General features: G+C 49.6%; 10 protein-coding genes across 23 annotated transcripts; 7 read left to right on the forward strand and 3 right to left on the reverse strand.

Moving 5' to 3' along the window:
* The first annotated feature begins 16,271 nt into the window (after positions 1 to 16,271).
* On the forward strand, positions 16,272 to 27,548 carry LOC105184371 (breast cancer type 2 susceptibility protein homolog). Its single transcript, XM_011143113.3, has 13 exons — positions 16,272 to 16,871; positions 16,944 to 17,049; positions 17,281 to 17,422; positions 17,516 to 21,168; positions 21,699 to 21,849; positions 22,429 to 22,650; positions 23,071 to 23,281; positions 23,636 to 23,802; positions 24,050 to 24,309; positions 24,462 to 24,645; positions 25,376 to 25,654; positions 25,744 to 26,729; positions 26,950 to 27,548. The coding sequence occupies exons 1-12, from the start codon at positions 16,778 to 16,780 to the stop codon at positions 26,179 to 26,181; spliced, it is 5,907 nt and encodes a 1,968-aa protein (XP_011141415.2). The 5' UTR covers positions 16,272 to 16,777; the 3' UTR covers positions 26,182 to 26,729; positions 26,950 to 27,548.
* Positions 27,311 to 69,715, forward strand: LOC105184370 (uncharacterized). The gene is made up of 5 exons (XM_011143112.2): positions 27,311 to 28,020; positions 29,196 to 29,243; positions 64,265 to 64,369; positions 64,876 to 65,321; positions 65,741 to 69,715. Exons 1-5 carry the CDS (start codon positions 27,721 to 27,723, stop codon positions 66,441 to 66,443), a joined length of 1,602 nt encoding a protein of 533 aa, XP_011141414.1. The 5' UTR covers positions 27,311 to 27,720; the 3' UTR covers positions 66,444 to 69,715.
* Positions 69,716 to 71,334: 1,619 nt separating this feature from the next.
* Positions 71,335 to 157,099, forward strand: LOC105184369 (PAR-domain protein 1). 4 transcript variants are annotated; one of them, XM_011143111.2, is made up of 7 exons: positions 71,335 to 71,857; positions 108,267 to 108,296; positions 152,305 to 152,450; positions 155,278 to 155,515; positions 155,951 to 156,054; positions 156,375 to 156,512; positions 156,947 to 157,099. In XM_011143111.2, exons 1-7 carry the CDS (start codon positions 71,770 to 71,772, stop codon positions 157,031 to 157,033), a joined length of 831 nt encoding a protein of 276 aa, XP_011141413.1. In that variant the 5' UTR covers positions 71,335 to 71,769; the 3' UTR covers positions 157,034 to 157,099. The 4 variants fall into 4 exon arrangements, with proteins under 4 accessions (XP_011141413.1, XP_025154485.1, XP_011141411.2 ...); XM_025298700.1 differs by lacking the exons at positions 71,335 to 71,857; positions 108,267 to 108,296 and adding exons at positions 96,681 to 98,615; positions 98,721 to 98,801; XM_011143109.2 differs by lacking the exons at positions 71,335 to 71,857; positions 108,267 to 108,296 and adding an exon at positions 120,453 to 122,225.
* LOC105184368 (luc7-like protein 3) lies at positions 84,219 to 85,674 on the reverse strand. Its single transcript, XM_019841973.2, has 2 exons — positions 85,472 to 85,674; positions 84,219 to 84,917 (listed from the first exon to the last, which is right to left on the reverse strand). The coding sequence occupies exons 1-2, from the start codon at positions 85,672 to 85,674 to the stop codon at positions 84,497 to 84,499; spliced, it is 624 nt and encodes a 207-aa protein (XP_019697532.1). The 3' UTR covers positions 84,219 to 84,496.
* Positions 157,100 to 161,808: 4,709 nt separating the features above from the next.
* LOC105184364 (juvenile hormone epoxide hydrolase 2) lies at positions 161,809 to 165,712 on the forward strand. Of its 6 annotated transcripts, none has more exons than XM_011143096.3 (7): positions 161,809 to 161,927; positions 162,267 to 162,471; positions 162,545 to 162,737; positions 163,635 to 163,983; positions 164,064 to 164,263; positions 164,402 to 164,627; positions 164,708 to 165,712. In XM_011143096.3, exons 2-7 carry the CDS (start codon positions 162,295 to 162,297, stop codon positions 164,955 to 164,957), a joined length of 1,395 nt encoding a protein of 464 aa, XP_011141398.1. In that variant the 5' UTR covers positions 161,809 to 161,927; positions 162,267 to 162,294; the 3' UTR covers positions 164,958 to 165,712. The 6 variants fall into 6 exon arrangements, with proteins under 6 accessions (XP_011141398.1, XP_011141402.1, XP_011141400.1 ...); XM_011143100.3 differs by having other exon boundaries at positions 161,814 to 162,053; positions 162,175 to 162,471; XM_011143098.3 differs by having other exon boundaries at positions 161,814 to 161,927; positions 162,170 to 162,471.
* Positions 165,713 to 167,652: 1,940 nt separating this feature from the next.
* Positions 167,653 to 173,331, forward strand: LOC105184365 (juvenile hormone epoxide hydrolase 1). The gene is made up of 8 exons (XM_011143102.3): positions 167,653 to 167,711; positions 167,887 to 167,998; positions 170,056 to 170,248; positions 170,948 to 171,186; positions 171,900 to 172,015; positions 172,111 to 172,313; positions 172,385 to 172,619; positions 172,728 to 173,331. Exons 1-8 carry the CDS (start codon positions 167,653 to 167,655, stop codon positions 172,990 to 172,992), a joined length of 1,422 nt encoding a protein of 473 aa, XP_011141404.1. The 3' UTR covers positions 172,993 to 173,331.
* Positions 173,332 to 174,721: 1,390 nt separating this feature from the next.
* On the forward strand, positions 174,722 to 187,927 carry LOC105184366 (uncharacterized). Of its 5 annotated transcripts, none has more exons than XM_011143105.3 (3): positions 182,407 to 183,137; positions 185,632 to 185,946; positions 186,468 to 187,927. In XM_011143105.3, exons 2-3 carry the CDS (start codon positions 185,867 to 185,869, stop codon positions 186,835 to 186,837), a joined length of 450 nt encoding a protein of 149 aa, XP_011141407.1. In that variant the 5' UTR covers positions 182,407 to 183,137; positions 185,632 to 185,866; the 3' UTR covers positions 186,838 to 187,927. The 5 variants fall into 5 exon arrangements, 4 of the variants coding, with proteins under 4 accessions (XP_011141408.1, XP_019697533.1, XP_011141407.1 ...); XM_025298705.1 differs by having other exon boundaries at positions 182,407 to 182,994; XM_011143106.3 differs by lacking the exons at positions 182,407 to 183,137; positions 185,632 to 185,946 and adding an exon at positions 174,722 to 176,743.
* alpha-Man-Ib (alpha-Mannosidase class I b) lies at positions 187,778 to 192,164 on the reverse strand. 2 transcript variants are annotated; one of them, XM_011143092.3, is made up of 11 exons: positions 191,835 to 192,164; positions 191,541 to 191,711; positions 191,315 to 191,468; positions 191,018 to 191,212; positions 190,776 to 190,924; positions 190,494 to 190,682; positions 190,193 to 190,380; positions 190,000 to 190,126; positions 189,771 to 189,935; positions 189,478 to 189,627; positions 187,778 to 189,403 (listed from the first exon to the last, which is right to left on the reverse strand). In XM_011143092.3, the coding sequence occupies exons 1-11, from the start codon at positions 191,961 to 191,963 to the stop codon at positions 189,185 to 189,187; spliced, it is 1,836 nt and encodes a 611-aa protein (XP_011141394.1). In that variant the 5' UTR covers positions 191,964 to 192,164; the 3' UTR covers positions 187,778 to 189,184. The 2 variants fall into 2 exon arrangements, with proteins under 2 accessions (XP_011141394.1, XP_011141395.1); XM_011143093.3 differs by having other exon boundaries at positions 189,185 to 189,403; positions 191,018 to 191,203.
* Positions 192,165 to 202,348: 10,184 nt separating this feature from the next.
* Positions 202,349 to 203,513, forward strand: Cypl (peptidyl-prolyl cis-trans isomerase-like 1 Cypl). Its single transcript, XM_011154487.3, has 5 exons — positions 202,349 to 202,678; positions 202,747 to 202,880; positions 202,954 to 203,043; positions 203,181 to 203,288; positions 203,362 to 203,513. The coding sequence occupies exons 1-5, from the start codon at positions 202,608 to 202,610 to the stop codon at positions 203,475 to 203,477; spliced, it is 519 nt and encodes a 172-aa protein (XP_011152789.1). The 5' UTR covers positions 202,349 to 202,607; the 3' UTR covers positions 203,478 to 203,513.
* Positions 203,514 to 206,313: 2,800 nt separating this feature from the next.
* Positions 206,314 to 216,019, reverse strand: sha (shavenoid). The gene is made up of 7 exons (XM_025298711.1): positions 215,927 to 216,019; positions 214,184 to 214,317; positions 213,486 to 213,636; positions 212,805 to 213,136; positions 211,626 to 211,847; positions 211,278 to 211,380; positions 206,314 to 210,183 (listed from the first exon to the last, which is right to left on the reverse strand). Exons 3-7 carry the CDS (start codon positions 213,547 to 213,549, stop codon positions 207,245 to 207,247), a joined length of 3,660 nt encoding a protein of 1,219 aa, XP_025154496.1. The 5' UTR covers positions 213,550 to 213,636; positions 214,184 to 214,317; positions 215,927 to 216,019; the 3' UTR covers positions 206,314 to 207,244.
* Positions 216,020 to 286,921: the final 70,902 nt, after the last annotated feature.

Consider the following 286,921-nt stretch of genomic DNA (forward strand, 5'->3'; position numbering starts at 1 on the left):
AAGAAATGAGAGAATAAATCAGTACCGAAAACCGAAGACTTATAAATACGTAATTTTTCCATCAAATTAACGCGGATAAATGAACGATTCGTATTAATTTTCTGTTTTCATATAGAGAAATGAAAGAGTAAATCAGTACCGAAAATCGAATATCGATTAATACCGTAAATCAGTGTCAGAGAATTGTCCAAGTACAATGACAATTTGTTCTTATTTTTCAGGTACTTACACCTTTTATTTACTTAACAAATTAACTGGTTTAAACGCACGATCCGTATCAATTTTTCTCTTCTTATAAAGAAATAAGAGAATAAATCAGTACCGAAAACCGAAGACCGATCAATACGTAATTTTTCCATCAAATTAACGCGGATAAATGAACGATTCGTATTAATTTTCTGTTTTCTTATAGAGAAATGAAAGAGTAAATCAGTACCGAAAATCGAATATAGATTAATACCGTAAATCAGTGTCAGAGAATTGTCCAAGTTCAATGACAATTTGTTCTTATTTTTCAGGTACTTACCCCTTTAATTTACTTAACAAATTAACTGTGTTAAACGCACGATCCGTATCAATTTTTCTTTTCTTATAAAGAAATGAGAGTATAAATCAGTATCGAAAACCGAAGACCGATCAATACGTAATTTTTCCATCAAATTAACGCGGATAAATGAACGATTCGTATTAATTTTCTGTTTTCTTATAGAGAAATGAAAGAGTAAATCAGTACCGAAAATCGAATATCGATTAATACCGTAAATCAGTGTCAGAGAATTGTCCAAGTGCAATGACAATTTGTTCTTATTTTTCAGGTACTTACCCCTTTAATTTACTTAACAAATTAACTGTGTTAAACGCACGATCCGTATCAATTTTTCTTTTCTTATAAAGAAATGAGAGTATAAATCAGTATCGAAAACCGAAGACCGATCAATACGTAATTTTTCCATCAAATTAACGCGGATAAATGAACGATTCGTATTAATTTTCTGTTTTCTTATAGAGAAATGAAAGAGTAAATCAGTACCGAAAACCGAATATCGATTAATACCGTAAATCAGTGTCAGAGAATTGTCCAAGTGCAATGACAATTTGTTCTTATTTTTCAGGTACTTACCCCTTTAATTTACTTAACAAATTAACTGTGTTAAACGCACGATCCGTATCAATTTTTCTTTTCTTATAAAGAAATGAGAGTATAAATCAGTATCGAAAACCGAAGACCGATCAATACGTAATTTTTCCATCAAATTAACGCGGATAAATGAACGATTCGTATTAATTTTCTGTTTTCTTATAGAGAAATGAAAGAGTAAATCAGTACCGAAAACCGAATATCGATTAATACCGTAAATCAGTGTCAGAGAATTGTCCAAGTGCAATGACAATTTGTTCTTATTTTTCAGGTACTTACCCCTTTAATTTACTTAACAAATTAACTGTGTTAAACGCACGATCCGTATCAATTTTTCTTTTCTTATAAAGAAATAAGAGTATAAATCAGTACCGAAAACCGAAGACCGATCAATACGTAATTTTTCCATCAAATTAACGCGGATAAATGAACGATTCGTATTAATTTTCTGTTTTCTTATAGAGAAATGAAAGAGTAAATCAGTACCGAAAACCGAATATCGATTAATACCGTAAATCAGTGTCAGAGAATTGTCCAAGTGCAATGACAATTTGTTCTTATTTTTCAGGTACTTACCCCTTTAATTTACTTAACAAATTAACTGTGTTAAACGCACGATCCGTATCAATTTTTCTTTTCTTATAAAGAAATAAGAGTATAAATCAGTACCGAAAACCGAAGACCGATCAATACGTAATTTTTCCATCAAATTAACGCGGATAAATGAACGATTCGTATTAATTTTCTGTTTTCTTATAGAGAAATGAAAGAGTAAATCAGTACCGAAAATCGAATATCGATTAATACCGTAAATCAGTGTCAGAGAATTGTCCAAGTGCAATGACAATTTGTTCTTATTTTTCAGGTACTTACCCCTTTAATTTACTTAACAAATTAATTCTGTTAATCGAACGATCCGTATCAATTTTTCTTCTCTTATAAAGAAATAAGAGAATAAATCAGTACCGAAAACCGAAGACCGATCAATACGTAATTTTTCCATCAAATTAACGTGGATAAATGAACGATTCGTATTAATTTTCTGTTTTCTTGTAGAGGAATGAAAGAGTAAATCAGTACTGAAAATCGAATATCGATCAATACTATAAATCAGTGTCAGATGATTGTCCAAGTGCAATGACAATTCGTTCTCATTCCCGAGTCTTTCCCAAGTCGAAATATTAATTCTACATTGATCCTGCAAATTGCATCCAATTTGAAAAATCATTGCAGAATATCTAGATGCGCAATAGTGAACAAGCTTTGTCTTACCTGAACGTTACATCTGGCTACTCTCGCAGTCTCGCCCATGATGAGTCTTCAACAGCGACGTATTCCGCAGTTTAATACTCGTTTATCTCGATAATGTATATGTACTTAATCCTTATATTCTTAATTTAAATGAGCAATTTTTGTTGATATTGATTATATATTTGCTTAACAGCGCAAGAAAGAGAACAAAGATAAACACGTAAATAGAACTGTCTTTGTTAGAACTGCGCGTGAGATAAATATATAAGGATTAAATAATCATATAAGAATTAGAGGAAATGGGAGATGAAAAACACTTTTTATTCTCATCATTCTTAAAGTTCTTTTTTCTTTTTTCTTCTCTTTTTTTTTTTCTTTTTTCTAATGAGAATGATGAGAATTGTAGCTCTCAAAAGAGCTGAAGCTGCAAAAAGACAACGGTTATGTCTAATAATGCTGTTTCACTAATAGAGATTTTAATTCTAATTCGGTACAATAAGAAAGATAAACAAGAATGAGAAACGGACATTCTAGCAGATTCTAAAGGGAAACAGCAATCTGAGCATTATTAGGCGAATAAAAATCAATACTTGTAAAATTTATATCAGATTCTAAGACCATTATTCATAGTTTTTTAAATTATGTGCAATTTTTCATTGAGAACATAATTACAAATTTGTATTCATAAACCTTAGCTTGCCTTAGCAACCTTGCTTGAATAGACATTCATATTTTATGAGAAAAGAAAAGTAGAACTCATGTTACGTGAAATTAGTTTAACGAATAATCAAATTTCAAACTATTTTTCAGATGATAAACTATGAATGCTGATCTAATTTCGACTCGGGTATGTCCTTACTTCGAATAAGGTCCGTTAAAATCAGAAAAATCTTGAGTAATAATAATGACTCGAGATACCTCGAATACCATATATGATGTATCGCTGTCCACGTCTCTCGGCGCGCTCCAAGTCCTCTGCATCCTGACTTCTCGATCCGACGTCCTCCTTCTGGTTACTCCGTCGCAGCACCCCCAGATACTCCATCGTAGCACTGGCGACGACACTGACTCTAGCTCTAACACTCGCGCAAGTAAGATTCGGACAAAGAAACGCGTATTAACCGATACGACTACCGACACTCGTACTCTGCGTCGCGGTATGCGCGTCGTTCGTCGGCCCGAGGCGCAATGTCCTTTCCGCAATCACGGAGTCATGTATAAGCGTATGAAAACAAACAATCGGGAAGGCACGGTTACCCCCCACTTTGCCGATCAGTGTTGATGCCTGCGTCGTCCGTTAGCTGAAAATGAAAACAACTCGTATTTTCAAAGCATGCCTGTGAGAGATTCGCTTCAAACTTCGTAATACTTTACGTCTGTCCCAAGAATCATATTACGCCGAATTTAAACCGTCTCTATTGACATGCGAATTTTGTCTCGTTCTTATTAAATGTTAGATTATCCGCTGCGGACAATAAGTCTTCTACTTTTCATCTAATATTCAATGATAATAAATAACATTTAATTGCATTCGTTTGACATTTTTTATTTCGAAAATAAAAAAATATATACCAGGGTGAGATTTCACCCATAACAACATCAACGTGATTTTCTTTGATGCTTTTTTTAAAAGTTCAAATATTTCGTCGACTCGCGGGATATTTATAATTGGAGTCTCGTCGCGTTAATTAACATGTGCTCCTCCGAGAGGATCGAATGCTCACCGACGGTCACTGTCAGTGCCACGAGCGAATGTCCGGAGCGGAGGGGATGCCGAATTGAGAAGCAGGACGAAGGGAACGGGACGCGGGCAACGATACATCATGCGTCTCCAGACATATCAAATCGATAATTATACAGGAGACTTTAATACGGCAACATGTATGTAGAGGATTTAATATTTAATATGTACTTTTATTTTCCCTGCTCATCCTCTACGCTCTTTTTAGACCTTCGGGCATAGTCTGGCATAGAGATAGTAACTATGGTTGCAGCACGGACATAAACCGCCTGAAAGTGGATGTAGCACGGACTTCCACCACATGCAGATTATACAACCAAGATTTGAAAGTGGAGGGTTTTGAAAGGGCTTTAATTTGGTACCTGTCCGAAGCCTGTATCTCTAACCGTTTAGGAGATATCGAAGGTTAAAGTTTCCCAGCCTTTCTCTATCGATATCCAACCTTCATCCGTCGATATCTCCGCTTCTACTGGGAGTAGAGAGTCGTCCATGTAGTCCAAAATGTAGGGTTTTGAAAGGGCTTTAATTTGGTACCAGTCCGAAGCCTGTATCTCTAACCGTTTAGGAGATATCGAAGGTTAAAGTTTTCCAACCTTTCTCCGTCGATATCTCCGCTTCCACTGGGAGTAGAGAGTCGCCATTGTAGTCGAAAATGTAGGGTTTTGAAAGGACTTCATTTTGATACCAGAGCCAGGCCTGTATCTCTAACCGTTTAGGAGATATCGAATATTAAATTTCTAACCTTTCTCCGTCGATATCCAGCCTTCCTCCGTCGATATCTCCGCTTCTATTGGGAGTAGAGAGTCGCCATTGTAGTCGAAAATGAAGGGTTTTGAAAAGACTTCATTTTGGTACCAGAGCCAGGCCTGTATCTCTAACCGTTTAGGAGATATCGAAGATTAAAGTTTTCCAACCTTTCTCCGTTGATATCTCCGCTTCTACTGGGAGTAGAGAGTCGCCATTTACGGCAAAATGTAGGGTTTTGAAAGGACTTTAATTTGGTACCAGAGCCAGGCCTGTATCTCTAACCGTTTATAGATATAGATTATAGATAGATATAGAGATAGATATAGATGGATAAATAGATAGACAGATAGATGGATAGATAGATAAATAGATAGATGGATAGATAGATATAGAGAAATAGATAGATAGATAGTTAGATAGTATAAAAAAAAAGATAAATATAAATATAATTATCATTATTATTATTATTAATGTTTTCAGTTTCAAGAGAACATTCGCTTAAACGTAAGTCTTACTTAGGTTCAGTTAGGAGTGTTAACACTCGTAAAGTCAGCCGAGTTTTAAACATCTTGTAGAAACAAGTGCTTCAGCTCATCAATATAAATGTAGAGGAAAGTAACCGAAATAGCCAAAAACCTCCTACAGAAAGGAAGAGATTTGAGCATAAATTCATATTCAGTAGCTTCGAGACATTAAGTCAATTAGACATTCCATGTTAATGTAAGTTGCATATTAAATAATAATCATTCATTGTTAATCTCTTTTCTGCTTCGCATTTATTTTCGAGCTTTTTGCATTATGTTTCAAATCAGCATGTTAATCTTTGAAAGGAATTGTTCAATTAACAATTGAAACTTAGAGAATGTAATGAAAGGCCGTATATCATTGATAATTGATATGAGCAATTTCAATCGGTTCAATCGAAAAGCGTTCCATTGTATAGGTTACAATTGGTTATATAGATAATATTTATAATCGTAACATCAACTACACGAGACGCTACCGCGTCTTTTGATGTCTCTGGAGCATGAAAGATGAAAGAAAAGCGGAGAAATGTTCGCTTAGCGATAAGATCGCCGCTACCTCTCCTCGTGTTTACTGCCGCGCGCCGCTCAGTAGTGAGACAAAGACGGAACGATTGTCTGTCGTCTGTCTTTTTCTAATCTACTATCCATTGCATGGAAGTAGTATGGACACGAACCTAGGCGCATTTTACTTTTATCACCGTGAAAGTGCGCCTAGCGGACGTAGTTTAGGCGCATTTTGGTCAGATGGCGTATCTAAAATGCGCCTAGCCGTATCCCCCGAAATACGGCCGGTGGCCGCTCTCATTCTTCTCTCTGATTGTAGTACGAACGGCCATGGCTGCATTTACAACGTTATCGAAAAGTTGGCTGATTCGAAACGCCAACTGGGTCCATTTTTCATGGACTACTAAGCCAATGTCCACGATTTGTTGGTACTATTCCGTGCTATGTCCATAATTATTTGGTTCTGTTCTGTGCTATGTTCACGAGCGAGCTGTTTTAATATTGTACAATATGGTATATAATAACAACAACTTCATTTCTTGCAGTAATTTTTTTTAAATCTTCGTTGAGGTCGTGAATTAATTTCTTTCTTCATCAACCAGTTTTCTGCAAGAATTAAGATTTTTAAAATAAAATATAAAATGTTTCTCTTCTCTTCTCTCCGAAGAGTTAATTAAAAAATATGTACTCCACAGAGTCAACTAAAAAATGTGTAGTCAGAAGAGTCAATTTAAAAGTGTACTCCGAAAAGTCAATTTAATAGCGTATTCCGAAGAGTCAGTTTGAAAGCGTAATCTGAAAAATCAAATTAATATTGTAATCCGAAAAGTCAATTTATAATAGAATATTTACTTCGATGATTCAGCTAAAGAAAAAAATATGCATTATTATATTCAGAGAATAATATTTAATTTATTATTTATACTTATCTTACTTATGCTTACCCTACATATGCTTCTTTGAATGAAAAATTTAATTTGTTGACTGATTCAGATTCAGGTTTGTTAAAATATCTCTTATGCGCAACTCTTGAATAGGTAGGTAGTAAAATAATTTTCTTTCTTTACGAATTTTATAAACTTTTCACGAACATAAAAATTGAAAGATTCTCAGAGAACAAATAACTTTCCTTGAACATTTAAACCAAAGGAAAATCTTTTCCCATTAATAAAGAATGAATAATTAATATCTCACACAAGAGGAATCTTCATCCTTGAAATCACCGCGCGATTTTGCTTTTAGAAAAGTATAATATTGATGTAATAGTAACAAATGCTATCCAAAAACGGTGCAAATCTTAAACGTTTTTGAGAAATGCAGTTTGAAGTTTAGTCTTTTCTGTTAATGTCGTTATAGCAGAAGAATTACCAATTTGCTTCAGTAGCGCAGTGGATCAGGCTTTGTGATATGAGCGTAGAGGTTGTTCAAGTGTGTTATTTTTGCTATCACAGGGAAAACTATGTAGAATGTATAATAATACGCAGACAAATTCTTTACATAATCATACTTATTTCTTTTAGCATGAATAAAAATGATCGATGCTAACATGATAAGTGTATGTCGCAATTGTACGTGTACACATACACACACATACACACGTATACCAATGATGTCAAAACCGAATAATTCGTGAAAATTTTTTATTGATCGCAATTGTACGCAAAGACAAAAGAGAAATACACGGGTCTCCACGGGTATCTCGTCATATTAATTGTCTATGAGCTGATAAACAGTTGATCTCCGGTATTTACAAGTTACGCTTATCCGCAGTTTGTTCGGCTTTGACATCATTGGTATCAGTGATGCGAATTTGGTGACGGGCTTGCACGAGGATACATGACAGCATTTTTATTATAATAAAATCTTCTTGTAAATTCTCTTTACAGATATACGGTATAATGTTTGATTTAAGTTTATATAGTATTATAATAAATAAATTATAAACCTTCATTATAGAATATATTATAATAAAAATGCTGTCATATATGTATTAAACAAGTTCTAGTTCGATATAGTTTTTGGTGCAGCCGCGCCAAGATTTTTTATTAAATATTTTTTATTACATTGTTATAATAATTAATTTGTTATAATAACAAGTAAAATACCATACAAGTAAAACCATATAACTCAGTGTTCTAATAAATAATGATAAATTTTACTTGTAAAAATTTATGTTATGGACATTTTTTGTAGCTAGATTTTCTTGAATATTTTAAATAACATAACCTTTAAAAAGATATTTCTTTTTCAATATTGGACATTATTAACAAACGTGTTAAATTTTTATTTTAACACGATATAATTTTTACTTTTAAAAGTTTATGTACATATATTATAAAGACTTATGTTATAATATGTACATAATATATATCTTAAAAAAGAAAATAATTTGAATTTGAGATTTCTAAAAATATTAAGTTAAGTATACAATAATCATATATATATATGTTAGGTTTCTCAGTTGGCGCTACTATTCTAATATATCACTTATTTTGTACAGTAGAAAAGTGTTGCAGAGTTTTATTATAGTTATAAGTTTTACTTGTAAAAACTTATATCCACATATATACAATAAAAAAAATAATTTGAGTTTGATACTTCTAAAAATAACACAATATATGTTGCGCTTGTACTTGGCGCCTTTTTTTACCTTTCTGTTTTAAAAGGTAAGTTTTATATAATATTAAATATACGTATACGTTTCACGTATAACGTGACTGACTTGGAATACTCCGTACTCACGGTGTTATTCATAGCGACGCATTCATATTTTCCCTGATCTGTTACATCGGATTCGATAATCTGCAAGGCACCTAAAACATAAAATGTGATATTCTCGAACAGCGTTCCTCTCAGGAATTTCTTGTCTAAAGAAAGATCAATGATGCGATCGCAGATCTCGTGTATGTCATGTCAATAGAGACAGTTTGAATTCGGCGTAATATGATTCTTGGAACAGACGTAAATAAGTATTGTGCAGTTTGAAGCGAGTCTCTCACAGGCATGCTTTGAAAACGCGAGTTGTTTTCATTTTCAGCTCACGGACGACGCAGGCATCAACACTGATCGGCAAGGTCAGCGACTGGTGGGGGGTAACCGTGCTTTCCCGAATGTTTGTTTTTGTACGCTTATGTATGACTCCGTGATTGCGGAAAGGACATTGCGCCTCAGGCCGACGAACGACGCGCATATCGCGACGCAGTACGAGTGTCGGTAGTCGTATCACGGTTAATACGCGTTTCTTTGCCCCCGAATTTTACTTGCGCGAGTGTTAGAGCTAGAGTCAGTGTCGTCGCCAGTGCTACGATGGAGTATCCGGGGGTGCTGTGACGGAGACCAGAAGGAGGACGTCGGATCGAGAAGTCAGGATGGAGAGAGGTTTCGGAGCGCGCCGAGAGACGTAGCCGAGGACAGCGATACATCATATATGGTATTCGAGGTACCTTGAGTTATTATTATTACGCATTATTATTTTTCTGATTTTAACGGACCTTACTCGAAGTAAGGACATACCCGAGTCGAAATTAGATCAGCATTCATAGTTTATATTTTGAAAAATGATAAAATAGCTTGAGATTTGATTATTCCTCCGATTAACCTAATTTCACGTAACATGAGTTCTACTTTTCTTTTCACATAAAATATAAATTTCTATTCAAGCAAGGTTGCTAAGGCAAGCTAAGATTTATCAATACAAATTTGTAATTATGTTCTCAATGAAAAATTGCACATAATTTAAAAAACTATGAATAATGATCTTAGAAACTGATATAAATTTTACAACTGTTGATTTTTATTCGTCTAATAATGCTCAGATTACTGTTTTCGTTTACAATCTGCTAGAATGTCCGTTTCTCATTCTTGTTTATCTTATTGTACCGAATCTGAATTAAAATCTCTATTAGTGAAATAGCATTATTAGACATAACCGTTGTCTTTTTGCAGCTTCAGCTCTTTTGAGAGCTACAATTCTCATCATTCTCATTAAAAAAAAGAAAAGAAAAAAGAGAAAAAAAGGAAAGGAGAACTTTAAGAATGATGAGAATAAAAAGTGTTTTTCATCTCCCATTTCCTCTAATTTTTATATGATTATTTAATCCTTATATATTTATCTCACACGCAGTTCTAACAAAGGCAGTTCTATTTATGTTTTTATCTTTGTTCTCTTTCTTGCGCTGTTAAGCGAATATATATTCAATATCAATAAAAATTGCTCATTTTAATTAAGAATATAAGGATTAAGTACATATACATTATCGAGATAAACGAGTATTAAATAACTGCGGAATACGTCGCTGTTGAAGACTCATCATGGGCGAGACTGCAGGAGTAGCCAGATGTAACGTTCAGGTAGGACAAAGCTTGTTTACTATTGCGCATCTAGATATTCTGCATTGATTTTTCAAATCGGATACAATTTGCAGGATCAATGTAGAATTAATATTTCGACTCGGGAAACACTCGGGAATGAGAACGAATTGTCATTGCACTTGGACAATCTTCAGACATTGATTTCTGGTATTGATCGATATTCGATTTTCGGTACTGATTTACTCTTTCATTCCTCTACAAGAAAATAAAATTGATACGACTCGTTCATTTATCCGCGTTAATTTGATGAATAAATTAAATATTGATCGGTCTTCAATTTTCGGTACTGATTTATTCTCTCATTTCTTTATAAGACAAGAAAATTTGATACGAATCATTCGTTTATTCGAGTTAATTTGTTGAGTAAATTAGAGGGATAAATACCTGAAAAATGAGAACAAATTGTCATTGTACTTGGACAATTTTCTGACACTGATTTACGGTATCGACCAAATATTCGATTTTCGGTACTGATTTACTCTTTCATTTCTCTATAAGAAAAAAACAATTCATACGAATCGTTCATTTATCCACGTTAATTTGATGAATAAATTCAATACTGATCGGTCTTCAATTTTCGATACTGACTGATTCTCCAATTTCTTTATAAGATAATAAAAATTGATACGAATCGTTCTTTTATCACACTTAATTTGTTGAGTAAATTAGTGGGGTAAGTACCTGCAAAATGAAAACAACTTGTCATTGCACTTGGACAATTTTCTTGACATTGATTTATAGTATTGATCAGTCTTCGGTTTTCGGTACTGATTTATTTTCTCATTTTTTTATAACACAAATAAAATTGATACGAGTCGTTCCTTTATCCGAATTAATTTGTTGAATAAGATTAGAGGGGTAAGTAACTGAAAAATGAGAACAAATTGTCATTGCACTTGGACAATTTTTTGACACTGATTTATAGTATTAATCGATATTCGATTTTCGGTACTGACTTACTTTTTCATTTCTCTATAAGAAAAAAAAATTCATACGAATCGTTCATTTATCCGCGTTAATTTGATGAATGAATTAAATATTGATCGGTCTTCAATTTTCGATACTGATTTATTCCCTTATTTCTTTATAAGACAAGAAAAATTGATACGAATCATTCGTTTATTCGAGTTAATTTGTTGAGTAAATTAGAAGGATAAATAGCTGAAAAATGAGAACAAATTGTCATTGTACTTGGACAATTTTCTGACTTTGATTTACGGTATTGATCGATATTCGATTTTCGGTACTAATTTATTTTCTCGTTTTTTTAAAAAATAAAAAAATTGATACGAACCGTTCGTTTATCCGAGTTAATTTGTCGAATAAGATTAGAGGGGTAAGTACCTAAAAAATGAGAACAAATTGTCATTGCACTTGGACAATTTTTTGACACTGATTTATAGTGTTAATCCATATTCGATTTTCGGTACTGACTTACTTTTTCATTTCTCTATAAGAAAAAAAGAATTCATACGAATTGTTCATTTATCCGCGTTAATTTGATGAATAAATTAACTATTGATCGGTCTTCAATTTTCGCTACTGCTTTATTCTCTCATTTCTTTATAAGACAAGAAAAATTGATACGAATCATTCGTTTATTCGAGTTAATTTGTTGAGTAAATTAGAGGGATGAATAGCTGAAAAATGAGAACAAATTGTCATTGTACTTGGACAATTTTCTGACTCTGATTTACGGTATTGATCGATATTCGATTTTCGGTACTAATTTATTTTCTCGTTTTTTTAAAAAATAAAAAAAATTGATACGAATCGTTCGTTTATCCGAGTTAATTTGTTGAATAAGATTAGAGGGGTAAGTACCTGAAAAATGAGAACAAATTGTCATTGCACTAGGATAATTTTTTGACACTGATTTATAGTATTAATCGACATTCGATTTTCGGTACTGACTTACTCTTTCATTTCTGTATAAGAAAAAAAAATTCATACGAATCGTTCATTTATCCGCGTTAATTTGATGAAAGAATTAGATATTGAACGGTCTTCGATTTTCGGTACTGATTTATTTTCTCATTGCTTTATAAGACAAAAAAAATGATACGAATCGTTCGTTTATCCGAGTTAATTTATTGAATAAGATTAGAGGGGTAAGTACCTGAAAAATGAGAACAAATTGTCATTGCACTTGGACAATTTTTTGACACTGATTTATAGTATTAATCGATATTCGATTTTCGGTACAGACTTACTCTTTCATTTCTCTATAAGAAAAAAAAATTCATACGTATCGTTCATTCATCCGCGTTAATTTGATGAAAGAATTAGATATTGAACGGTTTCCGATTTTCGGTACTGATTTATTTTCTCATTGTTTTATAAGACAAAAAAAATTGATACGAATCGTTCGTTTATCCGAGTTAATTTGTTGAATAAGATTAGAGGGGTAAGTACCTGAAAAATGAGAATAAATTGTCATTGCACTTGGACAATTTTTTGACACTGATTTATAGTATTAATCAATATTCGATTTTCGGTACTGACTTACTTTTTCATTTCTGTATAAGAAAAAAAATTCATACGAATCGTTCATTTATCCGCGTTAATTTGATGAAAGAATTAGATATTGAACGGTCTTCGATTTTCGGTACTGATTTATTTTCTCATTGTTTTATAAGACAAAAAAAATTGATACGAATCGTTCGTTTATCCGAGTTAATTTGTTGAATAAGATTAGAGGGGTAAGTACCTGAAAAATGAGAACAAATTGTCATTGCACTTGGACAATTTTTTGACACTGATTTATAGTATTAATCGATATTCGATTTTCGATACTGACTTACTCTTTCATTTCTGTATAAGAAAAAAAAATTGATACGAATCGTTTATTTATCCGCGTTAATTTGATGAAAGAATTAGATATTGAACGGTCTTCGATTTTCGGTACTGATTTATTTTCTCATTGCTTTATAAGACAAAAAAAATGATACGAATCGTTCGTTTAACCGAGTTAATTTGTTGAATAAGATTAGAGGGGTAAGTACCTGAAAAATGAGAACAAATTGTCATTGCACTTGGACAATTTTCTGACATTGATTTATAATATTAATCGATATTCGGTTTTCGGCATTGATTTATTTCCTCATTTTTTTAATTTAATTTAATTTTTTAAAAGATAAAAAGAGTTGATACGAATCGTTCGTTCATCCAAGTTAATTTGTTGAGTAAGATTAGAGGGTTAAGTTCCTGAAAAATGAGAACAAATTGTCATTGCACTTGGACAATTTTCTGACACTGATTTATAATATTAATCGATATTCGGTTTTCGGTACTGATTTATTTTCTCATTTTTTTAAAAGATAAAAAAGATTGATACGAATCGTTCGTTTATCCAAGTTAATTTGTTGAATAAGATTAGAGGGATAAGTACCTGAAAAATGAGAACAAATTGTCATTGCACTTGGACAATTTTCTGACACTGATTTATGGTATTAATCGATATTCGATTTTCGGTACTGATTTACTCTTTCATTTTTCTATAAGAAAAAGAAATTCATATGAATCGTTCACTTATCCGCGTTAATTTGATGAATAAATTAAATATTGATCGGTCTTCAATTTTCGGTACTGACTATTTCTCTAATTTCTTTATAAGAGAATAAAAATTGATACGAATCTTTCTTTAATCAGACTTAATTTGTTGAGTAAATTAGTGGGGTAAGTACCTGCAAGATGAAAACAACTTGTCATTGCACTTAGACAATTTTCTAACGCTGATTTATAGTATTGATTAATATCCCGTTTTCGGTACTGCTTTAGTCTTTGCTTTCTCCATAAAAGAAAAAAGATTGATACAAATCGTTTGTTTATCCATGTTAATTTTATGAATAAATTCGATATTGTTCGGTATTCGATTTTCGATACTGATTTCTCCTTTCATTTTTCTATAAGAAAAGAAAAAATTCAGACGAATTGTTCATTTATCCACGTTGATTTGGTGAAAAAATTAGATACTGAACGGTCTTGGATTTTCGGTACTGATTTATTTTCTCATTTTTTTATAAGACAAGAAAAATTGATACGAATCGTTCGTTTATCTGAAGACCTCGGTCTGGCACCAAATTAAAGTCCTCTCAAAACCCTACATTTTCGACTACATGGACGACTCTCTACTCCCAGTAGAGGCGGAGATATCGACGGAGGAAGGCTGGATATCGACGGAGAAAGCTGGAAATCTTTATCCTTCGATATCTCCTAAACGGTTAGAGATACAGGCCTCGGTCTGGCACCAAATTAAAGTCCTCTCAGAACCCTACATTTTCGACTACATTGACGACTCTCTACTCCCAGTAGAAGCGGAGATATCAACTGAGAAAGCTTGGAAATTTTAATCTTCGATATCTCCTAAACGGTTAGAGATACAGGCCTGTTTCTGGCACCAAAATAAAGTCTTCTCAAAACCCTACATTTTCCCGTAAATGACGACTCTCTACTCCCAGTAGAAGCGGTGATATCAACGGAGAAAGGTGGGAAAACTTTAACCTTCGATATCTCCTCAGCGGCTAAAGATACAGGCCTGTTTCTGGCACCAAAATAAAGTCCTCTCAAAACCCTACATTTTCCCGTAAATGACGACTCTCTACTCCCAGTAGAAGCGGAGATATCGACGGAGAAAGGTGGGAAAACTTTAACCTTCGCTATCTCCTAAACGGCTAGAGATACAGGCCTGTTTCTGGCACCAAAATAAAGTCCAAAATAAAGAGTTTAGTCGAAATCGATTGCTATTGATCATCTCGTTGGATTCACGCCGAGAGTGAAACGTCAGTCTCGGCCGTGTGTCGGGAAGCACAATCTCGGCAACGTTGCGAATCAGAACGAGATGGAGCGAACACATTCTCTCTTTCGCTTGGCTCGTCAAAACAAGTCGTGCGAAGGGATAGGACCTCAGACGGGTAGACGGGAGCAGTTTCTCTATGTGTGTGTGCCGACTACATTCTTACATAGAAACGTACGGCAATTGAAAATGTTTAAACATATACCCTAAGATTCTATCTGTTGCGTATGACACGTGTGTGTGTGTGTGTGTGTGTGTATGAGTGTGTTTATGCACACGTACGTTGCGCACACTTTCAATGCAACACATGCACACGGATACAACTGTGCTAAAAAACGCCTGCCGGAGTATAAATAAATACTAACGTAACGTTGAAATATTTTGGAAAAATAATTTTGGGTACACACAAAATATTATCTTATTATCATATATTTATATATCGATATAAATCGTATATAATCTTCATGATATTAATCATATGCAATCTCAATTCTTATTTTTTTTGTGCATGTTAACATGTTAATTCATGTTACAAATGCATAACAATGCGCGAGACCGTTCTTGTCAAGTACGCTATTATGGTTGTAGCACGGACATAAACCGCCTGAAAGTGGATGTAGCACGGACAGCCACCAGATGCAGGTTTTACCGTCGAGACCTAAAAGTGGATGTAGCATCGTAGTTCCCCTCTCAAAATGGATGCAGATAGCACCCATTCCCAGTGCGAAAAATCGGTGTCGCCGAAAACGCCGTGTTGGCCGCTCTCAACTTCCTCTCTGCTACAATCTCACTTTCTCAGCAAAGATGGTGGCGGCTCGTAGCGGAGATTTTGGAACTAAGAAACAGGAAATCATAACAGGTCATATAATTAAGATCCAAATCTTATTATTCCAAAATGTAATTCCAAAATCTTCACTACGAGTCACGATTGATCTTGTCGACAAATTACAATCGTAAGGCCTGGTCTACAATATGTGTTGTAAGCTATAAGCCGTAAGAACTGACCAATTATAGCCAATTATTTTTGTAATAGTCGACTGTGATTTGCCAATTCTAACGGCTAACAGCTTATGACACGTATTGTAGACCAGGCCTTATATAATTCTACTGCAAGTTGGACAACTTTTCATACCTTTAAGTAGTACGATCAAATAATATAGCAAACAACATACAATTTTCAAGTTTGAAGACTTGTTCTTCTAATTAATGCGTCTCGGCAGCATGTCAAAATATCTCTTATTTTCATGCGGTATGATTTACTGACATTTCAAATGACCTCTTATTTTCTAGCAATTATTACAGAGTAGTAATGCGATTCGTATAATTTACTAACAAGCAGAAAGTATATACCACGCATCAAGCTGTAGTTTCGTGTTTCGCTCTTTATCTAACACAAGATTCGCGGGGAATTTCCGTGAGGGAAATTCAAAACAAATAATCAATGGGTAATATCGCGACACCCATATGGACGATATAAGAATCGTGTCAACCGCGCGACGGAAAGTTATGTGGCGTAAACTATTGTAGCTAGTGTTTCAATTCATTCTAAACCGATATAAAACATAAATTAGATATTATTCTTTTCTCTACTGTTCCTATTTGAAATAATATTGTCGGTTATGTAAAAATTACGGCAATCCGTCTGATGAAGAGGTAACTTAGGTTACACATGTTAAACCGAAGTGAATTGACAGAGTGCAAGTATGAGTAAGACAGCAAAATTTGGACCCGATGATGGACCGACGGTCACAAATTCATTCACAACAAACGAGGACGAGTCCGACGAATTGTTTTCAGGTAATAATTACACTTCTCGAGTTGTTTACGTGCGAGAACAGCACTGTTCCTCTTATACACCTGAATTTCCAGATGATGAACAGAGCGAAGTGATGAATTATAAGTCTGATGTTTCCTTGGATGTATCAATTTTACGATCCAAGACACCTTTACTGTCGACTGACAATTCAAACACAGTGTAAGGCTCAATCTTATTTCATTAATCTCTGTTGATTTTGTTAGTTTTGCTAACTTTGTCGACTACTTTATTGTGTATATTCATGACATGCGTGGATTTGCTGTAAATAAAGTATAATTGTCTCAAAATGTATGCTTAACCACATGTTTGTATATCAGACAAATAACTAATTTATCTTGACTTCTCTAAATCAGTCTGAATCACTGATCTGTTTTATATTGTTAATGCTAGAACACCAAGCGATGCAGTAATTCCATCTACACCACTGAGTTTAGTGCCTTTCCTTAATAAGATAAATGAACAATGGACTAGTGATTTAGAGACACCACAGGCCAATAAGTCAATTCAGCTGTGTACAAAGCCACCAACAGATGTAATATATCTTTTTTACAAGTTGTATTCATTATATTCATATGTACTTTGTAGTACATTAGTAGATCATAATCATAAATTATTCATATTTCAGACAGGAGAAACACCTAAACCTGAACAACACACACCTGATGATATTTCATCTGCTAAAAGTATAGATAATAAAATTACTTCAGATTCTCCCATTATAGTTCCTAGAGTTGTACGAAAGCGTCCTAAACGACGTTGTATATTTAAATCTTCTACATTTACAAACACATCAGCTGAGGCTAGTGATGAACATGCTACTATGAATAAGCAAGAAGAAGCATCACATGCTTCTGAGAGTAATATTAATTTTATAGTACAAAATAATGCTACAGATGTTACAATGACCAATCTTTATATTGATAGTACTCGAGAAGATAACAGATCTCAGTTTCTTGATAAAATACGAGAAATGGATGATTATAAGAATTTTAACCATCTAAGCAATGATGTACCTGATACCTCAGATTTGGCCCAAGAGGTGTTTAGTGATGCTTCTTTTGATTGTATAGATAAATTAATCATTAATAATCTCGATAAGCAAGCAACGATAGATACTAACCTCCAAGATATCAGCAAACAGATCTTTGCGAATAGCCATAGAAAAAAGTCACAAACTTTGAATTTAAACAAGATTGAAGAAAACAAGAGTACAGGATTCCTTACTGCTAACGGTACTGCCATTAATATTTCAAAAGAAGCAATGCTTAAAGCAGAGACATTATTAGCAGATGAAATGCAAATAGAAAATCATGAATTATTTGACAAGAAAAGTTCTATAGAACAAAAGAATAAGCGTTTATCACTTTTCTCAGGAGCATTACCACAACTACCACTTACAGAGCATATGAGAAATTTCAACAAAGTGCACAATAAAAATTGTCAACAGCTAGTTGTAAGTGAAAGTCTTAGAAAAAGTAGTGTGCTTCCTCTTTCACTTTCAACTGCTAGTACCTGCAGCAACGTCTCTGAACAAGCATTACCCAGAGTAAAATTATCATTTATGAAAGACTCAGATGAATCCTTAGAAACTAATGTTACAGAAAAGGCCAGTCTTCCTAGTAAGACTAGCCTACAAGAAATAAAGAATCTGAACATTGGATTCCAAACTGCTCCAAACTGCAGTACACCCATTAATATCTCAAAGCAGGCGTTATCCAGGGTAAAATTAATATTTGCGAACGAACGAGACGAACCTTTAAAACATGACGTTGCAGAAGAAGCTAATATTCATAACAAAGAAAATAAACAAGAAATGAAGTCGAACATTGGATTCCAAACTGCTCGCGGTACACCCATCAATATCTCAAAACAAGCATTGACCAGAGCAAAATTAATGTTTGCAACAGAATTAGACGAGCCGTTAGAACCGAATGTTGCAGAGCAAGCGAATATTTGTGATAGAGAAGTCAAGGAGAAAAATGCAAGGTCTCCGAGCATTGGATTTCAAACCGCTCGTAGTGCACCTATCAACATCTCAAAACATGCGTTAACCAGAGCAAAATTATTGTTCGCCAAGGAATTAGACGAACCATTAGAAGCTAACGTTGTGCAGGAAGTTAATGCTCGTGATAAAGAAGTCAAAGTACAAGAAGTGGAGACTCCGAGCGTTGGATTTCAAACCGCTCGTGGCGCACCTATCAACATCTCAAAACAGGCGTTAACCAGAGCGAAATTATTGTTCGCTAAGGAATCAGACGAACCATCAGAAGCTAACGTTGTGCAGGAAGTTAATACTCGTAATAAAGAAGTCAAAGTACAAGAAGTGGAGCCTCCGAACGTTGGATTTCAAACCGCTCGTGGCGCACCTATCAACATCTCAAAACAGGCGTTAACCAGAGCGAAGTTATTGTTCGCCAAGGAATTAGACGAACCATCAGAAGCTATCGTTGTGCAGGAAGTGAATACTCGTGATAAAGAAGTCAAATTACAAGAAGTGGAGCCTCCGAACGTTGGATTTCAAACCGCTCGTGGCGCACCTATCAACATCTCAAAACGGGCGTTAACTAGAGCGAAGTTATTGTTCGCCAAGGAATTAGACGAACCATTAGAAGCTAACATTGTGCAGGAAGTTAATACTCGTGATAAAGAAGTCAAAGTACAAGAAGTGGAGCTTCCGAACGTTGGATTTCAAACTGCTCGTGGCGCATCTATCAACACGTCGAAACAAGCATTATTCAAAGCCAAATTATTATTCGCGAGAGAATTAGATGAGCCATTAGAACACGACGTTGCGGAAAAAATTAATATTTCTAATAGAGAAATCGAGATACAAGAGGCGAAAACTCCTGGCACTGATGAGTTCCAAACCGCGCTTGGTACATCTATCAACATCTCCAAGCAGGCACTATCCAAGGCGAAATTATTGTTCACGAAGGAATTTGACGGACCATCGGGATTCAATCTTGCGGAGAGAGCTAATATTAACAGCGAATTAGTCAAAGAACAAGAAGTGAGAGTTTCAAGTGTTGGATTTCGGACCGCTCGTGGTGCATCCATCAGCATCTCAAAACAGGCTTTCTCCAAGGCTCAGGCATTGTTCGCGGATCAACTGGACTCCCCTACGGAATCGAATCTCCCGGAGAAACGCAAACTGACCTCGGACGACAGCACGCCTCTCGGCAGGGGCTTCGCGTGGGGTTTGAAGAAGGTGCGTCTCAGCAATGAATTCGGGGGTAGGAAATTATTCCCCGACTGTTCGAGCGCCGATATGGACGTCAACGACACAATGAAGATCCAGTTGGATGATGACTTCCGCGTGGCGAGCAGAATGTCGACGAACGACGGAAGAATCGAAACGGTTCCCATCGCAGAATCGCCGAACGAGGCTGCGGCGAGTCGCATGGAATATCCAGATGAGAGGAACCAAGCGGACCCCGCCATGGATGTCTCCGTGTGTTCACCTCAGAGGGACACTTCCGAGTTCCCCGAGTCGAACACGGAGGGCAGTCCCATCATAGGCAGGCAGCCTGTCTCGAGGAAGCGCTGGAGTCTCGAGTACCGCAGAAGCAAGCAGAGTACATCACAGTTGGACGACCGAACGTCACCGGAAGATGCAAACAGCATGGCGACATCACCTCATCGTGAGAAGACCAACGAAGAGGAGTCGCAGAGGGTGACGCAGCCGGAGCGGCAGAAGGCGGAGAGCACGAGCGAGTCGACCGAGTACGGCGACACGCAGATGATGATGGACTTCATCGACGAGTCAGCGCAGATACTTCAGGATCGCCTGGCGGCTGCGCTCGAACAAGAGAACGCGATCACCGACAAGAGTCGGCGCAGATCCAGACAATCGCCGGGCTACCTGTACCGCCACAAGCAGATTAACTCCGGAGCTCGCGTCTCGCTGAGGGACCTCGCCGACGGCGCGCCGCCTAGGCCGCGCACCTGCCAGGAACTCATCGATCAACGGATCCCGCCGAACATCTTGGCCATCTCCTCCGCGACCGCCGCGTCCTACAAGTTTCGCTGCTCCGATTTCTACGGCAACGACGTGGCGCGCAGCAACGTCCGCGGGATAGAGCTGGAGGACGGCGCGCGTCTTGTCATGGACGAGAATGGCTACGTGGGGGTCTGGGAGTTCCTGCGCGCCTTTCTCGCGAGTCCAGGAGTCGAACCGAGCCTTGTTCCAGCGCGTTGGATCGAGAATCATTACCGGTGGATCGTGTGGAAATTGGCGTCGTTGGACAGGATGAAGTTCGGCTCGGCTGAGTTGCCAAGGTACGGGTCTGCTTGCTTTTTCTTTATTCTTTATTTCGCGAAGACGGCCTGGCTGACTCGGCTGGTCGCGCTTTATGTTACACAGAGAAAAATAGCATTCTGCTGCTGGCGACTACTCGGTTTATTTTCTTCTTTTGAGTAATGCTTATCTTCCGCGAGGATTGTTTTCCTGGTAACAGTCTTAAAATATATATCCGTCGTTGATGTTAGAGGCGCTCGTCGTGTACACGAAAGAAGAGTTTATTCTCTCTTGAAGATTTTTGCAAAACTTGCACTCTCTGTGTGATGTTTATTTCGTCTTAATATTCTTGATTGAAGTATTAAATTTCCTTGCTGGAAACGAAAATGTATTTTGAATAAATCTGATGCTTATGATGAGCTTCTGGTAGATTCACGGATATGTAACTTTTGAAGTACTTAAAACAAGCAACGTTTACTTGAATGCAGTGTATATTTTTCCGTGTACGGAAAATTCTATGTACGGATAATTCGAAGATAATTATTCGGTGCGTGTCGTTCTTGCGTTTCAGGGCGTTAACACCCTCGCACGTGATGGCGCAGTTAAAGTATCGTTACGACCGGGAGATAGATCGCTCCCAGCGACCGGCCATACGACGTATCCTAGAGCAAGATGACGTCGCGTCCAAGAGGATGATTCTGTGCGTGTCGTCGATCGTGGAGGTAACGCACGACTTCAGATCGGGAATCAAAAGTTCCGTTGCAAAGATGTTGAAGTTAATCTTGGATCTCGCGAAAACATGAAGTACATTCATCAAGCGTATCTTAGACTCAACGATCTTCGAGTAGTCACACGATGGACTGTTTAAATTTTCATCACATCGAAGTGTTAAATGATCCGCGCGTGACGGTAAAAAACCGTTAGAGGGATCAGCTGACCGTGAAGATGGCGGCCGCCCAGAGGGGTCAGCTGATCGCCGAGGTGACGGTCGCCGAGAGCGATCAGCTGACTGTCAAAATCAGCTGATTGTCAAGGCCAGCTGATCGCTGCAGCGTACACGATGCTTACACGTGAAAACGGCGAAGAACATAAAAATCAATACCGGCCGCGTTCGCGAGAACGAATAATGGCTGACAAGAAGCCATGTTCTTTTTAGCGAAACTGGTGCTGCATTTCGTTCTTTTTTCCTTTATGCTTTCCTTATAAATTTGTTTTACTTTTCGATACGACAAGTACAAATTAGCACAGCCAGAAAGGACAGAATTAAATTGTGCGCTCACACAATGCACTTCGGTTTTCAGAGCAACGCCGTAGCTAATTCCACCGTGGAGATGGGCAAAAGTCCGCGCGTGGGAATGTCGAAGTGGCGGATCGAGTTAACCGATGGCTGGTACAATATACCCGCCTGCATCGACCTCGCTATGATAAAATATGTGTCGACCGGCAAGGTGCGAGAGGGTACGAAATTGTTGGTGTATGGCGCTGAGTTGCTCAACTGCAACGTGGCTTGTTATCCGTTGGAGGTAAGGCGAGTCCGCTCCGCGTTCGGATCGGCTTAACATTAGAACCGCTTTTAACACTAAAAGCGCCAAAGCAGCCAAAATAATAGGTCTGTAATTTCATTGAAAAGTCACAACGATACGCTCTATATTTTTAACACATTTGCTTCAACGGGTTTTACATGCTAGGTATTCTCCTTACAGACCATGTTGTATCTGTTTCTTTGTGCAAAACAATTGTTTTTATGTGCAAAACTTAATCTATCAATAATCGGTAGTGAAAGAGTCAAGCTTGACTAACGTTGGAAAAGAGTAAAAAGTATAGATATTTTCCCTTGCAGTGCATATTTTCTTGAAAATCCATCATTTTGGCCGCTCTGGTAGAACGACCTTGTCAGTCGTTGTTAATTTTAGTGTTAAATCGATCTCTTGTCTGGTGCGCAGGCACCGGCCGACGTGTGTCTCAAGTTGCACACGAACTCGACGAGGCGTGCGCGATGGGACTTGAAATTGGGATACGCACCGCGCTCGGGACCGATATCCGTGAGACTGCGCGACGTGTGTCCGAACGGCGGTCTCATCGGCAAGATGACAATCGTCGTCGCCAGGGTGTATCCGATGCTGTATCACGAGAAAACCGTGTCCGGAGAATCGGGTAAGGTACATGCGCGATTTTCGGCTTTCAACACGCCGGCCGCCACCTGTGAGTCCCGTCGGACCCAAATTTTTCTCTCAATCAAGCCAGTAGAAATTCACTTGCTTCGCGATAATATCGCTTATTTCAGTGTCTTTTCTAGTCGATATTCTTGAGAAAATACGATTGGATAAAATATTGCGCTTTGTAGAATCAACAAAAGTAAAGGTAGACTCGATTTAGGACGGTAAAGGTCAACTAATGATGTTAACCAATATTCCAATTCACATGGCGGTCCACGTGTCACTCCGGCCGCACGATACTCCAATTTTAACGATGCGATCCTCTATACTCTCCTTGTGTTCCCTTCGACAGTCCTGAGAAACGCGAAGAGCGAGGAGAAAGCGCAGACCGAGTACGAGCAACGGTGCCGACACAAGGCGGAGGCGTTTTACGACAAAGCCGAGAAGGATTTTCAAGAGGAGGATCTGTCCTGCGAAACTGATCTGTTGGCGGGCAAAAGTCGCGAGAACTCCACGCAAGTATGTCCGATTCGATCGATTGACGGTTTCACACTCTGGGTTTCAAAACGGCTCGGGCACTTTTTGGATGCAATTCGGGCGGACAGCAAGATGTCCACCGAGAGAACTCTTTCTTCGCTATTAAATCCTAAAAGTTCAGTTCTCTCCTTCGGCTATTTGTCACTGTTCTGAGTTCCGTTGTGTCCAAAAGCCATCTCCGAACTGTCCGGAGACTCACAGTGCACACGTTTACCGGCGTTACGTACAGGCATTCGCCGGCAAGAAACAGCAGGATGATCTGCTGCGCGAGCTGCGTATGAAGAAGGAGCGCTACAAGCAAGAACTGCAGTCGAAGCTGCGCGAGAGCCTACCAGCGCCGCGGCAGGTCTCGCCATTGCTGAAGGTTCGCGTGTGCGACGGGAGTGCGAACGCCATCCTCTCCGTCTGGTCGCCCGGCGAGGAGGTCGTCGACGCGCTCAAGGAAGGCGCGTGCGTCTCGCTGCGCAACGTCATCGCTGCCGGGAAAAGGTACCGTTTCTCTCTCACGTAAGGCTCAATTACAACGTCGCGCGCGCGCGCGTACAATGCCGCGTAACAGGTCGTACGGGCCTTGCATCGGCCGCAAAATTGTCACGTGCAAGGTGTAACGCTACGTCCGTTGTTCGTTCCTTCCACAACAGGGGGTGTGAGTTGCAGCTCACCGCGCGCCGCTGCGCGCTCTTCAACCCGGGAACGATGCCGGACGCGTCCTACCCGGTCCGGCTGTGTGCATCGTTTCGCCAGGTGGGCAGTCCTGAATTCTCGCCACCTTACGGGGAATTCGACACGGTCGGTCTCGTCTGCGCCGTCGGCACCGCTCCTTACGTAAGTGTGCCACCATGTGTGCACCGCCGAGGGTTCTTCGTCCGCCGCACTAACGTCGGGGAACGTCCCCGAGGAGAGAAGATCTACGCTACGAGTATTTGGCTCTTTTCGTACACCAGCTACGGGATAACTCGTGCTGGTCGTGATCAATGTATTGATCAACGCGCGGAAATTTTTAAGCCGATAAAAGCGCCGCAAGATAATGATGGCGGGAAATTATTTGCGGCAAGATAATGATGTCGACGGGGCATCACACGTGCTGAAAAATTTTCGAGCAAGCGAGCGAGGCACTGATTAGTAGCCCAATTTTTTTTCGGAAGAAGATCGGAATGCGAGGTTGGCGGAAGATACGATGTGGGAAAGATGGCTAATTAATGTCTCGCGCATGTCAGAAAACCGAAAAATTTCTCGGCACTCGCGATCAACCTCGTCTCGACATTTTATTATTCTTTCAAAAATAATTTTCAAACAATATTTTAACAATAATATTCTTAATACAGAAATTCTCCGATATCAAAATAATGAAATAAATTAACAAAATAGGTAAATAATATTCGCGACCTTTTCAGCGACGACTCTTATCATCTTCGAAAATTCTCGATAATTGAACGTCTGAATTTCCTTTCTCCTTTCCGAATGACTCACGCGTTAATTCGCGTGCGTGCAAAGCTCGCGATACATTCATTGGATGCATTTAAAATAAACTCGACAATTTACGACGCGTTCACAGAGTATGAAGGATTTCGAGGCTGTGCACTTGGCCTGTCCGAGGATTGACTCGAGCGGCTCCTTGTACCTCTCGATACTGTTTTGGCAAGGAATAGCCAGTTACGGATATGCAGAAGTCCTCACCGTCGGCTCCATCGTAGCGTGTAATAATTTAGATTGGCGCAGGATGACTTCTTGGAACGTCCCGGTGGCGTATTGTACCGACAGGAGCACTTTCACGCGCAATCCACGGCGGAATCACCTGTACGAGTCCTTTGAGAGCCTGTGCGACTCGATAACGGTACGCCTCCTCCTTCTCTTGTTCCTCGCGATTTTTTTTCCTCGTCGTCTTTCATCTTGCGTGAAACTGTCTTTTTGTCTGTCTTCAAGAATCCGATCGCATACGCCGAGGGCTGCACCGCCGAGCTCAACGTGGAATTGCAGAAGAAGCCGGCGACCATGAGAACGCCGACGCGCTATGCGTCGGACAAAAATATCCCGATTAAAATATACAATTCCGTCTCGGGCTCCGACAAGAGACCGGTTGACCATACGCCGTCGCCGTCGCTATCGACGCCGAGGTCGACCGCCGCCAACAACAGCTGGAATTTCAGCACGAACAGTCCCTTGATCCAGAAACGACTGGATAAGCTCCAGCAGTACGGCGAGCCGCCCGAATTGTCTCCGATCATCATGAAATCTTCCAAGAGAGTCTTCTTGGATTACCGATCACCCGTTGGCGTCTCGGACGCGAGCTCGACGACGATCACGTCGAGCACCAGTAAACACGGCCGCTCGAACCCGTGCCTGTCGCCGGAGAAGCAGTGACACAATTGTTTGATAGTTTTAGTTTTTATCTCAGGTACCTCTCAAGAATGTATATTTGTCGATAACTGCCGCGTGTTCGTTGATGATAAACTATTTTCTTAACAGTTCAACGCATTTTCTGCTCACATCCACCATCAAAGTTCTCCCCAAGTCCTTTCCGAGATTCACCAGCTCAAAAATCACCCGACGTCAGCCGGGCCCAATTTACTCAGAAACGAATGAACGTAAAACGTGCTGAGAAGGGGAGATACTCGGTTTCGCTACGCAGGAGTTAAACATTCCGCCCGTTATCGCGTAATGTTATTCTCGCTGGAAGATACGGCGACGTTCAGAGCGACAATTTGCAGTCGCCCGTGAGACACCCATCCGGGAAACGCCGGGGAACTAATCTTCAGGTGTACGCGGGGGTCATTATCCTGCCCGCGGCGAGTCATTTCGACCGTGTTCCTACAGTTTCCTAAATGTAACTGCGTAATAGGACAACGGAGTCAGCGATGCGAGTCAGTCGAGAGATTTCCTTGTTCTGCTGAAAAGCGCGGTAGATTGAGGTAAAACCGTACTTCTGCCTGCGCGCGCGCGTCCAAATTCCGCTCACAGCCGATACGTGCGCTTCGCCAAATTATTGCGATTAGCACGAAGATTGATACTCATTTCGTTGAGAAATACACGTCGTGGGGGGGGGGAAGGCGCGCGCGTGCAAGGAACAAAAGCCGTCCGACGAAATGTCGGAGTTTGGTCTTGTTTTCAATGTTTGTTTCATTTTTACAGCAATTAATGCTCAACTCCCGAGCTCGACCAAAGTATTGAGGAATTCCAGCCGAGGATTCGACACCGGCAAATTTGAAGTCGCTGTTCCCCTCCTCATCTTTCTCCTGACTTCCGGTACTCGACCTGGCTCTCCACAAATCGTTCATTCGCCCGTTAAACGTGGCGAAAACTCGCGTCGGGAAAAACGGAGATTCTCCATGCTGCCGCATGGAAGCATTGTTTGACAGCCGGGAAGCGGATCAAGCGGAACGCGCGCGGGGCCCTTCGCCTCGGCCGCATGCGCAGCCGACTCCGAGGAGGAGAATCTAGAAATGAACGGCGCGGCGGCGCGCGCGGGCTTTGGCGCTCAGTTTGACACGCACCGGCGTGCCGTGCGCTCTGTTTGGGATTTTGTCTGTTCGCTCGTCCGTTGGTCGTTCGCACGACGAACAACGACCTGAAGAGAGGCGTGCTCGAGAAAGAGAGAGAGAGAAGAGAATCAGGTGTTCGCTTGCGAGGGGAAGAGGAAGAAGAAGAATCGATCGTGCCGTGTTTTCGTTTCTCCTCTCGTCGACGTGTGTAACCAACCGATGTCTCGCGACGCGATTTCTCACGCTTAACAACGACGTCCTTTTCCGGTTTTGATCCTCTCTCCCTGGACTTGGCGCACACCACTCGCTCCCCCCCCCTCGTCTCATCAGTGCGCCCTTCCCCGCCGTCGTCACCCCTGTGTCGCGGTTCTTGTCGTGTATGGTTGAGATCGCTTAACGCGGCGACACGCGACGCGACGCGATGACGACCGAGAGCCCAAAGGTGGAGTTCGCCCTCGGCAGCGAGGTGTCACCCGGTCGCTTCTTCAAGAGCGCGTTCGCGCGGACCTTCACCAACGGCAACGGCAACGGCAACGGCGGTAGCTGCCGCGACTGCAAGTCCTTGGATTACGAGTTGCTGCATGACGCCGCGGCCGCCGTCGCGGTCGTCAGCCAGGACCTCGGCAACAACAACGCGCGCTTCTTCTCGTTGGCCGCGAGCTTCACGGACCAGCCGGCAAACGGCGCCGCGCGGATCGCCTCTCGCCGAGACCCCAAGGAGGTGAACGCCTTTTCCACTGTTTTGCGCTGTTTTTCTCTCGCTTCGTGCTCCCGTGATGTCGCGCTAACGGTAACCGCGTACGCGCGAGACATCATCCAAACAACGAGGGAATAAGAGAGAGAGAGAGAGAGAGAGAGAGAGAGAGAGAGAGGGAGATATCGCGTTATATGTTGCCACGTTAAAGATCCTGCTAGGCATCATCGAAGGTTCCACTCGAGTGCGCGAAAGTAATCTCGGCTAAAGGAACGTGCACGGGGTGCACCAGATTCTCCGCGCACCTCGTGAAGGAAGTTCTCGCGGTTTATTAACGAGCCGAGTAGCGCTCGTAATCCTCATCGATTAAGGTCGGACGAGGCTCGCGGGATAGACGCGAGTGAGTCTCACGTAGATATTCGTCGACAAAAACGAAAGAGGGCGAGAGTCAAAAATTAGAAGCAGAGGAGAACATAGAGCAAGATCTCTCTCTCTCTCTCTCTCTCTCTCTCTCTCTCTCTCTCTCTCTCTCTCTCTCTCTCTCTCTCTGCCTAAGTAGGTAGCACAAGATCTCCCGAGCACGTCCAGGATGTCTCGTGCTGCCTGGGTAGTTAGAAGCCTGAGAATCCTCCGTCCTCCGTCAACTCGCGAGGTCGCGTTCGCGCAGCTTCCCGAAGTGAGCTCTCCAAATGACGCGGAAACGCCGGGCGATTTGGGAACGTCTAATCCTGCGCGTTCCAGTCGCGCCGAAGAGCGCGCAAGAGCGCGTTCCTGCTTCGTGGCTGTCGGGAGCGAAGTTTCGAGATAATCGCGGCGAGCCGAAGCCAGCGATAACAGCGGTGTACTTGAACGCTTGCACGCGAGCGCGCGCGCGCGCACGCGCGCTCGCTCGCGTTCTCGTTTCGCGACTAATTGCGAAATTGGTGGCGAAGCGCGATGAAATCCCGACGTCAGGCCTCGGAGCTCACGGCTCGGGCTCGGGATTTTGCAACGCGATTTAAATACAATAAACAACGGAAACAACAGCCGGCGCGCGCCGCCATTGTGCCGCTGGACCCGCTGAGTGTCGAAAGACAAACGCGCGCACGGGGGGTGTGCAGGGGGTGAGGGTACTCCGCGGCGCTCTCGACGCGACGCGCACGCACCGGCACGCGTGTTCCGCGGCAGCTGTCAAATAATCTGATACTTTCTATTCTTGACAGGCGGCGCAATCGACTTCGGACGCGAATGAATTGGAGAAACTTCGAAAGGTGAGTCTGCTCCCGCCGGCGAGCCGGCTGTTCTTGCGTATTCATCCTCGACGCGTCTCCCGCCGCGGAAGGATGCGCTCCTCGCTCTCGTTCGAGGTGACGTCGCAGTCGTGCCGAAGCGATTCGTGCTCTCTCTCTTTCTCTCGGCTTTTCAGCGCGCCGATTCCACCCCGTGACTGAGTCTCTTGTTCCTCTCTATCTATCTTCTTCTCTCTCAGCTTAGAGAGGGTCGCGTCGCTCCGCGAGTCTCGGAAATCGAGGGAGCCGGCGATACTTTTGCGACACATTTCACCAATATGGAGAAGTGAGGCAAGTTCTACCGCAAAGATACTTGTGGTACATGAGACAACTTAATTTCCGGGCAACCCATAAGCATAAGAAAGAAATAACGTTTAGTTTAACATCGGAGTCTGCCGGGGTGGAGCCCAGATGCGTCGGACTCCGGAGTCCGCGGGGAAGCGGCTGAAGTCGAGGAACAGCTGAAAGCGAGGGAGAGCAAGAGAGAAAGACTGCGCGGAGACAATCGCGGACTAGGAGACGCTGAATCGCCGATCTCGGGCATATGCGGGACCGGCGCGGCGGATAAGGGCGGCGACCAGGTGCGCTCCGCCAGGAGTGCGGCGTTTCACAGCTGGAAACGCCAGCACAGAGTGCTGGGAAACTCGTTCGCGCGTTCTCGCGACCGCTTGTGCCGGGAGTAACAGAACATGTGTCTCGCTTTTCCCTATTCTATCGCTAACCGCCCTCCATCTGCCGCTGCGGCGGGGGGGGAGGGGTATAGCTAATGGCTCGAAACCGCGGGAGATCGCGCTGGAATCCACCGATGTGTCTATTTCTTTTCTCCCCCTCTCCGTCTCTCTTTCTCTCTCTCTCTCTCTCTCTCTTTCTCTTCATGTTTTCCACGGCGCCGCGTACGTGCGCGGATAATCGCCGATCTCGCGCTCAAGTGTGCGATCGCGGCGACCTGCGCCGCGCCACCCGGCCGCCGTATATTTGCGCTGTCAGTGGGCCATCTATTCCGGGCCCGCTGCGGACTCTCGGAGGTGTCCGTTGACTGTCCAGCCTCTCAGCCAACACTTTGGCTGCCGCGACTCGAGCAATTGTCCCGCAATGCGATCCGATTAACACCTCGAGTCTCGGAAATCGCGTTAGGTAGTATTCGGGTTAACAGGGCTTAAGCTCTTGTTGCTACACGAGGAGGGGGAGGGGGGCGGGGCATGGTTAAAGCAGAGATTACCGCGTGGACTTTTCCAACCGAGACGCGCGTCCTGTCTCCATTCGTTATCCTTCCATGTACACTGAGAGAAAAATATATGATATTTGAAACTATAATGATATAGTAACTAAATTATAGTCTGAAATATCATATTTATAGTAAGTATTACCATAATATCGGTAATAATTACGATATAGGCATAATATAACCAACTGTATAATATTTTTACTAAGAATTATAGTAAGTTAAACTAAAATTATTATGTATGGATACAAATCCATAAAATGGTAGGTAAAGTAACTCTTTTATATGGTCAATATTACCAGAATATTTGCTAAATGATGACAGATGTAACTATATGAATATTAAATCTCACTATATTTGTGAATGAGAAATTAGAATATATGTGATAAAAGTAACTAAACAATTATTTAAGACAATCATTGACTATTTATTTGTGTTTATTCTACTATATTTTGCAGGTTTCCGCGAACTATAAAAACATGGTTGACGCCAAAATGAACTATAAAATATAGTGAGATTATAGTTAATTCAACTATATTTTTCTATCAGTGTACGTTACTTACACCTTGGCAACTGAAGTCTACTGAGAGAAATTTGGTATCTTAGGAATTGTATAAAAAAATGTGTACTTAAGGAATTTGAAGATTTATATTCCTCGGCAAAATTTATGATTTCTCTTGATGAGTTCCTGCTAGGAAACTCGACGAAATTGAAAAGAATCGAAGAGATTGAGAAAGGAGTATATTTTCTCCGTGAAGACCAAGAATCTTCCAGAGAACACTTTCTAAGTTAAAATATTCGCGATAATCTCAATCCACGCCTATCGCCACGCGAGCGGTCGTCGAAGGCCGAGAAGGCCGTCGTTCGTGGGAAAGGACGAAGGAGTCAGACAGGTGCCCGGCGATTGTCGCGACTGAACTTCAGCCGACATAACGAAGCCGCTCGTTCGGTTTTGGACTGTCCGAGTACACACACACACACACACGCAAGAGGGATCACAGCGCCTCTCGGCACATTCGCGGCCTCAGGTGCAAAAACCGCGACGAAGGGAGCGGCGGAGTCGCGGTAAGTTCCGAGCGGAATACGCGTGTTCTCCTGAAATATCCGTAGGTGGTTTTCGCTCACGCACTCGCGACGGGGCCGAGCGGCCAGATCGAGTGTGTGGAGCGGAAGTCCGCTTCAGCCCCTCCCGTAATTATTATCAGCCGGTGAGGGACCGGGGGCCTTTGTGGGCCCTATCCGAATGCACGCGCGTGTGTTCGTGCGCGCCGCCGCGTGCTCTCGGCCGACCGGCAGTGACCGGAGAGCGGGTTCGCGCGGGTCTGACGTCATCATCCTGCTTTTTCGATCCCACAGTGCGACGAGAGCCGCTACGAGAAAATTATCATCCCTACCTTCCCTCGCCCGCTCCTCGCCGCAGCGACGACTTGACTCGCGTGTGAAGCGAAAAGGTCGCCTTAACAGCCGATACCGCGCTGCGGCGGTCCGTCCGACAAATCCCCTTTGTTCGCGGCAGAACAGAATCGTCCTCCTCGCGGATTCACCGCGGACGCGCGAATTATTCGCCGTTGAGAGTACGATACCCGAGTTTATTAGCCGGTAAGCCGGAGAGGTGATTCGCGGATTAGAACGAGCGCGCAATACCGACGGCATTCGCAATCAGACCTTTTGTATTTTAAGATCGTCTTAAGTTCACATCTCTGCGGGCGCGGATCGTTTCATCGACTATGCGGCACTTACAGATGAATTCAACGCGATCTCGAGTGTATAAGATGGCGCTATGAACATCGGACTTGGAATATCTTTTTTTCATCAACGGAATTAGGAAACACCACACACACAAAGAAAGCTCGTTTAATTTATCGGTAAAATGAATCAAAAGAGGAAGTAATCCGCTGATAACAAATCAAATCAAGATATGAAGAGCCCGATAAAAAAAGGGTCGGATATACAGGGTGTCCGGGATCTTTTGGAAATGAAAAATTGTGAAGATCAATCAGACCAAATTGAAAAAGAAAAATCAAGTACCATTTTGCAAAAATCGCAATAATTATTAAGTTATTAACAATTGAAAATGATAGAGGCTCTTTTGCCTCTTAAAATGGTAAAGGATCTTTTTGTTCAGAATGACCTAATCTACAATTATATGACGGCTATTGTGCCTAGCGACAGGTTCAAGATTCATGATTCAAAATTCAGATACTCATCTATCGCTAGACCATTCTATGCGAATAAGTACGCAAATTTCCAAGTTATCAATTGAAAGAGTTCTCTAGATGCGGTCATTTTCGATCATTAATAATTTAATAACTTGACAACTATTGCGATTTTTGCAAAATGGTACTTGACTTTTCTTCCCAGTTTGATCCGATTAATCTTCACAATTTTTCGGAATTCAATTTCGCGAGGGCCGCGACGCGGACTTTTTTCTACACGCAGGAGAGATGAGAGACGGGGAGCTGTCGAGACGGAAATCGATGTGGCGATTATTCACCGTGCGGAATCAAGATACCGGTTTGCTTTGTCGAAGCAGCGCGGTGCTGCTTCGCGCGCGCGCGGAGCGGACAGTTTGAATTCCGCGCGCCGTCGCCGCTGGAAGAGAGTTTCGTTACGATAGGCGCGATTAAGCAGTCACTCACGTAAAAACGACACCATTATTCGCTCGCCCTCGAGAAAAGCGCGCGCGCGCGAAGGATACCTCATCGCCCGCATGCGTTTGCACACCTGCGTAACGCATATATCACGCCGCGCGCGACACGCACCGTGATTCCCCCGGTTGCCAACGGTTTCGCACGTTTTACGAGTCAACTCGGATAAGATACGATCGGCCGAGGAAGGTACTCCACGAGGGCCGGAAGGGCCCTTCCCGTCGATTGCGAAATCGCGTCGCAACCGGTTTGGATAAGCCGCGACCCTTTCGTCCAAGCGAAGAGAACTTTCGCCTTCTCGCCTTGCGTCTCTCTCTCTCTCTCTCTCTCTCTCTTTTGTCTCTCGGAAAAACTGCGCGCTCGGCTGCGCCCGATGCAAAACAGCCACTCGCCTATTCGCGCTCATTCGCAACTCCCTGCGAGGCTCCGGGAAAGCCGAGGAAAGGCACTTGCGGAAGCGGGGGGGAGAGAGAAGCGGATTACCTCCACGTAATTTTTCCGTGTTGCTGATCGGAAGAATCGCGTGTCTTTCGTCCGTTTGAGCCTACGTCGACCTAAGGAGAAAGAAATTCAATGACGCGCGCGCGTGTCTGTCAAATCTGCTGACAACGCGGACGGCTTAATTATTTCACGAAGCTTTCCCCGTTGCCCTTCGCCGGCCGCTCCTCCGACTCTCTCGTTCCCGTTCCATCCTCTCACAATGGCGCCGCTATTCTCGCTCTACCGCTTGTTCAGGTAGCCACCTCCGTCCTCCTGCGCGACCGAGCAACCTGCAATTGGCTCACTTGTAATTGACAAGTGTATACGCGCGCAATCGGCGACGGCCGAGCGTGGCTGCATTCCATCGAGAAAACAAACGGATCGGCGAAAAATAACGCGAAGAGGGTCAAACCCGAACGATGAGTCCCGCGGACGGGGGGGACGAGAGGAAAGGATCGAAGATCGAATGGGGAATGCAAGGGCGCGCGGTTAGGCACGATAAGGCCGCTTTTTTCGCGCGTTATACGATGACTTTGTCGACGAATGGCTGCTGCGGATGGAGAACTTCCTCGAGAGGAAACGTTAAACACCTCAGAAACGCCCTGTTCGACGGCTAATCGGCACTTCCACACAATACTTGTCGCGCGTGAAATAGCAGCTTTGAAGGGCTAAACGTCGCTGGACAAGCCGAGGGAAGGAGCACAAAGCTGGCGGATCGTCGAGAATCTCAGCGCGCCTTTCAAAAGCTCTCCTCTCTGAAGGACCATGACGCGCGGCGCTGAGAAAACTGCGCCGGTCCCGTTGCTCTTCTCTCTCTCTCTCTCTCTCTCTCTCTCTCTCTCTCTCTCTCTCTCTCTCTCTCTCTCTCTCTCTCTCTCTCTCTCTCTCTCTCTCAAGAGAGAAAGAGAGTCGCGCGTCGTCTCCTCTCTCGCCGCGAAAGTTACTCGTTAACAGCCGCGGGAATAGCCGCTGATAATAAAGGAACGCAGATCGCACGCGTTCTCTCGCCTCGTCGGCACGCCCGCGATTCTCCTTTGACCAACAATCGTTTTTCTTTCTCTCGCGACGGTTCACTGACGCCGGCGCGATTACAAAAGGGAACGTCTTTTTATAGCCAACCGCCGTTCACCAGCCCTTCCGCGTTAACGTTCGCGCTGCGACATATCGTTAACCGTAGGTGGTTTCTCTGCTCGTTTTTCCACCTTTTGCTCGTTTCGATCGGCCTTTTTTCCCCGACGATGTGAAACGCTGATTTAACACGGGGGACAAGGCGAGCCGAGAAGTGGGTCTCTCGGCCCGACCGTAGAAGACTCGCGCGCCTCTCTTTCGCGTGAAATAGTATACTTCTAATATTTTTAGAAAGACGCGCGCGCGCGCGCGAGGATTAGGATCCTCCCGAAAGCTGCGCGTCGGAGGAAGATTCGTGTGGAAAATCGGCTGGTAAATATTTCAACGTTTCCTCACGCGGGTTCGCCGTAGAACGACAAGATCAAGCGAACGCGGCGTAGAGTTTTTCCGCGGCGACGACGGAGCGATTAGCTTCCTTTCGCTCGGGCTTAAATGGCGTCGCTATTTTTACGTCGGCCCGCTCGCGCGGACGGACGGAGCGAACCTCCTACCTACGCAGCTTCCAGGACGGATCTCCCCGATGTTCCGTTGAATCCGCCGAAGCGGCCGAGATGTTTACGGTGTTTACGACGCGAGGTGGATTTGTGAGGAGGGCCGCCGAGTCCCGTAAGAAAGGGAGAGATTAATCTGTCGCGGCCGGTCGGAGCGAGGTGTTACTTCATTTATAGAGCGACGACGTCGCTCCTCGCGCGCTCTCGTCGCCGTTCCGCCAACGACCAAGAGGAATCCCGAGGAACGCGACGACGGCGTAGTAATATCGATTTTACTCGAGCGCGCGGAGCTATGAAATACGCGAGCGAGAGTGCGAGACCGATCTCGAATACCGCCGGCTGAATGCCCGCCGTTGTAAACACGAGCGCGTCTGAGTCTCGCTCCTCTGAAGTCGCAGAAGCTGCTCGTCGACGCCGTCGACACGTCTGACGTTACCTTGTTAAGTCGTAATGAATTTTCGATCTGCGACTTAATCCCCTTGAGAACGGATCGATTTAACTTATTTCTCCGATCGCGACCGATCCAGTTTGATAGCAGCGTCCGCAAGTATCTAGACGTATGTGTGACGCGGTGCGTGTGACGCACCGTTGGGTAACAGGGAACAATGGCGATTACTCGGTGGAATGAATAAAACAGGCACGCGGGTGGGTGCAAAAGTTTCGCATTCAGCAAATATTCAGCGCGCGCGCGCGCCGGAGATTCCGCGTGTCACCGGCATCGTGATGAAAATTGCACGTTCCATTGAGTTGCGTCGTGGAATCCGCTACTATTGTTAGATTCGCGCAGGAGGTAACATCGCGGAGGAGTCGCCCCCCCCCCCGCTCCCTCTCCTCCAGGAGTCAGGATCCGCGCGCTCACGATGAGGCACCGTTACTCGATATCGCAGCGACCAGGCGGCTTTAACCCAGCGCCTCGTCCGGGGATATCGTGCTATTTACATAACCCGGAGCTCGCTCGAGAACACAGCATCCAGCGAGCCTCTCAAAGGCGCCTGCCCCCGCGCGCCGCACACGCTCTTCCGCTGCACGGCCGCGTATCATTGCATGCCGCAATAATAATAAAGCTCAGTGAGCGCGCACGTGAAATCCGACTCGACGTAGCCTTCGGCCTTCGTCGCCCAGCTGGCGAGAGAAAGAGAGAAAGAGAAAGTGTGTGTGTGTGTGTGTATTCGCGGAGGGTGGACGTGGCGATAAGCAGCGACATGGCTCTCGGGTTCACCTAGAAGGAAGGAGAAAGAAGAAGAAGAAGTAGAGAGGAGAAATGCCCCGACGAGCGAAAAGTGCGAGCGCGAAAGTCAGGTTTCTCGAGCTCTTCGGCAAAGGGTTAATTTTAATTCGACTGTTTCCGCGTTCCTCCTGTCGCCTGCGCAGGTCGACGGGAAAGTGAAAGAGAGAGAGAGAGAGAGAGAGAGAGAGAGAGAGCCGTGAAATTGACCGCGGCTGTTGGGAATTAGCGTCATTAACGCGTGTTGCCTTGCTTTTCATTCGTAATGTCCCTTTAACGACTTGCTAAACACGTCTGATTTATTTTCTCTTGGCTCTCTCTCTCTCTCTCTCTCTCTCAAGAGAGAGCACGTCCGACAGCGAGATGACAGACGCTCGGTCTCACACATGAGACTCGGTGCAAGATAAAGTCTCTTCGTCGTCGGCTTTCCACTAGAATTATGATGATCAAGCTTCGAAACTGGATCCTCTACGCGTTCTTTCTCTCTTCTTGTTCTCTTTCTTTCCCTCTCTCTTTTTCCCTTCCTCTTTCCTTCTGTTTTTTTCTTTATTTCTCGATTCCCCCCTCTTCCTCCCTTCCCCCCCTCTCTCTCTTTCTCTCTCTCTCTCTCTCTCTCTCTCTCTCTCTCTCTCTCTCTCTCTCTCTCTCTCTCTCTCTCTCTCTGCCTCCCTGTCGAGCTCTCGCACGTGTTTCTTCAAAGGTAGGAAGTATTTTACCCCGACCACTTGCTCTTTCCGTCGTTTCCGCCATGGTTACTTTAATTATCGTAGCGAGATTCTCGAGCGCGAACGACGAGTTGCGCAGCTACGGACTGCGAATCAGGCCGCGATATTATTAGCCGGATAATCGATAGCCACCCTTCCAGATCTCTCGAGATGCACGCACACCCCGCGATCAGTAAATGAATGACAATGTAATTTTCCCGAGGGATATTCTTTTCTTCTCTCTCGTTTTAAGCATTCGACGTTCTCGCGGAACAACTCTGCGATCGGGCGTTTTCGCGCGAGGGGTCTTTTTTTTCTGCGCGATGTCGGTCTCGAGATAAGCAGAAGGAGGCGGAGGTGAGACTCCCGATGTGAATCGAGAGTCTGTTATCCTTCCCCGATATTACACTGTTTAACGTGTACACAACGGCATGCGTTACGATGTGTACGCGATAAAGCGGCGGCATGATGAGAAAATCAAACGGATTTATCAGCGTGTAAAATTTATTCAGGAACGAGCACATCCTCCCGAGAGCGTTCTTTGTTGTGTGTTGGCGCGTTTGTTCATCTAGATAGAGGTCGGAAGATCGAGATCCGACTCCGTGCTAGCGCTCGACGAACATTTTCTTGCGCGTCCTTTTTTTCGTCCGGAGAAACCGCGCCTCTCTCTCTCTCTCTCTCTCTCACTCTCTCTCTCTCTCTCTCTCTCTCTCTCTCTCTTTCTCTCTCGTTCTTTCTCGCGTTTCCCGTTGACGCGAAAGTAATTCGCCAGAGTTCAATTCCACGACACTTTGGGACGCCAGGAATGCCTGCGTTCTTCCCCCTCTCTCCCTGGAAATATTTACCCGTGATTGTTGTATGTAAATTAAATTCTTCGAACGGCGCTACGTCAAGCGCGAGGCGCACGCCGGGCGTGTACACAAACACGCAACACAGACCCGCGCGCGGTCTTTGTTAAAGTTGGGAGCTGTAGGAAATAAATTTCAGCCCCGCAAGAGAGAAGGATACCGCGATATGTAATATGCGCGCGCGCGTCCGTCTGTTCCGGGAACTCATCAGAGACAAATTACATGTACAAAGTGATTTAACGTTACGTCACTTTCGTCCGATTGTACGCTACGGGGCGGCCATAAAGCGGCAGTTCAATGATCCGCGCGATCTAGTCCGTCGACATCGTAACGAGCATTTCGCTAATCCTCCGTCCAGCTCGAAAAGCGAGTCGCCAATCAACACTCGCGTCTCGAGTCTACGAAGCTGCTCGGTCCGTTATTTTCAATTGCGCTCGCGTGAAACACGCTCGCTCGTCTTTTTCATTCGGGGAACTTGCTTCGTAAAAAACAGAATTACGTTCGCGAGGAATCTTGCAGCTCTAATTGTCGGATCCGAAAGTTACGCTTCTAGATCAGAATTATAGAATTCAATTACAAAGTAAAATCGACCTTTGATTTCTAGTTCCAAGTTCTGACAAAGAAGCCGCATTTGGAATGAGAAATTTGCAATTCCAATGTTATAACTCGGTGGTCGGAGAATTAGCGATTCATAATTAGCATTTCATAATTCTAACTTTGTGATCCCTAACTCTTAATTCCTAATCTTGATTTTCAATTCCTAATCCTCTCAGTCGCTGCGAGCCGCTCCCAATTCCTCACGCAACCTCGAGGCTCCAAGCAACACGGCACTAGCCGCGCTCGCTGAGAAATTTTATCGCATCTGGATTATCTCGGAAAGACGGAGATAAATTCGACGAAAGCTCGTTCTCCCGACCTGACGGCGTGATTCACAGCGAGCGCTGTGCGCTTTTATCTCCGTGTCTCCGCGGCAACATTCTCCCCCTTTATGCACTCCATTTACCGCGGCCGCTAAATGAAATGCAGGTGCGCATTAGCAGCCTTATTATACGGCAGCCTTAGGGAAGGTAGCTTTAGGAAAGGCTTTATTTGACGATTACTTAAACCGCGGTGTCGTTACTCCTGTCTCTCTCTCTCTCTCTCTCTCTCTCCGCTCTGTCGGCCGGCGTTCCACTCGGGTGCCCTCAGCCTCTTCCGGTTGCCTCTATCCACGAAATACGCACCTTCACGTGCGCGTGCATTAACCGCGCACATTCCTACGCTCGCCATTCGTACGCTCCTCGTCTCTTTGTCTCTTTTGCCGGAGAAGCGCTCTCGAGAGCGGACCGACGAGCGCCGCGCGTATGCAGATGTTCCGCCGCGAAACCTCGCCGCGCGGTGTGTGACGTTAATCCGCGGCATTTATCAGAGCGGAAGGTGAGGAACTCGGGGCGTCGCGGAATTTAAAATAATACTTGTGGCCCAAGTGGAGTACGCGAACTTGGACTCGATACTTATGCACCGAGAAAAGAAAAGCGGCTGGATCGACGAGAGACCGCGGCGCTGCCGTTGAAGCAGATTTCGCGTCCAGACGGACAAATTCAAGCACCGGCCGACCAAGTTGACGAATCAGCGGACCGAGCAAATGACGCATGTCGGTGCCGACCAGGTCGCATTCGTCGTCATTTATAACTGATCGCTCATCGCGGTAGTTGCATTGTTCTCTTAATCGGCAAATAATTCCTTTTTTCAGTTCTAACACAGAGAACGGAGGCGGCGAATAACCGTTCGTAGCGTCAAAGCAGCGGGATCTCTGTTGGTTCTTCAAGTTCGGCGAAATTTGCAGGACCAACGGTGAGATTTCGGCTGAGAGCAACCAGCGCGCTCGTCTCGTTTCCGCACCGGTGGCATCGAAAAAAAACGGGACCTCCTCGCGCGCTCCTTCCTTTGTTTCCATGTTAACGAGCGGCCACCGGCGCGATAATGAGGGGAAGCATCTTTAAACAGCAACTATGCCATGACTGTCGAGGAAGTCGTGATGTACGGCGTGTCACGTTGACATTCAATCTGAATATTCATAATCGCGGCTCGCGCGACGTTTGCGCAACGGCCGCCGCATTCGCGACTTTTTGCGCGACCCTTCGCCACGTCGGCTCGGGAGGGTAATTAGAGAATCGCGGCGAACGGAAGGAGCGGGTCGTAATCACAGCGTGTAGACGTAAATTTAATTGACGGCGACTTAATTAGCAATTTCAGCCGCGGATTCTTACCTCCCACGCTGCTCTCCGCCGTCGACTATCCGTTACACGTGGAGTGGACTGCGAGGCTATAATGAGAGCCTCGTGAAAAATGTATGCGCCTCTTCTCTTTTGTTGCACAGCTGCCGGTCACGTGTCATTTTATTGGCTATCGGAGAATAAAAAGATCGGCCCGGGAAATTGACCATTTGAGCCCATCTTTCCATTATACACTGAGAAAAAATTGTATTGAAATTAAGCAAATCTTTGTTCGAATACGACTGTGAATAAATTATATTCAAATTAAGCGACAAATTTCTAAAATGAAATACAAAGGTTCTCTCTCTCTCTCTCTCTCTCTCTGAATGTAAACTTTTTTCTTAAATTTTAGAAAATAATTGCTTAATTTAAATAAATTAATATTCACAGTCGTATTCGAACAAATATTTGTTTAATTTTAATACAATTTTTCCTCAGTGTAGGATACTATTGTTTCAAATCTTTGGAACACGCATACCCAAGAGAATTTCAAGTACCTTTGCACGTGTTCATTTTTCTAATGATTTATGAAACAATTTGCAGCAAAATAAAATTTCATAAAATATGACTTTTTTTTTACTGGCGAACTCAAAGTGCTTTTGAGCCAATTATCCTGTTATAAACGAGATACTCTCGTTTCATATCTTGGAAAATTTGTAATTAAAAGAACGTGAAGCACTTTTAGTTGCCATACCTAACTTTGACGGTCTTTGAGATAATCTGTAGGAAAATGAAATCGGGGCTCGAAGGGTTCGCAATCGGCCGATAAACCGGCGTGAACGTTCGTGAATCGGCCACAATACGGATCGATCGGTTCAAACAAACAAGTCGCGAAGCGCGAAAACCGACTCGCGCGAGGACGAGCTGAAAAAAGCCGTGAGTCACCGGTTCCCTCATTTTTACGGGCACGCGAGCGTGCGTTCGGATTACCCACGGTCATCAGGATCAATTGCCATAACCGATCGTCGGTGTGCCTAATTGCCGCGTGACCTCGCGAGTAACGTAGTCGCAGGAGCGAGTCCTCGAAGCCTCGACGGGGCCTCTCGTCGCCGCTCGCTCGCTTGCGAAAACGCGTCCGTCGACCCATCGCAACTAATACCCTGAGACTAACGAATGCTACTGTGAAGAGACCGAGACGAGGACGCGAGGCACTCGTTACATTATCAAGCCCGACAGTCGCGAAATGGAGACGTCAGCCGTAAAATTAGCCGCGGCCGCCGCTCGATCGCGGCCGTCGTCGCGACGCGCGTCCGGCCGAAGCGGCCGAAATCCAGCGTCGACCAGCCGCTGGAATTCCAATCGCCCCTTAATTAGAGAGAGCCTCGAGAGATCACACGGAGCGTCTTCGCGGCACGAAAATCGCGACAAGGTCTCTCTCGTCCTTCCCGGCTGTTCGCCGTCCGCGGGAGCCGTCGACGAGAGCGAGACTAAAAATACAGAATTTTCCGACAAGTTCGATCGGCTATTTTCGCAAAGGACTCAAAGATCGATACCTCTACAAGCAGACATAATTTCACTCAAAGATGCATTTTTCGATCGTTTTTCTTCAACGACAGAAACTCCGAGGAGGAGCGAGAAGAAGAGAATAAGTTGTATCCGACTGCGGAGAGCTCGCGTAGACATCCCCCGCGATCTCTCGATCGAACGACCCAAACACAGACGAGCGCGGAGCAAAGCGCGGCGGAAAAGCGAGGGAACCTCGGCGCGGTTTTCCCAGCGGCCGCTCGGACACGCACGTCCGAGTGAAAGCCGACGGTCGGCATCGTCCGCTGGCGGACGGTACGCCGCGATACTCACCTATAATTCTGCGTACACGCACGTAACGGCGCGTTTTGTAATAAGCCGGCTCGCAGGAGCCGCGCGTTCTCATCGCCGTGCATATAATAATTCGTCTGCCGCGCGCGCGCGCGCGCGCGTCCTCCGGGACGATCATTATTCCAGAGCGTTGGGCAAGTAGGTAACCTCTTCGGCCGCGCTTATCTCATAGCGCTCGATAATGAGTAAATTGCTAATCAAACGCTTCCGTCGCGCCGGTTGCGAATTCCGTCGGACAACGGCCGCCGGTTTCGCGATGCCGGTCTCCGCGGATAATTATGAATTGCGCGCGTCTTGGCGGGCATCGATCGCGGACCCGACAGCTGAGGGGGGGACTTTAGGAACATTGAGCAATGGGACAGAGGGAGGAGAAGAGAGTTTTACAGTGAAAATTAGCCAGTGGGTTTTGTAGCCGAGGAACGCCCCAATTTTCTCCTTTAATTTGTCATTATTTCTTTTTCAATTTTTGTCATATATGCTTTTGAGACTGTGGTTTATTAGAAATTTGTTTTCTAGCAAGATAAATTTGTGCTAATAGGTTTAACCTGAGAACACACACGGCAAAGAGAATTGATGTCGAAGGAGCTGTAATGTTTTCTCTCTCCGTGTAACGCGAGCCACGGGATATAATGAAAAAGTCGCACGTTGGAATATTTATTAAACGCGGAAATTCTCTTTCTCCCTCTCTCTCCCCGCGATAAAAAAAGAAAGACAGCCGGCATTTCCATTCAACTAGCAGAGCTATTAGCGCTAATGGGCCCGTAAAGATGTCTCGAAACCGGCAATTCATCGTGAGTCCCCGGCAACAATAACAATGATCTTTCACTTTCGTGCACAGCCGGCAATTAAAGTCGAGCGGGGGGAGGGAGAGAGAGAAAGATCGAGAGAGAGAGGGAGAGGGAGAGAGGGGAGCTCTCAATATAATAAAACAATACCTGGGACCTACACCGAGAGAGTTCTCCTACTCCTCGTCCTCCTCGGGCTCTCTTCCTCGAGGAGCACGCTGCGGTAAAAGTGTAAACGCCGATAAAAATAGCAACGACAACTTTCAGCGAGGATCGCGACGATCGACGGCGCTTTTCCCCCATAAGAGCACCGCTCTCGCGCGCGCGCGCGATCCCATTTTGCGCGTCCGGCACAAAGAGACCACGAAAAGAGTAATCTATTTCCGTCTCTAGCACGACCTTGAGAGCGTCTCTACCTCCGCCACGCTCCTCGGCGTCGAAAGTCCCGGCGACGTCGAGAGATTCGTCCCCTTTTTTGTTCCTTCCACGTTCCCGGCGAGCGCGGCCGGCATGCCGCGGCGAGATAACTCTCTCGTTACGGCTCTCCATCACGCTCCGTCTGATCCATCGATCCTGCAAATTCCAGGGCGCCTTATGAGCGCGCTAAAACCACATCCGCGATATCGCCGCGCGGAATTTCGCCGTGGCGACCGCGCTCGCTCTCGTCTGCGTCGTCTCGTCGTCTCGCTGATGCATCGGCCGCTCCGAGTTCCCGGCATTTCTGCCGCTCCGTTCAGCCTGACAGGGCACAGATTTGACGGATCGTCAAGCGAACGGCGATCTTCTCGATCACGAATCGCGCGTGAGCAACAGGTATTCTTCTCCATGGAGACCCTCCGTCTCTCGCGTCGATCGCGCGTTTATACCGCTGTAATGTTTTCCCGCAGAGGGAAAATTCGCCGGAGTTTTAGAATGACGAAGAATGACGGCGATTGTCTCAATCGTCAATCGCGCTCATGTGAGACCACGAGGAGATTGCGTTCCCGTCACATGTCTTGGTCTCTCGAGGTGAACTTCCACGTTTGCGAAGAGTCACCCGGCTGCCTGTCGCGCTGTGTGGATGATCTCGACTCTATTTTCCGGAAATCGATTTTTTTCTTCCGAAAATGGATCCTTCAAATCCATCCCCTCTCGCTCGATATTTTTCTACGAAGCGATTCTCTGCAATGGAAGGTCGATTTTTTAGTCCATTGATGTGTACTCATCAATTATGTTATTTCGTTTAATGAAGAGGGTCATCCTACGGTCCCAAAGAAGTGTTCGGAGAAGAAAGATCGATTTTCCAAAAATCGATCGCCCATCGCTAAGCTCAAGTCAACCGCCGGTTGATTATCCTAATTATCGCACGCACCAGTGCGGCGGCCGACGGGCAGGCCGTCGTTCATCGCTAATTCATCGTCCTCGTTAATTCATCGAACACGCGCGCCGACGGGGCGCACGAAGGGCCGCGAAGGCCGCTGGGTATTGACACAGTTCGCGGCAATTAACCGCGGCGCGCGCGCATCCCTTAATTAAGCACACGCCGCGCGCAGCGATTCGCTCAACTCTCCGCTCTCGCCGCGGCGTTGCTGATTTTCCAGCGCGACGCTGAGTCATCGCGAGACTATCGCGGACATAATCCGCCGGGGACCAGCGCAATTGCGCAAGGGGCAATTAAACCCGCGGGGCGAGGGGGGCGTACCTGCATGCGTGCGTACGTGCGTGCGTGGCCTTGCGTCTTAGCGAGTCGCTCGGCCACGTGCGCGATATGCGTCGTATCGGCGGGCGGTCGTTATTCCGGCGCGCAAAAATCGATCGAATTCAGAGCGAAAGGGAAAAACTTATCCTACGTAAATCGCGCTCCGAGGCTGTTTCCCAATCCGAGTTCTCACGGGCGACCGTATCGCAATCGGCTCTCTCGAGCCGCGATGATCATCTCTCGTCATCGCGGAGAATCTTTCTTCTTGCGAACCCACCCCCCCCCTCCCCGTTAACCTGCGCTGTGCAACCGAGTAATCCGATCTACTCGATGCTCCGAGAGATTCTCCAGGAGTCTACCGGCGGTAAAAGTCGACAGTCTTTGCTTGATTTCGAATTGGATCAAGAGGGTCTGCTTCTAAGAGCTGCCGCGGGTGGAAACCGACCGGAGGGGATTGTGCAAAGAGCAAAAATCTCGCGCGCCGAGGAAGATGTTCGATTGGACGGGCGAGAATTTTCTGACGAAATATCAACGACCGCGAGAGATGCCAATTGAGAGCTTTCCGCTCCGGAATTCCGCTCAAGCTCGGGCAGAAATCTTGATAATTCCGGACCGCATTCCGATGACTTGAACGACCGGTACACTTATATCGTTTATTATCTCGGCAAAAAAATAATTTCCTTCAAGCAACCATTTTTCTGGTTATTCTGAGAGTGCGAGAGAGACGATTCGACACGTTGAATATATCCGGCGCGCTCGATCGCGCGCTCTCCGCTCTGCTCTCGTCGAGAGGAAGGTTTTTGCTTTCTTCGAGCGCTCGCGAATTGGCGCTGTTGCACGAGAGCGACGTCGAGCCGTGGCGCGCGCGTGAGACGTGAAAGTAAGAGCGCATGTAAATATAAGCGCAGAAGCTCTTTTATGGGATGTTGAGAATCGGATCAAGGAGAGTGCCTTCCCGAGATTATTCGGACGGCCGCGCCGTGGTCGTCGTCGTCGTCGCCGCGAGCGAATTTCTCGGCTGCGAGCCGCGACCGACCCCGCCGTGAGCGGCTTGACGCTTTCGTGGACACCGAATTTAACGATTATGGATACGTACGCGAACAATCGCAAACCCGCCGACCTTTACGCGCTTTCTGCTCTCGCGAGGAAACGACGCATGGAGAAAACGCGCGGCTGGAGCTGTTCGAGCTATTTCTCTGCCTCGCCGGACTTTTTCCTCCGGTGCAACGCCGGATAAATCCGCGGCCGGGACGAAGACAAAGGTGCGTCTGTGCGATCGGAAACGAAACTCGTTTCTTTCTTTCGCTCCTCTCACGAAGACTCGTCGGAAAATCAGCATGCGGTCGCGTTCCGCCGCGAATCCGGAACTGAAACTGAAGCGGTTCGACACGCGAGGATCCTCGGAAGAATCGACTACGCGGATTAATTCCAAGCCGATCTCAAGTTACCGATGTCATGTTAACACGTTGACAGCCAGAGTGACACGACCCCGATTCGAATCAGCCTGTTATTCCATTATGCTAATCAATTTAGATGTATTATTCAGCGAAAGAAAAAAAACTCACACGAGACAGATCGTAGTTGACGCACGAAGGATTTCGTCACGAAGACAACTTCGTTATTTTTACGTTTTATCGAGCCTAGACGATCAAAGATATCCGTATAGAAAATGTTTTAGAATCTATTCGGGTTCTATCCCGATTTCCCAAAATATGCTTGGGTTCTAACTGGGAAATCTATACAGATTCTAGTTAGAAGTATAATGTTTTTAAAAATGCGATTCTAAATGGGAAACACAAACAGATTCTGTTTGGTCACTCCCAACGTTTTCCCGAAAATGTTTCTGGTTTTCATTTTACATTCTATGATAAGAATGAGATGTGCAATACCTTAAATATTTACACTTTACATATATATGCATACACACATATACTTGCACATATATATGCATACACACATATACTATAAAATGTAAATATTTAAAGCATAAACACTTGAAGCAATATTTTGTGAGAAGTTTTTATAAAATAAATGAGTATTTAAAACCATATATATTTTTTATTGTAAATATTAATATATAATAATTATATCTTATATATACAACAATAATGCATATATATACATAACCGAATTAATAATATGATATATATATATTAATATACGTATATATATATATATATATATATAACGTGTATATATATATATATATATTAATTCGATTTTTAAAATAACTCAAATTGTTTGCGAGAGAAATAATTATGAAAAAATATTAATAGAAGGCTTTCAAGCTAAAAAAATAAAGAATATATATAAATGTCCGACAAACTCATCTAATTTACACATGTACGAATTAATCAAATTATCTTCAAATATAAAAATATATTCTATACATTGTATAAAACGAAAATGTATTATATTACGTCCGAATACGGAACAATTTAAGACAAAAAACATTTGTATTATCTCTATTGCGTTAATAAAAAAGGTTGGAATTTACACGTTATTTCTGTTCCGTTTCTAGATAGAGAACCCATTTTTGGGACAAGAATGAGATTTCTAATTGGTATCGCGATGGGATAACCTATTTCGGGACAAATTTGAGTATTCTATAGTTGGAATCTAAACTCTGGTATCTGGGAAAATCCTAAGAAATTTCTATACGGGTATTTCTCATGTCGATAGATCTTTACTTTTTAATCCTTTGCCCTCGGGGAATATTTTCACATTTCCCCTTCCACCGACTCGATAATTATAAATATAATTACTAAATTCCTAGAAAAACTACAAAAAGGATCTTTATTTCCCTTAATGTTGTCGCCGCATTTTATCGCTTTATTGTTCTCTGTGCTTAAATCTTTATCATGCCAGCACAGCTGGCATTCCGAGTTGCCGGAATAAATGTTCATGCCAGCAGTGCTGGCATTCCGAGTGCAAAGGGTTAATATCTCAGTACAGCCTCAGAGAATATACTTGCAATATTACTGAGATCGCGGAATTAAGACTCTCGGTTGTACAACGGGTTGTAACGCGGGCATTCACGACCAGACATGCCAGGAGAGTCGATCCTCCACGGCGATGAGCCTCGTGACGCGACATGAGAGGATCATCGTTCGCCGAAAGGCCGGATTGCGAGTGCAATATATGCACTCCTCGCTGGTATGTAATATCACACGTGCAGGGTCACGGTCCGACAGTCGTAATATTGAATATCGGGCCGAAGAATCCGATCTCGCGGGAACTCGGCGGAGATGTCATGCGATAGTCGTCGTGCGCGTTATCCGCCCCGCGATGACGCGTTTTCGGTGTCTGTGAGTGACAGGTGCGAACACGGAATGGACGTTCCGTGCTTATACGAGCGTGCTACGATCGAGGTTTGCTTACGTGCGCGACCGGAATCCGCGAGTGCCGTAAGACGAGGGATTAAGGCGCGCCGTTCTCTCGATTCATGTCGATTTCGTAAACCTGTCTCTCTCTCTCTCTCTCTCTTTCTCTCTCTCTCTCGCTTCTAATCTGAAATCAATTTCCCATAGGCGAGCATATTTCACTCTATATTACTCTTATGTAGTCAGTCTCGCGAGATGGTAAAGTACGAGTCAACTGCGAACTTTAATCGACTCTCCGTCTCTTTCCGGAGGTGGAAAAGTTGAAGAGAGACTTTGGGTCGGTTGCGCAAACACGTGACTTTGCGAGAACACACGCTGAGAGCAGATTATATCTGAGAAACATAAAATGTTCGCTTTAATTCCTAAATTCTTTGATTCAAATTGGCTAAACGGTTAACACTTTCCCGTGAGAAATTGCGGTTGTAAAAATGCGTGCTTTGGAAAGTGGGTTTACCTACATAAAAGTATGGGTATTATTATATAAGTATGTTATCAGTAGGCACCGCGAATAATAAATCTTTTTTTATTTTGTAGATACTTCTTTCAGTGCGGGTCGACCGAATTATTTCCGCCTGCCGAAGTTTGATTTTCGCTGGAAGACAGCGGACTTGTCCGAATGCGGACTCTCGGGTCGTCGAGCGAAAAATCCGCTGAATCTTCGCTCGACGTATCATTTATTAATACCGACAAAGAGCCGCGTGCCAGCGAGACTTTCAGACTGTCGGCAGGAGATTACGTCACGACGAGTTATATACGAGAGAGATCTGATCCCACCCCCAATTCTAATGATAGTTCCAGCGGCGACGAAGGAAACCGTAGAACTCGTCTTGATGAGTTGACACAAGCGCGCGAGGAGTTCCTCGACTTCCTGGCCTAGATAGATACGGGCTAGGTTCTAAATGCAGTCGCGCGGTCGTCCGAGGGGTCCTTTCTCGACGGTCGAATAATTTAATGCGGGTGTCCGCTGTGCTCGGCCGATCGCCGGAGGTTCTCTCGATCCAACCGCGCGCGATTGAAAGGAAAAATATAATTCAGCTCGTACGAGCGGGATTTCTGTTCTTAGGGAAGCTGGGGGGAAAAGTCGATCGTAGGGAAAGAAAGAAATCAAAAATTAGAAAATTAAATTTGCAATTAACTTTAAATTAAAAATTAATTAAAAATTCACGCATCATCGTCCACGATCGGCTCGCGTGAGCGGAATCTCTATTCTCCGGGAAGCTGGGGAAAATTCAATCACAAAGAGAGAAAGAAATCAAAAATTACAAAATTAAATTTTTAATTAATTTCTAAATTAAAAATTATTAAAAAATTCACACATCATCGTGCGCGATCGTCCCCTTCGTTGAAACTCAAGATAACTCGCGGCTCGATCCTCGAGCCTTCCGCCTTCGTTCGCGGGAGAACCCGCTCGAGCGTCCCCATTCACGGCTCGACGAGCTCCTGGCCGACGCGCCGGTTTTCCCATTTCCCGCGCTGCGTTCGCCGAATCCGCGCAACCGCTACGCGCAAATAGTACGCGCGGCGAAGCGCACGATGGCGCGTTGCGTTGCCGCGGCGCCGTAATACGGAGCGATTCGAATTGGCGCGTCGTCGCCCGAGGAGTTCCGCCAGCGAAACGCCCGCCTTGAGATCCGGCCGAAAGAGGAGCGTGCGCCGCGCCGACACAACGCTGCAATTGTGTGTTGTGAGCGCAGTCTCTCTAATCGCACGCTCTGATTAGCGTGTGTACATCCGCGCAATGATCCCGCGGCGCGATTGAGATGAGTCATCCGGGCCGGGGACAGGGGGGAAAGGGGGATTATTCAGGTGGAGAGAGATCACAGCGATCGACGTTCCGCCGGCGAGCGGAGTCAAGGATCCGCGGGCGAGCCTTGATAGCGTCACGTCGTAATTGTGAATTTTCTGAAATCGTCCGCGAGACAATGGCGGACGACGGCTCTTCTCGCCGTCGTCGTCGTTACTTAACAGCGTCATTACCGATTGCGCAACGACATTTGGAGAAACGCGGCGGTCCGCGAGCCGACGAAAGAAGTTAATCCACGCGCGCGCGCGCGCGAGAGAGAGAGAAAGAGAGAGAGAGAGAAGCGCGGCTAACGAGACTACGATTTGTCGCTCTCTTGTTTCACGCTCCAGATAGCGCGCGCTGTTGCTCGCGTTTGCTTTTTAATCCGCCGAAGAGCCAGGAATCGTATGCGCACGGCTGTCCCTTTTACTTCGTTCTTCCGCGCCGCTCTCGCGTCTCCAAATCCGAAGTCTTCATCGTCGTCGACGCGTTTCTATTTTTTTTTCATTTCCTTCCTGTCCCTCGTTGCGACGGCAGATGCTATCCGCGAAGCGTGACAGACCGTTCGCCTCTCTCTCTCTCTCTCTCTCTCTCTCTCTCTCTCTCTCTCTCTCTCTCTCGCTGTCTGTCTTTCCGTTTCTCTTCGCGAGCCCCGCAGCCGATGTCGCGTCGCTTTTTGGCGCTCTCCTTCGCTCTCCGTCGCGCGTCACCGGACGGACTCATGAATGGCGCGGCGCGACTCGATTCGTAAAAGCCGCCGGCTTATTTTCGGAGTCGCGTTATGACACCCTCGTTGCGTCCGCCCGGAGTACGCCGCGAGAGAGGTAACATCGCCGTTGCGAGAATTTTCACCCCGTCGTGTTTTAGCGGCAACGCGCGTTCCAGCCGCCGCGCCAAATAATTAACGAAGCGACCTCAGAGTCGCGGCTCGCTGCGAGGGCGGACATTATCATTCATGGGCGGCTTTCAGCCGCTCCCTCGGTAAACAACGTGCCGGTTGGGAGTATATTCCGGGGGTGAACGCGGCGACATATTGGAGGGAATAAAAACGTGCATTTGCTTCCTTCGGATCTCGGAAGAAACCGCTGGACGAGAGAAAATGTCTGAATCTGCGAGCGCTCCTCGAAATCGTTCTCGATATTGAGACGGTTCTTCGCGGAGGCGCACCCTCGCGCTTCAGGAATCGTTTGAGGTCTCGCGAGGCAGCTCGCACGACGAACTAGTGCGCAACCTAGGTGTTTTGTTGTCCGATTAGCGCCGGTAACGCGTACTTGTGGATATTCCGAGAAGATATTTTCGAGGAGAAGCAGCCGCGAGTCTGCAACGCATTCGCTCGATGCCGTTAGGTGATTTGATAAATCAGATAACATCCGGAATGTGAGTCGCTTACTTGGTCATCCGGCCGACAAAGATACGGGTACAATCAGATGATTGACCGTTAAAAGCTATCATCAGAGAGAATCACGTTAACGCTGTCATGGATGAAATTTCATCACGGTATATATTTTTTATCTTAGGAATGAAAAGAGTCAAACGCAGATGCAATTGCATGTTTTATTAATTATTGAATATCGGATGAAAGGTAGAAAAGTCATTGTCTGCAGCGGATAATTTAACATTCAATAAGAACGGAACAAAATTCTCGCGTGGGATGAAATTTCATCCACGCGACCATCCTTTAAGGGTTAGGTCCGCGGCACTTCCGCTCGGCGGTTTTCCGCCCTACGACTTCCTCTCGATAATCTTCTGCCTTCAATCGTGATCCGTGGAATAAATCGTTCGATCAATGAGGTGAACTATCGCAACCTTGAATTACCTGATTGACATCCGAAAGATCAAGGTGGTCGAGACTGACGTCGGTAGAAAAAGACAGACGCACGGAGAACGAAGTTCGATCGAATTGACGCTTGACAACGCTTGACGAGCCCAGCGCGCGTTTCGCTCGAGGGGACAGAATTTCCGGTTCCTGCGAGATTCAGATTCGGCTTGACGAGCCAGAAATTGCGCTGGAGACCGCGACACTTCCTTCGCGAACATGTCCTCGTTAGAAAAGCCACCGGACGCTAATCACGTCGTCGCGCCTCACACGCGGCCATTACTTGGTCGACGGGGAAAGAAAGGGAGGGATAATAACCCCAGCGGAGAGAGAGAGAGAGAGAGAGAGAGAGAGAGAGGCTTGTTCTCCCGCATAGTTTCGGCGGAGGAGAGCGAAAACGCGGCGAAAAGTGACGGCCGCAAAATGGCGCCCGGACTCGATCTATTTTTGGCGCATTCCAGCCGCGCGCGGACGAGCGGGGAGAGGAGCCTAACTCGCAGACGATGTTTCTCCGCTGGGTGGAATCGCTTCTCATCTTGTTGGAATGCCGAGAGCCTGGCTCTCGCTCCACCCCGCCGTCCGTCCCGCGGCCCTCTTTTTCCCTCGCTGCCCCTTCTGCCATTTCCTCTCGCGTTTCCTCGCCGTTTTCGCGCCGCTCGCCGGCAACGTCGTCGTCCTCCTCTCTTCTTCTCCTCTCTCTCTCTCTCTCTCTCTCTCTCTCTCTCTCTCTCTCTCTCTCTCTCTCTCTCTCTCTCTCTCTCTCTCTCTCTCTCTCTCTCTCTCTCTCTCTCTCTCTCTCTCTCCCCTTTCCTCTTCTTTTCTCGTGATCATCTCGTTACCCTGCACCGTTCGATAACGACGGTAAAAAGAGCAGAGCGCAGATCACATGGATCCCGGGGCGGAATTCTTCGATTCATCGGCCGCCGGTTAAAACGCATCAGCGCACAAAGGGGCTTTCATCAACGTCGCCCTGACGCCGTCGTCGTCGTCGTCGTCGTCGTCGTCGTCATCGTCGTCGCCGAAGAAGCGAACAAATCGCGTCGCGTGCGCGCCTGCGAGATGGATTATAAATAGACGCGCATTCTTAGCGGTCCCGTTCCTCTCTCATCGGAACGATACAAAAAACGGGGTCGGGCCCCGCGCGAAATTTCAGTGAAGTACGCCTACGAAAAGGCAGACCTCCGCCGCGGAGGGAAAACGAAGTCGCAGCTTCGGGAAAATATCGATATCGCGCCGCGAACTTTCGCGCGAGTGGCGTACCGCGCGGAGATAACAATCGCGCCGGATCGACTCGTTGGCCTCGCTTGAACGGGGAGCATTGTAAAGTAAGATGGATTAATTACGCGGCGTTTTCGCGCGACGATAATCCTCCCCGGGGCGAACAATGAGGGGACTCGGCCGTAATTACGCGGCGGATGTCGAGGCCCCGTGGCGACGGGCGAAAATAATCATTAATACGAACAATGGATAAGCGATTAGTGTCGCGGATCGGAGGAGATCTCACGGCGAAAGCCGAAGCGGCGCGCGAGGAAAGAGCGCCGCGGCTCGCGCGGCATTTATTTCACGCAGACGCAATCTTATTTGTCTCGGCGATTCACTTTCGTCGGATCTATATAATGCGTATCAAGGTGTACTTTCGATTTTCTGCGGGACAAAGTCTGCTATTCTTCACGCGCGCGCGCGCGCTTCCGCGTTTCATCTCTCGGCGGGCTTTGATGAAAATCTAACGAATCGACGCCAGCGACATTTTCACCGCACGGAGAGAGCTCCTTTGTTGGCTTTATCTTGAATGTATCTTCGCAGAAGCAGATAAGAGCAAATCTTGCATAAAGAATAGAGTCTCTCCCAAGGTACTTGCAAAAAGATACAAGATATAATAATGCGATAAGATATAAACAGCACACACATGCATACGAAAGCGAAGGTGGTAATATTAGGTGCTTGCAAAAGTTCATCGGACTGTTAAATACATGTGTTTAATTAACAGTGAAAAAATCACACGTATTTATTTGAATCAAAATATCTATCGTCATTGCCACCTCTCAGGTAATTGTTTGATCCCGTTTCTAAAAAAACGACACATCTTTCGAGTCTACAAAATTATCCATTTTCGGATTTCCTCGGCATATTAGCCGATCATATGCCGGTTACATCGATCTGAATAAATGAAAATCAGTTGGAGCAATATCTGGCGAGTAAGCCAGATATTTCGTTTCCGCGGTAGGTTTCTTTTTTTTTCGTTAAAATAAAAAGGCATACAGTGGCGTAGATGCGCTTTATCGGATTTCATTTTTATCTATAATAAATCTGAGGTTATATTGTTATACTTGATGCGCTAGATGCGGCAGGTCGATTTGGAAGTCACGAGCAAGCGCTTCTGAAATTTATGGAAAAGCGCTCATGAAATTTATCTACTCCTGAAAAAGTCCCGTAAGAAGTAAAAATTAACACTGCCAACTCGCGGTAACTTGCACTTACTTCGCAAACCGACGACCGACTTTTGCAAGTATCTAATAATAAATCGAAGCGGAATGCGTCAATACGTAGCCTCGGAGGGCTCAAAGCGAGGGTACAATTGTCGCGCGTGTACAGCGCGCGAATATACCGTCCATTCCATTTCAATTCTCCAATATCCGGCGCATTGTGTTCGACCTTCGCGCGTTTCACCTCCATCCTCGCCTGCGTTTCTCCGCGTCGAACGTCACGACGTGCGTCGCGCTCCCCAACATCGTATGCTCGGACCGCGCTCGTCCGCGACATACGAGGATAGTCCCAGAAGTACCTGACCTAACAAAGAAAACACAAAAAATTTGGGAAAAAATATCTTTATTTCTCTATATAGTCTCCTTTTAGCTCAATACACTTTTCCCAGCGATGTTCAATAGCTTCGATATCCTGTTTATAGTGCGAATCGTCGAGCTCCTCAAAATAGCCATCAAGCCACCTTGGTCCATTGTTTTGACTGTTCCTTCGTCTCAGGTGTGAAGTGATGGACCCATGTTTCATCCATGCTTATGAATCGACGCAAAAACTCGGCTTTATTGCTGCGAAACTTCGCCAAACACTCGATTGAAACATCCTCACGACGCTGTTTTTGTTCGAATCGCGGCATCCATCTTGCGCACAGCTTTCTCATGTCCAAATTTTCAGTCAATATGCGATGTACAGCACTTTTTGAAATGCCTACCATGTCTGCTAACTCGCGCACTTTCAGTCGACGCTCATCCAATACCATTTTATGGATTTTCTTCACCATTTCTGGCGGTGGTCACCTCTCATTTGGTCGACCACTGCGATGTTCGTCTTGGCAGCTCGTACGGCAGCTCGTTTAAACTCTGCCACCCAATATTTTACTGTTGTAACCGAAGGAGCAGACTCCCTCAGAGTAGAATCTAGCTCCGCTTTCACATTGGTTGGACTGAGGCCTTTCAAATGAAAGTATTGTATCACACAACGATGATCAATTTTTTCCATGTTTACAAATTCACTGAGAGCGTTCACTATCGATGGCTGCCAAACAACTACTAAACAACGTGGCGTCGTCAAACTTCAAACTTAAGCTTTATAAGATTGCTACTTTCTACCATAGTCATTCTTTTCAAACAACAACCGCTATCTATACGTCAGGTCAGGTACTTCTGGGACTACCCTCGTATACCGCTTCTTAATCGCGCGATTGTCCCCGCGCGGTCCTAATCTCACGCGATCTCTTATTATTTCGCAAATCCCGTCATTCGTGCTCTCCTCCCTCGAGGTCGCCGCGGGTTAACGACTGTCAGTCGTCGTCGGCGCGAGCGTTCGCGATGTTGTCTGGAAACCGTTTCGCGGAGCGTACGGTACCAAAGTCTCTTCTCATTAGTCTCGTCTCCCGTTCCCTTCCTCTCTCCCTCCCCGGTCCTCTCTCAGCCCATTTAAAGGAAAGCTCACGCCAATTCGCGCGAGAGTGAGCTCGCGCGCAGCCGGGGCCTCCGCTCGTCCAAATTACCGGCTCGCACGCGGCGGGGAATGCGCACGTCGACGAAAATTACAGGCACCGGCAACAATATCACGTAATTTGCAGCGGGGACAGCGGTTTCTATCGCGGCGACGATCGCACACGTGCGACTTTTCCACAATTCAATTTTCATTCGTCACGCTCGCCTGCTCGCTCGCGACGCGACCTGACCCGACGCGCGCGCGCGTCTAATCAACTTCCCGACGAATTAACCCGGCCAGCTTGAGTAACGACGCTTCGATTTAATCCCGCGCAGCCTAATGAGAATCGACGAGCCCGCTGAATAAACTGTTAAACGCGCGCAGTAATGACTCTCGCGAGTCTACACGTCCCGCCGACGGCTAAGTGTACAAATGCCAGGCGGCGTGTATGTGTGTGTGTGTGTGTGTATGTGTGTCTATAAGTTCTTCCTTTCTCTCTCTCTCTCTCTCTCTGGCGCGCGCTTTCGCGAGGATGAATGGATCAAGTGGATCGAGATAGATCGTTAGAGGCAAATCGTCGAGCGGCCGCGGCGCGTATCGCGGAGTATTTACGATCGCGCGTGTTGCGCGAGATGCACGAGTTAATCTCCGTGGATTCCTTCCCCCCTCCGCTCCCTCTCTCGCTCCCGCTCTGCCGAAGGGGGGAGGCAGAGCTTTCTCACCGATCGACGACGGAGGAATTAAGCTCCCCTTCGGAGAGAGGAGCTGGATGCAAACAGTGCGTCTCGCGGGAGACGGCCGGACGAGGCGAGAAGAGGAGAGGATCAGGCGGCGGGGAGGAGGGGGAGGGGGGGAGGGAAGAGCGCGCCCTCAGTGCGAGTGCAATTTCACTCCGATTCTAACAAACGACCGTGCGAAATGAAGAATTAATCCGCGAAGTCGCTATCTCGCGAGGCCTTCAGCCCTCGGGATCCCGCGTGCACGTACGCCCATCGGACACCCTCCGGAGCTCGGCTCCGTTCCCACGCAGGCCCGTGGGCAAATGCCAAGGCGCTCGGTGGGGGTGCGAATAGGGTGGAACGACGTCTGCAACGCAGGAGAAGAGTCGGAAGGTCGTCGAGTCCGCTGAATTCGCTCGCGGCGCGGCGCGCTTCTCCCCGAATCGCGAGAAACAATGAGCGAGCAGCGACGGCCGGTCGATGATCGCGGATCAACAATCGCGATGCAAACAATCGCGAGCGAATATCCACGCCAACGCGCGAGCGCGCTCCCCCGCGTGCAAGGACCTCCCACACGAGAGGCAAGCATCGTGAACGCGGGCAGCCGATTCTCACGCGCCAGGCTGCGCGAGGTGGACTCGGTTTTCGAAAGACGGAAAGACGAGAGGAACGAGCGGGAAAAATCTCCCGTCGACGACGGCCGACTTATCTTCGATAGGTGCGAGAGCGCGCGAGTCCTCGCGTGGGGGGCGCGGAGGCGGCCGCGCGCGCGCGGGAACAAGTGAAAGGAGCCAAGCATCCCGCACCCGCGCGGGCGCGGGTGAGGAAAGGACCGTCCTGCGCTCTCCTCTCTCTCTCTCTCTCTCTCTCTCTCTCTCTCTCTCTCTCTCTCTCTCTCTCTCTCGAATCGAAGCCTAATTAAGTCTAACGAACTTTGAAGCAGGGCGAGGCAGGGACAGGCTTCTCAGTTCCGCAATCTCGGCGGCGACCGCGCGACGTGAGAACGCGCCTCGTGGAGGTGGATTTTTTCCTCCGGGCGGCGAATATTTCCAACGCTTCTGCGCTCCGTTAATTAGATCTCGTCTCGTGTGAGATATGAGCCTCGGTTCTGAATGTGCAGTTAATCTAAATTTAGGGTCGTTCACTTGGAAGCGTGGAATACTCGACACTTGTACCTTTCAGCTGAGAACTCGCAGTTAATTCGAAACTCAATTCTGGGTACCTCGCATGCGCGCAACAAGTTTGAGATGAGAAATATTTATCTAATTAGGGGAAGAAAGGACTTAATTTTCGCTTGAGAGAAAATCTAAGGCGCAACGCACAAGTACATAGCACAGGACATTCTCATTTCGGGTAATTGACATGCGCATGATTCACAAAGTTTGAAGCACTTTCGACTGCAAAAATCGCACGCCGTTGCGACTTTAGCGGCGACCGATGAGCGAAACGATTCGTAAAGAATGCAGCTTGAAAAAGCTCGTCGATTTTCGATCTGGGAATACATGAAAGGTAGCGCGCGCGCGCGCGCTCGCGGAAACTCGGATCTAAATTCAGCGGTCGGCAGCTCTGCGACTTGCGACTTTGCGCGGCATCTCGGCCGCGTCTAAGGTGCCGCTTTTCATCGGCATTTATCAAGCGCGTAACGCCATTGTTACTTATACGATAAACATCTACTACACTCGAGAGCGCTCGATTCCCGCGGATCTCTCCCGAATCCGAGTCGATAAGGCGATCTCGATACGGGGATCTCGCGAGCGAGCGAGCGAGCGAGCGATAGGAATCGCGAATTCCGCGGCTTTCAATCGAGCCCGACAAACCGCTGACATTGACGTTGAACAGTCCGGGGAACCGGGTGTGTAACATGAACAATGGGAGGCTCGATGTCTCGTCCCGTATAACGACAGTCGTATTTCGATTTCTATTCCGCCGTTCTTTGTGGACGCGAGCGCTCCCGCGGCCACGCGAGGAAAAGAGAGACTTCTCTCTCCTCTTCCTGACATTTCCATACAATAGCGGGAAAAAGACGCTGCGTATTGCGAGATATCCGGCGATGGCCTCTGGACGATAACGCGGCCGGGACGAGGGATGTCGAAAGCACCGTGCACGTCCACGTGAATCGAGTGTTCGCGACCGGATAGATCAGATTTTCGCGAGGAGGGTACATTATTCACGAGCACGTGTGTCGCGTGGCCTCCTTGCTCGAGCGAGTGCCGAATCTTGCGACGTCGTCGGCTGACGATGCGCCGAGTATTCGAGTGGAATCGAGTCGAATCGCAAGTCTCATAGTCGACGTCCGACTATCGCCCGCGTCGCCCCGCGAAATTCGAGCCTGCGGAATACCTGCGGAAAGTTGAAATTTCCAGCGACGACGACGACGTCGTCGTCGTAGTCGGCGGCGGCGGCGGCCGAGCGGATGGCGACACGCATGGTCGCTCAGCCTGAACAGTCCACCGGCTGAATGCTATCGTGACGTCACTCGCTACGGTCACTGCCTGAATTATTTAGTATTCCAGCCGTTTCCAGTCGTCCGAGCCGCGCGTGCAATCTCGTACGAAAGTTTGTTTTTGACGCGATGCAGCTCGGCGGAGGATCCGCCGAGAGTTTCGCCGGACTCCTTCGGCAGAGACCTTCGCTTAGGGGTGCTGATTTGAAATCGACTTAATCGAAGATCGATTAATCGGAGCCTAAAAGATCGATTTCAAATTGATTTTCTGGAACTGAATCGATTCAAGGATCGATCTGTAAATTCTGGAAATCGCCAACACGACTTTTTCAGTTTCTACTAGTAATATAGTTCTTTTCTTTTATTTCTTTTAGTTTTTTAACATTTGAACTCACTCGATGGTTGCACAATGCCGATTATGTTGCCTTTAGATGCCGATGTCCCATGGGCGAGAATTTTCGGCGGCGACGAAACGCGCGAATCAATCACAGCTACTCCATATATATGTATATGCATATAATAGTAAATAGTGATTTCTTATTTAATAACGTTTAAAAACCCTTGATTGATGTTTAATCAAACTAATTAAATCCTTAGCACAAAGATTTAAAGATCTTTTTCTATTTTTTTCTGGCCACACACACACACACACAGAACACAACCAAAAGAATACCACATGTTTAATTTCTTTAATTCATATTAAACTATATGAATTACACGAGGTCTACTTTAGAGTGTAGAAGTTTGACAAATAATATACTTTAATGAGTGGTTCACTCTACATGCATACCGATTCAAATCGATTTTCTGAAATCGATTCTTCATAAACCGATTTTTAAAAATCGATTTTTTTCTTCGTGATTCGAATCGATCTTTAAATCAATCTGTTTGAAAAAAATCGGCATCCCTACCTTCGCGATGTCGCGCGCTCCTGAGACAGGCTTCCCCTTCCCGGGGAAAGGGGGAAGAGCTCGAGAAGAGGCGATTCGATCGCGAGGAGTCGCTTCTCATCGCAGGAGATGTTGAAATTGTCACAGGATGACTGTTGCGCTGCTTTGCGTTTGTCTTGCTGAGTTCGCTCGCGAAATGCAAGCAGTTGCGTGCAACAAATTATTTATGTAGCCAATTAATTATTTATCTGACGTTTTTTCGGCGATACCGACACGTACATGTACGTTCGCGCACACGTTCGGTTTCTTTTTTCAATTCATGAACATAAAAAGTCTCACTCGTCCAATTGATCATCATGAAGAAGGAAAGGAAATTGCCGAGTGTTGTTGCGGAGAAGCGGTCGGCACAAAATTCAGCACAAGAACAGAGACAGGAGTCTCGTCGCGCGACATTAACGAGCGATAGTTAGTTTAGACGAGGGCGTTTGCGATAGTTTGAAATTCAATCGTCTTCCTCCGGCTTCAGCGAGTTCACGCCTGAATTCCGAGGTTAAACCTCGATCGAGCGCTGAGGCAATGAATGAAAATGATTGCAGCGGTCGACGCACGAGAGAGAGAGAGAGAGAGAGAGAGAGAGAGAGAGACCTCTCTCCCTCTTTTTCCCTCGCACCTCGTTGAGAACTTTATCGACGCGATATCACGACAGTATCGCGCGGTGAACGTAAATCGCGCGCGCGCGTTCGATTTCAGGATGCAATCAAAAGTGATATCCCGTAACGAGGTATCGCCGAAGGACGGTCTTACGACCTCGCGTTAATAGCTACAACGATCCGGCGCGCTGCTCGATGGCTATCGAGAATTAGATGGAAAATTGCCCGCGTCTCTCGCGTGTTCGACTTGGCGCGCGTGGCCGAAGGTTTCATTAAATTCTTTAAGAGAGACGCGGAATCGATAGATCCGCGCCGTGCGTGCGGATGCTATCTTCGTCGGCGGCCAACGATTAACCGCGCCGCGGGAATGGGGAGATTGGGGGAGGGGGAGGGGGGAGGGGGCAAACAAGAACGCGCGCAGGATCGTATCCGCGAGATAGCATCTCGTTGGCGGATTAATACCGAATTTTTTTCGACGCCGCGGAACGAGATGGGGCAGAGCCGTTAGTCGCGTTCGGACGGCACGGAAAGCGTGGAAAACGAACGCCGATTCATTATATCCGTACCGATCCGTACTCTTTCTCCCCCTCCACCCTCTCTCTTTCTCTCTCTCTCTCTCTCTCTCCTTTTCTCCGGCGTGACCTTTTCACGACGCCCGCTTCTGATTTATGGACCGACTGCCTCGACGAGGCCGAGAATCGCTTCGCGCTCACCTGGAAAGCCGACAACATTATTCGCCGGCCACAATGTCCCACGCTGAGCGGAGAGAGAGAGAGAGAGAGAGAGAGAGAGAGAGAGGCTATCCAGCCGGCTGGGTTGCATAATAACCAAGTGGCACGTAATGAATCGCCGCTTCGTCGGGTACTAATGGCTGGCTTCGCGCGGATTTTCTCTCGTCCTGCCGGCGTTATCTGCAGGCCACCTCGGATCGCTCGACGATCCTTGGCCGGGGACAAGGACTATTCTGATCGCGCAGCGCGCCTCAAGTGAGCCTTCTTAATCCCAGGCTCCGTTTTTCCTGCACGTGATTCCTGCCTGAGAATCAGAAGGGTGTATTTAGAGCTCGGGGGCGCGCCCGAGCAACATCCTGCTAAGGATGTTAATCGTGAGTCAATTCCCTCGGCGAGAACTCGGGCGGAATTTTCCTCGCTTTTCGCGAGGCTTCTCACCAGAGCGGAAGATTCACGAGCACCGGCCGCGAGTCGGCGAGATTTCTCATCGAACCGCCAGTTGAACCGCAGAATCAATTCGCGGAGCGCAGTGACGTAATAATAATCTCGTTGCGGAGGACACGAGCGCAGAGAGCGCGACGGTGCACTTGCTCGCGCGGAGAAAAACGCTCGGTTGAGGGAAACAATTTTCTGCCGAAGCAACGATTCGATCCTAGTGGAAGAGTTGCGAGAGTTCGGCCGAAACGATCAAGATTTCCGGTGAATTTAGACAGAATTTCGTTATTTCCGGTCGGAGCCTCCGAGTCGCTCGTATTTCGCCGAAAAACTGGCTGATCCAAGTGCACACTTCCTCTCGCCGTGAGTCGTCCGAATGGCGAACCGCGATTCGCTCAGTATGCCGATGAAAACGAGACGAAAGGTACGGCTTCTCGAGCAAAAAATTGTTAGAGCCATTCTCATGAAGGATAAGGCCCCGATAAGGCTGAAATAGGATGAAACAGGTTGAAATAGGATGTCTTAAAAAGGGATGCTTCATTTATTACCACATCAGGCCTCGAGATGGATCTTTAGATATCTTAGATTTTACGAAATAGGCTTTTGATAAGGAAAATTAATGAGGGCCTTAGAAGGATTTATTAGGGACGCCTTAGATTTAATAAATAAGGCTTTGATAGGGAAAACTGATAAGAATCGTAGAAGAATCTTTTAGGGATATTTTAGATTTTACGAAATAACGCAATTTAACATGGAAAATGATGTAAGCCTTAGAAGGATCTTTTAAGGATACTTTGGACAATACAAAATCAAGTTCTGTTATAGAAAATTAATAAGATCTGAAACATGTAATAAAATTGTCGTACTAAGTTTAGTATTGCTTTAGTAGGTACGCTCTATCTGGTTCTTTTAAAGATTTTAATTATACCGCAATTAAAAGCAAATTTTTTTACGTTTATTAGTTGCCATATTCACTCTTTTCAGTCTTTTCCATGGATTTTTCTAGTATCGCCTTCGTTTTGAGATGAAACTTTAATAAAAACAGAATGCAAGATTTTTTTTATGTGCAAAGAATGCTATATTTTTAAAATAAAAAATTCTTGTTTTATAATAACAAGGTTATAAAAAAATAAAGAAATTACAGACTAGATTTCTTGGAACGAAAAGAACGAATATTTTTACTCAAACGATAATAAAATTATTTCTTTATTAAAGTCTTATTAATATTGCCTTATAAGGTCCTGTTGATATTGCCTCATAAAGCCCTTATAATATTGCCTTAAAAGGACGCGTTAAACCATTTGTAGGACCCTTGTCTTTCTATCTTTACTAGGACCTGATTAATGTTAGAGAAAAATAATCAGGCCCTTACCAGAGCCCTATTAATTGTTCTACTCGGATGATTTCGATTGGACTTATTTCGCGCCGGTAGCGCGATTTTACCCGTCGTGTCGTTCGAGGCCGCGACCTGACCGAAGGAAGGAAATGCGCCGGGCCGGGCAGAGCTCGAGCTCGGAGATTCGGCCAGATAACGCGCGCTGTTCGACGGAGGAGGGTCGTCGCCGGGAGAATCACCGCGCGGCCAGTCATGGGTGAGAGAAAAAGCAGGAAAGTCGGGAGAAGGAGGTTTGTAGGTCTATGCCGATGACGATTGAAGCTAATTAATTGCCCGGCGCGGCGGATTACCTCAAAGATCCCATTACATAGCTCGTTTAACGACGTGGCGGCTTAAAAACGCCGCTATTACGACGTCGGACGTGTTATTAATCGAAATAAGTGCCCACGGCGATTAGCGCGATAGCGTAAAATCCCTAATAACACGCTCGCGCGCCGCGGCGTCCCGCGGAAATTAATTGCGGAAGGCTATCGACGTCTTCGTCGTCGTCGTCGTCTTCTTCTTCTTCTTCTTCTTCTTCTTCTCAGCCTCCATCGTCGTCTTCATCGTAGTCACACTCGCCGCCGTGTCACTCGCCGTGTGTCACTCGCTGGCGAAACACGTGGAAACTGTTCTGCACATACGAGCTCTCACACTGGCCAAGTAGCCTCGTTAGAATCGTGATTTCGGAGAAGCACCGACTATTAGCTTCGTAACTCGTCCGTATCTCCCGTCTTTCTCCCTTTTCTTTCTGTCTCTATTTTCCTCTCTCTCTCTCTCTCTCTCTCTCTCTCTCTCTCTCTCTCTCTCTCTCTCTCTCTCTCTCTCCCCTTGTCAGATGCTTCGCCGTCTCTTTCTCGCACCTTTTTTCTCTCCCTCTCTCTCTCTCTCTCTCTCTCTCTCTTCCTCGTTTCTGCACGCTGCCTTTACTCCCGAAGCGGATCGTTACCGGCGTAGAAACGGCGAGGTTTTGCCAGTAAAGCGAGGTGGAATGCGCGGCGAGGCAACGTCGACGGATCCATAAAATCCGCTCGCGCGCGCTTCGCTTCGCTTCGAGTTCGAATCTGGCGCGGGCTTGCTGCGCCGCAGGAAGCTGCGGGCTTGGAATGAAAGAGAGAGAGAGAGAGAGAGAGAGAGAGAGAGAGAGTTGTTCATTGCCAGAAGGAAGCTCGCGAGAATCCACGACGAATCTCCGTCCGGTGCCGCACGGAGAACTTTTTCTTTGGGGAGGGGGGCGGAGGGGGAAAGGCTTTCTTTCTTTTCGTATGACTGCTTTCGAGCGAGCAACGTGAAGAAGGGAACGAGGACGATTCGAGGAAACGATATCCTTGTTACGGCGATTGAGCACGCTCGCGATTCGGCCGCGTTGGAACTAGCGTCCCTTTACAATGCGAGGAGCGTGCTCTTCCCGGTGGATAAATAAGTAAATTAATTAAGGAATTAGTCGATCGAACGATTCGCGGGCGTGACGTCTGCTCGATTTCGCCGAAATACAGGCGGCGATCGAGCCGCTATCGCGATCGCGCTCGCGAAACCGCGGGGGAACTTGACCCGAGTAACGCGCTCTTCGTTTTCTCGTTGCAGCAATGCCAGCTGCTGAAGAAGGAGAATCGCAGGCTGCAGAGTGCCTTCCTGCAAAACGGCTTCCTCCAGGCGCGGGTCGATACGCTCCAATGGCAGTTCAAGCAGGTTCGTAGCCATGGCGCCTCGGTGAAAAATGTGCGGAAGAGGCGACTGATAAGATGGCCAACCGGTTTACCTCGCTCCGGTTACTCGATATCGCGTCACGTAACAACCGGTATCGGCGCACTGGCCGCCTGCCGCGCGTTTTCCCCCTCGATGATCCGAGCGCGATTTTCGTCGACCGCGATTTTTCCCGGCTGCCTCATTATCATTTCATGAATGAACTAGTCCCGGACGTCGGAGCGCCCGCGCCGGTCAGCGCTGAGAGCGCGTGAAACATGAAATCGCCGTTGATCCCGATCCCGTGGTCGTGTCACGCGGCATGCAGAAAACAAAGAAACAAACAGGTTCTCCGTCGGAGATACGGAGAGATAACGGCGAGATTTCCTACCAGAGGTAGAGACAATGAGAGAAAGACAGAGCCACTCGGCGTGGAAGCATAGAGACCGATGGAAGGCGGAAGCGAGCAGTCAGGTATCGAGAGATAACGTCCGTTCCGTCTTCGTCCGCAGGTCGAGTCGAATCGGCAGATGTACCGCTCCGTGATGGAGCAGGTCGCCTACTTCTTGGACCGTGCCCACAAGAGCCTCGAGATCCTCCACACCAAGGACTGTCCCAAGGACAAGAGACGCGTGCCGCGAAGTCGCAGCGTGCACGCGGTGGTGGTGCACGCTGATCCCTCGCCGAGCCGCGTCTCGACGTCGTCGCCGTCGCCGTCCGGATCCTCGCGGTTCACGCGAGCCAAGTCGGTCACGCAGATGTCGCCGAGCGTCAGCAGCATCCGCGACTTCACCTGGTCGGTCTTGCGCAAGAACGACCCGGTGTACTGCACGACGCCGCGCGCCAAGCCGTCGCAGGACCTCAACAAGTCCCACGACGGCGTCTATCAAGAACCGAAGCAGTCCGAGCTCAACCCGGACGAGATACCGCCGGAGAAGCTGTCGCAGGAGGCGTTCAGGTGCGTTCACAATGAATCGTCGACCCTCGGTGGAAGGTCTTTTTATTTGATTGAACTGTGATTTGGTGATCGAGCCTCTTGAATTTATTCCTTGGCTTTTCACGCCTTTCGTCCTTCGTTCATTCAATTCTTCCGTTTCATGAGCTGGCAGTTCACTTCTGCTTCTAGCAGTACTATCAAAAAATATGGTAAAGTCAAGAGGAACCTGTGAACGAAGAAAAGGACTATGTAATATTTCCTCCTAATCTCAAATTATTCATTTATAGTTGGTCTTCCCATCACCAAGCGGTCGTGTACTCTTCTTGCGTCATTCATCATTATTTAAGATCCAGTTATTATGATTTCTACTAGACTAGTTGTCATTGTCCTAGTTCCATTTAAAGAATCCGCCTATTGATCGGACGAAACCGTTACCGTAGGTTGCTGAGGCTCGTCGATTCCCTGTTGGCGACCCGAGAACCCGACCTGGCTAGGGTGACGCCGATCGAGGACAACGGGTCCTCTCCTTCGCCGACGGAACGTCATCACTACCACGACGTGTCCGCCTCCCTGCAGAGCGGCAACTTTGTGAACTCGACGAGCCTACAAGAGTCCAGCCACGTGGCTATCGACCGCGGAAACGAGTCGAGTATTGCCCAGGGCGACTCGGCCGGCTCATGCTTCGTCAAGACTCCCGAAATGAGCGCGAGTCTGCAGGCCACGCTGCCGCGCACGAGAAGATCCCCGGATGCTGCCTCCTGGAACTCCAGCAGCAGCAGCAAGGCGACCGAGGAGGAGGACACGGTCGCGGCGGCGTCTCCGAAACAGCTGGAGAAGAAGGAGCCGCCTTGCAAGGCCAAGAGCCCGGTCAGCGTGAGCAGCGCCGAGAGCGAGAGTGGTTTCTCCTCGATAAGCTCGTTCCAGGAGGTCGGCCTGCCATCGGCCTCGTCGATCAGACCCATCAAGGGCTGCCACACCGAGGTCGGCCTGCCGGAGGTGCCCTTGGACAAGACCAGGCACCGACGGTGGACCTCCACGCCGGCGGAGCTGCAGGCGCTCTACAAGCTGCTCTACAGCCAACATCGGGGGAGCTTCGGCGGCACGCAAGCCACCAGCGAGTCCGTCAGCGTCTGCTGGGTCTGAGACGCGCGGGATCCGCGCCGAAGGTCCCACCGCGAGGCCATCGCCGATGGGCTCGGCCGCGGATCGGCGGATCCACATCCGCGAAGAACGCGGACTGACGGATACTCCCGGAGACGATAGGGCTTTCTTAGCGCGCCCAGTGTGTGTGAGAGAGAGAGAGAGAGAGAGAGAGAGAGAGAGAGAGAGAGAATGGTGAATTTGTAAATAATTTCCTACATGCACACGCGCGCGCTCACGTGCGCTCAGCCGTCGGTCTCGTCACTCGTGTCGATGAGAGTTACGAGAGAAAAGCCGCAGTACTGATTCGCAGAGATCGACAGCGACCGGCCGGTCGCTCGTTCCTCCCGCTCCCGCGGGAGACGTTTACTCTAGTAATATTAGGATTGTAAGTCATGATATCTAAAAGTTGCTACATACGTTAGTATCGGTAGTTTCGAATAGTGTACGAGTGTGTGAAAATAACTGCCTCGGCGAGCAGGTCCGAGCGGGAGTCGAGAGAGTAACGCGCGGAAGCATCTCGCGGAAGCAGCGCCTGGACGAGTCCCGCGTCCTGCTTCGTCCTAGCTTCGACGAGGAAGACCCGGCTTCCTCGCCGAGTCCTCCCTCCGCGGAGGGACTGCCTCTTCGTGCACGTTCACGTGTGACCTGGACGTGTGCACGAGCCTCGGAACGTCGTTCCATCGCTATACGGAGTGACGACAGCGTGCATCCCGGGTTGTCTTCTTCTTGACATTCTCGCGCGAGGATGAAGATTACGCGCGAGAATGCGCCAGATAATGATGAACGAGGAGACGCGTCGGAGGGGTGTGAACGTCGTCACCCGGCTGCGGAGAACGGAAGACGAGTATGCTTTCACGATGTTGCGCTATCAGCCATATCACACCGAGTAGTTTCGCGCCAATCTCATATCGGTGTCGACGAAACTCGTCGCGAGCGATGCATGCAAACACACACACACACACACACACACATATACACGCGCGCGCGCGCGCGATTCGCGAGCCGATCGGTCTCGATACAAGACGCTCGGGTTCAACACTTCTCCTTCTTCACACTTTGATCGCGAATGAAAGACGCGATGCGATGGGAGAATTTGGATTCTCGAAGAAATCACAAGAGGCAAGTGCTCTCATGAGACATCGACTATGTTGCAGACACTATATCGAAGGAAAAGTGTTCAAACCGAGCACAGACTCACGCTCACATTCGATTTTAGCGTGGCTTCGACACTTTTTCCTTCTTCGATATAGGCTGAAACGCAGCCGGCGGAAGGATTTGGTTCCGAGCGATCGCCGGAAATCTCGTCCAATGAGAATACTTAATTTTTGCGAATTAATTGGTGCGCTGGAGAAAAATATCCGAAATATCCGATTGTCAATTTCGTTATCCGATCAAATGTGTTTCCGGTGTGTTTTAATCGGATATTTGATCGGATAACAAAATTAACAATCGGATATTTCTGATACTTTTCTCCGTGTGAAAAACAAATTCCCTCATTTATTGCAACAGCGACTGATCGCGAAGGGGAGAATTTTGAACGGATTTTCATCAATATGGAATCAATTTTGTACAATTCGCAGGAGCTAAGCTCGCTCGCTGGGCGTCGACTGCGTTCCCAACTGCGTCGAAGGAAGTGTTCGAACCGTGTCGAAAGCGAGTAACATGTACACACACACACACACACACACACACACAGTGCAGTTTTGTCCGTTCATTGAAAAATCGCGGGCGGCTCGGCGAGACTACCTAGCTGGACGTCGCCGAGCGCAGCTCGCGATCGACGATCGCTCCCGTTTCATCGACTCCGCTTTAATTATTCGTATCTCATATATCGTTATTACGCACCAGGCGAATGATTAGTCACTAAACAATGAATGATGTGTTTTCGGCTTGGAGTGAATCCTCAGACCGTTTCTGAATTGTACGACGAAAGTAATTCGCTGCTTGCGTCGGCCCCGCGAGACTCTAGTTTAAGTTTTAGCGTAATTCGATCAGATGCCTATCGACTCCGATTTGGGAGGGAGCGAGACGTCGAGATCCGAACGATGATGAATCCTGCTCTTTGTCTCTTTTTCTTCTAAGTTCTCAAAGTTACATACTATCGCGTGTTGAAAGAGAGGCAGAGAGGACGAACAGACATCGAATCGACGAGTTGGAGCCAACCGCGGATTCATTCTTTTCAGCACGTTTCCACTGTTTCGCGATTCCCTCGCGCGCGCTTGTACTTAACACGATCGCCATCGCGGTCCATTTGATGAACTTATCCCAAATTCTTTTCTCCTATGTAATTGTGTGGAGCAAACCTAGCTTGCTCATGTGAACATAGGGAGAGATAAAATTCATCACACATACGTGACGCTGGTCTCTTATGAGAGACCACCGCATCTGTGTGACGTTGCCGACGGCGAACGTGTTAACGCCGACACGCTGCCAAGTATTCGGATATATCGGATCTCTCGGCTGCGCGTCCGAGATCGGTTCGAATCCGAAAAGTGAAAACCGCACTGCTCGCACCATTCGGATGAGCCAGGATATTCGGATACAGGAGACGAAAACTGGAATCGAGATCCGAGTCCAAAGTCGAACTCGGATCCGATCGAGAGGTCAGGTGAAGCCGTTAAATTGCCGTTAATTGCTGTTGAGAGAAGGCATTTATTGGCTGTCACAGTTTCGAGGGAAATCCAGGTTGCCGGGAGACGTGTCTGCGTTGGCTGCGAATTTCGACGCTTCCGAAACCGTTCGTGTGTCTTGGAAAATCCGAAAATCTTCAGCGTCGCCCGGATAATCGAATGTCCGAACAGCGTTGAATCCGAAACATTTGATGTCGATGTCGCTCCCCCCCCCCCGCCGCGGGGCTTCAGATTTGTGCTTGAACCATCGATCGATCGCGTGCCCGCATGTGTTACCATTGTGATAGTTGACTCGTTCGTTCGGTTTCGCGACGGCGCGACGTCCGATTATCGGCGAATTCACCGGATATCAACAGGCGAAGTCACTCGCAATTCCCGGAAACTCGCGCGGAGGGCAACGCGCGCCCCTTAAACGCGACGAGCTGGCGCGACCTGAGACCTTGTACTTCTTCTCGAAACTCGCGATGTATCTGTATATTTCTCATCGTGCGTAATTTCTCATTTGTCATTCGTAACTGTATAATACAGCTGAACACCGTACAAAAAGCGCCACGGGGTCTCCGTGTTTTGCATCTTTCACTTTCCCCTTCACCTTCGCGCTCCTCCGTCTCGTTGTATCACCTCGAAAGAGAGACTATCTACTTTTCTCGCGTGAAATGTCATCATTACTCGAGATCTTCGCGGGTCTTCCTCGAGATAATTCATACCCTCCCCGTGCGAGCTGTGCATTCGCCTTTCGAGCGCGTTCGCGCGACAACAGACGCCGCTGCTGCCATCTAACGTGAGCGTAAAAAAACTGCGCGAGGCAACCAGCCATACACCTGTCACTCGACAGGCGTGTTGTACCGTCCATCCGCTACGAATCCATCAAACTGACGACAGCCTCGAAGGACCAATCGCCACTCATTTATATCTCGAAACATAACCTCCTACGTTGAGGCAGATCACGACAGCGGCCCTCCAAAGTGCCCTTCCGACGTAACCGAGGTGTCGCCGATCGATATCGCCAGCCACACGCACCCGCAACTCGGCGGAATTCAGCAAACTCTAACCTCCCCTTCGTCGCAGATCACCCGGGGAATATCTGATCTCACGGGCACACCGGGTCGGTCCACACTCCAGCGGAAAGGCTCAGGATTCACGAACGGGAAGAACATCGTCGGCGCCACGAAGCAAGCCACAACACGAAGAAAGGCGAAAGTTATCAGTGAAACACGACCTCGTCGGCGAGGCTGACTCGACAGTTTCCATGCGACCCTTCGCGACGCTCAAAGTGACCCTTCCCCCTCCCCCTTTGCCGCACATGGCGCGTCCTCGAGACTGCCGAAGCCGAAGCACGACGACTTCTCCGTCAGCCTGCCGCTTGGAGGCACTTTGGAGCCGAAGTCAGCCCGCGACGGTGGTCGTCCTGGCCTTTCAAGCGCCGCGCTCGCAGACTGCCCGGAGCAGAGTCCCCTCCCACCCCACCCCTCCTTCCGGCTTCCTGATCGCCCTCGGCGAGCGGGCGCACTTTTCGTTCTCCGCTCTCTCGGCAGGAAGGACGACGAGAGGACACGCGCGTCGGAGGAATCTCGCGCGCGCATGGTCGCGCGGCCGATCGAACCCGCTTCTCGAGACGCGTCGCGTCTCTGACGCGCTGCGGCGCGGCGCGGCGTCGCGTCGCGGTGCGGGCATCTAATGCGGGGGCAGCGCGCGCGCGCGCGTGACGGAGGAGAGCGGGTCGATTGCGCGCGCAGTCTGATAAGGCCCGGCACGGGTGCTCGTTATCAGTGCGGCAGGCTGGCAGGCAAGGCAGGCAAGGCAGGCGCGGGCAGGCAGGCAGGCAAGCAGGCAGACAGGCAGGCACGCAGGCCGTGCGGCAGGAAACGCGGCAGACTCGGTCCACCAGTTAGCCAGGAGATCGCGCCACGAGGCGAGCCACTTTTAGATTGATTTTCAAGAGCACCGCGCACGGGGCAGCGCTCCGCGTTTATTTTAACGCGGCCAGAGTGTGCGTAAGGGAACGGCTCCGCGGTGTGCCGTACTCGGCTGATAGTGCGAGAGCCAGCGTGTGACGTGAGGCGAGAGGTTCGGGAACGAACGCCTCTCCTCCGCGGCGAGAGACCGGTCTCTGGCGGAAGGTCGTATTTTCGATCGTGTCTCGCGCACCGAGAGCACACACGCACGCACGCACGCACGCACGCACGCGACGACTGCAGCCGCCGCCGCCGTCGTCGCCGCCGCCGCCACCGCCGCCGCCGCCGCCGCCGCCGCCGCCGCCGTCGCCGCCGTCGCCGCCGTCGCCGCCGCGTGTGCCGTCGCTCCGCGAGGAAATACGTGTACATATCCACTTCGGTATCTTTCTTCACTCGTCGTGCCCGTCGTCGTGCGGTCGTCGTGCTCGTCGCCTTTGTCGTCGTCGTCGTCGTCGTCGTCGTCGTCGTCATCGCCGTCGTCGTCGTCGTCGTCGTCGTCGTCGTCGTCGTTGTCGTTGTCATCGTCGTCGATACACGGTTCCGTCCGTCCGTCTCCCGTCGAGAGCCCGCAGCAACGACGACGACGCTCCGTTCGTCACCGTCGTACCGATCCGCTCCTCCGTTCCGTCCCGTGTGCCTTCTTCGTCAACTCGCGGTGCGGTGTGTGTACCCAGCGAGTGCGCCCGTCGCGTGTGTGCAGTCGGCCCGAGTGCGCTTAGGCTCCGTGGCGCAGTGCGTGAAATGAGTGACAAGGACCGCTCCTCTCCCACTCTCGTCGAAAACAGTTTCAAGTCGCTGCTCGACCAGCCAAGCATATTCCCGCTGATCGGTAAGTGTGCGTTTCGGCCACGCAGAGAGCCGTTTCTTCTCATCCGCGTTGTTCCCTCAGTGTAATCGTATCGTAACGTATCGCGGTGCGCCACGCGCTCTACGCGGGACCGAGAGCTCTCTCGACCTCTCGCGCCCGGACGTCGTGTCGACCACGACGTCCGAAGGAGCGCGTTCTCCAGCTCGCGCCGCTCGCCTTTCGCAAGTCCCTCTCTGTCTCTTTCTCTCTCTCTCTCTCTCTCTCTCTCTCTCTCTCTCTCTCTCGCTCTCTCTCTCTCTCTCTCTCTCTCTCTCTCTCGTTCTCTCTCTCTCTCTCTCTCTCTCGCTCAAGTTCTCGCGCACTATCTCGCGAACCTATGGCCTCTGCGCCGCGAGTTGGCGAGTTTCATGGAAAACGCGGGTGGTCGTCGAGAACGCTGCACTTTGCATTCACGGCGCGCGCGCGCGTGAGCGAGCGAGCGAGCGAGCGAGCGCGTGACTCTCTCGCGAAAATTCCTCCTTTCGAAATTCGCGCAACCGCGCTACCACAGCGCGGACTGGCGGCGGCGGCGGCGGCGGCGGTGGCGGCGGCGACCAGCCATAATGTGCACAGCTCACTGTTTTCGTTTGAATATTCCACACCGCGACGGACGGCATTTGAATTTCGAGTGGGCCCCCGCGCTGCGTAACGCGCGCAGCACCGCAGGAATCCGCGCTTTTCCTATTATCAGACCGCTCGACCGCTAAAGAGGGCCAAAGTGCAAAGGGCGAGAACGCGAACAAGTAGAGGGGACGAGGAGGAAGAGGAGAGAAAGACAAAGAGAGAGGGAGAGAGAGAGAGAGTTAGAGAGAGGGGATGACAGAGAAAGAAGAGCACAGAACTAGAGGAACAGCGAGAGAGAGAGAGAGAGAGAGAGAGAGAGAGAGGAAGAGAAGAGTCATGGAGGACAACGAGCGTGTGTTCGTGCTCCTCGTCGTCATTGCGCCGACGCGCTGCTGGTCTCTGCCGATTAACCTCGTTTAGACCCGGTGGCGCACCACGTGACGCTGCCAGCCTTACCTCGGCCGTAGCTACCCAACCTATACGCTCGATTCGAGCGAGCGAGCGAGCGAGCGAGCGAGCGCGAGAACTAATCTTACGCGACGCGACGCGACATGGCTGAGAAGGCCGGAGAACGTCGAGAAGCCATGCGAAGTCGGCGCGCGCGTTCTTAAAGCGCGTTCCACCGCGGCACGGCTCGGCTCGGCTCGGTTCGGCGAGAGTCGCGCTGCGGAAATCGGAATAGCTGAATTCAAAGCGGTCGATGGGAACGACACGCGCCGATCAGCTGATCCGCCAAATCGGGGACCGGCGCGCTCGGACGTTCCTGCCGCATTCCGCGGATTTGCGCTGCTCGAACATGTTGCGCACTCTTTCTCTCTCTCTCTCTCTCTCTCGTCGCTCCCGCCGAGAGAGCCTCTTCCTCCGCGGCCGACCGAAGGGACCGACGACGTCCGGCGATCGCTCGGTCCACAAATTCTCAAGTTTCTCGAGACCGCGTCGGAGACGCTCTCGTCGGCTGTATTTGTCACACTGTGGTAAAGTTGCGAGGACATTTTTGTAGTCTACTATATCATGTAGGGGAATATAGCTCCGCGGTATGTTTGTCGAGAACACGTGCACGTGTTCGACTCCTCACCGGCAGAGCGTCGCGATCGCTCGGACGTTTCGTTTCTTCACGGAAATTCACACCACACCGCCGCGACTCCACGTTACATCCGGCCGTTGCCGGCGGCTTGAAAAGAATCAGATTTTTGCATCAATTTTGCACCACGACGTTTCCGATATCTCACCCGCTGATGTACGGACCATGAAGAGGCGAGGAGCTTGTTTTTCTAATCGCTCTCGCGCGAGCAACACATAAGCCGCCGCCGACACATCGAGTGCCGGGCTGTTGAAACAAACAGTTTTGACTGGCTTCTCGCCGGGGGGGGGCGAGATTGAGAATCGCATAGTACATTCCCGTATCCCGGCGCGACCTCATTCGATTCGCATTCTAAGGGGAAGACAGAACCGACCGAGCCGCGACCGCGGCAGCCAAGATTATTCAACGCCGGCGAGGCAAACCGGATCCGTTACTTCAATCGCGATCACCGTTCAATTTTTCACTCCTCTTAAATACCGACGACCGGTTTCGTTAATTCGCCGAGGTAAATGTCCCCCCTCCTGCCCTGCCTCCCCCTCTTTTCGCGCGCAGGCGTCGAAGCGCGAACGGACGACTTTCGGCCCGATAAGAAGCCGAATGACCGATAGCGAGTCGGCCGCTCGCGGAACCCGCGAAGTCACTCCTTCTGGTCCGACGCGATCCCCGCGGCCGCACGTGGTATCCTCCCGGCTAATTAAGGATGCGCGTTTATCAGGATACGACCGGTGGCCGATCAGCGCCGCCGGCGCGACGCGACACGACTCGTCTCATTACGCGAGCGATGCGCGAAACTGCTTGCCCAGCCGAATGGGAAGTGGCTCGTTACGTTGACCCAGGAAACTGTCCCTAATTTACTACGTCACTGAATCGGATTATGAATGCAATGCAGATTAAATAATTAGTGCTGAAGCCAGAACGCGTGCGTGCGTGCGTGCGTGAGCGCGAGGGAGGACACCAGCCGGCGGACGTGCTCGTCCCGGGGAAGCTTAACCGCGAAATTCGGCAAGTGGTGGCCGATTTGCCGGAAGGTCAAGGATCCGCCGAGACCCGAATATCCCCCCCCCCCCTCCGGAACAGCACCGTGAAATCCTATTTGCCCGCGCAATTGTTCCCAGGAGGAACTGTCATTGTCCGTTTGGCCGACTTTTTCTCTCTGCGCTCAAATCAACGCCGGCACCAGCCGGCTCTGCGACGAGACGATTCCGGGTGTTTCGCACGAGGAAAAATGCAACGGGTCATTCATCTATTTACCTGTTCTGATCTGATCTCACCCTCACTGCTCGGGGGTGGCGGCTGTAAAATCGGGACTTTCCGGCCTCTCGGCCTCAGAGTTTTGCACCCTACTAATTTTATCTCGGCAATTTTGCCACCGACTTTTTATTCGCGCCATCTTTCGCGCGCGCCCCCTCCCCCTCCCCCCACTCGCGTGCACCAAACAAGCAAAAAACTACCCCGATTATTGTTTCGCTAAAATTTCATTTCGAAGAATTGAAATCGGACGATGCGGTCGGACGTTGCGGTATTACGACTTTCCGAGACGACGTCCCACTTTTTAGACTCCGGCACATTCTCCTCACCGCTCGAATTTTCGCCGTTTCGAATCGCTGCTCTTTCCCCCCTCCCTCTCCCCTCCCCCGCCGAGCAAACAGCGAGGCTCAGTCGCGAGCCGTTTTTCTCGATTACGCACAATCGCGATCAGCTGGAGTGAGCGCGACAGCCTCGTCGCCGGAAGATAAAAAGCCTTTCCGGCACGACGGGGCGGCGGCGGCGGCGACGTTAGCGCGGCTCTGCGAAATTACTAAATTCACCTTCCCTCGACCCGGCAAGACTTTGTCTCGCCTCGATCTCCATTGCACTTTGTTCTGTTACACACGAAGTTACGAGCGCGAAATATTCGACTCGCGCGAGATAAAAGAAAGATTGTCGTCGTGGAATCATAATTCGGCCTTGAGCGATTCTCCCTCTCGCTTCTTTCTCTCTCTCTCTCTCTCTCTCTCTCTCTCTCTCTCGCTCTTTCTTTTTTTCTCTTTCTCTCTCTCCTCGGCGCTGTCGCAGCGCGAGGCTCAAAGTTTGAGCGAAAAGTGCGTGCTCGTCGCCGCGATATCTTCCTGATAAAAGATACTATACGACTGCAAACAGGCACGGGTATATCGCGACGATGTCTCACGTTTCTCCGTCCCTCTCTCTCTATCGCTCTCTTTTTTCTGATACGCGGCGATACCTGGTGACTGAAACCTTTTCGTTCATCCCCGCGTGTAGCGTTGCACTGTTTGTTTTTGAGATTACGGCGTCGCATCCCGACGGCGAACGTCACGACGCATGAGGATGTCATGACGTTTCTTCCCCTTTCTCTCTCTCTCTCTTTCTCTCTCTCTCTCTCTCTCTCTCTCTCTCTCTCTTTCTTTCTCTTTCTCTCTCTCTCTCTCTCTCTCTTTCTTTCTCTTTCTCTCTCTCTCTCTCTCTCTCTCTCTCTCTCTCTCTCTCTCTCCCTTTTCAAACAGGTGCCACGCGATCTATCTTATCACCGCGCAGCGATACTCGCGCGCGACATTTTCTGCCCACCGTTTCTGTCTCTTTCTTCTCCCCCTCCGCCTCCCTCCGCAACGAAAGCGTCTAATCTATCTATCTCAGCACTTTGGTTACGCACACGCATGATTCGCGGGCGCTACGATAAGTCGAATCGATCACACGTACGACCGTAATCGCGTAACATGAGCGCGGCCGATAGGTGCAAGCGTCCTCCGCGCTTGTTTCCTCCTCCTCCTCCTCCTAGACTTTCCCCGCGAGCCACTCGGCCGCATAAAAAATGCATCTTTCTGCGCGAGTATATTCATCAATTAAACGGGCGCCATTGACGCCATTGACGTTAATCAAAATTAATGTAAATTTAATCGATCCCCGCCGCCGTCCTCTCCGCGGAGAGGAGAGGCGCGGGTTCCTCTCCAAAGCTGATGTTAATTTATTATTGATCGTTACGGCGCCGGTCGTTGAGCTAAGCCTTCAGGTCCGGAATATTATCCTCCTCCTCCTCCTCCTTCTCCTCCTCCTCGTCCGGCTGAACGCAAATCGAGAGAAACGGACGCTCCGGCGCAAAGCCTCCGCATCGGGCTTACCACTAAGGCGGAAACGAGATGAAGGATCTCGCGCGAAGGACCTCGCGCGAAGGATCTTGCACGCGAGATGTGGAAGTCGCGCGATAATCGGCCGCGTGCGTATCGCGTCTTGCGCGCGAGCGCGACCGCACGACGAGTGAAGTAAGAGAAGGAGAAAGAGAGTGAGTGAGAGAGAGAGAGAGAGAGAGAGAGAGAGAGAGAGAGAGAGAGAGAAGCAAGAGTCTCTTTCATTCGTCGGTAGAATAAGAGATCTTTTCGGTGGACGATTGGCCACCTTCCGCGTGCTCGCTGCTGCGAGTGATCGATGTCACTTGTAGTAGTCACTGTCGCGGACGGACGTCATCGTCGATGACCCGGCAACTGTCGACGGCGGCGACGACGCGAGCGACAAGTGGACGCCGATAAGTCGCGTGTTAAGCGCCGTTTTATTTTTCATTCACTTTCTTCCGATCGATATGCACACCCGCGTCGATCACGCGCGCGCGCTATCTTGTTTCACCGGCTTACAGTTAGACTCGAGTCCGACTCGGGGTAAGATTTATTACTTTCAGGTCTGCCATTTTGAATTTTCTTCTTTTGAAACTTCAAATTAGAAATCAGCACGTTATAAAACATGAAAGTAAATATTTTCCTCCGCGGAGAAAATTTAACCATTTCGCAGCTAATTTCTGCGAGGAGTAAATCGAACCGCAAGAGGCCGAGTCGAGTCACTGGCGAAAAAGTCCGCACTTCTTCACACACCGTGCGTGCACCGTTAATAAAGCGCAACGCCGGCCGGCCGGCCGGCCGGCTCGATCGCATCGTATCGATTAAAGCGTATCGACTTGTCGTTATACGTTAATACGCAACGTGCAACGGTGCATGCGATCTGCATTTCAAGCGGTCTGCACCGCCGGCGCGCGCGCCTGCTTTCTTCGGCGAGGCAGCTTTTCCATATCGCTGTTGTTTGCATAAATGGCCGCCGCGATACACCGATAGAGCGCCTAGAGCGTGAGGTAACATCCAACAATCGTGGAAGGGAGAAGGAAAGCTTGATTCTCCCTCCGACTTTCCCAAACTATCCGCCTGACCCGGCGGGAAGAAGAAAACCTGCTTCCCAAAGATCGAAAAGGATAATTCTCTCGTCCACGTCCTGCGACTCGCGCGACGAAAATTTCTCGCGGACTGCCTTATCGCGGACTGCCTTATCTGAGTGTTTTTCTTACCGCCTTGCTCTCTTGAAAATTCAAATAGGAATATTTAAATTTTCCATCCGCGCATTTGGTATTGTATTTGGTGTCGCGAGTTTAGATACCCGCCGTTTAAACGGCAAAGCGATACTAATGGTCGGAGTCGAGGCGCGTTCGCACGTAAATTGCCGTGACACTGCGATACGCGTGTGAGACGTGAGCTTTGCTGAAGGTCTAATCAGGAGATTGTCTCTGGATCGCTCCTTGTCCGAACCGGGATAGAAGCGAGAGCGAGTAACTAGGATCTTAACTAGGATCGAATCGCACAATTACTTCCGCTCGTCCGGTCGAGTCTTACCGTCGATTTTATCCTCTTCAAGAGCGCACGAATGTCTAAAGCGATATCCTGATTGGCTCCATCAGCTGGAATTTACGTCTTACGTTTGCGCTCACGGCGATTCGTATTGTGTGTGTGTATGTGTGTGTGTGTGTGTGTGTGTGAGAGAGAGAGAGAGAGAGAGAGAGAGAGAGAGAGAGAGAGAGAGAGAGAGAGAGAGAGAGAGTAAACGAAACGGTGAAAAAAATGCGACGCGCGCTTCAATCGCTCGCATTATCAGGCTCCGTCGTCGCGCGAATAAAGCGGCAAATTCGATTAGTCAGAGTCGACGATACGGCGATTAAATATAAACGTCGCGATTGTGAATCGTTATCGTGACGATGACAACTCGCTTGGACCGGCCGCGTAGCTTGCTGGCGCGGAGGTTGGCTCGGCCGCAACCTTTGAAAAAGCCACGGTTCACGGGAAGCGATTCGATCGCGGATAATGCCAGGGGTGCAAAGGAACTCCCCCTCCCTCCCTCCCGTTCCCCATACATGCGCACACGCTTGCGTCGAGAGAGAGAGAGAGAGAGAGAGAGTGTGTGTGTCGCTTTCGGAAATTATCGGCAGATGAATCGCGTCGGAAGGGACCGGCGACGGCGGAGACGGGCGGCCATGCCTCGTGCTCTTTCACAATATGTTGGACGATTATTTCTGGCGTGGCCAGGACCGTACACACGTCAATCCGTTTGATGGATGGATAGGCTGGAAGACGAGAAAAGAGTTCCCACCACAGTCAGCGAGTCGGCGGCGACCGACGCGACGCAGCGAAGTCGCCGCGCGCGTGCGCGCGCGGCTCTCGGAAATATAATTGCGCTCTCTCTCTCTCTCTCTCTCTCGGCTCTTGTAATATTTAGCGTCTCGCGCCGGCCGCGTATCAATTAGTCTGCATAGCGATCCGATTGTCCCGGCGATAATCCGGCGCTTTCGAGCGCGTTCCCAGCGCGGGTGTGTTTTTGCCGAGCCTCGGGCGAGCGAGGGCGCGCGACGCGCGAATTCGCGTAATCGGATATTCGGAATGGAAGTACCTCGCGCGCCGAGGGTCGAGAACGGAAAGTAACGTGACGTCGCCGTGCCTTCCCTCGCTTTATTAATATGACGAAAGGAACGAGAAACAATTGGCTCCGTTCTCTCGCGGACGCGTTTCTACATCTCCGCGTCTCTTTCCTCGGACGACTCATAATAGTCACGACGGTGCCAGGCGTCACGGTGCGGCGCGGATGCCTCGCGATCGTTCCAACTTGGCTCCGACCTGCGCCTATTTGCCGACCGCCGGCGCTTTTTAATGCCGTCTAAACCGCTCGGACGCTCGCGCGGGGAGATCAAGGTAAAGGTTAATTACTTCGCGCGAAGTCTTCGATTCCACTCGACGGGAGAAATCGCCGCGGCGCGGCGCCTAGGAATCGATCGTGTTTACCTGTCGACCCTCGGAACTAAAGTGTCGTCTATAATGGCGGTAAGCAATAAGAAGTAAGCGTGAAGCAGTAAGAAATGGACCAACAACCACAGTTGATTATTCTTGTCATAATCGACTGTGATTGCACTTTAGTTCTTACCGCTCACGCTTACTTCTTACTGCTTACTGCCATTGTAGACGACGCTTAAGAGTCGCCGCGAGAATAACTCGGCCTCCGCCTCTGCGTCGCCCGAATCGAATTCGGGCCTCCTGTGATTGATCGAGGTATCAATCATCCTGGAAAACGTCACAATGTCTCAGTCGTTTCGTAAATCTGTCGCAGGTCCATCTCAAAAGAATCAAAATTATCAAATTTCAAGACAAGAGGAAATGAAATCGAAATAAAAACGAGAAGAATCAATATGAAATCGAAGCAAGAGCGGTAGATTAAAAGCGAAATTCGGTCTGCTTCCTAGAAAATCAGGACATTCTCGTACCGAGGATAAATCCTCTTTTCCCCAATGTTGCAGCGAGTGCATTGCGGGACTATTGTCAAAAACATATTCTTCGTCGAAGATGACCCATACTCGAGAGACGAAGAAGGATATTTTCCACCGCGCACATCGCGACGGATCTCGTCCTGGCCCTGGCGCTCCTTTCCATCCCTTCGTGCCACGCGAATAAATCCCTCGGCCTCCACCACGACCGGTGGCGCGCAATTTCGAGGAGGGCGGGGGGAAGCAGCGATCCCACCTCAAATTCGCCTATTAGCCCCGTTTTAAATCCGCGCACTTTTTCGCCGACGCCGATCGGATAATTACGACGCCGAAATTTCTCGTGCCCCGCGCCTGTCAGCGCACTCAGACGTGAACCAATCGCCGAGGCTACGTTCGCTCGCGTACCTCTAACTATTCCAAGGCCACGATATCCGCGAGTCTCGAGGGACATTTAGCGCCGCGCGATTTCGCTCGTTAGCACACGCCGCTCGATTCTCGCCACGAGGCGCGCTCGGCCGCCACCTTTTACGAACGCTCGCGCGAAGCGGCGGAATAGGAACAAGAATAGAGGAGAATAAGAAGCGGCCGGATCCGGATCCCCGCGAAGAGCAGGAAGCGATAAAACCAGCGCTCATCCTGACAGCCGTGATTCTTCCGCGACTTTACGAACCAGCGCGAGATTCAGCGCGCCGGAAAGTCGGGGCGCGATGCTCGCGGCCCGAGAATCCCACGAGGAACAATAAACCGAGCCGCCGGCCTTTTAACGATTGTCGATTTAAATATACGCGCGCGTGCGCACGCAAGCGGGTAATAAATAAAAGCGCGCGTAAATTCGAAAGCACGCCTCCGCCGTCGACGACGGATGAGCGCGTTGGTCGCGCGCGCGTCTCCAGCGACGTCGATTGAACCTTAACCCGAGTCCAGGTCTTTGTCCGGGGATTGGGTTTACAGGCAGGTTAAGGTTTCATCGACGTCGCTGGGAACGGACATTAGCCGCGTCGAATAGGCGTTCGCGCACACGCACGCGAGCTGAGCAAATAACGCCGCGTATCGTAACGCGTCGCGATGCGTCGGAGATTCCGTCGGCCGACTCCCGCCGCGAGAGAGGGCGGGGGAGAGGGGAGAGAGACGGTTCTCTCTCCTTTACCTTTAGCTCGAGATTTGGGCTGTCGAGGCCGATCGCTCGTGGCCTGGCGTGGCCTCCAAGCGAGTAGCGCTCCGCTGGCAACCCGCCAAAACTTATGCCAGGTTTCAACATACCGGCCGACACGAGTATTTTCGGTTTTGCGGCGAAACGACAGCTCCCCCCCCCCTCCCCCCGCCTCCTCTTTCTTTTTCTTTCCGTCTTCCATCACCTATCTATCTGTCTCTCTCTCTCTCTCTCTCTCTCTCTCTCTCTCTCTCTCTCTCTCTCTCTCTCTCTCTCTCTCTCTCTCTATCTCTCTCTCCTCATTTTATCCGTCTTCCTCGCTTGTGTCGAGTAAAACGAAGGGACACCTTCGCCATCCGATCTGTCTCGAATCTTCCGCTGGACGGCGACACCACGTCACGTTCACTTGGACGGCAGCGCGAGGGACACGGGAATTGTCGGAAGGGAACAGATCTATTTGATATTCTCCTCGTTCTCGCAGCGAACCGGTTCGGCCCCGTCAGCTGAGGCCGCGCCGCGCGTCGATTGATACCGCGGCACAAATGTAAATACATAATTAGCGTACGCGACGGCGGTGGCGGCGATCGGTCGCGTGACGGAACGCTTTCATCGCGCTAACGAAGCCGCCCGATCACCACGCCCTGTTGCGACGACGACGCGGGCGGCGCGGCGGGCGCGCGAACTCCGCTCGGCGAGCGATCGCGTTGCGAATCAGGCGATCATCCGTTTTCGCCGCGTCCGCGAAAGCCCGAGAGGACGCGGACGCTGCGACGTCGATTTCACGTCGTCTCGTGTCTCAGCGCTAATAACGCGCTAGTCACGCGGCGCGCGTTGAACTTTGCGTCGACGATTCCCCGGTCGGCCGATCGGCCGATTGGTCCCGTCGAGGAAGTCACTCCTCGTTTCGGTCGTCACTCGCTGCTCCGATTCCGGCGAGCGATCGTGCCACCGGGTCGAGTTGAAGAGCCGATTTATCATCGAGAGGAAAATACTGAGAAAATTATATCAAGCCCGGAGAGGCGCTCCAGGTGTACAGTCGACTTGGAGAACAACGGGAGAACAAAGGCAAGCTCAAATTAAGATTGCATCGGGAAGACAATTCTCCTTGGCGTCTCGGAAGGTCTACGAGGGAAAATAAAGGTTCTCCCTCTGGCAAGCAGACCTCGGGGGAACGTCAATCTGTTATCTGTTTTTTAGCGTAAATTAATTTTTTCAATTCTTTCGAAATTTTTCAAGTTTTACACAACATACAAGTATTTTGTGTATATTTAAAACAATATTTCTTAAAAATGTATATATCTGATTTGTTGAAACTCGCACGCACACACACACACACACATGTCGCCGATTATGAACCGGAACCATTGTGTAAAATTCAAAATGGCGGATCTAATATGGCTGACGTCATTGTTGAAAAAGTGTTCAGTTTTACGCTACATTCGACGTTGGATAATCTTTCGGCTCACTATCCAGCGAACAAGCTTCTCATTGTAACGTCAAAATCTGGTAAAAAAAAAAAATGAAATCTGGTAAAAAGAAATGAAGAAAAAAAGAAGAATGAGCAAAGAACTTGAGAGAAATTTCGAAAAAATTGAAAAAATTAGTTTAAGCTAGAAACGATAACAGATTTCTTTATATTTCGACATTAAAAGTGACTATAAAAAATTGGAAACAAATCGGCGTCTGACGTTCTCCGAGGTTTTACTTGTGAGAAGTGAAATTTTCGGAAGCGAATGTTCGGAAGCTGCCTGTCGGGAGAGAATTGTCAAAAGTGGAACGCGATGATACGCCGGGGATTAGCCGGGCCGAGAGTCAGACACGATAACATAGAAAGTGCAATGCTATCGTTAATGCAATTGTATAAATCGCGCAGAGATACGCGTCGGAACGCGAAGCCTCTGCGTCGCCTCCGAAATATGGCTTCCGCGTCGGAGCGGACACAAATATACGGCGCGGGATGGGAGTGCGCTCGCGTGAGATTGTTCCGTCGGATTAATTCCACGTAATTACTTGTCGACTCCGTGTGTGCACGAGTGAGGACGACGCGCTTGCGGGGCTCCCCGGGTCGTCTTGCTCGTTCGGAGCCGCCCGCGAAGGTTCAGTGTCCTTTGAACGAAGTACGCATAATGACTCGATATGATAATGTCGCTCGATAATTCCGTCCTCACTCGACATTTGATGCTGTGAGCATGACGGCTGGAACAAGTTTGCCGCGCGCGCGCGCGTGCACTTGCGCTCGATAAGAGAATTCCTCTCCTTCGGCCCGCTGGGCCGAAGCGGGAGGAAAAATAGAAGGAAACATATAATAGGCAGGCGAATTCGCATTGTTTCGAAATCGTTGAGCACACGGAGGATGAATATAGGAGGAAAATGTTTCCTCGCGTCCAATCGACCGATTCCCGGAGGGATCATGCGGAAAACGAAGGCTCGTCGCGAATGCACACGAGTCGCTCTTTCTCTCTCTCCCTCTCTCTCTCTCTCTCTCGCTCTCTCTCGCTCTTTCTCTCGTTTTGCCGACGCGTCGGATGAGCACGCACTTATCATTCACAGCTGGCAAGGCGAAGCACAGCGATGGCTCTCGCGTCTAGTCCTAGAGTTGCTAGGCGAAATAGTCACGCGGCGCGCATATGTGCGTGTGCAGACTCGTCATTAGCGCGACTATCATTAGCCGGCAAGGCCGTGTTCAGGGCTGTCGACGGCAGCCGCGGAGCCCCGGGTTCTCCGGCGCGCGCGCTTCTCAGGAGGCTCGAGTTTCATCGCGATAGCGCAATTTCGACTAATCTCCCTGACTGCCGCGTGTCGCCGTCCGCTCTTTTTCGCCGGCGACGCCGCTCCGCACGCGGTGAATCAAGAAGAGAGAGAGAACATGTGACACAAGTATATATATATATATATATATATATGTATATATATTGTCAGAAAACAAAGGACGAATCGTGTAAATCGACAAGGGGCGGGAGACAACGGACGAGAGCGGACATGAGACCTCGGAAACTCGCGTGAAGGCTCGCGGCGCGCGAGCCATCCCGACGTAAATTTGCACATGTCCGCGAAGCTTCTTCTTTTTCGCGGAGGCCGCGCGAATAAGGATAACCGGATAAACCAAACAAGACTCTGACCGAGTGGGCCGCGAGAGACACGAGACTCGTTAATTTACAATTCCCACACGCCTTCATTTCTCTCTCTCTCTCTCTCTCTCTCTCTCTCTCTCTCTCTCTCTCTCTCTCGTTCGCTCGCAGCGTGAAAAAATATCGTTATTCCTCAACGGTCGCGTCAGGTCTGCTCGCGGACGTCACTCGATCGAGACCCTTCGCTCTCTCGACCATCCTCGTTTCCGAAAGAGTGGCTCTCCTGCTGCTTCGTTTCCGCCCGGGAGAGCTGTTGGTCTTCGCTGGGACCGGTGTCGTTCGTCTGAGACTTTCTTCGCGTCCTCCTCCGGCTCCTCCTGCGTCTCCTCCTGCGGGACCTGCCCCGACGTCTTCGAGCGGTGCGCGCCCTTTTTGAGCGCGTCCTCTTGAGCCGTCGTCTGTAAGCTCTGCTTCTCTCCCGAGCTTTCCTGCGCCTCGCTCTGATTTTCCTCCAATATACCCTCCATCTTCTCCTCCCCCACGGACACGGCTCCGTCACCCCGTCGCCCGGCTCGTCCTCCACTGGTATCCGTCCGAGGAAGTCGCGGTTGCACGTGTAGTAACCTCTGCGGGCGCCGGGCAAACGATCGAGCGTTATCATTCGCCTTCGACTTCGTCGATCAGACGAGTCGATCGAGCGACAACGTCTGCTCAGACGTCGCCGCTTCAGTCGCGGCGGTCGCTTTGTCAGAGTTACGTCGAGCCGCACCGGATGTGATGTGCGACGCAGTCGTTACCGTTCATCGGCCGACGAGAATACACGCGTCGTTTTCGTCGGCCGAGCCGATGAAAACACAGCTCTTTTACGAAATGGGTCACACACATCGCGGCCGCTATCGCGTTGCTTAATCTGCTACGCTTCACTTTCGACCGGCCGGCGTTTATTATCGCCAATGATAAGCGACTTGTTGTACCGCCGTCCGGAGGAACAACATCGCAAATACCGTCCGGCGTATCGGAGACTCGCGCTCGCGCGCGCGCGCGTGTCGCCAAGTAGCAACGGACGAAAGGAATCGCTCGACGGGAAAGCGCTGCGTCGATCGCGGCGTCGCGCGACACAAGGATGGGAAAAATGAGAGAAGTCGGCGATCAGCTCGTCGACTCGTCGTCGTCTGCGTACCTCTTCGTCCGCTCGAGGATCCCGTAGGATACGCCGCGCTGCAGCACGAGTTGGACCTGCCGCCTGATGTCCTTCGCAGGCACGTCGTACTCCTGGGAAATGTAGTTACTAATTTCCCGCGATGACGGGCCCTGTACGTCCTGCAGCCTGCGTATAGCGTTCGCGACCAACGCCTCGATTTTCGGAGTTCGTCTCGCTGGCATGTCGACTCTCCCGTGTGTCTCGGCGATCTCGGCTAATTTGTATTCCCTGCTCGCACACACGCACAATCAATCACCGTTCGCTCGCCCCCACGCCTCGTCGGTCCAAGGGCCTGTTGTCCTGAGGCGCAGGACGAGGCCGTACCTGCGTGGCGAGTGTTATTCCCCCGTCAACCTCTCATCGGGTGCAAGGGCGACCGGCGGAGAATTTTGCTACGGATAATTTTGCGGCGCTCTGAAAGCTCCGGAATCCTCGGTCACTGACAATTTCAATTCGGCATCTCACGAGGGTTGCCGCGTGTTACTCGGCGAGGCGGTATCCAAGTGACGCGCGGTCGCGCGCGGTGCGCCGTTGTTTCCGATCCGGCGATCGGAAAATCTATCGAACTCTCGATCGCCATCAATTCGGAATGTATCGAGCTGTCGCGGAAATATATACCGCGCGCGATAAGCCGCGAGTCTCGAAATCGAAGCGACACGCAGCGGGCCGCGATAGAGTATCCCTCCCGGAGAGACGCTCTAGCGTCGACGAGGGAAATTGCGCGACGCTCGAGCGCTTTTCCGAGTTTCTCTGCCAGAGATCATCGTGTACTTTCCTGGCTTCCCTTGAACTTCGTTCTCGCGTATCCAACGCGGCTCTTACTCGGACTTATAATCAAAGTACAACGCCGAATCTTTTTCCCTCTTCCTTTCTCTTTCTCCCTCTCCCTCTCTCTCTCCCTCTCTCCCCCTCCTCTGCCTTGTACGCCGGTGGCACGTATAAATTACGATCGACGTGCGCTCGACGTCTCAAGTGTCGCGCGGATCCATTGGCGCGCGTAAATCAATAATCACGTCGACGCTCTCGCTCTCGTGCCGGCGAGAAACAGCTGGGGAAAGTCCCACGAAGTGCAAATGATAAATCGCGCGTTGACGTTGGCGCCCGCATCGATTCCGCAATTTTGCACCGTTTTCGGCGGACGACGCGCGTCGTGCCGCGGTTCCGCGGAAAGTTTCAGCCGTTCAACGTTCAACGTAACCGGACGTAACGAGCGATTCTCAGCGACGAGAAGAGGTCGCGTTTCGGCGACTCCGACGCGCGGACGTATTTCGCGGGTAATAGCGGCAGTGTAAAGCCGTATAACGCTATTTTAGGAAGAAAATGTGTCATAGATCAGATTGCCTATTTGCGATGCCGACGACAGCGCGCCCTCTCGTCGTCGTCGTTTTCTCTCTCTCTCTCTCTCTCTCTCTCTCTCTCTCTCTCTCGCTCTCTCTCTCTATTCCGTACAGAAATAAAACGGCAGAAAATGGCACAGCCGGGAAAAGCATGTGTGTGCCGGACACGCCGCCGGATTCTTTTCTTATGCCCGTCCATGTGAATGCAGGCTTCTTCCGGATGCTCGAGTCCGCGCAAGCGTTGCGAAATTTTGTGCTGAGCTTTTTGAATGCGAAGCCGAAAATGTTCAAGTTCAAAACTGCGGTCAGCCTACAACACACGGCGAAAACCAAAATCGAAATTCTAATTTGTCGAAATAAAATCGGACATCTGTTATAAAAAAAAAAAAAAGAAAAAAAAGAAATTTGAGCAGTGAGAATGCGCAACATTTTTAATAAGAACCAATAAATCATTTATAACGATAAATTATGTAATATGTAAATATCACTTCGTTTTGGTCGTCTGTATCGGTTCGAGCGCTCGCCGCTTCGAACGTTCCTTCCTGAAATTAGCTTCAAAATTCCCACATAATAAAATTCACGTAATAAAATTCTCACACGCTCTTCAAATCACGTTTCGAATTTCGTCGTTTTGAATTTCGAATTTCAACTCTACCATCGAGCGAAGGTCTTGAGAAACGGTCAATCTCAGAAACAGCGTGCTACCAAAGATATCAAAACGCATTGTTGTTTTTCAGTCTGTTACGGGAGTTAAATCGCGTTTCATTCAGTCTCAAGCCATTCTTCTTGCGCGATATTGCAAAGTCTGCCGCGCGGAGATGATCGATCAAATAAAAGCGATATCGGTCTTTCTCGCACGAATGGAAGGGACGATAACAAGGGACACGCTGCTCGCGCTTTATCGCGAGAATCGCCGGCACTTGTCGCCTTATCGCCCGACGATGCTGCAGCTACGTGAGGACCGGTAGAGAGAAAGAGAGAGAGAGAGAGAGAGAGAGGGAGAGAAAGTGAGAGAGGGAGAGACAGAGGGAGGGAGACGGTACACGCGCTTTATTACGTCGGCTGCGTTCGGGAAACAAAACGCGCAGCAAGCGGTCAGTGATTATTGATCTTTACTGTTAGATCCTTACATTTAGATGCACAACGTTAAAGAATTACTTAATCGCTTTGCAATCGTTGCGTCTTCCGAACGACTTACGTGGCGACCGCACGCGGCCCGTCTGCGGCAGGCCGGCCGGTTTCTGAAGTATTTTCGATGAGATTAAAAGCCGGATGATTTATCGTTCTGTGTCATTAGCGATCGGTGGGAGGGGAAAGGGGGGGGGACTGGATACGTGTCGAGCACGTGTTTACTTTGCCGATACTCGCGGCGTTATTTGTACAGAGTGTCTTGCAGCCATGCCCTGTTCTCTTCGTCCACGGGGTTTCCCCGCAACCGCCGGGGGGACCGCGGACAGACCTCCTCAGATGTGCGAACTCGACGCGCGCTAGTCCAATTTTTCCTCAATCATTTACTTGTCCCCAAATTGCCAATTTAGCGAAAGGCCAATTTGCCCGACGTGCGGCGGTCCCACGTGAAAATGCTGCCGGAGTTCCGTCGCCGGGCGATTTCACAGCGGAATAAATTGCCGTGGAATGAATCTCTCTCGCTCGCGTGAGGCTGCTCGTCTTCGCAAGTCTTCCCTCGGTCTTCGATCCTGTGCAAACCGCAAAACTGCTGCCACCTCGGCGACCGTTCTCGAGGACAAAGCTGATGCACAAGACTCAGCTTGTTCCAAGAATAAAGGAAAACGCGCGGCAATCCTGCGTGCGTACGTGCGTGCGTGCGTGCGTGCGTGCGTGCGTACACGCGCGCACTCTCGCACACATTTGCCTGCCGCGCGTGCAGTCCGCCGTTCGCCAAGCTGAGGCGAAAGCGAAAAGCCGCGCGCGAGATGAAGCGGGATCTCTCTCGGGGCGCGCGCGACGCGAGTGCCGTCGGCTCGAGAGTTCCTGCAGAGTGCAGCACAGATCGCGCATAGACTCTGCTGGCATCTGGCACTGTTCCGAGGGAATCGCTGTTCTGCCAAAAGCCTGTCATTGATACACGCCCGCAACGATAACGCAGAGACCTCCAATACCTGGCCGCGATAGCTCCGTCGGCTAGAGACGCGCGCGCTCTCGATACATTCTCGCGATTCCTCCCTCGCTCTCTCTCTCTCTCTCCCTCTCTCTCTCTCTCTCTCTCTCTCTCTCTCTCTCTCTCTCTCTTCGACCGATAATAATTATTATTGCGTACACGCGCCGTGCAATTATGCACAGTCAATCATTACTAACCGTCCCCGCACATTTCTAGCCCGAGCAAGGACGAAAGGGAACCGCGACAATTTTATTCTCTCCCGCGCCTATCCGTGAGAGGGCGCGACGGGGGGAGGGGGGAAGGGATGCAGAGACACGGGGAAATTGGTAAAAAAAAAAGAAAACAGAAGAAGAAAATTTCCACAGTGCACGGTATGCACACACGTGGCCGAAGCGGTCGCTCGCACGTGCAAGGGCACCGGACACGATCGCACGCACACACGCGCGTCGCGCTGCGCACCGTCGCGTGCGATAAGCGCGCGCGCGCACACAAACGCAACACGCGTGTGTTCCCGTGTTGCAAATGATGATTACTACCGGTGCGCCAATGCTGTGTGCTCGATAGCGGTGAATGCTAGTTGGCAGGCTGGCTGGCTTCGATCAAATTCGCCGCCGAGCCGTGTGTACGCGCGCGCGCGCGCGTGTGTGCGTGCGTGCGTGCGTGCGTGCGTGCGTGCACGCATACACGCGAGGTACGTACGCGCTCGCTCGAATTCGCCGGTGGAAATGTCGAAGCCCTGACTAAGCGATAACGTGCGTAACGAGATTAACGAGCGAAATGCCGACAAATCCTCCGCCCAGTCGTGTTCCTCGGTCGCCGCGCGCGCGCGCGCGCGCGCGAGAGAGAGAGAGAGAGAGAGAGCGATAATCGACGAGCGGGCGTTCTCTCTCGTGAGAGCGTACCGCTCGAGCGTGGATTTTCGAAGCGGGCCCGGAGAGCGACGGGAATCTTAGCGCTAAGTGGAGGGTAATTCTACCATGACGCCACGCACGCCCGCGTGCGCGCGAGAACACACACACACACACACACACACACACACACGTCACGCGCGCGCACACGTGCATGCGCGCGCGCTATTAATGTGCGTCCATTGTTAGCGTTTTCGACCTTGCAGCACGCGAGAATGTGCACGGGGAACAACGGGACGGTCAAGGAGAGCCTAGCGAATAATCAGCCTCTCTCGAGCGCGCGCGCGCGCGGGGGAAAAATGATTGCGCTGCCTATGAATGAAAAGAAGGAAGCCATGAATTTCTGATTACCGTGCACTTTGTAAACACAGTTTCGGAGCGGACTTCACGAAGAACGACGTGGACACAGAGCCGGAGGAACCTTACCATAATCGGCCCGTCACTTCCTGATGGCGCATGCCGGCGACTTTGATGAGAACGTCGCGCCGGCGACTACGGCAAGCCCCTCTCCTCTCCGTCGCTCTCGTTTTCTTACCCGAGGAGGAGCGAAGGAAATCGTGTGATAACGCGAGACGCTTATCGTTCTCGTCGTTCCCCCCTCTAATAATTCACATCGCGTCGTTGAAATAATCATCCGATCAGCAACGACAAGCTCGCCGGAGAGCGAGAGCGCGCGCTTTCTCCGTTTCCCGAATCGAATTTCGGGGAAACCATCGGGGGGAGGTATCGCGAGGTATCGATACCTCGCGCGCGTCCATGACTGTTACGGCGCGCGAGCGTGCGAGGATCCGGAGCGTAATCCTCGCGGGCGCCTCTTACGAGGTTATTATTGCTGCTTGAAGGATGAATCTGTAATATCGAGGCGAGCCGACACGCGGCACGGCCGAGCGAAAGTGCCTCGGCCGCATAAATGTCGGCCTGCCGACTCCGGCCAGCGAGAAGGTGGCTTAACGAATGTGGAGAGATCGGTGAACCGGAAGCGAAAGGCGCGCGAGCAGCTTCACGATTCGTTTGCCACGACGTGTACGCGCGGACGGGGTCCGTCTTCAACGCTTCGCGGAACTAGAAATCCCCGTTTTTCGTCGCGGGACACGCTCAAATCACCGACGACGACGACGACGACGACGACGACGATGACGACTCGATACACGCCGCGCCGGGAGAAGCCGCGCTGAGCAAAAAGTGCTTGTAACTGCGCTCCCGTAGTGCGAGAATTGTAGCCGGCAGAAGCCGCAATTTTTCATGAAAAAGTATCGCTGTGACGTTACTTTTTTGTCCGGAGCGACAGGAGAGTGTACGAAGCCGGGGCCGAAAATAACTATAATTTCAGCGACATTGGTCGGAGAGAAAGAGAGAGGAGGGAATAAATATAAATGTAAATAAATATAATTTAAATAAAATATAAATGTCATATTCGAGGCAGCACGTAAGTTATGTAAGAAATGAATAGGTTAAAAAGTGCGTAGTCTTCTCGTATGCCCGCGATTCGACGCGCCCGCTTCCCATGCGATTTCCCTTCTCCAGCCGGCGCGGCGCGCGTATCCTCCGCCGTTCCTCCGGCGAGAGATCGTCGGCGATCGGGATGATTAATTGGGATGATCTCGCCGCGCGGTGTAATTTCTCAACATTTTCATCGGTTAACGCTTCGCACTCATCACGAGGACTAATGGCTACCACGTGTCGATTAAAAGTTAATTGCCACGTTGCGCTCCTCGCGGTGCGACCTTCGTCACCGCCGAGGCGGACGCGGATGTTTCCAGGTGTCGAGTCACTCGTCTTCGCGTGTGCTCGTGATTTCGCGACGCGGTGCCGCCTCGCCGTGCGGAAAGAGAGAGAGAGAGAGAGAGAGAGAAGAAAAGGACAAAAAGAGAAGAGGGCGGGTGGGGGAGAGGAAGACGACGCCGGGCGTGCGATCGTTGAAAATTGGAGACGCGATATAAATGGAACGTGACCTCCAAAGTCCTGTGCAACTCGGGATGTGATAATCCCGGGTAATACCCGGGATGTGCGGACGAGGGCTCGAGCTGTCGGGAACGGGCGTCCACGTGCGCTCTTGTTCCATGTAGCAACGACTCACGTGGCGCAACACGTGAGCGGCAGCTACCACCGCGACGCGGGAGTCCCTGCGACGAGGGTGGCTTCACGGCTGATGACGGTGGCGGCGGCGGCGGCGGCGGTGGTGGTGGTGGTGAAGATTGTTGGACGCGAAACGAGCAAGAGGGTGCTCGTTGCCGCCGGGACAGGAGGGCGCGTTGCGCAATTATTACAGGGTAGAAAGAAGAAGAAGAAGAGGAAGAAGAAGCTCGTGAGCGCTTTCGCCGCGCACGGCATCGGAGATTATTATTCGCGTCGCGTATCGACCAGCCGAATACGAAGGTCAGTCGTGTTCCCGAGCGAATTAGGTCTCCGAGGGCGACCCGACTCGATCAACGTCAGTCCACTCTAAGCAGCTTTAACCGGATCCTCCCCGCTCTTTTCCAGCGGTATCATCTGGAAACGTGGCCGGTTAACCCATTTGCATGATTACGAGGCTCGAGAAGCGCGTATCTCGCTGCGTGCGCGTTGTGTCTGCTTTCTTCGGGCGATCGTAATGACGATGACTTTCTTTCGTGCGGATCACACGAGGTGTGACTGCTGCTCCCCCTCACTGCTGTTGCCGAAGCAACATTCATCGCTGGGCCGCTCGGTGTAAGAGTCACGCGTGTGTGTGTGTGTGTGTGTGTGTGCGTGCGCGCAACATCGGAATTGAAATTGAGAATACTGACTGCGAGCAGAATAGCGTAGGAAAAAGAAAGAAAGGGCGTGAGATAAAAGCAAGACACAGATAGACAAGGTAGACAAGAGCAGCTGAATGACCGCGCGAACGCACCGAGAAATTTACAGACCTCAAGAGCGACGTCGAATGTGTGTCAAAGACCGGCTCGGACCTCGGAGACAGCCGATTTCCGCGGCTCGACTCGTCGTCGCCGGCAGGAAATCGCGAGCGAACGTGTCCGCTTCCGATGCAAATGGCCCAAGTGACGGTTGCGAGTCTTCCGGTTCCTCCAGCCGAGCGAAACGACGATGTGTCGTCGTCGGCGGGGTCCTCGGCGGGTCGCGAGCGGCGATAATGGCGACGATGAAAGGCCGCGCGCGGATTACCTCATGCGTGTGGCGCGCCGAACAATTTATATTTTAATCGCCCTGTGCGCGCTCGAAGGGAGGGGGGGGGGGCTTTTATCTGTCGCATGGCAGGCGATGGCCCATCCGACCCATCTGCCTCAATCATCGATCGCGGGCGAAATAAACGCGCGGCACCACGCGCGACAGACTCGGCCCTCTCGCTCCCTCCCGCTTCCTTTCTCATTCTCTCTCTCTCTCTCTCTCTCTCTCTCTCTCAGTCTCCGAGCGTCGACGTCGTCTAGCGGAATACGCGCGGTCGTCGCTCGGCCGGAAAATACAAAGGGATGTGCGCACGACGTCCGCAGGTCGTGCCGCTGCTGTTGCCGCCGCAGCTGCTGCATCTGATGGACCGGAGCGGTCATGGGCCGAGGAGAAGAACTCGCGCGCAAGGTAAAGCTGCCCGACGGTGCGGACAGCTCTCGCGCGATAAACACCGCGAGAGTCGCTGGTCGAGATCGATCCTCGCGAGTTCGCGAGATCGGCCGCGAGGCGAGGCGAGACTGCGTGTCTCCGGGCGGCGCCGGCCGCGTGAGCTCTATTCATGTTTGCTGATAGCTGCTTTTATTATTAATTATTACAAGATAGCCCTAACCTGTCCTGATTCTCACGGCAGCACGTATCGGATAAGAAAATCTGCCTGTCGGACGTGAAAAAGAGATTTATTTAAAAGTTTAACTCCGAGCGTTCTTGTAACCTTGTTCGTTAAACGCGAAGACTCCAACTTCCGATAGGAAACAGGTGTGCATATTCAAAATATGTATATCCCACATTGAAGGAATCTAAATATTCATGCTTAAGAGCGTCGGAACAATAAAAATATCCACAGTTACATATGTATCGCGGCGTTGATATTGTTATCTACGCGGAGAATCGAGCGGGGTGTTCTTTTCCGTGAAGTTCTCTTCTCCTTTCTTTGAAACCTTTGAACACGTCGCGGACACGCTCTCAAGGATTAATCGAAGCTTGTCGAGTCTGAAAATCTTGGTCGCACTGACAATTTGTCCGGATTTCGCGCTGAGGTGGCTTCGAATCAGCGGAGGAACGGCGCGGCGACTCGCGTGCTCGCGATGCAGATGCACGCGATGTCGAGTCGAAGGAAAGAACGACGAGAAAGAGAGAGAGAGAGAGAGAGAGATCGCCGGACGGGAGAAATTCCGGTGAGACCGGGGGGCGACGTATGGACGAACGTGCGGGGAGTACGTTGACCTGGTCTGACCTGACCTGCGACAACCCAACGCGTATCCGACGATAAGCTGTCGTATATCAAAGTAATCTCATGCGCGGATCATCGGGCCCGATTATCGTATAGGCACCTACGTTACGCAGCGCCGCTTTTACGTAAATGGAAGTACGCGCGCGTCGCCCGCCAGCGTGTGTCGCGTCTAAGTAATTCGATGACGACGTTGCGTCCGTCTGTTCGTCTCGCTCGCCGGCACTCACATCGGCACTCCATCGAGGATCCCGGTAGGGATGGGCGATACAATAGAAAATATCGATATTTCATATCGATACGTATCATAAGTAAAGATATCGATACCACTAATATCCTTATTTTTGACTATGTACCTACTGTATATTTATTTATTGATCTATACTTGTTTATACGAAAATCTATTACACCGTTACCGTTTTTGGGATGCGTCAGAAATAGATGTATTTTTAGTCATTTCATAGGAGAAAAGGAAGGAATCCAATTGACATTGACGAATTCTGTTCAACCGTTCTATAACCATTGTATTTTCTGAACGCAGCCTTATATTTAAGTCCGTCTTAAGTTCATGTTTGGATACTATGTAGCCAATGAAATGATCCATACGATATCTGAAGATGAACTTAAGACGGTCTTAGATATAAGATCCGACTATGCATACCGGCCTGAGTGTGTGTGCAGATTAAAAATATTATTTGTTTAGTTCCAGCGACATTTTCGTTTAAGACGGAGTATCTTTAACAAATTACACGGTATGTGCGTAAATTCAGAAAGCTTCTTCTAAATTACCCGCATTCAGGTTAGCATAAAAGTTGGCACACTCAGCAAGTGCGCCTACTAACAAAAAGTTACTGGGCGCTGGGACGGAGCGAGTGTGCGTCAATCGAATTCGCTATTAATTTGCAACAATTCGGTTTGCGACAATTCGGAATGCAAACGGAACCGAGAATGGCTGTGGTTGGTAGCGCCGGTTCCAAAAGTTTCGGTACGCTAAAATTTTCGCCCAATAGAATACTAATGATTCGTATTGAACTGTATCGGAATAAATATGCGATATTGCTCTTGAAATATCGATACACAGTGATATTTTAAAATATCAATCCGTATCCTTGCCTATCGTGGATTTCTCTTCCGCGGGAATATCGACTTCAGCGTCGCCACGCGGTCCAAGGCAGTCCGCTTTAAATTCTCCGGGGATGCTCTGACACTCGCACACATATGTGTGTATATGTATGTATGTTTAGATATGTTCAGTTGTTTTTTTTTTTCAACTCAATATTGGCGACCGAGTCATAAGGGACATTGGCGATAAATGAAGATTCAGCACAAAGTCCCACGAGCAGAAGAGAAATCTCCCTGGAAACGAACGTTAAGGTCTTTGAAATTAGATTATTGTAATCATCAGGAATTAATATTTCCTGAAGATTTGATTTTTTCGGAGAAGCCAATATTTCTTTAGGATTAACATCGAAGAATTGGAGAATGCATTTTCTTACGAAAATTATTTTCGCCCAGTAAGAGCCATCAACGTCTCCGCGCGACTTTGATCGGTCAAAATAAATCCCTTGCGATCGGAGTTCTTTGATATCTTTGACGTTAGATCATTTTATTACTCATTAAGAATTGATATTTCTTGAAAACTTGTCCTTTGAAGGAAAAATCAATTCTTTTAGAAGAATTAATTTCGAGCAATTGGAGAAATCATTTTTCCCTACAAAAATTCTTTTTGCCCAATACAAGAATCGCGTCATCAACTCCCTCCAAATAAATTACTCGTGATTGCATTTCTGAGGGAGCCTTAATATGAATTTTGTTGAAATTTATAAGCCATTTTCTCCCGACTTTCATAAATTAGTCCTCGGAAAGGTCAGGCTGCAAATTAATAGACTCGCCATCTCTCCTTCGAGCCGGCGGAAATCATCGCGAGTACGAGCGAGTCGTATTCCTTCGTCTTCGATGTCAATTTTGTCGACCTCTCGACACGGAGGAAGGAAGCAAGAGCTCTCTCTCTCTCTCTCTCTCTCTCTCTCTCTCTCTCCCTCTCTCATCCCGCTACGCCCACACCTGTTCCCGCCTCCGCCGCACGATTTGGAATTAACCGGAGCGCTTTCCCGGAAATACCCGGCCGGGGCGGCGGGTGGGACACGTGACCGGGAAACGTGCCTGCCGGTGCACGTGGATCCCGGGCACATCCCCCGACTATCGGCCGCCGCCGACGCGCCTCGTGCCTTCAACAACCCTCTTTCGTTCTCGAGGCGGAGGAGAGGCTTCCGCTCTCCTCTCAGTCATCGCCGAGTCTCGTCTCGGGCTACGGCGTACGTGTGTGCGTGCGTGCGTGCGTGCGTGCGTGCGTGCGTGCGTACGTGCGTGCGTGCGTGCGTGCGTGCGTACGTGCGTGCGTGCGTGCGTGCGTGCGTACGTGCGTGCGTGCATGCGTGCGTGTGTAACCGCGCCGCGTGTGCTCGACGTGTGCGTGTGTGTGTGTGTGCGTGCTCGCGCGAATCCGCCGCGAGACGCGCCATGGTGCGTTCGCCCGTCGCGACTCTTCTCGCCGAGGTCGCCGCGATTACGCTGCCGGCGGATCGATTCGGGCCACGGCGACGTGTGTGACGCTCGGTGGATCCGCGCGTGCACGGCCAGCCGGTCGGATTATTGTTATTCGCGCGCGCGCGCGTGTACAACGCGCGCTCTCGCCCGGGTCTCGCCTCGCCGAGAGATCGCGAGATCGAGCGCGAGCCGGCCGCGCCGAAGGCTCGCTTCCTTCCTCCTGCGCCTTCCGCGCTTCGAGGAGGATAATCGACAGTTAGTCGGCGGAACGTAACGCTTGCTCCCTCGTGATCGTGATTTTCCGACTTGCTCACGTTTATCCCCCCCCTTAATACACATCCGACTCGCCTCTTCTTCTTGGCCGATCATTGGGCAGCCGGAGAGAGCGGAGACAGAGAGAGAGAGAGAGAGAGAGAGAGAGAGAGCGCTGATGCGAATAGCGTTGCTTGTGATCTCCGACTCGTGCCGCTTCTCGCGCGGCGGAGCTTCGCACGCGCGTCTTCCTTGAATTTCGCGAATTCGAAACGTTGTAAGCAGCGACATTGGTCGCGGTAGGAATCGAATAGCTGACTTTTCCTCGCTCGAGTTTTTCGAAACCGCGCGGCCGTGAAAAACGTTTCGCGGATGTCGCCAACGGAATCGCGCGCGCCCGCGTCCGCAGAGTTCCGTTCCCCGGAAAAGCCCGGCTTTTCCGCGCGTGCATCATTGGGTAAACACGGTCGTAAAGGCAGCCGTATATTTTTCTCACCTATCGCGCGCTCGGCAGTAGATCCTATACAGATTTATACTCGCGAGATCGGATGGAATATTACGGAGGGTGTAATTTATGTAACCGCTGAGACACACACGAAGGAGGAAGCTTCTCTCTCAACCCGCTAATTTCCGCGCGTCGCCTACAGGACTCGTGAATGCTCTGACGTCAATCCGCGAAATTACGTGTGAAAAATCGACGCGGCGAAAATGAGACACATCCGCTAATCCGTGACTGGTGATCCTTGAGAGAGAGAGAGAGAGAGAGAGAGAGAGAGAGAGAGAGAGAGAGAGAGAGAGAAAGAGAGAGAGATCGCAAGCGTGCATCGTTGGTAGGTAAACTGCGGCTACGAGCTCCAAACTTACGGGAGGCATTCTCGTCGACGTCGAGACCTCGGCGAGGCCGGCCGAGTTACCGCGACGCGACCGTGAGGCTGATACAAACTCGCGAAAGGAGAGACAGAAAGACAGGCAGGAAGAAGAATAGAGAAAAAGAGACAATAAAGGACAGGCTGTGTCAGTCAAAGACTAATTTCGTGATTCTCACGCGGTCGACATAAAGAAACATTCCCATCCCGTGCGAGTGAAGAGAAGAAGCGAACTAAACTCCCCCTTCCACCGCCCCATCGAAGGTCCGACGAAATGACAACGGGGGCCAAGAGCCGGACATGGCGTCGGCTCGCTCTTGAGTAACCAAGCCCCGCAAGCCCCGCGCTCAAGACCCCGCGTCGAGAACTGCGTCGATCGCGCGACGGAGGAGCGAACCGGCTTCCGTTCGCCGGACGGCAAGGCGCAACGTCGAGCCCAGAAATGGACTCCTGCGGCTGGGGCGGCTGGATGGCGAACGAGGAGAGCGCCGAGGGGATGGCGGCAGACGCGGCCGCCTCTTGGCAGCAGTGTTACACCTGGTGCACGCCGTACTCGCACCCGCACCCTCATCATCACCACAACCACCCCCCGCATCATCCCCGTCAGTACCAGGTTGGCCAGTATCAGCAGCTACCGAGCAGCGCCTCCGCCATCAACGCTTCCACCCACTACCACCCGTCCTCTCAGCAGCATCATCTGCAGCTGCAGAACAACGCCCCGCCGCCGCCGCCGCCGCCGCCGCCGCCTCCGCCGCCACCGCCGCCGCCGCCACCTCCGCCGCCGCCACCGCCGTCGTCTCCGCCGCCGCCGCCGCCGCCGCCGCCGTCGTCGTTGGACCAACAACAGCACCTTCACCCTGCGAGAGGACAGCCGACGCTCAGGAGAACGGCTCCTTATGACGGACCAGGTACCTCGAGATCCTGTCGCGTGCGCGTCGCTCGCTTCGCCGATGATCGATCCGCTCGCGAGCGGCCGCTCGTTTTGCCGACGCTAAGTGCGAGACTAAGGTCGATTAACCTCGGCGACGTGTACAGGTGACTTCCCGGATAGGCAGGGAGACTCTCGTCTCCACCGGAGGCGACGATCTACCTCGGCGACGCTGTCTCTCTCGCCGTTGACTTGCCTCCAGGTCACGCGATTGTCCGCCGACCAGTCGGAGTTGCGCGATGATTTTATAAGATAAACGAAGCTCTCTTCGTGTTCGATGGCTCCCGAGCTCGTCGAGTCGCAACTCGCCGTGGCCGGCGAGGTCCAACGCGCGCGGCGGGTCCGCTCTCTTGGTGCTGGAGTGCGAAGTGATTTCGGATTTCTCGGGCCGAACGAGACGATTACGCCGTTGCGATCTTGCGAAGGAAGCAAAGGAAGGACCGGAGGTCGACGGGACGCCGAAATTCTTCCGCAAGACTACAGCGCAAAAATATAAATTGTTTCACCAGGCCCGGGAAATCCCCGAAATTCCGCGGAGGGAAAGGACTCTCCGGCGAAATATGAACGGGTGATCGGGATTGCAATTCGGCCGATTGCATCGGCGAGATTTCCAGTTGACCTCAACGGAGTCCTGGTTCTCACTCGGAATGTCTCTGAATCGCGTTCATACTTCGCTAGCAAACTTCGTCCAACTGGGCCCACAATTTGCCTCCACGTTCTCGTCGCGTAAACCGATCTCTGTATGCATCATTATTTCTCCATTAATATCCTCTCCCCCCCTCCCGTTCTTCGGGGAGGTAAAGAAAGCGATATCGATGCACTTGTTGCCAGCGATCGGTAGCAACGATCGGTCTCCTCGCGAGGTAGCGATGCGTCGCGGAGGCTCATCACATTTCAGGCGATCCTGAGCCTCGGCCGTCGGCTTTCCTAAATTACCCCGCCCCGGAGGATTCGCCCGGACGAAATGACGGTCGACGGTCGACCCGGTGGTCGTCACGCGACGTCAATCACCGAATGACCCGATCGCGAAAGGGTTTAATACACTATCGGGCTCTTCAGGCCGCTCGTCGTCCGCCGCCCGCGTGTCCTCGCAATATCGCGTCGATTATGAGATGGCATCCTCTTATTATAAGCGTGCTCCTGCGGTGCTCCTGCACCCCGGAGACTCGCGTTTCCCCGTGGCGGCCCGCTCGTCGTACGTCTTATCGACGGCACGGGGAGAGCGGCCGAAGGGGACGCGAGGAGGCAGTCCTGAGGAAATGTAGGTTGTCGGGAGAAAGGACTCGAGATATTCGGTTTCCTCGCAAAAGCGAGGCCCGCACGTCGCTGTCGGCGGCGCGAGTCGCCACCGCGCAAGTTGCATCCTCCTTCTCTTCCGGCGGCGATATCCTCGGGGTGATCCAATTTGGAGGCGATAGCGAATCATTATAATAATGGAAACCCTACAGCTGCGAGAGCAGGGAAAATGCATCGCCGTGGAACACGCGCGGCGGCCGTCGCGTGAATTATATCGTCGAGCGATTATGTTGAATATATCGCTATTATTATTGTCTTATCGAGCGCTTGTCGCACGCAGTTAATAACACGGTCAAGTAGCGCGTTACACACAGCGAGCGAGAGCGGGGCGAAAGCTGCGCATGAGTTAACACCGGAACTCGCCGACGAACCGGTTTGTCACTTCCCGTAAAAATCGCTCAGATTTATACGACGACGCATTTCACGTTTCTTAAGAGGACTGGAGGGAGGGGCGGATCACTGAAAAATCGTGCTTGTTTTTGATCATGATTTTGTGACGAGCTGAATAAATGTGCAAGAGTGAAAATTTTCGATATATTTATATAACATATGAAGAGTCGAAAAATTTTGTTTGTTAACAAATATTCATATGAATATACGTCCACTTGAACTTTAAACGCGTTTCCCTCGAAATTTTATCGTTCAACTTTTTGCTGTGATTTCTCCGAAACTGAGCTTCGTATCGATTTGAAATTTTAGAGCAATAATATTTGTTCATCCGGCTCTCAGGTGAATCCGTGGACAACTCCGTCAAAATATTTCATTTCTAGATATTAATTTTTTTTATTGTAAAAGAACTGAAAAATGTGAATTTTTTCCTAATAATAGCTGCCATTTTGTTAATTTTGTTATAGTGCTTCACCGGATAATGATAAGCCTCCTCAAGATTTCTAGCTATAATTCGCTCCGATCGGACCACCGAGAGCCGAGATATTACCGCAAAAACGACAACTTGAAAAAAAAAGAAGAGTATATTTCAAATTTTTCTACTCTTCATATGTTGTATAACTATACCTAACATTTTCATTCTCGCACATTTATTCAGTTCGTCAGAAAATGTTATCAGAAACAAGCACGATTTTTCAGCAACCTTCACCCTTCAGTCCCCTTCCAAGCCTCCAACGGGACCGAGACGGGCAAACGGACATTTTTTCCGGGGAAGGGGGCGGAGGGAGGGAGCGCGTAATATGTCTTGCCGAGAACGCTGGCATTCCCGAGGCCGAGATAGCGGGCGGCGATCGCGTTAATCGCCGGTGATTCGCCAAATTTTGTTCTCGCGGCTCTCAGAAACGCGAATATCCGACGCGTAACATCGTCGGCCGTCTCCTTCTCGTCCTTCTCGTCCTTCTCGTCCGTCGGCGTCTCGCGCGAGGGGCGCGCCAGGACGTCGGATACCTCCTCGGCGCAATCCTCGCGGAAACGCGTTTGCGTAACGCACCGCGATGAAAGGGATTTGCCCGCTGCCGCATGCGTTACCGCGGAAGCCCTCGCGAAGGGACCGGAAGGGCGGCGGGGAAGTTGCCCGCGCAACCATCGGGTAAATGGTGCGCTGAATTATTCATGGGAATCTGTTGCTTCCATCCAAACAGGGCTATGCGTCTTTCTCTTCCTCGCCCCTCTCCTTCTCATTCTTTCCGACGTCGGTCTCGTGCGTCGCGCGGATTTACTCAGGCGAGAGAGATACGAGAAATATTGGGCGAGTGCAAAAATTTGAACAGATCTCGCGGTAGGAGAGATGGACCGAGTAATTTGATGAGATTTACTTTCCACTCCGCGCCGAGTAATCGCCATTGTTTTCCATCATCCAACGGTAGATGACACATCTACGTAAGCGCCGCCGCAAAACCGGATCGGTCATGACGTCTTTGAGAAGTCCGCCGAGACTTTCGCACTCACACGACACGAATCGTGTTGTGTCGAGAGAGACGGAGGGCCGGAATCACGCGGAACTGAGAAGCCATGCGGTGGTGGTGGTGGTCTCGATCTCGATTCGATTTTCTTTTCGAGGAAATCTGGATCTTCCTCTGCAAAAATCGACTTTTCAAACTGATTCTTTTCTCATACGTTGACTCCGGTTGAATTCTTCATTAAACGAAACAACATGGGAGAGGATCAATTTGAAAAAAATTAATTTTCGGAAAAAGAGATCGATTCTATTATTATTATTATTATTATTTATTTATTAATATATACGAGAAAAACGCTCTTTGATACGCATTATTTTCAAAACGAATGGGTCAACAATTATAAAATAAATCGATAAAGAAAAAAAGCTGAGGATTAAATCGCAGTATCAATTTGCATACAAATGCTGGACGAAATTATAAATTATAAGTTATATAATTATAAATTATAAGTTTGTTTGCAGACCGAATAAAGACCGACAGCCGCGAAATGCCGACGTATTTCTCACCTCGCGCAGAGCGACGGTGGCGAAAAGTGCGAATTCCGCGGGATCACGGCGCTCCTTCGCAAAAGAACGAGTCGAACGCAGGTCGAATCGAGAGTATCGCGTTCCTGACAGCACTGGCAGCAGGCGATGGAGGTGCGAACGCTCGACAGCTGCACCGGCGAGCGACTCTTCTCGCCCGAGATGACGCACCGCGGTGACATCATTAAAGCCGCGCGTACACGCACCGTAATTACATTTCTTTGTTGGCGTTTCCCGCGCGGTGGTCGCGTGCATTTTGTGATCTTGGGCCGCGAGCGCGTCGTTTATTCATGACATCTCATATAAATATTTATCGATCCTTACCTGTACGCCTACCTCATGAAACACAAACTTCCCCGGAGCTGTGTTTTACGATTTGCTCGCGATCGAAGATCGGGACGCAGGAGCGGACGCTGATTTCGCGCGGCCCCCGGCAAGGGGACGCGGCGCGCGGGGGCAGTCGGGCGAGGAGAGGGGGTTAAGCGGTTTTCTAAGTCCTCGAAAGTAAAAAGTCCCCTCTTACCTCATTAATATGCATTTAATTTTATTCGCACACGCGAATTCACCGCGTCAACATTTCGCTCGGCCGCGGTTTTTCCTCGCGAGGACTCGCTCGCCCGTTCGCCGCTAAGGTCTCCTCCATTTTCCCATGTCGCACATTTTGAGACTCGATTGCGTAATCGCTGCATTATATCGCTCTCATTGTCGCAGGCAATCTCCCAATGCGCGCGATACCACGGCTGCATCGTGACGATCGTGTTGTTTATCCGAGGAAAGAGACCGCAAATGGAAATGGCTGTTATGCGCTGTGTGCGCTCACAACGCTATTCTCTCTCTCTCTCTCTCTCTCCCTCTCTCGCCCGTGGAAATTCGAGGTAATCTCGATATCGAAATAAACAACAACGTCCATCACGCGGGGCCGGCACGTTACACGGAAACTGTATCTAATCGCGCGCGCGATTTCCATGGACGGCCGCTCTTCTCGCCGCGCCGCGCCGGTCCGTCTCGACTCGTTTTTACATCACCGCCATTTTCATTCAAATCGCGCCTTGTCCGGCGCGGATTTTTCGGGGTGTTACCCGTTCGTTCGCGAATGGACCGCGGATTTCATCGTCGTAAAATTTCCCTCCCTACGTCTCCGTGTCTCCCCCCGGCTGGAGACGCTGGCCGCGTCTCGAGACTCCGGTCGAGGCGAAAAATCCGAGGAGGTCGCTGAGAAATATTTCAAGCCGATAGCAGCCACGCAGGCTGCCGCGTTGTGCTTGCGAATAATTATTTCTTGTCGGAAGAGATAATAACGTCGATGAGGTATCGCGCGCCGTGAAGGGCGTTAATTTGTTGCCACCTCCCAACGACGGAACGACCTCGCGTGGCACCCCGAGACTATTATTTCTAAATCAACCCTATACCCCCTTACCCCTCCGAGTTCAGTATGCAAATCGTATCGACGTTTCTCCTCGTGTGAACTTGCGAAAAATATCCGCCTCGGCGATGCGAGAGTTAGTTTTCATCTCGATTTTCATTTCATTGCAACCTCCAGCCGATCTTTCTTCCAAGACGAGCGAGATTCGCGGATGGCCTCTCCGAAGGCAGCTCGAAACGCCGGAACGCCTCGGAACCAACTCACTCATTCTCTCGCTCTCCCTCCGCGGCCGGCTCTTCAAAGTCCTCACGTTTGACCCCGCACGTTTCGAGGGCAAACGATTAAACGGACGTCGCGCGCTAACGACGGCCAAGATCGCCAGGGATCGGCGAGGACGGTGAACGGAGGACGGGAACGCTACCGCGACGCTGCGGGCGCGATGAATCTCGCGAGCCGAGCTGATCGCTTGATTAGCCGAAGACGACGACGAGGACGATGACGACGCCTCGGGAGAGGCGGAATATCCCCGAGAGCGGGAACGTAAATCCATCCGCCGTCAGGACGCAATTATAGTAACTCCTCGCCGCGCTGCGCCGCGCCGGCTAACCAGCCGCGGCATATATCGCGTAAACCTCGCTCATGACTTATTATTGTTTCAACCCCGCCGCTTCCCCCCCCCCACCCCTCCGTCGATTTCGTCGCGCGGTACTCGCGGGCGGTACGCGCCGCGTGCTACAGGCTTTGGGCGGGCACTTTGCGCGACGTGTGTTGACCGCTGAGAATATGCGTATGCTTCTTGTTGAGAGAGAAAGAGAGAGAGAGAGAGAGCGGGGGTGGGTGGGGGTGGGGGGGGAAGGGGGAGGGGAAGGAGCGCAAATTTCCGTACTTGGCGCAATTAATTAATTACCGCGGGACCCGCGCATAATCCGTGGTTATCCTCGGGATCGGAAGCCGATGAGTCAGTGCGGTCGATCCCGCCCGGCCCACGTATGCGTGAACGCATGCACGCACGTGTGCCGACGTGCGTGTGGGTGGATACGCGCGCGTATGCGGCGCGGCGGAGCTGTAAAAGGCTCGCCTCGCTCGCGCGCGCGGATCGCGGAGAAATTAACCCTCTTCGGCCGTGACGGACGATTCCCTCGAAAGCTGCGTTTTTATTCCCTCCTCCTGCGACTCTGCGCCCCCGCGGCAGCCACGCGCGCTCGCACCGCGCGTTTCCTTTTTTCTTTTTGTTTTTTTTTTTTTTTAATGAGCGAGGGAGTTAATTGAGAATTTCTTCAATCGCTCATCGCAAACGTGCGATCTCTGTTTGCGCTCGATTTCGTCTCGATTTCGAGCGGTGAGCTTCGTTGGCGTTACCGTCGGCGTTGAAAGGGGTAAGGAAGTGAGAGAGAGAGAGAGAGAGAGAGAGAGAAAGAGAGAGGGAAGAGGCGTAAGAGACTTCGCGCAGTAGGCGAAACGAAAAGATACCGGCTAAAGTCCCGATGCGATTCCGAAGTCGCCGGAGGGGGGGCGGGAAATATCTCGAGTCTCGTGCGTAGGATTTGCGTGATCTGCGATTGATTCTCGAGCGGCAAACATCAAACAAGGCGGCATTATCACTGTGATTAACTTCTTTCTCGCGCACGATCTTGCCGTTCCCTTCTTCCTTCTTCGTCGCTGTCGCTCGGCGACAGGATCGAAGATCGCGAGATTCCTCCGCGCTGCGCTGGAAAAGAAAAAGATCGGATCGCAGATCCGCGGAAAAGAGGCGGACTGCAAGACAGGCGAACGAGACGAGTCGAGGGGCGTAACGACGTCGCAAAGGAACGGCGGAGGCGGCGGGGGCAGAAGGGTCAGGGGGCTAAAACGGAGGAGGAGAAGGAAAGCGATTACACTCGCGAGAGACGCTGCTCGGTTCTCTCTCGCATCCTGCGCGCCGGCTCGGTTAGAAATAAACAGCGCGGCCGCCGCCGCCGCCGCCGCCGCGTTATCCTGAAACGTTGCATTATCCTCGGCAGCGAGATGGAACGCCTTGGACAACGTCCTTGAGCGTGGAAACGCCGTCGGGATACCGCGAGCGGCGGTACCGTAGGCGAGAACGGAAACATCGACGGTCCGAGCGAGGATCGCGGCTGATCCGCAAGCCGCGCGAATTTATTACGCGCGTTTATTACGCGCGAGCGAGGAGCGCGGGCGGGGTTCACTTTCGCGTGCGAAATTATGCGAAAATCGCGACCACCGCGCAAGTACCATGATTCGCGATCGCGTCGAATCCGAGCGCCGCGAGTCGCGGGGGAATTCTCGTTCGCCGTTGGCGGATCCCGACAGAGCTGTCCGTGTGGGTTGGCCGGCCGTTATTTCCCCGTGGTGGATGTTTTTAAAGCGATGTTTTTAACGAGAGATTGGTAAGATAAATAATCGACGAGGAGCGATCGGAGCGACCGGTGTCGGCGCATGCGCGCGATGAGTGAATTATATGGCGTGTCGCATGGCATACATATAGTAGCACTTCTTTTTCTCTTGGACGCAAAGAACTCCTAAGGAGACGAATATCCTCCTTGCGCGTAAATCCGTTTCCAAGCTTATTTAACGTCTTACCTAGAGCGGTGCTTCGGCTAAAAAAGAAAAAAAGTGCTAATAGCTTCGGCCGATAAGGCTGAATGCATTAACCTTCTTACTAACTTTTTCTGCAGCCATCTGCGCTGCAAACCCGAGTGTGTTATTTTGTGACACGTATAAGCTGAAGCTTTCTTCACGCGTTGCTTGTCGTCTGAAATCACGTCATTTGATGCATCTCGATATCACTTGTACGCGTTTAAACGCGTTAAACGACGACGTGATTTAAGACGACGAAGATGCGCGTCAAAGAAGCTTCAGCTTGTACGCGTCAAAATAACACACTCGGGTTTGCAGTGTGGTAATAATAAATCAAGCTTTTTATACAAGCTCCATGTAACATTACGATTACAGGCTGTTGTCGCCGACAAATCTCTCTCTCTCTCTCTCTCTCTCTCTCTCTCTCTCTGGCGACGTGGAGTGAAATCGCGCGCACGCGACAGCCTCAAGACCACCACGTCGTCCCTTCGCCGCCGTCTTCGGCGATCGGTGGCGATCTATCCTCCGCGATCGCGATTCGCAACGGCTACCCTTCGCGAGTCCACGCGAGCGCAAGAACAGCGCCACGTAAAGAAATGTCCGCTATTTGCCGCCGCCGCTGCGGTGACGGTCGTGCAATGCGCGTGTTTCATCCTTCGCGTATGCGCACGCGCGCACATGATAATTGCTCGCGACTATCGTCATATTTCAAAAGTAGCGGCGCTCACGGATCGCGTCGTGACGCGCGCGACGTGTTAATGAATAATTAATAATCGAATGGATAATCGCGGCGCATGCGGCACATGGCGACACGACACGATACAGAGCGCTGTCGCTGTCTCCGCCGCCGCCGCCGCCGCCGCCGCCGCCGCCGCCGTCGCCGTGGGCCTCCATTGTCGTCATACGCATCCCCCCTCCCCACCCCAGGTCGGCCGGGTCTACCTGTGTGCATTCTCTGTTCCCTGTTTTAAATAATGCCCCGAGAGAGGAATAAACGACAGCGGGGTGTTGCGAGCGCGACCTTAAGGTCGACGGAATCGCTGCGGAGCGGAGGATCCGAGAGCGCGCAGGACCGTGGCCGCGGGCGCGTGGGCCCGGGTGGGCAGGGCCCCGGGGTCAGGGATCACCGAGCGGCAGAAAAGAACCGGGAAAATGTTCCTGCCGCGAGAGATACTCTATCTCGGCTCATAATGCGCAAGTGGGAGGCTGCACGCATACGCGCGCGGCGAGATGGGACGAGCGAGAAGGAGAGAGAGAGAGACCCCGAGAGAGAGAGAGAGAGAGAGAGGGGGGGGGAGGGAGGAGGAGGAGGACGCGCAGCGGAGTGCACGCGCGCTCTCGCGTCGTATGCACCGTCGAAGGAGCGGACGTGCAATCTCCGTAAGAAAGGGACCCTTTTGTGTCCGCTCTTCTTCCCTCCACGCTTTATTGGGCTTTGTTTTACTTCGCCTCCACCTCCGGAGAATGCGATTCGTTGCGCCGCGAACGCCATGTGATCTTCGACACGCGCATACATACACGCACGCATACACACATGGCCGCGGTCGCGCGCTCGCGGGTATAATATGTCGTATAATGCGTGCGTGCGAAGGGAGAAGGAGAGAGCGAAAGAAAGAGAACGTGTGTGTGTGTGAGTGAGAAAGACAGAGGGAAGGGTGAAGGGGGAAGGGAGGAGACACGAAGAGGCGGAAATTTGCTTAACAATTTATGTCTTTTTATCTCTTTCATGTTCAATCATTACGTTCAATACTGCAATACTGTAATTGTATCGTTTTCAGGTGATCCCATGATAACGTCCTCTCTAAAGGGTAAGTGACCATCGGCGATCATTCTTTTTTTTTTTCTTTCTTTACTTTGCATCCACCCCTGCCCCCTCCCGGAGCCACCAAAGGGACCACGAAAGGATCCCCCGTGTCGGTGTTCCCGTCGGCGCCGAAACCGCGTAAACGACCACGCACGGCGAGTCGCGCGCTGCCTTGCATGCGTTTTCTCTCACTGGCGTACGTGTCTAGTCGCTTCTTACGTTTCCACTTAGATCTTTAGATCTTAGAGAACACTTAGGAGGTGTTAGAACTCCGCGCGCGGCCTGTGGACTCGTCGCGATCCGTAAACGGAAGCGTGTCGCCGTCGGCGGACCGAGAGAGAGAGAGAGAGAGAGAGAGACCGACCGGATCGAAAAGCACGGCTGTGATTTCTCCGTCGAATAAAGTAAAAAGGAAGAAGAGAAAAAAATCACGCGACACGCGTGTCGAGAGTCCCGCGGCTGGCGCTGTTGCTTCCGCAGCAGCGCCTCCGTGAGAATCCAATCGGCAGATAGTCGATCCATATCGGAGCTCTCGGTGAATCAAACCGGCCAACTTAACGCGGGATCGAGCGAGGAGCCGCGGCGCGGCGGGAAAGAGCCGAGCGGATAGCCGCGGCGAAGCAACGACGGATGCGCGCGGATAAATTACCGTCGTACGTCGGCAGGTAGGCAACGGACTCGCGTTCAATTGTTGCATACGCGATATTTTCGCGGGAAACACGCGGGGAGCGCGATGGGAAGGGGGGGCGAAGAGTGGCCCGGCCTTGTAACGTCACATCCTGTCGTGTCTTCGTAGCCACTCGCGTTACGATAGTCGCGAGTGTACGCGCAGAAGGATCTCTCGCACTCGCCAGTGTGTGTGTGTGTGTGTGTGTGTGTGTGTCTGTGTGTGCGAGAGAGCGGCCTCTGAGAATCGCTCGTTCTCGCTCCGCGTCTGCGTCTTCGCGTTATTTTCAAGTCTCACGAGGAAAGGCGAAGGATTTCGGCTCGCGCGAAATGACGCCACCGGGAGGATTCGGCTGTCTGAAAACTCGCTCGAGACTACGACTGGGAACACAATCGGCGCTTCTGCGAAATTTCGCTCGGCGCGACGGCCGAGTTTCGTCGCCGTCGACGCCGTGATTTCCGTCCGAGCGGAAACTAGCCGCGGCGCTAGCGGCTGAAAGCTTCCTCTGCGAATTCTCTCTCGTTGTCCGCTTAATCCTTTGAGGCACTTTTCAGGCATTTTTCAGAAAATCCGAATCACATGAAAATTTATATACAGGGGTTTCTGAGGTCGCTGATCCGGACGAATCCGTTATCAGATTTTCAAAATTCAAGATGCCGGCGACAAGTATGAAAAATTAATTAACCGGAAGACAATGTTAGGTAAATATATTAGAATTTCATGATCCGCCAACTTGAATCTGCAATCTTGAACAATGAGTTTTGCACCTCGAATTCGTAATCGGCGACCTTGAGAGCTAACCAAAGTACAATTTCAGCTAATCATATAAAAATTTTGTGATCCGCCATCTTGGAAAACAAATTTTAGAATTTGGACCTCAGATTCGTAATCAGCGAGCTCAAAAACTAACCAGAGTATAATTTTAGCTAATTTTATGTACATTCTATGATCCGCCATCTGGAATCTTGATCATCTCGGAAAGTGAATTTCGGAATTTGGACCTCAGATTCATCAGATTAATCAGCGAACCAAAAACCCCCAAATCTTTGAGCAAAAAATTCACTCATGGTTCGTGGAAAATGATTTCTTCTGTAAAAATCTGTAAAAATGTGTATTTTTCACACTTTGTTTATTTATAATAAATGGACAACTTATGCAAAACACTTTTCAACCTTTCATGTATATCATATAAGCATATCATATAAGAAGCTAAGAAACGCAAAAGGGACAAGAATCCCTCAAATATGAAATATTTCATGAAAATGTGAGAATAAATAGGTGGTAAGTATTTATATTTACCACTATGCCTCTAAGGATTAAGTGTACGAAATGATGCGATTCGCGGCGACTAGAAGCGCGCGTGCGGGAAGCTTCAGCCAATCGCGCGCTTTCGCGCGCGTAAAAGTAACACGCTTGGACTCGCTTGGTGTGCAAGCGAGTTTCCCGGCCGGCGGGAAATTCAGTCCCCGCGCCAACGGGGAGTCGTCGCTCGTCGTCTACGTCGCAAACTCTCCCTCTGCCACGTCCGGGTTTCCCGCTTTGATTTCCGCTCGGCCGTCCGCGACTCGGCCGATTTCTCAGTCGCGCGACTCGCTCGAGTCGTATTCGCGCGTCGCAATCATCAGAGCCGCGATACAATCGATCGCAATTATGACACGCAATTATGTACGTGCGCAGGTTCGTTCCTCGCTGGTAGCAAAAATACCTCGTCATTTGACGAGCTCCGCACGACGGTCCGCCGTCGCTGACGATTGATCGCTCTGTGTCGAGCGCGAGTCGAGTCGCGCTGGTCGCGATCTTCAAGGTGACCGACCGGCAGCCAGAGCGCGGAGACCGAATCCCTTCGAAACGCAACTTTTCCTCTCGCATATTGCACACTCCGGCGATAACGACATCCGCGAAGGGACAGTCCCGCGCACGGTCGAATTTCACGCGTCGAACGTCTCGAGAAGCTGAAGTCGGCGGGGCAGGATTCGCGCTCGAGAAGAAAACGTAAAAGTAGCGAGACGTGTGTGAAGAAACGCTCGACACTGCGGAGAGAATTAACTTGAAATCCAGTGAATTCGGTAACTCCGACATTCCACAGATTTCCCGCGAGCACTCTGTTAGAATTCTCCGCCCGAGAAAAACCAGGTCGTGCGAAGGCACGACGAAGGTGCCCGAAAGCGACGCAGAAGCGCGCGCGCGGAAAATTGCGCGGAAAGGATCGCGTCGCCCGGCGAATCCGATTACCGCGCGATGTCGTTTCGATATTATTTTATTACCATTCCCGGTATCAATTTCTCACGCACGCCGAGAGCGGTTCCTCGGAGCGCTCGGGCATCATGATTACGTAACTCCGTTCGTCCCGTGTATCTACGAAAGATTGATATCGCGTGTCCGCAAAGAACGACGAGTCGCATGGCGACGGTGCTCCTCGTCCCGGCTTTATCTCGCGATGATTATGGTCGAATTATGGCGCGTAGGTGTGTGCGTGTGTGCGTCTGTGTGTATACGCACATCCGCGTTTAATAATGGATTTTAATGGGACGCGTGTCGCCGACAGGCTGACAACGCTGTGTAAACAACGCGCGGGCTCCGCCACGGCAAGGAGAAAAACGGCGCACAATGCCGCAGTAGGAACAGCGATTTTTGCGCCTCGCCGCTCGCATTGCTCCCTCGGAATTATCGAGAGAGAGAGAGAGAGAGAGAGAGAGAGAGAGAGGGGTTCCCCCGCACGTCGATTAATTCGACTGTTTCAATCGACGAGATAATTGGGGAGGGTCGCTCGCGGAATCCACTTGAGCCAACTTTTCCATGGAAACGCACGCGACCCGGCTCGAAATGTCGACGTCTCCACGTCTCGCTCCTGCGACTTGTCCCCCCAACTCGAAGGATCAACGAAGAATCTCGAGCTGCAACGCTGCATATTGTAAAGCTTATTGTCTTATCTCCGATTTTGCAAACGTGGCATAGACAACTGTCGAGTGATTAACGTAGGTAGCCGATGGGACTAATGAGGGAAGAACAGACGGCGCACATCTTGCTTACTCTACTAAATTTCTTTCCTTCTTCTTTTCTCTTTCTCTCTTATTTTTTTCTCTGTTTTTTTTTTTTCACTTGACTCTACGCAGACGAGACGGAGATCTGTATGTATCTCAGCTGCGATGACAACGATAAACGAAATTCGCGAGGCGAGAAGCGCGCGATTAGACGGCAGAAGAGCAGCTTCTGCGAGATCTATTAAATCTCTCTCTTGAAGGCCGGATTTTGATTTTTCGCTCGCCGAGTACTCGCAATCTTCGAGATTGCACAATTCGGCCGCAGCTTCGATATTTAGCTTTCGATATGTCCCGAGATGTTACGAGAGATACAAGCGCGATGGTCGACGTGATCGAGTTGATTCAAAATTTGCGAGAGAGGCCGCGAGCGGATCGACCGATCGCCCGGCGTGCTCGCGTGCGCGCGACACGATCAGTTTCGACATCGACGTGATTATCGAATCGTGTAATTAATCGAGTGCCGACCTTAATTGAAATCTTATGCATGTCCTCGTATCTTTCCGATACACTTTTACTCCGCTTACATAAAGCGCCACCAACACTTTGCGCCGCGCCTGATTGTACATGAATCGAGCACTTAGATCATGAAAATTCATAGGCGAATAGTTCGAGATAATACCTGCGTCCTTATTTAATGCCAATTGATCATTCGCATGCTGCTGATTATCGAAAGTTTCCGCCGTTCACGTATATCGACAGGTCATCCGCGCGTTTCTACCCGTTTTTACCCCATCCGGTCACGGCACGTTTTACCACATTGCGATCTTGCAAGACGCGTGTTCGTAATTACCGTTTTGAGGGAGAGAGAGAGAGAGAGAGAGAGAGAGAGAGAGAGAGAGAGAGAGAGAGAGAGAGAGAGAGAGAGAGAGAGAGAGAGAAAGAGAGATATAATGCAATCCTATCGAATGAATTATCATTACGCGCTAAATGCGCGGAGCCCTCGCGGCGAGTCGCGCGCAATCCCGCGCGATCTATTTCGGCGTCTTCTTTGAGATCCCGCCCCGCGCAGCCCTCCGCAACTTTCTTTTGATCTAACGGCGTCGAGAGCGACGCAATTAGACAGCTGACAAGCAGATGTTAGCGGCGCGCATCGCGCAGCGTTTATGCCGAAGATTATAGAAGCTGCGCGCTGCGCGTCCCGTCGACGCTCAGCCGTCGTGCTCGTCGCCGAGGACGACGACGATGACGACGACGACGACGACGACGACGACGACGACGACGACGACGGTGCTGGAAGCACGTGTCGGGGTCCGCCGTTGGATCGCCGAGCGAGATGATAAACGATAAGCCGTTCGAATAATCAAGCGTTGCTTGAGCGCGCCGCGTCGCCGAGATTCCTCGGCGAAATTGACTGCGCCGATCGCGCGGCCCGATCGCGATCCATCCCGTGATCGATGCTCGCTGTTTTCCGCGTGTTTCGAGGATTCGAATATTGAACCATGAAACATTTCTGGTATAAAATATTACAAGCAAAAAGTAACAGTTATAAGTAAAAAATTGCCTTGATATAAAAAGAAATTGCTTCAATGAAGGTATGTGCTTGAATGTACAAAAGAGAGTTATAATATAATATTTGAGAAAAATTATAATATAATATTTCATTATATTACATTATAATATTTAAAGCGCATATTTTGTAACGTAGAAATTATAATTTAATATATTTTGTTACACGTTCCCCCCCCCACCCCCCACTCTCCTCTCCAGCTGTCTTGAGAGAGAGAGAGAGAGAGAGAGAGAGAGAGAGAGAGAGAGAGAGAGAGAGAGAGAGAGACGCGGCGATGAGCAAGAGACAAGCAAGAGTTTGCGAAGGAAAGGAGAAAAATCTGTTACACAAAGACATAAAATATTTTGAGGTCCGAGTGGCGTCTCTTTCCCAGCTGCGAGCCTCGAGTCGAGCTCGAAGCGGCGACGTTCCCGGCGAAAATTAAGGAATCTTCCTAGCGCCGTTCGGCGCTCCCGTGGGATACTTTCCTCCCCTTCCGGCGGCGCGTTGCCACCCTCGGCAACCTTCAGAAACAGTTCAGGCACCGACGCACCGCAGGAACGATCGCGGAAGTTTCCGCGAGATGCATGAATACTTGCTACGGGGCGCCACGCGGGGGCCCGTATCGGCCACACTCGCGTACCGGCAATCAATTCGAACGATAATGAGTACGTGCTAAGCCCACGTACGCGCGCACGGCCGCGATGCCGGCGTCGGACGGACGCGAAATTATTGCCAGGATCCATTCGAGTCCCCGTCACGTACGTGGTGCATTGCGCGCGCGCGCGCGCGCGTATGCGAAAGGTCGCGAACGAAAGTCCCGCAAACGGTATTTACCGAAAGGTAATAATTAATAAACGCTCTGCCGCTTCCAGGTTCACGATTCGTAGCGAGTCGCTCGCTCGCTCCAAGCCCGAGGATCACCTAGCTCTCGCGACGATCGATCCCGTTGCTCGTCGCCGGCCATGCCTCGCCTCTGCGGATCTATCCCGCAACGTTGAACAGCCTCGTGAAAATCTATTCCGCACGCATATCGAGAGATATCGATACTTCTCCGAGCATCAGGCTGGAGCAACGCGACGCGCTCGTATGAGAGAGAGAGAGAGAGAGAGAGAGGAAATCTGCAATCAAAGGGACATGCTTATTCTGGCTCAACTTCTTCTCGTACGTTCCTCGCCATTCTCAGCGACTCGCGTCGCGTTGGCTTGCAATCCAATATGTGTCGCGACGAAAGTTTCCCAGGCGAAACCTCAGCCCTATCTTCGACCTGAACTGATCAGCGGTATTCATAGATTCCGAAGCAACGGGGACTTCACTCGTGACCAAGTGGCCGAGAAAGCGCTCTTCTCAGCGTCTGCAAATGGCGGAAAACGCTCGACTTACCGCTGAGGAAGATTTCCGGCTTCTTCAGGTTGAGGATTAAAGAGGCAGATATAGATTTCGGAGCGTGAAGATTTAGCGTTGATAAATGGAACACCGAGGCGGGGTCTCGAGAGTAGGCTGGAAAAATCGTCGACGAGCCTCAGTCGGCTACGTTATCTCGAGATTCCGCGGAGATGACGCGCACTGCGGCTGAGTTTCGTGTCGCCTCGGCTGCGAGGTGCGCGATGGTGCCGCTGAGTCGCAAGCCTCGTATCGCGGGCAGTGAGCGACGACGAACGAGGGAGGCGAGACGGTTTCCTGCGAAATTTGCGATGCAAATGCCCATTACGCGATGTTCAATGAAATTAATCGAACAACGCTCGGCGCGTGTCTCGGCGGGGTGGAAAAAGAGCACCTTCGCGCTTTTTGCCGCGCCGCAGCCAGGTGGCTAATAACAGGTTGCGTAAATCAAATTGTTGCGCGGCTATCAGGTGACAGCGATAACGGTAAGCGCGGGCAGTTGGCGAAATGCGTGTGCCGCGACCTGAGGCCGGGCGGTTCTGTAATTACTCGCCGTTAATTACAAGGGAAGAGTCAATCGCGAGCGCGGCGAGCAAACATCGACTCGCGGATTCCGCCAGCGTGCGCGGACATCGCGGCCGACCCGGCCGCTTCCTCCCCGGCGAGCGCGGAGTCGTCCGATCTGAATATCCTGAGAAGCGCGAGGAGTCCCCGGCTGATCGTGAAGACTGTAACCGCCCGCGCCGCAGGCTACCTCCTCTTCTTCTTCGCCGACTCGCCTGCGTGCGTCGGTGCGCGCGCGGTTACGCAACCGCGCAAAAATGCTGATTAACGCGACACGTTCGCTCGGATCTAATTAAGTCAACTTACGAAATTAATGAAAAACTGAAAGAATCGCGCGCTCGCGTGGCCGCCTAAGAAGTTGCTGACCGCGACGCGCTCGTTCTTGCGGAGTGATAAAAATTCTCATGGAATCTCAACTTTATGAAACTGAAGCCGGGAAAATGTGCGCAAAGGTCGGGTGAAACGGGGGGTAAAAAAGCCGAAGAAAGAAAGAAATCCCTCGAACAGCGAGGGCAGAAACGCGCGGGGGTGGGGGGGGGGGAGGGGCAGGGGCGCGCACGTGCGGCGACCTGTGCGCTTGTTACGCTCGCGGCGTATTAACATAACGAACGAATTTATATAAGATACTGCAACGCGGCGTAGACGCGCGATTATCGGTACTGTTTATCGGAATTATATAATTCCGATCCGCGGCGAATTGCCCGCAATCGTCCCGAGACTCGCTCGGCTCGCCAGTCGCGACGAGAGAACCTCGTCGTCGTCGTCGTCGTCGTCGTCGTCGGCCTCGAATCACTTGATTCCGGCGTTCGAGAACAACGTTCTCATTCATCGGTGACACCGGCCGGCGCTGCCTGGTGGCCAAGGTAAATCGGTGAACGAGATAGAGAGAGAGAGCAGCGCTCGCGTGCCGTTTTTCGCGCTTGAATTATTTTTAAGTTTGCTGCCGCGAGCGCGCGGCCGGGAGAGAAGAGAACGAAAGAGAAGAAGGATAAAACGGGGCACGTGGGGAGGGCCGGAGGTGGGAGCCGCGCGCCTAGGAGAGAAAGTAAGTCGCCGAAAGTTTCGTTTTCACGTCTGGCCCGGTCCTAAAGCGACCGGTTCCGCCATGCCGATCCGGTCGCAGACCGGAACACGCCGCGGCGGGCGAGAAACGCGCGCGCTTCAGAGAGGATCGTCGGGATTGATTGTGATCCGCCCGCCGCTTCGACACGCTAATCTGCTTGCCGATGATTAATATTCATACGAATAAGCGAAAGAGAAAGGAACGGGTAATAAGAGCGGGAGGAGAGGAGAAAAATGTGGAAAAGGGGGAAAATGAGCAAGACGAACGAATAATTGCGAAATGGTCGGATAGTGTTGCGGCAAATCAATGGCACCACCTGCTCTCTCTTTCTCTCTCTCTCTCTCTCCCCCTCTCCCTCTCCCTCTCTCGTCGTCGTCCTCCTCCTAGCACGAGGCAGGGATGCGAGTGAAAGGGTCCAGGATCAACAGGTTGCTCGATTCTCGTTTCAATGTGCCGGCCGACCTTTAGCCGGAAAGCCGTGGCGTCTTTGCTCGCATTAAGATCTCCCAAGCCGATAGAATTTACAAATAAGGACGCCGTCGGATCCACGCGCGGGCGGGCGGCCGCGTGGAACAACGTGGAAAAGATTTCCGACTGGAAATTGACGGGGGAGGTAATCTCGGAGCGATTTGGCAGCTGCGCGTCGGGCGAGATTATGCGCATGAATCCTTAAAGGACGGCGGCGAGAGACGAGGAGGCTCTCTCTCGAAAATCGCGAAGCCACACGCGGTTCAACCGGTCGAATTTGAAACCGCCGCTGCTCGGTCCCTCCCGCCCTGCCACCGCCTGACGTCGGATCTGCGGCGACGCGAATCTGCGTTTGCAAATTGTCGGCGCGATCTCCGAAGCTTCGGAAAGAGAAATAAAAACGAACAAGAAAAAAAGAAACGCATTAATATGCGATTAAATGGCAAGAAAGAGAATTCCGATCGAGGGATGCCGAAGTAGCCTCGAACGGGTCTCTCGAAAGCGAGGGGGCGAAAAGGGGACGGAAGAAGAAAGGGGGCAGGAATGAGGTAACTAAAAACGAAGAGTAAAAAGCAGAAAAAGAGGTGAGCGAGAAGAGGAGAAAGGAATCCTTCCGTGACTTGCGAGAGTCCGCACGGGTCTCTCTCTCTCTCTCTCTCTCTCTCTCTTCTCCTTCTCTCTCTCCTTCTCTCTCTCCCTCTGTCTCTCTCTCTCTCTCTCTCTCGTGGTTTCCGCGTTCGTACGGCAGGCATCGCGTCTACCGGACCGGTTTTGGTGATTCAGAGCTTCGTGCCTTCGCTACGTAACTTATGTAAAACCTATCCGCGCGCGCGCGCGCACCCTCCTTTTATTTCGTGCGATCTTCGCGAGCCGAGAGAAAAATGATCGCGACCGGCGCCGCCGGCCGGAGATCGGCCGACAAACTCCGACCGACGGACTCGAAAAGCGCGAACGTAGAAATTGGAGAATAAACTCCGTTCGCGCTCTCGGCCGTGCTCGGCTGGCGAAATTTAACGCCGATTCCTTTTTCCGCGCTTCTCCAGCGAGAATTCTCGGCCGATCGGGGATGCGGGAGATTCTGCGCCGGAAAAATTCACGAGAATGTTCCCCGGGAACGAAGCGACGAGGTTGTCTCCGACGGAGAGTCCGCCCCCGCGAGTCGCTGACGCGCCGTCGACTGACTTTTGCCGTCGAATTTCGACTTCGCGAGGACAATTCGTCTCAGGAGTTCACGCGCGATTTCTCAGGTTCTCGCGGTGCACGCGCGCACCGCGGCCGAGTCTTATCTCAGCGAGAATACCTTCCTCTTCACGCTTTTCTTTCTCCGTGTCACTTTCCCCACTTTTTTTTGCCGTCTTGTATCGATCCGCCTTTGTGATCGCGCCGAAGCGTTCAGCTACGACTGACTCGCGCGACGCTTCCGCGTTGATCCGAGCCGGAGAGAACAGAGACACGCGGCTGGGTCTTCTTTGGATCCTTTGGATGGCCCCCGGTCCTGCTGGCCCTGACCCAAAGCGAGAACGCGCTTTCGCAGCAGGCAGGTTGTAACATGGCCGCCGCGCGCAGTAGCTTTGTCTTCGCTCGCAATATTACAGTCGCGGCTGCTATTATTAGACGGGATGGAGGAGGGGAGGGAGTTGGAGCAGCCATTAAGCTGCGGAGGAAAATTAAAAGGACTCTCTTCCGGTTGGACGACTGGCTAAATGTCAGAGAGATATTTCAAATGCAAATACGCGACTCTCTTTGTTGCGCCCATTGCAAGCAGACGCTCGTTAATGTTCCGCGAACACCCGTCATCCATCTTACTCCGATAATCATCTAATCAGACCGATGACAGCTTTCGTCGTTAAAACAACGTCCAAAGTCGGATGCTGCGGCTGCTGGATACCGTACGGCCATGAATTGAAACGGCTAAGAAGTACGTACCGCGTTCGTCGTCGTCGTCGAGAAGGAGAATCTGCCGCAACCTGGGGAAAGAAGAATTCCCCAAATTCCTCGCGGACGGCTCCTCGCGCGATCATCTTCCTCATGATGACGGACAACTTGGTACTTGTGTGTCGGGTCGCGTTGCAAATTGCGCCGAAGCGTGCGAATCGCCCGAGACTCGTGGAGGATGTCTATCCTCATCGCACCGATGACGACGCGCGTAATTTTCAAACGGAGCCGGAGCGGGAAAGAGTAAGCGGCGCGGCGGGGCGGAGGGGGGCGTCCTCATTCCCCGCGGAATGACACACTTTCCGAAGCGCGACTCTCCGCGCTGGCCGATCTGTGAAATTCGCTTTGACGGTACGCTTCGTGCTTTGCTAGGTAAAATCGAAAGTGGCGAAATACCGTAGTCGAGACCAAGGGAGAGCGAGAGAGATACAAATAGCCTCCTCCCTTACCCTTAAAAGTGTACACGCTGTAGATGAGTGTGATGATGTCAGGACGAGCGCATCGGTGCTTACCGTTGAATAATCGCGAGCTGGATCTAGCGAGATTTCGTCTTTCGAGGACGGAGGATATAGACAGTCGGTCTACCGGAAGGAGAGAAAGAGAGAGAGAGAGAGAGAGAGAGAGAGAGAGAGAGAGAGAGAGACGTGCGCGGCGGCGACCTACATATTTAAAAACGAGCGGAGCGTGGCAATCAATTTTGGCGTGTGACGAAGAATCGGCGAGCGAGCGTAGCCGCGGGATCGAAAGTAAAAGCTCGTTGTTCCTCGTCGTCCGAGAAGTCGGAGCTAGACTTGGCGCGGGAAGGAAAGAGAGAGAGAGAGAGAGAGAGAGAGAGAGAGAGACAAGCGGTAAAGTAAGTAGAGACGGAAGGCAAGCCACAGACGGGCGAAAAAGTGCGGCGCGATCAGCCGGAGCGCGCGGACAAGCAGGTAGACGAGGACGGTGGCGTTCTCCTCTTGCGACGACGACGACGACGACGACGACGACGACGACGAGGAGGAGGAGGAGGAGGAGGAGAAGGAGGAGGAGGAGGAGGAGGAAGAGGAAGAGGAGAAGGAGGAGGACTAGGTCTGGAACCTAGACAGCGAACAAAGACGCCGATAGCGTTGGCGCACTGGCGGGAAGAGGAGCGACGAACGACGAAGAGCGGAGAAGGAAGAAACCGCAGCGCGCGACGACGGTGCGCCGCTCGCGGCTTTTGCCAGTCGAGTGGGGTCAGGTTGTAGTAGACGTGTAGTGGGAGGTGGGGGCGGGAAAAAGCGGATGTTGGGGCGGAGGAGAGCGAGACGGAGCGAGTCGGCTAGCTGGACAAAGAGGGAAAGAGACGTTGTCGAGGCGAAACGGCGTGGCGCTTGCGACTCTCAGTGTCTTTCCGGACGCCACACGTTCGAGACACGCACGCGAGTTTCCATCTCCCCCCCGTTTCCTCCTCTCGCTCTCCTCTTTCTCTCCCCCTCTCACTCACTCTCTCTCTCTCTCTCTCTCTCTCTCTCTCTCTCTCTCTCTTTTTTCTCTCTACCTCTTCCTCTCTTTCTCTCGCTCCCTCTCCCACCCTGTCGATTCCCTCACTCGCTCGCTTACGCTCGCCCTCCCTCTCGCTCTCGCTCTCTCGCTGCCTATCCCTCTCTCTCCGTCTCACTCCCTGGCGCTCTCCATCCTGGCCGAGCGCGTCCGGGCGCCCGCGCTCTCCTCCGTCTTCCTCGCTCCGTCCTTCCTCGTGCTGTCTCTCTGCGCTCACCTCCAGGACGACGTCGAGGCACGTCGTCCGTGCCTTGCCCCCCTCTATCTGGGTATGAGAGGGACCAATAGGAGCGCCGCTTCCGGCAACGAAGGCGCTCCAATCGGCATACGGCGCCGACGGATAGATGCTGACGAGCGGCGATTTTGACAGTCGACACTGTGCTACTCTCGGCGCTCGCGCGCGGTTTAATCGCGCACCGAGACACCTGTGAGGAGCGGCTACCTTCGCGAGTCGGCTCGCGCGCGACGAGAGGCCGCGGTGCTCGCGCGCGAATCGGAGCAGTGCCCTCCGGAGCGTGGATCCCGTCGGTTGTCACACCTCTGCTCGCGGAGCTCGCGCGGACACCCGCACGCGCGGGGACACCCACGAGACACCACGGCGGCAGTCTGACAGCTCGCGCGCGCGCGCGAGCGAGCGAGCGCGCAAGTGTTTCCTTCCCACCATCCGGCCCTCCGGAGTATTTCGGAGATCTCTCGTCGATCGGAGCGTAGAGTGAAACGCGCTGTGCGCGAGTCTGGCTACGGAGACCTGGCCGACTGTGAGTGCGAGAAGGCAGCTCGCGTCGCGCGTCGACTCCCTCGGCGGATGACGCGAGGGCATCGAGATCTTCAGTCACGTGGTCCGACGGAGTCAGCGGAGCTTGCGAGAAGCGCTCGCTCGTGCTGAGCGTCACCGCGGAACAATCGCGGAAAATTCCGTGAGCCGATCCGCGAGGCGGCGGACTCTCTGCGAACGTTCTCATGGACTAAGAAAGAGAGAGAGAAAGAAAGACAGAGAGAGAGAGAGAGAGAGAGAGAGAGAAAGAAACAGAGAGAGAGACAGAGACTCCGCGCCTCTTCGGCTCTCTCTCTCTGTACGTACGTGTGTGTGTATGTGTGTGCGTGCGTGTGTGTGTGTGCGTGCGTGTGTGTGCACGTGAACAATAGTCCCAGGCACGTAGCGATTCAACGCGCTCGCTCGTCAAGCCGAAGCGACGCGCTCGGAGACAGGCGGGAGACAGCCTCGGTGATGAATTCGGCCGGCCGATGATCAAGTACGAGCCGAGTGTGTGATCGCAGCGGACTTCACTGAGGACACAAGAGCACAGGTGCGCACACGCATCGCAACACTCCTGCCGCCGCGGATGCGAGCGCGTCGTTCGCGCCGCTACGAGTGAAAGGAATACAGCCGCGCGAGGATCCGCGCGTCAGCCGCGGAGCGAGCGCGGACCCGGGCGGGCGCGGGGCGCGACACGACGGTGCTAATTAAATGCGCGCGTGAGGTAATCGGATGAGCTGCGCTATGGAGTATCAACAATTGGCGCCACCGCCGGTACCAGGGGTGCTGCATCAGGCGCACCACCCTCAGCAGCACCAGCAGCCGGTGCAGCCGCCGCACCCGCACATCGTAGTCGCGCCGGCACACCAGCCGCAATCCCAACAACAACAACAACAACAACAACAACAACCACCGCCACCGCCCCTGCCGCCGGCCTCTCACGGCCACCAAGTGCACCCGCCCTTGCCACCCATCCACGAGGACAGCACCAGCTCCAGATGGTCTCAGTACCAACACCTGTGGAGGCAGCACCACGTCTACATGAACGGTAGGCACGCGCGCTCGAAACTGACATGCCGCACGAGTTCTCTCTCTCTCTCTCTCTCTCTCTCTCTCTCTCTCTGTCTCTTCTTCTCTTCCTGCGAAGACAGACAGAGAGAGAGAGAGAGAGAGAGAGAGAGAGAGAGAGAGAGAGGGGGGAGGGGAGAAAGGGACGGATTTTCATTGGACGCATGAATATTCGTGTAATTATCGAGGATAGACTCGCTCTCGCTCACAAGTTGCGACCGGAAACGACGAGGAATTACGGCGTACGTGTCGCCAAGAGAGGAGAACTAAGACAACTATATACAGCGACTGTATAGCGCGTGTATAAGCGCTGGGAAAATTGGATATGGATCTAATGCGCCGCTGGAGGAGGGAGAAGTGGCAGCAGCAGCAGCAGCAGCAGCAGCAGCAGCAGCAGCAGCAGCAGCAGTAGTAGTAGTAGTAGCAGTCGACGCCGACGTCGACGTCGACGTCGTCGTCGTCGCCGAGTAGAAACGCCCACCTGTTGCTCGCGCTGGCCAGCCTACATTCGGTCTGTAACTACTGCGCGCTGATCAGCCGAGTGTGTACGCCGCGACGGAACGTCGCGCGCGGTTACGCGCTCATTTATTCGCGATGCATAAATTAAGGTGCGCTGAGGAGAGGCGCGTAACAGCGCGTAATATCGCGGCTGTTTTCGAAGGAACGCCGAAAGATTCCGCTTTCACAGCCCGACACAGCGCGAAATGCACTCGCAGAGGCGCGATTATCGCGCGAGCGATAATCGCGCGTCTGGCCAAGTCGCGTTAGGAAGAGAGCCGCAGGAACGGGTTTCAGAACTTCCGCGTTTTTCCGCCGACTACGGTCCGCCGATTATGCTCGCTCATTATCGCACGACAGTCCTCGTCGGAGGATCGTCGTCGAAAGAAAAAAAAAAAAAAGGAAAGAGCAAGGAGGAGAGAAAGAAAAATTGTCGTCGCCTCATTAGTCACAAGACGCATTTATTAACTAAACAGGTCGGGTTGATCGAACATGGAGCGCGAATGAATCATTCAGTCGCCGTGTGTAGACGTGTGAATTCACCTATGCGCCTATCCTAGTTACGGCGGATTCGACTCAAGGCTCTTCGCATTTGCATCCTCCCACGTCCTCAGTTTGTTTCGCTTCTGCACGCGTTCGCGCGTTCTCTCTCTCTCTCTCTCTCTCTCTCTCTCTCTCTCTCTTTTTCTCTCACTCTTCCCGTCGTCCATTCATTATTCCATCTCGCTTTGTCGGGCCGCTGGAATTTCCGTGGAAAAACTGTTATTGTATTACATTTATTTGCGCGCACGCTCCCCGAGCCGAGAGAACAGCGGATTAGAACAAGGCAAACCGGCCATCATTACGTTCCTATTCTGCTGCCTCGTCTATTATATTCCGAACGGAAAAATGCAAGAAATCCACTTGCGAAAATAGTTTAAATATTTATGCGCGCTGACAGGCACCAAAATATATAATCTTGACAACGTCGAGATTCGACGTTGAGCGCAAGAAAATCCCCAAAATTTCCATCTAGAATCGCGGCGGAAATATCGACGCTGAACGAAATTTTGGCGCTTTTCTCCTAATTGGCGTTCTTCCAAAGCGCCTGACAGAGGGGATCTCATTGCTGCCACCAATCGTCGCGTCCGATAGAACAAAAGATTGAGAGGTAAAGTCCGAATGTGAGAAAACTACCGAGCAGACTTGAGTCTTCCACTCGGAGTCGCGCGCTTGAAGCATCAATTACTCTTTTCAACTGGAATCTGCCTAGTTCTCGAGCGATTGGAGCAGATCCCAATCGCACCCCGAAAGATCAGTATGATCCTTCGTCATCAACGTCGCGGTGTCCTCGGATAATCCCGGCGGCGGCAGGCTCGCGTTGCGTGCCGTATCAATATTTAACGTTCGCCCGCGCGCCGACGGTTGATGCGCGAGCCGAAAAGTTTTGCCGAGGTGAAGGTGCGTTTCCGTAAATTCACCCGCGGCCGTTCAACCCGCTGGAATGAATATAACATTTCACCTCGTTAAAACGCGGTGCCGACTCGATTCGGAATTTCCTGGACGGGCTCTCATTATAATTCCGCATTCCCGATCGTGTGCGCACCTCGCGACGAGCTTGACAAGATACGCGCCGAGTTATAGCGGCAGCGAGAAAGAAAGAGGATAGAGAGAAATGAAAAAAAAAAAAAAGAGGAAATCCACCGCGTCACGAACATAGACGGGGTGTTGTCGCGGCTGCGTCCTCGCCACGCTTTTGTCGCCTCCGACGCGTTGCTCACGCCGCACCCCCCTCCTCCTCCTCCTCCTCCTCGGCGCTCGTCAGTTGTCAGTCATCGACGAGCTAATTGCACGACTACATGCATCGCCTATCATCGAGCACACATTTGTCCGCAAACATTTGCAGACAATTAGGTTTCCCGCGGGAAAAAGGAAAACAGGCAAACTTGCGCGATCACACACACACACACACACACACACACACGCATATATATATTCTGTTAGAACGAACGGAATTTCTCTCGACGCAAACCGATTCGACGGAATTGCCGCAAGTGCTTCCTCTTTTCGATCGCCATTTTGTCCTGCTCTCTCTGTCTCTCTCTCTCTCTTTTTTTTCTTCTCACGAGTACTCACGATTTAATGGCCGTCGCGGATCTCGACTGCTGCACGCTCGACAGTCGCAATGACGACGCTCGTGTCCGCGATACGTCGCATTGTCATCGGGCACAATAGATTAGAATCGCGTTTTAGGACGCACAATGTGAGGGATGGGTCGGTTCTCCGGCCTCTCCTCCGGTCTCCGAGCGAGTAGCCCGTCGCGCTGATTGCCGGCATCGCGTCATTCATCGTCGACGAGAGAAGCGGATTCGCCTGGTGCAATGCGCGGTCGGCTCGCTCGAGCTCTCCGCAAGTTGACGTACCCCGTCGGCTTGGAATTAGAATTAGAATTACCCCTTTCAGCGCACTATTTGAGCTGCACTCACGGTCGCGTGGAGAACGACGAGCGGAGTCAAGGGAAAAGAGCGACTTGTCGGAAAGATCGAAAGCGAGGGGCGAATGAATTTTTATCCGGTCGTGTAACGAGTAATTTCGATTTTTGTTCCATGTGAAATACAATAACTGCGTTTTGTATAATTTGGTGAGGCAAGTTATGCGCGCTGTCTCAGCCTGCGCTCTTCTGCCCTCCCTCGCACTCGTTGTGTCATCAACAAGATGCAACTGCGCCATTTCATCACGTACACCAATATTTATTATCATTGCCAAAATATGTAAAAGAGTGTAAGCGCCCGTCGCAATAATTGATAATTGCCGTTTAAGTCGAGGAAATTCGTACACGGAAGACGAAGAAAAAGGTCGGTTGAGTGAAAATTGACGAGAGGCAGGACGAAATGGAATTTCTTCTGATTCTGACGAACGAAATTTCATTCATTTTCTGAAACGCGTTTCCTCTCTCTCTCTTCGTCATGTGGGACGCAAATAGGCGCCGGCAGTACTCGAGAGGCTAACGAGCGCATAGAGAGAGAGAGAGAGAGAGAGAGAGAGAGAGAGAAAGAGGATGAGGGTGAGAGGGTGAGAAAAAAGAATGTCCCGGCAAGGTGCGAGATCGGTCGCGAAAGCCGGCTCCTTCGTGGCGCAAAGTCGACAACCTTGCCGATATTGAAACGCATCGGCGACTAACGAGCGGAGTTTCCGAGTTAACTCGAGCGCCGACCTACGACCTCGAGAGATATCGTTGCCGACCTTGACGGTGTTGCGCGCTGCGACTCGAATTCCGCTGCGAGAGATGCAGCCGGCGGACGCCGGGCGTTTCTCTTCGCGCTTCTTCCCCGCCGCTCGTCGAGGCTGAACCCCCGCGGAGACCCACCCTGTTGCCATGAATTTTCGTGAAAATTCGACTTCGAACAAACGAGCGTCCTCGAGTGGATTTTCGCCGACAAGGAAGTTTAGCGGTAAAAAACGTTTGAATAACGTCGTACGTCGCTGATAATATTACGCTACTTTCCCAGGCAAGTCTGCGTACATTTGCGAACATTTGTTTATTTATCTCCTCTAATTTTCTCTTTGCACAAACGATCAGCCCCGAGGACAGGTCCTTTACACCCCCGCAGGGACAGGTTGGAAGAAACTTTCATTTGTCATCACATAAATAAACGTGCAATAACCGCGCGCGCAGGTAAAAATCTGGGAAAGCAATGAATGCATTAATAGCGACGCGTAACGTAATTGGGACACTTTTGGCATTAAACTAACAGCAATTAGGCGCGGGTGCTCCTCGGAGGCTTCTCCCCTCGCTGCATCGCCGCCCGCGCAATGTCGCGGCCACCGATGATGCACGGGCGCGTCCACGTGCCTCTCGAAGAAGCCGATCCGCGAAATCGGATTTCGGCCGGGCGATCGTTAGGATTACTTCACTCACGCGAACTCACTCCGAGAGCCCTCCGACGAAGGCGAGATCGTCCCTGAAACGCAGCGGAGAAGCGAGAAAAAAGTTCGCTCGGGCAGAAAGGCGCGCGCAAAGCGTGTTTCGGTCGGCCGCGGTAAAAGGGATCGTGTCTGATTTATTTATTTACGGAAATCACGACCACCGAGTGCGAAATATACAAGTGGATGTACGTGAGTTCTAATCAATATGAGGGGGAAAATAATACGCGAGGCGGAGGAGGGGCGAGGGAGAGATTCCCGAGCGACCCGCGTCGGTCGCTCGCAAGGCGCGCGACATTTGCCGCGGTTATTGAATTATATTTGTATTCGACTCGTGAAAACGCACGACGGTTTTCTCGCTCGGCGGTATTACGTAAGCGCGAACACGCGACGTAGCGAAAGTCAGACGCGAACTCGCAGCTCAACAGCTGACGAGTCGCTCTTATCTCTTGTTGCAGGTAAGTTTCGCAAGGCGACCGCGTCGCAAAGTCGGGACGCGAGAAGCGCGCGGAATATCGGGACGTTGATGTGTGTACGTTTGAGAGAGATGAGCCGGCGTTTGAGCCGGCAGAAAGAGAAATGACGATTCACTCGGGGAATCCGTCGCTGACGATCTCGCGCATCGTTTATCGCTAATCCGCGCGCGCGCGCGCGGACACGGCCGAAATGTCCTTCGGCGGAAATTAGTCGCGCAATTAGTCGAGCGGTAATCACGCGTTCGGCTAATAACTACAGAGAGAGAGAGAGAGAGAGAGAGAGAGAGAGAGAGAGAGAGAGAGAGAGAGAGAGAGAGAGAGAGAGACACACACGGCCGCCTCCGGGCGGGATTCTTTCGCGTCTCGCTGTCGAGCGTCGCGCCGCGCGAGTTCCGTCTCCGAGGCGCGGCGAATAGAAAGAACCGAGGCGAACACGGCGACGACGACGGGAGGAAAAGCAGGAAGAAAGGGAGAGATACAATCTTATCGTATCGGCAGGTATCGCTCAGACATGTTAATGAGACGATACTGGTCTGCTAGAAATGTTAATATGACGGGGCACATTTGACAAACATGCTAATCCGCCATTTGCAATTTATACATTTCGCACGTGAGCGCGCTCGTTGGCAATCTCAGCACGCCGCTTTGTTACTTCTTGCGCGTTTCCGACTGTATTCTTCCTCTTCTTCCATCGGGCACTCTCGAGGGAGGCCAGCCGCGGACTCGTTCGGGATTCCCCCCGGCCGAGCCGCGAAGGACGCGGCCGAAACCCTTGGAGTTACGCGCTCGCGTTCGCACGTGCGCGTCGATCGATCGATCGATCGATCGATCTCAGCGAGGCGGCACGCGGAACGATAAAGACAGCGCATACATAAACCGGCCGTCTCCCGTTATCGGGGCGACCCCGGCGAGCGATAAACTTTTTTCGCCGAGTCTTCGTAAAACGCGGCTCCGGGCCGATTACGTCGACGAGCCGACACACATTCCATTGTGTTGTGTGCACATTCGGAATGAACGGCGAATCGCCGTAATTGCGAACCGAGCGAGGCCCAACACGCCGCGCGTGCATCGATCTAAAGTACGCTAAATCCCGTTATTATTCAACCGTCCAAGGCTCATTCGCCGACTAGGTCAGCAAGGCCACGGCTAAAGGCTGCCGCCTTTCGATTATTTATACGCTCGCTTATGCCGTCGTCTGAAACATAACGAGCGACCGATAAATATGTTGATCCGTCGAGTCCGTCCTTTCCCGCGCGCGCGCGCGCTTCGCGCACGAATCTCTGGCGCTCGCCGCTCTCGACTCGGATCGAGATCGAATTCTCGCGCGGGGCGTGACAGGAGCTTCCAGTCGCATCCAGTCGGGATCCACTGTGTGACTTGGTTGCGTTGTGTTCAGCGGCAAAGCTCGATCCCAACTTATGCGCGGAGATTTCTTGGATGATTCCCCCAGGTGCAAAATAATTTCGATTAGAGTCTCCGAGTTTGTCCGAAATCACTTTCTGCTTTGCGATTGGGTAACTCGCGTCCTTTCCACGGCAGGTGCAATCTTACACATTGTTAAACGGCCATCCGCCGTTAATTAAATATACGATAAAAGGCAAGAGTCGACGCTGACGATGAAACGGAAATTTAATAATTGCGCAATGCAAATTATTAAACAAATCACACACACAGAGATGGAAATTCTGGATGCAAAACCGGAAGAACTTGAAATTCCCCAGCTGAAGCCACGCAGACTTCCAAGTGGATTGCGAGAGATCGGAACCCGCGCCGGCCGGCCCCGTCGGTTAGATCCCAGAATATTTTCTGGGACACTTTCACGCCGGCAAGGATTCTCGAGCGGCGAGAATCCTCGATCCACGATTCACGAAAGATTCCCGATCTCGCTCTCGCTGCCGCTGCGCTCGCGTTGCCGCGCAGCGGGATTGTTTCAGTACCCTGCGAACCTGGCCGGCTCCAGGCCTGAAACCCGGAAGACAGCTGGCGCGCGTTGCGCGCGGTTCTCGACTACGTCGTCATCGTTGCGTCGTCGTCCCCGTCGCCGGCGTCGTCGACGCACGTCGAGTCGCGCGCGCGCGCGCGCGCGCGCGCGAGCGCCGGAGAAAGTAATCACGTGCCATTCTTTAGAATAGACACCTCCGGGCTTTCCGCCAGTGGCTCTCTCGCCACTCGTTGCTTCCACGTGCAACCTCGCGTCACGACCGTGTGGCACTTCGCTCGAGCCGTCACGTCGCTCCTCGGCCGTGGATAATGCGCGTCGTTCTCACTCAGCCGAGGAGGAAAAGGCCGAGGCGAGCGGAGGTTTTCCACATTGGCATCGCACGTCAGATCGCCGCCACGATAAAGACACGGATGATTTCTCGTCCCTCCTCCGCAGTGTCTTCGTTCTTTCCTTGGCTCTCTCTCTCTCTCTCTCTCTCTCTCTCTCTCTCTCTCTCGCTCGTGTTCGATTCTTTCTTTTCCGGAAACGTCGAAACGAGCGGCGACCGCGCGAGAACGGCCGCGTCGAAACGGCGGAAAGTCGCGAAGTGCAGGCTGCGCCTTTTGACGACGAATAAATCGCGGCGTGCTCGGCATAAAAGAATCGCGACCTGAAAGCGAAATCGGCGAAAAAACTTTGGAGACTTCCTAGATGCGTTAAACACGCAGGCGCAGCCAACCGGTTCTGCCGCGGTCGGCGCGAAGATATACTGGCTCTCGCAGCGGCGGCGGCAGGACGAGAAAAATCGCCGGCCGATGGCGAGATCGGTGATTCTCCGGATCCGGAGGAGCGGCCGGGTGATCGCGATCGGAAGCTCTTCGTCGCTGCGGAGAACGTCGCTGGCGCCTCGCGATCGCCGGGGGCGCTTTTTTGCTCGCGAGCGTCGCGCGAGACGAGCGGCGAATTAATTAAGCGACACGTCCGCGAGCAGTAAATTCGCCGGAATTTTTCCGGAGCCATCTCGGAAGAGATCGCGCGCATGCGCACCGTAAACGTCGTCCGCAAACTTCCTCGCTAACTCGCGCGGACTTCACACACGCGAGCTCCTTCGCCGCGCGGATTAGCCGCCAGGATCCTCCCTCGACTCGCCGCTCCCTCCAGCTTCGCCCCGAGCAGGAGCGGACCCCCGGCCTAATGTCCTCGCGCACGATCTCCTGCGATCTCGAGAGCGGCGGGCCTCGGGGTACAATGTTAACGCGCGATAATGCAGTAGCGGCCGACTAACGATCGCTCCTTCGCGCGCGGCGCGCGCGGAGATTATAATTTCTTAGCGTCGCGGTAAACCCAATAGTAAAGTCCGTCGTATATCGCGCACAAAATGTCGCGGGGGGGGGGACGAGTCACCGAGAGCAGAGAGCGGGAAATTAACAGGCGGCCGTGTGCGCGATGAATATTAAGTCGGCGGCCGCGGCCGCTAACGACGCAGCAGCGATCAAAGCGGGATTTGATCTCATTAGCCGGCATCTCAGTATCGTCGCGCGATCGTCCGCGCGGAAAAATGCGGCGAGCTGCGCGCTACGCTCGTTCAACCTGCCGCTGGAACAAGTTGCAGGCGCACTTCATAAATCAGCGATAAATTCCCGAGGCCGGGGCCGGTATCCCAAGGTTTCCGCGGTGTGTAACGCGTTCCGTGCGTCGGCCGCGACAAATGTTGCAGCGCCGTCGCCGTTAATAGCGTCTCTCTCTCGCGCGCGCGCGCGCGCGCGCGCGCGTACGTAACGACGCGCGAAGGTTCAACGGCTGATCGGCCGTCGGCGATAGCCGTCGCCACGTGGAGGACTCTCCGCCGAGGGAGAGAGAGAGAGAGAGAGAGAGAGAGAGAGAGAGAGAGAGAGAGAGAGAGAGAGAGAAAGAGAGGAGAATAAAAGGTCGACGAGCGAGATCTCGCCCGCGCCGGTCGGCGAGAGCGGTCGAAAATTCGCGAGGATTTCTCGCGCGTAATTCGCGCGGGAGAAACGGACACGCGCGGATATACGCGCATGCGCGGTAGATCGCGAGCGCAGTTTTCTCGCTGCCGATACTTTCCGCTTCGTTTTTCTCTCCTACTTCCTGCGCCCGGCGATGCCGATCTCGACGACGAATGAGAAACTGGAGGAGATCTGTGTGCCGGCTGTTACTGTTCTCGCAGGCTGTCGTATTTCCCGCCGCTCTTCCCGCAAACGCGCGAGAGAGAGAGAGAGAGATGTTCCCTGTGTGGGAAGGTAGACCGGCGTGATCCGCCGCGTCGCGGGCGGACTCGACGAGCGAGACGGCGAGAATCCAATAAATTCACTGCACGCGTATGTGCACGCGTGCAGGTGCACAATGTGTGCTTATACACCGCGTGCTCGCGCGGTGCTCGCGCCATTGTCCAAACGTTCTTTAAATAGGTCTTCGTCAAAACAAGTCCACATCGGCGAGGACGCGCGCGGAGGTAGTTCTGCGAGTTCTGCGCCAATCAAGGGGCGCGAACCGTGCAGAAAGGACATTTTCCTCGTAGCCCAGCGCGCGGTCCGGCCCGAGAGTTTTCCGGAGTCTCCGCTGAGATTCGAAGATTCGCGCCCAAAGTCGTCCGGACTCGCTCGACATTTCCGCCTAACTCCAGGAAAATCCTGGATATTTTTCAATTGGAATTTCTGAATCGTTGGTACTTTACTGTTATCGGGGTATATCGGATCAGCCGACTGGACACTTCTCTCCGTGAACGTTTCGAGCACGCGCGACTCAAAGTTCCCCCCATCTTTTTCTCCGGTGAGAATTTGGCTGTCGACGACAGCCGGTGTGAGAAGAGAAGACCCGACGAAATCGGACACGCCGCGCGATTGAGAAATTTAAATAATTCAGACGACGAAAGTTAAATTTATAATCAGCGAAAGGGTCCCTCACGCGCGCGCGCACGCACGCAACCCTTCCTCCGTCGTCCGCGTCGTGCGGCTTCGAAAAGTAATTTAAAGACGAGTTTCTCTTTTCGCACCGGAAAAAGGAACAAATAAAGAACGGGAGAAAGAAAGGGTCGCGCTGTTTACGAGAGAAAGGCGAACCGCCGCGGAGAGGTGTGCGCGCGCGCGCGCGCGCATGCGTGCGTGCGTGCGTGCGTGCGTGCGTGCGTGTGTGTTTACACGTGTGTTCGTATGAGACATATGCCCGCGGATATACGCAATCGTTTCTGCGTCCCCGTTATTTCGGTGAAAGTGAAAGTCACGCGGCACGCGACTTCCTACTTCGCGATCGGGCTTGCCAGACAGATAATTCTCAATGCGACAGAAACTTTTCAGAGGCTACGCCGAGTGTTTCGCAGGATTATCGATCAAATCGACGTACGCATGTACGCGCGTGCGTGCGCGCGCGCGCACACGCACACACACACACACACACACACATACACACTCTGCGCACTCTGGCGGTTCACGCGTAACGAGACTCCTCGATCGGTTCGGAGAGCCGACTTTCCCTTATTAAAAATGTTAAGACACCATTAGCTTGCGCGCGCGACTCGCGATTATCGAAGACTTTCCTCGAATCGCCGCGATTTAATATCCCCTTGAGAATGTTACATCCGCCTTGGCCAGCTTCTCCGAATTTTTCACTCGTAGAAATCAGTCGCCGCCGCGCGCGGGTCAGGCCGAAGCCGGTTCGCCCGAACGCTCTTTCAGTCGCGATTATTGTTCCCGCGACTGATCCGTTAGGAGAGGACGAGCTATTAACATGTCGGCCAATGAATTCTTTCCTCGGGCTTTCAAGGCGCCGATCGAAAGCGACCGCGCATCGAGTCGGCGGCGGAAGTCGTTTGAATTAATGAAACACGAAACTCTCTCTCTCTCTCTCTCTCTCTTTCTCTCTCTTTCTCCCTCCCTCGCTATATACATGCATATAATATCTCAAAGAATCCAGAATGCAAATGACGGATAGGACGCTCGTCGCCGAAATTGAGGATGTTGTGGGTCGCGCCGAAAGCGGCGCGACTTTCCACATTCTCGACGCCGCAATCGTCAGCTGGAGGCGAAGAAGAAGCACGTCCTCCGCCGCAGTTCTCGGCCGTGTTTCGCATTCGAGCGAGACCCGATAACGGCGACACGTTCTCAGCCGTTCAGTCGCCGTTTGCTCGTTTTCGCGCGAGCGGCGAGCCGACGGATTTTCCGCGTTCCCGCTGTGGCTCGGCATTATCCTGCCTCCGGCTGAAAGAGAGAGAGAGAGAGAGAGAGAGAGATCGCTTATTTCTTTCTTCGCTCCGATAATTGATGAAGGAAACACGCATGGCCGAGCACACACACACACACACACACACGCTTGCTCGCGCGCGGCTCTCCAGCGATATGGAGCAGCAGGAAGAGCGAGCGAGAGGGAGGACCGAGGTCTTACGTTGCCGGGGTTTGGCAAGTTCCACGCGTGAAGCACGTTCCGATTTTTCCTCCCTTTCCCCGTCGAATTGATAAACCGATCGCGGCCGAATTGATTTACGCTCGATACAGCCGACGATGGGCAGTCGCTCCGCTGCCTTGAGAACGAGCGAGCGAGCGAGCGAGAAAGAAAGAGAGAGAGAGAACGTATCGATTTCAGCCCAGTTCTGCCTGCGAAAGATGCGAGGAGAGTCTCTCTCTCTCTCTCTTGCCGTTCTCCCCCCCCCCTCTCTCGCCTCCCGCCACGAAATCCGTGAAGTACGGCCGGAATGAAGTTACGGCGCTCTCGGCGCGTGAGACGTCTCGTAAAAACTTTTACCCTGTACGCAAGATATATTCGAGACACCGGCGTGCACAGGGCTGACATTTGGATGGCCTCCTTTCTCCCTGCGCCACGTGGGCACTCGTACTTTTCGGCACGGCAACGAGAAAGTTGCCGTTAGATGTGCCGAGAGACCCCACCGTCGAATATGGCCCCGCAGCCTCCCTTTTTCCTCGCGCGCAGCCGGAACCGCGCGCTTCGGGTATGCCCGCCGAGAGAGAGAGAGAGAGAGAGAGAGAGAGAGAGAGAGAGGGGGAGAGAGAGAGAGAAGGGGGAGAGAGAACTTGTCTCTCGCGCCCGCCATCCATCTCGGTAATGATCCCGGTGTCCGCCGACGCGTTTCCGCCGGGGAGAGGAAAAGAAATTTCGTCGGCGGTCGCGGTGGAAGAAAATGCGACCGCGCGCGGGATCGTTAAATAAATCGGCCGGATTTTCAACGACGATTCCCCGGCCTGCCCCGGCGGCTCGTCCAATTATTCTAAAGTGCCCACTAATTCCCTCATTTTATGAATAAATATCGGCGCGAGGATGCTGTCCGCGGGGCGGGGGACTCGGAGAGGACCCGCGCGCTCGTCGTATATCGACGGGAATAATTGGCATATCTTAATTATCCGCGGCGCCTCCAATTGGAGGCGCCTCCTTTAATTAAAGGTGGCTCGTGCAGCGAGCGCAACGAATCAATTAAAATCGACCTTACGTCGAACCGCGATTCGAGAAAAAGAAGCCGGTAATTGTCAATTATTGTCGCGCTAAATTGCGTATCCCGGCCGCTAGTCGGCCGAGAGGTAAGAGGTCGGTTATCGGGCGAGAAAGGTAATCGTTGCAGCACGCGTCGCGACGTCGAGTCGTTTCGTTCGTTGGCAGCGAGCAAACGAAATGTTTCTCCGCAGGGGGGAGAGGAGAGGATCGGCCGAGGGTGAAGTTGATGAGACGAACGAACCGGACACGCGAACGCGGCGGATCTTCTCGGCGGAGGAGAGAACGCAAAATTTCGCCTTTCGGTCTCTCGTAAAATCCGGAAGTTTGCTCGCCTCGGCGGACGAGCTTGTCTCGAGGGCGGCAGGGAGGGAGGGAGGGGGAGGGGATAAAATCGGCCGAACGCGCCGCGAGATGCGATTTCGGCTCGGGGCGCGCGAATCCGACTCCGAGTGGAAACGGAAAGTCCGGGTCGCGGACACGCCGGCGTTGTAAGAATATCGCGCGTTTTTCTTCTTTTCTCTCCCGCCCCCCGTCAGCCCTCCCGTATGGACGCGAAATCAATTATCACTTATCGCGATCGCAGCGCGGCGCGGCGCGGCGCGGCAATAAGGCGCGCGTAATTAACACGTTCGCGCGCACTCGACACTTCCGCCTTTCCCTTCTTCCGGTTGACGCGCTTTTCTATTCCCTTTTCCTTTTTCCTCGCTCCCTCTCTTTCTCTCTCCCTCTCTCTCTCTCTCTCTCTCTCTCTCTCTCTCTCTCTCTCTCTCTCTCTCTCTCTTTCCATCTACCTCGTTCTCTCGTGTCGAGCGGGGGGACGCGGCCTTGACACGGCATGAAAATAATAAAAGTCGGCGGAACAAGCGTGGATGTGCGATGCACGCACATTAGCCGGCGCACAGCAGCTGTTGGGAATTAATTTTAGATTAGACGGCCGCGGCGGGTGCCTGACTAGGTCAACTTGCTTCGAGTCAACGAGCGTCGTAAATGCACCGTTCGTCTTTCCGCCGACGTGGCGAGCCGTCGCCCCGTCGCTGTTCTGCTCGCCGCGCGTGGGAAGAACGTTTTAGACGGCCTCGCGACCTCTCGCGAGGTGTCGAGGCGTTCGAAAATCCAATTTAGTGAAACCCAATTCGAGTGGAGCCCCGGAGAGCCCGAGAATGTCCGCGCATTCGGCCGACGCGCGCATGCGCGCGCGCACGCGCGCGCGAGCGAGTTTCCCTGCAGGAAAATACAAAGTCTCGCGCGCGTTTGGGAGGGATTTGGTATGCGTTCAGCTCGCATTGTTCCTTCTGGCCCGAGTCTGGTGCGCCTTATTGGACAATGCGGCTTGTCACCTCCGCTTCCTGGATCCATGCGGACAGCGCGCCATATTTACGCGGTGTGCGAGGCGCGCGTATATGCGAACACGCGTCGGCCGGCAAACTCGTTTCCGCGAGTTTTGCGCGCGTGAGAAAGGGAAAAAAGAAACGCGTCGCGTCGGCGCGAGGAGGGGAAGCAGAAGCAGAAGAAGGAAAGACACGGCTTACTCTTCCTGGCTTGCTCCCCTCTCCCTTTGCTCGCCCGCCCCCCCCTCTCTCTCTCCCTCTCACACTCTCGCTCTCCTCTCTTGCCGTGTGTCTGTTCCTTTCGACGTTTCTCTGTCTCACTTTCTCTCTCTCTCTCTCTCTCTCTCTCTCTCTCTCTCTCTCTCTCTCTTCCTCGTTCTTTAATAAACCGTGCCCTCCTGTTCCGCTACGAGCGGTGGATTTCTCTTTCATCCTGGCACAATCTGATTTCTCTGGGCGCACGCGGACACACACACGCGCGCGCGCGAACGGGCACCTCGACGGATTTGCCAAATAATTATCCCGTCGGGTTGAGAAATATATCGATGAGCACTTTCTAACGCGGCGGAACGGCCGCTAATCGGCTCGTCGTCAGGCGATTTCGGCGCCGGTCGCCGTCGCGGCTGAACCGACGCGGGCCGAGCGCCGCCGATGAGGCGGCTGGAAACGCCTTTTTACGACGGAAGAAAATTTTACGAGATCGCGATAACGAGCAACGACGGCCAACAGCGGGCGGAACGTTCGCTGTTTGTCCGCGCTCGTCGCGGATTCACTCGTCGCTCTTCCGCCGAGCTCGAGCTCGTAAAGATTCCCGCGCGGGACATTTCTCAAGCCGCTGCTTTTTTAACGTAGACGTAAGTTTTCATTTTCCCGCTGGCTGCTGCTTCCGGGAAAAGCGGTATCGCGCGACTTATCAAGCTACTCGGCTGTGAATCGAGGCATCGGCCGGGATAAGCCGGCCGAAATTGCGCGAGCGGAGGAGCGTTTCTCCCGCGTCGCGCGTCCGAGTCCTCGGCCGAGTGTCGGGCTCGATCGGCCGCGGAAATATCGAGCGGCGGGCGCGGGCTGCTTTTTACCGGCGTACGCGCGCGATACAATGCTCAGGGCCCTTGTCATGGCACCGCGAAGCGAAGCGGTGGTCTGGCTTGCCAGCGAGTGAAAGTTGCTCGGGCCACTTTCCCCTCGGGGGAACCGAGCAGCGATCGCTCAGCTGGGCTGCTTCCGGGCTGCGAAGTCGCGATAAATGCCAGAGATCCACCGCTCTGAATCGAGCGACTCGCGGATCAGCCGGAAATCGATCTCACGCGACGTTGCGACATATGCAAATCGCGACATCTATCGCGCTCTCTCTCCCCTCCCCCCTCACCCGTTCGAACCGTTCGATCGTCCGTCATCGAGCAGATCGACGAGTTGACCGATGATGAAACGGTCGTCGCTCTGAACGATCTGATTTAAGTAAAGTAATCATCGACACGGTCACCTGATTAGAGGCGCGATTAGAGGCCTGCTCGAGCAGCGCTCTCGAGTGAAGAGCGCCGCTACGGTCATATGCGACACTTATGTCACGTCTTCCTTCCATGCCTCAACGTCTGTATTAATAACGGTAATCGCGAGGCGAGTCTCTCACCAGCCGTCGCTTCCTTCCGCGTGCATCCTTGGCGTTCGCGCAGGAGTCGCGCGGTACCGGAAGCCGCACGAGCCGCCGACCATGTATGCGTGTTATGCGTGTGTGTGATACACGGGTGTATACACGTACACGCGGCTGCACGTGCGCGAGAAAAGGGCCCGGTGTGTTGTAGTACTACGGCTCTGCCCTCTCCGTAGCCTTGTAATTTTCAGGCGAATTGCGTGTTCGCGGGAAATGATCTGTAAAATTACAGCCGCGGCTTCCTGAGCGCACGCGTCGGCGCTGCGCTGTGAGTGCTGTGTGTGTGTGTGTGTGTTTGCATATATTCCACGTAATAATGCACGAGCGAGCGAACATAGGTGAGTGACGAGCCGTGGACTTCGTACCGCGCCGCGAATTCCCTCCGACGGCTTCACCGCCGCTCTTGCCGTCCTCTCTCGCGCTCGCGCTCGCGCTCGCGCGACTTTCTCCCGGATCGATCCGTATAATTTAATTGATCCGGCGAGCGTAGCCGCGCGCGGCTCACTGCATCGTTAACGCGGAACCAATTCTCTCTCTCTCTCTCTCTCTCTCTCTCTCTCTCCCCCCTCCCTCTTTCTCTCTATCTTTTTCTATCTCCATCTGTCTAATTTCATCCCGCCGTCGGCGAGGACGCCAAAGCTGAATCTTTTTGCCCCTCCTCTTCCCCCCCTCCCCACCTTATCTCTCGATTGATCTCACGCGTTTTGTCCGATACCTTTAGAGTCCCACGAGCTCGATGAGCAACGCTTCCAAGGAACGCCGAGTCGACGAGCTCGCGCGAGGTGAGCGACGTGAGCGTTTGAACGCGCGACGGGAGCGCGGATTTTCACTCGCCCGCGGCGCGGCGCGGCGCGGCGCAGCGCGTCGCTTATTCATCGGCTTTATCGTTCCTTCGTTTCCTCTCAGCAGCCCGGAGGTGCCGTCGCGAGCGGCTAATAATCGCGCGCGCGCGCGCGAATCGCTCCGTCGGGCGAAATGCGGTCAAGCGCATTGCCTCGGGTCAGTTTCCGCGTGTAACTTTCGCCCGCGCCGGCCGCGCTTCCCGTTACCCAACAATTACCTAATCGTGTCGTACTGCGCGCGGCGGTAACACATCGATAATTGAGATGCAACCGGCCTCTCGCAGCCTCGAGAAAAAGAGAAGCGAATCGGTCCGCGCCGCCGCCGCCGCCGTTACCGACCGCGCTGCATTGCCAAGGACGTGTCTCCAAGCCTGCTCGCAGGCACCGGTCACCAGGAAACCAGGCGACGTAAGCCTGCGCGCATCAAGGAGAGAGAACGATGCCACATTTAATCGGGCGCGATTATGCACGTACATGCACGTCGATTCCACGCGCGCGATCGTCGGCGATACGAAGACGGATACTCTCCGGCGCGCGGCGCGCGAGCGTCTAATCGCGCGACCGTCGCGGACGCGCCTGTGTTATTCGTAATTGGCCGCGCATTAAAGCGCGTCAGTCGCATTATTTATCATCGCCTCGCGTTATAATTACCATTCGGAGAAAAGGAGTCGAGTTTATCCGCCGACCCGACGTCTCGCAGGAATACACGCTAAGAGCGCGTTTCCATGTAGCAATTACGTGGCCGATAATAGTGAGTGAGACAGAGAGGGAGAGAGGGAGATAGGGGGAGGGGGGGCAGCCGAAGAGGAAATTCTGATCTCGCGGACGTTTTGCTGGATTCACCGGGTCAAAGGGCGAAACGCGAGTGGCTGCTATTGTAAAAAGCGCTCTCGGAGCGTCCGCTCGAAAGTAGCAAAGCTACGTACCGACGCGAAAACGTCACCTTTCACTTTCGTCCGGCCGAGGAGCGAGGAGATATCCGCGCCGACGGTGTCCGAGCTGATTGCTATTCCGTCGACGGTGTCTCCTCGGTATCCCCGGCCGATCGCTCGATCGACCGCACGCGGACCGACATTGATCTCTTTGCCGCTCGTTGCGTACAGGGTCGGTAGAAATGTCCGCTCGCGTGCGTGTCTGAATGCTCTCGCGAGCGCGTCGATTTATTAATCGAGAAAACGGCGATGGATTTTTATATATTTTTATTCGTGCGGATCACGGCGCTCGTACGCGTAAAACGTGAAATCGCGCGCGCGAGGAGAAAGTATGTTGCGCTAAACGTTACGTTAATAAAGTTACACATTCTACTGCAGTATAATATCTTCAAGCAAGGCTGACAAAATGGTAGCGATATTGCGGGAATTGCGATCGGCGAAGGACGAAGCAACATTTTTCATCATATATATATATATATATATATACGATACGTTCACACACAAAGTTTGCTGGCAATTTCCGTCGGCGCGATTTCCGCGACGCATCTGTCTGATTGATCGGGATGATTCGCTTCCCAGTGATAAGACGGGCGCGTGATAAGAACAATTACAGTCTCTCTCCACGAGCGTCCGCAGGAGGAACGGAGTTGCCGCGCGAGACGCGCGATCGACGACAAGCGCGTAATCGCGGATCTCTCAAGTTCACAATTGGAAGCTGCCGGGATTATCGCGCGTTAGCTCAGCATTTTTTCTCCCCTCGGCGCGATACGGCGGCAATTTTACGTGACTCGTGTCAGCTCTCGGACGAAACACGCAGAAAGCACGCTCGGAAGAAAGTCCGCCTCTCGGCCGCGATATCTCTCTCTCGCGCGCGCGCGCGCGCGAGCCGCCGGGAGTCTCTCTCGCGAGCGCGCCGATGATTGAACGTATTACGTCGATTACGTGGAACGTAACGGCTGAGAATTACCTAAAAGGATCACGCGCGAGCGTTACGCGGACTGCGACGGACGCGGCCATGTTCCATGGCCAAGGACGAGCCGCGATTCCGCGTGTCCCCGAAGGACACGGAGCGTGCCTTTCGAAACCAGTTATATATACACGCGCGCGCGGACACAGTCGGATAATACGGATGCATTTTGTTCTCCGCGGTGTCGCTTTTCCGCAGCCGCGAGACGCGCGTACAGTTACCGATGACTCGCGCGAGGAATTTCTTTATTTGTAATTACTCGTTACCGCGGGCGGTAACTGGCGCGACGAGTCGCGGCGGTGGAGGAACATCCGAGAGAGAGAGAGAGAGAGAGAGAGAGAGAGATACGCTCGTCGCGCTAACGTATAAACACATCGACGACGACGACGACGACGACGACGACGAGGTCGCGGAAGATATTCCGGCGAACGTTTATTGCTCGCGTAATATATATCTACGGCCGCGCGCGGTCGTATAGTTATAAATCGTCCGCATCCTTTTCAAATGCTAACGCTGAACGGTGAAGCCGCGCGGGCGCGCGCGCAAACGCACGCGCGGCGAACTTTCTATGGCGGAATTATCGAGCCGGCAATCATCGTAAATACGCCCACGTACTTTCTAATCAAACTACTATTTAAAACACGTTCCCGCACACGGGAAACGAAAAGCCAGGCGATTAGAGAAGAGGGAAAGATATTTCTGCCCATAGCCTCTCTCCTCTTCCCGTATATCGCTAGGAGAGAAAAGACGAGAAAGAGAGAGATGAGATAGGGAGAGAGAGAGAGAGAGAGAGAGAGAGAGAGAGAGAGAAACGGTGAGGAAACTCGAGGAGAGAGAAGCCGATCGTCTTGCACAGCTCGTGACGAAGGAAAGCCGGCGACAAACAGCACCGAAACGATGATGCGCCAAGAGAAAAGTGCGAAACGTCGATCGATTTCCCAGCGCTCGGCGGTGATTCGACGTTGATTTGTTCGATGCGAATCGGGCAACCCTCGTCGGAAGAGAATGCGGAGAAGAGTCCGGCCGACGCGATATCGCACGTGTGGGAAAATGGCAATCTGAACAAAAGTCTGAAGGCTCGATCGTGGAAGTGAAAAATGGCCGGCGCGCGTGTGTCGTTCGAGAGACGCTACTTTCTTCTCTCGCCGCGACTGAAAGTAATCGCGTCGTTAACGGTCGGCTGGCACTTAACCTCCGCTAACCGCTCTTCTGTCCGCCACCAATAATCGATTCGATGCTAATTCGACACGCCGAGTGTGTTTGCCGTTCGTACGATCGTCGTCGGAGCCGGTAGAATCGGAAAGCACGGAAGATCGGCCGGTATCGTGATGGCGGCGCGGCGGCGACGCAGACAGGAAGTACCGCCGTGAGCGTGAAGGAAAGGGTGAAAGCTAAACTGGTGGGAGAGGAGGGGGCTCGGGGGGAAAGGCAAACAGTCGCTCTCTGGTACTTCCGCGGTCTTGGCCGATTCTTAGGCGTTTCCTCCCGCGTGACTGATCCTTCCACCTATCCGGCCGGGCGACTGAACCGCGTCCCTGCTAATTCATTTAGAGTAGCACCGACGCTTGCGTCACCGTCTGGCTTTTACGTCGCACCGGCACTGCCGGAAGTTCGATCATTTTCCACGGGAAAGTTCCACCTCTCTCCCGCGACCGCGCGCGATTCTTTTTTCACGCCTGTTCGTTCCCTATTCCTCTCTCTCTCTCTCTCTCTCTCTCTCTCCTCTACAGTTTTGGTAAAAATAAAATGCTCTTCGTCCCGCCATCTTCAGCGCGACTTGACGGAGTGTAAAAATCCCACGAGAGAGTTGCGGTGAGAAATGTACCACGCGCTCGTATAAATATCAAGAAAAAATGTACATATACATTCGTTTCAATTGTTTCGGTGCAAGACGGAAATATATTCCGAGTAAAATCGCCGGCTGGCGATGTCATGATCCCTAGGATAATAGGATCAAACGCGTTATAAGCGCGAGTGCGTTGCACAGCAACGGTTAATGAAGAATTCGCCGCAACAAAAGAGCGCATCACGTCCGTAATCCGGGCGGCTCGCTATTTCCGGTACAGCTCGTTACGAGCGCCTGGCTCGCTCTCACGCTGGATGACGTATCGTGATCTAGATCAGTATATGATATCACTCGGCAGACTCGCGCAGACAGGTAGAACGAGAAAACGGCAAGCGTTCTCTCCCGAGCGAGTCGCCGCGGCGCGGCAACCTCCGGACCGCTCCCCGACGGCGATTGCGCTTTCGAAGCCTCTGAATTCGCAAAGAGGAGAGAAGAAGAAAACAGCAGGAACGAGATTAATCCGCCGATCTTCAGCAAAAAACGCACAGACTACATCGGGCTATCTCGACGCGGAAAGGTCCCGTCGGCGCGAGAGCGAGTCTCCCGAAATATCCGCCGCTCTTGAAAGTGACACGAGCAAATATGTGTCGCAAGTGCGTTACGTTTCCCAACGCGCAGCACACGTACACGTGTAAATGGTGTCGTCACGTAGCGTCGTCCATGCGCAGGAGTGGGTCAGCGGGTAAAGAGGAAACGACCGGAAGAGCGCTGGCGCTGGCGCGTTCTGCGTCGCGCGCGCGCGCGCGCGCGCGCGACCGAGGAAAGACGGGAAGAGAAGGCCTTTCCGACGAAAGCGAAAATCTCTTTCACTTTCTTTCGCATTACGCGGATACCGCCGCGAGAGCCTAGTTTCACTCTTTACCAGGTGAGCTCGTGCCTCTCAAGGCGCGATCTTTCTAACCAGGTTAGGAGATGACCGATTCTCTCTCCGCGCTGGAAAGCCTCCCATCGGCGAACGATGACTCAACAACGAGCGTTACCGAATGTTACGACACTCGCGCTCGTCGCGGGTTGTCGAATTGCTGCTCGTCGACGCGCGCGCGCTCGCGCGCGGCAAAATGCGCACCGCCTTCCCGAATGCGAGTGTCGCTTCCTCACGAGGTTTACCTATCTACCCAGCCGCGATCGCAAGCTCGATCGTAAGCTCGTCGAACTTTTGCTCGAAATGCGCCCCGGAATCCTAACAATGTCAGCACCTCCCCTCAGTCGGGAATATCGGATTAACGGAAGAGTATCAAACGAAGGTCAACATTTTCGCGCGCTCTGCTTCTCGAACGAAGAGTATAAATTTCGCTATATTCCATATTTCTTTTTTTGCTCTGCGACCACGTGGCAACGCACGAGCTCTCCCGAGAATCCGCGGCGAGTGCATCTTCATGTGCAATTAACAAGAAAACAGCAAAATAACCACCATCCGAGAGAACGAAAGTAAGCTTCTTTCGGCCGTCTCTGTTTCATTCACGAGTGGTGAGCGGCGAACCAAAAAGAAAAAATCGAAAACGCGCCGTGTGTTAAAATACGAAAAGACTCGTAAAACAAATCGAAACGTCCGATCTTCCTCGCGATCTTCCCCGCATCGCAGCGCGCTGGCGCGCTGCGATGAATCTCTCTCTCTCTCTCCCTCTCTCTCCCTCTCTCTCCCTCTCCCCCAGCGCGAGATCGTCGCGCGGCGTTTTCGATACCGATAAGCTCGCACCGCTTAATTCCACGTCGGGAATCCCCTAAGTTATACCCGTTTTCCGCGCGCGCACTGCGTGCGTGCGTGCCGAGCGCGGTCTCTCTCGCCTCGCCTCGCCGGGCATTTTAATCCGGATATGCGGCGCGCTCTCGCATGTGCGCACTCGCATAAAACGGCCGCACACGCGGCCGTGCGGCAAAAAGTACACGCTGACGTTCACGCCGGCCGTCACCGCTTATTTACAGCGTTGGCCTGCCGCCGGCCGGTTAGGTGAATCCCCGACATTCCATCGCGACGACGACGACGACGACGACGACGACGACGACGACGACGACGACGACGACGACGACGTCGCGAGCTCGCGCTCGCGATCCTCCGGCCGCCGATGCGGTATCAGCGACGGAGCTTTCGTCGAAAGCTCTCCCTCGAGCGAAACCTCCCCGCGTGCGATCTTTCCGCGCGGCTTTTTCCGCTCGCGAGCGGACAGCGAGCGCCGGGCGAGAGCGAATCGAGCGGCGGAAGGAGATGCAGACACGCGCGTTAGGGCGAGATCCAAGGTGCCCGCTCGGCCGCACGCGACGCGCTCGTTGCGCTCGTGTGAGACAGAGGCGATCGGAAACGGCTCCCAACGAGTGCAGCGGCGCTCGGAGGAGCGGCCAAGGACGACTTCGTGGCTCACTGCGTGTTAGACCGTTACTACGAGGCGATCGCGAGACACTCGCGCCTCGCATCCATGGTCTCTCCGCGTTTCTTATTTCTTCCTCCGTCGCCGGCGGAACTTCGCCGTGAATTTCGAGCGTCGACGACACGAGCGGCCGATCGAGGAGCCGCGGATCGCGCGACGCGGCCGCGCTTTTTCAGCGGAACGACCCGCGAAACAGGCCCGCCTTCCTCTCTGCAGGTACTCTGCAGGACAGAGCTCTCGCTCACTCGCTCTCGTAAATCTCACTTTGTTACTCGCGTACGTGTAATTACCGCGCATGCGCTCGAAGGCTCTCGGCTTCTTGCGATACAATCCGCCGCGCCTGTCGTTGTGCGCGACGCATCTGCCGACGATCGAGGCGCGATAACGTTGATACCGATAACGCGCGGAGGATCGGAATTTGATCGGAGATTTTTCTCTTTCTTTCGCCAAGAGCTAATTCGTCGAAATCAAGCGTGGACGATTCGGTCGAATCATCACGCGCTCGCGATTGTTTTATTTTTTCTCCTAGGAAAAGGAGAGGAGATAAGGTGAACTTCGTAAAAAAATAATGTCCGCCGAACTGTGTGAGATATTAATTTATCGTACTTTGCGTTCTTGTCGCTGCGCATCGCTGCCAATGCTGCGAGACAGCGCGGCGGAACTATCGGCAAAATGGCCGAACGCCATTAGCTAGCTCGGGAGCGAGCTAGAAATTGCTCGGCAATTAGCAGATGTAAATTTACGTGTCCTCATCGTCGATAACGCGCGTCCTTGTCGCGACGATACCGGAGATATTTGCGTTTCCGCAGGCAGCGGCGCGGGCGGTCGCGAACTTCCGCGTTCCGCGATCGGCAATTCGATCTCGGGAGTTGATCGGGGAGCTGCTAACTCCCCTCTCGCCCCTCGCTCCTTTCCTCGCCCATTCGCCCTTCGTTGTTTTCTCCTCGCGCCCCGAAGGCGGCTGCGCCGCTTTGCTCTGCGACGTATCGATCGCGATAATCGGTTTAGTCGTTTGCGTGGCACACGTATATACAGACACACACACACACACACACACACACACACACACACACAGCCAACGGCCTAATAGCCTTAACATTTTGTGCAACTAGATTATTAGGATTGCGCGCGCGCGCGCATGGTGTCGATATATTATTTATCGATTTATTATTCAAAGCAGAGGGAGCGATCCCGCGGCACGTTGGCAGCAGTCGCGGCTTTATGTTAACGTCTGAAAGGAATTCGTACGATCGGAAGATACCAGCAACCTTGTACCGAATGTTAAGGCTATTACGATATACGCTGACGCGCGCGACCTTTCGGAAATCTTTGCTTCGTACGAGAGCCAGAAAAAAAAGAAAGAACCAGGAGAAAGAGAATGAGACTTGAAAGGGTATCTCCAATACCCTTAACGCTCTCGCGGTAAGGTAATCGGCCTGTTGCTCTCGCCGGCTGCAACTCGATTATTTCACGCATTATCGCACGTAGCCGCGCGTAATATGTCATCGCGCACGTGCGTGAGCGCCCGCAAGCTCGTTCGTCCCCATTCATACGTTCCGCTCGCGTCCGTTCGATTCTGTGAGTCAGATCGCCGCGAGAGAGAATCGACGTCGCGGGGGACGGTCGATCTCTCGGGCCGGTGTGTGTGTGTGTGTGTGTGAGTGATTATTCGCGGATGCCCGCTATGAATATTTCCGAACGAGACAACGAGGGTGAGTCATCGACTCCGGACGCGCCTAAAAAGCAGCGATACCGCCAATGAGGTCGAGACGCGATAACGCGCTGCCTCGGCGCGCTGGAAATCCAAGAAAACGCGCGCGCGGCTGCAATTGTCCGCTGCATTTTCACGAGGCGCGCATGGCGGCGGTGGCGGCCGCGGCGGCCCAGGAGGAGATAAGGCCGATAAACGTTGCGCGCTGCACAGCCGGCGGGAGGTGACTTTCTAGGAAGAAACCGCCGGGCTTTCGGCCGCTACCGCCGCGCCGGCGCGCACGCCGGTGCGTTTTATACGAGCGTATATCTGCGCGGAACGAGGAAATATCCTCTCCTTAATACATGAGAAAGCCCGTGTATGTGTGTGGGAAACGTCGGGAGGAGCGGGCGCTGCGATAATAATGCAACATAGTTACGGGCGGGCGCTATGTATAGCGACGCGTCGCGTGTATAAGCCGGGACGAAAATAGCGGTCGGTTATGATACGATTATTCGTCGCGTTTGCAAAAGTGCGTCGCGCTCTCCTGCCCGCCCTCTCGCTCGCGCGCGCGCGCGCGCGCGCGAGCGGATAATCATCGCGAGCGCCAGCGCGCGTCTATAATTAAGAGAAGCGCCGGGAGGGCTAATTAGAGCGTGCTCGCGAGAAGAGAAAGTGTTTTGGGGAGGAAAGAGAAGAAACGCAGTTGAGAGAGGAGCGATCGCGCTTCTTCCGGCATTCCGGCAGTGAGCTTTGTGACGAGTGCCGACTCGATTCTCCTCCAACGACAAATGGCTCTCTCTCTCTCTCTCTCTCTTTTTTCCCTCTTTCCTCTGTCTCGGACGAGTCACCTGGATTCCACGCTCGAATTGCGCGCGCGCGCGCGCGCGCGTTCCGCTTCTCCGGGTCTCGGCTGAGAGGAAGAGAAGCCGGCGCGTCGCGGCGCGCGCGGAAGACGAGTTATGCAACGACGAGGGGCCGAGGAGAGCGCTTAAATTTTCATCCGTGCAATTTCACCGTGCGATCGTAACGTCGCGCACCGTGTATGTGTGTACACACCGCACAATTGCAGTCCTCTACCCTCGCGTCTAATAGAATCTAAGTTAATGCCGGTTACGGGCCGTACGTCAGGGGGGATGATGGCGGCTTACCGCACGCACAAATCATCGGGAGTACCGACAACGGCACGAGATTTACAGATCGTAAGTCACGTTCTCCATCGCGCCCCCCCCCCTCCTGGTCCTGGTGTCCTCCCCTCACCCCCTCCCCTCCCCCTCCGCGGATTTTCTCGTCCGAGTATCTTCCGACCGCAAGAAAGTGCTGCTTCTCGCAGCCTGACATTCCGCCGCTGCTCCGGCAGCGGCTCCGGCGAGAGCTGGTTTCTCGTTAACCCGCCTGGGATGTTCAGTCTCCTTCTCCCCTTCTCTCTGACTGATTTTCAACGAAGTGTATGAAATCGCGCGCGCAATATCTCAGAAATGCCCTCTCTCTCTCTCTCTCTCGAATTTGCCGCGAATTTGCCGCGAATTTGCAGAGCCGGAGAGTGACTCCTCGTTCCGTCCGAGCCGGCAGTTCGCCGGACATCCCCGAAGGCGATTATCCCGCGGAAGCCGAAAGCCCGAGCGGCTTCCGCCGGCGACGTTGCGCCGTCGTCGATAAGCGACGTATCGCGGCGCGCGATCTCGCGATTCCCCAGCGCGGAAATAGATCGCGGCGGCGGCGGCGGCGGCGGCGCTACACGACGCTCCAAACAATCGCATTTGTTTGCAGAAGAGGTTTCCTGCGGCCTTGGTGGCCGGTTATTTCGGACGAGCCGGCCTATCCCACGAGCCATTGTGTCGTAGATTCGATTGATCGACGAGGAGGTTTATCGACGACGCGCCGCGCCGCGCCGCGCCGAGCGCCTCCATTGTGGCGGGGAAAAAGCGCGCTTGGGCGGAACGAGCGATGTGTTTCCCGTCTCTCGTCTCCGCTGCGGCTGCCCCGCCAGCTGGAATTTTTATATCGTCGTCCATCGGCCCCTCTCCTCCCGCCACCGCTCGCCCCGAAGAAGCGAACGCGAGTTCGAAATTTTTCTTTCTTTTTTTTTCTCTGTCCTCCGAGACGCGTCGCCGGAATGAATTGTCCCTCTCCGAAGATGAACGCTCATACGTCGGCGGGCCGCGCGGTCATGATCGGGAGTCTCGGGGGAGAAGCTGGCTGGAATCACGCCAGGAGTACGCTCGCCGCGGCAGCGAGCAGCACCCTCGCGTGCTCGTCCATCCTCGCTCGAACGCGCTCGCGTGTCGTCGATTACGTAAACGAGCAGCGGTATATATCGGCCGGTGAGTCTGTCGGAAGAGGGAACGAAAAGAAAAAAAAATAAAAGAGAGAGAGAGAGAGAGAGAGAGAGAGAGAAGGAGAGGCAGAGGGAAAGAAGAGACCAACAACACACACGAGCGAGTCCGTCGTCTTCCTCGCTCGTTTACGTGGCGACAGCCGAGAGCGGCTCGTAAATCGCGGAGGACGCGCGTAATTAACGCCGCGCCACGAGCGAGCTAGCGAGCGGTCGGTCGATGGTAGCTCGAAGGGCGCTCTGTCTTGCAACGAACAAACAAACAACGATGAACGAATCGACGAGAGCAAACGGCATTCTTTCGACCGGCGGATTTTCGAGCGCGCGCGGTGACGCAAGGCGCGATCGCGAAAATCGATAGACTCGCGACTACAGGCGCGACGAATGTGCGCGGTAAGACATGCGTGGCGATGCGGTTTAGTCGTCCGCGTAATCCGAAAGCGGCGGTCCCTCGCACGGGAAACGGGGAGGGGGGGCGAGGGCGAGACGAGTATCTCCGAGCGGGGCGCGCGCGCGCGCGCGGTTTTACGCGCGCGACGACGAGTTTATTGTTTTCAGCGTTTAAGTCCCGGCGATTTACTGGCCGATCAATCATCGCCGCGGATCGCCGAGAGATGCCCCGGCGGCCGTGAGAGAGCGCGCGCGCGCGCGCGCGCTGAGGTTTCCTCTCTCCAACTCTCGTCGCGATCTAGGACTCGCGCCGAGGAATCCGTACCACGCTCCCCGATCGCACTTCTACACGGCTGTTCCTTTACGGCCGCGACGAGTCCTGCGAGCCTCCGCGGAAAATTCGGCTGCCCGCGCGCGGAAATTGCTCGGCCATCGCCGCGGCGTAAATAATACCTTCTTCCTCTTCTTCTTTTTTTTCTTTCTCTTTTTATGCAGCGCTCTGCTGCATTGCCGGAAAGTAGAACGCAGTTAGCTGCGATATGTGCGCGCGCTTTTACGTTTGTCCGCAACCAACTCCGTTATCTCGCGCTGTTTTTATCTACACCGCGGCGCAATTAACCAAGCGCGCGTAATTATCGTCTAAATTTAATATTTTTTTCCTTCTCGCGCTTCGAAAGACGGGACAAGTCCCGGCTGTAGGAGGCCCCCGGAGAAGACGTCAGGATCGATGAAATTCGCGACGCGCGACTTCGAAATTTCAGCCAAGTTCAGCGGCTCCGCGCAGCCGCTGTAAACAAACGAACGGGGTCGTGGCGACGGCCGCGCGAGGGTACGGAAATGCAGCTCTCGCAGTGAATGAATGGATCAAATCAGGAAGATCCCCCCGCGCCCCTGCCCCGGCAGCGGTCGTATCGCGTCGGCCGATGCGACAGCCGCATCGCGAACGGGCACGCCGCGCCGTTTCCCCGCCGTTTCGCTCGCCGGTGCCACCGATGGTAATGCCGCCTCGCAACACGAGATTAGTTCCGCAGAGTCGGCCGGCCGGCCGGCCGAGCAGCCTTGAACCAAATTACGGCCTGCCGTTGTTTAGTTGTTTAGCCAGCGGAGCGTATGCTGCAGAGAAATCCCTGCCGGCCGGGAGCAGCACCTAAGGCGACGGGCGAAACTGCGAGCGACAGCCGCGCGCCGCGATCGGCCCGATCGCGACCTCTCCCCGCCCTCCGCCGCCCCTTAATCCTCCGATTGCCCAGTTCTCCTCTTCTTCCGATTCGAGCGTGTCACTTTATAACGAGGTGGATTCTCTTCTTCTCTGATTTTCTTCTTCCTTTCGGCGATCTCGCGACTCGCGATGTTATCGTCGGAGTTAGCTAAAAGCCTCGTTCACGGAATTTTTCTTTTTCCCGGTTTTCTTTTCCTTTTTTTTTTTCTTTTTTTCCGAAATAGTTCCATCGCGCGCGCGTTTCTACGACTCGCGCGCGCGCGCGCGCGCGCGCGCTCGTCTCTACGCAGGCTCGTCGACGAGACAGGACGCGGTATTGTGAGCGTAGCCTTGAATTTACAGGCACGACTGCAACAATAGTTGAATAGAGCGCGCATTGGCACGCCAGAAACCGCAAACCTCGGCGATCCGGCTCGCGAGCGCGAGTCGATTCGGCGGTACACCGACGAGGTGGAAAAAAAGAGAAAGAAAAAATAGCAAGTGCCGGGGGAATTAGCATAGCGTGGCCGATTCGCCGGAGGATCGCGCCGCGGCCGCGAGGACTACGCGTGATGGACGAGTCCGAGAGAAAGGGAAAGAGGTGAGGAGAAAGAAACGCCGAGTATCCCCGGAGTCACAACGGAGGTTCCGGCCTTCATGAATTTTCATTTCTGAACTCCCGCTCTCTCGCGACTCTCTCTGTCTCTGCCATCTATCGCCGCCAGACGTCGCTTCCGACCGTCGTTATTATAATCCTCGTTATGCCGCGTTCTGTCGTCATCGTCGTCGACCGGATTATTATCCGTCGCCGTCGTCGCCAGCCTCGTCGACATCATAACCGTTATCATCCGTATCATCATCCACATCATCATCATCATCATCATCATCATCATCATCATCATCATCATCATCATCATCATCATCATCATCATCATCATCATCAACATTATGATCATGATGATGATGAGGATCATGATCATCGTCATCATCATCGTCATTATCATTATCATCGTTGCAACCATCCTCGTCATTTCCATCCAATGTCTTAGTGACTAACATCGTAGCGTGACAAGGCACGTTCTCATAGCCTTGACAGTCGACCCGAACACTCCCCGGACACGACACGGCTGTCCAAGCGGCGACAAGCAGAATCGGAATAAGCAGACGATTTTGTTGAATCTTGAGCCGCAGTAAAATCGGCGGCACGAGCGTTTCTCTCTCTCTCTCTCTCTCTCACTCTCCTTCTCTGTGCTGCTCGCTCTCTCTTTCTCTCCTCCTCTCCACGTCACGCACCGTTCGATTGCTTTATCAGCGTCCAATAATAGGGAGACAGAATGGGTGGGAGAGAATATAATCGAGAGCCGCGGCGGAGATTTATAGCGATATTTGAAAAGACAAAATCGCGAGCGCGAGTCTCTCCGGAGAGAGACGGCGAATAGAGAAGGGCGGGGAGGAGGAGTGGGGTGGAAGACGATGACCTTGGCTAGCTCACTATTTTTGGATGAGCATCTTCAAGGTTGCCGGACTGTGCTCATACGCTCGTTCCGTCTCCCTTCGCCTCGTCGACGTGGGAATTTTCAGTCGCGAGAAACGCGTTAGGAAAATCGACGCGGCGATTACGAGCGGAGTTACGATCGATTAAACGATCGTTCGAATCAACGATGCAGAACGCCGTATGAGAAATGAGGTACAACTCCATGACATGGCTCGCGAGGGCATATTCGTCGGACTCGGGATGTTCCTTTGTTGTACACTTATACAGCATCGTAATGGCGTCACTCGCTCGTTGCCGCTCGTTACCGTTGTTCGCCAGGTTGCTAATACTTCCGGTAAGAGCGGCTTAAACAAGACGACTCGCGGGAAAGTGCCGCGCGACAACCGCGCGCGGAATAATTAAAACCGTCGCCGTAGACGCGGTAAGGCGCGCTGCGTGCCGAATTTCGCGAAAGAACTCTCTCATCGTACCGTACGCCGGAAGTTTCGGAAGAAAAGCGCGTGGTGACACAAAAGCCGCAGGTCGTCTAAAAACAACAAAAAACACGTGTCGCCCGATGGCCGCCGCGGGCCACGAGACATCGCCGGGAAATGTGGCTCGCAAGATGGATTTTTATCCTTTATCGGATTCTCGGACGATTTTCCAGCGTTTTTCACCGAAGGAATTCGGCCGAAGGAATTCGCGCGGCGAAATTTCTCAGGCGGGCGCAGAAACGACGAGCGCACGACGACTGGCGCGCCGAGCTAACGAGACGAAATTTGCACTTGCAGGGAAACAAGGAAAAGATGGACCAGAGGAGAAGAAGGACGCTGACGGCGAACTCTGGGGCAACGTGGAAGCGCAGGCCGCCTTCCTCGGGCCCAATCTGTGGGACAAAACTCTGCCCTACGATGCCGACCTGAAGGTACTGAACCATGTATGTATAAAGGCGCGACACGGTAAGCCCTCAATTTGGCTGAACCTAATTCAACACAAAATTCAACACAAGCTAAACCCGAGACTGAGCTAATCGTCTTGTGTCGTTTGTGTGTCTTCACTCGATCCACTAACTACTCGCTCGCGGGTACCGTGTATGCTCTGTGGGCCCTCTGCGCCCGTGCTCGTGTGTGCGTATATGTGTGTGATCCTCTCCCGTCGCTTCAGCTAAGAATCTCGAGGACGCTGGGACACGCGTCTATAAATCTGGGCGTTCTTATCGCCTCGCACAAGGAGGGAAAGCGTCTCGCTCTCGACGGAATTTTGGACTTTCGCAAAGTCCAAAGTCGGCTCACGAGGGGCAAAACTCTCGTGCATGGGACGCATGGTTTCGCGCCGAAATATTCGTCGTTTAAGTGGGGAATTACATGCGGAGCGGGCCGTTTTCAAAGCTGCTTTTACGAATTTTTTTTTTTAACAGAAACGTAGGTAGGATCAATGGACTTGAAATTTTCACAGTGTAATCATTAACGTTCAAGGTATAAAAAAAATTTCATTGAGTCGCAAGAACCGATCGAATTTGTAACTATAGATAAAAATGCAGTCATCCGTTTGCGAGCTCCGTATTTCCGCCGTCGACATAATTCCGGGCCTCTCACTACTCTGAAAAACCAAAAATTGAGAAAGATTTTAAAAATATACGGTCGCCATTATACAGCCGGTATCAAAATGAAGGCAATGAAGCCAAGTTTGGCAAAAATAATGACTGTACAAGAGAAAGAAAAGCACTGAAGATGAAACTCTTTCTCTTTCAGTCTTTTCTCAATCTGTAAGCACGTTTAAGAAAAATGAATAAAATAATATATAACAGTGTTCGCGCATGTAATCCCTTCCTTAACCCTTCATTAACCCGCACTTTTTAGAAATGACCATTAATAATTCATCTCACGCGCAGGATTACAGTCGAGGAATACAGGCAAAATTTTTTTCTAAATATTTCACTTATATTTTTTTGAAAAATAATCTTTTTTGTCACTTTGCATATCTGCAAAACTAGCGCGGACTGCTGGCCAATTCTTTTTCCCCGCTTAGAGCCGCGTCTATTCAAACAAGCAAAGCAATCGGCAATGTTAAACTCTGACTGAGCAGCAGAGAAAATCCAGTTCAAACTCTGCTTCGCGGAGCTGTGCAAAGCAGCGCGATGAAGGGTTAAGAGCCGAGACGGTGATAAGAACGTTCTGGAATTCGCCACGTGTCCCTCGACTGGCCGATACTTTTTGTCTTTTGTCTACGCACTCGCGCGACAACACGAGCCGAAAGTTTCCCCTTCCCCTCCCCCGCCCCCCTCGGCGGGGATCGCGTGCGCAGCCCGGAAATCGCCGTATGTGTATACACGCGCTACGTAACAGAATGGGAAATCAATGCAGCGGACCATTGCATCGCGCCCCGTTGTAACACTTACTCCGTTATAATTCGCCTTCCTGGATCGAGAAACCGGGAAGCCGAATATTAAGCCGCTATGCAATCGCGTCGATGGCGGCCGCTTTCTCCGCGTTCTGCCTCGGCGGAATCGAGGAAGTTTCGGCTATTCTTTTCCCTCCGTCCGCGTTATTATTTTTACCTTTACAAAGCTATCCGGCCTAACCTGTCGGCGAGTTGCGTTCGTTTCGTTTCGTTTCTTTTCTTCTCTTCTTTTTCTTTCCCGTTCCTTTTCCCTCCCGCGCAGGAGGAGGCGACTCCTTCCTCGAGCGCGAGAGGTTCGCCGATCTTTCGGCCGGCAGCGGCAGATATTTTTCGCCGCCGCGGCTCCGCCGCGGGATAATGCAATCGCGCAAACAATTCGCTACTTCAGCCTGAACAGTCTCGCTCGAGTCGCGTACGTCCGATCTTCGGCAAAGAATCGAGTTCCTCGCGGATCTCTCGCCGCCGCCGCCGCCGCCGCCGCCGCCGTCGCCGTCGCCGCCGTCGCCGTCGCAAACTTTCACCGTCCACTCCGGCGCGCGCGATACGGTGCTTGAATTTCGATAAAGGTGCACGCAGAAGTTACAAAGCGCAGAACGGAGCGGGGCGCGGAATACAAAGATACTTGCCGCGAAAGCGCGCTGCAAGTCGCCGCTGCGAGTTCTTCTCGCGAGTTCTTACGCGAACTTTCGAAACGAGGAGCGCGGCCCACGCTTGTACAGAGCATAGACGGTCCTCCCGTGGCGGTGCCAGTTTTACGGCAGCTGCAGGACCTATCTTCGCGAAGCACCCGGGCTCTAGGCGAGATATCTCGTTGATCCGAGCCCTTACTTTAATAAAAGAGAAAAAAAAGAGAGAGAGAGAGAGAGAGAGAGAGAAGAAGAGATACAACGAGAGATCACGCTTCGACGTGAGAATAATGCGTGTGGCCACAGATCGGCGGATATCGGGTGAGCGCACAAGTTTGAGCGGATCTCCCGCGGCTCTCTTATGGCGGCGCCTACGAATACGTTGACGCGTCGACTGACAACAAGCAATGACGATCACCACTTGGTCGGACGAATAAATCGTTTTCAGGAAAATTGCTCAGCCCATTTTCAACATCATCACGATGTCCCTCGCAACTTTCGCACTCACCCGATATAGCAAGACTTGTTGTCGATGTAGTCCGCTCGCGTTATTATTCATAAATCTTGTTGATGCGTGTGTGTGCGCGTGTGCGTGTGTGTGTGTGTGTGTGTGGGTGTGTGGGTGAAACCAAGACACCGGCTGATCTGCCTAGGAGCGTAAGATAGGACTTGCTGGCTTGCTCGCTTGACAAGGCTCCGAGAAGCCAGGAAAATGACATCTCGGACCTCTGTTGGTAGTACGTGGATCTCGATGAGTTTCTTTCCGAAAATGGCATCCCCGTTGACGGTGTGGCTGGCGGCGGACAGGGTGCCATGCAGGGGAGCCAGCTGCATAAAATCAACAACACCGAGGCCGCCGGACATCAGGGGTCAGCGGGTCTCCACTTGGAACCGGTCACCAAGCGTGAAAGGTCACCCTCGCCGAGCGAATGCTGCTCGCCGGACCCCCTGAACCCACCCTCCCCCGCGGACTCCAGTGAGTAAAAGAGAGCTGGCCTCTCATTGCACTGTCTTACTTTTGTTTCTCGTCGTAGCCGGTCGTCACTCGCGATGTCGATCCTGAGAAGCGTTTCACGCGGTCCCGCGGCAACGGGGAAGTGGCAGATATCTGCGCGCTTCCGACATTGACACGACGATTGACAGCGCCGCATGTATGCGCGCGCGCGCGTTGTGCTTGTCAATTGGTCGAATCGAATGAGCTGTGTGCGTCGAGCGAGAGACACGGGGGAGAAAAGATGAAGAGGAAAACAGAGAAAACAGACGCTGTCTCAGAATCTGTATCGCGATAACGTCGGGCTTGTGCGAGGATATCACGGCAAATTAGACTAACGTCGACATTGTCGATTGTTCCCCTTCCGCGCGACAGATTTCGAGGACTCGTCACGAATACAATATGGCTTGTCTCTTGTAGCGCTCTCGATGGCCTCATCGGGGCGAGACTTCGATCCACGTACCCGGGCCTTCTCCGACGAGGAGCTCAAACCTCAACCGATGATCAAGAAATCGCGGAAGCAGGTGAGCCCCCCCCACCCCCGCGCGCACGCTTATCGCTTTTAATTCCCGCGCGCTTTCGATTTCCGATCTCGGCGGGAACGACGCCGAGGCGAAATGAAATTCGCGTGGAACGGACCGCTTCTCGCGATGCAATTAGATACGGACGTTCTAATGTTCTTGTGTCCTTTCTTTTTCTCTCTCTCTCTCTCTCTTCCTCTCCCTCTCCCTCTCTCTCTCTCTCTCTCTCTCTCTCTCTCTCTCTCTCTCTCTCCCTCTCTCTCTCTCTCTCTCCCTCTCCCGCTCTCCCCGTCTCTCTCTTTCTCTTCCGTTTGCGGCCGCAGTTCGTTCCGGATGACTTGAAGGATGACAAATACTGGGCGCGTCGTAGGAAGAACAACATGGCAGCGAAACGATCGCGAGACGCGCGCCGCATGAAGGAGAACCAGATAGCACTCAGGGCCGGCTTCCTCGAGAAAGAGGTGAGTTTTCCCACGGTTGGCAATCCGAAACCGGTACACGTCGGTTGCAGTCTAACGCAGTCACCTCGACTCGACGATATTAGCGGAGACACGTTTGATGGCACGAGAGTCGCCGGCTGCTCGGCCAAGGCGCAATATCGCACTTCCGTTGATTTTTTACGCGGCTTTGCTCGCTCGCCCGAGTACGCAAAGTACTCCCGAGCGGTTATCGGTGGCAGCGAGAGGCCGCTTCTCGCTTGGAGACTGTCTGATTGTTACAGAATCTGCGTAAAGGAGCCGAAGATCATCGAGTGCGCGGTCTTCACTCCTGTGAAGACCTCCTGTCGCTCTCTCGTATCTTCTCTGCCTGCCTCCCCGCTCCCGTTCCTCCGCTCTTGCCCTCCTTCTCTTGCCCACAACGGCCGAATAATCTTCATTCGCCGCTTCATTTGCAGAATATGGGTCTGCGGCAGGAGCTAGAGCGGTTAAAAAACGAGAACATGCTGCTGCGCGACAAGCTGAGCAAGTACACGGATGTCTAACACCTCATCGTTGGCCATCTACCTGCTCGAGCGACACACACAGAGAGAGAGAGAGAGAGAGAGAGAGAGAAAAAGAGACGCGGACACGAGGGCTCATCACAACACCGGCCACCCCCTCGCTTATAGTCGCAGCGCATAGTCGCTTCGCCTCTGCGGAGGAAGCGAAGAGGAAGGAGAACATGTCGACGAAATACCAGCCACTCCCGACCTGACGCCGCCGCCCTGAAGCCGACTTCCTCAGAAACCTCTGGAGATATCCCTCTTCCTTCTCTCTCCACCGATATCTATCTCATTCTCAGACGAGCACACAGATACACACACCCTCTTTCAAACTAACTCTTTCTCTCTCTCTCTCTCTCTCTCTCTCTCTCTCTCTCTCTCTCTCTCTCACTCACTCACTCACTCACTCACTCTCTATCTCGAATAAAAATCTTCTCGAGTCCTCGCTCCTTGTCCCGCTCTAGAAAACTCCACTTGTAAATAGTTATATGTATAGTTAGATTGTATACACACATAGAGAGACCTATATACACACGTACATGCGTACGCGCGTTATATATGAATATATATACTTGCGAATATATATTCGTATATGTATATATATATATATATATATATATATGTAAGAAGCAGAAGAAAGCATATATATATATATATATGAAAATACACACACACACACACACACACACAGACATATACAAAATATACACGAGTATCTGCGCTGAGGAAAGAGATACGTTCGTCATGCGTGTACGAACGCGCGCGCGTTCAGGCTCGTCGAGGCACGTCGCGATCCAGCCGAGCCTTCCGCAAATCCTGCGGCGCGCTCTCGTGCCCCGTGGTATCCCGAGGACATTTCGGACGATCACGGGACGTCAGGGCGCGAGGTTCGCGACACGACACTATATACACACACAGACACACACACACACACACACACACACACACACGCGCGCGCTCATTCTTTCTCCTTCTCCTTCGTTTTCTCCCTTATTCGGCGAGGAAACTCGTCGACGAATCTCGACGACGAGCGCTGAGCACTGCCGCACGCAAGGAAAAGAAAAAAAAAGAACTATCGCTAGGTCGACATGGAGCGGAGGCGAGAACGGAGGTTGGGAGAACGACGCTTTGCCGCGTACGGGTTAATGTCCTAGTTCTCTGAGAATGCGTTAATTACTGTAGCGTATCCCACGTGGTGATGGTACACAAGTGATTCTAGTTGTTTTAATCGTAAGATAGATGATATACCTGTTTCGTTTTCATCGTTTCTTCCACCCTCCCTCTTTCTCTCTCTCTCTCTCTCTCTCTCTCTCTCTGTCTCTGTCTCTGTCTCTTTCTCTATCTAAGCATCTAGTTACCTGCCTACACCCGTCGTCCACCTATGCTATCCCTCTTCTAGCGTGTAGAAGAGAATCAATCCGGCCACGCGACGAGTACACCCGGAATGCACGGAAGGCGTCACGACCCGACGCGTCTCCATCTTCTTCTACTCTGGTGATCCTGGGACGAACGATGGACGGGCCCGTCGAGAGCCCCTTAGCCGCGCGCGGCGAGCGAGCATTCTGCAGGATGTCCGCTTGTTTGTAAAATATACTTTAAGGCGCATCGAGTCATCCTGAGGCACGCGAGCGAGGCACGCGGGAGCCCGTCCCGATTCCGTCAGACGGATTCTCGCGGCGAAGTATGAGGCGAACGAGACGGAACGGCGCAATGTCCGGCGATCGAGTCGCGCACAGCCGCCGTTGGATCGCGCAGACGGGCGCGTGCATCGTCCGCGTTGAAGCGCGCAGCGTCATCGTGGTGTTACATGTTACACGCGACACGAGGATCGCAAAGTTAAAGTGTAAGCTTGCCGCACAGGCTCGCGCGCGTTGGCCCCCCCTTCTCTTCCTCCTCCTCCTCCTTCATCCCTCTCCCTGGCCGTCCCCACTCTTTTTAAGTTTTTAGATGTTTATTTTGTTCATCGCCGCTCCGGAACGGCGGATGATCGAGAGAGCAAAAGCGAAGTCGAGGAGAAAGAAAAATGTGCTTTTTATGAAGTAGCTTTTTACGAGATAACGAGAATCTATATTGTACAGATGAACGCGAGATCGAGCGACGTATGATCGAGCGATCCCCGCTCGTTGCGAAATTTAGTGACAATAATCGAGAGAGCGATGCGAACGCGGAGAGAGACGCGCGTGCCCCGGGCACACTTTACCGCGAGAGAAAGCGCGAACGAGTTACCGAAAGGACGAGCGGGACCTTGTATAACCCAATCGTCGCATCTCGATCTCGAAGGGTAGTTGCATACGCCGGGACAGAGAGAGAGAGAGAGAGAGAGAGAGAGAGAGGGGAGAGAGAGAGAGAGAGAGAGAGAGAGAGAGAGAGAGAGAGAGAAAGTTTCGTTTCAACGTGCGTCCGTATATATACATACACACATTAAACACATACACATAAAACACACACACACACACTGGCGACACGTAATAATCCTGACAGTCTGGTCTTTTCTTTCGGCCGAAACGTGCTGCTCGATATATCGAGGCGCGACAGCCTTTTGTATGTACATACATCGTTTTATCGACGAAGAGAGTGAAAGAAGACGAGAGCAAAGAGAGCAAAGGAAGCACGCGAGAGATCAAGCGAGGGACGAGGACGCAAAGAGGAGAAATTTCAGGTCGAGTTCACGCGAGTTCGATCTCGACGGCGGGCTCGCTCAGGAGAGGAAAGAGAAGAAAAGAGAAAAATATATATATAAATATATATATATATATATATACATCGCAGGACGATTTCGCCGATCGCGCGCGAAAACAACACACACACACATACACACACATACAACCTACCCCGCGTTTTACTCCCTCGCGACGTTTTTTAAAAGATTTCGAAGAGCGTTTTATATGTATACGCGTCGCCTCGACGTGCGCTACCATGATTTCTCACGTTCGTTAACACACATACGTATGACATTGTATACGTAATTTTTATCCGAGCGGGCGTCCGCTTCGCACGTCGACGATCGTCGACGTTATTCACGTGCGAGCGCAACGACCCGACCCCGTCCGATCGCCTTATCGCCGTTCGAGCGATTGGCCGAAAGTCGCGCGCGAAATCGTCCGACGACAGTTCTTCACGATTGCCTTGCACGTTTTTTGAACGGAGGAACGCTTGCGCGAGACGACGAGATAGATCCGAGCGATATGCACGACGAATTACCCGATCAGTCCTTTGCGCCGTCAGATTTGGCGTATGGCTTCGCCTTCCCTCTTCTTCCTCCCCTACACCCCCCCTCCCCCCCATAGATTCGTTACCAATGAGATATAGCGGCACAAAATTTTTCTTCCCCGAGAGTGTCACGTCACGTCACGTCACGTCACGTCACGTTACGTCTCGTCTCGTATCGAAGTTATCGTTATCCGGTGAAGTAGCCATTTGCATGGCTCGTTATTCCAGCGCGACGAGTCCAACGGGAGAATAGAGAGCGTGATTAACAATGCGAACGAGAGAGACCGTAATTAGCGTAATTAAACGGAATTTCGCGTTTCATTCAGTATACGAAGGTTTCTCACGTCATTCGTGAAAGCGTAACCGTAGACCGCAGGAGGAAGCTCTTCTCAGTTGTATCCGCGAAATCTCTACTCGAAGATTAGCGCGAGTCAATATCGAGCTCGCGCCGTATGTGTTCTGCTTGTCACGGCACGCCGGTCATTGTTAAGGGCGATGCGAGCGACGAAGAAGAAAGAAAGAAAGGAAGGAAGGAAGGAAGGAAGGAAAGGAGGGAAAAACGCAGATAGACAAGACAGACGAAATTGTGTGTTCTCGGGCCAAAAACACACGACGACGATTTCGGCCGCCGGTGGTGGGGCTTCAGCGGCCGCGAGAGACCGCGGCGATCATCATCACGTTCATACGCTCGCGTGGACGAACGAAAAATTCGGTTCACACACACACACACACACACACGCATACACACACACACACCTCTCTTTCTGGGCGCCGTTAACGATGTGACCGAGTGTGCGGTATGATGATGTGGATCTCTCGGCACAAGTTATTGGCCTATAAGAAGCGCGTTAGCATGATCGACATACACCGCAATCCGACGATAGTAATAAATAAAATAGTAGAGAACTTTAGAGAGCAGCGCGAGACAGACGCGGCCGCCGGCTTTGCTCCAAATAGAATGGTAAGAAAACGAGGTAGAGGACACCGCCGCGTCTTCGATGAATAATCGTCCGATCCACTTAAACGAAAACCGGAAAACTCGAGAAAAAACTTAGATACGACCACCAACACAAGAAACCTATTGTATCACATTTCGAGAAATATATGTATTTGTTATTGTTTTAATTGAATCCTCTTCCGCATTCTGTATCTGTACCGACTCCGTCTCGGCCACGGGTCGCGTCTCGTCAGAAGTCCAAAGTCCGAGACACGCCACGTCGAGAGATGAAATGGAGAGAGGCTCCTTGCCGGAGCCTGAGGGACACCGCTGGGATTTTCAAAGGAATACAACGTAGCCGTGCTTTTTTTGCTCCTCCCTCCCTGCGCGCAACTATGTCGAGCGCACTTACCGGCTTCCGTTAAGGACGGTTAGCGAAGCGAAAGAACGCGCGCGATCGATATCAGCCAGGCCGGAATCAGCCGATGATGCCGCCGCCGCTGCACTTTCCAGACCGATGCACCAGCCGCGACTGGTAACTTACCGACGCCGACGCCGACGCCAACGCCGACTCCGACGCCTCGCAGAGGCGACTGATTGAAGATGCGACTTATGCTCGAAAGCGCTGCAGAGTGCAGTATAAACCGTTATTCGAGCGATATAAGACCCCAATAGTCTCGCAGCAAAATAACAGCCGTTAAAATCGTCGAGTACCACTAGAGTTGAGCCAGTCAGCGTACTACTTCGGTACAGTGCCGTATATCTAAGTGACTTTTGCAGCGGTATTTCTGTTGAATCATGCCTCTATCAGTTCAAGCGTTTAATATTTATAGCAGAATATTAAACGTTGATACGTAAAAGCAGTTGCCCACGGTATTGTAGTTGAATTATGCCTGAATCATGTCTCTACGTGTTAAGGGTTTATAATGTGTATCGGAATATCAAACATTGTTATCTAAATCAGTCGCGCTTGACGTGTTCTTCCGCAGCGTAGTGCGAGCGGAGAGAAAAATCGAAGATCTTTGAAGGAGCTCAGTCCTCGCAGGGTCTCTGGTAGACTGAACGAAGTTTTCTTTTTCCGCTAAGGTGTCGAGCGCGAATCCTCCGACGAGAGATGGGCTATTTTCTAATTACTCTGACCGTCGGTCTGGCGGTGTTGATCCTCTCGAGGTATTGTTGCTTTAACACGAGCGATTCTGTCCCGCAAATGACGGAGGTTTGGTGGACACCCGGTACGGAAAAGCTCGCCGACAACAAGGTCAAGCCGTATCGCGTCAGCTTCTCCCAAGAGGTATTTATCAATTGGTGGCTCTTGATTAAACACGTCTGATTAATTGCGCGACTATCTACGGGACAATTCCTAGATGCTGGAAGATTTGAAGTACCGGCTGAAGCATACCAGGGACCTAACGCCGCCTTTGCAAGACGTCGGTTTCTCTTACGGCACCAACACCGATGTTTTGCGTAAATTTCTGGACTACTGGGCGAACGATTACGACTTTCGAAAGCGCGAAGATTATATAAATCAATATCCGCAGTTTAAGACCAATGTGCAGGGTGAGAAACGTTCGTCTTTATAATCGCAACGTTGTAAACGACTTCATCATTTAGAATGATTTCCTCTATAATTATCTATGAGAAACGTATATGACGTTTATTGCGCTTAACAACAACCTTGAGACTCAAGATTCAAAGTTCAATATTTATTGCTGATTCTGAAGAAAAAAGCCCTTTACCATTTTGCAAACAAGTATGCAAATTTTCAAGTTATCGATTAAAAGAGCCTCTACACTAGGAAAAATGTATCGTTGCGTGAACCAAAATTTTTGTTGTGTCAACAAAATAATTTGGTTAAAATATGCCCAACAAAACTGTTTATTTCCTGTAAACAAATATCTTGTTTGATTACGGTTTGCTCGTATAACGTAATACCTTTGTTATAGCAACCAAAAAGCTTCGACTATATGAATTTTGTTAAAAATAGCATAATTTTTTCTTAATATATAAAATCTAAATTTTAGTGCACAGAAGAACAAAATAGTATCCATTGGACATTATTTTAGTTTATGTAAAATAATATTTCGTTATTATGTAATTTTTATGGATAAAATAACTAAAATGCTTAATTTTTACATATGAAGTCTAAGAACAATATCCATTTTTGGTCCGCAGAACAAAGCAGAAAAATATATTTAGTTGAGACAACTAAATGTTTTGTTATATAAAACGAGATATTTGGTTGCTATTAAAAAATGCCTCAACTAAACAGTTTTGTTAGAGACACTAAATTTCTTTTCCTAGTGTAGGTGTGATCACCTTCAATTGTTAATACTTTAATAACTATCGCGATTTTTGCAAAACGATACATTTTTTCTCAGTTTGTATCGTACGGGGTAAATATTACAAGAAAAAATTACAAGATCTTTGCTCCCAACGCGTCTTCGAATTCAACAGGACTGGACATTCACTTCCTGCGTGTAAAACCGAAGAACGCGGCCGGAAAACGCGTGTTGCCGCTCCTAATGTTGCACGGGTGGCCCGGTTCCGTGATTGAATTTTACAAGGTCATTCCGATGTTGACCACCGCGAGACCGGAGCGCGACTTCGTGTTCGAGGTGATAGCGCCTTCCTTGCCCGGCTTCGGTTTCTCCAGCGCCGCCACGATACGCGGTCTGTCGAGTACCAATATGGCGGTAGTTTTGAAGAATTTCATGTTGAGGCTCGGCTTCGACAAATTTTACGTCCAAGGTGGCGACTGGGGTGCCATTATCAACAACGACATGTCGATTCTCTTCCCGCAGCAGTAAGTTCTGGCGGGCTAAGAATCCGCTGGCGTTAAACTCGCAAGCGCGGCTGCGTCCTAAGCGTCATTCAATATTGCAGTGTGCTCGGTATGCATTCCAATATGTGCACGATAATGAACCTGTGGTCGATGTTAAAAGAGACATTCTACAGCTACCTCCCTTCGAGCATTTCACCTTTTGGCGATTTCAAGCCGCGCCTGTCACCGAAAGACCAGCTAATCTTCACGCTGAGGGAAAGTGGATACTTTCATATTCAAGCCACAAAGCCCGACACGATAGGTATATGACATAATTGAACTTTGTATGCATGTTATTTTCCTTACGCAACTGCATATTTAAAACCAAGTAGTTAATAACACACTGGATAAGTGTTGCCGCAAAAGCGCAACGTGTTCAAAGTTACCGCGCTTGCTTCAGGGGTCGCTCTAGCTGACTCACCAGCCGGGTTGGCGTCGTATATCGTCGAGAAATATTGGCTCATCACGGATTATTCCAAGTTCAAAGAGGATAGCAGATTTGAGGAAAAATTTACGTACGATGAGCTTATCGATATTCTGATGATGTACTGGGTGCCGAACAGCATGACTACAGCCATGAGAATATATTCGGAGTGGATCAGTGATCACGTATTCAACATGTTACGGTACGTAATCGGTATCTGGAGCACTCGTGTTATCGCATGAAGAACTTCCTTAAACAACCGCAAACAAGTCTCATTTACAGGCTGCCGATAAAGGTTCCCAGCGCCTGTGCGCAGTTCCCCAATGAGATCAAAGTACACGCTACGAACATACTAAAGGACAGATACTTGAACCTCGTGCGCGTTACTCCTATGCCTCGAGGTGGTCATTTTGCAGCGTTGGAGGAACCTAAATTATTCGCGGATGATGTCTGGGCCTCCATCGAGGAGATGGAAGTGCTGAAGAAGAAGACGAAAGAGGAGAAAAATGAGGGCAAGAAGAGCGATTTGTAATTCTCAGCGAGAATTCCATCCGCGATAAACGATGTTAAATATGTTTTAAATCAAGAGCTCGGCAAAATGTGCACGCGACGGCCGATTTTCGACTATTTCCGCCCACCGCTATTCCCTTTACCTCGCCGCTCCGCGCGCTGCCTGCAAGTCGCTCGAGTCCCAGGAGCGTGTTTCCAATAGTTTTCCATGTCACCCATGAGGTACTATTGTTGACGCGTTTTCCTTTAAGTGGTATCCTCAGTAAGCCTAATCCACCGGTGACTGTATCAACCCGTAACTAATTGAACAGAAGCGAATTAAAAGATGTTAAATGAAGAATATTCAATTGGATTTTCGGCGTCTTTTATTGGTAAGAGTGGAAACGTCAATTTGGATATTGCATGTAGCGAGCCGCATAAGACGTGGTAAGGAATCGTCGCTTAAAGAAGAACACTTCTCATTGTTTATAAACTTTATTTTTGAAAAATGAAGAGGCCTCTGGGGATACCACTTAAAAAAAAACGCGTCAACAATAGTACCTCATGGGTGACGTGAAAACTATTGGAAATACGCTCCTGAGGCTCGAGCGGCTTGTGAGCAGCGCGCTCGGAGGTAAAGGGCGGAGCGGCGAGGTAAAGGGAATAGCGGTGGGCGGAGATAGTCGAAAATCGGCCGTCGCGTGCACATTTTGCCGAGCTCTGTTTTAAATTATCGTTCATGTTTATCTTCTATGTTAACCAAGTTGGACTCAAATAAAAACCAGATATTTAAATAAATTTTTTAAATTAATTTAATTCGAATATATATTCCTAAATGCACCTAAACTAAATCTTTATTTAATTTCTAATAATTTCAATGATGAAAAAATAATTAATAATTTTAAATTGTAATTAAATTTTATAATTTTATTTAATTTTTGTAATTAAATAATTAAATTTAAATATGATCCTGCTGTTAGATTAACTTCGCCCAGGCGCATATACAGACGATATTAATATTTAACATTGTCTAACCAAAACTGAGTCCAAATTGAATTTTATACTTGGGACAAATATGATTTTAATTGACGTTCCACTCGGTTTTTATTTGAATCTAATTTGGTCCATATAAACAAAGGTGATGCTATATTTAAAATATATTTTTAACTGCCTCTCGCGGGCAAGAGTAATTCTTACGCGTGTTTCTATCAAATTTAATCGAGGCAGATGGATGGTAGGCTAAGGTATTTTGTTAAAGGTATGCTGTTAAAGAAGGTGTTTTGCATATTGTTAAAGAAATGTATTTTCATAAGCCCGATAACGGACATCGGCTTACCGTTATAATAATGTTCCCCTATCGTTTTCGTGATTTCCACACTCGATTACAAAACGATTTGGAAACTTATCGCGAGGTAAAAAAATTATCAAACGACAGAGAGCTACTGATGATGACGTGATTCCGACGGTAATCAGTAGTGACGGGAGCTGAATTTACAGCAGACGGAAAAAGCAAAGAGAAAGCGCGATATCTCTGATACGCTTCTCTGTGTGAAATAACAATGTAATAAAGGGTAATAAATGTTTGTATACAGCGTAACGTCATTTCAGTTCCTGTCGTAACCGGTTACTCGCGCGAGTCTGTCGATATTGGCTGTAAGTCGTCACAATTTCCAATTATCAGGTTAGTGCAAAAATAATTGCGGTTCTTATCATTTTCAGTTTGATCTTTCTAGTTAACGTTATCTTCTCCAGAATTTTATCTTGTAGGAGTAAACAAACTTGTTTCCCGTTGGGAGAAATGTGCGCAGGTCCAATGGTCTTTATTTCGATTAATAAATATAATTTTTAACTGATATATATGCGTCTTTGTACTCGAAACTGCAATTATTTTTGCACCAACCTGATAAAATCGTACAGTTGCTGATTTCTTTGCGACCAAACCATTCTGCAATCGAGTGTGGTACGTGCGAAGAAGTTGACGATATATCGCCTCGCTCAATTTGATTTTTATTGTGCTCATGCTGTGTCATCAGGCAAGATAATTATATCACGTACTGGCCGGAGAGCGGTATTCATAGTCCATTCTTGCATCGTCTCAACATTATCCGGCGGTGAGCGCGCATTAAGTATCTTATTGATATGTTCCTGGGTGATAAAGAGAGAGAGAGAGAGAGAGAGAGAGAGAGAGAGAGAGAGGAGGAGGGGGTGGGAGGAGGAGAGTGAGTATCAAGTTTGTATCGAATGTCAAAATAGATAACGAAAATAGATAACAGCTCTCGCAGTGAAGACACTGCCTTGGAATGAACTTGAAACGATCTCGAGTCACTTGCGAGAGAGTAAAGTCCGCGAAAAATATTTCTCACGAGGTATATTCTCTTCGCTAAGTACCGCGTTGTTGTTTTCTCACCGTCAGTAACAGCCGTAAGAGAGGAGTTCAGGTCTGGCTCGCGCTGATCGCGAGGAATGTGCGAATTTAGAAGAGCGACGCGAGGATATATCATTTTTCACAGCTCCGTGTGTTTATCTCCCTTTTACATTCCTCCTGAGGATGTATCTTTGAAGCGCGAGGTACATCGCGATAAATTGCGAGCGTAAAACGTGTCGCGCACGTGCAAATAAAATCCACGGCGAGTACTCTACTCCGCGACTTTCCCCTGCCAGTTTCGAGCGAGCGTATCTACAGTTGAGCGCTCTTGCCGCGCAGTTGTACGTTCTGCGTCAGCCGAGACAGACACGCCATGTGGAAGACTACGACGGTGATCTTGGTTCTCACCATCGGGATAGCTCAGTTCTTTCTGTGAGTGCGAACGTCAGAGATTTACTTCCGATCCCGCAACACTGCGCGGAGATTTTACGTAACGATGTGAACTTTATCCTCGTTCTGGATTCAGTCTCTCATCTCCCGAAAGCGTGAATCGTTGACCAACGCGCGACCGATTAAGCGACGTTTAAGATCTTTCATTCCCACTTAGCTCCAACACGGTCACAGATGTGCCGGACTTGCCGGAAACGTTCTGGGGACCGGAAAAGAATAGAGAAGCGTCGCAGGAAATACGGCCGTTCGTCATCAATGTGCCGAAATCGGTAAGGACGACTAGTTTCTTTCTAGTCTCTCCGAAGCAGATTCGCCCCTGGAGTCATACTTCACACATATTTGCTGCGTAGCAATCTGTTACATAACACGTTATATTGCAATTGTGAGAGCAAGTGTATAACCTCACTCCGGAAGAGCGGTACACTTAAAATGCGGGAAAAATTTATCAAACTTCAAATGATCATAACTTGATAAATAATAAAGATAGAAAGGTCTTTAAAAAATGGAAAAAATAAAGCTTGGAATGTCTAAGTAAAGAATCGACTTATTTCAATGTAGCGAGAAACATTTATGGGAAATGGCGCATGACAAAGCGAGAACATGTGAAATTGAAAAATATTCGTCCGAGTTTACATGACGGCACATGACGAGAGTCAAGTGTCATAACGCAAGCAGATAAAAAGCACATGATAGTACAGAGTCTCCTCTTTAAAGTGCTTTCTTAATCGTGTCGGTATGACGATTTGTCGCCGAATTATTCACATTTGAAGGAAAAAGCAGTGTTTGACTTTAAATGCGAATTATTCGGCGACAAATCATCGTATCGAAAGGATTGAGAGAGCATTTTAAAGAGGAGACTTTGCACTATCACGGTGCTTTTCACATGATTGCGTTACCACACTTGACTCTCGCCATACGCCGTGGCAAACTCGGATAAATATTTTTCAATTACGCATCCTCTCGCTTTGTCATTCGCCATTTTCAATAGATTTTTCTCGCTACATTGAAATAAATCGATTCTTCAATTAGAGATTCCAAACTTTATTTTCATTTTTTTGAGACCTCTCTATCTTTATTATTTACCAAATCATTTGAAGTTTGCTAAATTTTCCCCATTTATATTTTAAGCATACCGCTTTTTTTGGAGTGAGGGTGGAACGTTTAAATATTAATGTTTAACGCTTTTCTATTCTTGTATATCCGTCACTTGATACTTTGCCGAGTTTATCTCATATTATTATGTGAAATATGCATATGCTCGAGATTGATCTGTCAATTCATCAGTATCGGCCTTAGCTATTAAAAGTAAACTAACGGAGAGAAAGAGAGAGAGAAAGAGGAAAGAAACTATGCAATGTACCGATTAATATGTTTCTAACGTGAACTCTGACTGATAAGAGACGGCCAACTGGCCGCATGTTACATACTTCTAATCAATTAAGATAAGTGTATAAATTGACAAAGAATTACGTGAATCATCTCTTAAAAAAAAAAACAAGACACTAATACTCTTTTGTCCAATACTTTGTCTTTCATATAAGTTTGAGGTCAAGCATGAATAAACATTTTGAGATAGAAGAATGAATGAACGCACATCGGCAATATGCTTCACTTTGCGCAAAAGATTTTGGATAACCGCGAGCTGAAACGCCGCTCAGAGAGAAAACGGATGTGTGCGATGTGGGCTTTTACGTCAAATTCCTTTAGTTCCTCAGCGAAATTGTAAGGGAACCATTCACCTCGTATACATTTTTCATTGTTGTTGTATCTTTTGTAGTGGAACTTCGCGACTCATAACTTTCAAGGTCTCTTCAGCACAGAGTACCTTCCCGCACGCGTCTTCCTTACGCTCTACTTTCTTTTCACGGTTTTCTCATCGCAGGTTCCGTAAAATACATGTTAAATGTTGCTTCCGAGCGCGAAAAGATCTTCTGAAATTCGCGTTGTGCCGCGCGAGTGCGCCAATTATTTACTAATTTACAGCAGGATGAGAGGCAAACATATACATATCGAGTAGTCTGCCACAGCACAAACACCGCGCGCGAATACACAACGACTGGGAATGTCGCAATCTTCTGTGTACGGGCCGATGAATAGTATATAAATCGATTCGATCGCGTAGACGCGGCGACGAATCGATCCCCAACGGATCGCTTCGATTGTGAGATGCAGAAACGAAATGCGCGAAACGTCGGCGCGTTTCGTTATTATCAGTACTTGAGCAACGCTAAACGCTAAATCGCGACGTCTCCTCGCCGCGATCGCGGCGATGCCGAAAGGCGATTGCGCAAGGACTTTCCTTTTAAAATGCAATTTCCTCGCCAAGATAATCGACGACCTAAACGAACGGCTAGCGAAGAAGAGGGAGCTCGTGGAGCCGCTGGAGAACGTCGCGTGGACTTACGGCATCAGCACGACGTACCTGAAGGATGTCGTCGAATATTGGCGCAGCAAGTACAATTGGACCGAGCGGCAAGCGCTGCTAAACAAGTATCCTCAATACGTGACCAATATACAAGGTAATAAATTCCCCTTCCCCCCCCCCGACCCTTGACCGTTACACTTTCTTTCTTTCTTTCTTTCGTGTGCGCGCAAACGAAAAACAAATTGTGAAATCCGCGCGCCGGGCGAAAGAGTTGATCTAGAAACGAGCGCCGCCGTCGTCGTGCTATTATTTTTCGGAATTTTCTCCCGTCTGTGTTTGCCATTAACCGGCCCGGTTAGGATAATAAACGCCGGGCCGTAATGTCAAGCACTCGTCGGCAGGCCGGCTGTAAAAGTACCGTTAGAATTTTTTCCGGCGCTTGACCGAAACGCAGCGCGACCGGCTTTGTGTAAAACGACTCGGCGATGGCGACGACGGTAAAAAACAACAATCACACGTGCTTGATTGACCGGTGGAATGCGGCAAGAATAAACGAGCACAATCGCGACGGCGATTGTGATTCGTCGTTTCATGCCCGCCGGTTGCATTCAATGTATATTTCGGCGCATTGAATGTATATTTATTCAAATCGCCGTGTGAAGCTTCACTTTTGTTGCTCGCGAGAATCGCCCGTAGCGATTTGCTTTAGTCGGTCTGTCCGTTAAAGTTCCCTCTCCAAGTTGTGCGCCGTTGTGTGCCCGTCGCCTGCCTAAAAGCTGTATATCATTCCGCTGGCGTTAACTCGACATTACGCAATTGTACGTTATTGCAATCGCGCGATTGGTCTTTGAAGGCTTGGACATACACTTTTACCATGTGACGCCGAATCTACCGAAGGATCGAAAGCTGAAGGTCCTGCCGCTGCTGCTTCTTCACGGCTGGCCGGGCTCCGTGGTGGAGTTCCAGAAAATGATTCCCATGTTGACGACACCACGACCCGATAAGGATTTCGTGTTCGAGGTGATCGCACCGTCGCTTCCGGGTTATGCGTTTTCGCAGGCAGCTGTACGACCGGGTTTAGGCCCGGCGCAGGTAAAGTTTACCCCGCAGGACGACGCCGACTGTGACGACGCGATTACGTGTTACGCGCGTCGCACCGGATATCGTCGCGAGAGAAAACGGCAGTCCGTCCAGTGCAAGTGAATTTTCCGCAGACTGGAGAAGACCAGGCGGAGACAAGCCTGGGGACAAGTTGTGGGGACGAGGAAATTCCTTGTGCCGAATTTTTCTCACCAGCTAATTGCCGCCAGTAATGTCGGTTGAGTCTTTACCACTGTTGAATATTCAGAGAAATATTATCGGCCAGCAGATAACGTTTCCGACTACCGAGTTTTTTCTGCTGCTGGTCCCCGTTCCGTTGTGTGCGCAAACTTTAAATACTTTTTTTTCCATACAAAGGTGCGAATACTGCAAAGATCCTTCCCGGTTTGTGCGCGGCTGAACAGGGCCGCAATGAAAATTCTCAGCGACGACAAACGAGACGACGCCGTCTCTCTCGCCGGCGACAACAACAAACTCGGACCGTTCATTAAAACTCGATTGAGAACTGAAATAACTGTGCATTAAAACTCGTTTGAGACACAACCGATGGCGGTTGATTAGAAACTTCCTGGCCGAGTTTTCCCGCTCGCATGCTTAATGCTCATAAACAACGGGACATTCCAGTCGCGCTGACAATCCGCTGTTCTTCTCCATGCCTGCTGTTGCTTCTCGCTACTTATATCCCGGCTCCTCGTTCTTTCCAGATGTCTTTGATGTTCAAAAACCTCATGTCGCGCCTCGGCTTCAGCAAGTTTTACGCCCAAGGAGGAGACTGGGGCTCAATCATCGTTACACATTTGAGCGGCTTATACCCGAACAAGTACGTTGTGGCAGTTTTCATCAATACAGTGACTCAACGACGACGTACGTAAGAGCAGAAAGCACACGGAAACAACGATGGTCGCTCTTTTCCAGCGTTCTCGGCAGCCACATGAACATGTGTATAGGCTTGAACAACATGGGCAACATAATATGGAGGTTGGTCGGCGCTGTTTTCCCATGGCTCGTGGTCGACAGCGAGCATTCCTCCAAGATGTACCCTCTGGGCCATCACTTCAGCCGGATAATGGAGGAATCGGGATACATGCATATACAAGCCAGCAAGCCGGACACCATAGGTATATTTGCTTGGACTTGCGTAGATCCAACAGCGATTTGCATATGCTTGACCTGAACGATTTCCCCGAAGGAACCGCGGTGGCGGCCTCGCCGGTGGGCTTGGCGGGATACATATTGGAGAAGTTCAGCACGTGGACGAACCCGGACTACCGATTCCGTCCCGACGGCGGCCTGCTGGAGAAGTACACTCTGGACGAGCTTCTGGACAACGTCATGCTCTACTGGGTGACCAACTCTCTGACCACGAGCGTTCGACTTTACTCCGAGCAGTTCAACAAAGCTCACTTCAGCAGCAAGATCGACGAGTGAGTATCGAGGCGCTCCTCGATATCCTCCGAATCCGATTTCTCGCTCGAAAAATCTCTCGCGCCTGTCAGCTGAGCTATCTTGACCTTCGCTCGTGTAATTTTTAGAATACCGGTCGACGTGCCAGTGGCCTGCGCGGCATTCCCGCATGAACTCGCCTACCAATCGGAGAGCTTCCTTCGTGACAAGTACACTAATATGATACAATTTAACCACTTGCCGCGCGGCGGTCACTTCGCGGCGTTCGAGGAGCCGGCTCTCGTGGCGAACGACGTGTTCGAATTTGTGTCCAAGACTGAAGACATGCGGAAGAAGGCGGGCAAGGATAAGGCGAACACGGAGAAGAAAATAAAAGAGCCCACGAGGATCTGAGGAAACCTCGCCTCGTCCGCGTGATCTTCGATCGACGAGAGGTCAAGTCTGCCGGCAGTTGAACGTTTCGTCGTGGAACAACGATTTCGCCGAGCCGGCGGTGTTGCGTCTTCCAGTTTCACAACCACATGCGAATGGAACACATTGAATAAAGTTGTTTAAACCAGCGGCACACGATGCTTGTTTTCGTGCTGGATTGCCTGCTGGATGAAAATACCGCGTTCTGATTGGTGCATTTCCATCCATCTTCGAATATTTTCATCCAGCAAGCAATCCAGCACGAAAACAAGCACCGTGTGCCGCTGGCTTTACAGTTTACACAGGGAGTTTCCAGCAGAACCGTCGCCTCTGTCTCTCTCTCTCTCTCTCTCTCTCTCTCTCTCTCTCTCTCTCTCTCTCTCTCTCCGGACTCGCTCGTATCGAAAACAGTTAAGCGCGGAATTCTCTTCTTTTCTACCTCGATTCTCCCCGCATGCCACGACCGTGATATTCTCTCTGATCGCTCATAAGTGCTAATTAAGCGCCACATCTCGGAGCACGCGATGTTGCACGCGCGATACGCGTGTATTACTGTGATTGCACGGTAACTCCGCCGTTTCTGCGTACGAGAGGCCTTACCGCCGATCAGCCCGACAAGGCTACGCAAGCAGCAACAATGACTAAGGACCGGTTGTTCCAACTTCTTGGTGAGTTAACTGATAGTTCAGTCATATGTTTATCTTTGTTTGTTCTCCAATTTAGACAAAGATAGACATATGACTTAATTAACAGTTAACTTCGCAAGAAGTTGGAACAACCGGCTACCTAAGACTAGGGTCGCCTGACGCGAAATGACTTCCGGTTTCGGGGACATTTTTTAGGCGACAATTGAAAAGTAGGTTGTTAGAGAATTTTAATTAAATCTGAGAGACCGAGAGGTAAGATAGCTAAGAGGTAAAACTAAGCTAAGAGATACCGCTGTGCACTCGCGACAAACAAATGCGTAAATTAGGTAACCGGCAGAGAGAAGTTTGAACATAAACCGTGCGATTGTGTTTTTTTACCACGCGAATGGCTTAGTTGACATCAATTTTCTTAGGTGGCACATCGAAAAATTCGACCCTATAAATCGTGCGGCGGCCGCACTCAGGTTTCTCTCTGGTACCAGTAGGGGACGCAACGATTTCTCAAAATATCGATAACGATATTATCGTCATTCGGAATCATCGATAACATCGATAATATCGATAATTTTGAAAAATATCGATATTATTTATATCGATATTTATATAAAAAAAAAATGTATACATATGGGTATATATAGGATGTACGTATATAGGAGTATGTGTATAAAGGAAAATTTAAAAAGATCTTTTAAAATTTCTTCTCCTCATATAATTTATCGTCATATTCTTATTGGAAAATATATAATAAACCGCAGTCGTTTGCCGGAGATCACCGCATATATGGAGCAGGAGATCTATTACGGTTCAACGATTGAGGTGGAAATTATAAAAGTGAACGAATTTACTAGACATCGAGCAATTACATGATATTCCAGTGAATTCACTCACTTTTGTAATTTTCATCTCGGTCGTAGAACCGTAATAGCCCCCCCCCCCCCGAGCTGTAACTGAAAAATACGAAATATATCAGTAAAATTCATATCGATATATCGATTTCATCGGAGACAAAAAATATCGATAAATATTCGATATTTGTCTCTCGATATATCGATATTATCGATTTATCGTTGCATCCCTAGGTAGACCAGTTAGAAACATGAATGTTATGATTATGATTTTGTTGAAATTCTGATTTTCCGAGACAGAAGACCGAAATTCCTGGACACGGGACAAGTTTAAGAAATTCCCGGACATTCCCGGAAATCCCGGCCACCCTATTTAAGACCGAGCGGTGTCAGCGATAACGTTTACACGATCGCGTCCGCGGATACGGAAATGCAGCGTTATTTTTCACGTACGACGCCCATCCTCTCCCTGTGACGGAACACGAAGGCAGCAAGGTGGGCGCCACACGTGACGATGCACGCACCGTGCGCAACTCGCAAACTCGCAATTTCCATTCCGATCTTATCCGGCGCGTGACGTATCGTGCGCGAATACCTCGGCTATCACGTGGAAATTGCAGCGGCGTATCGCGTGACGATATCGTTCTCCCCGGACGTCCTCCTATCCCGGCGGATGTTTCCTTCCTCGTGAACGGCCGGCGCTCTTTCTCGCGCGTTGACTCTTGAAAATTGAGGCTTTCCGACGCGTACGCAGGCTCTCTCTCTCTCTCTCTCTCTCTCTCTCTCCCCCGACCGGACGGCTCTCGGCAGGCGGCGAGTAACAAAGGACCCCACAAGACCGCCGTATAGGAAGGGGCAGCGCGCGACGACCCTCTTCGAGAGCCCCATCGTGACGCGCGCGAGCGTGCCGCCGCGAGCGACGAAAACGAGCCGTACGCGTTTGGATAATGGTTTCGTGCGACACTCGCCGCGCGCGCGCGAGTTTTCAGCTTCGACCGCGGCGCGAGTGCGATTGCCGCCGCCGCCGCCGCCGCCGCCGCGCGGCGGCCGCGCGGAGGAAATCACGCGTTACGCGCCTATTGAGCACCGCGCTCCCTCGGCCGCGTCTATTTCGAGATCAGCCGCGTGCGAGCGTGCGCGATCGTGAAAGATCCGCGCGCACGTGTTCGTGAAACCGCCCCCGCCGAAAACGGGGTGAAAACGGTGGATGAGGATTAATTGAGTCGTCCGCGATGATGGATTCTTCATCGAGCGGACGTCATCGGGAAGAGGCGAGAAGAAACGATCGACGGACGGACGGACGGACGGGTGCTCGCGTCGATTCGCGATTCGACGTTAATCTATCGCTGGACGATCGTTAATGGAAAGGGGGGGGGGACGATTATTGAGCGGCCAGAAGGAGCCAGGAGTCTGACGGAGGAACAAGTGCCGGGGACAATAGGCCGGCCGAGCCAGTGGGAAACACGCTCGTTTCGACTCTCCGTCCGGCGTTGGCCCACCGACGGAGAGTAGCAAACGCTTGGAACAAAGGGTGGGGGTGAACGTGTTATTTGTGGAGAGATTTAGGAGGGTTCCAAGCGCGGTGCAGCCGGAGAGAGACCGGTCGCCGCCGCTGCCGCTGCTGCCGCCGTCGCCGCCGCGGCCGATAGCCGTCAGTTGTTCACGCGTTGCCGACGCGTGGACGCGCGTCGAGGAGACTTCGTCGGCCGTCGTCGTGCGTTCGCTTCTCCGCCGCGGCGATCCGCCCGCGCGCCGCGCACGGCTTTATTACGCAACGCGCGAAGCGAGCGCGAGCCGGCGTCTCGATATCGCGCGAATATGAGCTGAGCCGGCCGACCGAAAGTCTTGTTTATCGTCGCACGTGCGTCATAAACAAGAAGAGACGGCCAGCAGCGGCTGACGCGGATCGCCTTCTAGTTCCTCCTCGCGATCGCAAGCAAAGACAGAGAGCGCCGTTCATTCAGTACGGAGGAGCATGCGCGTGCGGCGGTGCGTGCGAGTGCGTTCCGTAACGGAGCACGGGGCGCGATCGGGGGCGATCTTCCGCGGATTCCCCGGCGGGAATGAAAGAGTGAGCGCGACGGCGGACGCACCACGTGGCTCGACGACGGGGCGCGCCGGCGAACTGTGAACTCGCTCTGTTCGGAGCACATGACGGAGAATCATGAGGATGAGGCACGACATGACGATAACCACCCGCGCGGATGTTTACACGCACGAGATGCCGAGCACGTCCGACAGGTGAGTGGTGCGCGCGTAACGTGCACGTGTGTGTTGGTCGTACGAGTATATATATCATCGTGTGCGTGCGTGTGTGCGTGTGCGTGCGTGCGTGCCGGGACGCGTGCGTGATGTTACGCGTTCGTTACGCCGAGGTTACGAAGACGCTCGAGGCACACTGACGAGGCTCAGAACTGTCATTGCACGCCTACGCTGTCGTTGCCGGCGAGATAAAGCGGCGAACGCAAAGCGAGCTTCGGGGAGAGAAGGCGTCGCGCGTTTGCCGGTAGACATTGTTGGCCGGGCGCGTTTCGTGTCGCTATTTTTGCAGAGAGTTGTAATCAAGAAGTAACTTTGTTTGTCATGTTCTTTCTTTTTTTTCCGACGGCAGGTCGGAGGAAGGGGAAGGAGAAGACGAGGGCCGAAGTGAAGTGGTCGACCGCGGGGTTGTCGCCTCGGAGAGAGTCCTTCGTTAAAAAAGCCATAAAGTCCGTATCTCTTCTTTTTGCTTTTTTTTCTTCTTCTCTCTAAGGCCGTTTAAAATCCCCTTATCTCACGAGCGGCTCGTTAAGGCGGCCCGAGTGTGCGCGAAATAAAAGTAAAAGACAACCGGCGATATCGCGCCGGTGAGCGCCCCCGCTCAGTCTCTCCTCCGAGGATAGAAGTCGCGAGCGCGAATCCCGCGAACGCGTCCTTAGGACAACAGTTCGACCGCGACGGCTTGGGCCCTCTCTCTCTCTCTCTCTCTCTCTCCCTCTCTCTTTCTCTCTCGACCGCCGCGACCGAATTTTGCCCGCGCACGCGGCGGGCGGGCGGGAGGACTCGATCGAGAGCTGCGATTCCGCTCGCCGGGACCGAACAGTTCGTCAAAGTTCTTTGAGTTTTAGCGAGCGTCCGCGAGACCGCCGCCTCCGGTTCTGGAGGTCTAAACCGAGACAATGGACAACGTCTGCAAAAGTTTTCTGTTACGGTCTGCTTGACATTCGCGGTGCGGCTCGCGGCACGGCTCGGCCGGCGCGGCGGCGTTGCGACGCGGTACACACCTTAACGCTAAATATTCCGCCTTCCTCTCCTCCTCCCCCGAGCCCTCTTGTCGCCCGTCGTCTTGAATGCGATATCTCGTCCTCGGTGTGCAGCCTCAAATGCCGGCGGCGGTGTAGTGTGTCTCTCCGGAGACGGGCACTTTGCGTAACCCGACACGTGCCATCGTCGACGACACCGAGTGACGAGTGTGCGCGAATTTTCCGCGAAATCGCCGCCACGTGCCGAAACGACGTGCGGAGGAATTAGCGCCTCGTCGACGACGGAGAGTCGCGTTTTATCCCCGCCGCCTCGCGTTACGCGGCGAGGACGTTTTTCTCCGTGGTCGATATTCTTTTTTTCTTTCTTTGACGTAATCGCTTTTTTATTTTCTTTTTTTAACATAATCGCAGACGACCGCGGAGAAGACGCCGCCGCCGCCGCCGCGGAAAGCCGCAAGGGGAGGAATTTCCGCGAGCGCGCGAACGAATGGCGGCTATTATAATTTGTACGGGATGCTCTTCGGGGGACGCGACGCTGGCGCAGGAGTTCCCGATTTTTTTATCCTCGCATGCTTCTCTCGCTACTTGAGAACCGGTTTCATATCGGCCACGTTTACATGCGCGTCTCAAAAAGGAGGCGCGACGTGAGCCGAGAAAGGAGCGTGCGTGCGCGCGCGCGCGCGCGCGCGCGCTTCGACGAAGCGCAAACACACTTTTATTTGGTATTCGGCAGCGAGAGAGGAGAAGAGAGAAAAGCGGCCGCGAGAGCGGAGATTCGACGCGACGCTGCAGAAAGTTGCAGCGACAAGCGTGATCTACACGTTCGCCAAAGTGCGTCGCGCGATTTTCGTCGCGTGTCGAGGTCGACCGACCGGTATCCCCCGCGCTTCACCCGCCACGCCCGATCCCACGCTTTTAATCGCTTTAATCGCTCCGCACTCGTTTACGTAACGGTTCATCTCGTTTAACGCGATCGTTAGCGGGTAATTGACGACTCGTCGAACATAGAGAGCGAAGAGAGAGAGAGAGACGCGCGTCAGCGTACGAGGAAAGCGGCGGGAGGATCACGTTGGGACGTTGCAAAATCCACCCGACGCGACGGAACCGGCCCACCTTGACCGTGGCTGTCGACGTACGCGGATACGACGAATCATTCCGCTGAATTATGCGCGCGTACGAAGCATAAAGCGCGAAGAGCGCGTTGTCGAAACGCCGCCAGCCGCGAGCTCCGTAATTCTCCTCGAGAGACGCGCGAGAATCGAAGTCGGGATTTATCGCGACCTCGGCTCGACTAAAAGATACTTCCTCCTCACCTTTGGCTGACGCTCTCTCTCTGTCTTTCTCTCTCTCTCTCTCTCACTAGGTAACGACCGTCGTCCATTTCAGCACCATGAGCTATCCCCGATTATCGACTCTCGGCGCAGCGGAGGGAGCCTTCGCGCGCGACTTCGCGAACTTCGCGCCGTCGACGAGATTCTCGCGCGGCTCCGAGGGAATCGGCGAAATCCGCAATCGGGGAATTGAGACCAAGAATGTTAGAAATGTCGTCGGCACTTTTCACATCGGGCTTTTCCATCAGCGCCTCGACTTCGCCGCCGCAAGCGGCCGGGCTTCGAGCCAGCAAAATGACGAGACGAGCGGTGAACTCGCGCGACCCGGGCGGAGATCCGCGGTCGGCAGAGGCCTCTCGTCGCTCACCATGACTCGCTCGAAGCTATCGCTGCTCGCGTCATACGGGGCGTTACGCTACGCACATTCGCAGGCGGATTACGCGTACGTGTGATCGTGGCGGGCGCACGTGGAGAGAGGAACCTTCCCTTTCGAGCCGCGAAGTAGCCGCCAGGCTGTCAGTGCGCCGTGAGCGAGTTTCCACGCGATCGCTCGTCGTGACGGCATCGTAGGCGGTCGAGATGAAGCGCGGAGCTGGAAACGACGACGGAGCAGCTTAGCCGGAGAAAGAGAGAGAGAGAGAGAGAGAGAGAGAGAGACAAAGCTAGATACGTAAGACGCAGAGCGCTGGCGCATCCGGCCATCCGATTTCGCATACCTCAGCTCGAGCCTCGAGATGTTCCCGCGCGGCTCCAACATGCTCCGCGACCATCGCAAGCCGAAGAAACCCGGCAAGAAGCATCACGCCCGCGCTTGGTTTCACTCCGGCAAGAAGAAGGACAAGCACAAGGAGGCTAACCTCTTCGCGTGAGTTCGCCGCGCGACTGCCGCGACGCCACGAGCGATTTTCAAAGCGCGCGCAGTATCGGTCGCACCGGCATCGCCACCGGCCCCGGAAATGATGTATGTCGCTTCTTCGCTTTTACCGAGCGGCCGGTGCGAAATTCACCCGTGTGACGTCACACTCGCGTTGTCCCCATTGTCACAGGCCGAGCCGGCGTTTCTGCGCGCTCACGCGGCCTCGGCGAGCCGCCGCGCCGGGCGCCGTACCGGTTTTTCGTTCGGTTCCGACTCGCGCGACGGTTCCTCGCCGGCTGCGACGAGGGTGTCCTGCGTCCCACACACACACACACGTACACGCACGCATGCACGCACGCACGCACACACAGGCGCGCGCGCACACACTGCCGTGCGAACGGGCCGTAGTCCGGGATGCCTCTCTGACGCGCCGCAGTCTCGATCGCGTCCGTCACCGATCGCGCCGGTCGCGGCTGTGTGCGTTATTATTACCGATGCGATCGGAACAAACTCGGTACAGCGCTCGCTTCAGCGCCGGTGTCGGCAGAATGTTGCGCTTTAAAAACCCGCTGCCGCAGCACGGAAGCTACGAGTAAGTCGGCTGAGAGAGAGAGAGAGAGAGAGAGAGAGAGAGAGAGAGAGAGAGAGAGAGAGAGAGAGAGAGAGAGAGAGAGAGAGAGAGAGAGAGCGAGCGAGAGAGAAAGAGAGAGAGAGGGGGGGGACAGGGCCAGAGAGGGATTCGGTATAGGTTAAATCTTCCCTTCGTTCCCTGTAATCCTCCGACGCGGTCGTTCGCCGAGCACGGCTCTGCTGAGGAATTTCTTTCGGCGGGAACCGCCGACGATGTCTCGCTCGACGATGACGACGACGACGACGACGAAATTGCCGCTTCGCGAGCAATTCGGTATAAGTTGCCGTTGATCGCGCGATTTATCAGAGTCGACGTTCGTTTCTTGTCGCTTACTTCGCTCCGCTGACCGCACAGTGACAAAAAATGTCAACGTCACGGCTGTTCGCGATTTCCTCGGAGGTAGAGCATCTCGTCGAAGTTGCATCGTTGCGTCGAGTTTGATTATCGCAAATTGAGATGAGTTTCGTGCTGCGTGCATCGCGTGCCGCGGATTGACGCGATCGTCGGCGACACGCCAGGTCGTCGTGGATCTGCCGTGAAAGTGAGGAGGTTATTGGAATCGTCGCTCTCCTGGCAAAATTATTCCTACTTGCTCGCTGCTCGAGCGAGAGTCCGGCGTAGACCGATAGAACACTGGGAGAACTTTTCCATCGCGAGTTCTATGCTCCGATCAATATCGTACAAAGGTTAGTATTTGTAAATACTCGCCGAGAGGAACCGCGAGTGCGTGATCCCGTGGCCGGGGATTCATTGGTTTGAAAAGCACGTCGGCGAGAACTGCCCGCCTACTTTCTCCCCGGCGAGCGAGGGCACAAACTCGAAAAGCGCACGATTTCACGAGTCCGTCAAGAACGAATGTGATTCGCGAGCAATCGATACGCGTGAGTTACTCCCGATCGACTAAACAACGATACTGTCGATTCGCAAAAAAAAATTCCTCCCATCTCTCGACATCGTCGATTATTCTATTAACTGTTAGAGATGGGCGATTTCCGCCGATTAATCGAAAGAACCGATAATTTATTTTCGATTAATCGATGTTTGATGATCTTTCCTCAACCGATCGGCAACTGATTTTTATTTACTTATTTTTTGTTTTTTTTTTTTAATAGAAGATTTTTGTAACATCGTCTTTCAGATACGGTAAACGAATTTCATTATCACGTTAAATCTGGATCTACGTATAGTAAGCTTCAAGTCTTAAAAAATTGACCAACCACAGTCAATTATTCTTGTAAGAGTAAGTTGCGGTTGCTTAATTCCTTAAGGATTAAAGTTTACTACATCTATCGTATAGTCATGGACAATAGGATTGTCCGGTTTTTATTGATAAGTTTCGGAACGTTGCCGAATGGCCCGATGAGAGAGCATTTATCTTCCCAAAATCAGTCCTCTTATCACATGGAAAACATGTCAAACGAGGTTGCCGAGTTAAAGGTTTCGTATACTGACGCGATTAGCGACAAACAATAAGCGATGTCCAGTGAGAGTTCTATTTTAAAGAAAAAATGAAAGCTCTTTCTTCTTAAAACAGAACTCTCATTAGATATCGCTTGTAGCACATCGCTAGTCGCGTCCGGTGTGCAAGGTTCTTTAGGAAAATTTCTAGCAATACTGAGAATATTGCGGACGTCATTCCATCCTTGTTTAACATTCAGTGAAAAATACAGATTGAATAACGCCTGTTACATCTGTTGCGAATTTAAGAACGCATCCAACATGTTAAGCTAGGAGAGCATCCGAGCGATGTTTCCGAACGCACCCTTAGCAGTGTTTAATCTGGTGCCAACCAATTTAAATGTTTACTTTGCAAATTTAATCGATTAATCGACTTTTTTTTTTTAGAAAGTAATCGATGTCATTTCAATTTTTTATCATCAATCGACATCTTTAACATCCCTAATTCCTGTTCACTCGATATTTCCGTCAAACTCTCCCGTTTCCGCGTGATCGAATAGTATCGATCTAGTATCGATCTAGATCGATGAAAGCCACGAGGTTTACGCGAATGAACGCGGTGTCGGGATCCTTTCCCTCCGCGATTCCCCGACTCTCCTCTCGCATGGAATTCCCGAAATGCTCGGCTGCGTATTCTCCAGCGTGAGCGCACATGCCTCAGGCATGTGTCCGTGCCGGTTACGGCACTGTCGTAACCGGCACGTGTAAAGCGCATCCAGAGTAGGAGACCGCTCCGTTCGGGTTTAGGCGGGACAGTTCACGGCGACCGTTGACGGCGCGCGGTTGCATTCGTTTGCGGGCTCGGCGTTTGCCGTTCAAACTTCGGTTACGTGTGTGTGCTGAGCGCCAGCGACACTTGGACTGTGCCTGTGATTTGACGCGCGCACCAGAGTCACAAACGACGTTACGTGACAAACGACGTGAAAACGCGACCTCGCGCGCGCGCGCGTCACGTGCGCCCGCGACGAAGAGCGGTGCGCAAATCACAGCCACGTCGCGCTGATTGATCATTATCGTTCATTTCTATCGATCGTGTGTCCCGGCCAAAGATGGACTTTGCCGTGCCGGCTCGTCGCGCGGACGAGCGGCAGAGCGAGACGACGTCAAAGTTCCTCCGGTACCACCGCGCGCGCGCGCGCGCGCGCGCGCGCGCCTTGTCCACCGGGTATCTCGTAATCTCGCTCGAGGATGAAACGCGTTCGACGCGGGTCCGCGCCGCGCCGTGCGGAAACTCTCGCGAACTCGCTCTGTATATCTCGGCTCGTCGATCTGATCCTATTGTTTGTTCCACCGGTGGCTTGCATTATCCGGCACAAGCCGCGGATGCAGTCGCACACGGCGCGGCACGGTTCCGCGCGAAAGAGTCCGAGTTGAAACGCCGCGCGGATTCGCGAGCGTCGTCGAGAGACCGTCGCGCGACTCCGAGAAGCCACTCGAGCGGCGAATATATATCTTCAGCTGCTCTGCTCCTGCTCTGCGTAGAACAGCTGCAGTTTTCGGGGTTTGACCTAAGCGAGCACAATTGAGAGACGAAGGGGAGTCACCAAGGGAGCCGCGCGCGATTCCGCCCTTCTAACGCTTTTCATGGCTTTATGATCTAACGCGGGTTTCTCTTGCGTCATCAACGGACGACGACCTTCTGTCCGACCGTTTTCTCCTCTTCGCTTCGTTCTTCTCGTAACGTTGCGCTCGCGGCGGTCCGCGCGCAGGCCGACCGGTGTCGTCGCACTTTGCGATTAACCGCTTTGATTGAATCTTCGAAATTTCTCATCGGAGCGAGAACTTTCGCCCGCGACTCGTCTCGTGTGCGCGGAGGGGATCGCAGTTTGCTGGATTTTCTCTCGGGACCGATCGCCCCCCCTCATGTGTGATCGATACGGGGCCATATTTTTTGAACGAAATAAAGGACTGTCCTCTGTTGAATGAAGGATGTACCCAGGCAGAACAGAAAGTCATGATGACATCAAAATGACGAGGAAAACTCTTTTTTTTTTTTTCATCATGATTCGGTCATTTTCTCGTCACTTGGATGTCATCACGATTTTCTATTCTGGGTACGATCACCGTATTGATAGCCGAGAGCAATCTGATCAAGGCATTTCATTCCTCCGAAAAACAGTTGAATCTGTTTTAAATATGGTTGATATTTATATGTCCTTTATACGCGGGTCAAATTAAATTCAAGTAAAAACCAAATATTAAATTAAAGAGTAATTTAATTCAAATGTATTTTTAATATGCATCTAAATTAAATTTGGAAATAGAATTTAGATCCTGCTGTTGGATTAACTTTGCTCGTGTAGATTGATATTTAATACCGTAACCAAAACAACTTTGATTTTATATCTGCAACATGCACATGTAAAAGATTATAATTAACATCTTACTTGGCTTTCACTCGAGTCCAATTTGGTCCATGTAAAGGACAAAATTATGACGTCACATTTAAGATATATCTAACTGCTTCTCGCGCACGGGAACGCACGGGAGAATCGGAGAAAACGCTCGCGCGGGGTGTCGATCGAATTTTAATACGCGGCACGTTGCAGCAGCGGTAGATCCAGTTGACGTTCATTAGGCCCCATTAGCCGGCAGAATGCCGACGGTATTCAGTCCGCTAATGCGCCCCCACGTGTCTAAGACTCGATCAATTAGAGGCCGTAATCGGTGCGAGTAATCGGTGCAGCAGATGTGACGCGCGTTACGTTACGCGATCGAGTAAGGTAAACGTCCCAGTATCCGGTCACTTTGAAAAAAAAAAATTACTATTTACTTTTACAATAATGAATGAAAGTAATAATTATTGTAAAAAAACTCCAATATTTGATGATTAGTTGTAAAAGAAATATATCCAATTTGATACTTTTGTATTGAAATAAAAATTAATTGAATGAGTATGCACCTATTCGGTTCGGCGAAACAACGGTCAATCGTTAATAAATTCATTAAGAGATAGCATCTATATTTATGTTATTTCCCGTTGGCACATACTAATTTTCTAATTGCGGCCAGACACTGGAATAAATCATATCCAAACATTCGGCCATAACTTATTTCAACTGTCCGCGTCACTGGTACGCGTCACACGTTAATGCGCTTCATTACTTATGTAAATATTTCATTAATAATAGTTTCATCATGTAAATATTTCATTAATAATAATTTCATTAATAACATATACATTGGTTCAAATCATTTTTCTCCACTTAAGGGAATCTTAAGTTTTCGAATAAATGCAAATATTTACATCAAAACTATTCTTAATATTATATATTGTATCTTTTGTGACGATCTACGCTTAAACGTCCGGTTACTGGGACATTTATCTTAAACGGTGCGAGCGGCTCGCAGGAATTCGGCACGATTTTTGTGCGAGCCGCACGCATGTGTGTGTGTGTGTGTGTGTGCGCGCGCGCGCATTCGAACGTGAAATCGCGAAGCGTCATCGATGCGACGAGTCGCCTCGTCGTTTAGTCTGTTCTTTTTAGCTGCACTACTGAACTGGTGCAATAAGTTAAAGTGAGAAAAAATATAGTTGTCTCATTCTAACTTATTGCACTAGTTCAGCAGGGCAGCTAAAAAAACGGACCATCTGTCTCCTCTGTCCGCAGAGCGGCGGAAAGCTCGCCGCGCTTTTCGCGAGACACGCGAAAAAGCATCGAAGGACGATTAAATTAGACGGACCTTATTAAAGAGTCGCATCACGCTGGCTGCGCACATACGAGCGATGGGAGTATAGCGTTTCAAAGCGCTCCGCTAAAATTACAAAACAGGCCGCGCCGGCGAGACATATCTCTCAGTGACGAAAGTGCTCCCCAGTGAACGCGCACGGACCGTCTTCTAGAGATGCCGCAGCAAATGTCCTTCTATTCCACCCTAACCCCGGAGGAGAGAACCCGAACGCACCCTTGCCGGAAGGCGCGGTGGTAGGTTCTCGAGGGTTCCAAGGGACACGCTCTCGAGGCATTGTTCCCTGTAATCCCGTCGTAGATACGCTCCGACTGTTCCAACCGCTTGAGCCGAGATTTCAAAAAATCCCGACGTCCTGAATATTCGCCGATAATTATCAAGGCGTCGGCGAAAAAGTATCCTTCCCTGAACGGTAACGGGAACGTGAGAAGCTTGACTTTCCTATTGTTCGGAAGCCACAGGATTCCTAAAGTCGCCCTATTCACGTGAAACTTCTCATTTTTCATATTTTCGCTCTTGGGAAAAAAAGCGATACGGTCGTGTCCTGTGACCGGAGTTGCGAGAAAGAAATTCTGACCACGAAAGGAATTCTTTTTTTCTGGATATTCTGATGACAGAACAGTGGAAGTCTAATCTGTCTTCGACCTTGGCATTCTTCTCTCATCTTGTATTTATTCGAAGACTCGACTTATCAGGAGACCCGTCGTTACAGATCTCCTCCTTTTCGAGTAAGTTATATAATCCTTTTCTTTTACAGCGTGATAATGTCATCCGGCGACTCATCATCTCCGGTGCAGGCAACGATGTCTTCGACGGACTTCGACGTGCCAGACGACGCGAAGCTGACGAATATCAGCCCGATCACGACTCCGTCGCCCACGACGTCGGAGAAGATATCGAAGGCCGCAGACAACGAGACTATGTTGCATACCGATGTCGAGGCGATAGAGGAGGCGACGCCGATCGTTCAGAAGACTCCACCTATGCCGGAATCGGCACCGAAGCTCGAGAGGAACGGATTCGACATGGACACAAGGAAGACGCTCGACGAGCACGAGGAGCCTGACATGTGCCTGATCGATTGTATCTATTACACGCAACAATGCTGCAACTGTACGATACTTTGAGGTCTCCGGACATTCAGACTCGAGAAATATCGTACAAGTGATACCACCACGGTCATCATCACCTCCTCTCCTCCTTCTCCTCCTCCTCCTCCTCCTCCTCTTCCTCTTCCTCTTCCTCTTCCTCTTCCTCCTCCTCCTCGTCCATTTAATGACTTCTTTAAATCAATGCGCAGACGTGATTTGACGCAAAAGATTCAGAAACCGACATCATAATAATTGTCGAGCACCGTTAGGACACTTTTTGTGATATATATATTTATATACACACACACACACACACACACACACACGTACAGAGACAAGGGCAGTAAAATGTACATTCTGCGGTACGATGTGTAGAAAATTTTGTCAATATGTGCGCACGCGTGGACGTTCGCGGGTGCAGCCCTGTTCGTTCCCGCCTCCCCTTCGCGTTAAGAATCTCCGACATTACGATACTTAAAAATCAAGTACCGAGAGTTTTGTACGTTCGGCGGGAAGCTCGGTCGTAGGTGTATCCGCTTGAATATCCATTGCGAAGCAATCCGAGAAACACACACGTGCACGATGGACTTGTATCTTTAGAGCGTGGTGTCTCTCCGCGAGGGGATTCATCATAATTGCAGCATGTGCGCGAATATACACTGCCATGACGACGTCGTAAAAATGGTGTTTGATGTACGAGAGACTTTTCGAGAGACAGATGTGAGTCCGCGAGCGTCTCCTCGCGCGTTACGGAGCTACGCTGTATCGTTACGTGTTCGCCACGACTGGACGTCAACGTCGATAAAAGAACGTTTGGGAATATCAATTTTTCTCAGCACAATCGCTCCGAAACGCATCAGACATCCCCGCGCGCCGGGAACCCGGCGAAGTCGCGAATACGGAAGGATAAATCCCTAGTAGTTTATAGAGGACGTGTACATATATTCCATTTGGAAAACGAAAACAATACAGACAGTGTCAAAACAGTATTTTTGTTATTCGTATAAGGATGCGTTTATTACAAACGAGGAGTAACCCGAGAACAATCTCTTAATGCGTCAGTAACTAGCAATAGCGTATTTTGATAATAGCGCAGCTGATGATTAAATCGGATTTTATTTTGTAATGCCCGTGTACGTTTATTTCACTCAATCGCCTCCACGCCACGTCGATAACGCGCCCGGTCTTTCGTTTTCCCCTCTCATGACTTCCCTGCGTATGCGGATGATAAAGTCGTTAAAAACTACAAAATTGTGCAAAATGTGATTGCATGTCGCGCGATGCATGTCTCGCATATGGTACCTTCCTCCATCCCATCCGGCCGGTCTATTGACTCTCGACGATTCCGCCAAACGATACTTCGCCCCGCCGCTTTCGTTTATCGATTTAATCAACGCCGCGCGACTTCCGATGCAAGCGGGAACCGCGCGAAAACGCGCCTCCCGACGTGCCATATAAATATTTATACAGATCTCGATGAATTTATATAAATATTTATACTCGTAGTAGTCGAAGATTGCAAGTACACAGCGTAATTTACTAATAGATGCAGACTAGATTATTTTTGTAGTAATATACACGACATACGGATTTAATGTGGAAGTTGACGCTAAATGATAATGTCCATTGTTTTAAAATCTACCGCAAATACGTATCTCGTAAGAATTACTTTGTTCGCAACAGAATCTCGGGAGGTTTCGTAAAATTGGTAAGTACAATATGTGCTGAGATGTACTCTCCGGCTAATATCGTCGTCGATAAGTAAAAAATCAACGGTATGCCTACAAGTCACAGAATGTGTCACAATTTAGAGTATCTAGGATGCTATTAGCGTCTATCATTGATTCATTTAGGTTTAGGCATTTGGTAGGCGTAGCTAAAATCTTACGCGTCTTCTCTTCGACCGTCTTTAGCGATAAACTAAAAAAGGGATACATTTTTGTGTAGTCCCTCTTGGGGCGGTAATTACGTAATAATAATTTGAGAAATCCTTAATTACGTAACGACTACCTAGTAGTAATCTGAAAAACCCTTGCAGTGCGTGTATCGTGTTCGTAGAAATGAGTATCAAGGAATGCTTCAAGGAAGATGTATGTTATAATTCAACACGCGGTGTCAAATCGTCATATGATCTCGTGTAATCTCATCGTAACGCGAGCATCGTCGATTTCTTTTTGTTCGTTATTGCAAAAGAGTAATATGCGACATAACGGGGAGGAAATGCGTCGTGTCGAGGTCGTGAGAGCTCGATAGATTTAACAGGCGTTTGTCGTAGAAACGTTACGATCGATCGATCGATCGGCCGATTCAAGAAATTATCTCATGGAGAATAAAGTGCAATAAATCCAATAAACTCACGTGCACGTATTTTGCCTGTACTGCGTTACGATTCGTATATTGGTAACGGATGACCCTCCGAATTGAATACCCACCTATCCAAATCGATCAATTGTCTAGAATCGTCGAATAACAAGTACAAGTACTTCAAGGTTTCGGCGAACCAGAAGCTCTCCGTCATATCTTGCTGGCGAGTATTGTGAAGACTTCGTACGTTACCGATGCTCGTGTAGCCATCCTCAACTTTGGTATAGTTCTCGAAGGCCTGTCGAAACGGCGTTTTAACTTAAAGGGGGAAAAATGCACGAGACTTGGTGAGAAGCGAGACGAATCACTCACTTGAAATATTCGCCAACCCCAGTCTTGATACGTCCTGTTTCCCGTAAAGTACCACATATAAAATAGACTTTCAATGAACTCAGGTCTCAGCAGGTTGTGAGCGTCATTCGTCTTTACGTACATGTCCATTTGATTTTCACCTTCCACTTTCTGCGAAGAATCATAAAGCTGGGCTGATCGTTCCTGCGGTTCTTTCTTTCTTTCTTTTTTTTTTTTTTCTAACGGGTTTGCGATGTGATCGATCCTTTTCCTTCTGTTCTACCGAAATCGACGTTAATTTTCGCGAGACTTACTTGTATATTAAAATAAGTGATCTCAGGTGCGAGGAACGTTGGCTGAGTCGCATATGTCTGATAACAAGTCTTAACTATCTCTTCCGCGAGAGTGTTATGCTCCGATGGCAGTCCGTGATGCGCGCCTAACGCTAAGGTACCTCCTAAATAGCATGTGAGATGGTCCTGCAACGTAAATCAGCGCGATACATGTATCCGACAGGGATTATCCTCATCTGGAGCTATTTACCATTTTCGGCCTTATCTCTTTGTTAGCGCCGACTAATTCGGCGACAAATAGATACTTGTTCACTGCAGTGTATTTTACGAGATGTTTCTGCGTCCCAGAAATACCTAGCAAGTAATCATTCCGCAGGCTAAAACATAAACAAGTTAATTACAAGGTTTGTTGACACCGTGCTATCTCCTGCTTGGATACCAACTAGTCTATGGTTTTCCCAGTTTGCAGCCATTGCTTTAATAAATATTCGTAATAGCTGTCGCCACGAGCTCCCAACGTGATGGTCGCGTACTCCCGAAACAGTCCGGTGTTGGCATTGATGAAAATTGGAACTAAGCCGTCATATTTCTCTAACTTATGTACATGTTCGGATACTTTCGCAGCTGCAGCCTGAAAAGGCGAGAAATTAATTCACGTGTACGTAAAGAGACGTGCACGTCGACCCTTCGAGAATCTATACGGTGCTTGTCGCACAGGTGTCATTACTCCGTAACCCTAATTACCTCAAATTTAGGTTGCCCTGTGCTACGACTGAGATCGCGAAATTCCAACTGAATTGAAGTAACCTCACTCGTACTACTATCGGGACCCCACTTGGGGCTGTGCGCGCTTCTGGTGCCGAGATTCACATCGGAATACGGAACACCAGATCTGGTGGAAAACGCTGGCATCATGCGATCACCTAAATCCATCTTGAAGGGCGCCGGTAATTTGGCGAATTAATATTTACCAGTCTCCCGTCAGGATAACCGGGGACGGATTGATTCTTTAGACTAGCTACTTACAGCTTTATTTAGAAACAGTATATCACCGGAGAGGTGATACGCCGCCAGTAAACCACCTAATACCCTAATTGTAACTTCGAATAAATTAACATCCCTATTCATCGTGAACACTAAACTATTCTCTACCCATTTCCTTGCTCTTGTAAATTCTGAAACGCGATAGAGAAGGCTATTTATATCTGTGTTGTCAGAACGAGAGAGAGAGAGAGAGAGAGAGAGGAATATCCCTGCAGAGTTCTTACCGTCATTCAGCCCCATTATATACATAGTATCCAAGGAGTCAACTATTGTGAGACCTAAGCCAAACCATTCATGGTACCTCTTTGACATTGGTTTCACGTTATCATGACCCCAGGCATACTTTTTATACCCATCCCATGAGTGTTGAAATGCCGCTACTACAGCTTGCTGCCTACTATTTTGTGGGCCTGAAAACCCTAAATATTATTAGTTTGATCTTGCTCGCATTATTGATCTAATCTAATGTAATAGTACTTGTTGCATCCATCATTGGATCTATTCCATAAATTGCGATCTACCATTAAATTTGAGAATGTTTGGCTTTGGCTGCGGTGGTTCACCAATTTGATCATCGTCAACTTGATTGATTTCTGGCTGAAATTCAGGTTCCTCGATTACTTCACCAGGTCCAGCAGCCTGTTCCTCATTATCTACAACAACTTCATCAACTGCCTGCAGAACGAATGAAAATTTGATATTTCCAATCAGAGATGCAAAATATGGCACTTGATGCAACATATCTACCTTCTCATATTTGGCAGTTTCTTGTATAACTTCTACGTTACTATAATCTACTTCATTGTCAGAAGTACCAGCTTTGGTTTCGCTAGGCAGGAGATAAACTATTACAAGTAAAACTGTGACAAGTGCAAAGTATAGGATGTTTCTCTGAAACCTGGACAATTGGTTCCATTGCTGTAAGTAAGATAGATAGCTGTAAGAATGGCAAAGAGACGACAAAAATGCGGCATCACAAGATAATTGCGTGGCCTAAAAATAGCCTTGCAATCGCGATATTTCCGATTCAAACATACATACCCTCCATAGACTGCGCGAGGTGCCACGTACAGACGACGCGGTCTCGTGAATATTTAAACTAATATAATCCGATTTACCCGAGTCTCTGGGAGAGAACATATTTTCATTCAGGTTAACTTGTTCTGGCATGTGCGGAAGCTCGTGGTGCCGCCAGAACACTTAAAATACGACACAGCGATGAATTAGTTCGACATGCGGGGGTCCACATTTATATTATTTATGCGAGATATTATCAGTACATTTTTACATTTTCAATCTAAATTCGTTTATTATTGCTTTAACATGAGACCTATGTCACCGACGAGATACTATAAAGACTGCTGGCCCCTTACGGAATTTAGCGTACCAGAGAAATTTCGCTGTGCACTAGCGTCCTCTTAGGAATATCGTGGCCGAAATATGAAACATAGCTCGAAACAAGGATGGTAACAGACATGGAATAATGGGAAAAAGGTATCGAAAGATATCAAATGATCTGTTCTTTATAGCTGCACTGCTGAACTGGTGCAATAAGCTAGAGTGAGAAAACCTATATTTGTCTCACTCTAACTTATTGCACCAGTTCAACAGTGCAGCTACAAAGAACAGACCAAAAGACTATTAATACAGAAAACAGATCGAATATGTATGTGTGTATGTCTCTCTTAGGATTGAAAGACGTGAGAAAATTTAGAATAATTTTTATTTTAAATATACACACACGTTGGCATTCATTAAGTTAATAATTCGAAGTTGAAATAATACTAAACTTGCAATCCAACTTGCAAACACATATACAGAGTGTTTCACAAATTCCTCGCTCCGAGGAATTCATGAAAACATAGAACGGATTAAGATAAATATAAAATTTCCATACCGTTTTGCGATGTTCGCAACAACCGAACTATTAATTACAGAAATGTAACGAATGAGCACGTGCCGAGATGGTCTCGAAAAAGCAACGAAGCCGCTCGAACCAAGCGCGGCCCACATGAAATTTGTTTTTTATTGCTGCACTGGCTGCACGAGTTCAAAAAGTGGCCTTAACTGGTTTTAGTTAACTGCTATACTAATACCGTATTCGTAGTCCGGTCTTATATTTAAGATCGTTTTAAGTTCATCTTCAGATGCTGTATAGATCACTTCATTGGCTACAGAATATCTGAACGTGAACTCAAGACGGTCTTAAATATAAGATCCGACTATGAATACGGCCCTAAGTATTTTTTATTATCTGCAGAGAGGAACGTGAGAGCGGCCAACACGGTGTTTCCGACGACACCGACTTTCCGCACTGGGAAAGGCGCCATCTGCATCCATTTTGAGAGGGGAACTACGATGCTACATCCACTTTCGGGTTTCGGCGGTAAAACCTGTATGTGGTGGCAGTCCGTGCTACATTCATTTTTAAGCGGTTTATGTCCGTGCTACAACCATAATAGCGTACTTGACAAGCACGGTCTCGCACATTGTTACGAGTTTATAACATGAATTAACATGTTAACATGTGCAAAAAAAAAGAATTGACTTTGTGTATGATTAATATCATGAAGATTATACGAAATGTTCGGTAATTAGCTGCCAACCCGAAGTGTGAGGGTAGATTGGGTTGAGACAAACATAAAAGTCCCATACCATTTTGCGAGATTCGCAATAATTATCGAGTTATTAATGACAGAAATCTGAAGAGTGAAAGCGCGCCGACATAGATGATTCGAAAAGCGTTGCAGCTGCTCGGGGCAGCGATCATGAATCTTTTTCCTAGCGTGAACTAATAAGAAGTGAAAGACTTCTGTGAATCAGTGAAAAATGAAAAATTTTATATGAATTTGTGAAAATCGAAACATTTCACACGATAATTGAGTCGTTCAACATGGCAGTTGCGTGTTCTGGATAATTCAATGAATACCAAAGAAATCAAAATGATCAAAATAATAATGTCCGTGTATAGTCCGAAGGATATTATTACGTGACACGCAAAACCCGTTTGATATAATATCCAAAGAAAATGTTTCAAAATATGTATGTACAGGTAATATAAACCTTATGCACCGACGAGATATACTACAAAGCCTGATGGCCTTACGGGATTTAGCGTACCAGAGAAATTTTCCTGGTGAGGCACCCGGGCGAAAGAGACCGTCTCGCATTTAGCGCAGTAAAATTTGATGGGAACTAATACTTTTCAATCCTTTTCTTCGGATCAAAAAGATTCAGAATTCAGACATATTCAAAATGTCAATACTTTTTAATACGTCTCAATTCGACATTTTATACAGGGAAGCAGGATGAAGGGAATGGGATGCGGGCAACGTCACATCATGCGTCTCCAGACGTGTCAAATCGTTTGTTATAGAGGAGGCTTTGATATGGCAACATGTATTCGAATATTTAATCGTCCCATGGATCACTTATATATAATAAAAAAAAAAATTAACGCGGATAAATGAACGATCGTATCAATTTTTTCTTTTCTTATAGAGCAATGAAAGAGTAAATCAGTACCGAAAATCGAATACCGATTAATATCATAAACCAGTGTCAGAAAATTGTCCAATAACAATTTGTTCTCATTTTTCAGGTACTTTCCCCTCTGATCTTATTCAACAAATTAACTCGGTTAAACGAACGATTCGTATCAATTTTTCTTCTCTTATAAAGAAATGAGAGAATAAATCAGTACCGAAAATCGAAGACCGTTCAATATCTAATTTTTTCATCAAATTAACGCGGATAAATGAACAATTCGTCTGAAATTTTTCTTTTCTTATAGAAAAATGAAAGGAGAAATCAGTACCGAAAATCGAATACCGATCAATATCGAATTTATTCATCAAATTAACGTGGATAAACAAACGATTTGTATCAATCTTTTATTCTTTTATAGAGAAATCAAAGACTAAATCAGTATCGAAAACCAGATATTGATCAATACTATAAATCAGCGTTAGAAAATTGTCTAAGTGCAATGACAAGTTGTTTTCATCTTGCAGGTACTTACCCCACTAATTTACTCAACAAATTAAGTCGGATAAAGGAAAGATTCGTATCAATTTTTATTCTCTTATAAAGAAATTAGAGAATCAGTCAGTACCGAAAATTGAAGACCGATCAATATTTAATTTATTCAACAAATTAACGCGGATAAATGAACGAGTCGTATGAATTTTTTTTTTCTTATAGAGAAATGAAAGAGTAAATCAGTACCGAAAATCGAATATTGATCAATACCGTAATCAACGTCAGAAAATTGTCCACGTGCAATAACAATTTGTTCTTATTTTTTAGATACATACCCCACTAATTTACTCGACAAATTAAGTCGGATAAAAGAACGATTCGTATCAATTTTTCTTTCCTTATAAAGAAATGAGAGAATATATCAGTACCGAAAACCGAAGACTGATCAATATTTAATTTATTCAAATTAAATTCAAATTAACGCGGATAAATGAACGATTCGTATGAATTTTTTTTCTTATAGAGAAATGGAAGAGTAAATCAGTACCGAAAATCGAATATCGATTAATACCATAACTCAGTGTCAGAAAATTGTCCAAGTGCAATGACAATTTGTTTTTATTATTCAGGTACTTACCCCTTTAATTTTATTCAACAAATTAACTCGGATAGACCGACGATTCGTATCAATATTTTTTGTCTTATAAAAAAATGAGAAAATAAATCAGTACCGAAAACCGAATATCGATTAATACTATAAATCAGTGTCAGAAAATTGTCCAAGTGCAATGACAATTTGTTCTCATTATTCAGGTACTTACCCCTTTAATTTACTCAAAAAATTAACTCGGTTAAACGAACGCTCCGTATCAATTTTTCTTTTCTTATAAAGAAATGAGAAAATAAATCAGTACCGGAAACCGAAGACCGATCAATACCTAATTTTTTCATCAAATTACCGCGGATTAATGAACGATTCGTATTAATTTACTGTTTTCTTATAGAGAAATGAAAGAGTAAATCAGTACCGAAAATCGAATATCGATTAATATCATAAATTAGTGCCAAAAAATTGCCCACGTGCAATGACAATTTGTTCTTATTTTTCAGGTACTTACCCCTCTAATCTTATTCTACAAATTAACTTGGATAAACGAACGGTTCGTATCAAATTTATGTCTTATAAAAAAGTGAGAAAATAAATCAGTACCGAAAACCGAGGACTGATCAATATTTCATTTATCCATCAAATTAACGCGTATAAATGAACGATTCGTATGAATTTTTTTTTTCTTATAGAGAAATGAAAGAGTAAATCAGTACCGAAAACCGGATATTGATCAATATTATAAATCAGCATTAGAAAATTGTCTAAGTGCAATGACAAGTTGTTTCCATCTTGCAGGTACTTACCCCACTAATTTTCTCGACAAATTAAGTCGGATAAAGGAAAGATTCGTATCAATTTTTATTCTCTTATAAAGAAATTAGAGAATCAGTCAGTACCGAAAATTGAAGACCGATCAATATTTAATTTATTCATCAAATTAACGCGGATAAATGAACGAATCGTATGAATTTTTTTTCTTATAGAGAAATGAAAGAGTAAATCAGTACCGAAAATCGAATATCGATTAATACCATAAATCAGTGTCAAAAAATTGTCCAAGTGCAATGACAATTTGTTCTTATTTTTCAGGTACTTACCTCTCTAATATTATTCAATAAATTAAGTCGGATATAAGAGCGATTCGTATCAATTTTTCTTGTCTTATAAAGAAATGAGAGAATAAATCAGTACCGAAAATTGAAGACCGATCAATATTTAATTTATTCATCAAATTAACGCGGATAAATGAACGAATCGTATGAATTTTTTTTTCTTATAGAGAAATGAAAGAGTAAATCAGTATCGAAAACCAAATATCGATTAATACCATAAATCAGTGTCAAAAAATTGTCCAAGTGCAATTACAATTTGTTCTTATTTTTCAGGTACTTACCCCTTTCATTTTATTTAACAAATTAACTCGGATAGACCGACGATTCGTATCAATATTTTTTGTCTTATAAAAAAATGAGAAAATAAATCAGTACCGAAAATTGAAGATCGATCAGTATTTAATTTATTCATCAAATTAACGTGGACAAATAAACGATTCATATAAATTTCTTTTTCTTATAGAGAAATGAAAGAGTAAATCAGTACCGAAAACCGAATATCGATTAATACCATAAGTCAGTGTCAGAAAATTGTCTAAGTGCAATGACAATTTGTTCTCATTTTTCAAGTACTTACCCCTCTAATATTATTCAATAAATTAAGTCGGATAAAAGAGCGATTCGTATCAATTTTTCTTCTCTTATAAAGAAATTGGCGAATCAGTCAGTACCGAAAATTGAAGACCGATCAATATTTAATTTATTCATCAAATTAACGCGGATAAATGAATGATTTATATCAATTTTTTTTTCTTATAGAGAAATGAAAGAGTAAATCAGTACCAAAAATTGAATATCGATCAATACCGTAAATCAGTGTCAGAAAATCGTCCAAGTGTAATGTCAATTTGTTCTCATTTTCAGGTACTCAGCCCTCTAATCTTATTCAACAAATTAACTCGGATAAACGAATGATTCGTATCAATTTTTTTGTTTTATAAAACAATGAGAAAATAAATCAGTACCGAAAATCGAAGACCGTTTAGTATTTAATTTTTTCATCAAATTAACGCGGATATGTGAACAATTTGTATCAATCTTTTTTTCTTTTATAAGAGAAATCAAAGACTAAATCAGTATCGAAAACCGGATATTGATCAATACTATAAATCAGCATTAGAAAGTTGTCCAAGTGCAATGACAAGTTGTTTTCATCTTGCAGGTATTTACCCCACTAATTTACTCAACAAATTAAGTCGGATAAAAGAGCGATTCGTATCAATTTTTCTTCTCTTATAAAGAAATTGGCGAATCAGTCAGTACTGAAAATTGAAGACCGATCAATATTTAATTTATTCATCAAATTAACGCGTATAAATGAACGATTTGTATGAATTTTTTTTTCGTATAGAGAAATGAAAGAGTAAATCAGTACCAAAAATCGAATATTGATCAATACCGTAAATCAGTGTCAGAAAATTGTCCAAGTGCAATGACAATTTGTTCTCATTTTTCAGGTACTTACCCCTCTAATATTATTCAATAAATTAAGTCGGATAAAAGAGCGATTCGTATCAATTTTTCTTGTCTTATAAAGAAATGAGAGAATAAATCAGTACCGAAAATTGAAGACCGATCAATAATTAATTTATTCATCAAATTAACGCGGATAAATGAACGAGTCGTATCAATTTTTTTTTCTTGTAGAGGAATGAAAGAGTAAATCAGTACCGAAAATCGAAGACTGATCAATACCATAAATCAATGTCAAGAAAATTGTCCAAGTGCAATGACAAGTTGTTTTCATCTTGCAGGTACTTACCCCACTAATTTACTCGACAAATTAAGTCGGATAAAGGAAAGATTCGTATCAATTTTTATTCTCTTATAAAGAAATTAGAGAATCAGTCAGTACCGAAAATTGAAAACCGGTCAATATTTAATTTATTCATCAAATTAACGCGGATAAATGAACGAAACGTATGAATTTTTTTTTCTTATAGAGAAATGAAAGAGTAAATCAATACCGAAAATCGAATATCGATCAATACCGTAAATCAGTGTCAGAAAATTGTCCAAGTGCAATGACAATTTGTTCTCATTTTTCAGGTACTTACCCCTCTAATATTATTCAATAAATTAAGTCGGATATAAGAGCGATTCGTATCAATTTTTCTTGTCTTATAAAGAAATGAGAGAATAAATCAGTACCCAAAATTGAAGACCGATCAATATTTAATTTATTCATCAAATTAACGCGGATAAATGAACGAGTCGTATCAATTTTTTTTTCTTGTAGAGGAATGAAAGAGTAAATCAGTACCGAAAATCGAAGACTGATCAATACCATAAATCAATGTCAAGAAAATTGTCCAAGTGCAATGACAAGTTGTTTTCATCTTGCAGGTACTTACCCCACTAATTTACTCAACAAATTAAGTCGGATAAAGGAATGATTCGTATCAATTTTTATTCTCTTATAAAGAAATTAGAGAATCAGTCAGTACCGAAAATTGAAGACCGATCAATATTTAATTTATTCATCAAATTAACGCGGATAAATGAACGAATCGTATGAATTTCTTTTTCTTATAGAGAAATGAAAGAGTAAATCAGTACCGAAAATCGAATATCGATCAATATCGTAAATCAGTGTCAGAAAATTGTCCAAGTACAATGACAATTTGTTCTCATCTTTCAAGTATTTATCCCTCTAATTTACTCAACAAATTAACTCGAATAAACGAATGATTCGTATCAATTTTTCTTGTCTTATAAAGAAATGAGAGAATAAATCAGTACCGAAAATTGAAGACCGATCAATATTTAATTTATTCATCAAATTAACACGGATAAATGAACGAGTCGTATCAATTTTTTTTTCTTGTAGAGGAATGAAAGAGTAAATCAGTACTGAAAATCGAATATCGATCAATACCAGAAATCAGTGTCAGAAGATTGTCCAAGTGCAATGACAATTCGTTCTCATTCCCGAGTCTTTCCCGAGTCGAAATATTAATTCTACATTGATCCTGCAAATTGCATCCAATTTGAAAAATCAATGCAGAATATCTAGATGCGCAATAGTGAACAAGCTTTGTCCTACCTGAACGTTACATCTGGCTACTCTCGCAGTCTCGCCCATGATGAGTCTTCAACAGCGACGTATTCCGCAGTTATTTAATACTCGTTTATTTCGGTAATGTATATGTATTTAATCCTTATATTCTTAATTTAAATGAGCAATTTTTGTTAATATTGATTATATATTCGCTTAACAGCGCAAGAAAGAGAACAAAGATAAAAATAGACGTAAATAGAACTGCCTTTGTTAGAACTGCGCGTGAGGTAGATATATAAGGATTAAATAATGATATTAGAATTAGAGGAAATGGGAGATGAAAAACGCTTTTTATTCTCATCATTCTTAAAGTTCTCTTTTCCTTTTTTCTTCTCTTTTTTTCTTTTCTTTTTTCTAATGAGAATGATGAGAATTGTAGCTCTCAAAAGAGCTGAAGCTGCAAAAAGATAAAGGTTATGTCTAATAATGCTGTTTCACTAATAGAGATTTTAATTCAGATTCGGTACAATAAGAAAGATAAACAAGAATGAGAAACGGACATTCTAGCAGATTCTAAACGAAAACAGCAATCTGAACATTATTAGACGAATAAAAATCAACACTTGTAAAATTTATTTCAAATTCTAAGATCATTATTCATAGTTTTTTTAAATCATGTGCAATTTTTCATTGAAAATATAATTACAAATTTGTATTGATAAACCTTAGCTTGCCTCAGCAACCTTGCTTGAATAGACATTCATATTTTATGAGAAAAGAAAAGTACAACTCATGTTACGTGAAATTAGGTTAACGAATAATCAAATCTCAAGCTATTTTATCATTTTTCAGATGATAAACCATGAATGCTGATCTAATTTCGACTCGGGTATGTCCTTACTTCGAGTAAGGTCCGTTAAAATCAGAAAAATAATAATGCGTAATAATAATAACTCGAGGTACCTCGAATACTATACATGATATATCGCTGTCCTCGGCTACGTCTCTCGGCGCGCTCCAAGTCCTCTCTCCATCCTGACTTCTCGATCCGACATCCTCCTTCCGGTTACTCGTCGCAGCACCCTCGGATACTCCATTGTAGCACTGGCGACGACACTGACTCTAGCTCTAACACTCGCGCAAGTAAAATTCGGGGACAAAGAAACGCGTATTAACCGATACTCGTTCTACTCTGCGTCGCGGTATGCGCGTCGTTCGTCGGTCCGAAGCGCAATGTCCTTTCCGCAATCACGGAGTCATATATAAGCGTACGAAAACAAACAATCGGGAAGGCACGCTTACCCCCCACCAGTCGCTGACCTTGGCGATCAGTGTTGATGCCTGCGTCGTCCGTTAGCTGAAAATGAAAACATCTCGTGTTTTCAAAGCATGCCTGTGAGAGACTCGCTTCAAACTTCACAATACTTATTTACGTCTGTTCCAAGAATCATATTACGCCGAATTCAAACTGTCTCTATTTTGACATGACATACACGAGATCTGCGATCGCATTATTGATCTTTCTTTGGACAAGAAAATCCTGAGAGGAACGCTGTTCGAGAATATCACATTTTATGTTTCAGGTGCCTTGCAGATTATCGAATCCGATGTAACAGATCAGGGAAAGTATGAATGCGTCGCTATGAATAACACGCGTGGGCACGGAGTACTCCAAGTCAATCACGTTATACGTGAAACGTACGTATATTTAATATTATATAAAACTTATCTTTTTAAACAAAAAGGTAAAAAAAGGCGCCAAGTACAAGCGCAACACGTATTGTGTTATTTTTAGAAGTATCAAACTCAAATAATTTTTTATTGTATTGTACATATGTGTACATAAGTTTTTACAAGTAAAACTTATAACTATAATAAAACACTTTTCTGGAACACTTTTCTACTGTACAAAAGAAGTGATATATTAGAACAGTAGCGCCAACTGAGAAACCTAACATAACATAACTAAAACTTGTTTAATACATAAATGACAGCATTTTTATTATAATAAAATGTTCTTGTAAATTCTCTTTATACATATACGGTATAATGTTTTATTTAAGTTTATATAGTATTATAATAAATAAATTATAAACCTTCATTATAGAATATATTATAATAAAAATACTGTCATATATGCATTAAACAAGTTTTAGTTCGATATAGTTTTTGGTGCAGCCGCGCCAAGATTCTTTGTATTAAATATTTTTTATTGCATTGTTATAATAATTAATTTGTTACAATAACAAGTAAAATAACCATATAACTGAGAGTTCTAATAAATAATGATAAATTTTACTTGTAAAAATTTATGTTATGGACATTTTTTGTCGCTAGGTTTTCTTGAATATTTTGAATAACATTTTAAAAAGATATTTTTTTTTAAATATTGGACACTATTAACAAACGTGTTGAATTGTTATAACACGATATATAATTACTTTTAAAAGTTTATGCACATATATATCTTACAAAAAAAAAATAATTTGGTAAGTTTTACTTATAAAAACTTATGTTATGTACATAATATTTAAAAGGATATTTTTTTTAAATATTGGACACTATTAACAAACGTGTTAAATTTTTAAAACTCGCATGGAATGAAATTCCACTCTTTAACGCTACCATGACCTTTAATTATTCCCCGTAAATGGCGTCACAACAACTTTGATACTCTGTACAATTAGTCGCTAACACATTTTATTGCACGCTTTGCCGTTGTCGTTACGACGAGCGTAGTGTGCACACATTTTCTCAGATGGCGCGTCAGAAAAAGCATCACGGCGTAACCGGCCCGGTGGCCGGTCTGAGGTTTCTCTCTGGCTTGGCTAAAAGCGGCCAATGACTACTCTCCTTCTCTCTGCTATGGAATAATCAAAGTGAAAAAACATCATATTATAATTGAATTTGTTAGATAAATATAGATAAACGATGTTAAAATAATCGGAATATTATTTATCGTCATTTGTTTTGTAGATATCCACTTAAATGATCATTATTTTTTTATGAGAAGTTCTAAATAAATTTAAAGTGATTACCAACACAATACAATCCTTTGACAAGCATTTAATTGTACGAGGACCTGCGGAAGGAATCAATTAAAGAACATTATGTGCCTGCCAAGTATCTCGGGTATTCCAGATAAACATTGGCAACCACCTTTCGTTACTTTTGAAACGACGTGAGTATCTTGCACTTTTTACCTTAAGAACTACTTATTACACATCATTAATTAATTCTGATGCTTAGGATGGGTGAAATAACTTTGGAGCTGTACTGGAAACATGCTCCAATCACATGTAGAAACTTTGCTGAACTCACAAGACGTGGATACTATAATGGTACAAAATTTCACAGAATCATCCGTGACTTTATGATTCAAGGTGATTTATATGAAATGAATAGCATAAGAAAGCTGTTCTTATCGAGGAAAATATTTTGTCATTTTGTGTACAGGTGGAGATCCCACAGGGACTGGAAAAGGTGGAATGTCCATATATGGCGAATGTTTTGATGATGAGATACATGATGATTTAAAACACACAGGTGATCCTTTATCATATTTTAATAACAGTCTGTTAAAAGTATTGCTTTGATATATTATAATATACAGAAGAAAAGTATAAGTATATTGAAAAAAAATATATTTTATTTTCATTTGTATAGCATTAAAATTTGTGTAGGTGCTGGAGTATTATCAATGGCAAATACAGGGCCAGATACAAATGGATCACAATTTTTTATCACATTAGCACCTACTCAATGGCTTGATGGGAAGCACACTATATTTGGTAAGCTGTGATGAATAAGAATAATATAAAATTTAATTAACAACTGTGATGTATTTTTATCTTTATTTGATAGGTCGAGTTTATTCTGGTATGGCAATAGTAAAAAGGATTGGATTAGTTGAAACTGATAAGAATGATCGACCAGTAGATGATGTCAAAGTTGTAAAAGGTTCTGTGAAAAACACGTGATTCTTACAAAAGAAAATTCTTTGTAAGATGTGAATTGTACTTTGTATATTTTTCTTAAATATATATTGGAAAATAATTTTATGACTTGTAATTTACGACTTGACTATAAAGTTAAACTTGGTTTAAAATAAGCAGCATGCAAATTTCTGTAGTTTTAAAAAATTTACTTGGCTATATTTGATTGCACAAAATGTGGAATATATTATGTGCAAGATACGTTTACTGTAAGATAGAATGATATTTATTCACAAGATTACTTATGAAATACTTATGAAACTTACTTATTATGAAATACTTATGAACACTTATGAAATTATGAAATGGCATTTAATAAAAACTGGAAAGTTGAGTTTATTTGGTGGAAATTAAGATTTTATTGTAGGTATCAGTTGTAGATAATATTCTCTTGTATACACTCGTATCACTAGTAGGTATCAATATCTACTGTTAGTCGTTCTTCGTGAATCATATACAATAATATATGTATAAACTTTTACCGTAGCCATTTGGTAAACGCGTTACTATTTCGAAAAAAATTCTCTATTTTGATATTTATATATTAGAGATCTATAGATTTTTGCGGAAAAGTCATATGTATAGGAATCATTACACTTTCCCCATTTAAACAACTTTTATTACAAAACGGTAAGAATTTATTAAATATATATGTACACAATCACACACACATACACATGCACATATGTTCCTGATAATTAGGACAGCAATGTTGCTTTAATTAGGTAATACAAGAACAATTCAACAATGTTTCATTACCTGATAAAGTGGAGAATGCTGCTTGATGTTTTATCGACAAATAGTTATCGGAAATTTATAACAGCGTGTACTTTTCTCCGTATGAAACGCCTGACAAACGCTCGAAATCTATCTCGCTACCAACACCAACTTACTCGCGCCAGAATCGGCTGAACGATAATAAAAGATTGGTCCCAAAATGTCTTATGTTACGTTACGATCTCTCACAAGAGCAAATGGAACAATATTCGAACGCAGTTCGGATGAGCTAATGATTGCGAAGTAATAGTGAAATATAACAACGATTAATCATTGTATATAGGAACAGGATTATTAATAACTTACAAAATATTGGCATTGCGTGCAAAGCCTTTTGTGAATTTTCCCTTAAAAGTCATATAATTTAACATACAGTCTACATGCAATTACGTATGTTCAATATCTCTATTTCAATTAAATAATTATCATACAACATGTTGATTTAGACCGTGGCATTCAGTACGTCAATAAATAAATTAATACGCGTGCTATGCGCTATAATATCTAACGATTGTTTCGCAGCTCTGAAGTATATTTACGATCGTAACGGCATACTCGTATATATAAATTATATATTTCTATAAACATTCTATATAAAATATATTTGTATATTAAAACAATACGCCTCATACTTAAATAATATTAAATAGTGCACGTAGTAACGATGTATATATATATATATATATATATATATATATAAATGTTCATATATGTATATATATTAAAAAAAAGGTATATAATTAAAATCTATTTCAGATATTTACATTTGGCAGGTACATGGAAGCGTGCGCTTCTGGTATTACAATATAATTTTCATAAAATAGGAAGACAGGAATATATTAATTTACCATATATATTATCATTAAATATTAAATATATATGTATCAAATGTAAGTAAAACTTTTGTAAACAAAATAATAGCTACAAACATGGAAATATATTATCTTAGAGAAAAACAACCATTTCACTTTATATGATAATAATTTAAAATATTAACGAGGAATAAATATCTGAATACTTTAATTATGACGATCGCCCCCCCCCTCCCCTCCCTCGTCGAGATGAATTTATTAAAAACAAAACCCTCAAGTTCTTTCTGAATATTTTTTTCTGACGAGTTTTTTCTGATATCATCTAAAACGTACAAGTTTTCTGTAAGTTTCATCATGCGTTATTTGCAAATAACAGTACAATTGTCCAGTTTGCGCAAAGTTTAACTCGTGCGTGTACAATCACTTTTGGTTGTTTATCAGTAATAAAAGGTGACGATACATCAGTTGCGCTGTGAACTATCTTCAACTGACTGCAATAGAGTCACGGCTTTGAGCAATATAGCATAAAGTGAAAACAATAACAATTATTGTCATAACAACTGTAACATCAGAAATGTATATAGGACATTAATACCTTTTTGGCAAGATATCATTATTTCCCTTATTTATTTACACGTTTACCGTTCTTCTACATTATCATTTCGTTATCGTATTGTCCATCATGTAGATAGACGATAGCAAAAAATTCGGGATAGAAGATATGTGCAGAAAGAGAAAGGTAGAAAGAGATAGGAAGGAAACATTAAATATATACCAGCATATACGTGTATCGACTACTTACTTAATTTTTAAATTTGCGTGATTTCTTTGCCTTACGAACTAATATTGCACTTCCGGCCGACGATGCACCTACACCTACATGTCGTTGCAACAATTATAGTAATTTCGATCACGTTCCTCGTTGAGACAACTCGCGAACGGAGACTCGAGCGTTCGTTTCATCTAAACGTAAATTGCAAATGTTTTATCAATATTAGAATGCGGCTCTATATTTCGCATGTTTTCTTTAGTATATACTAATGTAAGTAATAATAAATATAAATAAATAAATATATAATAGAGATGCATATGCTATCAGGATGTTATGAATGTACATGTACGAGTTCTTTTTATCAAGATTATATGCAAAGCCTCTATGTATGTAACATACTTACTTTAACAACATGTTAATATAAAAAATATTCAAGATGTGTGTCACGTCACACAGACACACAGATGCATATAGACTCATTTGTCACTCTCGTGAAGTGAGGAAAAAGGATATAGTCGTTATTAATTACCCGCTTAATGAACTTCTCAGCGCGTAGCGCTTCGTATTTAATCGTAATATTAATCGTAATATTAATCAAACTAATCGCGAGATATGTTAAGTGGTAAGTTACTTCTTTCCCCTTATACTGGCTTCGAAATTTTCTTAGAAAAATATATAGGATTTACACGACGTGCCTGTTCGTTGGAAAAGTTTACACTTCTGATAAAATTGTCATTCAATTTCAGTCCTTCAAGATTTATCCTCGAAAGCGTAACAGCACCGCCAACCGGTGAGCAAAAGTGCATTTCTTTCTTTTTTTTGTCGCAACGAATACCAATCACAAATCATCGATATCGGATATTCTATCTACCGTACAATGGCAAATCCTTTTTGATTTCCGCTTATGTTCTAAAAGAAGCACTTTGCGTTAATTCTCTACCGTTAATACGACGCGAACACATATTGGTTGTCGTCGTACGAACGACTGAACGTATAATAACCGATATAATGTCGGAACGTCCAGAACTTTGAGCAGAGTAATTAATTTTGAGATAGCGAAATGTCGTAAACTCAGAGATGGCGAGCATAAATGTTCCGAATTAAGTGCAAATACATGTTTCCTCTCGTTTTGATTTAAGTTTGGAGTTACAAACGCGCGATTATTCGGGACGAGAGACAGAACGCGAGCAGGGGAAATAATCCGGAGGAAGATTCGAATGCAGGAAGATCCTACGTTCTGAGTTTCCTTTCGCGACTTTTTAACATTCGCATGAGTAACAACAACTTACAGCCACCATGAGCAGCCGTAACGAAACGACGAGAAACAAGCCGTCTTCTTTCTCTCTCTCTCTCTCTCTCTCTCTCTCTCTCTCTCTCTCTCTCTCTCTCTCTCACGCCACTAAATTACGGCAGCGATTGCCGCAGGGCGGCAACACGGTGACCAAGCTCTCGGTCTCGCTGTCGCTGTTGCTGAAGTTGCTTCTCTCTGGGAAGACGGCAGATGCCGGCTGATAGTACGACGTTGCCCTCGCGCCGAGGTCGAGGCCCGAGTCGGCGCTCTTGGAGATCTCGGAGAGCCTGCGGAAATTGCCGAAGAACACGCTGTCGGTGCCGATGCTCTCGGCGCCGCTCTCGCTGGCGCCGTCGCACACCGACTCGGTCTCGTCGGTCTCGGACACGCTGCTCACCTCGTGCCTCAGCAGCCGTTTGTGCGAGCCGTTGCTGTCGGTGCTACTGAGGTAGCCGCTATCCTCGACCTTCGCACCCCGCCGCCGCCGATTATCCGCGGCCGCCATCAGCGGCAGCATCGCGTTGTCGGCGGAGTCGCAGCCTCGTGAGCCTCCCTTCACCGACTGCCGCGTCCTGGAGCAGCCCTGCGCCTTGCCGTAGCCCGCGCTCTTCTTCTGGCACTCTTGCCTGTCCAGACCAGGGACGACCGCGCGGCCATGAGCGTCGTCGATCAGCCTGTCCTCGTCTTCCCGCTGATGACCGACGTTGCCCCACGACGACCGCGTCTTGACGGAGCTCCTGTGCGAGGCATTCCCGGCGACAGGTCGCTTCTCCCGCACGACCCTCGACGACGCGTCCTCCTCAGCGTCCTCGACGTCCCTGTAGAAGCCGATCTCGATCCGCGTCTCGCACGGGCAGTCCCTGCAGCCGTTGCTCACCGTACGCTCGGAAGTGGTCCTCTCGTGGGAGAGCGTCGCGCCGCTCTTGGCGACGACGTCCACGTGCTGCTGGCGCTCGTGGTAGAGGTCATACTTGGCCGAACACGGCGACTCCACGGCGCGAGAGTGCTCGCCGCAGAGACAGCTCCCGTTCCCTACATGATGGTATCCGTCGTTCGGGACAGGAGCGCCGTTGCTGGCCGTAGGGTCACCCGCTTCGACAGGACTCCTGTCCCACGCGTTTTTTGCCGGCGACGCCGGCCGCTTCGCGTCGTCGTCGACGCGCCTCGGCGGCTTCGGTCGCTGGTAGATCTCCTCCTCCGTAGGCGGTGGCGGCACCACGTCCGGCCGATTGTACGGCTGCCGTTGTCTTTTCGCTTGCCTGCTGTCCGGAGTCAGGTAGCGGCATTTCTTCCACGAGAGCGTGTTCTCCTCGGGCCCGCCGCTCGTCACTGTCGTCGTCGTCGCCGCCGTCGCCGGCGAGCGCGAGTCCCTCTGGCTCGACCTGATCTTCGCCTCGTAGATCTCGCGCAGGCTACCGCCTCCTCCGTGGGCGCGCTGAGACCTGCGTTGCGCGGAGTTGTCGTCGCGGAAGCTGCCCTTGCTCCTCAGCAAGATCTGCGCTGGCCTCTCCAACGAGTCCACGTAGATCTCGTTGGCCTCGATCTCCCGCTCTCCGTACTGCACGTCCTCGTTGATGCGCAACTTCATCGGCTTCCTGTCCAACGTGTCGGGCTCGTACTCGGACTCGTCGAGCTTCACGTAGTTCTCCGGCGAGTCCTGCACTTTGATCGTCAAGTGGCCCGGGTTCTCCGGCTCGTACTGGATCTCCGGGCCGGACGAGTCGCTGCAGGCCGGGCTAGCGGGTCGGCTGGTGTAGCCGTCGTTCACGTAGACTTCGCTCACCAGCGAGTACATCTCGGACCTCTGCGTCACCAGCTCCGGCAGGCTGTTGTAGTAGTTCTTCTCGAGCAGGATCTGCTGGTCGAGCTTCGACATGGTCATCTCGCCGGTGCGCGTGTTGATGACGGCGTTCTGCATCGTCAGCTCCTCGTCCATCGGCAACGCCGTCGACAGCGCCGGACTCGACTGGTCCGTCGACTCCGGCGACGTCGACGATTTCCTGCTGCACTTGGAGCGCTCCAGACTGTCGACCTCGTAGTCAGCGATCGCCGGCGAAGCCCGGCTGTGCTGGTCCAACGCCTTCACGTCCACCATCTCGCGTATCACCGCGTCCATGATGCGCTTGGCCGTGTTCTTCGCGCCCGGCAGCTCGTTGATCATGTCCGGCAGCTCCTTCTTCGTCAACGACGGCGCGCTCGGCGCCTTCGGCTTCTTCGACCTCTTCGGCGCCGAGTTCGTCGGCTGAGTCGTTTGGATCTTCTCCGGCGTGTCCTCCGTTTCCTTCGTTTCCGGCTGCTTCTTCTCTCGCGTCTCCTCCTCACTCTCGCTCTTGCTGTTCTTGTTGTCGTCCTTCGCGGTGTCGCGGTCGCGGTCCTTCTCTTTCTCCATGGCTGCGCTCTCCTCCATCTGCTTGATGAATGAGTTCTCGATGGCCTTGCGCACTTTTGCGTTGATGGCGTCATCGCCAGCGAATTGGTACGTCGACCTGTCTTTCTTGCCACGGCCGTGACGGTCGTACTCGGATTCCTCGAACATGGACTTGGTCGAGCGTCTGGCCACGCTGTAGCGATCGTCGTTCTCCAGGATCTCGCTCCTGGCGATATTCTGGAAGGTCCTCAGCATCGGCGGGTTCTCCCTCCATGAGGACACGGACTTGCCGGCTAGGCTCGCGCCGTCCGGCTCGGCGAAGTCGCGTCTCGCGAGCTCCTTCAGGTACTCCAGGTTCCTGGCGAACGACTTGGCGTTCTCCTGGAAATTCCTGCGCGTGTCCTCGGCGTCCCTCCAACGGCGTTGCGGCGGGCGGACGTCCTCCAGCCAGGCGCGCACTTTGCTCTCACCGTGGCTGGGCAGGTCGAGCGCGGGCAACGCGGGGAGTTGCAGTCTGGACGAATCGCTGCAGCCGGGGCAGCCGGTGCATCGTTGAGACCGCCGCGACTTCGCAGCCGAGCCTTGGACTGAGCTCGGAGTGGTCCTCTGCTGATGCTTGCTCGACTTGGCCGACTCGCAGCGCTCCGAGCCGCTCTCCTCTTCCGGGATACCTTGCGTCAGATTACAGAGAGGTCATCACGATGACGAGAATCAACACGATTAATAACGCCTCATCGCACGTCGAGTGAAAGGACCTGGACGACCTCTTGTCACTTTCGCGTCGCGTTACCAAACATCGTGAGCAGGCTGCTCCCGCGATCCTGCGATTGCAAGTGCGCATTCGGCGAGTTAGGGAACCCGAGCGAGACGACCCCGCGGCGACCTCGCGGCCATGAAAGTCGACGAGCAAAGAGCGCCATGTATTTGAATTTCTGGGAGAACCGCTTCTTCCTCGAGCTTTCCTCCGGAGACAAATCTTCAGAAAAGTACTATTTTTCTACACAGGCCGCGCAGGATTCTCAGGACAGAATTTTTCTTATTGTACGTACTTCTTGATCCTCATTTTTACGTCTTTCTCAAGGACATCGTGTCAGTGATTTCGGAATTGCGGAATCTCGGAAATATGTTACTTATTTTATTCATTTCTTGTGACATTTTGGAAACAGGAGACCAATACAGAACAGAACAAACGGTAGGAACTTGCGTCTCCAGTCTAGTCCATTTCTGCGATTAATTTTTTGACACGTAGCAATTCGAGAGAAAGAGAAAGAAGATAGAAAACTTCCTCTAATGATTGATAGTAAGTATTATTTCCTCGTGTTTGCGAGGAACACATACTTCGTTACCCTTACGATAAAATTACGTAATCTGGGAAAAATCTGGGAAAAATCTGGATTTCTGCTTATTTTTTCTTGCTCTCGATATTGGCGTAAAAATATCAAAATTTCCATATTTCTCTACTACTATTTCCGAGCTTCCGGAGAAAAACCGTGAAGAACCGTCGGTCTTTCCCCGAAGTTTTCCAGATTTTTAAGCTTTCGGGATGCACACGAGTACGCGAATCTGAGAATATGAAGTCGCGGCCAAACTTTCACGTTTTTCAGCAACTTTTCTATTCCCCGCGAGTGAAAGCACGTATTAATATTATTGCGCGTTCGTTGCTGTGTTTTCCAGGGCAGCGCGGAACCAGGTGCGTCCGTCGAGCGCGGTTTTACCGTTTGCCTCGCGGCGCCGAACGATTCCGCCGCGAGGTGCGTGCACTTACCGATGAGAGTGGGAACGAATCTCTTCGCTGCCATCTTGTGCTTGGCGATGGAGATGACTTCTCGGATTTTGAGCAGGAACTCGATGGCAGCCGGAGGTGGGGCCTAAGAAGATGCCGGGCTGTTTTCAAATTATCTTGTCGCCGGCCGAGCGAACGAGAACGCGCCGCGCCGCGCCGCGCGAACGGGAAAAGTCGCGCGCGCGCGCGCGCGCGAGCTTGCTTCGAGGGTGTCATTAAAACATTCCTACCGCCTCGAAAATGTGAAACTTGCGCGGATGACTCGCGCGAATCGGGAATACCACGCCGGCTCCTTGCGAGGGGCCTCTTCAGCGCGAAGCGCTTACTTACCAGCAGTAACTGTCGATCGAAGTACGCGGGATTGAAGTACAATTTCCTGCGTTGAGCACCTGGGAGAACCGGTACATCCTGCTGATGTGGGTTGTCAGCCGTCTCCACGACGCGTACATCCTCTTCCGGCAGCCTCTCGCCCAGAATAGAACCCGCGGAGAACAGCCCTTCCGATTGTTCCAGATAGACGCAGTGCGGATGCACGATCGCGGATGTAACCTGCTGAAGAGACACGGCGACTCGCCAGGTCGTTCTTCGAGAGAGAGAGAGAGAGAGAGAGAGAGAGAGAGAGAGAGAGAGAGCTCGGCAACGAGGGCTCCGCGAGAACGGGACCGACCGACTTCGGTCGCGCTTGTCGCCGCTGGATTTTGCGATACGATTTCGCCGGTTTCCCCGAGTTTTCCTCCACCGCGGACGCCTCGCCGTTGAGAGGCGCGACGCGACGCGACTTACATACCGAGTGTTTCAACGAGGAAAAGAATTCGCCACGGGGCTACACGGAGACTGAAAGCGACTCGTGGAACTGCGGCACTGCAATTCTAGTGCGTGATGTGCCAAGCGGCGCGGCGTAAAAGTGGGATGCACCTACTGCGCCTACTTGGAATGGCACGGGCTAACGGAGCGCAAAACTAATGCGCTAATTGGATGCATTATTAAACCAGCGCGCGCTGGTCCCAGAATGGCGGGAAGAAGGCTGCTGCGTGCGGACACTCGCTCGGACGATTATCGCGAGTCGCGGGGTACGCGGGGACTTTGTTGGAAAGTTACCAAAATGAACGATTCAACAGGTAGATTCAAAGTATCGGATCAGAAAACGTCCCGTTTGGCTATTTATTGGATATTCGCTGGGGATACTCATCAGCGTGTGTAATCAAGTATTTGAATCGAATTCTTGTTCTCGTCGGTTCCTACTTGAGTCTTGCGGCACGTGAACAGTGCCGCTTTTTTTGTCGTTCTTTTGCTGCGATATTCCACTTTTATTACATCATTTGTTAAAGGATAAAGTTACCAAACACTAATCAAGAGACAAAATAAAATCAAACATTAATCGAAATAATATCAAACATTAATCAAGAAATAAAATAAAACTTCGTCCACAGATCCCTTCGAAAGTGTTTAATTTTGAAATGCCTGGCTGTACTTACGAGTGTCTCTAACAATATATAATATTACACTTACATTTTCGAAGCCCTGCTCGTTGTCGCTCGGGGGTAGATCGTCGCCCAAGTCGCTCTCGGTAAGCCCGCTGTTGGTGTCGCTCTCGAAGTGCCTCGCAGCAGCCAACAACGGATTGTTCTTCACCAACCCGCCGCCGTCCCGACCGCCGTCCAGGGTGACGTTCGCCTCCTCGATGGATTTTCTCTTCGCTTTTCTGCTGTGCAGGTACAACGACACGCTGGCCACGTATATGAGGGCCAGGATCACGGAAGAGAGGCCGATCGCCGTGTATTCCGTGGCTGACAAACCTTGAGAGACTTGCGACGTCGACGCGAACATCACTTCCCGTACGTCTGATATAGGAAGAATGCTTAGTTAAAGCAATGCTTAAAAAATGTACGTTCAGTAATTTGTCAAAAAAATCGCGTGCAAAGTTCAGTCGGTAATAGCACGTTCATCGATTGAACGGAAAAATTAGATTTCATACGTTTTCGTAATTGGTAAACGTAATTTTCACTTGTCGTTAATGGGTGTATTATTAATAGATAATTAATAGATATAATAGATAATTAATAGATAATAAGAATTGCTTGCTATTCTTCATCAATTACAAAAGTATATGAAACATATGAAAAAATATAGGTGGAAATATTTTATGAAGTATTATTGCGCAACGTGAGATTCCTCCCCCGTGATACGTACTATTCTTCGACGGCGAACCGGCCACCCTGAAGGCCACGCAGGGCGTAAAAACCCCGGGATACATCGACTTCGGCGAGGCGTCTCTGCAGACCAGCTTGGCCGTCACGACTCGTCCTTCCGCCGCGTCTCGCAAGCCAGCTTCGCCGATCCACTGTGGTGTGATCGCACGTGAGTAATGAGTCGCGAGAAGGACCTCACCGTGCATTTCTACAAATTCCCCGCAACACGCTCACGCGCGGAAAGCAACAGAGAATACGAGAAAGAGAGAGCGGCGAACGCGTCCCGATTAATTACGCAAATTCCCCGGCGACTGTTCGAACCGCTGGCCCTTCGCGTGCTTCTCGAGTCCGTATCCGCCGATTTGCTTGCAGCGTTCCTCTCGAGCGCCGTCGAGAGGAGCTCCCGTGAGTTAATTACGGTGATTGAGGGCCTTAGAGCTCTCTCGGAGGGCCCCGCTCTGCCACTCGCCACTCGGGCACAGGTGATACACGCGGGCAGCTCCCGGTGAGGGTTTTCGTGAGTCCGCGTCGTAAACCGCGCGTAAATATCATATTTCTCGACGGAGAGCGCGGTAATCGCCGCCGCGATACGACTCCGGCCGACTATACTCCGCGCGCGACTAATTGCGATCTCGCACTCGTATAATAACCGGGCGATAAGTTATCGTCCCTCTTCTCGCTCTTACGTATCACACCGACCTGGAGGAATGTCCTGCCCTCGTCTCGGAACAGTCTGAACGGCGGCTCGGCGTCGGACAGATTCCTCAGTTCGGACCATCCCGCCCTGCCCAATTGCTGGGCACCTGCGATCCCGCACACAGGAGTGGTCACACCTAGTTATACGGCAGATAATTTATGTCCGTGTTAACGGCTCGTATCGGCAGCGAGGGAGACCGCCGGAGCGCGGGATAACGAGCGGAAGCATGCACATCGCCGACGACGGCGGTCCGTCTCCCTCGGGGAAGGCGCGTGGGCACGAATTTCTCGTTGACGAAAGGATAGAGAGCTCAGCTTCACGCTGCCGTGTTATCCCGCTTCTTCTTCATAATGCATGAGAACCGTGAGCGAATATTCATGTCTCACGAGACAAGGTAATGCTGCGGGACCGAGTGTGCTTCGGGATGAAACTTATTCGAGAGTCTACTAAGAGACAAAATTTCCACTTTTTCAGCCGCTTGGCTCATCGATCTCGCTTAAAGGGACCGGAGGGTCAGATTACTGAAAAATCGTGCTTGTCTTTGATAATATTTTGTGACGAACTGAATAAATGTGCAAGAATGAAAGTTTTAGATATATTTACATAACATGTGAAGAGTAGAAAAATTTTGTTTATCAACAAATACTCATGTGATTATACGTCCACTTAGATTTTAAACGCGTTTCTCTCGAAATTTTATCGTTCAACTTTGTGCAATGATTTCTTCGAAACTGAGCTTCGTATCGATTTGAAATTTTAAAGCAATAATATTTGTTTATCTGGCTCTCAGATGAATCATGGACAATTACGTCAAAATATTTTATTTTGAGATATTAATTTTTTTATTGTAAAAGAACTGAAAGATTTGGATTTTTTTCTAATAATAGCTGCCGTTTTGTTAGTTTTGTTTGATTTTTCTTTGTAGTGGTTCACCGGATAATGATATGCCTCCTCAAATTTCTAGCAAAAATTCGCTCTGATCGAACCATCGAGAGCCGATATAGAGAGATATTATTGCAAAAACTTGAAAAAAAAGGAGAGTATATTTCAGCTAGAGTATATATTGTATGTTTATATGAGTATTTGTTAATAAATAAAATTTTTCTACTCTTCATATGTTATATAAATATACTTAAAATTTTCATTCTTGCACATTTATTCAGTTCGTCACAAAATATTATAAAAAACAAGCACAATTTTTCAGTAACCTGACTCTCCAGTTCTCTTAAGCTGGCAGGAAACGGATTTTCCGGAAAGGTAAACTGTGTCATTAAAACTTTGTGTCCAAAGGTTTTTCACGTTATTATTTATGAATATGTGAAATCAAAATTTCTCAAATTTCTCAAATTCGAGACAATGGGCTTCGAATTACAATCATAATTTGATCTCATCAAAGTAAAACTTGGGCGCTCCTACCGAAAGAAAGAAAATGCCCTCTGGCGCGTGCAATGAGAGAAAAAGATTATTAAAATCATGATTGAACTACATTTTCTTGTTGTTCTAAGCGAAAAGGTGGCAGCTGCAACGTACACGTGTAATTATTGTCGTTAATACTAAATTAATGCCTATTACAAAAATGATTCTCCTGACCGCAACTCTTGCACTAAGCGCGATTACAATTACAAGTACGAAATCTTTTTCTCCCTCAGTGTACTGCCTGCACAAAACTTTACTTTAGACGAGATTACCGTGACGCGTCGAGCTGAGCTCTGCCTAATGACGACACCTAAATGGTACAAATTTACCTTCGAAACGAATCTCCGCGTGCGGATATATTATTTGTCCCCGTTGCGGTAGGAAGACGTACGGCACCCTCTCCACGTGGCCGTTGTTACTGACAAACCCCGCGACATTGCACTCTGTAAGCACACGACGACACGTTGTTTAATAAATCGTCTTTCATCGAGACGCTGCTTTCTGTCAATGCGACGGCGAAACGCGGAGCGCTCAGGATTTGAGCATAATTGAGCGCGGATCAAAGCAGCGGTAAAAACCGCGCGCGCGCAAACGAGCGTTTTCCGCGAAAGTGGAAGAGGACCGAGCTGTTCGTCGCGACGGCGACCGCTTTTTCCCATGTGCAGTCGCATGTTCATCTCGCCCGACAATTTTGGCGGGGCAGCTTGTAATTTGGGGCAAAATATCGCCCGCGGCTGGCAGTCTCGTTTTGCTCATTTGAATAAGTTGCGAGCGAGGATCCCGGGTCTCGTTCGGAAGTCCTCGCGAGCCACAGGGACACCTCGGGGAAGCCTCGAGGCCGCACAAACGCGAGGGGGCCGCAGGACGTGTGAGTGAGTGGACGGTTTCTTCGAGGTTTCTTCTGCGAGCAAAGAAAGAACCGCGATCTCGTTGGAAAAACGACGCAAGGGGGTCGAGAGGACTCGTAATCGAGATACAATAATTGCGGCCGCGGTCACCGTCGTCTGCTGCAGCCGGAAACTGCAATTTTAAGTAACCCGCAATCTAGGACTTATCATCTCACTGGAAGTCGATTGTCCAACTGCTTCCATGGCTCCGACGGTGTCGGGGCTCGACTAGCGATCGCGAAGCGAATCGGTCGCTGTTGGTCCCGGTGAGTACACAGCAGCCACAAGAGGATGTGTATTTCAGATCTTGAACTCGCGCCTTACCACCTGTCTCTCTCTCTCTCTCTCTCTCTCTCTCTCTCTCTCTCTCTCTCTCTCTCTCTTTCTCTCTCTCATGCGTGCGCGGAAGTATGAATTCAGATTGGGCTGACCGGATAATTGATTATGCAAACGCATTCCGCGAATCAATCTCCGGTATTGATGCCCCGGGTAGGGACATAAAATTCAATACCCTCCAATTTCGCGCGGCGTGCAACGTTTCGGCAGCGTGTATGTTTTTGCAATTTCTAATTTGCGCTGTACATTATTGGATAAAGAGCGTAATAAATCGGCGTGGCCGGTAAGCTCTATTGGATTTAATTACAGCGTGCGGCGGCGTGCAGAACCTGTTCGCTCGAACGTCCGAACGCGTCCGTTTGGACACCGCAAATTTGCATTCTTTGTGCGAGAAGAGGCCGTAACGGCCACCGCCGATGGTTTATAAATATGTATCAGGACACTATGTGCGTGCAGAGACCAGCAGGTGGCGGTTCGCCACTCGATATTGGACGATATCGTTGCATTCGCACTTATTTCACGAAGGCTCGAGCTTTGAGTCTCCTCTCGTTCTCGGGGAGGACTTAATTCCGCGAGATATGCGCCAGAGGCGCTCGTTCCCGCGACTTAAGCGGGGTCTACCATAGGAGTCGTAAAGTCCAAAGTCGTCCAAGGTCGTAAGGAAATTAACCAATTACAGTCGATTATTCTCCTTACGGTCGGAGAATAATCAATTGTGATTGGTGAATTTTTTTCTTACCATTTTACGATTTAGGAGCTTTATAACTTCTATTGTGGACTCCGCTTTATGAGCGTCGAATTGGAACAGGACATGTTGTAATCGCTGTCTGGAGTTTCCTTCTGGGAACTCTTCGACCGGAAACTAATGTCCGAGTTGATTTGTGAGGAAGATCACGTCGTTTATTCATAACCGAAGATACAAATATCCACAGATTTTATGCGGTTGTCCAATTGACAGTTTGTAACATACCGGCTGTCTTCAGATATTTTTCTTCAAAATAAATTTCAATCGAGAAAGGAATCAATATATAAAAAAACACTTGCGGCCTATGTGTATTCATAATATTCCGTGAAATACTTCTCTTCTACATCAATCTTATTCCCAATCGATTCGAAATTGGCAAGAAGAGAGGAGGAGGAGGAGGAGAGAGAGAGAGAGAGAGAGAGAGAGAAAGAGAGAGAGAAACAGAGAGAAGGAGACAGAAATTCCATATTTATATATGGAGAGAGAAATAAGTGGCAACTTCACAATAAACACTCATAAATATTCAGACGTCCAGAGCGTCAGCCCACGACTGCTATTCGGCGAGCCTGCCTCGCGACTAGGGATGCAACGATAAGTCGATAATATCGAAATATCGATATATCGAGAGACAAATAATCGAATGTTTATCGATATTTTTTGTCTCCGATAAGATCGACATATCGATATGAATGTTACTGATTTTCGTATTTTTCAGTTACAGCTCTGGGGGCCTATTACGGTTTTACGACCGAGATGAAAATTACAAAAGTGAGTGAATTCACTGGAATATATATCATGTAATTACTCGATGTCTAGTAAATTCGTTCACTTTTATAATTTCCACCTCAATCGTTGAACCGTAATAGATCTCCTGCTCCGTGTATGTGGCGAATCTCCGGCAAATGACTGCGGTTCATTATATATTTTCTAATAAGAATACGACAATAAAATTATATGAAGATAAAAATTTTTAAAAGATCTTTTCAAATTTTCCATGCATACCCTTTATATGCATACCCCTGTGTGTATACACTTTTTTAAATATAAATATCGATATTTTTCAAAATTATCGATATTATCGTTACCGATGATTCTGAACAACGATAAAATATCGTTATCGATATTTTGAGAAATCGTTGCATCCCTACTCGCGACGGCTCTTTGGCGGCGCGTGCGAAGCCTCGAGGGAGCCAACTCCAGAAACGTGAACTCGTTCCCCGCGAGAGAGCGGCATTGTCCGCCGATCGATTTACGCTGATCGCCGGCGATTCTAATTAACACCGTCGCACGTCTCGATTCGCGATTTACGCGCTACGAGCACCGGCTACTTATCGCCGCGCTGCGCCGTCGGGGTCGCTATTCCGGCTACGGGATCTGGGATGCGCGATCCGCCGTCGGATAACGACCGGCTGATTAACGATCGTCGAGCCGAGCTCACGAGTCGAGCGGCTTAAGAGTCGCAGTCGCAGCCCGCGACGCGAGAGACGTGGAGACGCGCGCGCGGTCTCCCTGCGCGACTTGAACCCTGACCCGCTGCTGAAGACGACGGATCTACGAAAGTAGAAGCGGCGTCCGGTTCTCTATGGCCGGGGTGATAGATAGTGTCATCTCGCGCGAGGTATCGCTGAGTTATGGCCTGGGGACTCGATAAGGCTGATCGCTCGCGCAGTTGCCTGTGCACTCGTAGGCGCGCTCGCCGGGATTTTTGCGGCCGCGCTCGCTTGCGTCTCTCCGGCGGCATTTAAATAACTGATCGCGCGGCTCGCGCGAATTAATTAAGCGGCGATTACATAAATTTGTGCATTACGTGCCGGCGAGTCGCGCGCGCGCGCGCTCCTTTTCTTCGTAATCGAGCGGGTCGCGCTCAAGCAGCGTCGAAACACAGTTCTATTAAGCATCGTGGCGAACGGCGCTATTATTAATCGCCAGTCCTCCTCCGTGCTCATATCTCAGGATCGCCATTGCGAATTCCAGCGAGCGCGATGCGCGCATAACTCACGCGAATTGTTTCACGTCTCGCGACGCAGTTCCTAAATCATCGGCGGCGTAATGCACGGCGGACTGTGACTGCGCGATCCATCCAGCCCCGCGGCAGATCGTCATCGGTCTTCGGTGACACGCGACGATAATCTCGCGCTAATCAGCGAATTAGTTTAGCGGGTATACGCGGACTTAACGTCCACGCTTCCCGCCGCGACGATGATTGCGAAGCTTCATCGCGGCGCGCGGCTAAGATCATCGATTATGCTGCGCGTAGAAGCGCGTCGCGGGGATCGAGGAACGTGGAACGAGCCGAGCTTTTCAGCCGAGGCGAGAGCATCGTCTCGCGAGGCTCGAGTCGCAGGACGCACGCACAGGACGCACCGCAGGACGCGATCTCGAGCGAATCGGGTGATCATGTAATGATCGCACCTGGCTGGCGAGCTCTTGTTCGCCAGAAGCTCGGCTCGATGACGGGACGCTCCGGCTGAGCGGCATGCGACGGCAGTTTCCGCGGCGGTAATCTTCCTCGCCGGACGATCCACGAGCAGGCGAGACAAGAGGGATTCAACGCTGCGTCTTCAATTTGCGGACGTCGAAGAAAGCCTGGCCGGCGCGAAAGAATTTTCATTACGTAATCACGGCGAATCATCGTTCGACGCTACCGCCGCGCCGCGCGCTTCCTCGCTTCCGGCTCGAATGACCTTGACACCTGTTGCCCCGGGAACAGGTTGCGACCTCGCACGTTTGATTAGTCGCGGGATTCGGTGTCTCGCTATTGACGAGCTAACGACGCTTCAAAGACGTTGAGCCTCAGTTGAATTCTTCGTCAGATAAAACAACATATCAACGAATCGCAAATCGATCCGGATTATCGGCAGATTATCAGTTCTGCGAAAAGTCGAGCGAAAGAGAACTGATGAAGAAAGGAAGAGATCGATTTTCCGAGAAATCGAGCCGAGATCGCTGGCGAATCCCGCCGCAGAAGCCGGACCGAGACGGCCCGCTTTTCCCCGGGGGAAATCGGCGTCGTTGCGCATTGTTCCTTGCTTCACGGCGAATCGGCGCGCCGCGGCCGTGCCGATGCAAATGCCACGCTCGGCTTTCTCGTTTTCTGCCGGCGAGTTATCCCGGCGAATCGCTTATTTATTGGTCTCGCAAAGGAGGCACGACACGCGGCCTCGGCGGCAGCCGCTTGGCCCCGAAGAGGCCGACACGCGGCTCTTTCACGACGGCTTCGCCGTTTCTGGTAATAGCCGAGTGTGCGTCGCCCAGGGAACGTGTAATTCCCTCTTCGTGGGGCGGCAGAAGCTACCTAAAGACCCGCGGCTCTGCCTACGACCGGAGAGCGATAATTCGCGACGATCTCGCCAGGTAAAAACGTCGGACGACGAGCGAGAGTACCCTCCGTTTCATTCGACAAGCGCGACTTCGAGCGCGACAGGGGAGACCTCCTTCGCGACTCACGACTCAGCGGAAAATCAGCGTCTTCGGCAAAGTGGAGCGGGCCAGTGAGAAAGACCGGTCGGCCGCTTGCTCGCGAAGACCTATTTGTTATTCGAAGCGACGCGATGCCGCGAGGCGGCCAGCGAGTCGCCGATGAATAATAACCATCGCCGATGAGCGGGCTGACGCGAGCGCGATAGCCAAATGTGTCTTAACAGCGCCTCGCCTCATGGATTATGGCGTCAAGATATCCCGAGGAGGACCGACGCATGCTCGTGTGCGTGCGCGCACATTAGTCAAGTCAACAGCTTGGGAAAGACTCATCGGGGTGCACCTCGAGCGCGTCCAACAGCGCCTCGAACCTCGATTTTCCGTAACGATTCGTCATCAATTATCGCGCCGCTTTTTCCAGCCGCTGTGGCGCGGCGGAACGTTAGTCGCCCTACCGGTCGCGACATCCGCAGCGCTGTTTGTCCCGCGCAGCAGCTGCGGACGAAAATGGATTTTCGCGCATGAAGCGGTGACATCCGGTCGTTAGGAAAAACGATACTCTCCCGTGTTCCCATGAATATCCGCCGCGCGGAATGTGCGGTATTACGCGAGTACATCCAGCGAGTCTTCTCGCGTCGGCGAACCCGTGTAAATTGCTCTTTACGGGCTTTATCACTGCGAATCCCATTGTTCATCTCGGGAAAACGACGGATGACGAGCCCGACGCCCGACTCCTTGTTCCTCCATTTCGTTTTCGTTCGGTTCTCAAACAGCTCATACACTAGGAAAAGAAATTATAGTATCTCTAACAAAACTGTTTGGTTGAGGCATTTTTTTAATAGCAACCAAATATCTTGTTTTATATAACAAAATATTTAGTTGTCTCAACTAAATATATTTTTCTGCTTTGTTCTCTGGACCAAATGATTTTGTTCTTAGACTTCATATATAAAAACTAAGCATTTTAGTTATTTTATCCATAAAAATTACATAATAACGAAATATTATTTTACATAAACTAAAATAATGCCCAATGGATACTATTTTGTCTTTCTGCGCACTAAAATTTAGATTTTATATATTAAGAAAAAATTATAATATTTTTAACAAAATTCATATAGTTAAAGCTTTTTGATTGCTATAACGAAAGTATTACGTTATACGTAATCAAATCGTAATCAAACAAGATATTTGTTTATAGGAACTAAACAGTTTTGTTGGGCATATTCTAACCAAATTATTTTGTTGTTGCAACAAAATAATTTGGTTCACGTAACAATACATTTTTCCTAGTGTACGAGTCTGTATTTATTTTAAATATATGCTATTACTTTAAATTTCATATATCATCGATTACAAGTTTCGTCTAAGAGCCGATCGGAATCACTGCACAAGTTGGAAAAATATAATACAATTAAAGGTCCAAATGTTTATTATTATGTTCGTTATTATGTAGGTATTATTCATTTGTTAACTTATTTTCACAATGGGCTTGTTTATTTGAATCTTAACGGCTGTTCTTCTCGCCTCGAGTGAATAACAGCAGCTCGCGCAGCTGCTTGCGACCGTGTCGGCTGAAATTGAAAACTCAACCATCATCGCTCTAAACCGCGTGAAATAATCCTCCTGTTCATTCCGGAGAAATGAAAGCCAATTGTAACGCAACGTATCATTACGGTATACGACGCTTTAGAAGAATACCGTGCTGCGACGTTTGTTCGCACATTAGTCGCAGTAAACAGCCTGAGAACGAGAGAATCTCGGGGCGGCCATTAAGCCAAATCTGAAATTTCCGCTCTCATCCGGCAGCACTCGCCGCGATTGCTTTTCTTCGCGCGCGAGCAGAGTCCGCGCCTCGTATTCGCGCCGTTCGAACAATCCGCGCATATTCCGTCTTCCGTCGAAAAGAAACGGCAAATCCGGCCGGCGGTTGTGCACCTTTCTTCTCGGCGTCGGCGTCACAAGCGCACGATTGAACAAGATGATGAGACGCCACACGGAACAGTCGCGGTCCCTCGCGCGTAAGTGTAATATCGTTGCGTAATCCGTGGAATATGAGAATACTCAACGGCTCAACGTCTCCTCGCGGGATCAATCCGGCAGATGTGCGCGGGACAAAAAACTAATCCCCCTGCAATCCGCCGCAATGACGATCCGCACCGTCATCGCTCGCCGATCGCCATTTTCGTCGCGCATCGACGCCGGCGACATCGTTTGCGGTTCGTCGACATCGCCGCGATTATCGGCGCTAATTAACGGCGCAAACAACGTCGTCGATAGATCTCCGATATTCATGCTCGGTCAGTCCGCGTCTTCGTCATCGGCGACCGGCCTTCGCGGGATACACGGACCATCTGCGGATGGTCTCCACCTCCGGAGAGAGAACCAGGACGATAATTTATGAGCGGTACCGGGCGACTCAAGGCGCCCGGTCGCGCCTTCGATTCCTTTAATCCCGCGATTGTACGCTGTTAACCGTCTGCCTCGAGCATTCCTTTTTTTCCGCACACGGCAACACGGAAATCACTGGCTAGCCTCCCTAAATCCCCGCGAGCATTCGACAACGGTTGAACGCGCGATTCCGCGCTAATTAACCCGACTGAGGCGAAAGACGAGGGACCAGATTTCACGTGGCCCGCGGCGGCGGCGGCGAGCTTAAAGGCGGTAATTAATCGGGTTTTAGTCCTAATTGGAGTTACATCATGTAATACACACGGCCCGTAATCGCTGTGTGCATCGCTGTCGGCTCCTCCAAGCTACTTAACGTTGTCGCGTCACGTCTACACGCACGTCGACCACGCGTCGCTCGCCACCCAGGCTGACGCGTGGTCGACACTGAAATGTTATCTCGACGGTTACTCGATACGATCCGCCTCGACTGGCGCGATCAAAGTCATACCGTAATCCGACACACACCGAATATCGCACTTTCTCGAGGTTCACGTGGAAGCTGACGGTTCGCGCGAATGACATAACGACGCTCGTCGTGGCGCCCGACGAAATTGTTTCGCCGGCAGGAAGTTCGGATAGAAGCGGATAGAAGCGGGTGAGCAGGTAGTGATACGGCCGAGAGAGAGGCTTAGCAGGTGCCAGACGATGCGATGCGGTGGCAGATTGCGAGGGAATTAAGTTTCGCATGTATAACACAACAACACGTACTCGCGCACAATTGCATCATTACTGGAGCGGTTTCTGAGCGAGGTGAAGCGAGCATGTACGCACGGGACCGCGAGTTGGAATCTGCGCGTGACCCTGCGGGATGAACTCTGGAAGCCGCGGGGTGAGACGTACATCGGCGAGAGGTAGCGCTGAGTCAACGGGGATATATCGTCTCTAGATGGAATTTCGCGGTACAAGCCGAAGATCGTTAAGATCACGGCCTGTAGCTAGCGGAAAGAGCAATCGCGCGCGCGCGCGTGCACAACAGCGAGCGGGATGTTCGATGCACCTGTCGGTGCGCAGATTGACCCTGTAATTAGCCGCACCGACGACGACGCGCGTTTTTTCACTCGTATACAATGAGCGATAACATCGGTACAACATATGTTGTAATTCGTAAAGCAACATTCTACGAGGTGTCTTAAAAATACCGGAGCCCCCGGATAACTTTGCAGGATCAAGTTTTCATGAAAAACTTTACCGATACAAAAGTTGTAGAAAATCGAGTAACTTGACGGTGACCTTGAATTTGACCTTGGCCATGACCTTCAAGGTCATTTGGAGGTCAACCGGCGTTTTTTAAATGGGAACCCTTATTTTTTATCACGCTTTCTTTTTCTACTAATTAATCTGAACAACTTTTGTCTGAAACATTTTTCTACTTGGCTAATATTTTTTCAGATATTTGAGGAAAACTTGATAACTTTTTCAATATTTAATTTACGATATCTCGCTAACTATTTGTCGGAAGAAAAAGTGGTACTAAACTTTCTTGCTTTATTTAATCTCAAGAATATATTGTTACAATAGCCCCCTGACTTTTGTTAACTTACTGACTTTTGGAAATTTCAAAATCGTCAAATATACATTATAATAATTTTTTCAAATTAAATTAGTACAACCAGTAAGGATAAAGTACAGTAAGAATAAATAACAATCCTCTCAAGAAAAGATTAAATAATCTGGATATAAGAGGAAATTTATATTAAAATCAATGAGATTTGCATTATACATATAACATATAATCCCTCTAACTTTAAGAATAATATCTTTATATTATAATATTCTCCTGTTAATTTTAGAGAAATCCTCTTGAGGCCATATAGAAGAATAAAATCTCCTAAAATTTAGACGATTCCGCTTGTTCTGAAGTTACTTTTTTTTGGGTGAAGGGTTTTTGCGAATGAGAAAATATGCACTTGTAGGAACCGTGGCGTTTTCGTAAAGGAGGAAAGAAGCACACTTTCTATTCCGGTTAAACGAAAGAAAAATTAGATTTAGCTAAATACGCGTTGTCGGTCTACCCGGCCTACAATAAATACCTTTTTAAACAACTTTTTAAACAACTCCTGGATATTTTTTCGCGTGCCAGCACGCTCGGGAATTCGCCGCAAGGCGAATGGTTCTCGCAAAAACACCGTGCAACATAATTGACGCCTCAGCGCGAGCGTCCGCTCGATCAATTAACCGTACAGAATGGACACTAATATCGACACACGATGCGTTCCCGCATTCTGTGCTCGCCCGTGTGTCGCTACACGAGGTCCTCGCAACGCGGGCCTCGCGTGCCCCGGGGATACGTTTTACGCGTCTCCGCGCACAGCCGTGACAAATTCGCGAAGTACATAGAGACGGCACCGAGGTTGGCGCAGGTTCTGGCCGCGGGCTGCGTCGGATTTTTCCGGCGTGCGATTTCCGACGCTTTGCAACGCCTCGCCGAGCGGCTGTTGCAGCGCGCTTCTCCGCGCGGCGGAGTCGCGCCGCGAGGGAAGATCAGGAAGCGTTAGGCCGCGTCTCTCCGCGGCAAACCCGTCGTTCGTCCCGCACAATCCTCGCGCGCGCTCGCCGTCGACGAAATTATAATTATCTGCCGAGTCGACACGTCGTCAGCGAGGAGACCCGCAATAAGGAAACGGGGAAGCCGCTTTTTCCTCCTCGGCGCGCGCTTTTCCACCCGCGGCCGACCGGCCGAGCCGCGTCGCCGGTGCCGGGCCGTTCGAGTAATAAGCGGCGGATAACGCCGGGACGCTTTCTGTTACGCGCACGTAACTTATCAGGCAGCCTCCGCCGCCCGGTCCGTCGTTAGGCAAGCCGGCGAGTCATCAGGAGATGCGAACTTTGCACCCCGAGAGCGCGATCCCAACGACCGAGGCTCTCGAGGGTCTCTCTCCTCGCGTGGTGACCCGTTCGCCGTACGGAGCAGCACCCGCGACGCACGTGAAATAAATCAGGGACGCGGAAAACGCGTTTCGGGAAATGTCAAGGACGCGAGAGTCCGCATCCGAGCGTCGCGAGATGTGAGATTTGCGACGTCTGTCCTGCGTCGCTCAAGCGCCCACCTTGCGCACGCCTTCCTCTCGCGTTGAGACTTTTCTGTCTGTCGACGAAACTCGGTCGGTACGGCTGTCTCCTTGAAAGTTCCAAAAGGGCCGCTTTAGCAATCGAGGGTGAGGCTTCGGCTGGATACACCTCTGTCTCTCTTGCGCCGTCAAGATCCTCCTCTCTTTTTGCGGAGAAGCTTTTCTTTCGCAGAAGGCAACGTCTGCTGGACAGGTACACAGGCTCGCCGTTCGTCGAGCGTCGGCCAAGCCGGAGGCGGAGCCGTTTTGCTCGCATGCTGAGACTTTCACGATCCGCTGGATTTTAGCAGTCGTGAGCTACTGTCCCTATTTCGCGGCGCGGGGATACGATCTGTTTGCGCGGCGAGTGGAATCTAACATACTACTGATGGCGGCAAGTGAGAGAAACTCTCCCGGTGCGGCGACGGCCGCGAAAAGGCGGCGGGACGACGCTGTTGGTACAACGGGAAACCGCAGTTTTAACCGGGATTACCTCGCTTTGTGCAGACGAGAATTTCAGCAACCGAGAGCTGCGTTGACACCTGACGCACGCACGCACGCACGCACGCACGCACGCGAGTGCGACGGAGCGCGCGAGTTCGGTAGCGATCTCGCGATTACCTGCGTCGGAAGCTTACACTCCGGAGACGGTTGATTTTTGCGGGGAGAAAGTAACGAGGTAATTACCGGCGTGGAGCGAGGATAAATACGCCTCGGTGTCGGGCGATCGCGATAAGAGCGTCCATTGAGCATTGTGAAGATCATGATGTAAGATCGAGCGAGAATGGGCTCGCTTTAATGGACGCTGCACGCCGGGCCTCATCGCCAGCGCAGAATTCACCGGTCGCGAGCGCGTTGCATTATTATTCATAAAGCGCAATTCTCCGCACGGCTAACCGGCAGTCCGCCGTGTATTCCTGATTCGTGCCGCGCGCGGTACCTATTTTCAATTTCACCGACTCGATCTCGGAGGTAAGAACCGCGGTAGGTAGGTAGGTAGGTAGGTAGGTAGGTATGATTATTATCGGACAGAGAGATCTTCTTTCTCTTTCAATCGCAATTTCTTTGCGGATTTCAGCGCTCGCTGGTTCCGCCGGCAACCTAGTGAAATTATCATCTCGTTAAGGCGAACTGTTCCGGGAGCTTCCGACATCAATTAGCTCGTGGGACGTTGCGTAAAACTTCTAAGTGCAAGCGTTATTAGCAAGCACGAGAAGAAACGTAATTGATAAAATAAAATAAGTAAAATAGTAGTAATTATCAGGGGAAATGAGGGAAAACAGATCGCAAAGTCAGATACAAGAGAGATCATGACAAATGGGTCCGAGGGAAATGATGAAAGCGGCAGGTCTCGAGACGGATGAGATCGGAAGTGTTCAACATCATCTTTCAATTAGCAAAGATGATGCAATCAACAGTGTCAATAGCGAGCGTGCGGCGTTATGCGCATTTAATGTCCGGAGCTTAATCTACCGAGAGAGATCCGAGCTCAAGGTGCAGGTATGAGTTTCTTTTCGCTAATGTCTCTTAGCGTGTTATTACAGGTGAGGATCCGTTTCTTGCCTCGATCAGGTTCTCTACTCGCTCGTACGCGTGTAGCCCAGCTCACGCACGCCCGTCGTGTCTCGCTTGTGTGTTGCGGGCGAAGAAATTAAAGATTGATGACGAGCGTCGGTGCAAGGTCATCGTCGAGGTCGCACGCGGATTTCCCTCCCGGCCAGCAGTGGGTCAAGATGGACGGTTTCATGCTTGATTACCGTAATTCCGCGTTTCGCACAAAAACATGACGTTTCGCAGATACCGGGAGGATGGGTGATTTGTCGCGCTAATAACGCGGATAAATCACCGCGGATTCGTTATCACTCGCGGCACGTTCGCCGTGCTGTTAATCACGATACGATAAGCGATTAATTGCCGGAGGAAATTGAAAAATTCGGGGAGAAATTCAGGATGGAGGAGCAGTCGCTCTCGTAGTAATTTTGCCGAAGGATCAGGGTGCGTTGGCGAGAGGATTAAGCAAAAGAAGCGCGCAAGGTCTTCGAAAACGAAGACACGATACGAAAGGACGCTAAATAGGAGGAAAATTCCGTTGCACGTGATTGAATTTTTTTACGAAAAACAGACGAGGGCCCTTTGATTACGAGAAGAATGGAAAAGTTCTTCTGCAGGAGATTTGTACTCAGTCAATTGTTATCGAAGCATCGAATTGCCTTGAAGCGAATGTTCAGACGGACATTCGCGGGGCCGCGGTATAAAACAGAGAGATCGTTTCATCCCAACAAATTCCCTCGTCTGCTCTCCATTCAGTCACGACCGAACCCTTTTTTTTTCGCGCGCGATTACCAAACGGCGCTCGCGTATCGCGATCGTCTGGAATTAATTTGTCGGCATAATGCGCAGTTACGAGACGTCGCGGCGAGATTCCTACAGTTAATTCGGCATAATCAAAGGCTACCTCTGATCTGACTAATTGGGCTAATTTACAATTTGAGACGCTCCCAGCCGGGCAGTAATGCGGCCTGGCAACCTCAGCGTGAGATTAATAGGTAGCTCTTGATTTGCCACTTGGACTGTTAAATGATGCAACGATACAACGAAACGACGTGATGAGAAGCGATTAAAGGCATCTTCATGATCCGCGATAAATGCGACGTTCGCGGCGCAAGTGTTGCGAATTTAAGAGGACCGACGCCACAGGGCGAATTTAATTACCGCCGTTTCGGCCGACCGTGAATGGGCATGATCGCGAATTAAAATTTCAGCGTCTCGGCCTTCGTTTTTCGCGACTGCACGAAACACGCATGCGACTCGACGGTTGTCGCGCGGTGTCTTGCTGCGCGAAACATCTCCTTCCACAATCCGTCCTCACATGTCCCGCGCAGAGAGGTTCGTTCAACGAGGCGTAGTCCCGCGGCCGTTTAGCTGCCCTCCCGGGCGAGGAAATTGTTTTGACGCGCGTCGCACGCCAAATTATCATACTAATAACGGGCCCGTGACGGGCGCGGATACATCCCCGCGCTTTCTCGCAAGCTCGCTCTTCCACGAAGAGTTTTTAATCTGCCGCGCTGCCGCGCGCGCGCGCGCGCGCTCGTAAATTCAGCCGGTCTTCCGGCTGAAGATCAAGGATGACTGCGCGATCGCGCTCATCAGGCAGATTGATATTAATAATAGCGTTGCCGAAAAATGACAGGCCGCAGCCGAAAGCGCGCGAGGTCTCTCTCGTCGTTCCGACCCTAACGTGATTTTTGTTGCATCCTCCAGGACCGCGTTTGGACCGCGCGAATATTCGCAATTCGTACATGGAAAAAATCTATCTCTTCGCCGGAAAGATCTGCAGAGGTATCTGGAGAAGATTATTTTCGCAAAATCTCCAGCGAAATTATTCCTATTTTATCGATACGGTGTGGAAAAAACGGAAGAAAAAATGTCCGACAAAAGTTTCGTCCCCTTTGGTACAAATTTCTCGCTTGTCTCTCTGCCTTCGTAACACGTCTTATCTTTGCTTCTCTCCTCTTTTTCGTCGGTCTCTCCTCCGACGACACGGGGACGGGAAATCCCGCAGCGAAGCGGAGGCCGCGCGGTTTTTGCTCCTGTTAGCCGCCGAACGCATATTATATATTATATCGGCGGCGCTTTTGTAGCGAGAGCCGCCTCTCTCGCGCGATCCAAGTGTGCGAACTCTCTTACTCGCTCGCGCTGTCGGGCCGCGCTTGTCGTGGCGCTCGTAAATCGTCCCGTAATCGATGAGTTACGATTCGCGGCCAATAAGTAAGAGGAATTGACCGGCCACTCGCCGCTTCGGCGGCCGTAGCCGCCGGAGCCAAACTGATTACCGCCGCGCCGCCGCGCCGCCGCGCTGCCCGGCCGCGCGGCGTGAGTTTGGCAACATTAATTTCGATACGCCCGCTCCTCGCCGCCGTTATACATATTTTACGCGGTCTTTATGATGTGCGACGTAAGTTATACCGTGCAGCGGAGCGCGAGGAAAAAATCGACGCGGTAAGTGGTCCTGCGCACCCGGGTGCGCAGGAGACGGCGCGGGAGAAAACGGCTCGGTAATTTGGGGGTGTTTTAGCGCGGCCGAGAGCCGCGGATACGGCAATAATGGACGATAATGGATTGTCGGCGATAAATAATCGTAAAGAGACATTCATTATTTTATAATCCGAAATAGTTCTTTGTGCGCGCGTTCCCCGAGCGCTCGAGTGCGCTGAGTTTACGCAGCGGCGAGGATGCGCGAGAGCGGGATGATGAGTGATTGTTACGATAAATGTCGCAGAACGCACAATGCGCTTCATCAGCGCGCTTTGTCATGCCGGAGCCGCGAGGACGAGATACGTCGCCTTGTAAACTGATACAGCTGCGTAAAACGATATTCATTAGAAGATGAAGAGCGGGCATCTCGAGATTCGAGAAAGAGAGGGGCAGGGAGCAAGAGGGAGCAAGAGGGATCTCTAATCACGGTGGAGCAACAAAGTCATAAATCAGAATCGATGAAGCACGATCTACCCATTCGACGAAAGACCGACTGTAAGTGGGCAAGCGTGTCCGCTACTGTTCCAATAAATAATCCCAAGGCATTTTCACGTGCTTGAGAAAGTCGAGGGGCTTGGTAATCCTGATTAATACCTTCGAGTTTTTTGGTGAAAATTGACAGGAACTACTCGACTCTAACCAGCGTATTATTTATAGCCGTGATATCGCAGCGGTACATTCGCGCAGAGAGATGTTCGACATTCCATTCGCTTCGCGCGTGCAGTTATTGAAATATATTATATACCGTTTGCTACCTTTGTAATAAATGTTGTACTAGACGCCGACAATATCTCTTGATTACGTGAACACGCGGATTTTTTATTTTATTTATTTATTTATTTATTTATTTACTTTTCACTCGGACACTCAATTTTCCAGGCGAGTTCGAGCTTCCCCTCTCCCTTCCCAAGCATCATCGGAAACGGTCAAGACGGGTTGCTCGATGCGTGGAAGCGAGCCACGACGTGGAAGCAAATCGCCAACGCACGCATCGAGTGCGCCGCTTAATGCTCGCACGCATAGCACGCCGATTTAGAATCCCACCGGGCAGACGGTTCACTCGAACAGCTGGAGTAATCATTTGCGATGACGCGGTTCGATTGAAAACGGTACGCTCGCACACCGAGAAATCCGCTCGAGCGCCAGCTGAGGAAGAATAGGCAGGTAGCCGGCCGAGACACAATACAAGATTCGCCCAATATGAAGGGGTCGAAAATACTTGATAGGCCAAAATTACACGCAAAATCGCGAACTCGGATTCAATATTTCGGCGCGGTGGAATACTTCGGAGAGGCGCTATCTCGCTCACGCGAGCGGGATGGCTTCCTGCACGACCCAGTGATATTTGCGCCTCCGGTTATATTTCGCGATTTACATCGCGGGGATGAACGTCTCGTTACTCTTTCGACGAGAAAGAGAGAGAGAGAGAGAGAGAGAGAGAGAGAGAGAGGAGATGTGTGTCGTTGTCAAGACTGACTTACGATAAAAGGCTCGGGGGTAGTTCATTTGTCCGGCGAACGTACCGCCTTTTACAGCGGAACGCGGCGATCTCGCGATCTCGCGACAACGCGTTAGCTGACCTTTCGATAACGATCCCTATCTGATCCGGTTTATCTGCTTCATCCCGCCTATCTGGTTCACGCACGAGGGATTTCCGGAGATGTAACTGATTGTTCGCGCCGGAACATACGAATACGGCCGAAGCGCCTCGCGTCTCGCATAGATCAAGCAGGCTGCTGCCTCGAGCGAGTTGTTACCTCGTCTATCGAGCGACGATCGCGTAAAACACTGTGCTTACACTGCCGCAGTTCCATACGGTTACATACGCATCGCTACGTATTACTGTAATTCCGCACGAGCGCGTTATGCTCGCGAAAATATCGCAGCAATAATATATCGATCGCGGTTCTTCACACGTTGGCACTCTGAGATGAGAGATCGATCGAATTGACGTGGCGAGACGAACGAACCGAGCGCGTCTCGGCCGAAGGAAACAAAACTACTGTACTCGAGATCCGATAAGCGATAAGAATCAGAAACTTCGTCCGAGACGGGCGCTCGCTTCGTTCATCGTCACGTTAATCTGGGCGATTTTTCTCACCTTGCAGATGTACTCGTTGGCGAATGAATCGGAGCGTCGAGTCATCCCGGTTTCGTGTACGCGTTCTCATTACTCTCGTTCGTATTCGAAGAAACGCACTCACCGCGATCTCATTATCGAAATAAATCGCGCGTTTAACCGCCGAGGAATCGATTTCGGCGTCGCGATCGCCGACAGAAGCGGGTCCCCCTTGTAAATTATAATGAGCCCTAACGTACACCCGGCAATTTATCAGCAACCCTGACAGTGCACGCGAAGATACCCTGCTGCGTACACGCGCCGTTCCCCCCTCGTCTTATAATTCCCTCCGTCGTATAATTACGTTCGTTCACGCGCGACGATGTAAAAGGTGATCCTGCTTTTTGAGGCAGAGCCGGCCGCGGAATTCACTTAGAGGTCCATTCCCAAAAATTGTCGAGAGTCTCTTAAGCGAGGGAAAATCGATCGGCTGCGACGAGCAAGCGACGAGACGCGAGAAAGAAAAGTACAGAGAGAGAGAGAGAGAGAGAGAGAGAGAGAGAGAGAGAGAGAGAGAGAGAGAAGAGAAATTATTCAAATTCACCTGGCGGTTTAATCGCGTGCTGTTCGCCATGCATGTAGGTAAAAATTAAAGCCGCCGAAATTGCATTGGCCGAGAGGTAGACTCGCCATTTTTGCGGTGTCCTCGCCTCTGCCTACGGCGGCCAATCGCGGTCTGCAGCTTAAAAACGGTATCTCCGAGATATACCTGCGACAGGTATGCCCGCGCCGACCGGTGAACCAGTGAGAGAGAGAGAGAGAGAGAGAGAGAGAGAGAGAGAGAGAGAGAGAGAGAGAGAGAGAGAGAGAGAGAGAGAGAGAGAGAGAGAGAGAGAGAGAGAGAGAGAGAGAGAGAGAGAGAGAGAGAGACAGATAGAAAAAGACAGAGAGAGAGAGAGAGAGAGAGAGAGAGAGAGAGAGAGAGAGAGAGAGAGAGAGAGAGACGACTTCCGGGGAGGCTACACCTGGTGGCTGGGTTACGCGACCACCTATCGCGGACGACTTCGATTACCGGTCGTTGCGCGAAAATTAATGACGGTGTAATAAATAATATTGCGGTATTATTATTAATATTACGGGCGAAATGGGGCCACGTACACAGCACAATCAGGGACGCGCGAGGCCCGGTAATCATACGCATCTGCCTGCTCTTTATGGCATGGGATAATTATATATTCAACAGTGAGAGGAAGAGAAGAAGAAGAAGATCGAACCACCGTTCACTCGCGGAATTCGGCATCGCAGTCACGATAATATTTCATTACTCGTGGGGAGAAAGAAAGGATTTCGCTGCGCGCGCGGACGCGGCCTCGTGCCGCGCGAGGCTTCGGGTTCTCGATGTCGATTGATATCATGATCGTCTCTCTCGGTGTATATAAATTGTAAGCAGCAGTTGGCGGCTCCCCCTCCGCCGCGTATCTGGCAACGGTAAAGAAGAAATACAACGTTGATTTGCGCGGAACAGTCCGCGAGCCACGCGTAATTGCGATTACGCGAATAGCGTGTTGCGGCCTTTCAAGATTAATCACGGTGATGAATACCGCCGGTGATTCATAACGACGAGCGTAGCTCTAAATACGAGAAAATTACCCGTATAAATCCACGTCTGCCGGGCGAGAGAGCTTTTACTACTTGGTTTGGACCAGCTGGCGGAAAAGGAAGCGACGAAAGAGATTCGTGCAGTCGGGTATCGTTAATGTCCGGCGACTAAATGCTCGCGTGGTGACTCGCGCCGCGCGCGCGATGTTTCGCCAAGTCGTAATAAATGACTTTCGTCTCGTGAATTTGTTGCAAGGCGTCAAACACGAGCGAACATAATCTGTGTGTTTACTTTGAGAATGCGCAGGTGCTGTAACAATTGCCCACGTCGAATGTTGCTCGAGTAACGTTTCAAATTCGTCTGGATTGCAGTTTGAAAATTGCACGAGCAAATTGAACTACAATTGAGAATTACAGTTTTGCTCACCGTGAATATCGTTGACGCATATATGGAGATCCTCTCGGAAAATAGGTAAATCAAAATTACACTGGCACGTGCAGGAACTGTTCGGCACAAGAAGGCTCGAGCCCGAGGAACTTCGCGAATAAGGACTGGCGGTACCGCTGCTGAGCACCGTGCAGGCTTCCGTGCAAGAACCTGTAAGCAATTTTGGAACAATTTAAGAAATCTCAAATTTTTCCGCCTAAAGATGTTTCTCACGAAGCTGCACGGTTAATCGATCGACGATCGACGATTAACTCAGCCGCCGAAATTGCCAACGCGCAAAATAAATTACAGTTCGTTGCCAAAACGAGAAGGAAAGTTTCGCTTCATAACCTATTTCGCGTCATAACCTATATTCATAACCTCTGCCGCGCTCGAGCAATACCCATTCTCTTGCGCGAACGTGAATAGAGTTATTAACTTTATACTTTCTTGCTGGACGACAAATTACGTCATTAGAGATTGCCGTTGGCAACTCCGCCGGCTAACAGTCGATTAATTCAACAGTAGGTAGGTTAGCGAACGTAGCCTTTATAATTAAACTCTAAATCATTTTTCGCGTATATCTGCGTTAAAATCACTTCATCATTATCACAAGATCGACAGAATGTATAGTAAAATAATAACGGATATCTAATTCTAAGACTTACGGCACATCGTGCGAAGGTAAAAAGAACGTAAACATATGCCTCTACGGTTTTGTTTTGATGAGCGACGCGCGACGAAAGTAAAACGTGTGTGCGTTTCGTCATTGTTGCCATTGCCTCTAAAGCGCGGAAGGAAGCGTTCCGGGAGCAGTTGCGCGCGCATCACCTTCGCAATTTTCCAAATTAGACTCGTATAAAACTACCTCCCCTCCTTCCTTCCTTCCTTTCGTTCCGTTGCGAGCATGATCGTCACGTCGAGAGCATCTTGAGTACATTTTACGAGAGCATCGTATAATTTCGATAGGTGAATATCATGTTTTATTCGAACTGTATGTTGAAAAGAGACACACGATAGAAGCTCGTCGTCATTTCCGAGTCGGATATCTTTACATTTTCGATTCGGCAATGTCGCTAGCTCTCCAACTTTATAATTAATTAGAAAAACTGTGATTGGCATTTCAGATCTGACAAAGCTCGAGACGTCGCGATTAGACACGGTTGAAAAGAATGCCGATAGGAACAACTGCAGGGAACGCAGGTGCTGCGTCGAAAGATTCGTTTCCCGACGAACAATGGTGAGCTCACCTGACTACTTGCATAATTCTTCATCCGAGCTTTCGTCAATCTTTTGTTATGAAAAGTAAAATATCGTTGTCAAAGAATCAATTCACGGCAACAAAGAGTTCTAACCTCGTATCTAAACATAACCTAAATTTACAAGTGTTGATTGTCTATGAGACATTAGTCAATTACGTCCACTTTGATTTATCGATTTTCTTATTCCTTTTATATACATTATTTAAAATAATCAGAGAATTATTAACGCTTAATCATCATGCTGCTTGATTATACGTGCTGCATGATTATACAGAACTTTATTACGACGAAGATTATTACGACGACTATAATTAGTATATTACAACGATTATAATAGAAGACAGTTGAACAACGCTATTATATATTATCTAATATGTATATTTTTGCATCTTTTTGCAGGACAGAGCATAGGCATCACGATGTAGTAAAATTCGTCAATGGACATCGATGGAATTTGGAGCTGGTTGCATCGTGAAATGGTGAGTGCATAATTAAAACGCTAATGAAGCGTCTGTATTATTCGTAATTTTTACGTAACTGCCAATTATTGATTCATAACAAAAGAAGTATGATTGATATATCAGTTGAATGAAATAAGTTTGCACGTTGTTTATATGTATTACGTTCTGTATAGTAAGAACGAGGCTCTTGTTTAAAAAAAAAATGTTTACATTTAAAGTTGACATATAAGAAGCCTACAGCACAAAGTCTTACACCTGAAATATATAAACATATTTATTGGAAACATAACATGGCATAGTTTTATTCAGTTTTAAATTGCTTCAATATACAAATTATATTTCAAAGATGTTTCAAAATATTTTCAGATATTTCTAAGAAGATTATATATATATATATAATATAAATGTAAAATATATTAATATTCATACAGTTTGTATGAAATGAATATTGCATTTATCATACAGAACGTTTTATATGATATTAGTCTGCAATTTTACTGCAATGTCGTCAATTCATATTTAAATGCATTTTTTTATCGACATCTGACTACCTGAATCGAAATTTAATCCGTCATTTTTTGAGATTACAAGAAAATAAAAGTAAATGCAATCGATATTCTTTTGTACAAAACTTTGTACAAAAAATATTGATTCAAATAGTTGAATAATGTAATAATGTATGCTCTGTTAATTAAAGATTGTTGATAATTTATACGAATACGGGTCTGAGTTTTACAAGTGTTTGTCTCTAATCATGCTTCTATGACCGCAAGTCTTATACTTATTTATTTTCAATTTACTTTTGAGCCTTGTTTTTGCATCAGATCTCAATTTCTATTCTTTTCGTTTGATTCCTTTCGAATCTTAATTAAAAAAAAAAAAGATTTTAAACTACAGAAAAGATAAATAAAGAAATTATTAAAAATAGTTGTACTATTATTTTATTCATTATATTTCTTTGTTGATCTTTGTAAATTATTTAATACATATTTATCACATGTATTGTACCTGTCAAGCAAGTTACACAAATTCACATATCGTTTTTACATATTGCGATTAAGAGAATAGAGATAAAAAGAGAATAGAGGTAGAATATGTAAATAATCGATTATTAAATAATTCCTAATATTAATAACAAGGCTACTCGGGAAAACGTAGGATCTAAATTTCGGCTCGGTAGATCATCAATCAAACATGTGGCATCCACATAATGATAACGATGACATGAAGTAACATTTGAATATACATTGATACACGTTTTACATGATATTGTCAATCTACAATTTTACATGTTATGAATTGATATCTTGAGTCATTTTTACATGACTCTATAAATCTGCAATCTTTTTTATATTATGAATTTATGTGTCTATGTTATATATGAAATTATGTAATATTTATATTGTGATGAATTCTACACGATATTATGAATTTGCAATTTTATCTATCATCACTTTACACCGTGATGCCGTTTTATATGACAATTTTATCTTATGCCTGCAATTTTATCTATTTTATTACGTGTCTTATATGACGCTACCAATCTGATATCATATAAACACGCTGCTACTAATTGGACCTTCAAATTATCTTACTTTACCTCATCTTATTCAACCGCGTAATTGTTATTTCGCTGATGCCGGTTACAATCACGCCCTTCGTGTCGTACACGTTAAAACGTATTATTTTATAAATATGGGTTAATCGCGCGATATCCGCGTGCGTGTACGTTGGTCGGGAATCAATCACTTATTCGTGTGTCAAACTCGTTTCGCGGGAAGCTCTCGGTGATACGAGACTCTTGAAAAGACTCGTAGTCGTCGTGGCTGAAATTTGCACGTCCCGATCGTCAGGACGCGCCGTATAATCCAAGCGAGCAAGGACAGGTCGGACAGCTGTCAAACCGTTACATCGTAATTTCACGGTTAATCCGTTACGAGCGTTCCTTTTTTTCTCCCTGTCTTATTTCATGCAGCGGTTGTGTCACGATTTCGCGCAAAATCGTTTCGATACACGTTCGGTACTCTCGAATCACGCGTCATTATGCTTTCGTGTACCGGAAAATCACGCGTACTTTTGCGCCACGCCACTTGCGCGAATCACGCTTTACGAGGTGACTCCTTGAAAACCGAGGCGAGAGATCGCCGAAATGCGACGAGTCGCAATATCCGCAATAACCGTTTGACGTTGTATCGTATAGGTATGTAAATATGAAATCGGAATTTTTTTATAGAAAACACACGTTTATTGTATGAAAATGATAAAAAATATTTTATTCGAAGTATCGCCCATCGTTAGCTATACATTTTTCCCACCTGTCTGACAATTTGTGGATGCCACGCGGAAAAAACTGTTGCTCTTTCGAGGCAAACCAGTCATCGAGGCATTTTCGTACATTTTCGTAAGAAGTGAAGCGCTGCTCAGCAAGTGCGTGTCCCATCGATGCAAATAAGTAGTAATCGGACGGAGCCGCAAGTCTGGTGAGTAAGCCGCATGCGAAAGTATTTCCCAACTAAACGCCTCAATCGTTTCCTTGACCAGTTTTGCTGTGTGTGATGGTGCATTATCATGAAGCAAAATCACTTTGTGTTGCCTTTTTTGATATTCTGCTCGTTTTTCACGCAAAGCTTGATTCAAATCGATTATTTGTTGTCGGTAGCGTTCAGTATGAACGGTTTCGCCAGGTTTTAGCAGCTCATAATAGATCACACCCTTCTGATCCCGACCAAACACAGAGCACTGTCTTCCGTCCATAGCGATTTGGCCTTGCAGTCGATGTCGATGGTTCGCCTGGGGTTACCCATGATCTTTTACGCTTAGGATTCTCAAAATATATCCACTTTTCATCGCCAGTCACAATTCGATGGAGAAATGACTTTCTTTTGTACCTGGCGAGCAGCATTTCGCAAGTGGTTTCTCGGTTTTCCTGCTGTCTTTCATTCAGTTCATGTGGGACCCATTTTCCCATCTTCTGGATCTTTCCCATGGCTTTCAAACGTATGGAGACGGCTTCTCGTGTCACATTTAATTGATCCGCGAGTTGTTGTTGCGTTTGAGCGTCATCCTCATCCAACAATGCTTGCAATTCGCTGTCTTCAAACTTTTTCGGTGGTCTTCCACGTTCTTCGTTTCTCACGTCAAAATCGCCACGTTTGAATTTTTTTAAACCACTCAAAGCACTGTGATTTATCAAGAGCATGCTCACCGTAAGCTTCGACCGTAAGCATTCGATGCGATTCTGCAGCAGTTTTCTTCAAACGGTAACAGAAAATCAATGCTGTCCGCAAATCGTAGCTTCCAGGCACAAAATTCGACATGTTCAACGCTATTACAAACTATGCTATTGTATGAAACTTGTATTGTTGTGAGTTGAAAATCTTTGTCAGATGTCAACAAATGGAAATGGCGCCAATGACGCGGTTTAACGGTAACCACATTGACAGCTAGAGGCCATCTATGGGCAAATTCCGGTTTCATATTTACAGACCTGGTGCATCGCGAAGAAATCGTGGATAGATACCGAAGCGATGACGCAGAAGAGAACACGAGTGCGCGAAAATCCTCGAGAGAAGGAAGCTTGCTTTAGTAATATTTTTCCTTTATCGTCTATTGACGTACTGGGCGGGCCAGTTGTTACTTTACCAATTGTCAAGCCAAGCTGCAGTTGCAGTTGCTTCTGAGTGTCCTGTGAAGCGAAATAACATTTTTGATATCGCGATCCTCCTATTCGCCATCCTGTGAGATCGTCGCGATTTACTCGTTCCTTTCCTCGAGCACGCGGATCGCGGTACGATACCGAAATATTAATAACGGGTGGGTCGACGTTAGAATTAGTATGATAGCGATTGCGACTCCCTCGATGCCATATTTACCTTCGATGGTAAAGATATCTCCATCGGTGTGTCTGATGACCGACAATTCCTGGCAGTAGACGGCTCGTAGGAGGTAGAAGTAGCTCGCGAGAACGAGAGCTAGCGGACGCATCTTCCCCACAGCATTCTGCAATGACAAATAGATAGCGGGTCGTAAATAATCGGGCTCGATACGCGCTGACGACGACGGTAAGGTTTCTCGCGCGTTTCGCTAACAGACAAGCGCCGTTCGGGGGCCTATGGCCAGCCAATACGTCATTGAAAATATCTCGAGAATTAACGGCCGCTTAATCCCGCGGCACGAGAGAAAGACTTCCGGCAGGTGCCCATTTATGGCACCTTGGTGACCATCGTCGCCTGATCTTCGCTAAACACCGGCGTCCCACCGCATACTTATCGCGAGAATGTTAACGTACGCGTGTCGTTTATCAACAACGCGGCTCCTCATTACGAGGACATACGCGAATTTAATCGCTGCATTATTTCCCACAAGTTATTTATTGCCGTGGCGATGATTAGCGTGTACACGCGGGCGCGTTCGTGTGTCCGCGCTTAGGAGAGAGAGAGAGAGAGAGAGAAAGAGAGAGAGAGAGAGAGAGGGAGACGAGAGCGTAAAGTGTTACGCATCCGCAAGGGTAGGCGTGCGGAGAGATGCGTGCGGGCACCTGTTAATCCGGTTATTAGAAGCATCAAAGTAATAAGCCTAAATACGCGGCGGAACGAGTACGACCGGCTCGCGAGATGTTATGATTACGGTCGTTGAGTGAAATTGCAATTAACCCCCGGACCCTCGGCACACGAATCGCGATGGCACGCCTGCGATGGCCGCGTGGTCCGAGCTTTTTCCACCTTCGCGATCGATCCGGCGACGGGATGCGACGGGAAATTTACCGGGCGCAAATCTCGCCCTCTTGTCCCGCCGTCTCTCTCCAATTTCATCGTCGTCGTCCGGCCGCGGCGACCGAACGGTATGTGACTTTTAGCCGCGGGCTCGCAATATCCGCTAATTGCCGCTGATTCCCGTTGAATTGTACGAGCGATCGTTGGGATTAATTGTAGCTGGGGGGAAGCCGACGGTTAACCTCCTGTGTGTGTGAGTAATGGATCGTCTGCCGACGACGAGCTGCGGTCGCCTCGGAATAATGCAATCAGTCATTTCGATAACAGGCGCGTAACTATATAGTAGTTTCGGAAGTGTCCGTCACCCGTCGCGGATATCGCTGTAGGAGGGAAAGAAGGACAGACTTGGTCTCCCTCCGACAAGGAGGAGGAGGCAAAGTACGGCGGGACGCGGTTGTCATTATTAATCAAGCCGGTAATTGACGCGCCGTCCGTGAGCGCTTGTCCGAGAACTAATGAGATATTCGGCGTTTGCGTAATTTCGTCGTTTGTCACGAGTGCACTCCGTGCCCCTGAACATCCATCTTTCCGCTTCATCCTTCGACAGGCGAGAGCGATACGCGGATGCGGTGAAGGAATAGGTGCGCGCGCGCGCGCGCGCGCGAGTTCTCGCGGAGATGTCGAATCGTCGTCGCGGCTTTCATTCGCGGCTTCGTCGGCTCGATCGTGCGCGCGGAGACCTGGAAAGCTGCTGGCATTTTTTCTCTCGCGATCTCCTTTGTTGCCGCGCACAATGTACCCGCTTGCCACTCGACTCGCGCTTTATGCAGCCCGTAATTCCCTCGCACGGGCCGTTTGTTTCCGAGAGATTTAATAAGCCTCGTAGATGACTGGTTACTTTTCCGCGACGCGGTAATCGGTAATCCCCTCGTATCCTTAGTAAGGTAGGTATATATAAGGCAGGTGTTGGAAATTGCGCTATCGCGATTATATTAATCGGCCGATGAGTCGTAGCCAAAGTCCGACCATTGAATCTATGAGCGCGTGATTATCGCGCAGGCAAATGCTAAGAGACGCGTGCGCTCGTAATTACAGTGCAAACTCGCGCGCGGAATCGTGTTAATAACGTATTTACAGCGAGAGCACTCTGACGCGCACCTCTTGCGACGCGCTCTCGAGCGGATTGCGCGCCTCGATTAATTCTCCTATCGCCTCGCGTATCCTCGTCGTCTTGTAATTACTTGGCTCGAGAAGCGCCTCTCTCGGCCGTCGAAAAGCGGAGGGAGAGAAGCTGGAACGTTAGATTCGGACAAAAATGGACTTTCTACGAAGCGCGGTGTTTAACTCGCTCGTACGGAGGTGGTGACGAAATGGGAGTCGATAAAAATTTGAACGCGACAGAAGAGAGAGAGAGAGAGAGAGAGAGAGAGATAAGCGCGTGCGGCGAGGTGAATAATAAATTCACGGCGCTGTCGAGCGCGCTTGTAAAGAAATCCCTGGCTTTCGCCTCGAAATCGAGCGTTAAGAAGGAGGAGGAAAACGGCGTTCCTCACGCCCGGTATTTCTCCCGGCGATTCGGTGGTCGCAACGGCCGAACTGCCTACCAGTTTCTTCTCCGGAGGCGAGTTCGTTGAACGAGCGTCGCGTCGAAAACGCGCGCGCGGCTCTCGGAGGAAGGGTTCGCCTTCCCCCTCGTGGCCGCCGATAAAGTCCGCCGGCCGACGCGAGACACGGCGTCTATAAATCTCTTTTATGACGAACGTAAATGCCGGTCCGTTCTTAATTGTACGCGAACGTGTCAGTCGCGATCCTGTTTCGGCAATCATACACCCGGCCAGTAAACTCGCGATGCGCCGTAGTCGCCTTAATGGGCCGGTAACGTCTTATTCTGTTGATCGGCAAGATTATCGCCAGCGTCGCGGGATTCATAAAAAATTCTAACGCGTTGGCGTTGACGTTAGCGTTCAAATAAAAACGGTGGCGTACGAATAAAAACCTTCGATCGATCTGAATCACGTTTATTACGCTCCGCGAATTTCGCCATAGAGAGAGAGAGAGAGAGAGAGAGAGAGAAATCGAAATCTGACGCCGCTCTTCGCCGTATCTGTGTTAAAGATGAAAAAGAAGCGACTTATAGCGCACTTAGCTACATGAATGGAAACGACAAATATCGACGTGCATTTTAGTGCGTTGCAGGATCGAGCGGATTTAATGATATATCAGCGTGCACACAATGCACGGCGCGAGATCGGTCACGAGCGGCCGGTGCCGGTCGGGAAGGTGCCATTTCGCCGGAAGGTCGACGTTGCAGGAAGTACATGTGGCCGTCCATGTGGCCGTTTACGGCGCACCGGCACCTGCGTCAGGTCGGCCCGACGCGGCACATCCGATTTTGTCCCGCGTTTCGCGTTCCGCGTTCCGCGTTCCGCGCTTTGCAACGGCACGGCGAGCACGTGGTGTTATCTTGCGCGTGCCATCGGCTCGATTGTGCATAACGTTAAGTTGAGTCCGCTGCCCGGCGGTGTTTCTTGCTCTATTGGTCCAGCGGCGCGTTATACGCGTGCGCGCGCGCACGCCGACGGTGTAATTTATATCGATCCGAGGAGACGCAACGACGTCTCTCCCTGAGCATTATGTCCGGCTAGATCCGCCGCGTGCACGATATATGTATGTACCTGCTGCGGTCGCCGGTCTCTGCGGGGATTTCTTTCGGCCGCTCGTGAGCAAATTCCTCACCGCGTGATATCGCGACCGACCCAGGGCGTTTTTCCGCCTTGGACGTCGCACGTGCGCGCGCGTGCGGTACATCGCGGCCCATCTAGCGGCGCTAATCTAGCGAGACGACTCGTTCGCGTAAGCAGCGAATTGCAGTCTTTACGGGAAAGAAGACTGCGGGCGGAGCTCGCGGAGAGACGAGATGCTGAGCGATAGCTGATGACGTTGCAATGACGACTCTATCGTCATTTTCCCGCGTAATAACGCGGGGCTATCTTAATAACATTTGCGGGTTCATTGCGCGGGAGCGTCGCGCAATGATCACTCACGCGTCGCGTGAACGCGTTGCTAAAGCGTTAAAAGGCCGATGGTCATCGCCGCGGTTATCTCGTCTCCGGCTTTAAGCGCGTCGTCTCGCGCTTCGGGGTCTACTTTTTTCCTCCTTTCTGTGCCCGACTTTTACTGCCTAGCCGTTGAGACCAATAATAAAGTGCTAAAAGTGCTACTCATCGTTTCCTAATGCAATAAAGATAAGGAAAATGCCAAGAACGCGATTTCTATCTTCGAGTGACTACTACCGCGGCTTTACGAATTCGACGCGTAGAACGACGGCGACACGCCGCGCTCGCGATGATCCGCTCTCGCAGTGTGTGTGACCGATTCGTCGTGTTCGTGTCTATTCGCGGTGACGGATCGTGCTGATTGCGGATAACGCCGAAGCTGCGCGCGGCACGTACTCACGAATGTCACGCGCGCGCGGGCGCGAAACATTCGGTAACAGTGCCAACGGTCACAGCCGATGAGCAGGACGATCATCGCGGGGTAAAGATAGAAAGTCCGCGATTTCCAGCGCCGCTGGTGACACGAATGGTCTCGCGACGGGCCGATTCTTCGTCGCCGTCGCGGCGCCGCGAAAGGGCCCCGACGTGACGTTTCGTCCGGGTCGTCACGGCGTTAGCGGTGCCAGGTCGCGTGTGCCGGTAATCGGCGATTTAAAGAACGGCAGAGCGGCCCGAATGTGGCGGCGGCGGCGGCGGCGGCGACGGCGCATTCGGGCCGCAGAGAGAATACGGGGATATTAAAATAAAATTGCCCGAATTACGGCGCTAAATGCGCCCGATCGGTGGCTACACAGTATATTCGATATTTCATTACCGGCGGGCGCGTCGTTACATATTCCAGGCTGAGCCCGGCTGAGTCCGGAGCCCTCCTCATCTCGCCGGCCGATGGCGATTGTCCCGAGCGAACCGTTAGCGCATAAATACACGCGAACTCGATGTTAATACCCGTATTCTCGCGTGCCCTCGCAATTACCATCGCACCGTGGAAGAGCGGTGCATTAGTATTCCGTACGATTCCCCCGAGAGACCTCCACCCGGGCCGACGTTCTGTCGAAATATGAAGCTGCGCCTTTTAAAGGCCCGCGCGATACACGCGCGCGTAAAAGTGGCCCTCGACACCGGCCGGTTAATTATCGCGCGACCGCGGCGCACGTTACCGTACGTAACCGGAGGTAAGAAAAGTCTCGTTATCTCTCGGCGCATAACGTACAACGACCGTTGAAGCGTCGAGTCCCGCGATTAATCACCTCTATCTCGTTTAATTGTTGCGACATTTACGGCCGGCCGGAGGAAATAAAAGGCCCGCGACTCAAGATGCGAAGCGCGTCGGAAGTGATGCTCCGTCCATATAGCGAGGACGGTCAAGGATAGAGGTCGATTCGTAACGAACTGCTGTAGAGAGTAGATTATAATATCTGCGGGCAACGAGCGAGCGTTCCCCGTCCCGGGAATATAGCGTCTGAATCTCTCTCCTCGGGAGAAAATTCCTAGAAAGCGGGTCCGCCGGCGTAGTCGAGCGATCAATTAATAGCCATTTGTGGCAAAAACAAAAATCCTTTACTGTTATCGGGATATTGAACCGCGATATTTATTACCACTGTAAATCGAGCGCGTTAAAAGGAAGGAAAAAAAAATTCGAAAGCGCCGTACATTCATATTTCTTGTTCTCGTAAAGTGGTACTAGGACGGGCCGGAGAATTTATGTCCCCGACGACGACGACGACGACGACGACGATGAACGCGCGGGTGTTCGGCTCATTTGCATATGTATCAGCACGAAAACGTACGCGTGATATATGCGAGTTTAAGTCGACGTTCCGCGACGATCGGAATCTGATGTGTAACGTACGGCATGAATATCGATCATCGCGCGATTGGGTGAGGACGCGACTCGTCCTGCGATCGCCGCAGTGATCAGATAACGTTGTCTTCACTTGATCTTGCTGATCACGGCCGAGATAAAGTGCAAAATAAAAATGTAGATTTCGCCTTAGTAGGATACATGGCATAAACATATGTGCGCTCGTTCCTCCTTCATTATAAATTCTTCCTCGAATGTAGAATTGATTTCTCTATCGGCATCGCACATCGAATTCTCCGAAGTTGCCCGGTGGGCGGTAATTTATTCACTTACGACGCCAGATTCACCGGTGAGCGACATCGTCCGAGTATATTCTCGTAAAACGACCGCGTGATAAGCGTACATAATATGCGACGAATGTGGTTTACAAAATGTCATGGAAATTAAAGGCAGCGATAAATGATAAAGATGATCACGAGAAAATGTCGCACGCGTGAAAAAGTGCCGGTAATTATGTATATTGGCGCGCGAATACGATAAAATTGAAGTGTCTCGTCGGGGTAATAATTTTTCTCGATATGCAGGAAGCACAGGCGAATTATCTTCCGCTGGCTAAGTGCGAGTAAATATTTTCCATTAATCGCAGCTTTAATGCAGCGTCGAATGCGCGCGCGCGCGCTCCGCCCGAAAATATATTGCCGTTCGTTCGCGCTGCCTCGCCCGCTCACGGCCTCTCGCATAACTCGAGGCATTAAGTATACAGGACGCCTCAAAAACCGCCTCAAAAACCGCGCGCCACTCGTTGATTACACATTTTTTCGCCAATTTCGACTCGATCTTTTTTCCACGCCGTCGAAATTTTGCCGGACCGCCGGCGTCGCGGTCGCAACTCTCCGGACTTTCGCGCCCGTCTCGCGGACGTGCTCAATAATGAAACTTTAAATCGAGCCTGCTGCAACCTGTATTACAAAGTACGCCCCGACGAATATTCATGGGTGCCGTTACTACTAATGGAACACTTCTTTGCTCGGCCGAGTTGTCGCCCAGCAATTAAAGAAGCTGCATCTTGACTCGGCCGACGCCTCCTTTATTCAGGTCGCGCGCTCGTCGCGATCGCGTCCTCGCGGAATTCCTCCCGATTATGCCGACAATTACGACAGTTTCTTTCTCGGCGCTCGCTTGCGAAAGGCGTTGCCCTTTCGCGCAGGGCTCGCTCGTAAAACCGATAATTAAATTGTCCAAAAGAGTGCCTAATTAATTGTCCGCTTCGCCGCTTCGCTCTTAAATAGATCGTTACTATGCATAATGCACTTTCCGTCTCTCCCTCGCTCTTGCCCTCCCCGTCTTTTTCTGTCGCCCGTCGTCGTGTACCGCGTTTCTTCGAGTCGTTCCTCATCGGCAACCTGTTTCTCAGGCACAGGCAGTGGCCGCGGAAGGTGTCTCGCTCGTACGTGACGGATGCGTCGCGCGAGTCTCATTGAACGCGCGCTTACTTACGCGTGATTTCAATCGCAAGTCACGGTAGCGTAAGGGTTTAATAAAGCATAAATGACGGTCATTAAGGATAATAACGATAAATCATGCCGCGCTCTGCCTCGCTTTTAAATAATATCGTTCCGTGGATCTCTCCTTAATTGAGCGGACGCGATGAAGTGTGCCAAGGGTGAGTGCGGGAACTCGGCCGTAAATTCCCTCCCTGTTCGATATATTTATCGCGGCTTCTCGGTAGTCGCGGGTGATCTCTATAAATCTCTAATCGTGCCGAGCACAGCAACGTCACGCCGCGCGCGACCGGCGACTTTGGTCAGGCTGGAATCTCTTGTTTTCCGTAGAAAAGCGAGATGAGAGACGAGACGTGACTTTCTAAGGACGCAATATGTATATCCGACGAATTTGTCTCGGCAATCTCAGACTGTCTCTCAGATATCCGCCTCATGGATTCTCTTAGGCACTTAAAGCCTAATGGCGATTGCGTCATGAGGGGAGGAGACGATTGAAGTCGGCGATTTGATAGAGATATTAATTTCTTATTCTGTCAGAATCAATTTCTCGGCTATTTCGCGCTTAGAACGACAGCCGCGTGTAGAATTGAGCGTGTGTGCAGCTTCTTCCGGCAGGATCGAACTTTCCTCTTCTGCTTCACCTGCAGGGGTCTCGAAGCTTTCACCGCGATAGCTGTACGCGGCGATTTTAATCTGTCCCTCATTACCGACTCGTTTGTCCGGATATTTCTTATCAATGAATTTTTTTACTCCGATGTGGTAACCGATGGTATAATAGAGATAAGATAATAGAGATAGAAAATGTTCTAGTGAGGTCTCTTACATTTACGTATATAATTTCAATTGATTTCTCGCTACTAGACTCGTTTGTCTGAATTTTCTTCACTCTGTTGATTTTTTTTTCTTTTCTTTTCTTTTTTTTTACTAAATGGTGGTACCATTTAGGAGGAAAATGTTGGAAAAATAATACACATGGAATTTCGCAATTTTTAAGCGGCTTCGCTGTATTCGCGGCCGATCGCTTCTCGCGTCGAGGCGAATTCCGCATCGGCGCAGCCGGGCGCGGTGTCGTTTGCACTGGTGGCATCGGCATTCAGTTCACGCGCTACTTCCATCTGATAATTTCGCGACGAAGGCTGATTCGGTGCGCGTCCAAATGCGCACTTTCGACCGAAATGGTCGCGTTGCGGTCGCTTCGAAATCACAGGTGCTCCGAGATTGTACGTGAACGACCGCGCTCGGCAGGACGGCGGCAAAAGTGCCGGTGTCGTATGTCACTCCCGAAGGAAGGGCTGAGACGGAGGAGAGACCGCGAAATGTCGACATTACGAGACAGGCGGATCCCACGTGTGCGGTGCTGCGCATCGTGCCGGCCCCGTAATGCCGGGGTATCGCGAACGCGCGTATTCCCACTGGCCCGGGCCCTTCGGACTCCACTCGGACTTGGTCAATTACGATTTGCATATTATGCACGCCCCGGTCGGGTCTTACATTAGCATAATGTACGCGATAACTGCGCGGCGAGCGGCATGCGAGCAGTAGTTGCGTCTGGTCTCGTTGCGTTGCGTTATGTTATGTTACGTTGCATTGCGTCGCCTCGCGTCGCGTCGCGTCGCGCTGCCACGAATTTGCGTGCCGCAAATTGTCGGCCGGCGCTTTCAATCATTTCGGTTTCGTTTATGACGCCGACGTCGACACCGGTACACGAGGATTTGCGCCCAATGCTCGGCACCAAGAGGCGGCCGCGCGCGTTGCTCTTTCTTTCTCTCTCTTCGTGCTCGCGGATAACACTCTCGACATTATCGAAGAATCGTCGACGAAGACGTCGACGATGATGATGATGACGGCGGCGGCTTGCGCGCTCGTCCGCGATGACTACCAGGCACAAATCGTGGGCGTGCGAGGAGAAACTGCGGTCGCCTCACTGATCCCCCGAGTGCAATCGCGAGAGGACCATGCAGACTTCCTCTCGATCGGGCTAATCAGCGGCGATTACGACGAATCTCGAGTAACCGTTGGCGACCTGACGACAGCTGCTATGGCTGCGATTTTTGCGCAGACGTCGTAACGGAATCGAGTGTCCCAACGATCGCTAGACTCGCCGATGGGGACACTTCGTCGTTACTTCGGAGTAGCCGCGAGTAGAAGCGCCGCGACGCTGCTTTATCGTGGAAGCGTTGGCGACGAGTGAGGGCAAATTGGCTATTACAACAATTTATCGTCTAGTAAAACGTTCGCGGATATCCCTCGCGACAAATAAGCCCCATGGAACATTGTTCGCGCGTTGAAAGTGAGAGAGAGAGATTCCCGCCGCGCGCGTCTCGCGCGACTCGCGACCTCTCGCCCAGGCACCTATCAATGCGCACCGTTGAATGCGTCTGATTACGGTGCGGAACAGCGAAAAACCGCCGTGCGATAACACCGTGCTGTAAAACAACTTGCAATCAACGTTTGCGATTGCTGCTGCAGTGGCGGCAGCAGCAGCAGCAGCAGCAGCAGCAGCGGTGGTAGAAATAGAAGCAGAAGGGACAGAAGGAAAGAGAGAGAGAGAGAGAGAGAGAGAGGAGATGAGCGTAACCATCTGTTTCGCTGCCTTCCGCGGGCTCTCACAATCGCTCGCATGATTATCGGTATCGCGGAGCCCGTTACACGGTTAAACGGATCGAATAGGCGCGCGCGATTCCGCGGCGGGAAACGGCCGAGGACGGATGAAACGACGCTACGTCCGCCGAGCGCGACGCGAATTATTTCGCGAGTTAATGTAGGAACACGCGAGCGAGATATCTCGGCGCGCAAAGGGAGATGCGCGGGTAGGAAGGAGGAGGAGATGCACACGCGCGTTTGAGGTGTTGCGCCGCGTGGTCATCACGTGCCGCGGCATCACGACTTCCGCTTCTCGCGGGCCGGCCGGACGGCTTTCAGCGCCGCTGAGACGCGAATAAAAGCACGCGGGCCTCACGACAACGACGCTACTTTACACGTCAGCGGCGAATATTTGACGCAGGCTATTCCTGCGGCTTCGAAATTCCGGCGGCGCGGCGCGGCGCGGCGCGGCGCGGCGGCACGCAAGCGGCACGCTCTCGTGCGATCTCGCTCGTTCGCTCGCGCGTACACGTCGCGTTTGAATTTGAAAGTTTTGATTAATCGCGCGGTCTTGCCCCCTCGGGACACACAGGGGCCCACCGCGACTCGCCTCGGGGCCACGGCGCTGGCGAGCGGGGCCTCACGCTGTAATTTCGCGGCCCCTTCGGTACGTCGATGTCGTTCCGTCGTCACGGCAGCTCTCTCGGCGCTCCTCTCCTTCGCAGGCTGTATCGGTCCCGGTAATAAGAGGCGGAGGGCAAAAAGGAGGAGCGTTGTTAACGACGATTAAGGACCGCGTGTCTCGCCGCGATCGAGCGAGTGAGTCGTATCGCGCGCGCGGCTGATGGGGTGCCATAAAATCCGCCCTCCATCCCTGCGAGCGCTTTTACGAGTCTTACCTGCGCTGGGATTCCCGCAATTCCCGCGGATTGTCGATCTTCCTCCGGACGTGGGTTGTGCGTGCAAAATCTGTTCTATTTATTTATTTATTTATTATTGACGGAAATATTGAGAGTTGGATCTATATTTTACTTGTCACGATACACGTCGAGAACACGTGACTTTCTCGGCGTTAGTCTCGAAGTTACGCGCAATGATAGGCAGATGCTAACGAACGACCGAAGCGGGCTTAGCCGCGCTTAAAAGGAAAGCCCGGCACGTCGAGCGGCGAAGAAGAAGAAGAAGAAGATAGAAGAATGGGGGACTCGGTACGTATTCCGTAGGCGAACGCGTGTGGTTCGTTTGAAACCCGCAATTACTAGCCGATGCGACCGAAGACGCGCGCCGTATCTGACAACCTTTCGAGGTTTCGCTCTTGTACTCGGCGGTACAAGATGACAGCTCGCGCGCTCCCGGCGGTTTCGATGAGATCATTAGTGAAATCTCGGCAAGGCAAGAGTCGTGCGCGTCGCGAGCGACTCGACAAATGGCACATCTCGGCCGTATAGATGCGTCACAAAATGAAACAGTCGGCGCACGTCAGACGGCCCGAGACGATCCGGAATTAGCTACAGCGCGGGTGATTACGCGAGACAGAGATTAAGTTAGGTGCCAATGAGGTGCAACAAGTAGAGTCGCCACGCTGTGGAAGCGCGCGGGGAATCTACAAATCGCCGATACAAAGACCCCTCAACCATCTGTGGCAACGTACACTCGAGTTCGTACAGTATATATTCTCCACCGTACCGTTATTTATAAATCCTTATTAAGTCCCCGACGTGTGCGGAGCCGCGGCCCACGACACACGCGGACACTAAAATCGAGCGACTGACAGCCGAGGAGGAGGAGGAGGAGGCAGGAAAAAAAGGACTGGGAAAGGGGAGGAAAGAAATGGAGAAGTGACGTTATCGTTATTCCTTCCTCTCACGCGCGTAAATTTGCCGTTGGCGTCGAATAGCTGCGGTATTTACGCGCTTTCGTCGCGCCCGGTCCTCGAGCGATATCTGCGCGCACAAGCGAATAAAAATCTCACGCGAGTTGGGGATACGTGCAAACCGCTACATCCGGTTATGCAAATTCCTTATACCACATCTATCGCGCGTGGACATTAAATAAACAAGCCGCCGCTCGTAAAATAGACACTTATCTAGCGGACTGAATGAAACGCGGTTCCACACGTGTGAAAGATCCTACGACGGGCTTAACTACTTAACTATTAGGTGTGTGAATTAATTCGGTCCGTTTTTTCCTCCAAAAGAGACTTTAGTACGAAAAAAAACATGAAGAAGTACACTAGTCAAAGTATTTGCCATAGCTTGCTGTTATTTTTTCCCATCTGTCTGGCAGTTGTTGCATTCCGTGACGGAAAAAACGACTCGTCCTTCGAAGCGATCCATTCATTGAGACATTTCTCTATTTCTTCATAATTGTTGAAGTGCTGGTCCGAAAGCACGTGTGCCGTCGATCTGAACAAGCGATAATGCGGATGGAGCAACGTCTGGTGAATAACGGCGGGTGAGGTAAAACGTCCCAGTCAAGTACTTCCAAGCTGGCAAAGTCCTTCACAATCTTTCCAACAAGTGGCCGAGCGTTATCGCGCTGGAAGATCACTTTGTCGTGTCTCTTTGCATATTCCGGCCGCTTATTCTTCAATGCGTTGTTCAAACGCATTGATCAATTGTTGTTGGTAAAGTTCGGCAGTGATGGTTTGGCTCTGTTTTAATAGTTCATGATACACTACACCCTTCTGGTCCCACCATATGCAGAGCATTACCTTCTTGCCGCGAATATTCCGCTTTGGTATCGATGTGGATGGTTTTCCTGGGTCGCTAATGAATTTTGGGATTATCGAAATATATCCACTTTTCGTCTCCAGTCACAATACGATGCAGAAAACCTTTTCTTTTTTGCCTGGCAAGATTTCAGACATGGCTTTTCGCCTCTCGATGTCTCTTTCTTTCAGTTCTTTCACCCCGTGGCACCCATCTTCCTTCGTTGTAAATCTTTCCCATGGCTGCCAAACGCACAGAAATTGTTGATCGATCGACATTCAACAATTGCGCGAGCTCACGTTACGATTGACACGGATCTTCGTCGATTAGCGCCTGCAATCCTGCATTCCTCGAACCGTCCTCGAACTTCTTCGGCTGACCTGGACGAGGTTTGTCATCGACTGACTGAAATCATCACTTTTGAAACGTCGAACCATTCTCTGCATGATTTATCGGTGAGACAGCACTTTCACCATAAGCTTCTACGAGCATTCGATGAATTTCAGCGGCTGTTTTCTTCAAATGAAAACAGAAAATGAGAACTTCCCGGAAATGATGCTTCTTTGCCTCGAATTTCAACATTTTCAACAATCGGATAAACACGATGCTATTGTTACAAACCTAAACGTTTGTCAACTGAATATTATCGCCGGATATCAAAACTAAAAAAGAATAAAGTCTTTTGCAGACATTAGAGGTTAGAAAATTACATAGTACAGCAATTGACCGCCAGATGGACCGAATTAATTCACACCCCTAATATCTCAGTGCTAACGGACGAGTTCGCCAAGTAACGGGGGTGGGCACCCCCTCGACGATCCGCCGCGCAGGGGATCGGCGACTTGCCGCGCGCGATGCTAATTCGCGACGACTATCGAAGGTCGGACCCACGCGAGTAAATTGCCACCCACTGCGATTTCGATCGTATTAGCTAACGGTGTATCGAAAAGTTACGAGCGACACGGTAGAAGCCGTTTGTCCAGTCGAGCGCCGTGTTTCGCCGGCTATTTATCGACGCTCGGGACCACAAAAATGTGCGACGACATTGCGGCCGATGTCCCGAGAGATGCCGGGGACGCATTTTCGGTCGACTACCCTTGAGACTCGCTGAAGTGGACGGCCACGGAATTTTGCGGAAGCGACGAGTCCGGTTAGAAATGTCACGCGCGCAGGATTCGCGCGGTAGAAGGACGTTCTTCGAGTGCAAATCTCTTCCCGAAATTCCCGTGCGTCGCGATGACTTTCACCCGACGCACGAGTCCTCTCTCTCTCTCTCTCTCAGTGTTAATGTTTTATCAGCGCTAAACTGTCACACATATTTACTTTTTTGCGTTCTCCATATTATTGTGCATATTTGAGCAGACTAAATTTGCAACAACATTTGTAACGCGCGCAGACGGAAGATTATTCAGAACGGCGGCTTGTCCGTACCGCGTGACGCGCGTTTGACCTCAAAGTCCAATTTCGTCGGTAAATCGCGCTCGCGCGAATCATCCTGCGATCCATGTCGCTGCAGCAGTACGCGGACGGTGTCCTAGGACACAGGTGCGTGCGCTCTCGTGCGACACGCCAAGTGGACGTTTAAGTAGATCGACCAGTCGCGACGTGAGTAATCCGCTCGCATAACGCGCGGCGATATGGCAGGATCGGCGGCAGGATCGGCGGCAGTAACGAGCGGCGGACTCGCGCGGACGACGATTACAGTTAACGCGCGCCGGTTTCGCGAATTCGCGATCTCCGTCGCGTCGCATCTGATACGCGCTCCTACGCTCTCGAACTCGACCTCTTTAAGACCCGATGACCCCGCGGTGAACGCGGCGTACGCGCGCGTTCGCTTCTTATTGCGCGAGTAATAACATTTTTAAGCCTGGCGACTGGAGAAACTTGGCTGAGCGCAGACTCGAAATTCCCCTCCCGCCTCGCGAGAAACCTGTAGGAGTTCCGGAATCATAAATGATACGCGAGATAAATTTATTCCCGGGAACTGGTCGGATAGATAAACGCGGCTAAATTGAGCGCGGTTGAAAGTCGGCGCGCGTGAAATCGCGTTATCAGCGAGAAACGTCGCGCGGTCCTCGTACTTTTCCGGTAGAGCTGCTCTCGGCGAGACAATTCTGCTCGGTGGTTCTGCTCGGTAGTGTAATTAACGACGGCTAATCCCCGCCCTTCGCATCGGACATGCGCGCGTATGAAGCGAGATCTCGAGCCTCCGTGATCGAAGGTCCCTTTAATAAGGAAGCAACGCCGCCGTTTACTTCTTAGAGGCGCTTCTTCTCGCTCTCGCGTTTTCGACCGCGTTCATTTGTTTAACATCGAGATCCGATCGACGCTCGCAAATTGCGCTCTCTCTCTCTCTCTCTCTCGCGCTCGCGCGCGCACGGCTGCGAATGCACCTGCAGCAGCAACAGCAGCAGCAGCAGCAGCGGCGGTTCAATAATACCGCGCGTGTGATATCTGCGCCTTGCATCTCTATCGAGATCGTAACAGGTCTATTAGCTGCGGAGATCGCTGCCCGTTAGCCTCGTACAAAAACAGAGACCTTCGTCGGGGCGACCTTAAACGGACCGCGAGCGGTCAAGCTGCGCACACGTGGCGCGCGATCGCAGCCACGTCTGCGATATCGAGATCCCCCGGCTGATCATTCGAGATAATTGGCGCGGAAGGTTCACGCCGCCACGGCGATAATTCGCCCATCCCCCGCCGCCGCCGCCCCGCCGCCGCCCACGGCTATAGCCGATCGAGTCCTAGATACGATGTGTACTGTTTGCCGAATTTATTATCCCCCCTTCGCCGCGGCGTCGCCCAGGGTCTTCCCGAATCCGGACACCGGCCATTACAGCAGTCGCGACCGAATATCCCCGGCCGCGATGCACGTCCGATTTTCGAGCTTGGCGAATGCTTTACAGTCCGCTAATAACACCGCTCGCAGCCTGCGCGCCGGCCGTATCGCAAATCAGGCCAGCACCGCCTGCAACCAGGCGTATATCGGATCAGCCACTTCCGCCCCGCTCCGTTCCCCGACTCCGCTGAAGAGCCGAAAGCGGATTAAGAGCAAGCAGCCACGGCGCGCACCGGCTCCGGCCGATCTTCCGGGGTGTCTTCCACGAAGAGGAAGGCCGGCCACAATGGCCCCGGTGCCTTATTGATTTGACGCGGTGGGTACTTACTTGGGGGTATAAAATATTTTGACGTGGGTTGCGCTCGCGATCGAGCCGCGCGACATTGACAACAACGCACGAAGGACAAAATTCGCAAAGTCGAGATGCGGTTTCTGCTGCGGCGAAGCGACTGCCGTGGGATCCGTCGATCGACGATCGACGTGCGCTCTTAATCTCTCGGCTGAATTTTGAAAGAGCATCATGCACCGGTCAGATTGTGGCGAACTTTATGATGCGAAGTGTTTTCTTTTTTTTTTCTTTTGCTGAACGCGTCCAATATCTTTTGCCTCGCCGAGAAAGATATTCCTTTCTCTCTCTCTCTCTCTCTCTCTCTCTCTCTCTCTTTCTCTCTTGCTTGGAAGACGAACTCCGGCAGGGGGATGCGATAAATACGTCGTACTTTATTAATTTAGTAAGAGAGCACCGGTCGTAATCCGAATAATGTGCGCGAAGTCGTTCCCGTGATTTAACGCGACGACGGGACGAGCGGACGAACGGACAGGGTGGCGATAAACAGACCGTAATGGCGAATTTAAACTGATCGAATTACGGGCCCGAAGATGCGCGGTAGGGCCCCGGCTAAGTCGCGTTTCGCGCGCTCGGATTTATGGTCCAATCACACAAATTAGCGCTCGCCGTTCGGGGCCCGGGTAAGTTCCCGGCCGGCGTTCAAAGGCGCGCGTGTGTGACCGATGGAGACGCGCACGGATCTTCGCGTCGAAATATTAAACGTATATAAATTAGACGAGTGTGCCTCTCTTCGTGGTCTTTTCTCTCTCTCTCTCTCTCTCTCTCTCTCTCTCTCTCTCTCTCTTTCTCTCTCTCCCTATCGTGGCCCATCCGGCGAAATTGCGCGAAGCGGCCGCCGAGCGATGCATTATTCAGCTTTCCAGCCGGCTCTGTCAGGCGCGGGAAACGAAAGCGTGTTTTCAGGACGGCAAATTGGGAATACGTCGAACGCGCAGTGACACTGTTATTGGCTCTTTAAGAAGCAAATTTTGCGCATTTCTTGGCGGAAAATTCCAAAGAATTCACACTCGACACCATCTTCTCTCGACGAGTCGTCGAACAATTGACAAAATTAAAATAAATAAAGAGAAATTTATAGAATCAGAGGAAAGAAAAATATGTAAATCAGATTGATACTCTAAAGAATTATTCGCGCGTTCGTTAAATCAATTTCTCCCAACGTTCATCATTAACGAAGAGAAAGGAAACTAATCGAGCGGTTTCGACTCTAATGCCCGGTTTTTTTCACACCTCCCAATAGCTATCTTCCAGATAAAGATATCCGTCAGATAGCTAAAAATTCGTTTCCTTCGCTAAAACCTCTGATTACGTATCTATTCTTTCTGCTACTAGCTTTTGGTACAAAATGCGTTAGAAATTTGCTATAAATCACCATATGCCAGCCATGCCAGCGACATATTCTTTCCCGGGCTAGTATTAACTAATTAAAGTAATTCCCACAGTATTAACAATCGATCTTCTATTGTATGTAATAATTCGAGCACTATGTTCTTTTTCAAATGATATCGTTCGAAAAATCCGGTGTCATTCCATACTTGAAAATTGTTCGGTTTATTTCTTATTGTACAGGCGTTATTTATCTTTTCACAAATTCCTCATCATCATCATTATCATCAGATTCAAAAATATTAATATTCACGAGTAACAAATCCATGTTGCGTTTTCATAAAAACAGCAACAGCAGATTACGTATTATTGTAATTTTTTAATTATGTCAGAGCACTGGAATTAATATCTGCCAGATATCCGCTAATTCAGGTACCGGATAAGTTTATCTGTCGGATACGAACTTTACAAAAAAAGCGAAGAAAACCGATTCTGGCAGATGTCTCATGTCAATAAAATTATCGACAACTTATCTAGAGGTGAAGAAATTGGGCATAAGACTTCTTATGATAGTCGGATTCGATCGTCGGCGCGTCGTCAATCGTCCGGCCCCGCCGCGCCGGCGGGCGTCCGCGTTAATTACGCGGCGATTGACGGACGTGTCGATCGCTCGACACTCGATCTTCACGGGCCCGACACATCGATCGACGACCGTTAGAAGAGCCCTTGGAGTCCCTCGCCTATTCTTCAGGTCTCTCGCGCGCCTCGTCGCGCTCCGGCCGGTTCTCGCTTCTGATTTAAGTCAGCTGATCAATCCCGTGTCCCGGCTTCCCAGTGTCTCGCGACAGGACAGGCGCAAACAAATGCTCCCCATGTGCTCGAACGATCGCTACATCTGCCTACACCTATTCGCTCCCCCTCCCCTCCCCCCTTACCCTCTCATCCGCTGTAGACGCGCAGCAACCGCGAGTTAAGGCACGAAAACCGTCTCCAGCGCGTGCTGTGTAAACGCGTGCGCAATAGCGGACTGTTTAAATACACCTGAGAACACGCGAGAACTGTCCAAATACACCTGCCTGCGGCGGACAAGTCCGGCGGAGAAGGTGACGTGTGAGACAAGGATAATATTTATTAATCCGCGCGAGGGAGAAGGCGGGGCGGGGGAGATTCGACGCGGACCACTCGAGAAAACTCGCCGGCTTTCCTTCCTTTCGCTCTCCCCGAGAGGCATCAGTCTCCCTCTTATCGTGAACCCTCTCCCGGAGCCGCGGGACCCGTCGACGAGCAGCTAATCGTGCGTGTATTTTCCCCATAAGAGCGTCTTTCCGGCCACCGTCCCTCTTCCCCTCTTCCCCTCTCAGCTGTTACCTTCGATCGGAGCGCAGATTCGAACGGCCGATAACGACTTTACCGAAGAGGGAAGACTGCTTCTCTCCTCCTCCACTTCGCGCTATAACAATCAGCCCGACGTGCGAAGATGGGGTTAAACTGTTGTTTATTCAATCACGCGAGCGCACGGGAGTTTACGGTGCCTCGTCCCTTATCGACACACACACGGGGCCCCATCATCGACGCTTATGCGCTCATGCGCGAGCGCTAAATTATAATGCATCGCGAGCGAGCGCGAACGCGCGCGCGCGCGCGCGCGCGCAGCGCATGAGTATGTAAATGAGCGGGAACGTAAGATTTAACGATCGTGCGCGGGACGGCCGATCGGCGGCGGGCGGAATCGGTGGCAATGAACCTCGATCGAGGCCCGATCGGGGTCGATTGATCGAGGGGGAGCCAGCCCTTCGTTCCCCCCGCCCCCCCCCGCCCCCCGTGATCATTTCGGCGGCGCGCCCGACAAGTCCGCCTCGCGCGATCCAGCCATCCATCCATCCATCGATCACCGCGGTGATTGTCGATATCGGGCGCGGAGATCTCGCGTGCGCGGTTTATCGGTCGAAGCGAGCACATTTTGTCGAGATGAACGGGCCCGGGATTCCGTGAAGCGGGCTAACAAATTTTGGGCCGAGCATGACTTCTCCTCGACACCTCCGACTTCTTTATAGGCGGGAGCGGCAGCCCGACAGACAAGACGAGTACCTTGTCAAGTATTTTATTACTTTTGCCGAGCAAAATATGCAAAAGATGTTTGTGTGTGCGCGTCAAGATCGGCGCGCAAGGTGGCGTCTCTCCAGGTGAATCGATTGATTAGTTGCAGGTTTACCTTCTCCTCTTCGAATTTTACGTCTATTACGGTTTACTCGCGGTTTGTTCGGATCGTAGGTCCGTTGCGGCGGCAATAACGTTGGATGCTTCTTTCCGAACTATCAAGTTTACTAAACTGAGAAAAATATCCGAGATATCCGATTGTTAATTTCGTTATCCGATCAAATATTCGGTGTATTTAATCGGATATTTGATCGGATAACAAAATTAACAATCGGATATTTCTGACATTTTTCTCCCTGTACAGTTTTAACGTTGGAGATGTTTGCGTTTCTGTTACGGCAGGAGATTGCTTTTTCGTGTACCGTTCGAGAGAAAGAGGCCACGTTGCAAATACTGTTTGTTGGAGTAGAAAAATAATCCCTCACGCCTCTCTCTCTCTCTTTCTCTCTTTGATCAGAACATTCCGATCAATCAATCATGTAAATCACGTAAGTCGCGAGGCGCGCGCTAAATGCTGCACTTTACGCTGCGCGCGCTTCTCTCGCGTCGTCCCGTCTCGTCTCGCGCACTCCGATCGCCATTCGCGACGCATTATGGAAATTTACGGTTGTCACGGCGGTCTTATTCGAATCCCGCGTCTCCGGCTCGATGAGCAAATACCTGTGAAATCGAGCTTCATATTTATAGCCAGCCGGCCAGTTCTCGGGCCAACGACGAGCCGGGGACGACGACGTGCGTCTCTCGAGGCGCGCGCGAGATCGTGAAAGTTCCTCCTCGGTAACGTCGCGAGATGTGTTTCCCCGTCGAAAGGGAAGGCTCGCGCGAGAGGACTTTCGACGTCGTTAAAATCGGCCGGAGGAGGAAAAACGACCGGAAGTGCCAGGGACCGTGCGTTGCGTCAATACCGCGCCGCGAGTTTGCCGGCAAACAGACTCTAGGTAGCCCTTTCGCCGTTTTCGTGGCGCGCGAGATTTCTCGCGAAGCGGCTCTCTCTCTCTCTCTCTCTCTCTCTCTCTCTCTCTCTCTCTCTCTCTCTCTCTCTCTCTCTCTCTCTCTCTCTCTCTCTCTCTCTCTTTCTCTGATGCGGATGTAGGGGATGCACCGCGAGGGATGTACGTACACGCACACGCCTCTTGGGACACGCTGATGTACGAGCGTGCCGTTTGTTTGCGAAACCCGCTCGGGAGAGAGATAATAATGACAAGACAAACGTCGGCCGAAAACTTACGGGAATATTACTCTGTACGCGTATACACAGGCAGGCGTTTTATTTGGCGCGCGAGGCGGTACCTCGGGGCGGGCGCATACGGTAAACGCGACGTTATTAATGAGCCCGCGGTGTTTCATTGGCGAGAGATTTCATTATAATAAATCTATATATATATATATATATATATATATATATATCGGACATCTCTCTGTGCCGAGATCCGAAGGCATCGTCCGCGTGCTCGACTCCGCCGCTGCTCGAGAGTCGGCACGCACACGCGGCCAAGGGGGAGGGAAGTCTCGTGCGAATGAAACGAGCGCTCCGGAAGAAAAAGGAACATTTTTAATGATTTATTCGAGAGCGCGTATGCGCGCTCATGCCCCGAGAGCGTATCGCGGCTTAACTGTATCTTCGAGTTGAGTTTTGAGTAATTTCAAGCGCTCGCCCTGCTCGATCGCTCGCTCCCAAGACGTCGCGAGCGAGGCAAACTACACGCGCGCGCGCGGTCTGAATAGAAGAATCTACGAGGGTCTTTACGCACGATGAGAGTACGAAAACATAAAAGATACAAAAACATAAAATATGAAAATTACAAAGACCCCGCCGGCTGTCCGATGCTCTCGTTGCCCAGCTCGTCGGCAGGCTCGAGCTCCCCCTCGCAGGGCGTGCAATTAACGAAACGAGGGTTAACAATTCGATAAGCCGCCGGAGCGGCCGGGGTACTTATTCATCATTATGCGTCGACAACCGAACACGCTCGGAAAGGACGCTCGTAAATTATTCCGGGAACCACTTATGCGCGCGGTCCTCGTTTATGAAGTTAACACGATGAAGCTCGGTGATACGTCCGTCGGCTTACATTCGAGAGCGATTTATTTTGATCGGCCGATCGTGTCCCTCAGAGTGCGAACTTAATGGCCAAACACGCTGACTCGACACCCTCTCGATGCGTCTCCTCTCGCGCATCTGCCGACGCTTCGACGCCGCCGGAATCTTGTTCGGAAGTTCGGCAAAAGCGTCCTCGCTGCTTGTCATTTCGTTTAACTGTATGTAATTGGGCGGCCGGCGCGGCGCCAGGAAATTACTTTTTCGTGTACCGCTCGAGAGAAAGAGGTCACGTTGCAAATATTGTTTGATGGAGTAGAAAAATAATCTCTCACGCCTCTCTCTCTCTCTCTCTCTCTCTCTCTCTCTCTATCTCTTCGATTAGAACACTTCGATCAATCAATCGCGTCTAACGACCAGTTGTTCGTTTCCAACTCACGGCGTTATTTATCTGCGCTAACTCGAGTATCCCGAGTTCGATCCGAGGCTGGGCCTTCTCGTGAGTGACTGTAGCACGCGATACACGGCCTCGTGTCTATAATCTTTAATAACATTGACACTAATGAGGAAGGCTCGGGCAGTCGAGATTGACTATGACTGATCGGCCTGACGCTTTCCAATGTGATCCGCGAGTGCGTATTCGTCGAAATTTCTACGCTTGTTAAGTGCTTACTCTCGCGTCGTGCGGGAAGTGAGGAAAGGAAGGAGCTAAGCGGGAGTAATCATATAGAGATTACTCCCCGTGCACTCGCGGCTAAGGATCATCCTCGTTGCTCCGATCGTGCGGCTGCGCGTTTCATCAAGTGCACGCTTCAGAAATAATTACGGTGGATCGTTGTTCATTAGGAGTAACGCGGATCGCTTTTAATCGCAGGCAGACACGGCCTCCCGCCGGGCTTATTAGCTGTTGCTCGGAGCTCCGGTCGAAACGTCTACGTCTACCGTGTCTAACGATCGTGAAGTAATTGAGAATAATTAGTCAGTCGTGAAATAACGCTCTCATAACGCGTGTTTGGTGAAAGTTTAAAAGGAAATATCGCACGCGAAACACGTTGCTTGCCGGCAGTTTAATTTCCCCGAGAAATGGCGCAAGAAATTTATTTTTTACCTGGCTTTTGACCCAGTCGAGCGTTTGTCGAGTGTTTGTAGTGTGCGAAAAGGAAAGCATGCGAAAATTAGTCGTGAGAATGTAACATCGATTGAAACGGAAGTCGAGCGAGTCGCCGCCGAGTCAAACGACTGGGCGATTATTTTGGGTCTTGACGGGCGACAGTTTCCGGCGGGGGACGTTTCAATGGCGAACGTGTGACAATCCTTGTCGAGAGACATCGAGAGGCGATCGTGACACCGAGCTTCCTCGGCAAGTCCCGCTCTCCGCAGCATCCTTTTCGCTCGTACTGCTTAGACCGCGTCAGGCCCGATGCCGTGCGCGATCAATCTTCGCGAGCTTCCATTCCTCAATGGTGTCTCGCAGAAACCCCCCGCCGATCATCAATTTCCCATAACCGTCGGCTTAAGCGGCCGTTTATTCGCACAGATACGCACCTCGTGCGTGCGTACTGAGAAATCCCTCTCAAATCGCGCGCGCGCGCGCGCGCGTAGCCTTTGTGCCGCGTCCGGCTAATTTGTAATCGAGATGGAAGCCGCGGGGATACGCCGCATTGTCCCGCGCGCTGGATCGATCGCCGCGTTTGACTCGGCCGTGACGGATGTTGAAATGGCCTCGACGTGTTGAGGTCGAGGAATCACCGAGATAAATCGCGAGAATTCGTCATCCCTTCATCGCGACCTCGTCAAGGGTTTCCTCCTCAGGGCCGCGCGCGGCGTCCACTTTCAAGCGGTAACCGAGCCGCTTATCGTCGTCGCTTGCGACAAAAATCTGCACACCTTGTCCACGTCCCGAGAAAATCTTGTTCATCTCCTCGTCTTTTCTCCCTCTCTTCTGTTCCTTGTTCCGAGGACTGCATACGATAGCCGTGACCGAGCAGCGCGTATACGTGCGCGGCCGCTGCCATTCGGTAAAACCGCATTCGCTAAAGCGCTGATAAACGCGCGAGTCGGCTCTCTCTCTCTCTCTCTCTCTCTCTCTCTCTCTCTCTCTCTCTCTCTCTCTCTCTCTCTCTCTCTCTCACCGGCCGATAATCGTTGTCGCGGCTAAACGGGGCCCGGCTGGCGGCTTGACTTTTATGTAAATCTCGACGAGCGAGAGACGTCTCTCGCAGCTCTCTCGATCGTCAAATTCGGCTCGAGATAATTACGCGGCGAGCGCGGAAGCGATAGAAGGTGGGGCGGGGGCCGGGTGAGGCGAGCAGATGACGACGCGGATAAGAGACGGGATTTAATTATGAATATCGTCGCGAGAAGAGGAGTGGAGGGGTGGAGATGGGGGGAAGGAGGATCCCCCCCCGACGGAAGCTCGTTTGAGCGGATTCCTCGGCCGCGAACCTCGGGGGTAATATCGTCTCGAAAAAGCTCGTCAGCGCGCGCCGGATATAATTGACCCGGCAACGAGAGACGGCGAGAGACGTCGACGAGCGTCAATTACGCGGCCGGGCATCTTTGATCATTCCGAGTGAACGCTCGTATCGATACGGCCGCCTGATCGCCGCCGCCGCGGGCGCGACGATAACCCGGCTAATGACGAAATCGACGGATCGCGCGCATCGCATCCGAATCGAGCCGGGCGCCGCAAATATTTCTCTCTCTCTCTCTCTCTCTCTCTCTCTCTCTCTCTCTCTCTCTCTCTCTCTCTCTCTCTCTCTCTCTCCGTTTTTCTCTTTTCCGTGAAAGTATGTCGCGTATTTACCGAAGTCCGACGTGACTTGAACGTCACCGGCCGGCGGCCGGTCTCGTGGACCGTGAGTCCGTCTTGTTCGTATCGTAACGTATCGTTAGAAATCGTCGTGAATCGCGATCCCGATGACGCGTCGCGGTCGTCGTTGATCTCGACGGTCACACGCGAGTCTGCGTAGCCGAGAAAAAAATCTCCGGCTAAAAACACGCGGTGACTAATTAGGAAGTAAAAATATCGGGCACCTTGTCAGTCAGCCCGGTCGCACGAATATTTCCAAGTATAATGAATCGAAATGTAACGGAGACGCAGAGAGGAGAGAGAGAGAGAGAGAGAGAGAGAGAGAGAGAGAGAGAGAGAGGGATGTCTGTAAAACGACCGTGAACGCTCGCCTCGCGAATTTAGATAAACGATCGCTGCAAATTAAAACGGAAGCTTAGGCCAGACGCGATAATACGGTCAGGTGCCTCGGCAAACAGATCGTGCGTTCGATCTTGCCTCGGTGGAGATGCGAGACTTTGAACGACGACAAGAGCGGAAAAGTACGGCGATGAGATCGCGACACGTTTCGCGAAATTGTTGCTCGCGAATGGGTAAACCGGCGCGCGACGGATGTGCTACGTGCCGCGCAAAGAAGGAAATTCGCCGAGCAGCGCTCGCTCGCTCCCGAGGACGCTTGTTCTCGATCCTGTCGCGATCGCCGCGCATCAGGAAGCGTGCTCGCGACAAAGTTGGAGGAAAGTCTCTTCTCTCTCTCTCGTTGCCGAGACACGGCAATCTTTCCGCGACTTGGAGTGCACGCGCTCCGGCACCGTCGATAGGCAGTGCTCGACTTGCTGGCGCGCGGACTCTGAAAGCGAGCTCAGATGCCGTGAAGCACTCGGCGCTAATGGCGGAAGCGAGACGATTACAAATACAGACGGTTATCGCGCGTGTGTCGAAGCGGTGAGCGGCTGGTGTGTGCGCGTGAGAGGCCGTACAAGGCGTCGCACGAAGGATCAGAAATACCAGTGGTAGCGGTATTATTTAACCCGATGCGATGCGTGTGCACGCCGGGTCGTCCTCCGCGCGCGACGGACACTCGATTATCGTCTGCCAACGTTTTGCACTATCACTGCCTCCGCGCGCCGCTCTCGCGCGTTATTTCTGAGACACGAGTGTTTGACTTTGCTTCTGTTTTAACTGCTATCGAGTCTAGAATGCGCGAGCCGAGCCTGCGATCGGCGATCACTTTCGAGCCACTCGCGATATATCCGAATCTTCCGGAATTATCTCTCTCTCTCTCTCTCTCTCTCTCTCTCTCTCTGATTTCTTCTGATTTTTTCAAGTCCACCTTGTATGAGAGCTATGCTTGGTTGAGTCTAGCAAGAAAAAATCATCTCAACTTATTTGCATCATTGATGAACACATGAAAAACGTCCATATTACCGTCTTTTTTCTTCACTCTGACGTTGAAGGTAATAAAACAGACCGAAAACATGATTTTTGTGATTCGATTTTGCCTCGTCTGCGCGCGCGCGCGCGCGGATTGGTCCCCGCCGTGAATGACCAGGTAAATGACCGAATGTATTTAACTTTGATGCAAATTAATCGAAAAGAGAAGCGTTGACGCGCGCGACCACGCATGGTGATCCGCAGTATTTTTAGCCGAGCCTGTTTTCCCACGACTGTACGAGATTACAGTTAGCTGTAATTACAAGTCCGTGCGATATCGGAGACTTGAGAAGAATCCCGAGATGAAGTGCGACTATTAAGTTCTGATACCACAGCAGTAAAAGTACTTGGTGTAATGGTTTACACAGAAGTCGCGTCCGCGCAGTCAGCATCCCCTCGCACAATTTCCCGGCCTCGTCAGTGAAATCGTTTTCCCGCGAACTCTAAATCGTTCTCACGCACCGGGCAGGCCTCGCCGGGGATATTCGTGCCCGAAGGATTAGGAATTACCCTGCTCGGCCATTATATCCCCGCGCACGTCGTGCGGCAGGCTGCTGCACACACTAGCCGTTCATCGCGTCCGCGAGCATTTTGCGGCATCATCATCCAGCACCGCGAACACGCGGCCCACGTGTGCGGTTCGCCGCTGCTATTATTATTCGGCGGTAGAAACCCAAGTGGAGAAACAGGTGAAGACCTGGATTGCACGTTGCACGGCAGCGGGCCTTGCGGTGTGGAAACGTAACGACAGGATGAGTGCCTGCAGGATCGTAAAAGTACTTCGGGACGAGTGGTTACGCTTGTCCTCCGCTCAGAAGCCTGCCATTTAAACAGACGGATACTTGCTTGATGAGACAATGAATCCGGGAAAAGTAAATAATGTGCAAAATGAACAATAGTCAAATAGGTAGAAAGTAAACAGAGGTGGGTATTTGGTAAAATTACGAAATTGAACAATGAAACTTAAGAGATAAAAGTCACGAAGACTGATTGAATTAAATCCTGAAAGAAATTGAATTGTATTATTCGAAATCACAGGACGGAATAATAAGTATTGTAATTGTAGCTTGCTTATAGAGCCAAAAATAAAAAAATTTTAACCGCAGTCTAAAATCTTCCCCCCCAGTCACGAAAAGAGAGAGAGAGAGAGAGAGAGAGAGAGAGAGAGAGAGAGAGAGAGAGAGAGAGAGAGAGAGAGAGAGAGAGAGGAGGGAGACGTCCCGTTTCGACAGCTCGGTTTAATAAAGCTGCATGCTCGGCTTTCGGTCCTCGGCATTAGGTCTCTCTCACCGCACAATTTTTTTTCCTGTTGTTAACAAGCAACCTACCGTTATTAAAATCTCAATCCCTCGAGCTCGTGGGTGCATCTGCGATTCTTGCCGCGGACAAGGGGGATAAGCGCGGATGCAGCAACCACATCCACTACCGCTAACCGATCGCAGTCGCGCGTTCGTGCACCTTCACGCACGATGCGTCGTACGCGAGGGACGAACAGGCTGACGATGCCGTAGCGGTAAGCTATGCGCGACGTGCAGCAAGTCCCCATACGTGCATCTTGCGTACGGTGCTGCGAAAAGAAAGGGTAGACTCGGATTTATCATCTGCAGAGGAAGAGAGGCAGAACCGCACCGCGCCGCGGTACTAATCGTCGGCGTTACGAGTCGAGTTACCACGCTCGCGGCCGTGATATATCAGCGTTCTTTGCGAGAACAATATAACTTATTCCCGAAGCGCGAAGGACTCGCGAAGCGCGGCGAGATTTAAGCCGATCGTTTACTCGCGAACCGTGAAAAGCCTCTAGGATTCTACCCGAAGGAACCGTCGAGAGAGGAAGAGAGAGAGAGAGAGAGAGAGAGAGAGAGCCAGAAGCTGAAGATATATGTACAAATTATTGATTGTTATTTATGAAATGCATAATCGCGCGGATGTGTTTCTAATAAATTTGCAATCATCGCCGTAGTTGCTTTACGATGCCCCGTAGTGGTGCAATTCGCGGCCGGCTGCAGTTGCTTGTGAGAATTCTGCGGTCTCTCGCCGCCGAGAGGCAGCTCGAGCTTATTGTGGGCCAGCCATCCCCGGCAACCGCAATAATCGGCCGCTAATTTACCGTATAATGCGGAGAACCGCAGGGTCTTATTTAATAATCGTCATGACGATCGCGGCTATAATCGGCAGATATATATTGTCATCAGCGCGACGTTAGTGCAATCCGACGGAAGCCGCTGGGATTCGAGCTGCCAAAATGTTAGGAAACTCTTGACTGCTCGATCATAACGACATTTGTATAATTTAAAGAAGCGGCAAACAGGCACATCGACGATCCGTCGTGTCGTCCGAATGAGATATATACCGTATCCGTGTAATTGCTTAAATTATTTAATAGGCAACCCTTACGTACGCATAATTACACGAACGACTCATTAGTCAAATCTATTTGACCAACGAATTATGTATTAAGCGAGATAATATTCACGCGTGACCGGAGTCACATATCCTGATCTGTCGGCCATAAATTGTTGTCAGGAGAAATCACTAATACGTAATTAATCGACCGACCGACCATTAGATTAGATTGTCTACATTTTACGAGGCGTCCGTTTATGATCGATGATCGAGATGCTTGTCACGAATTTGGGAAGGCATTCGATTACCATTTACGATACGATTTATCGTGCGTAAGATCTTTGTAAGCGATACGTTTAGTGTAGCTCTGAACATTTAGAAAAATTATCAGAGGGATTAAATTCCTTCGACTCTCGCCGACGAAATTTCGAAGAATCTGGAAGAATATTTCAAAAGTTCTTCTCGTCCCATATTGAAGCAAATAGGCACTTGAATACATTTTAGTCAATTTATTTATCTTTTATTTATCTTTTATTCAATTTATTTCAATCTTTATTATTATAATTTTCACCTGTTCTTACTGGCAACAGCTTTGGTGTGTTGGCAAGAAACATTTCTCTGGATTCTTTTAAATGTCTGCAGCACCGGAACGGAAGAAGCTTAATTCCCCTTGATATCCCGCTGGTTTTTCGCGCGCGCGCGCGCGCGATCCTGCGGGGAGGATTTCCACGTGAATTCCGCGGAAGACTGGAAGTCCGGGAAACATTGTGCTAACGAGACACGCTTGCGGAACCAGTCGACACGTGCTCGCGCTCGCACGCGATCGTAGAAGCGCGCGCGATCAGGAGCGCATTAGCGAGGCAGGCGTATCGCCACGGAAAAAGTGCAGCGCGAAAGAAAGTGCCATGATTGTCGTGGAGAAAACAAGGGCTGTGTTACATCGCGGCCGATGCGCATCCGCACGTGTACACAATGAGCTTTCATTTTTATCGGGCTGTCTTCTCGCTGGGCGCGCGTCGCGTGCAGCGGCCATCTCGGCTTAATTGAATTTTCCGTCGACGAGCACGTGATGACGCGGGCGAAATTCGGTCTCGCTGGTGCGAAGCGGAGCGGGTGCGCGAGAAGATGACACGAAGCGTTGTCAGTCTGCAAGCGAAAAATCGATTAAGCGACTCGAGGAATCCGACGGAGGAGGAGGAGGAGGAGGAGGAGGAGGAGGAGGAATTCTCGCGCCGGTGGTTCTCGCGTTGCGTAATTGATACGGGACAAGTGGAAGTATTAATCGCGACGTTGGCTTGGGAAACCTGGAGATTAATGCGAGAAAGATACGTTTTTTAGAAGGTCCGGCCTCTTGTCGGCGACAAATCGCGCGAGTGAGCGAGCGAGCGGAGGCGGAGACGGAGACGGAGACGGAGAATACGTCCGGCGGCGGCGGGTCGTCCGCTGCAGCAGACGTCGCGGCTGCGAGATTCGACGTGTGATACATTGTGCGCGGAGTACCGTACGACAAATACGTTCGATACGACACGCAAATATGCGCGCGTGTATGCGTGCGTCGCGCGGGATAATCTCTCCGCAGAAATATAAATCCACGTACGAATGAGAATGAGAATGTGATGAAGATCGAGGTGTGTAAATTTCCGACGGAGGAGCTGCGCGCGCGCGCGCGCGCGCGGGATCATTGACACTCGATATGGGCGCGAAACACAGTCTCACCTCCGTTTCCACCGTAAACTAATATTTTATCAGCTCGGACGGAGCCTCTCGCATGCCATATGTCGCCCGCCGATTTCTCACGACGCGCGTCGTGAAAAATCGCCGTGTCGCCGCACGTTACGCGCGGTCGAAAGTTTCGCGCTGGATATTGACGCAGGGTGACGCGTCGGCCGGATGTACAATTGCAGCAGTTTCAGTTTAGTTTCGAAACTTGAAACGCGGTTGATATACACACCGACACCGGCGGTATTTTTATATGATAATTTTCTCCGAGACATTATTCCTCCTCGTGAGGAGGTACAACGCCGAATTGACAAATCAACGTTTCCGGTTCCCCGACGTTTGAGAAACTATACTTTTAGTTTCTTTTCGTTATTTCGATGAGGACAGCTTGCTTGACGGCGATGCGCCGAGCGCATTTAGTGAACGGAAGCAGAATTCATTATTTCTTTTTTGCGAATCAAATTCGGTCCTAAGAGGCAGAGGTCCCGTTTCTTTCGGCCGGAACGCGTCTGGTTCGTTCGTTGCCATTAACTCGACCCAACCTTCTTCTCTGCGTGTTACCATTCGTCAGCGGGGCGTTTCGATGAAACCGTCGAGCGAAAGCGGAGGAAAGACCTCGTGAGCGTGCATTTTTCCGAGACTGTCGCATCGTTAGGTGATCCACAGGGACAGTAGACGACAGTCGATCTCGTTACTGTTAACTTAATTAGAGCCGTTCGTGAACACACGCATATTCCACGGAAGACTTGCATTGGTCTCGCTTGCACGAGCCTCTTAATACGCACTTAGCATTTTTTACCGCCGAATTACACGACTGACGTGCGCGAAAATATTCGAGCCGCAAAAGCTGTCGTTTCTCTCACTGACATCGTCCTCGGTCCATCCTCTTTTTCTGCCTCTCGCCCTCTTCTCTTGCCTCGCCCTAAATTACCCAGTTAAAATCACTTATCTTCCTCTCCGATTGTGACTCTACCCCCCGGATTTTTACGAGGAGGTGTCAAAACTCGCGCGAGGGGGCCGGGCCACAAAGAGACCCGAGCTTGTCATCTCGGCCGGTAATTTAATGACGATGGCCGCTCGTAAATGACGGCCGCTGTCGATTCGTCGCGTGAAAATGCGCCGGCCGTCAAAGAGTTGCGAAGGTTGGGACCATGTCAGCCGATGATGAGCGACATAATTTCCTCCTCCTCCTCCTCCTGCTGCCGCTGCCGCTGCCGCTGCCGCTACCTCTGCCTCTCCCCTCGAGTTGTCACGATAGCGCGAGGACGCGCGGAATTCTTCCTGGAAGCGTTATTACGCTCCTCCTGGCCGCTTACTGATGGACCTCGCTGGAATCCGTACGGTCGCTTTTCGGGATGCGACGACTGGTTCCGAGCACTCGCACTCGCGCGACCGTTACACGTCGAGAGAACGCCGGAGAGCGCGGACAGGACGACCCGACTAGGCTGATGTTATCCTGTCGCGCGCAAGTGGAACAGTCGCGGGAAAAAAGAACTAGGACAGCGGCGACCTTTAATGAGAGAGCGCGCGCAGCTGCGTATTTGTATTCCTCTAACAAGCCCGTGTCACCCTCATTACTACAGAGAAGAAGAAGACGAAGAACAAGAAAATCGAGACGTGCGAGACGGAAACGTCGCGCTTTCAACGAGGGAAAAGTGTCGATCGAGAGCGGATTGATAGAGGAGGGACCGCGCTCGGCGGAGGAAGTCGGGTCGACCGGGGCGTGGTTTAACCACCGGAAACATTTGCATTCGCGTGCCGATAAACCGGTATATGATAATATCGCGTGCTCGCGCGCGATACGAGAACGAGCCGCTGTTATCGAGCGCTCCGTACAATTATGCGCCACAGGTGGCGGCGGCTCGGATCTTTCTGCCGAAGTCGCGACGCCGTAAAGATAGACTCGGCCGTAAAGATAAGCCCGCGGCGCTTTCGTGTGAGAGTTCGCCATTATAAAATTAACAGCATTGCAGCGGGCTTCGCTCTCGCGACGGCTCGCTTTTCCGCGTGTGTGACAGATAATTCGATCGTATAACTCGCTCGTACACCGGCCGACTGCCCTCCGAGCAGCTTTCGATTGAGCCGTAACGCCATGACCCCCCTGGAGACTTTCATGACTCGGGGAGATTTACGGTCGGGGCTCCGCTCCGACGCTCCCGAGAGTTTCCGCTCCGCATCTCGCGCTCGCTCGCTCGCTCGCTCTTTCGAAACTGATATTTACACTCGGCGATGGGCCGACTCGAAAACTCGCCACGCGCGTTATTCATTCAATAGAGTCGTCCGCGCGTAGTTATGGCCAATAAACCTTCCGGTGCTGACGACGCCCTATCGTCGCGAAGACACGGGAGACGAGGCCAGAGAAAGAGGGGGCGGGTTGAGAGGAAGGGGGAATTCTTAAGCAAGCGTGATGAAAAATAACGGTGATGTCCGAGAAATCGCAGAAACTGTCCGATAGGAACTGCAAGGACGACGGTGAATCAACGGATCAGCAGCGTCCGCGCTTGGAAGCGTTCGCTCGTATTGACATAGCGCTTAAATCGCGAGACGTATAGTGATCCGATGACTATTTATGGAGCTGCTTTAACGGTAGTTGACGGTAAATAATTTCCCGCGACGAGCTGCCGAGCTGGGAGTGCTCAGCGACGATTTGTAATCGCGGCCGCGAATTAGGATGTAACAGTCGGGACGACGCGTGTACGACGCTCTCCCGCCGATGGACGATTGTATCGTGAATTTCTCAAGCGATAATGAGCAATGTGCAACTTGGGTGTGGTGGGGGCTGCTATCGTGCCGTGTGAGCCGAACGACCTTCGCTATTCTAGTGGCAATGTGTATTTCAACGATAAGAAAAGAAACTCGCGAGATCCAACGCGACGAGTCGACTCACTCTCTCTCTCTCTCTCTCTCTCTCTCGCTCGCTCGCTCGCTCGCGATCTTTCGTTCGGCGTGGCTCTTCGCGAAATCCAATGCGATGGTAGAAAACGTCGTGACTGAAGAGTTTGTAAGACTCTTTTTTTCCCCCTTCGTTCGCGCGATAAACTTTTCAATGGAAACCGTTGGTACGGCGAATTATTTTAATCCACGCGCGGATTCCTCTCGAGTCACGCTGGTGTTCGCTCTGGTGTCAACGTAGGTATTTTAATGAGACAAAGACGAGAGGATTTCAGGGATACCTGGTCGCGTCGCACCTTGAGCTTGTCTCTGACTGTCCACGCCGCATTCCAGCCGCGCGTACTAGAGCTCGAATTAAAAGGAATGACGAGTTCCTAAATCGGGACCGTCAATGGACCTTGAGAGTCTATGAGCGCTCGGCCGAGGGGGAGAAAAGTTTTTCGCGAATGAAGCCGACACATTCGTAACTGCGAGTAACGAGGTTAATTTAATATTTGTCGATAGAGATTTAATCCCGCGCGCGAAAAAAGAGCGATTGATCGAGAAAAGAGTCTCGCTCTATACAAATTGATCGACTCGGCCGGGAGGAGGGGGGGCGGGGGGTTCCGACAGAGAATTCGATCCAGAAAAAAGAGGTTGCGCTGCGACAAAAAGAGTACTGATCGGCTAAATATATAGCGGATAAACGCATTGAATTGTGTGCCAGGCGAGATCGCAGACGCGTCTCGGCGATTTACAGTCGAATTTGCTCGATAAAAAGGCGGAATGCTGAAAGGAAATGAGAGCTGTTGCAGAGTCCTGTCCGATACTGCGTTATTCATTTTACCATCCGCTCGTATATTCGCGCGGGTTGTGCAATTTAGCGCAACTCGAAAGTTGGGCCTCGAAAATCTCAATACTCTCTGTCAGCCGTGCGTGCGTGCGTGCGTGTGTGTGTGTGTGTGTATGTGTATTAGTGTAAGATTAATAGTTTATCATTTTTGGGGTCACGCGTAATATCTAGGTCCTCCGTGAAGCTTCGTCTTCATCTTCTCGCTTGAATCGAGTCTTAACGCGAAGGGTAATCAAAAAAGATAGCCGAGAGCCGTTTCTCGCCTGGGTCGGCTCGTCTCTCAATGGACGATAATCGTTTTATCAGACATAAAACCACGAGCAACGCGAAGGATGTAATGGGCGCGCCGTCTCTGCATTAAGCGGGCATTTATCGCGCCGGAGGAGCGATTATCGCGTGTTGCTGATGACGCCCTCTTCTTCCGCGAATGTGTTGGCGAATCTTTTCCGCGCACCACCGAGTTACGCAATGCGTTCAAGCAGATCGGACGGAAAGTTAGTTTTCCGCATCGCTGCTCATCCGCACCTCGAGTCCTCTCCGCCAAATTAGCGCGCGCGCGCGCGCGGCGGCGGCGGCGGCGGCGGCGGCGGCGGCGAAAGGCGGCCGCCTCCTGCAGCGGGGAAGACAAGTTGATTATCCGTAATTCAGCCGCGCGCGAGCTCGCAAAAATTGCCAACCACCTCGCGGAGAATACGGCGCGCGCGTGGACCGCAACAACGTCGGGCCGGTCGCGATTATTATCCCTGCAATCCCGCCGATACAAAAATGCACGAGCGCCGTACGGAAACACAGAGTGCAGGCTTCTCTCTCTCTCTCTCTCTCTCTCTCTCTCTCTTTCTTCCTCCTTCACCCGACATATTCGACCAATTATCCGCAATGCCGGCGATACTAACGGGCGCGTTATGGAGATCCACGTCCCACGAGCCCTCGAGGGCCTGCACGGGACGGGACACGGCTTGCGAATTTCTTCTCACGACATAATGTGCAGTGCAAGAGCGCTCTTCAGGATCGTGTATTAGACGTTTACCGCCATACTTTTTCTCGCGAGGACGTAGAGTTATCAGGGTAACAGCTGGTGAATCTTTCCTTTTTTTTCCACAACATACGAGGTTTGATCAAAAAGTAACGAGAATTTTTGATTTTCTCGGAAAGTATTTATTTAATCTTCAATATCAATCCCATCTCCTTCAAAATAGTCTCCCTGTGATATTATACACTTGCGCCAACGTAGTTTCCAGCTTGAGAAACACTGGTGGAACGCCTCTTTAGGTTATCGTCTTGAGCTGCATCTGCGATTTCGCCTTTAGCTCATCTATTGTTGAAAAACGTCGTCCTTTGAGTGCCTTTTTGAGTTTGGGAAATAGGAGAAAGTCACAGGGGGCCATGTCTGGAGAATAAGGTGGTTGCGGCGAATCACAACGGTGTTGTGTTTCGCCAAGAACTGTTGGATAAGCAAAGCGGTACGTTCTTTGATCCGACTGAGATTTCGCCACGCAAAAAATCGCCAAACACACTGAAGTACGTCTTGCTCATTCGCGCTCGGCAAACACAAACCAAGCGTCGCAGCTGCCTGAAAATTGACACTGGTACGTCACTGGTACCAGGCCACCAACACGCGAACAAAGAATCAACCGAATAGACAAGACACAGCGCGCGCGCGCAATTTCAAAATTCTCGTTTCTTTTTGATCAAACCTCGCACAAAGTCGCCAAGAGTGAGGCCTCTTTCTCGCTTGCCTTCATCGATCCTTCGGGCGCGAGTTAAAATTGATCGCGAGGACAAATTGAGAATATATCGTTGCGGGCAAGATTAAAGATTTGAAGATTTTTCGACCAGCTGCGAGGTTTCGCTCTGCTGCCCATACCGGAAGGAAAATTGCAATTGAGCGGAGAAGAATAATCTCGTTAAATTGCCGTTAATTAGTCCAGCTTCAGCCTCGAAGGCGCAGCGGTCCCTCTCGGCTGTCATTACACGTCTCTGCTGCGAGGTCTAAAAATTCAACGCCGATAATGGACGAGACTGCGAGCTACGTGCACGTGCTCCGGGACCTCGTGGCAGGAATCTCGGTGCGCGCAAAGTGCACCTGTTATTGCGCCAAGTAGAGACGACCGCTCGGATTATGATGCGTGCCATGCAGGCATGCGTAACTGGAAAATGACTCGGAACGTTTGCATAACTCTCAGTCAGATGTTTACCCTCGGGTCGAGGAACCGTCGGGGGAGATCCTGCCGGACCCCGCGTTTATCCTCTTCCTCGAGGAGAGCCCCGCCGCTGCGTGATCGTCGTCGCCGGCGCGCGATTTGCATCGTCGCTCGCGGCGCTCGCGGATTTGTTTTTCCTCGGGCGCGTCTCGTCGCTCGAGAGAGAGAGAGAGAGAGAGAGAGAGAGAGAGAGAGAGAGAGAGAGAGAGAGAGAGAGAGAGAGAGAGAGGGGGAGAAAGAGAGCGCGCGGTCCGTCTATTAACTGTAAATCATGAAAGCGACTCGGGCGAGTAGAAAGATGAAAGTAACAGTTTACTTGCGCTTATGCGAACGCGCGCGTGTAAAGTGGAGCGTGCGAGGCGCAGCGCGAGAGCCGCGTAGACACGGACGCGAGTCGCGAATTGGATCGAATTCCCCGCGTTTGAGGGAAGCTCGTCTGTTTTCGGGCTAAGGAGGCGGACGAGCCTCCTGCGAATACAACGGATTATCCTTTCCCCGCAAATTAATCTCCCTCGAGTGTTCGCAGCGAACGAGCGATAATAAAGCGCGACTGAGACGTACGGTCGCCGCTCTTAATCCGTCCTTTCCCCTCCTCGCTAAGAAGATCGATCGAGAGACCCGCAATCTCCGTATTTCGGTCGAGAAGTATCATTATATTCCGCGGCGATAACGTCCTCCATTCCGTATCTCGTTCGCGGCTTGTCCTCGACGTGCGTGTGAGCGCGGCAGGTACGTTAATTGAAAAGCTGTCCCTTCGAGGTCACGCTCGCGTGAGCAGTCATTAGACCCCGCTCGTGTGGCCGCTCGATCTCACCACGGTGTCCATCACAATCGCGCGTCCCGTTTTCGAGATCGCCGGTCCTCCCGGATCGTCAATCGCGAGAGCGCCAAGTAATTTCCCGCTCGGTTCGCTTCCCGAGTTGCTCTCCGCTCGGCCAATAACGGCGCGTTCCGCACCCGGGGTTAACGCATTCGTGGTCGTTGGATGTCATTACGTAAGATGCGTCCGCGATGCATCGCGACGGCACACGGTGGAATGTCCGTTCGGCCTGCTGTGTGTGTGTGTGTGTGTGAATGTGGGGTGAACCTGGCGGCGCGGAGTGTTCTCTCGACGCAGTCGGCCGGCGTTGCATCGCGAAACGGCCCAACTGCCCAACATCCGACCGCTCTCGCGCCCTTCCCCCCTCCCCCCCTCGCGCACCTCGGATCAATCGAAACGACCGCGGCCAATCGACGCCGGCCGGCCGCGGAGATGATCCGCGGATTACAGGGAATCGTGCGTGCCCGAATTCCGTTGGCGGCTCCTTTCGCAGCCATTTTTGCGCGGTTTGTTTCGCATCGCGGCCTGAGAGTCGGATAGCACTCGCTCTCTCTCTCTCTCTCTCTCTCTCTCTCTCTCTCTCTCTCTCTCTCTCTCTCTCTCTCTCTCTCTTTCGCACCACTCTCTCTCGATTCTGAGCTAGCGTTTTGAATTTTAGTTTCCCGGTATACAGGTCGAGCAGCGCCTCACCGGCCGCCCACGTCGAACGCGACGAAAGGACGAACGGACCTCTTGTCGAATCGTCGTCGCGCGATGTTACGCGTGCTTGTCGCAACGCGCGGCTAATAAAGCCCGACACGCGTGCTCGCGAGAGCCGACGGCTTTTAGGAAGTTATTTCTCGTAGGAGGCCCTCGCAGAAGGGCCCTTCTGCGAGAGAGCCGCTGCTTGTCGTCCGTGGCGGTGGCCCGAGGCGAAGACGCGACGGGACCGCTGACACGGTTATAAAGAGCGCGGTGTAAAGAACCTATAAGTACACCAAGGACATTAGGGATTTTTAACCGGCAGGCGAGCGTAAACGCCCCGGTGAATTTTCTACCGATCGGTAATGAGCCGCTCGCTGCTCAGCAAGTGCGAGGAGTTTATCACGGGACTAATTGAGTGAGCGATTATCCTTCGTTCGTTCGCTCGTCTGCTCGCTCGCTCGCTCCCTGTTCGTCTCGTCGTATTGTACGACGATTTACGTAATAGTCTCGGTCAGGAAGGTACATTCGCCGAATAGCTAATACGCCTCCTTCGCGCGCTGTACGAGGCGCGTAATTTCCGAGCCGAGTCGGATGAAGCGATCTTCGGCGACAGAGAGAGAGAGAGAGAGAGAGAGAGAGAGAGAGAGAGAGAGAGTAGGCTCGGCTCTCTCGATGAGCGCCAATAAACCGCTCAGGTGTTCTTGCGCAATGCGTGACTGGGGCTCTGCCGGGCGCTCGTAAAATACTATATCGACGATAGGGATTCATCCCGATTTCGAAAGGATATGCAAATGATCGCAGTAAAAAGGAAAATGATAGAGAGTGTCGGCGGAGGGGAGGAGAAGTCGCGACGGCGCATAGTGGCGCATGTTTGTACCAAAAAGTTGACCAAAATTATCTTTTGACGAATTTCGTTTTAAAATGTGCTACTAATTATATATATGATCATTACACAGATTTTGTACAAGTTTTCATGAAACAACGTGCAAATATATATGTAAAAATATTTTAATAATTAAGGAAACATAATATTGCACATCAATAAGTATTCAACTAGACAAATTCCAAATTTCTTCATCTAATGAGTGTATTCCATCCTCAGAATCAACGTCATTTTCTTCTATTAAAATATCTCCTCTTCTTGGTGTGGTGTCAGTTGTGAAGAAGTACATCCAATGTTTCTTTTAAAAATGATTTAGACTTCTTTCTTGGTACGGGTCTCATATTTGTTAGTAACGGGTCAGAACTTAGTAGAAATCTATTGATTATGTCGATATTGCAAAAGGAAACAAAAAAAAAAACAAAAAGAAACGAAAGGAAACTTCATGTCTAAATAACCTTTGGACGAAACCTAATGTATGTTTAGGGAAACAAAAGTAATTACTAAAACTACATCCGCGGTTTCCCGCGGCTAATTCTTTCTGATATTTTATCCGGGAAGATTACTCTTTCATCTCGTCCAAGAAACGTAACAGGGATAGACCCTGAAGTATAACTAAATCCTTCGAGTTTGACATCGAGGACGCAAAAAGCTACATTATTGAGTGCTATTTTCAAAATCGTATATCTACGTGAATAACAATTCAATTGTAATAAATATAGTCTAAAACGTTTCTTCATATCTTTCTCGAAACAATCCATGACGGAAAATTTCGCGCTGACACTTTTAAGGACCTTAAAATTCTGATCGAAGATCGTATTTTATAAAGCGCTGAGAATTGATGCGTGCCATACGAACAATGTCCAAATTCCGACTAATCAAACTGCTTCTTGTTATCGCGACCGAACAAAAGCATAGCGGCCCATTATTCCACAGATATCCAACTGTCTAAAGACCGCATCACACTAACGACTCGCGGCTGCGACTGCGATTGCGATTTCTTGTTTTCCAATCACACACTTGCGATTGGCGATCGCGGCTACGGCTAAATACTGTTAACATCGCAAGAGCATTTTCAATATGAATATGAATTTGATAAAAGAAGATATGTGCAATGGCGACATGTGCTATAATTACGGAGTATTATAAGACACTACCACGCAGGAAAATACGGGTGAAACCACGGATAGCTCTACTACTCATGGACAGATCTACTAAACAATAGTCTATCTCCTTATTAAATTGTTGTGACATTAAAAAAGAAATATGTAACACATGAAGCAACACTAGATATAACTTTACTCTAATGATCACTGGCTTCCACATACTATTAAATAAATGTGATTATGACGAGCGCGTCACGTGATTATACGTAGTTCTTGGTGATTGGTTGCGACTGCGGCTGCGACTCGAAAAAATGCACAGCCGTCCAAACGACAGTCGTGAGTCGCAGCCGCGAGTCGCTAGTGTGACACGGTCTTAAGACAGTCATTCATGTAGAGCAGGAATGATTTTAAGAAACTTGATTTTTGGCTAGCTTTTCAGGCTAAACATCCCGCTATGCGGCGGTGGCGGGTTAGTGGGACGCGCGAGATTTCACCCACCTGTATGACGGACGTTTACGGTGGTCGTAAATCCTCACCCTCTGAGAAGCCTCCCGCGGGTAATGGGCCGCGGTGCGCTTGGCCGCGCTAAGATTGTTAGACAGCCGGCGCTTTGTGCGACGCGGAAAAAAGCGATTCATTATAGCGGACATATCGCCCCCCCTCGGTTTTTCCCCGGCGCGGCAGAAGCCGACGTTTAGCAGCACCGGTCGGCGCGCTCACGAGCGAGCGTTACGACGTGTCCGTCATCGAGCGACGCGCTCGGTCAGGCTGGAGTCACGGATAGGCAGCTTTACGATTGTGATATTGAAAATTGACGGTCGACGGCGACGGCGACGGCGATCCTAAATTCCGAGACCTGCGAGATACGACGCGTCGACGTAAATTCCGCGACACGGCGACACGGCGCGGCGGGAAGAGGAGGGAGAGGCCCGGCTTTATCGCCGGCAATTTCCACGTCTGCGTTAATCCGTTAATTAAAGCGGCATTACGCGTCCCGTAATCGCGTCGCGACGAAGTCACGTGCTCCGCCTCGCGATCGCTCGAATTTCTTTTATCGCCGATTCCCGCCGCAGCGGACTCGTCCTGCGCGGCTCGTCACTGCGTCCCCCGCTGCGCGGAATCCTCGTTAACAGTTTGACGGAGGCCGCACCCGATCTCCCGCAGATGGCTGCGGCAATCGGCCGGCGGACGCGCTCGATGTTGTTAAATCGGCCGAATCAAAGGAAGCGTGTGTGTACATATACGCGTCTAACAGTTACACATACACACACACGCACACATACAGTGCCATAGTTACGAAAGAGGTCCAAGTCCTTCAATGGAAGCGAAGCAGTTAGAGCCGCGGTAGGACAAAACAGTCCCGTTCTCTCTTTGACGACACCGCAAATTTCTTTCAAAGCGCTCTCGCTCTCGCGGATGATTAATATCGACAGGTCTCCCGGGCGATAAATAGCAAACGCGCAAACGACACGAGAGAGATTACCTTGTGAGCTGCTCCCCTAATCTCCTCTAAGTGTCTCGACCTCATTAAACTTGTCTTTTTCTTCCGTTCTAATGCGCGATTCGTTTATAATCCGACCCCGTGGCCGAGCCGGGGGCTGGTCCTGTATGTCCTTCGGTGGTCGGTCGCGTATTGAAAGGGCAACATCCTCGATCGCTTCGAGAGGCCGAAGCTCCCCCCGTTTCTCACGCGAGCTTCGCCACCGCCTCCCGGCTTGCTGCTTTTTATTAAGCAGTAATCGAGAGACGACGACTCTCTTTAACGATGTCGCCGAACCTCGGGCATTCTCGGGTAGGCAGGGCCATTAAAACGCCGTGGTGGCGCATCGAGGGCCGCGATTTACGTCGCGCAAAATCAAGGGAATGCCCGTGGGACCTTCGCCGTCGGCCGTGAGGAGGGGGGAGGGGGGAATCGGGTGACGGAACACGCGCCTACCGACGAGGAGCGCGATCCGAAACCGCAGCGGCCGCGGTTCGGCCTCGGCGAGAAAAGCAACTTGGACCGCGAGGAAACGAGACGTTAAGGCTCTCGTTTCCCGGCCGCGGTCAGCTTGAATTACGAAGCGGGGAAACGCGCTGTAAGAATGTTTGCGAAATACCTCGCGAGGTAAACACGCGTTCACAAAGTGACGCTCTCAAGTGAGCAGATCGCGCGAGCAGACACCGACGGATAAGATCCGAGCGCACTTTCCTTCACTTGGAACGATCAGCGAACGACTGTGAAATCGACGTGGCGCGGAATCCTCAGAAGGGGAAGATGAGTGAGGGGAGCAGGTCGTGTTAATTTCACGCTAATTTATCGTTTGCTCGAGTGAACGGGAAAGCGTTTGGGTTGCCTCGCGGATCTGCGCCTGATCGATTCATTTCGGAGCCCAGTTCGCGAAAAATTTGCAATCAGACGAGGGAGATCTGGGTGTGGGAGTGTGATCGTTATTGCGGTCAGCATAGCTGAGACCTGATCACGCTTTATAGCGAATGCAAGAGTGGCGGGCGATGATTCGTTAGAGCGAGACACAGTCGACACATTGCGTTGCGCGGGTCCGATATAACGCCAGAGTTTAATTGCGAATGCGATGTTAATCGATGCGGAAAGCAGCCGAGACTCGCGTTCTAACGATGAATCTATCGAGTCGGCGTGTCTTCCCCCCCCCCTCTCTATTCTGATTTATAACACACATTGCGCGTATTATTCGCGGAATGTCCAGCGGCCGGTGGTCGTTAAAACGGTAATCGACGCGTCGCGTCGGTGTCTCGCCGCGAAATGAGCGAATATTTGTACGCCCGAGGCGGCTACTCGCGAGGGACATTCGCCGAAAGCCGATAACGATCGATACGAGAGGAGTTAATCGCCATCCCGATTAACGAGGCTTGCGCGAGAGGCGCGAAGAGCGCGAAGTACAAAAGCCCTCCTTTTTTTTCCCCGCGGGAATTACGTCCCGGCGCCGACGGACCCTCGAGGAAGCGTGCTTGTTGATCGAAGAACGTGTTCGTCATTGTATCTCTTTTCTCCCCCTCCCCCCTCCTCCTTCTCCCGTTCTCTTCTTGAAAGACTCTATGAGCGCTGTCGGTATGAAAAGATCGCGGCGCCTAGGGAATCCCGGATGTATCCGTTTCACCGGCGTTTCTTCGCTCCCGACGTACTCGTTTGCGGCTGCCGCGCGCGATTATAAATCTTTGCGCGGAATTTGCATGAAACTTCGAATCGTCGTCGTCGTCGTCGTCGTCGTCGTCGTCGATCACGACTACTCCGAATCTGGAGTTCCCGGTCGTCAAAGGCGGCGAGCCAAGGTTCGCCGAATTGCCGGCGCCGCACAGTGAATCGAAACGGTGAAAAAAGTGGACATCGAGCCAAAAATAAAAGTTCGAATTTCACAATTTCATCTACTAGAATGTATTGTAAAAATCGTTCTAATATATGATTCGAATGCGGAAAATATAAAGTAATGAGTAATATAGATACTGTAAACGTCTAAAGCGTTTCGGGTTTCTGTGATAAGTAAAATGTGTTAAACATAAGTCATCCATTTGTGTATTTTATATAAAAATACACAAATGCGTTGTATTTTATATAAATAATTATCGATCCTTGTGTATCTTATATAGTACACAATTCGATGGTTCTTCAAGAACATTTTTATCATATCCGTTGCCAGATTTTGTTATATTTTACGCATTTTTCTCTCTATGATGAATTAGAACGAAATCGTAAATCAACTCATACACGTTTATTGAATAATTTAAAAAAATGTCTATGTTTGTCCAAGATCTACTAAATAGGATTTAAAAAAATCATTCTATAGTAAATAACCGTATAGGTTTCAGTTGCAATCTCGTGCGATCTTTTCTCCTATACATCGTATAGCGGATAAAAATCATCTAACCTATTATGTAGTAATTGTACATGAATGAAAATTCGGTTCGGAGACAGAATTTCGCCCAGAAATCATTTGTAATGAAAATTTCTGTTTATATTTCCATAATATTTTTATAACAATATTTTTTTTATTGAATTTTAAATATTCCTGTTTGGTTTCAAGTCAGCGTCACATAGATAAGAAACAAGACATAAATTTTTTTCAATCTGTTGCAACGGATTGAAAAAAAATCGCAAAATTTCGAATAGTCCTTTCGTTTAATCCAGTTCTATTCATACACACGTAATCGAAGGATTTGGCGAAGAATCTCTGCGCTGTATTGTTATCCTTGGCTGTTTTCACGAATTTTGTTTTACAAAATCCACTAGTCTTGCGATTTTCTCTTGTGTTTTCATACAGATTGTTTAATCTTGAAATTTTCAAAAATATGTAACAAGTATTTTATTAATTGAATTTATGCAAGAAAATTTGATATAACTCGCCCAAGGTTAGCTTGTTCCTTACGTTCACGTGGTGCTAGCTGTTGAAACCGAATAGGAACACTATATATTTATATATATTCGTTACAATACTATTATTATCAAAATGGTATACAAAATATTATAAATAAAATATTTTATGAAATTTAATTTCCTTAAAACTTATTCCTGCACAAAATTTGGTTTCCGAACAGAATTTCAGTCGATGTCCACAGAATTTGAAATTTCGATCCACTGTGCGCCGCCGCAGGATCGGTAGATTACGCTATTTCTTTCCTCATTATCGCCATATGTGGGTCGTTACCGCGCGCCGCTAGGTAACTGTGAATTTTTTGCCGGCGATTTATACGGCTATCGAAAATGTTTATAGTGTCTCGCTCTCATTATATCGGAAACGTACGATCTCAATTATTCGGCCGGCTGACGCGCTCATTACGCCGCGCGTAACTCTCCTCTATTGGTCGCAGGTTCTCGTCGATCGATCGATCGATTCGGGGGTCGCGCTGGAGTTATCGTCGGATGTCTGGCGTACTCAGCAATGAGCGCACTAAACTGAAGACCGCGAGAGATGATTCCGATCGGCCGAGAGCGAGCGCGACATGCCGCAGGATTTAACGGCCGGTGTTAACGTCTAAGCGACGCGATAATTAGCAAGGATCCTCCTCTTTTCTCGCGTCCTCATAGCGGACCGATTCCGCAAGTCGACCGTGTCGCGTATACGCCATTCGGGAACGGCGATTTTTTCTCGGGTATTTATTGGAATTCCTGGCGAGAGACAGGGAGGGAGAGAGAGAGAGAGGGGGGGGGGGAGAGAGAGAGAGAGAGAGAGAGAGAGAGACAGGTGGTCGCAACTGCGGCGCGCGGTAGCATGCGTGACATTCCGCGAACGCGCGGGAGCAAGAAATGCTGAAATCTAAGTTATGGGCGCCGCGGAAGTGTGCACTCTCATGCCGGATTCTGTCGGGAACAGCGCGGAAATGATGCCGGCGGCGTGCAGCACAGAGGCGAGCTGTTTGCCGTTTATGCTTCATGCGCCGTCTTATTCCTGTCTTCCTCTCGCCCGCGCCGCGGCGGATCTCCCATTCCGCTGCTCGCTCTCCCTCTCTGGCTCTTTTTCTCCCCTTTTTATATTCAGCACCGTGCGCGCACGCTAATAATACAAACGTGCGTGTTCCTTTTCGTTAGTTTATCCTCCGAATGTTTGCAGCGTCGCTGTAACGTTCGCGGCAACGGTAAATCGCGTGAATCACGGCTAAAGGCGGGATTCATTCGGTGACTTATGCGCGTGTGGAGAGTATGCACTTCTCTCGAAGCGGTCGTCTGTATCTTTTCAAGAGCGTAACGCTTGGTGCACGTTCGTTTCGCACGTTTCGTCGTACGCGGGATTGGAGGCTTCCGCGAAGCTGCATTTTTCCGGCGCGCAGTGACGCACAACTCCGGCAATTCGGCACACGGGCTTCTCCTCAGGATTTCCGACGGTGTCGTCGATAACGTCGATTAATATACATGATGTATTAATGCTGTAGACCCTCGGGGACGTCGCGCCGCGCCGCGCCGACGTGCTGCGGACACCTGTTTGCCGGGAATTCCAACAAGTCTCGCCGGGAAAAATTAAATGAAAAATTGAGCGGTCGTCGCGCGCGAAGCGAGAAAGGGCGATGAAACTTTTACACCTCTTGTGTGTAAGCTTTTCAAGTCGAGGGTGAGAAAACATCCTACGGAAAGGAACGATTTTATTCGCTGGGTGTTAGCAACATATTTACTGATATTAACGCATTTTTACACGGAGAAAATATTCTTCTCAAATGAGAAAAAGGCGCATTTTCCTCAAAATCGTGTCTTTCTACGAAGCAGTTTGTCTCATCTGGATAAAAGAATTCCAATCCAAGCGAATACGCCATCAGCGCCATCAGTCAATATTTCTCACCTAGGCAGGCTATTTCTCTCTCTCTCTCTCTCTCGGAATGCAGTTGTCGATTTTAATCTTTCAGCCAAGAGTAAAAATTGAAAAACGCACTCTCGTGGAAAAAATGACGCGCTTGATATCAGCCGGGGACGCTCGCCGTGACGTTTCGCTCGCGCGTTTACCGCGGAATGATTGATCCCGTTTGCTTGCCCGGCGCCGCGCGATTCAACGTGCCGATTGTTTCCTGGCGCGTCGCGCCGGCCGAGTAAAACGCAATTTAGCGATTGATTGCGAGAGGCTGATTGCGCATCACTGGGGGCGCTACGTGACACGGGTGCAGTCCACTTCAATTACTCCGGCTGGCGCACGCTAAATTATTTGACATGGGCGACGCGGCCCCGTAGCGCTGGCGCTGTTGGCGTTACCGTGGCGAGGCAATGCCATAGAGATGTCCTCCTCCCTCAGTCAATCTTCCTAACAATCATCGGCCGATGAAGTCGCGCCAGGCGGAATGAACGTAGCGGACGCGGCGAGCCGGCGAGAGAGCGTCATTGTCTCGCGTCCGGGAAGAAATACTGACTGCCGGGTTAAACGGCATACACTATTCCTCGTAACCTCGCGAGAAGGAGCACAATGGGACTCGAAGCGACGCCGCGAGTCTTGCCCGCGCTGATTTGAAAAGATCCTTCAAAAATTTTTATCTTCATATAATTTTATTGTCGCATTCTCATTAGAAAATACATAATGAACCGCAGTCATTTGCCGGAGATATTCGCCACATACATGAAGCAGAAGATCTATCACGATTCAACGACAAAAAAATATCGATAAATATTCGATATTTGTCTCTCGATATATCGATAATTCGGTACTATCGACTTATCGTTGCATCCCTAGTCGCGAAGCAGGCTCGCTAAATAGCAATCGTGAGCTGACGCTCTGGACGTCCGAATATTTATGAATGTTTATTGTGAAGTTGCCGCTGATTTCTCTCTCCATATATAAATATGGAATTTCTGTCTCCTTCTCTCTGTTTCTCTCTCTCTCTCTCTCTCTCTCTCTCTCTCTCTCTCTCCTCCTTCTCTCTTCTTGCCAATTTCGAATCAAGTGGAAATAAGATTGATGTAGAAGAGAAGTATTTCACGGAATATTATGAATACACATAGGCCGCAGGTGTTTTTTACATATTGATTCCTTTCTCGGTTGAAATTTGTTTTGAAGGAGAATATCTGAAGAGACAGTCGGTATGTTACAAAGTGTCGATTGGACAAGCGCACAAAATCTGTGAATATTTGTAACTTCGGCGAATGAATAAACGACGTGATCTTCCTCACAAATCAACTCCGACATTAGTTTCCGGTCGAAAAGTTCCCAGAAGGGAACTCCAGGTGGAAGACAGTGATTGCAGCATGTCCTGTCAATTCGACGCTCATAAAGCGGAGTCCACAATAGAAGTTATAAAGCTCCTAAATCGTAAAACAGTAAGAAAAGAAATTCACCAATCACAATTGATTATTCTCCGACCGCAAGAAGAATAATCGACTGTAATCGGTTAATTTCCTTAC

Source organism: Harpegnathos saltator, unplaced genomic scaffold, assembly GCF_003227715.2.
Source record: "Harpegnathos saltator strain DR-91 unplaced genomic scaffold, Hsal_v8.6 scaffold235, whole genome shotgun sequence".
NCBI classification, from domain to species: domain Eukaryota; kingdom Metazoa; phylum Arthropoda; class Insecta; order Hymenoptera; family Formicidae; genus Harpegnathos; species Harpegnathos saltator.

Coding starts and splice junctions, on each gene's coding strand:
- LOC105184371 (XM_011143113.3), top strand. CDS start 16,778: ATGAGTAAGACAGCAAAATTTGGACCCGATGATGGACCGACGGTCACA. Junction 22,651..23,070: donor TGGCTTGTTATCCGTTGGAG/GTAAGGCGAGTC, acceptor TCTGGTGCGCAG/GCACCGGCCGACGTGTGTCT. Junction 24,310..24,461: donor GTCATCGCTGCCGGGAAAAG/GTACCGTTTCTC, acceptor CTTCCACAACAG/GGGGTGTGAGTTGCAGCTCA.
- LOC105184370 (XM_011143112.2), top strand. CDS start 27,721: ATGACGACCGAGAGCCCAAAGGTGGAGTTCGCCCTCGGCAGCGAGGTG. Junction 64,370..64,875: donor TCCAATGGCAGTTCAAGCAG/GTTCGTAGCCAT, acceptor CTTCGTCCGCAG/GTCGAGTCGAATCGGCAGAT. Junction 65,322..65,740: donor CTGTCGCAGGAGGCGTTCAG/GTGCGTTCACAA, acceptor CCGTTACCGTAG/GTTGCTGAGGCTCGTCGATT.
- LOC105184368 (XM_019841973.2), bottom strand. CDS start 85,674: ATGCCAGCGAGACGAACTCCGAAAATCGAGGCGTTGGTCGCGAACGCT. Junction 84,918..85,471: donor ATCCTCGAGCGGACGAAGAG/GTACGCAGACGA, acceptor CGGCGCCCGCAG/AGGTTACTACACGTGCAACC.
- LOC105184369 (XM_025298700.1), top strand. CDS start 98,336: ATGGACTCCTGCGGCTGGGGCGGCTGGATGGCGAACGAGGAGAGCGCC. Junction 98,616..98,720: donor GCTGCAGAACAACGCCCCGC/CGCCGCCGCCGC, acceptor CGCCGCCGCCGT/CGTCGTTGGACCAACAACAG. Junction 155,516..155,950: donor ACCCTCCCCCGCGGACTCCA/GTGAGTAAAAGA, acceptor TGTCTCTTGTAG/CGCTCTCGATGGCCTCATCG.
- LOC105184364 (XM_011143096.3), top strand. CDS start 162,295: ATGGGCTATTTTCTAATTACTCTGACCGTCGGTCTGGCGGTGTTGATC. Junction 163,984..164,063: donor TCGATTCTCTTCCCGCAGCA/GTAAGTTCTGGC, acceptor TCAATATTGCAG/TGTGCTCGGTATGCATTCCA. Junction 164,264..164,401: donor CACAAAGCCCGACACGATAG/GTATATGACATA, acceptor CGCTTGCTTCAG/GGGTCGCTCTAGCTGACTCA.
- LOC105184365 (XM_011143102.3), top strand. CDS start 167,653: ATGTGGAAGACTACGACGGTGATCTTGGTTCTCACCATCGGGATAGCT. Junction 167,712..167,886: donor GGGATAGCTCAGTTCTTTCT/GTGAGTGCGAAC, acceptor ATTCCCACTTAG/CTCCAACACGGTCACAGATG. Junction 167,999..170,055: donor TCATCAATGTGCCGAAATCG/GTAAGGACGACT, acceptor TTCCTCGCCAAG/ATAATCGACGACCTAAACGA.
- LOC105184366 (XM_019841974.2), top strand. CDS start 179,810: ATGTTCCCGCGCGGCTCCAACATGCTCCGCGACCATCGCAAGCCGAAG. Junction 179,941..186,467: donor AAGGAGGCTAACCTCTTCGC/GTGAGTTCGCCG, acceptor TTTCTTTTACAG/CGTGATAATGTCATCCGGCG.
- alpha-Man-Ib (XM_011143092.3), bottom strand. CDS start 191,963: ATGCCAGAACAAGTTAACCTGAATGAAAATATGTTCTCTCCCAGAGAC. Junction 191,469..191,540: donor AAACTGCCAAATATGAGAAG/GTAGATATGTTG, acceptor TTCGTTCTGCAG/GCAGTTGATGAAGTTGTTGT. Junction 190,683..190,775: donor TACTGTTTCTAAATAAAGCT/GTAAGTAGCTAG, acceptor GCGCCCTTCAAG/ATGGATTTAGGTGATCGCAT.
- Cypl (XM_011154487.3), top strand. CDS start 202,608: ATGTGCCTGCCAAGTATCTCGGGTATTCCAGATAAACATTGGCAACCA. Junction 202,679..202,746: donor TTCGTTACTTTTGAAACGAC/GTGAGTATCTTG, acceptor TCTGATGCTTAG/GATGGGTGAAATAACTTTGG. Junction 203,289..203,361: donor TGGGAAGCACACTATATTTG/GTAAGCTGTGAT, acceptor TTTATTTGATAG/GTCGAGTTTATTCTGGTATG.
- sha (XM_025298711.1), bottom strand. CDS start 213,549: ATGTATCCCGGGGTTTTTACGCCCTGCGTGGCCTTCAGGGTGGCCGGT. Junction 211,848..212,804: donor ACGAGCAGGGCTTCGAAAAT/GTAAGTGTAATA, acceptor GTGTCTCTTCAG/CAGGTTACATCCGCGATCGT. Junction 210,184..211,277: donor ATTCGTTCCCACTCTCATCG/GTAAGTGCACGC, acceptor ATCTGACGCAAG/GTATCCCGGAAGAGGAGAGC.